The sequence below is a fragment of the Pelophylax lessonae genome (assembly GCF_965119305.1).
Source record: "Pelophylax lessonae genome assembly, chromosome: 10".
NCBI classification, from domain to species: domain Eukaryota; kingdom Metazoa; phylum Chordata; class Amphibia; order Anura; family Ranidae; genus Pelophylax; species Pelophylax lessonae.
This window is the reverse complement of record NC_138777.1, coordinates 108,060,986-108,349,343: the sequence shown is the minus strand read 5'-3', so window position 1 is coordinate 108,349,343 and position 288,358 is coordinate 108,060,986. Positions and strand designations below refer to the sequence as shown.

Here is a 288,358-nt window from a genome sequence, read left to right as displayed (position 1 = left end):
TGGTTACCCTCCTTAGCTTCACATCGCTGTAGGGGGTCTTCTCCCATGCTCACCAGCTTGTCGGGAGGCACACATCCGACTGTCCCCCTCTCCCAGCCCACACGGCGACAGGAGGCAGCAGTCCTTCTCCCATGCCCACACGGCGTCGGGAGGTACACGTATGTCTGCCTTCCTCTCCCAGCCCACACGGCGACAGGAGGCAGCACTCAATAGATTTTCTCTGGACAAATTATAGAGGCCTTGATCTCCTCATTCTGAACAGCTGAATGGTTTTCAACTTCCTGCTGGCTCTTTTTGCAGCCAACACCCTATAGTATCAGTGAACTTTTCAAAGCAGGTGGGAATGTGTCTCCTCTCAGTGACTACATTCCCAGATTTACCTGACTTCCTGTCACATACCCCCCCCTCTTGTTTCAACCCTAGGGTTGGGACACATATTTCCAGGCACGCATGTGTCAGGCACTGCTGACTCACTGATAAGCCTCCTATTATCCTCAAGCTTCCGGATGAAACTGTTTCTGTCATCTTCACTGACAGATTTCTCATAAATGCCACACAGTTTGTCTCTCATCTCATATACACATTCTTCAACTGCATTTTTGGCATAATTTTGCTCCTTCTCGTTTCTGTCATCTTCATTGACAGCTTTCTCATAAATGTCAGACAGCTTGTCCCTCATAACCGTCTGTCCAATCCACCATGGAGGACCGTGATCCATAGGCAACTCAATTGGGCTAGTCTTAATGTCTTCAACATTCTTAAGACGCCTCTCTCTGCAATCCATAAATGTTTTCCACAAAACTTTGAGAACCTTTGCTTCACTAAGCTTTGTTCCAATTAGGGACTCTTGACATCCCTCTGTGACTTGAGTTGCCTCTCCATACAGCTGTACACAATCATTGACTTTTTGTTGTAAAAGGGAATGATCTTCCTTCTTGAGCTTTGCTTGCTCTAAGATGCTGTGCAGAGGATTTTCCAATTGAGACAACAGGCTGTCACACATTTCTTCAAAGTGACCCCTGTTCCTTTTCCCAGAGATATCAATATCATTCAAACATTTCATATTCATAGGCAGATCTGAAGCATTTGCACTCATCAACTTCTTAAACTTTTCGCCCTCCTGAGCGAGTCGCAGTAAAGGCCTACTATTTGATTTGATATTCAGTTTATATTTCTTGCCAAACTCTTCACAGAAGTAGCCAACCAGAACATCATCAACTTTCCTTCCACCAACATAGGGGTTAAAGGCAACAACACAGTTGAACCCAGCGATCTGGGTGGTATCCATTATAGACCTCCTCTCTGCATCAGTGAAGAAGCATGGAACTGCAACACATTCTTTTACAGGTTTCTTCAATGCACTTTCTGCTGAACTATTTGACCGCTTAAGGTCACCTAGTTCCTTTTCTCTATCTGAATTCCACATGGAATGTATCTCAAGATCACGATCAAACTTCTGCCACCCGTCTTTCACCAGTTCCATTTTGGAAACACTCCCTGAAAGGCACTTATTCATTTGCTTCACGTTTTCACCAACAGCCTTAGTTTTCTCCACTAGGTGGCGTTTGCTTTTTTCTCCCAGATTTATATCACTTGCTTTAGTTTTCTCCGCTTTAGTTTTCTCCACTAGGTTTTCAGCCTGAACTGAGAAATCATCACATTTCTTACACAACTCTTTTGTTTGCTGAAGCTCTAATGATACATTTTCCAATGCTTGAAGTTTTTGAAGGAACGGTTTATTCCAAAGGGGTGATTCAAGCCACGTGTCATCACATTTCTGAGGCTCACTCAGGACAGACCCCAAAACACTGATCCTTTTAAAAACTGCATCAGGCACACTATCCCCTCTTTGGGACAGATCCTCTGTTGCCTGGAATTCCTCTTCCAGTTCCTGCAACGGAATCTTCATCTCTTCTACTTGCTGTTCTAAGGCTCGCTTAGACTTTTCTAGCTCCTGAACTCTTTTCACAACATCATCCTTGGAGCGGACCAAATCTTCCATTTCTGTACACAGCTGTTGGTTAACTCTTTCTAGTTCAGCCTTACACTCTAGAGCTTCCTCCAAAGAGCGAGCCAAGAACAGGGCTTTGCTCTCGTTATCACGCACCTCCGTTTCTTCACGTGCGCGTTCTTCTGCATATTTTGCAGACACAGTCTTCTCTTCACCAAGCATCTGATCAAACTTCTTTTTCACATCTTCAACACACTGTAATGAACCAACGCTTTCTTCCATGCGTTTTTTCATATCCGCTATCTGAGCTTGCAATGTTGCGACTTGCTCTGATAGGTTTTTCTTTTCTTCCGCCTCCTCTTTTAATTGTTCCAGGAAGCCATTTTTCTCATCTTCCATTTGTTTGAGCTTTGTGCTAAAACTCAGCCTTTGACACCTCTCTTCCTGTAAGAGTTCCTGCGTGTCTTGCAGCTGCGATTCCAAGATAGAAAAATCTTCCGCAATTTCTCTAGATTTGCTGTCTGCTTGAGAAAGCCGATTTGTGACACTGTCCAACTCAACCTGCAATCGGTTTGCCTTCTCTAACAGCTTAGCACACAATCGGTCACCTTCTGACACCTTGACTTGCGATTCCAGAAGCCGTGCCTCTACTTTTTCCCTCTTATGTTCACAATCTCCTTTTCCCTGCATAAGAGCCTTCACCTCATTGGCTAGTTTCTGGGAATGAGACTGTAATTCTGCCACACAGGCTTCTTTCTCCTTTAACTGCTGCTGGAAACGTTGGGCTTCACCTTTCCAACTTTCACAGTCTGCACGTAATTCATCTACCACATTGCTCAAAGTGGTGAGCTCATACACAGTACTCAGTAATTTAGCCTCTCTTTCACTTTTCTCGTTGTCGCTGAGAGACAATGTCGTTTTCAGAGCGACATTCTGTTCCTGCGACTCCTGCAGGTCTATTTTTGTAACTTCCAAACACTGAAGACTTTTTTCCAGCTGATTACGCAACTCCAACATTTCACACATACTTTGCTTCTGCAAAGTCTGAATTTCAATTTCCTTTTCCATGAGGATGGTATCTTTCTCCTTTATAGTGTCTTGACATTTTTGCAACTCGACCAAAAGAAGAGCAGTGGTTTCTTCCCACTGTGACACATGAGACTTGAGTAGTTCATTCGTTTCCTGCAAGTTTCTATGCTCCATCTTAAGCAATTCCACGGCTTGTTCCTTTTCTTCCATTTTCCGTTGCAAGGCATCCAACTCAGCCCTGCAAACATACTCGGTTTCTTCCAAACCGATGGCCTCCATTGGCTGCTGGCGTCTCTGTTTCCAGCCTGCCATGCTCTCTTGGTGATCCTTTTGTTGAGCTGCAAAGCTCCGTTGTTTCAGCATCTCCCCCATTTTGGGTTTACTTTTCATCTGAGAACCCTGCGTCTCCAAAGCAGTTTCATTTGCCCCAGTGTTGCTAGGGACAACAACTTTTCTCTTTAGCCGATTCCGTTCAGGCATGGATGGGGCTGGTTCAAATGGTAGCATCCCCTCCATCCATAGAATTCGGTCTCTCATTTCATCAATCTTTGCATTTTTCAGGCGTTTGGATCGCCCCATCTTCAATAACTCCACAAATTTTTCACAGTCCAGCAAAAAAAAATTTCAGACCACTGTCTCTTTAACACATGTAGTTTTTCTCTCTCTTGCAAGATCTCTTTTCCTGCGCACACAGTTTGTGCAGTCACTTGCACCAGACACAACAAAGTTCATCAAATAATTTTGAGACCGCTGTCTCTTTAAAACACTTTTTTTTTTTCTGTCAGGATCTTCTCTCCTGCACACATAGATTGTGCAATCTCATGCACCAGATAAAGTTCATCAAACATTTGCACTTCCTTGCAGGGATCTCTGCTTATGCCCACTGCATACCTCCACCATATGTAAGGGATTAGCTCGGTGGTAGGCGTGGATGACCCCTTTGGGGGTGCGTTTTCACAGAGAGATAGCCGAGCAGAGGTTGAAAACAAGACTCATTTATTCATGCAATTTACTTCACACAATTGCAAGCGTCAAAACAGCCAAAATAAAATAAAAGACAAAATAAATCCTTGCCTCTGTGGGCGGCTACCTTCTCACGCTGGAACCTACCTAAGAAGTCTTCCCAACCTACTGTTGGGCCGACACTGCTGATCCTACAGCAGACACTCAAATGTCCATTTGTTTGCTTTTCACACAGCACAAACATTGTCCATTGAACATGTCCCTTTGTTTTCTTTCACACAGCACATGTTCATTTATAACAGGATCCTTTACTCTTCAGATTCTTCACATTGAACACAGTTCATTTAACAGGTCCCTTTACTCTTCACACTCTTCACATGGAACACTTTGTCTTCTCACCTTTGAGACGTCTTCACTCGTGGTTACCCTCCTTAGCTTCACATCGCTGTAGGGGGTCTTCTCCCATGCTCACCAGCTTGTCGGGAGGCACACATCCGACTGTCCCCCTCTCCCAGCCCACACGGCGACAGGAGGCAGCACTCAATAGATTTTCTCTGGACAAATTATAGAGGCCTTGATCTCCTCATTCTGAACAGCTGAATGGTTTTCAACTTCCTGCTGGCTCTTTTTGCAGCCAACACCCTATAGTATCAGTGAACTTTTCAAAGCAGGTGGGAATGTGTCTCCTCTCAGTGACTACATTCCCAGATTTACCTGACTTCCTGTCACAATAGCAAGATGATAAATTGTAATCCTAAGGGGTCTGGTATCTGCTTCAATGTTTGTTTTCAGTGTAAAGATGGAATGTATACTTGCAGTCTGGATCAGAGACAGGCACCCTCTCACCAACTCTGATGTCCATCTGTGAGGGCCCTATGGAACAGGTGATGCGGTCCCCCACGCTCCGGTGTCTGGAAAACTTGCTATACTCTGCTGCCTCAGGATATTCAGCTGACCTCCACCTCTCTCTCAGCGTTACTGCAAAGACATCCACAGTGTAGCGGCAGACATCTGCTTCGCGGAGTCCTGTAAGTGGGTCAGGCCTTGTGCAGTAGGCCGCAATTTTTTGTCTCACACACACTCAGCAGGCTGATGTGCACACGATGGGTCCCAGGAGCAAGAGAGTTCAAATCTGTGTAGCAGATAGTTTTATAACTCTTCCCATGATGCTCCACTCCCCCTTTGCATCCTGGGAAGGTAGTTTCCTGAACAATCCAAGCTCATGATCAGCACTCTGTAAAAGACTACAGCTCCCACAATGCCAATCTTCCAGTTCCTGCAAGATGACGATCCCACCCGAGTCCAGCATTAAAGGAGAACAGGAATGATTCCAACCAACAAAAGATAAGTCTGTACACATAAACATGGTAGTTCGAAACCGGCTACAATAGTAATATACTACATGTTTGCTGGCTTTTCATGTGGTGTGTCCTCCAGACTTGCAGCGGGACTGTTTTTTTTTCCTTCATTTCACTGCCTGCAACACAATTTGTGAATGTGGCAAAGAATCCTATGACTGATCACACTCTTTCCCCCTATTCACAGCGAAGGAGGGTTAATGTCTCCTCATCTGACCTTCTGGACTGTTGTTCTGCCTGAAGACCTGAAGCTAGTAAGCATTGCAGTACAGGAAGCTCAGGATAAGAGGACAGACATCACTGAAGTGAAGATTTCACCAGGATCTTGGTGCCTGCACAACTTGGGGACATACTTTATATTTCATTACAGGTGATATAATTAAACTTAACCTTCAAGGCTTATGTTTATTAACTAAAAAACACAAGGGACATAAAACTTACAGTTACTATGATGTGCCCCTTGTTTGATTCTTCTCCTTTGTCCCCCCCCCCCCTTCCCCCAAGCTTCCAGTGCAGTAGTGGTTAATACAACTAAGAGGCTATCAGGAGCTTTCATCAAGAGAGGTTAACTATACCTAACTTTTCCTGCCAGATCAACCATTCATGACACAGGACACAGGAGCTATCAATCATCTGCCCATCCCACATTCACAGATCCTGTGTCTTTCAAAGAAGCTGTATGGCTTCTATGAATGTTGGATCTGGCAGGAAAGAGTGGACATAGTCAAGCTTTCTTGATGAGAATTCCTGACAGCACCTTAGTTGTATTAACCCCCGCCACACCGGAAGACTAGTGATGCATAGTTGCAACATTTGAAAAAAATGTCCAGAGACACTTTGCAGCACAGCTATCAATTATTTACCACACCCACTTCCCTGAAGCTCTGCCCACTCCGCATAATTAATCTCCGCCTACTTATCAGATTATAGGGTCTACTCAATAAAGAGAGAATTACAGGAAATTGAAAAGGGAATTTCAAACTTAAGGCCAAAGTAGCAGAGTTGGAATAATTCTCCCATTCAGCTGCACTTCTTCTGCCTAAAGTTTAAAATTCTCATCACAATTCCCTGCAATTCTACAGTGTCAAATGTGCTCAGGTGTGACCATACAAAAAATGGAATATGTAAATATAAATAAAGTGCAAGGTTTAAATAAGTAGGATAAAACATAATTATACTATCTGGTATAATTAGGTTTTATTGTACTTATTTACACCTTGCATTTTTTTTTTATTTACATATTACATTTTTTTGAATGGTCACACCTGAGCACATTTGACACTTTATTCACATGTCAAGTTACCAGATATTTTTGCACATAAGATTGTTGCTTTCATCCTGCTTTTACCAAACATATAGCAGAAAACAAATTGGCCTAAAATGTTAAATTTTGATTTTTACATTTTGGGAATGTTATATAGCAGAATGTGAAAAATATATATATATATTTTTTTTTTTCAGAATTGTTGCTCTTTTTTTTTTGTTTATAGCGCAAAAAAAAAAAAAAAAAAAAAACTCACACATGTGATTAAATACCACCAAAAGAAAGCTCTGTTTGTGGGGAAAAAAAAAGGACGTACATTTTGTTTGAAAAAAAAGTGGCCTGGTCATTAAGGGGGCAAATCCTTCCGTTCTTATAATGGTTAAGACAGAGGAAGATTTTTACAGAAAGGAGAAGAATCAACACATGGGACACATCATGCTAACTTAAGTTATGTCCCTTGAGCTGATTTTTCTGTTTTTACAGTATCTTTGAGTTAAATTTGGGCTTTATCATTTTTACCTTAATCGCATTCACAACATAAAGGTAAAAAACACCCCAGTACATGTGTAAATAGATGAATATCAGTTCTAATTTTGGTGCTTATCAATCTGTGACAACTCCACATCCTTTAAAGTCCTGACATTTGGAGCAAACTACAGGGAGGTCAATACAATACTTCCCATGTTTTCTCGATGCTTTTTCAGGTTTTACCCCAGTACATGTGCCCCCCCCAATCCCAATCCCTACCCCAATCCCTAAACGGTTGTCACTTCCGCTGGGTCCAGGATTTAGGGCCGGTACAAGGCATGGGCTGAAGGGCACCTGCCCTGAGCACAGTGTCTCTGTGTAGAGGCGTGGGCGCACTTGAAACTCCAGCAGTTCCCATCTCCTTTCCTACAGCATCCAAAAACAAAACCAGGAGAAAAAGTTCTAAGTCTGCTCTCCTTACATGATAACAATGTTCTTTGCACAGGCCCAGCCTTATTTATTGCCAGCTAAAGTCGGTATCTCGATTTTTCTGCCCCAGCGCTGCTATCTTCAGTAATCAGTGCACTGCTTGTTGAATGTCTCCATTTAAAGGACATGTGTGCAGTGAACATCACTAATCAGGTGAGGAGATTAACACTTTAGGTCCCTGCATTTGTTTGGATGGCTACAGTTAACCACTTGTGGACCGGATGTTGTGCGACCCTGTACCCAAAAAAGATTGATGTCCTTTTTTTTCCCACAAATAGAACTTTCTTTTGGTCATAATTGATTACCTGTGCAATTTTTATTTTTTGCACTATAAACAAAAAAAGAGCGACAATTCTGACAAAAAAAATATATATTTTTCACATTCTGCTATAGAACATTCTCAAATAAAAAAAATTAAAAATCAACATTTTTTTTTTACATTTTAGGCCAATTTGTTTTCTGCTACATATTTTTGGTAAAAAAAAAAAAAAAAAAAACCTGCAATAAGCGTATTTTGATTAGTTTGAAAGTTATCGCGTCTACTATCTACATGAAAGATTTATGTCATTTTTATAGTTTTTTTTTTTTTTACTAGTTATGGCGGCGATCTGCGATTTATATTTATTATTATTTTATTTCAGGTAGTTATATAGCGCTGTCAATTTACGCAGCGCCCCAAAGTAGTACAGGACCCTTTTTCTAAGTTGTGTCGCTCCTATTAGAACGGGTCCTGTAGCAGTCAATGGACCGCGACGGACCGCGACTTGTCAGCCTGACAAGTCGCGGCAGTGTGAATGGGCTCTAAAAAGGAAAAAGAGAGCTGTTTACAAAAATAAAGATGCCTGAACAAGAATTCGCTATCTTTTGACTGGCCTTTTTAGGTGTATGATGGAATGAAGTAGCACATGCACCATGAAGACTTTTACTTAACCACTTAGGGCTCATGTACACTGCAACTTGTAAACGGCCGTTTAGGAGCACTTGGGCGTTTTTTTCAGAAGCCCCTGAACCCACCTCTATGTTATCTTAACTGTCCATGTACACAGGGTCGTTTATAGTAATTTACAGGCAGTTGAGTTCAGTGACATTTTTTGGAAAGCAATTATTTGCATTCGAACGTGTGTTTCCCGGCGTTTCAAACGCAAAAACGCGACTGAACGCGGCCATCCGCGTTTAGCGCTTACATTTTCAGGAGGCCTTTATATATATACAGTATATATTGTGTATATGTATGTATGTATGTATGTGTGTGTGTGTGTGTGTATGTATATATATATATATATATATATATATATATACACGTCACCCTGGCATGGCAGAGTTAGGTCACCCTAAACACCAGTCACCCTGACATGGCAGAGTGGGGTCACCCTGGCATGGCAGAGTCAGGTCACCCTAAACTCTGGTCACCCTGACATGGCAGAGTCAGGTCACCCTAAACACCGGTCACCCTGGCATGGCAGCAATACCTCACATGTGTGGTTTGAACAGCGATTTAATTTGAGGGAGCAACTTCTGTATACGTTTTCTTTCGTGCGCAAGCTCACGGGGACGGGGGCGGTTAAAATTTTTTTTCCTATTTATTTTATTTATTTTTTTAATTTTAGCACAGGTTTTAAAAAAAAAAAAAATCTGATCACTTTTATTGCTGTCACCAGCAATGTAAACATCCCTTGTGACAGTAATAGGCAGTGACAGGTACTCTTTATGGAGTGATCGGGGGTCTAAAGTACCCCAGACCCCTCCACTACACTTCAATGTATTCAAAATGCCAAAAAACTGAATTTTTGAATACATTCACTTTTTAAATTTGGCACCCTTAGCAGCCGAGTAACCCAGACGTGACGTCATGGATGCTGCCTCCGGGTTACATCATCGGAGACCCGGACACGCTGGCTGGTTGCTCGGGTATCCCGGTGAGACGGGAGACCCGGGCAGAGCCGCAGGAGGGGGGCATCCCCTCCTGCTCACTAGGGTAACAATCGAGTGGCTCCCGAGCCACATAGGTCATTTCCGCCTGAAAGCCGATCGCCGGCTCTAACAAATGGTACCGGGATGATACCTCTAGCTGCAGGCATCACCCGGTACATCCACCTATTGCAGCCGACGTAGGGCTACGTCGATTTGCTGTAAGTGGTTAAAAGAGGATTGTCCAGGTCCTCTCCTAAACAGTTCAATCCTCACCTAGGCATCATGCTATTTCTCAGTTATGAAGACCAACTAAAATATTTTTCTTTGAAGGCTCGTTCACATATGTGGAAGTGACTGTTGCTCCTCTGAAAAGCTATGCTTTGATCGCTTTTCAGGACTGTTTGAGAGGTGGTGATTTAATTTAATTGCCATACTTAGATATAGGGAGGTTGCAGGGCAACCTCAATGGACTACATTATTCGTGTTCAGAGGTAGCACCGCCAAACAAAAGCAACATGCAGTTTAAGCTCAGAATCATGGCTGTGGCATGTGACCAGCTGGTAGCGGCTATATGTTTTGTGTTCAGGCAGTCTGGTGTCTGGAGCCCTAAGTATCCTTTCGCACAGAACAGAGCCCACTTCAATCTGCTGTAGATCCATGAGCAGATCTCTTGCTGAATCAGCACTTTAGGGCTAGTTTACAAATGCAATGGCCCCCTGAAAAGTGATTCACATTGGATTGTTTTTCAGAGATTATTTAACAGACTGAGAGAGGGCATTATATCACCTCCTCGTCACCTATTTTAAACCCCTAAAATCCCAAAAATGTCATGGCATGTGAGATGCAGCTGTTTTGTACACATGCCATGAACACAATGCTTTGCTTTGCATCCATGGGAAAAATTAAATGGTACAGGGCCACTCTGCAACTGCATGCAATGAGGGAGTTCCATACCTACGAAACTTGGTCCTCATACAAAAATAATCCAACAAAAATCCGAAGCCCTTACGGTCGCAATGCCGTCTGCTTTATCTACCCTACTTAGGGCCAATTTTCCCTTCAAGTGGAGTTTCTCTCATATCAAGTACCTGGGAATATCTCTCCCGAACTGTCTCGAATGAATCTTTGAGTGTAACTTTCCTCCTCTCCTCGCTCACATCAGATAGGATTTAGAGGGGTGGCGGAGAGGTATGTTCTTGTGGTTTGGATGTTGTAATATCAAAATGAACGTCATGCCCGTCTTCTTTATGTGCTTCAGGCTCTTCCTATCACTGTCCCTCCTACCTTTCTCAGGAAGGTGAATGGGACTTTCCGGGAAATTCTTTGGGTCAGGGCCCCCCGCCTAGCGCTGAAGATCTTACGCATGCCCAAACTGAGTGGAGGCATGGCCTTCCCAGACGCGGTGCTGTACTACACGGCTTGTCATCTATCTAGGATTAGTACAGGCACGGGCCCCTGAAACAATGGGTACGGATCAAACGGCTGTTTGGGAAATCTCCCCCGGAATCTTTTTTATGGGGCTCAGCCCCCTTGCCGAAGCTGCTGGCAGCTCATCCAATGATAGGCGCCACTATATCTCTTGGCCGACGCACGTGCCAAGACAGCCAGCTAACTACCAGGCCTTCCCCCCTGCTCCCGGTGATAGAAAACCCGGATTTTCCACCGGGTTTGAGTGACCCTGGATTTTGCACCCTGAAAGCCAAAGGCTTTTATCAAGTTAGACACTTTATTCGTCGGGGGCAGTGGGTTTCTAGGCTGACACTGTGTTCAGATAGTTCCTTTGATGCTCTGTCATTTTGGCAAAAGATACAACTTGCCAATTTCCTGCAATCTCTGCCGCCGCCGGCCTCCTTTGCCAGGCGTCTCACGCCCTTCGAGGAACTCTCTCAATTGCATTATGCAATTTCCCTGCTCTATCGTCTACTTTCGACTCCTGAGCCCTCCTTCCGACCTTCTTATATTGCTCAATGGGAACGTGATTTGGGCTTATCCTTTTCGGGCCACCAGGTAGACCGTCTCTTCTTCTTCGCATATAAAACATCTACCTGCTCTAAGTATCAAGAGCCGGATATAAATTTCTGACTAGATGATACTATACACCGGTCAGGCTCCGCAAGATGTTCCCCTCCTGCTCTAACCTTTTCTGGCGTTGTAGGGAGGAAGTGGGATCCCTTCTCCACATCTTTTGGTCCTGCAGCCGATTACAACCTTTCTGAACGACAGTACTACGCATTACCCAAAAATTTACGGATCACACCCTCACCCTGAGCCAGGCCCTCTTCCTCCTTCACCACAATGACTTTCCGAGGACGTCCTATCGGAAATCGATCCTGCCGCTTCTGTTTACAGCGGCCAGGAGCTGCATTCCCCTTCTGTGGAAACAGTCCCAGCCTCCCACGGTAGCTCTGTGGTTGCGTAAAGTGGCGTACATTAATGAGATGAAAGACCATGTGGCTGCCGAACGAGGCACGAGCGATGGGTCCCTCAAGCGCTGGCATTATTGGCACAAGTTCACTTTTTCCACGGAAAATAAAGATCTGGTTGCCTAGTGAGATTTGGTCTGATCGGTTGGCCATCTCAAACCCCTCTTTTTTTTTTTTCCTTTTCCCCTCCTTCCCAAACCCTCCCCCCCCCCCCCCATCTCCTTTTCCTCCTTCCCCTTCCCCTTCTTTCTAGGCTGTACTTTCCTTTCTTGTCTTTCTCTCAGTTAAGCCCGATTTCCGGGCACGAAAATCACCCCCTTCTCCCCCTGGGCATGCATACAGTTCACATTCCATCTTGCAGCTGCTGTGGTCGCCAGCCAATTGGGTTGCTCTTCTCCGTTCCCATATACCGGCCATAAGACAGATGCCGGTGGGGATGGGAATTGTCATGAGGACGTGGCGGTCTATCAGCATTTGTTACGCTCTATGACACAATGGGTTCTAACAAACTAGCATATTTGAGTCATGTCCGAAGTGCCTGTTAATCCAGATTGCAAATTATTCACATGATCGGCTACAAGATATATTTCATGACTATTTTTGGTATTTCACATGTGTACTTTATTACCTTTATTCATCTTGGCTTTTGGTTCTATGTACAAGTTCCTGACTATATTGTATGCCTTTTCCACTTCAATAAATAAAGAATTTATAAAAAAAAAAAAAAAACAAGCAGGGAGGGGGGCAACTTATTGCCACCTCACCGCCTGTCTCTGAAAAGTGATATGCCACATATCACTTTTCTGAGTGGCAGCAATGGTAGCCACACATCTATATGGGCCCTTTCATCTCAACTTCTTCACACATGGCCCCCCTAGATCCCTCTAGTTCTATGCGCTCCTCAGAGCCCACTTCTCCATCCCTACTTCATCCCACTGACCGCCCTCCTCAGACTGACACTAGTGATGCAACACCGTTTTTGTCTTACAATACTGCTGACACAGGAACATATTTTCTCAACCACTGTTACCCGCATATTTGTGTTTTTTTAGTTTTAAACTCTTCAGTTTGCTGCAGTGTACCCCAACATTTGGTACTATTTCAGTGCATACTACAAACATTACATACATTTTGCTATTAGCCCTGCCCCATCCTCCCAGGTAAGGGGCGCAGTTTGCCATCTTTGCCCTGAGTGCTGGATGGCCTTGTCCCACCACTGCCAGATTCGATCAGTGCTATACCTCAAACTTTCTACTGAATGATAGGCTTTAGCTGCCATCAGTCAAATTTCTGGGAGGAGGAGGGAGCAGGAGCATGGTTTGCTGGGTGCTGTGTGTCTATGGATGCACACAGTACCCATGTGTCTCCTTATCACCCAGCTAGGTAAAGGCATATATACTGTGTGTGTATATATATATTTATATAGATATATAGATTAAGGAATAGACAAACGGACATTTAAATAAAAAAATACTCTGTTCCATTTTAGGAAAGTGGTCATTATGGAGAGGTTTCATGTTTTAAATTGCTTGAGTATTAAGTAAAATTGTGGTTATGGAGGACGTTATAAAAAAAAAAAATATATATATATATATATATATATATATATATATATATATATATATATATATATATATATATATATAAATAGACCAAAAAAGGTCCACCCTGCGCATATGTGGGATAAAATAATAGGTGTATTTTAAATAAGTGAAAAATAAATATGATAAAAAATCTTTAAATACTGTAGCTGCTGCTCATCAACAAGTGAAATAATAAGTGAATATATAAACACAGTGCTAAAACAGTGAAATATAATAAATTAGCTTAAAATAAACCAGTGACTTATAGGTGTCCTAAAAATAAATATATAAATATATATATATGTTGCACATATATATAAAAATATAAATAAATATAAATACAGAGAATCAAAAATTGGTGGTTATAAATAGATAAATATATAAATATATAGATATATAGTGTCCAAATAAAGTTCCGTGCTGCAAACACAAAAGTCCACTGTGAAACTTTAACACAAAAAGGTGAAAAAATATAAGTAAAGGTGCTCCCAAGTGCTCAACGGATATGTTCCACACGTGCCCTTGCTCCCCACACGTGAATCCATTTACCAGATGGTGTGGACCCCTTAAGGCCTTATGGTCTTGGGGTCTAACGGGCTTAAAGGTAAGTGGATGAGCTTGGTGCCTTCAGAGTAGTCTCCCATGAACATATTCAAATAAGCATAAGAAAAACCAATAGTGCAGTACGTTCCAAATAAGGTATAATTTATTGCTCAAAGTAACTGTAGGAATTGCACTCACAATCAAAGAAATATATACAATCCTTAAATATAACATCCCCGGCGTCTAGTGGATGGTGTTCCTACCTTCCTCCTAGATGTGGACAGCGGCGTGCGTTCCAGCGCTACTTCCGCTTGCGTCGCACTAAACCGGAAGTGACGTGTTACGTTGGCTGTGAAAACCGGACATACGTCAACACGTTTCACCCCTCCCTATGGACGCCATCAAAGGAGGGGCGAAACACGTCGACGTATGTCCGGTCTTCACAGCCAACGTAACACATAACTTCCGGTTTAGTGGGACACAAGCGGAAGTAGCGCTGGAACGCACGCCGCTGTCCACATCTAGGAGGATGGTAGGGACACCATCCACACAGTCAGTGTTTTTCAAGCGCCAGCAAGCGTTGATTGCCATCCAGCCGGCATCAAGACAGCGCTAAAAGGCATTTTTCTTCAAAGTGTCCCATTTGTACCTAGTTGAGCCAGAGGAGTATCCCACTCATTCCCTTCTCCCATCCCCAATATCAAATAAACAAAACAAACCAAAGATGCCGGACTGGTTTTTGGCACCAATCTCACACTTGGGTATTCAGCTGGCGTTTCCGGTAACAATGGCAGACCCTCATCAGGCCCAATGCCTGGAAATCCTTCTACAGAGGGAATTCAATAAAGCACTTGCACCACCTTTCTGGCAGTAAGGCCCCTGGTAATGTGATGTCCTGCGCCAAATTCATGAAAGCCTTGCAACGGTCTTGGAAAACATTCCAACACGTACAACAGATTCATGTAGTACTTATTTGCATTTGTTTTACAATGTGTCGCTATGGCTGTGACAAATAAAGAATAATTACCTCCAGTTCATAGATAAAGAAATTGGAGGTAATTAGGACCAACTCAAAGATGGCATACAGACAGACAGATTTAACAAGGAGCATTTTGTTTTATATTGGGTAATAGCATGCAGCCCAAAAGGGTCCTATCGATCAGTGATACAGAGACACTTTGACAGCGGGCGTTGCCTGATGGTAAACTTTTGGAGACTAGTTCCCCATTTGGTCCACCTGCCTGGTGAGGAGGGCCATGAGCGAATTGTATAGCCCCTATTCAGTACAATGGTGGCTATGGAATCTGCCCACTGTCATTCTCTGTCAGTCACAAAGCAGGTGAACTTGATAGGGAACTAGTCTCTTTCTCTATCAGACTCTATCTGACTTCCTTGAGATTGCCAGAAGCCGGCAGTGCCAGAAGCAGTCCAATAGTGGCTATGGAATCTGCCCACTGCCTTCCACTGTCAATCAAAAGAGAATGACCTGATGGGGAACTAGTTTTAGAGCTCCCCATCAAGTTCCACCCACCCTATAACAAAGTTTCTTGGTCTATGTGCATGTCTGTGTGACGGGTCATTGGCTTGAGAGTGAGGATACCAATGCTGATCCTGTAATTTTATCAGACTCAGCATTACTAACCTGCACTGAGAATGAAGTGTCTGGTATGGACAATCCAAACTCCGTGCTGGCTGAGTCATGTGACAGATTTATATACCTGTAGCCGGGAGCTGACTACCATTATCTGACACTGCAGACGTATTCTCGGCCCTCTCATGTTTCTATGCTTCCCTAGTGTTGGTCTCAGATTTCATACATCATACTTCTGAGACTGAAAGAAAAGCCATGTGGGAACTGCAGTCTTCTAAAAGGATACTACTGCACTGCTGAACTGTTTAAGAACTAAACATCCCAACAGGCAATTCGCACCAGGAGAGAGTTGTGAGAGAGGCTATAAAGGGATCTGCTGAACAGGCCTACGCTCTCTTGCTTACCACGATCCATTGTGTGTGCATCGGTCTGCTGCAGAGAGAGTGGACTGCGACCTACTGCACACCACCCAGCTGTTGGCAGACTCAGCCCAGGCAGGACAGATGACAATCGCTACATCGCGGATATCCCTGCTGCATCGCTGATCGAGTGGAGTCCGCAGGACTCACTAAAACAGCAGAGTGCAGTCATCTCAGTGTCTCACAGCGTGGAGAGTTGCTGTTGCCTGTTCTTCCAGAACTCATAAGAGGGACATCAGGATTGGTGAGAGAGCACCAGTTCAGAGTCCAGTTACCAGTTGCTACAGTTTCTCTTAAACACTGAACACAGACATTCTATACTGTGATCGGTTAGTGAATCATCATTAATCAGAACCAGCTATCCTGCATTGCCTGTCTCACACTGAGCTACACTGGGGAATCATTTGTTCTTTGAGCTCCAACTGCCGGTGAAGATCTTAGCAAGGTCTTGCATACTGAATATTGCTATATCCTCTCTCTTAAAGGGGGACACCTTACTGGTATCTAGTTTACCTCATCTCTCATTAGGATACAGATACTATAAGCCAACCCGGGGTTCCCCTTTAGTTAAAGCATTTCTCATAGCGATTTAAAGCTTTCTGAGAGATTCATTCACTTACTGTAAGATACTGTGTATATTTGATGTATTTAATTTTTATTATAACTGGTTATTCACTGTTCTTTTGTGTTATTTCAAATGACCCTGGCTGTTTATCCAGGGCCTAGTTGATTAGTACTCTTTTCAAGCCTTCTTCTTGAGTAAAGCAAAGCTAAAGAGTTAAAACCTATCTGTATTGTGTCAGTGTATCATTTAACCACTTAAGCCCCGGAAGATTTTACCCCCTTTCTGACCAGGGCCTATTTTGCAATTCGGCACTGCATGACTTTAACGGACAATTGCACGGTCGTGCGACGCTGTACCCAAACAAATTTGACGTCCTTTTTTTCCCACAAACAGATATTTCTTTTGGTGGTATTTGATCACCTGTGCAATTTTTTTGATCATGCACTATAAACAAAAAAAGAGCGACAATTTTGCAAAAATAACAATATTTTTCCAATTTTTTTATATGAAATTCCCCCCCCCCCCCCCAAAAAAATGTAAAAATCTAAATTTTTTAACATTTTAGGCCAATTTGTTTTCTGCTACATATGTTTGGTAAAAAAAAAATCGCAAAAGGCGTATTTTGATTGGTTTGCGCAAAAGTTATTGCGTTTACTAACAAAGGGAAAGGTTTTTGTCATTTTTATTGTTTTTTTTTAACGAGTAATGGCGGCGATCTACGATTTTTTTTGCGGGACTTTGACATTGCGGCGGACAAATCGGACCCTTGACTAACATTTTTGACACTTTTGGGGGTACCAGTGACATTACTACAGTAATCAGTGCTATACATATGCACTGTTACTGTAAACATGACACTGGCAGGGAAGGGGTTAACTTTATTTGAGAAGGAGGGGTTAAGTGTGTCCCTAGGGGCGTGATTCTTACTGTGATTGGATGTGGCTGTGTGTGTAACAGCACAGATCTACGGTCCTACATAGCAGGACCGTATGATCTGTGCTGTTACACAGAGGAGAAAGACAGGGGGCTTTGTTTACATTAGCCGCCTGCCTTTCTCCCGGTGTAACTGCCGGTCACTCGCGCGGGGGGGCCGTGAGCGAGCGGGAGCGCGCCTCCAACGGCGCGCGCTCGCTCCTTAGAGCCTCACAGGCTAGCGACATAGTACTACGTCTCTTTGCCTGTGAGGGGCTGACTGCCGACGTAAATAGTCCTTAGGCAGTCGGCAAGTGGTTAAAGGTATACATAACATGTCTGAACCTAGAGTGTCAGGAGGGCTGGATGGTTAACAGGGTCAAAGCGACACAGAAGAACATACAATTACAGGCAATCCCCAAGGGGGCAGTGCTACATACCTGTTCCCAACAGGCATAATAATCTGTCACATAAGCCCCATTTGTGGTGCCAAGGTGCAACTGAATTCTAAAGAGTGCCTTACATTCCAGGTATATCTTTTCAAACAGTGCCTACAGACAAAAGATGACATGCCTAAACAAACAACATACAGTAAATGATAAAACTGGCATGGTGTATTTATTCTCAAACTAACTAAATAATTTAACAAAACGCAGATCTGTAACTAAGAAAAAATAAGTACATTCCTACATTTACCACCACATCAAATCAATGAGATTAGATTCAGATGTTCTCTACTAGGTGCCAGTGATGAAAACTACTGAGGGAGTAGAAACTGTTTTATTCAAAACTCAGGTCTCTGGGGTCTAGTGTATTCTTTGCTATTGACAGATATTGTTTTATCATGTCAAAATCAATCAACTCCCAAGGGCAATGTGGAGCTCCCCAACTGCCCAGACTACATGGGGAGCAGTGGCAAGATTGTTTGGGACTTGTTGTCACCCTTATTCAAAAAGGGGTACCATTTATATGTGGACACTATCGTGCCACTTTTTTAGTCACCTTTTTGAATTTGGAATTGGCGCATATGACACTGTGCGACCTAATCACTGGGGCTTCCCCCAATGGCTTGTAGATTCCTGACTTAAAGGGGGGGAGAGAGCCTGCTTGAAGTGTAATAAATTGCTTGCAGTGAAGTGGAGGGACACACGGAATGTTTTGGTTCTGTCCTCCATTCACGCAGATACGACAGTCCAAATTGCAACGACGACTAGTGTTGTTGAGAAGCCGCTCTGTGTCCATGAATACAGCCTTAACATGGGAGGGGTGGACTTCAAGGACCAAATGATGGCGTTGTACTTAATTGCCCGTAATGCCAGATGATGGTACTAAAAAGTGTCTGTATACTTATTTCAACTGGCTCTGCTGATCCCATATGTGCTATACAAAGTGTCAGCAAGAAGTAGATCCTTCCTAAAATTCCAGGAGAAGATCACCACAGCCCTTCTGTATTCAGCTGTGGCCCAAATTCACAATCCAGATGCAGTGAGCCAGATGCATGAGAGGCATTTTCCGGAAGTCCTCCCTGGTACCCCTACCCAAGGAACACCCCAAAGAAGATGTTGTTTCTGTAGAAAATGCAGATATAGGCATGATACCTGCTATTTTTGTCCCTCCTGTTCTGACCAACCTGGCCTCTGCATCGGGGACTGTTTCCGTCGCTACCACACACAAGTAGAGTATTAGTATAGTGTACAGCACAGCACAGTCTAGGGCACACTTTTTCACACAGGGTCTCCGAAGATTATGGCTATCGCATTTTGAGAGACCCTGGCCTAGAACAGTTTTTTACAGTTACAAAAAAAGTTACAAAAAAAAAATAAAGTAAAAAAATTAAAAAAGCCAAAAATAGTTGTGGTTTTATTGAGTTAATTTTCTGTTCTTACTCTATTTTTCTATTCTTTCTACTTTTACTGTACTTTATAATATATTGTTATACTGTAATGTTTCTTTGGTACTGTGTTTTATTGTTAACCATTGTTTGCTTTGTAGGTACGCACATTAGCTGCAGCGCTTATTTTTTTATTCTGACAGCAACAGTGTTTGCTCTTACCATATATGTAATCAATGATTGCAGCATTGTAGAAGGAGATTTCATGCCCGCAGTTAAAAAAAAGAGCATATATGGTGAAGCATAGGGGATGGGGTGGACACAGAGGGTGGATCTCCCCTATGCTTGGCCATATATTTTTTTAACACATTTCTTAGGAGAGATTTCTTCATCCACATTGATTGATGCGAATGGAGGAATCTGCTATGTTCTTTTTTTTCCTTTAGCTCATGGGCTGAAGGAAAAAAAACAACATTGCATGTATGCCCATCATTAAAAGTGGGTGGATGCCTGGAGGTCTAATGGTGGGCATACCACACACTTTCTGGTATTGTTTTTTACAGCCAGCGGTCAGCTTTCATGTAAAAGCAATCCTAGCAGATAATTAGCCGCTAGACTGCTTTTACCCCCCCCCCCCCACGGTTTTCTCGGGCTCTCCTGTCCCACCGGGTAATCCGATACCGCAGCCGGTGGTTCTGTCAGCTGACTGCAGACCAGAAAGGCTCCAATCATCTCTATAGCCTAAGATAACGAATTAACAAACAGTATAAAGAGTTTTGTAATAGTTTTGAAAGGCACTAGCTATTTCTGTAGCTGAATACACCATAACCTCTTTCTGTTCTTTGCTGTTCTTTATTTTTTCTATGTAGTTGTTTGATTGTTTATTCTTTAATAATCCTGGCAGATATTTTCCAGGTTTATTTCCCCATTTATATCTTTCCTTAGCCACTCTATTAAAGCATTGTCTTGTCTCTTCCTTAAGCAAGTCTCTCAATTTGTCTCTCAATCTCTTTTTAACACCAAAGCTTTTTGTATTTCAACATCTAGGCTCTCTTTATGTTTCTGTTCCAACTCATGTATCTCTGATAGTATGATAGTTATTTATATATATATATCTTTTTTTTTTTTTCCTAGAACCTACAGAGATAAATATTCCCCTTATATATGCTTTGTGTGCCTCCCAAATTGTGACTAAGGAGACATCAGGGGTTTCATTTACTAGGAAATACTGGTCCAGTTGTTCCTCTATTCTTCTTTTCACTTCCTCGTTCTGCAGTAGTTCTTCATTTAATCTCCATGAATTCACTTTTCTGTGAAACCCTGGAAACTTTATTTCCATAACAACTGGGGCATGATCAGAAATAGTCATTTACCCTATTGATGTACTGACAACAGCTTCGATCAGCCTGTGCTTATTATATAGTCCAATCTGGAGTACATCGAGGGCATGGGAGAATAAAATGAGTCATCTCTTTCCCCGGGTGCTGAATTCTCCAAGCATCCATCAATTGACATCGATGGAGCTTGATCCTAACACTCCTGAGCTGTAGTCCTCCCTTCTCCCGTGCACTCGAAGTACAATCCAGAGATGGGTCCATGCAAAAATTAAAATCAGCTGCCAAAATTAAATTACCTTTTTTAAAAGAGGACAGTTGATCCAACATTTTCCTCAGGTATCCTTTTGGATTTTTATTTGGACAGTATATATTTGCCAGGGTGCAATCCATGCCCTGTAGTTGTCCCTTTCAGAAAGATGTATCGGCCATCCGGGTCGACCATTCTCTCCTCCGGGGGGAACCACACATCTTTAGCAAAACCGATCACCACTCTCCCTTTTGCTCTTTTATTAGGTGAGTCTCCATAGTACCAAATCGGAAAATATTTTGAGTATATTTTAACGTTTGTATCTTGTGCAATATAAAAGTTTCCTGTTAAAATACAATTTTAGCGGAATTACATCTAAGCTCTAATATCTTATGTCTTTATGTTGGTGTGTTTAATCCTCTGACATTATAAGTTAATATTTTCAGACCTCATTCAATCACTCTGTCTCTTCTCACCTCTCGATATTTGTTATTATCCCCCTGTCCACCACTCGGACAAGCCGAGTGAGGGAGAAGAGAATCAATTTTATGATGCATCAACATACTTACAAAATTCAAAAGGGGTAGCGACCTCAACTTGTAGGACCACAAATACAATGCAACTTAATTTCCCCATCCCCCCTCCTATCTTCCCCTCTCCACCCCCTCCTCCCCCAAACCCCCCCCCCACACACACACACCCACCACCCACCTCTTTCCCCTCCAGCCCCCCTCCCTCCCCTTTCCCCCTCTGAAAGATGGTCTGACCAACTAATGGTCCCTTTCTTGATGTTACAGTATGCTAACCACTAATGGTCCTATAGTAAGAGATGTGAGATCTGTTCATTAACTTCTCCCACTCTCTACTCTTATCTCGGGGTGATATTCAGCTATCTCGCCCGTGAGCAAAAAAAGAGCAACAAAGAGAGCCCCTTTCCACCCTCCAAAATGGAAGGGAGGATTCAGGACCCCTCTAGGGAGCCAAACCAATTCACATTGCTATTTTCCCATTTTCTTTTCTCCCTCACTTCTTGTCATCCCACCACTTGGCATCACCTCCTACCACCACCCTCCCCCCACTCTCCCACTCAGCCCCGAGCAAATTCAAATAATCTTTTCTTTTTGGAGGCCAAGCGCCATTGTTCCTCTCTCATTATTTCTTCTGATTCACATTAAACATACCAGCCTGGTATTTGAAGTATAGCAATGTCCAGTTTTTCACCGAAATCTCAAGTTTCCTTGTGGAACCTTATTCTTGCTGATCTTCTGTCTTTTTCCTATCAGACAGGCTGGAAATCCCCAATTATATTGTATTCCATGATTCTGCAGTGATTTTACAAGTGGTTTCATTTGCCTCCTTCTCAATGTAGCCTGTGAAAGATCTGGGAATACCTGTATATTTATACTTTCATAATTAAAAGACTATTTCCTTTTCAAATTTGTCCATATCTGTGCATTATCTGCATAACTCTGGAACCTTATAATAATATCCCTGGGGGTTTCCCCCGAGATATTTCTTGGTCTCGTGAGTTGATATACTCTCTCAATTACAGCCTGATCTACTTCTCCTCTCTCCAACAATGGATTAAAATTCTTTCTCATTTTATCGAATAGGTCTTCGCCATGTTGTTCAGGTAGTCCACATGTTCTCAGATTTTTCCTTCTACTCCTATTCTCCTAGTCCTCCATCTGATAGGCGAGCTCTTGATTTTCCTTCTTTAATTCCTTTACTTCTCTCTTTAGGTCTTTTATTATTTTTATGTAGCCTTCTTGTTTCTTTTCCAGATCTTCTACACAGTGCAATACATGAGCCAAATCTCTACTAATTGTTGTTAAGCCTATTTTTAGGGATTTTTCCAATGCTGTAAGCATGGCTGCCATCTCTCCTTTTGTAAGCATCTGATCGTTTGGTATTGTTTCTGTTTTTTGATCCATTCCAGCACCCGCTTCCAGTGTCTGTTCTGGCAGGAGTTGTTCCCCAGTGACTAAGTCCATTGATATCCTATCAGAGTCTCTTCTTATTTCCATTGGTTTTGATCGAGTTCCTTTCGATTTCTCAAGTTTCTCAGATAGTAATTTCTCCAAAGTGTCCTAACTGTATCATCATTTTTTAAATCGTATTGGGGCTAGCACTAACTTTGCTGATACACCGCTTCTTGCTGGTCTACCCCTCATATTTGCTGATTGCTTACAGCTTACTACTTTTCTGCTTTACAGTAACCGACACTTTCAAGTATTCAAACACCTTATTTTCCCTTTTTCTTTTCTTATAAAAAAAATATATATATATATTTCAACCTTATTGACGATTCCCCAAATCTCAAAGTCAACAAAAAGAAGAGGCAGAAGGTGTTTCACTTAATTGGAAAAGTTAGTAGATAATGAAAGCCTTAGAGAGTCATTGAAGAAACTTGATGCAGTAATAAATAAAGGAGGATCTCACCACTCTGTAGAAGATCCTGGAGTTAAGATGTTAGGGAAACAGTAGGTCCATAGATCAATTCGCTGATTGCGGATTCAAAACCTGTAGTTCTGTGATTCACTAAAGAAATAAAGGTCTTTCAAACCATCCGTTGCTCCAAATCCCAGAACAGTGGCCTTAAAAGGATTACAGGCTGAACATTTAGAGAGGGAGCCCTAATCTCCATCTCAGGGTACACTCGATAGCCTTGTCAACCCTGTCAACCACTGCAACACTCTGCTCAGCTCCACTCCGAGTGCTCCCAAATGTCCTGCATGATTGATGCGGCAGAAGAATAGCAAGGGAGGTCGGCTGCTCATATACAAGTATATGAGAGAGGCAATCCGATATTCCCTGGATCAACTTTACCTATAATTATTAGTACCCAGTTATAGAATGTACACCTAGGAAAGAATTCAGGCCTTAAAGCAATCTACTGAGCTGGCCAGAACCACCTCTGGAGGGAGTCTATTCCATATTTTCACAGATCTTACTGTGAAGAATCCTTTACGTATATGAAGACGAAATCTCTTTTCCTCTAGGTGTAAAGAGTGCCCCCTTGTCCTCTGTAATGACCTTAAAGTGAATAACTCAACACCAATTTCCCTATATGGAGCTCTTATATATTTATACATGTTAATCATATCCCCCTCCTTAATCTCCTCTTCTCAAGAGAGAAGGAATTCAGTTTCTCGAATCTTTCCTCATAACTGAGCGCCTCCATGCCTCTTATCAGTTTGGATGCCCTTCTCTGCACTTTCTCCAGTTCCCCGATATCCTTTTTGAGAACTGGTGCTCAAAACTGAACTGCATATTCCAGATGAGGTCTTACTAATGATTTATAGAGGGGCAAAATGATACCTCTCTCTCTGTTAATACAAGAAAGGACTTTGCTTGCTTTGGAAACCGCAGCTTGGCATTGCATGCTATTATTAACTCTTCATTATTGCTATAGATTAGACTACTCAAAGCCCTGATTTGAATCTCATTGAAATGCTGTGGAGTGGATTTTAAATGGCAGTTAATGCAGAGAACCCCTACAAACCTCTTGCAACTGAAGAATTTTCCATAAAGGATTGGTAAAAAATATGATGTTGGTGTCGGAAGCTGGTGAGCAGTTATGCAAAACCACCTACAAGAAATATTTTCTGTTAAAGGGGGCAATAGCAGCTTCTGAGGCCAAGGGTGTACATGCTTTGCCAACAGTACACGATTACATCTATTGATACTTTGGTTAAATAAATTAAATTTCCCTTGTGTTTTATTACCTTTTTTCAGCTCTATCCTCACAGGAGCCGCAGGTTAATTTGGGTCCTCTGTTCCAGTTCCAGCCCTGTTTGAGGCCTGAGCTTCACTGACACCACCAGTATATCTTTCTTTATGCTTTAATAAGCAAGAATAAAACTCACAACTCTATGGAAAGTAGCAGAATGTATTGACAAGTGAAAAGTCAACCAACATAAAGCATAATAATGAAAACACAACCAGATCCAGAGAGTGCCCTTGCCCTTACTCAAGATGGCCATGACCAGAAATGCTAGGGGGGGGGGTTTTCAAAGTGATTTCTCAACAAAATAAAGCATAGAGATATGGATGGATGAGGGAGTTTGCTTATTTAAAAATGAGTTAAATATAGTTTTTGGTTTGTGGTGCTCAGATGCAGTGAAGATCCGCTTTAAATTCTAGCATACAGCATAAACTATCATCCTCATTAGATGAGCTGCAGCAAATGACCCAATAGGTAACAAACTGAGAAAGGGCTAGGCCACTTGGGAGCTCTCACGATGATGGACTAAGCTTAGGCCTGAGGTAGTGAGTTTATTGTCAAACACAGATCTTCCCTCAGGATAAATATACCTGGATATAGTCCTTAGTATTAATCTGCTGCCAGCTAAGTTGGGGCCCTTAACCACTTGCCGACCGCCGCACGACTATTTACTGAGGCGGTCAGCCCCTCACAGGCAGAGTGACGTAGGTCTACGTCGCTAGCCTGTGAGGGTCTAGGGAGCGAGCGAGCGCGCGCCCCCGGAGGCGCGCTCCCGCTACCGAGTGGTCACGGACCCCCCCGCGCGTGTGACCGGCGGACCTGATCGTCCGCCGGTCACTCGCGATCGCCGCTGCAGAGGGAGAAAGTCAGGCGGCTAGTGTAAACAAGCCGCCTGTCATTCTCCCCGGTGTATGAATGATGATCATACGGTTCTACTATGTAGAACCGTTGATCACTGTTCATACATCTCAAGCCACAGCCAATCACAGTTAGAATCACGCCCCTAGGGACACACATGGCCCCTCCCTCTCAAAAAAGTTAACCCCTTCACTGCCAGTGTAATTTTACAGTAACAGTGCATATATATAGCACTGATTACTGTAGAAATGTCACTGGTAACCCCAAAAGTGTCAAAAATGTCAGTCAAGGGTCCGATCTGTCCGCCGAAATGTCGCAGATCGCCGCCATTACGCGTTAAAAAAAACAACAAAAATGACAAAAATCTTTCCCTTTGTTAGTAAACGCAATAACTTTTGCGCAAACCAATCAAAATACGCTTTTTGCAATTTTTTTCACCAAACATATGTAGCATAAAACAAATTGGCCGAAAATGTTAAAACATTTTGATTTTTACATTTTTTTGGGGGGAATTTCATATAAAAAAATGTGAAAAATATTGTTATTTTTGCAAAATTGTCGCTCTTTTTTTGTTTATAGCGCATGATCAAAAAATCGCACAGGTGATCAAATACCACCAAAAGAAAGCTCTGTTTGTGGGGAAAAAAGGACGTCAAATTTGTTTGGGTACAGCATCGCACGACTGCGCAATTGTCCGTTAAAGTCACGCAGTGCCGAATCGCAAAATACCCCCTGGTCTTTTAGCAGCCAAATCCTCCGGGGCTTAAGTGGTTAACGTTGGCACCTGTGAATGAGGTATGTCTATGATGTGAGTAGTGGCAGTATTGCACCCAGTGGGTTGGGCTGAAAAGTATAGTGAAATCTTTAAGGTAGAGTTCAGCAATTGGATAAAAAGAGCAGGTATAATAGCCAAGTTGGGCCTAGTTCAGCAGCAGCAGAACACTAGGACAGTGGTGTCTAATAGTTTGAAACTGCAAGCTTCGCGCAAGTGAACAATATTAAACCCTTGTACAGAACAGATGTTCCCAACTTAACCCAAGCCTTCTAGGCCATCTCCCCCAAACTCAGCCCATACAATAAAGGAGATCTGTCAGGTATGGGCTGGCCATAGCACAGCTGAAGCTCCAAAGCGGATGCAAAAGCACCCTGCAGGTGCCTGTGTTGCCAGGCACATGCGCACAAATATTTGCATGCAGGTACGATCACCCATGCACATAGGCGCACGTGTTCGCCATTAACACTGGCACAAATGGCCTATATAAGTGCAGTAGCTGCCCTAGTCATGGCTGTCTGATCTGCAGCTGTACCCGTGTTCCTGAATCTGATTCTGTTACTTCTGTGTTTGACCCGGGTTGCTCTTGACTTCACTTGAACACTACCAACCCCTACCCTGACCTGTATCTGGGCTTTGCCTCTGCCTTTTGCCCATCTGTCTGATCTCAGGCTGCCAACCTCTGCCTGTAGCTTGACCATTCCTTGCCTGCCCTCTATACCTGCATCTGACCGTCTGTTGCTGACCTGGCTTGTCTAACCACACAATTAGTCTCTCATATGCCCTGAATGCACCTGCCTGGCTCCTGCCGAAGCTTCCTCTATTGTGGGCTACCGGTCTTCCTGCATCAGCTATCAGCCACTGCCTACTGCTGCCCACCAGTCCGGGGTCTGCTGTTCCTGCTTCAGCTATCCAGCCCAACTCTGGTGACGCACCTGCCACGTACCTTAGTGACCAACAGAAGATCTTACTGGCACTCTTACCTCACCGTGCTCTCGCAGCCACTGGCGCAACATCATTTGTCCTTGAGCTGGGGCTGTACTTTGCTTAAATTAGGCCCCAATCGCAACACTCCGGCTCGGAGACAATCCTTGCTATCCGAAGTCGGCTCCATTTTCCATATTCTGAGTGAAGTCCTGGTTAACAGGAATGTATCCGGGGACACCATACCACCGATATATCCTGAACTATTCTATTAGCCCTGAAATTTACCTCCTCCAAAGACCAATGTAGCACAGCCCCTACGGAGCTGCAAGTGCAAAGGGATGACCACCCTGCACAGCCAAGCACACCACATCTTCACAGCACACTTAAGTCAGAAGAACAGTCCAGCACTTTGTTTTATGTTTTATTGAGGGGAATAAACTTGGATAGGGATATTATGGGATGCCCACTTGATCAAATCAGCAGAACTCTTCAGAAACACAGCTATATACAGTCCATATATACACTTCTCCTCTGCCTCCTGCACACAGATTGACTGCAGAACTACAACTCCCAGGACCAGCTGGAACACTGTTGGAATGATCTGACAAAAGGCTCAGTCAGATTAAAAGGAAAAGCCCTTTACAGACAGGGACAGTGGGCCCCTTGATTGTGCAGCAAAGTCCTAGTCCCCTGCTGTCCCCCTATGACTACTCATCCCAGCACCACCTCTTCAGGCACTGCCAGCCCACCTGGCTTCAGCTGACCATTTCTCTAGCCCTTCTGGCTACTCCTCAACAGTCCTACCAGACTGACTCTGCATTCATCCCAGACTGATCTCCTCCACTCCTCTCAGGCATGCCTCATGGTCCTCTCCTGACTGTAAGACTCACCAGCCCACCTGGCTGTTTTCCTCCCTGGAGATCTGTCCAGCACTGTTCTCCTGCTGTCCTTCTCCTGTTCCCAGGCCTCCGGTCAGGACACCTGTGCGTCACGAAGAGGGTCCATTCCGCAACCCGAGCCCAGGCCTGAGGCCCCCTAGACTAGGGGTTTACCCTCAAGGGCCACCGACAGCAAAAGATTCCATCTCCAGCATTCACTCAAACTCCACTGCCCCAGCTGGGCTGACCTAGAGTATTTGAGGGGTCTTACCCCCTGATAACCCATCTGTTAGGGATTAGTCAGGGCCCTCAGAATACTCCAGACAGCTCTGTCTCACCTCTACACCCATTCTTCTGGAAGTTTTCAGCAAGTTCCAGATGTAGAGGGAGGTCTCGGAGATGCTGCCTGTGAGTCACCTAGACCTCCTTGAGTCATTTAAACCCCTACCTAGAAAAACAAAGGCTTGGCTGCTAGCCAAGCCAAATAACTTACCTACTCTAACAAAAATCCTACTTTAGCACACTAGAGGGTAATACACCAACAACCACCAGGCTGCCATAACAACCACAAAACCACAACCAAAAAAGATTCACCCTGTCATGTCTGCTCTATGCTTTTTTTTTTCGGACCTTCTTGTTCATATTCCAGCCTAACTGTGGGTCTGCAGCCATCGCTTTCCCTAGGGATCTCCTGCGGTGACTAGCTGAGACGTTGAAGGGGCCCCCTTTGTTGGACTTTTTCTGCTGGGCGGGAAAGATTATGGGTACCGTAGCATTGGTATGCCTTTGTTGCCCCTGCAACAGCAACTTGGGTCTCAGGTTGGCGATTCAGACTAGCACAGGAGCAGCAAACAGTACAAGCTTCATCTAGCTCAGTCCAGCAGTCTGTTTTAGGATACAGCAGCACTCTGCATGAATGTGACCCGCTTGCTCCTTCTTCCTTCAGGGAGTGGGGGCCTGTATGTCAAACTGACAGCCCAGCCCTACATATGTCAATGGGAGAGCAACTCATCCAGTGTGTTGTGCAGGGCATCACTGTCTGGGCTTCGCTATGATTTAGGAGTGGCTCTCAGCCCTTCTGTATGAATGATCTCTGCAAACACTGGCTAGAAATAATTAGTCACAATCACCTGGACTTGTTTTAAAATTATGAAGATGTTTCATAGCTTCTCCAAGTGACTTCTTCAGTTTCCATTGAGTGTCAGGAAAATATTTCAGTGTTTCTATCTACACAGGTAGTACTGATATTTTAATCCAAATGCCATAGTTGAGATGTTGATTGCCCAAAACCAGGATGAGAATTGTAAAAGTTGTGGAACCACCCTGTTCTGGTCCCATCCTTGGTGCCAAGAAGTCTGGGAACGTGACCCTCGAGCGGACATGCATTTCTGCACTTTCTGCACGTCTTGATGAAGTAAAGTTAATTCCTCTCTAAGCCCTTCTATTAGCCATGTTTAAAGCAGTACATTGCCAAATTTCTTTCCACACCTTGTATGACCAAGTGCAAGGGCTTAGAGAGGAATTTACTTCATCTAAACATGCAGAAAGTACGGGAAGGTACGTCTGCTCTCGAGGGTCACATTAGTGAGATAAAAGATATGCTTCAACCAGTATGTACAGATGTTAAAGATGTCATGCAAAAAACGAATGCCAATACCCAAAAAACTGGAAGATCTAGAAAACCATCTTCAACATAATAACATTAGCATGGTGGGACTGCCAGAGCATGTCAAGGGCTCTAGTCCTGCAGAATTTGTGGAAGCATGGCTGCTGGAAATTATTGGGAAAGAATATCTTTCTCTGTGGAAAGGGCACTGTGTACCTACTAGGCCTCTTCATCTGGGAGCCCCCCACGCATCCATTTTTAGCATGGCTTCTTAATTATCGCAACAGAGAACTTACCCTTCAGAGAGTTGGATCACTGAAGGACATTTCTTTCAACAGGGTTAAGGTTATGTTTTTTCCAGACTTTTCTCTAGAAGTACAAAAGCAGCATACCAGATTCCAGGATGTCAAAAAATGATGGCAAAAACTCCACCTTCAATTTTCTATGCTGTATCCCACCAGGCTTAGAGTGGTGACAAACAATACTTTCCATTTTTTTTAAACACCATGAGCCACCACGGTCTGGCAAGACAGGCAACATACCTGGGAGATATAAAAAATTAGAACCTCAAGTCTATATATACAGTATACATATGTGTAATTTCTCTCTCTCTTTTTTTTGTCTGAATATGGAGGTATTACAAATGGAGGTTTTGGTATGCATATGCTTTATCTTATTCTGGTTCTGGACTTTGATAGTTATTTTGTTTCTGTCAATTATTATTATTTACTTTTAACTGTGATTTTTCTTTTTTTCCCTACAGAGCCATAGGAGTGAGTCTCGCTAGTTTGAGAATGGACTCCTTCCACCTTTCCCTGAGGGGAATGTTTGCTTTATATTCTTGGTGGTACTGACCGCAGTGGGGTCCTGGGTCGGGCTGTGTTTGTCGGCCCGTCCACTGCTCCACGTCGGTCCTTTTGTATTTGTTTTTATTGTTGTATTATTGTATTTTTTTTTCTTTTTTTTTTCTTTTGTGTTGTTACTATCCAATATGGGGTATGGGCTGGACTGTGCTTGTCAGTTTACCCAGCGTCCCAGGCTGGCTGCATTGTATAAGTATTGCATATTGTATAAGCATTCTCTTTTTCTTTTCACTTTTTTTTTCTTTTTTTTTTAGTACTTTTTGGATATTTCTTAGGTTTAATTGATATCCAATTCTCTTACCATTTAGCACCAAATGTATGTATATACTGTACTCTGATTCTCTATATGGCATGTGGGTTCCAGTATTTCAGGGCAATTAGGTTAAAGTTTTTTCTTTTTCCCTCTCTTTTTCTTTTTGCATTATGTTCTTCCATATACTTATGTTTATTGGAGTCAGATCTTCTCTTGCAGACACATCCCAAGTTAACTCTTCCTGGATAAATGAATTTTTTTTGCATCCTTTGTACTTAATTGAATATGGGTTTAGCCAGGTAATGAGGGGAGCTAATTGCTTCTTGAAAGGTCAGTCAATTTTTGATACTCTTCTGTATTTTAAACCCGACCTCATTTGCTAACAGGAAATGCACGCCAACTTCAGATACAGGTAGTTTTTTGGACCATGGTTTTGTGTATTATTCTACATACTACATACTCCTCGGATGCTAGCAGGCTTGCCAACCTCCTGCCACTTGTTTTACTGACAGAACATGGAAAATTTACTGACAGAGCATAATTTTTGACAGAACTCCTATTAGAAACTAAAAAAAAAACGTATAAACACAATTTGTAGACAGGAGAGTGTAGTGTAGCTGTGCAGCACATGGGGCTTTGAGGCACAGGCTTCAGGAGCTGTTGCTGCCCGACATGCACAGGGTTACAACTAGCCATCTATGCTGAGAGGTGGCAGGCACTGTGGAGATCACTCCGCAGCCAGAACTAATAGAGCAGAATCATCAAATACGTCCGCCTGTTCCTACCGCCGTCAGCTCTGATGGACTGACCTCCCAATACTTTAAAACGTTTGAATCTGCCTTAACTACCCCCTTAACAAAAGCTTTGAACGTCCTCGCCAAAAACGGTAAACCATCCCCTGAATTTCTAACTGCACACATAACAGTGATCCCCAAAAAGGTTAAGGACCCAACTTTATGTGCCAACTATAGGCCCATCTCTCTTCTCAATCTGGATGTCAAGCTGCTGGCAAAAATATTAGCAAATAGACTTAGACCCCTGTTACACCTCATCATTGGGCCAGAACAGGTGGGCTTTATGCCGGGCCGGGAAGCCAGAGACAACATCATAAAAACACTGAATCTGATACATGAAGCACGCAAAAACAATTTAGAAGGGCTACTTCTGTCAACGGATGCCGAAAAGGCTTTTGACAGAGTGGCCTGGGATTATCTCCAGGCCACATGTCGCCACTTAGGCCTTGGCTCCAACATGATGGGCTGGATAGGAGCACTCTATGCAGACCCCATTGCCAAAGTGAAGGTTAATAACACTTTCTCCACGCCCTTACATTTGAAAAATGGAACAAGGCAAGGGTGCCCCCTATCACCAATACTCTTTATTTTGGCCTTAGAACCGCTAATAAGACATGTCAACGCAGAACCGGCAATTCATGGCTTCCGGATTGGGTCCAGAGATTATAAAGTTTCTGCATACGCAGACGACTTACTTTTCTATATTACACAGCCACACATTTCGATACCAAACCTTAATTTGAAATTTCAAACATTCAGATTTTTATCTAATTTTAAAATAAATCACTCTAAATCAGAGGCCCTAGATGTATCATTGCCCACAGATCTGAAATCACTAACCCAACGCAATTGCCCCTATAAATGGGAAACTAAGTCCCTCACTTACCTAGGCATCCAGCTCACCCCTAAAATAGAATCTCTCTTTGAAGCAAATTTTATTCCACTCTTAAGAAACATAAAGAAAGATCTACGTAGCTGGAACACTAAGAATTTCTCCTGGTTCGGAAGAGCGGCCATCTTGAAAATGGTTATTTTACCAAGGTTACTTTATTTGTTTCACGCTCTTCCGATTAAAATTCCGAACGCTTTCTTCCGCAACCTTCTCTCCATACAGAGACAATTTATCTGGGCCCTTAGAAAACCCAGAATCAAGCTGAAATTCTTACAGCTACCTAAGATCAAGGGTGGAATAGGCCTACCCGACTTCATCAAATATCACCAAGCATCCCACATAACTAGGGTGGTTGATTGGCACTGCCATTCCCATCACAAAGATTGGGTAGATCTAGAGATAGGCTTAGCGAGGTACCCAGCCCACCAATTAATATGGACAGATCCCTCGAACTATCCAGCTGATGTCAAGAAACATCCCCTAGTCTCTACCACCTTGTCAATTTTCAATAAAATAGCTCCGGGACACCAATTGGTTACCAACCCTGGCCCTATGACCCCAATCACCGGAAACCCAGATTTTCCCCCTGGTATGGAGTTTAAAGCACATTTAACAAATACACAACAGATCAGCACCACGTTGAGGGTGAAAGATTGCATGACGAACTCGAGATTGCTATCCCTGCAGGAGTTCAATGAGATCAAACCTAAGGGTTACACAATTTCACACTGGAACTACATACAACTACACAATTTTATTCAGAATAACAGGCGCAGGTCCCTTTTTTCAAAACCGGCAACTGCTTTTGAGAAAATCTGCGGGGAAAAAAGACTTTGCTTTAAAACCACATCTCAAGCTTATAAATGGATCGCTCATGCCCCTGACTCAGATCTGGAGGGCTATAAGAAACTCTGGGAGAGAGACTTAAACTGCTCTTTCACTGAAAAGATTTGGGAGAAAGCATGTGTATTTACGCATAGGTGTTCCCTTAGCACCAAGACTCAAGAAACTTCGTTCAAAATAATGACTCAATGGTATTTGACACCTGTGAAATTAAAATCGTGGTCCCCGCAGAGCTCTGATGGGTGTTGGAGGTGCCTAAAGGAAAAAGGGACCTTTGCCCATATCTGGTGGTCATGCACTAAAATCCAAACATATTGGAAACAGATCATTCACCTGATTAAAACTATAACAAACACTTCTATGCTGCTGGATGCAGCGACTTGTTTATTACATGTGAACACCCTTTCATACAAGATGTACAAACATTCTCTGGTCAGACACCTGCTGAATGCTGCTAAGGCCATTATTCCTCTTTACTGGAACTCTCAATCCATTCCTTCAATTAAGGAATGGGTAGACAAAGTTAAACTGATATTTGAAATGGAAGAAATTGTTGCTATCAAAAAGGAAAACTGCACAGCTTTTCATGAAATTTGGAGACCATGGATAGTATTTACGCTATCCGCCGACTATACAAAGATTACTACTCATTAGTCGATTGATTTGAGGTTATACCCCACCCACTGACAAGATTTGAGCTCACTCATTTCCTTTGTGTACTCCCCCCCAATTCCCCCCATACTCTCCCCCCCCTTCTTTCTTACTCTCTCCTTTCTTCTCCTTCTCCTTTCTCTCTTTTCTATTCTATCTCTCTTTATCTTGGGCTTAGGCCCCTGGTGTGGGCCCCTGGGTCTACACCCCAAATGTATTTTAAGATTGCTTTGATGTACATCTAGGTTTATACAAGTTGCACTTTTATGTACACTTCTGTACCACGTTCATTAGATGTATATCATTTCACTAATGTTTATGGCGCTTTACTTGATATGTTATTTTACTGTTATTTTTGTACTTTTTCATTTGACTTCAATAAAGCACTTTATTGGAAAAAAAAAAAAAAATTAATCCCAACTGGCAACTGACTCCAAACTCTGCCTGGATAAGTGGCTGCTGGTGCTGTATCAAGCTGTCAACACTAGCCTGCCTAAGTCAACACTAGCCTGCCTAAAAAAAAGGACTGATTTTTACTGACATATAACAATTCTAACAGACGTTTATGTTGGCTGTGTTGTACATTTTTGGATAAGTGTTTTGTCATCCCTAATGTATATATCCTGCCTCCCTACTAGTCGAAGGTAATTCATCTGCTTGAAATTTTTTTAGCAGATATATTGCCTCTTCCTGTTATAGTGTTGGGGGATTATAATAATGTTTTTGACCAATACGGGACAGATTTCCCTCCCCTAAGCATGTCAATATAGAATGTTTGACCCCATGAGAAAGCTATGTGGGGAGCTGGGCCATGAACTCTGGCATAAATTGCATCCTGTAGAATTGCAATATACATGCTATTCAAAAATTCATAACTCTTTATCTCACATCAATCTAAAGCTGGGCTCTCCTGAAATATTTCTGTATATTGCCTTTGTTGGCTTCCCTTAGATACACTAACGGGCCTGGCTTGGCTTTGTGGAAACTCAACCTGTCCTTGCTTCAGATAATTACTACCCATGACTTTGCACAAGGGGCACTCGGTTCTTTTCTAAAAAAATAAATTAAACACTGACTCTCTTACTATTATGTGGGATACTACGAAGGTCTATTTTAGTGGCCTTCTTATTAAGGAAAATAGCACTATTAGTATATGACAAGTTGACCAAGTGAACAAGAGGGTGACCTCAAATAAAATTGCTTATGTTCAAAGCCCAACTCCTGAAAGTTGTGCATCCTGGGTAGAGGCACAGTCATGCATGATTATTCGATTTGTTTTTTATTCTGGGAAATATCTGCTGATGATGCTGAGCCTGATCTGATGCTAAGGGAATCCATTTAAAATCGTAAGGCCCAGGGCAGCCCAGTCGTATTTGGTTATCTAGATTGGTGACTTTGGATACAAGCTGAATCCCTCTTTAAGTGAAGGAGTTCTATATAAGCTGTGCTGGTCCTGGTGGCCCAAGTGTGGGTGAGTGGCCCCCTTACTAAAGGTGGAAGATCACAAAAAGGAAGCACTCTTTAAGAAGAATACAGAGCACTCATATGCACGTGGTGTTTTGAAGAAATTGTATTATGGACTGTCTTGTTTTCATTTGAATATAGAATGTTTTGTTAAAGCAATAGCACTGTTTTTTGTTTATATATGCATTTTTTGGGTTTCATGTGGGCATTTATTGACATTTAGGTTATTTAGACACAAGAGATAATTAGGGGCTGCGGACATGATACGGGAGGTGGTTAAGAGGTGGTCAGAAGCTGCAGACATGGTACAGAAGGTGGTCAGAGGCCGCGGACATGGAACAGAAGGTGGTCAGAGGCTGCGGACAAGGAACAGGAGGTGGTGAGAGGCTGTGTGGACATGGAACAAAAGGTGGTCAGAGGCTGCGGATAAGAAACAGGAGATGGTCAGATGCTGCGGACATGGAAGAGGCAATGTTCAAAGGCTGTGGAAATGATACAAAAGATGGTTAGAGGCTGTGGACATGATACAGGAGGTGTTTAGTAGGTGGTCAGAGGCTGCGGACATGGTACAGGAGGTGGTCAGAGGCTGCGCAGATATGAGACAGGAGGTGGTCAGAAGCTGCAGACATGGAACAGGAGATGGTCAGAGGCTGCGGACAGGGAACCGGAGATGGTCAGAGGCTGCGGACATGCTACAAGAGATGGTCAGAGGATGCGGATATGATGAAGAAGGTGGTTAGGAGGTGGTCAGAGGCTGCGGACATGGTACAAGAGGTGGTCATAGGCTGCAGACATGAAACAGGAGCTGGTCAGTGGCTGCGGACATGAAACAGGAGATGGTCATAGGCTGCAGACATGGAACAGGAGGTGGTCATAGGCTGCAGACATGATACAGGGGATGGTCAGAGGCTGCGGACATGGAACAGGAGGTGGTCAGAGGTTGTGCTGACATGAAACAGGAAGGAGGTGGTCAGAGGCTGTGCAGACATGGAACAGGAAGGAGGTGGTCAGAGGCTGCAGAGAGGTCCAGGGTCCGGTTTTACCTGTGATGGGTCGAGGCGCATGCCGCCACCAAGATAGTGCCCTATAATTAAAAATGATGTCACTGCGCATGCGCCCACCTGGCTGATAATGGCCGAGCATGTGCGACTTTCCCGAGCCTAACAAACTTCAGAGCGCCGCATGCGCAGTTGCCATGTCAGCCCGTGGCCATATTTTTTACGGGCACCGCTGCCTGTAATGGGCATTTATGGGCAGCCCTAAAATAGGCTGAAATGTATGGGCTGCCTGTAAATTAACGGGCAGTTGGTAACACTGATCTAGAATTTAGCAGTAGGTGAAGTCCCTTGCTGGGAGCAGATGACAGAGTTTCTTGTAGTGAAGGACAGGTAGACAAAGGTCTTCAGATCACTAGCCAGTGATCTCTTTATTGGACTCTTACTGACTGTACTAGCACAAAGGGATAGCCAAAAGAACAGGCCCCTAGATCTGTGGTCTGTACTCACAGGAGTCACAAACAGATCCTTTCAAGCACAGTTCCCCTTTAGTTAGCTCTTCAGAAGCACCAGGATGACTCCTCCATTTTCAGGCCCTCGGGTGGCCCAACTGAGGCTGCCTGGCAGCAGGTGCCAGGGGAAGCAAGCCTGCGTCACCCCTGGCTGGTGCAATCCACCATTTGGAAAGGACCCAGAGCTCAAGTGTTCTCTGAATATATAGGCCAATCCCAGCATGCTCAGGGGTACCTCCCCTGTGGCTGAGACTGCTACATACTCATGCTGCCTATTTGCCTAGCTCCCACCCATGTTCCAGAATGCTCCACTAGCTTCCAGAAGGCAGGAAGAGCCCAGGCAAACTTAACAGCACCAGAACACCATGAGCAGTCCTTAATTAATGAATTGCAGCATTCTGTTAGGCAGAATGCAGAAGATAGATTTGCCTCTAGCCCCACCATTAGGCAGAAGGGCAAATTACACTAATCTAACTATTTACATCCTAGCACCCATAGTTATTTATTTATTTATTTTTTTTTCTTTGTCTTTTTTTCTTCTCTTTTGTATTTGGTATAAAAAAATCTATAAATAACATCTGATCTTTACCATGCTTTTTTTTAATACAAATATGTACTTTTGGTGCCTTTAGGTGACAAATCGGAGAAAAATGATTTGTGAGTGAATTTTAGGATGCCTCAGGTCCCAGATGATAGTAGGAGAGCACCACATACCACCAATAAGTAGGAGGCAAAAATACTGTATGTGTGTAATGTAGACCAGTAGCTCCAGTAATAAAGAAGCTTAATATTAGGGGTGAAAAATGCAGCAATGGATTAATTAGAAAGAAAGGGAGGGTACCAAAAGGTGCTATGGGGCCATCCTGTGATTTGTTGTTGCACAACTGAAAGTGGAACTACACTGCATCTGAGTACCACAAACCAAAAATGCTTTTTAATTTATTTTGAATATTCAAATCAAACTCACCTATCCATTTATGTCTCCATGCATTATTATGCTGAAAAATCACTTTTAAAAACACCCCCTAGCATTGCTGGCTGGGGCCATCTTGAGTAAGGGCAGATAGATCATGTAGCATTTACTTCCTGGAAGCCATCTGCCCTTAGAGCAGTCATGCAAATAGCGGAAAAAAACCCTCCTCCCCTCCTAAACACTCCTGATATGTATGACCTCATTTGCCTAGGCCTGAAAACCAGGTAGTAACTGAAGAAATGTAAAAAAAAAAAAAAGTTTAAAACGAGTGAATATGATATATCTTTCTACCATTTACTGATGCAATCAGCAAAAGGATTAACATTAGTCAATGTTAGTTGAGAGATGGAAGTTCAGCTTGGTATCACATTATACTTCTTGAAACTATAGGGGAGAATTTAAAAAAAAATACAGCGATCAAAAGAAAATAATGTAATTCTATGGCATTTTTCTTCAAGTGTCCCATTTTGTACCTAGTTGAGCCAGAGGAGTATCCCACTCATTCCCTTCTCCCATCCCCATATAAAATAAACAAAACAAACTAAAGATGCCAGACTGGTCTTTGACTCAATTCTCACACTTGGGTATTCAGCTTAAATGGGCTGAAGGTGTTACCGGTGACCATGGCAGACCCATATCAGGCCCAATGCCTGGAAAACCTGCTACACTATAATGAATTTATATTATATTTTTTAAGCATTTTGCATCTTTAAAAATAGATATCAAAAACAGCAAAGGACAAAAACATTAAGAAAGTAAAAATTACTTTATTATAGGCCCATACTTTTATTGAAAGCTATGTTATGTCTTCATCTAGTGGTCTTTTTTGGTAACACAGAGTTAAAACACAAATACATCTACATTTTGAATGTTACAACAGATCTAACTTTGAAGTAAAAAAAAAAAAAAAGTGTTTGCTTTGATTTTTCTAGAGCTCAATAAATACCTGCATTTTAGGCTTTTTATTTTATTGTCGTTAAATCTAGTTTCACATCTATGTGGGCTGCGCTTGATGCTTTTTTCAGGCACCTTTTGCAGTGCGTTTTTAAACCCTTGCATTCTATGCGTTTTTGCATGCAGTTTTAATGCCTTTTTTTCCTCTTTAAACACAGTGTACACATACTGCATGTAGCTGGTTGCTAAGGAGGCAGCCGCAACCTCCTTGACAATCGATGAGTCATCACCTGTCAGTGGGTTTCCCCGCTGGCAGCTGAATGTAAAAAAAAAGAGTTGCCAGCTGTGACAGACCCAGCCAGCTCATCTCCCTAGCAGCAGACAGTGCCCTAGAACAGTAAAGACCACCTAGCTGAAGTACTGGCAGCAGGACAGAGATTCCAAGACCTCTGTCCCACACCTACTGATGATAACTATACCCTGCAGCCAAGACTGGAAATCATGTGGACTGAATATATGAGTTCACTCTGCCCGACTAACCCATGTCTAGACCAGGTGGAGGTCTGGGACCTTGTTAGTCAACTTTGGATGGGGGAGAAATGTAACAATGAGACAGACCCCCCCCCCCAAAAAAAATAAAAAATACCAGGCCCTCCATCTGAGCATGCAGCCCAGGCAGGTCACGAAAGGGAGGGGACGAGTGAGCGCTCCCCCTTGAACCATACCAGACCACATGCCCTCAACATTTTGGAGAGATGCCTGTCAAGGGCCTCTTCCCGACAACCCTGGGCAGTGGTTGTGGGAGTCTGCAGGCAGGGGGCTTAACGGAATCTAAGCAGAGGGAGAAGAAACCACTGGAGGGAGAAGACAGTGGAGGGAGAAGACATCAACAGTTGGAGAAGACAGCAGAGGGAAAAGACCAGGGGAAGAAGACACATTGGAGCTATGACGGGGAACATTCTTCATTTTTATTAAAGGACTTGTCCAAAACTGTCTCTTGTTTTTTTTAACACTACATTGCTTTTTTTTCTTGGTGAATGGGTAGGGGTACCCCATACTCATTCACAAGGGGGGGGGTGGGATCCGGGGATGCCCTTCCTTTAAGAGGGCTTCCATATTCTGATAAGACCCCCACAACCACCACCCAGGGTTGTTGGGGAGATGCCCTTGTCCTCAACAACATGAGGGCAAGGTACTTTGGGGGCATGTGGCCTGGCATTGTGCAGGAGGGGCGGGCGGCTTTCCTAGTCTCTTCCCTTTCCTAATCTGGCGGGCTGTATGCTGTATGCTCAGATAAGGCTCTAGTATGGACTTTCAGGGAGGGGGGCACACCATTTTATTTAAATTTTGGCATGGGGGGGGTCCCTTCCAAATCCATATCAGACCCAAAGGGCCTAGTATGGCCCTGGGGGGACCCCATGCTGTTTTTTGCAAGATTTCTTTTTGCTGGCAATTCTTTTTTTTTTATACATTCCCGCTGCATCTGATGGCTCATCTGTTTTTAAGAATGCGGCGGCCAGCTTCATGGCCCGCTCCTTAACAACCAGCTATATAAAGTGTTTTTAAAGGGGGAAAAAAAACAAAACAAAATGCATAACAATCGCATCACAAACGCAACACTTGGTTTCTGGTGCAACATTATTGAAGTCTATTACACGCAAAATGTGGTAAAAAAAAGTCCCCGACCCTATCTAAAAATGCAGCAACTGCAAAGCGCATACATGAGAACCTGTATCATTGTTAGGATTGAGTTCACCTGCTGGTGGCACTGTGTTGCCCTGGGCTGTATGCTGCAGTTTCAATGTCTACCAGCAGGTGTCTCCCAGAAAACAGCAGGCTTCTATGATCACTTACAACTGTGTTCAGCTGCCAGGTGGCTATTTAAGGCTGCTCCTCCCTTTCCCAGGCGCGTCACTATTTTGATTGCCTCCTTGCTGCCTGAACCAAGTGTCTTTGATCCTGATCCATACCCTGATCTATCCTGTACCCCTTGCCTTGCTCCTGCTCTCTGCTTTGTATCCAGTCTAGTTTGCCCTCTTCCTTGCTTCCCTGCTCCCCTTATCCTGTATAGTGTATATATTTGTAGATAGTTGGTTCTTTAGTTATTGTGTCTTTGGGGTTGGGTTTTGTTTGCTGGCACTTGCTTTGTTCACTGTTGCTGTGTATGTTTGTTTTGTGGTTCACTATAATAAATTTTACTTTAAGGCTATCTATATTGTTTTGGTGTGTAGCTACATGTGTCTGGTCTCCCCTGCTGCTGAACCCTGACAATCATAGGAAACCATGGTAAATGGACTGTAGTTTGTTTCTGCAAACTGCAAAATGCACTAAAAAGTGCATAGGTGTGAACGTAGGGTTAACATATTTATTGTCATTAAACCATTTAAATTGTAAGCTCTAAGGAGCAGGGCACCCTGATTCCTCCTGTATTGAATTGTATTGTAACTGTACTGTTTGCCCCCATGTTGTAAAGCGCTACGCTATATAATTCCTGAATAATGATAATAATGTAGCACCCTTGTCTTAATGCAAGGTTGCTCTTAAATTTAGTTTGCTGGGCCTTAACTAGCTTGGCTGTAATTATTCTGTGGTCATTGAACTTCCCTTCTTAATCTGGGTTTGACTGTGGTTCTCCCTTCCGTCAGTAGGTGGCACTGTTGCCTCTGGCACTAGAGTGAGAATTACAGTTAAACAAACTGTTAATGTCCATGTGTCTCTCAGCCAATTACAGTGTCACTACGGCATTCTGGGAGATCTTATTTAAAGGATGGGAGGTCCAATAATCGCTCTCTTCCTGCCCGGAGGGTGTGTGCTGCTGTTTGCTGCTGACTAGGCCTGAAGCCTGAGGCCTGGTCAGATACCTGGGTTTCTGCTGAGGAGAGCCAGCGACCCACATGGGAAAGATCATCCACAGACATCCAGTAACCTGTGTGAGTAACCTGCTTGTTTCTTATGGAGGACAGCTGTCCAGACAGTACAGACCACAGAAAGGGATTGTGTCTAGTGGAGAGAAGATGTCTCCCAGATCAATCTGAAGCTCATGGATACCTAATGATTCTCAAGGTCTGCTATCCTGTACTGCTGTCTGAATACCTGTCTTTTGCAATGGGAGTCTGCCTAATAGACTGTCCTTAAAGGGTGTCCTGGACCCTACCCCTCTCTCCCCCGGTTTATTCTTGTCCTGTTGAGAAGAAATAAACTATCCTGTTCCTTCAGCATAAAAGTGACTGGCGCCCAGCATTTATTTTACCTGCATCACTACCCACCATGCCTGACAATCCACACCCACAGGAGGTATGTAGCCCCTCTCTGCCTCTGAAGGTCATCACTAGGCCCTAGGGGGTTCTGGGGGTCCGCTACATCTGGCGCCCAACGTGGGGCGAAGCGGTATTCTTGTGGTGGTCGCCTATAGCAACCACGCAGGAATCACCGTTTGGCTCCGTGGGAGAGTGGCAAGTAACATCTTTTATACCTCAAAGACTGTGTTTTGTCCTTTTAACAACGTGGGAAGAACCTAACTGTCTCTTTGCTCTAGGGAGAGTGTCAGCCTGGTCTTTTGTCACTTTACGCCAGGGCTGAAGGGGTTAAGGCAGACTCCAGAAGATTTTTGGCGCCGCAAAGGAAAAGAGGCGGGCGCTGAAGATTTTGCTGAGCGGCTGGACCAATCCCTTGGCAGGGGGAGGGGTCGCTGTTCCCACGCGGAGGAAATTAAACCGCGCTTGTGTGCGCAGTTACCTGGCTGCACGTGTTGGAAGAGTGTGAAGATGGCGCACTTTGGAATTCCTTCTTCTGACCTGAGAGTGTTTGTGCCAGGCATCGGTTCTAGCCCCGCTGGGCTGAAGGAAGTCATCACTGACACCGGGGTGCGGTACACACCTAAAGGGAACCTGGTGCTGTACACGGCTGGAGGCTACGAAGCGATCGGGCTGACATGTATGAAATGTTCTGGACTGGCTACTAGTATTCGGCCCTGGATCACCTGCGGAAGTTGCGGGGAATCGCTGTTGGAGGTAGTCTCACCGGCCTTATCACCCCGGGTGCTGCAAGTGGACTGGCTCAAATGTGTTGCAACCGCTGATTCCGGACCGGCTCCAGTGGTCACTACTACTGTTGCTCTACCTGCTGAAGCTCCTGTTCCTTCTATTTTTTCAGCTACAGTGACCGCTGCAATGCCGGACATCCCAGTGACCTCCCGCCGTGGTCGCGGTCGAGGTCGCCTACTTGCTTTAATGATGGGATCACCGGAAAAGAAATCGCCTGAACCTGGTAAGCCTGATGTGGGTGAGGGTGGCGTACCTGTTGGAACTGTGAGACCAGTGTCTTCCTTGGGAGCAGAGTCAGGAGAGTCTGTTGCTATAATTTCCTGGCCTAACCTGCTCCCAGCTGAAGAGTTCTCCGCAGAGTCAGACTCTGATATAATTTCTGACCGAATCTCAGAACTGTTCTCTGACACTGTGTCATTTTGTGAAAATTGGTCTGATAGTGAGACTGAACCGCAAGTTGGGCCTACAAAGGAGGATGTCCATTCACCCAATATTACCTCCAGTATAAGGCCTACCTTGCCTTTGCCTGCAAGTCATGAATCTGGTCCTGCAAGTGTCCCTCCAAGACCAGATACAGTTGCAGGGTATCCTGTCAAGTGTGCTCCAGATACGCCTGTGTTGCTTGGCTATGGAGACCGTAGAATCTTGTCAAAATTGTCTAAGTTTCAGCGAATTGTGATGAAGAAAATAGCTGAGGAATATGGCTATTTGTATCCTTATGTGCCAGAGTCTCTTGTAGCTGAAATTCAAGACAAGCGGGCTCAATGGATTGACAGTGCAATCAGAGATTATCTGAGAATTCCTGTATACCGAAAAATCTCTGAGTTCTCACCCAGACAAGCAAAACAGTACACTAAAGTTCTGAAAACCTGGGACTATGGTCGTCATATATACCCGGATTGTGTCATTATAAGGAGGCCCAATCAAGCTGATGCAAGGCATTACATAACCACCATTGGATCTTCTGGGAAGCCTATTCAACTGCCTGATCCACGATACTACTGGTGATGTATAAAGTCTGAATTTCTGTGTCAAAATCCTATGGAATACAGCTATGTGATGTCAAGTTTTAAGCTGTATCTGTCTCACCAGAAGCTGTTCCTCTTTTGAAAAGTTGCTTGGGGACACTCCTGTCTGTGCTATGCTACTGCTGGGCTGTGCTCTGAATTGCCAGCAGCTGCAGGAGGTGCCCTGACAAGTGACATGCTGACCGGTCCCTTTTCATTGTCAGCGTTTCTTGCTTATGGGAAAGGTGAGATGTAATTACATATGCAGTGGGACTTTGTTGCTATGGAAGTGAATCAGCAAAGTTCATGATGATGATAGTCCTCTGCAATTTTTGTGTGGCTGTGTTGCTCCTGGAAGTAGCCATGCAAACAAGCTCAAGTTAAATACCTGCTGGCTTATGCTTTTGAATGGTCAGCATGCTTCCCATCCAGGTGTGAAGAAAAGTAGCCTCAGCCTCCTGGAGAAAATGGCTGATGCTATCTTTCAGTTATTTGTGTTGCCTGATGTTTGCAACACTACAGTTCAGTTTTTGGAACTAAGCGTTGATTTAAGGCTTAATTTACTATGTAAGACAGTTTTGGTACAAACTACTGAACTCGAACTTTCCTAGAAAGGAGTGTGTTTTCCTATTTTTGAAGCAATGGTTTGGTGGTGAATTGGCGCAAGAAGAGGTCTCAAAAAAAAAAAAAAAATCTGGTCCTGGGGACCCGGGGGAGGGGGGGAAGGGAGAAGGGAAACACCAGGGGTGGGGGGACCCCCAAACAGTTCAGGGGGTAGCTGTCCACTGTAGCGGCTGCCGGCGGAAGAGACAGAAGAGATCTCTGGGGGGAGACAAGAGGGAAGACAGCGCAGCGCCTTCTAAGTGCAGCAAGACATTTATTGAAGTATGTGCAGCAGTATTACACTCACATTTAGTCGGTGAATAAGATACAGTTAGTCAAGTAATGTTGATCATCAGGAGCATCACTGGAGCGGGTCCTGGTGGTGGAGGCAGTGGATCCTGGTGAGAGCAGCAGGGGGTTCCTCCGTGTGTACAGGGATGGCCTCGGTGGTGTCCGTGGGCTCCTCGTCAACTGGTGGAACGCTGACACTCGTGGGTCCTGGGATCCTGAAGTCACTCCTGGCGGTGATGCGGGATGCTACGGCGACGCGTTATCGGAGCATGCGCTTATCGGTGCATCCACGGCCTGAGGAAGGAGCGCATGTAGAGTATTAGGATGTGATAAAATGTGTTTGCTTATTAAAATCTTGTTTCCCTCGGCTGAGGTTAAGCAACATTTTAGATGTATATATGTCTATAATATAGTAATTGATATTATAAGTATGTTGCTAATTTTTCATACTCACAGCGTTCTCTCTCGGCTGAGGTGAGACAGTGCCTTTGGTGAGTATGGGTTTTGCCTTATAACACTGCAGGATGTACTGACAGTCAGTTAGTCAGTTAGGAAGCATTGTAATGTGCATATTGTTTCATATTTTTGCTTCGTGTGGAATGCCACACGTATTTGTACACCAAAGTTTAACCTTTTCCCTTTTTCACCCTTACCCATCCATTTTTGCCAGGACATCCACTCTCAGGCTTGAGAGTCTCTGTCTCTGCAGACTCCGAGGACGTAGTCTCCTTGGCAGGGGGAGTGTGTAGCACCCTTGTCTTAATGCAAGGTTGCTGTTAAATTTAGTTTGCTGGGCCTTAACTAGCTTGGCTGTAATTATTCTGTGGTCATTGAACTTCCCTTCTTAATCTGGGTTTGACTGCGGTTCTCCCTTCCGTCAGTAGGTGGCACTGTTGCCTCTGACACTAGAGTGAGAATTACAGTTAAACAAACTGTTAATGTCCATGTGTCTCTAAGCCAATTACAGTGTCACTACGGCATTCTGGGAGATCTTATTTAAAGGATGGGAGGTCAAATAATCGCTCTCTTCCCGCCCGGACCCCCTTGGGGGAGGGTGTGTGCTGCTGTTTGCTGCTGACTAGGCCTGAAGCCTGGTCAGATACCTGGGTTTCTGCTGAGGAGAGCCAGCGACCCACATGGGAAAGATCATCCACAGACATCCAGTAACCTGTGTGAGTAACCTGCTTGTTTCTTATGGAGGACAGCTGTCCAGACAGTACAGACCACAGAAAGGGATTGTGTCTAGTGGAGAGAAGATGTCTCCCAGATCAATCTGAAGCTCATGGATACCTAATGATTCTCAAGGTCTGCTATCCTGTACTGCTGTCTGAATACCTGTCTTTTGCAATGGGAGTCTGCCTAATAGACTGTTCTTAAAGGGTGTCCTGGACCCTACCCCTCTCTCCCCCGGTTTATTCTTGTCCTGTTGAGAAGAAATAAACTATCCTGTTCCTTCAGCATAAAAGTGACTGGCGCCCAGCATTTATTTTACCTGCATCACTACCCACCATGCCTGACAATCCACACCCACAGGAGGTATGTAGCCCCTCTCTGCCTCTGAAGGTCATCACTAGGCCCTAGGGGGTTCTGGGGGTTGGCTACAATAATAAAAATAATGATGTCCCCACATTATCAATGCAGTAGCATTTATAATATGTTTTCAAGCGTGTATAATAACTGTAAGATAAATACTGATAATTATGATCCTTGATGTGAGCTGCATAGTTGCCAACATTTAAAAAAAATTTCCAGGGACACTTTGCAGCACAGCTATCAATTTCCACACCCACTTCCCGGAAGCTCTGCCCACTCTGCATAATTAATCTCGCCTACTTATCAGATTATAGAGTCTACTCAATATAGAGAGAATTACAGGAAATTAAAAAGGGGATTTCAAACTTAAGGCCACAGTAGTAGAGTTGGAATAATTCTCCCATTCAGCTGCTCTACTTCTGCGTAACATTTATGGGCAGCCTGATTAACAGGCGCTTCCAGGGACAATATAAATTACCTGGGACAGGCTCCTATTTGCAGGGACTGTCCCAGGGAAAAGGGACAGTTGGCAAGTATGGAGCTGCATGCACAATGAACAGTGTAAATCCAGCTCCAGGTACAATGAAAACACCTCTGGTAAAGCAGTCATGCTGGCCTTATTCTACATCTGGCAAATCTCTTTATTTTCATGCCACAATGAGAGCAGCCCCCTTCCTTCTGACCAATCACAAAATGAAGCCTGGATCTGTGTGATTTGTGAATTGCCTTTAAGGAGAGGAAGGCAGAGACACATCAAGAGGGCCGGAAATACACAGGGAACTGTACTAATCCTACTTCTCACTAAATAAGTGTGCTGTCACTTTAAGGTGCTATACGAATGTAGATACAACAAGAACGTATTAATGATAACGTTAGTGCAAAAATATGAAAATAATCAGGAATAAAAACAAATCAAAGATCAATAAAAAGTCAATATATGAAATAGAGTACTAAAAGTCCCAAAGTCAACAATATTGAACTGTGAATCAATCTAAATGATAAGTGTTCTCCAACTGAATGACACCAGTGCTTACACATTCCTTACCAGATGGAGAGATCTCAATAAACAGAGATCCATTCCGCTTTTCTGTGATACAGCCACAGTATCCCCAGCAGCAATTCAGGTTTTATATAGCTCCAGACAGATGGAAAGACCACAACTCAGAGAGATCAAATGAGCCTCGTGGTGACCCAGCCACAATATCTCCAATATCTACTCAGGACTGCTATGGCTCCATCAGGGCCGGAGTGGGACTCATTTTCAGCCCTGGAGTTTCATACCTTAGACCGGCCCACTTTAGTTCACGACTGACTATATTAAAATAATGTAATTAAAACCTCAGAATATACAGTAAGTTTGCAATGGCGCACTGTTCTCTACAGCCTTGTAATTCATTGTATTTAAAAAAAAAAAAACTGTTGAATGGCAGAGCCAGCAGAGCATGCATTGATTATAGTAAAGCGTCAGCGAGATGGTAGAGCCAGAAGGGCATACATAGACTATAGCACAGTGTCAGTGAGAAGGCAGAGCCACCAGGGCATACATAGATTATAATGCAGTGTCAGTGAGAAGGCAGAGCCACCAGGGCATACATAGATTATAATGCAGTGTCAGCGAGATGGCAGAGCCACCAGGGCATACATAGACTATAGCACAGTGTCAGTGAGAAGGCAGAGCCACCAGGGCATACATAGATTATAATGCAGTGTCAGTGAGAAGGCAGAGCCACCAGGGCATACATAGATTATAATGCAGGGTCAGCGAGATGGCAGAGCCACCAGGGCATATATAGACTATAGCACAGTGTTAGTGAGAAGGCAGAGCCACCAGGGCATACATAGATTATAATGCAGTGTCAGTGAGATGGCAGAGCCAGCAGGGCATACATAGACTATAGCGCAGTGTCAGTGAGATGGCAGAGCCAGCAGGGCATAGACTATATATAGCACAGTGTCAGTGAGATGGCAGAGCCACCAGGGCATCCATAGAATATAGCAGGGCAGTCATAGATTATAATGCAGTGTCAGCGAGATGGCAGAGCCAGCAGGGCATACATAGACTATAGCACAGTGTCGGTGAGATGGCAGAGCCAGCAGGGCATACATAGACTATAGCACAGTGTCGTTGAGATGGCCGAGCCAGCAGGGCATACATAGACTATAGTACAGTGTCAGTGAGATGGCAGAGCCAGCAGGGCATACATAGGCTATAGCGCAGTGTCAGTGAGATGGCAGAGCCAGCAGGGCATAGACTATAGCACAGTGTCAGTGAGATGGCAGAGCCACCAGGGCATCCATAGAATATAGCAGGGCATACATAGATTATAGTGCAGAGCCAGCAGGGCATACATAGATTGTATAATCTATGTATGTCCTGCTGGTTCTGCCATCTCGCTGGCACTGCACTATGATCTATGTATGCCCTGCTATATTCTATGTATGCCCTGGTGGCTCTGCCATCTCACTGACACTGCGCTATAGTCTATTTATGCCCCTGCTGGCTCTGCCATCTCACTGACGTTGCGCTATAGTCTATTTATGCCCTGGTGGCTCTGCCATCTCACTGACATTGCGCTATAGCCTATGTATGCCCTGCTGGCTCTGCCATCTCACTGACATTGCGCTATAGCCTATGTATGCCCTGCTGGCTCTGCCATCTCACTGACATTGCGCTATAGCCTATGTATGCCCTGCTGGCTCTGCCATCTCACTGACATTGTACTATATAATATAGTACAGTGTCAGTGAGATGGCAGAGCCAGCAGGGCATACATAGGTTATAGTGATATTGTCAGTGAGATGGCAGAGCCAGCAGGGCATACATAGGTTATAGTGATATTGTCAGTGAGATGGCAGAGCATACGTAGGTTATAGTGCGTGTGGTGACAGTGGAATACATCTCGGGCGGGTGTTGGGATGGCTCTTTAATACCCCCTCCCCTGCACAAAAAGCACCCAACATCTCCCCTCAGATAACACAGGCCGGGCCGCCATGATCTCCACCTAATCCCCTTCCCACCCCCCAGTGTCACTCACAGCTGGCCCCGATACTCCTCTCCCTGTCTGTTATCTCTGTACTTCCGCCTCCTCCTGTGTCATCACTGCCCCACACTGACCGGCGGCATCCAGCTACTAGAGCGAAGGCTGGAGGCTGCGCTAACCTCCAATCCCGCACTCTTTCCTGTGTGCTCTCTACAGAATGGAGGCCTCTAGAGGCTGGAGGAAGAGACTGGCATAATGCCGTAATTCTCCCATTGACCGGCAGAAGGATTTAGAGTTAAGGAAAAAAAAAAAAAACAGTAACGGGCAGCCCAATTGGCAGGTATGAAAGACCAGCCCACCGGGAATTGTCCCGGTGCTCCCGATTAGCCAATCCGGGCCTGGGCTCCATTCATATGGGGTAAAAACAAAAAAAAGGGCAAACACTAGTACAGCTAATTTTAAAATCATAAAACATATATTCCAGTATGCAGAAACCAAAAATGACAAGCCTAGACTCTATCCAATGCACTTCCACCACGCAGTCATTATCAGGGAAGAAGATTGGCCAGCAATGTCAAGAGCACCATTTAAATACTAATCAGGTTTATGGAGATACCTGAGCACGATGTCTTGATGATAAAATCAGGACTTCATGCATAATATTATCGGCATGCAAATTATACAAATTAGGTATGTTTTCGTGTGGAGGCTCAATTTACTTGGACCCCTTAGTGGCAACAACACCACATACGCTTTAATATAAATGCATATACACACAGATGTATATATGCCTCAAAACATTTCTTACCCCAACACTTCATATTCCTGATATGTGTCTGCTGTACCATATACTTGTATGATATGAGAAAGTATCCTGTTCTCTTTGTTTTGTGTTAAATCCCTGGTATTCCTGCTAGTCTTCATGCTTTCCTATAAAAAAAAAAACTGACCACACTAAGCACCCCCCCCCCCCCCAGCTCCTATGCATATGAGAACAGAGAGGGAAAAAAGGTATTTATAACATTTTTTTTATATCTATACAAAAATGTTTTGCATTTTGTTTCTATTTTAAACTGAATGGGTTGTTTTACAAGGTGATCGTTTACAATCACTTTAAAAGCAAGTGGACTAGCACCCTCTAGTGGTCACAAAATATATTAAGGTATTATCATAAAACAGACTACAACTTCATTCAGTAGTATCAAGAAATTTATAAAAAAGGTTAAAAATAAATAAATACATTAAGCCCCGGTTCACACTACTGCGTGTGCGGGGTTCGCATGTCATGTCGGAGCGCACTGCTCCGACATGACATGCGATCAGCTGTGCGGTGCGAGTTTAGCCATACAGTTTGTATGGCTAAATTCGCATCGCACCCGCAGCAAACACGCACAGGAGGCATTTTTGCTGCCGCATCAGGATCGGATCGCACAGCGGTTCACACTTGTGCGATCCGATCCTGTGCGAACTGCACGATCGCACTGCGATATGCGATCAAACTGGGGGTGTCGTTAAGATTACATTGACACCCCCAGCGGATCGCATATGGCAGTGTGAACTGCCGGGGGTGCGTGTGCGATGCGGGAACAGGCTGCGAATTCGCAGCCTTCCCGCATCGCATCAGTGTGAACCGAGCCTGAGGCTCCATAGTCCTGTGCAGCTAAAAAAACAAAAACAAACAAAAAAAAAAAACAAATGTTTACTATTAAGAAAATATTGTAAAATGATCCATACATAATTAAAATGATAAAATAAGACTTTAGCCGAAATTGATAATAGAAAAAAAAAAAAAAAACAGGAGTATTATCTATTACTAATGAAGCAATTCAAATCCCAATCAACATTCAAGCCACAAGGGCTGTACGTTTTCATATTATAGATCCACTGTGTAAATAATATACTTGCGCCAAGGTGTATTAAAAAATTATTAATGAATTAATATGTTGGGAAGCAGCAAGTAATAAAGGTCACTATCTACTATGAGATAGTGATCTGATAGTTGTGAAAAAGATGGTAAATACTGCGCTACCCTATGTAATAGGATTTACTTGTAATAAATGACTAGTAGGTGATTTGTGTTCACGTGAATAATTTTTCAAGGAATACTCGAGTGTTTTTCTTTGGTTGAACTTTTTTTGCTGTGTCACGTATGTTTTTACTTGGAGTGATTTTACCTGGAGTATTCAAGTTTTAGCTGCAGTGTCGGATTTGGGGGTTTTTATGGACTAATTTTACGGATGATTTTATGAAGATTGATGTGTTCCTAAGATATTTTGAATAAAGGTGTTTAACCTTCTACACTATGAGGAGTCTCTCTTCCTTCTTTCTTCTTATGCCGAAAGCACATCCGTACCCATAACGAGATCGCCCATCCGTCCATCCACATCCAAGGAGCAGCAGTTTAAGCGTTTTAGATTCTTATTGGTATACGCCATAAGAATCCACATCGTCTGGTAAGTGGGCTACCTTACCTTTTGGCACAGAGTGTTAGCAATCAAGGCTTGCACGATCCCCATTTCATCACAAGAGACTCTCTTTTTTGAGCACCTTCCTTTTTGCACTTCCCTTAGTTGTGTATTTTTTCACTTTATGGACTTTTTTTCACTGGATACACGCTTGGAAAACCTTTTTTGCTGTTTATGTATTACATATGACATGAGTTTTTATTGAAATTATTATCAATTAAGCACCAGCACTTTATAAGTTTATCACCAATATTGTTTACATGTTTGCACATGCACTTTAGAGGTTTTTTTGATATTTGCTAATATATTATTGTTCCCAGTAAGCATATTAATTATAGCACAGCAATATTTATTTATTTATTCACGTGAACACAAATCACCTACTAGTCATTTATTACAAGTAAATCCTATTACATAGGGTAACGCAGTAGATCCACTGTGTGTCTTGGTGGGAAATCATTCTCTTCAAATTACATACTCGCCAGTGGGCGTGATAATGATCAATTCCCATTAGGTAAAGAAGTGTAGGATATTCGTTGTGGCACCAGGAGAAATGTTTAGATATGCTATGTGTTTTTAAGCCTTTTCAAATATTGGAGATATGTTTGCCAAACCTAGCAATGCGTGTCCGTGTGGTCTGGCCCACATACTGCAGAGTATGTGGGTACTGGAGTGGGTACACAACATACTGTACCATGTAGAACATATGATAAACTTCTCGTTCAAAATGTTTTATTATTTTAAGAGAAGAGAACAGATACAACAAGGTTGCATACAATAGCATCCAAAATAGTTTGTAGATAACAAAGGTTATATGGAGGTACAAAATCATGACTAACAAATGCAAAACGTGTAATAATGCAGGGAAGTGAAGCCCCTGCAGGATTGGAAAGTGAGGGGTTCAAGGCCATGGTCTCCTCCCGATCACCCCTAATGGGTTCAATCTGTGACAGGGAGAGAGACAGGCATCAAGACTTTCCAGCTTTCAATCCAACCGTCTATGGAAACTGTTTAATGCACAGGTTGAACGCTTCCCGCGAGAAAGGGTCAAGAGAGTTGTTCAAACAGATTTTAACTGTAAGAAGTTTTCAAAATGATAAACTTCTCAATAGTATATGTTTTCTGAGCACTAGTTGACTGAAAGGTTTTTGTATGTACAGTGCTGAAGCATTTATATACATTACAGACTTTGCAAGGAAAGAACCCTTTGAAGTCACCAAACATACATTTTTTGGAAAGTCTATCTACAATATTGGGGGCAATTTTGTCCCTAAGAGATGGGGCCCTTTTAAAATGTTCAAGTAGAAAACCCCTAGTATGTTGTCGTTTCTCAGAATATTTCAATGTTTGTTTAGAAGGTTGATTACATGGTGTTGACTAAAAAAAACATTTTTCAAAAAAGCCCACTTATGTTTCCCTGAAGGTTCAGCATTCCTGACTCTCGGAACCAGAAGAGAATCTTGCTCCATATTAGAAACCCACTTGATTTCTTGCTCCAAAAACTCTTCCTGGTACCCTTCCGAAGGAACTTTTGTTTGTTTGTTTTGTATACCAGCCAGATACAAAATCCTCCCTACTGGCATTATTCCTCCTGTTTTTATTTATTTATTTCAGGTACTTATATAGCACCGTCACTTTACACGGCACTCTCCATATGTATTTCAAATTCACACTAGTCTCTGCCCTCAAGGAGCTTACAATCTAAGATCCCTAACTAACGCACTAGGGCAAATTTAGACCGGAGCCAATTAACCTAACAGCATGTCTTTGGAGTGTGGGAGAAAACCCACGCAGGCACAGGGAGAATATGCAAACTCAAGCCAGGTAGTGCCGTGGTTGGAATTCAAACAGACAACCCTAGTGCTGCCAGGTGGAAGTGCTAACCACTTAGCCACTGTGCTACTCATTCTTTTGAATTGGTCACTACTGGGATAGCTCTAAGCCAAGATGGATGGTGACAGCTCCAAAATATACCTTTCTATTTCGTTCATCGATTTACGCAGTGCTCCACAAATCAAAACTAGTGGATTATATTGCTTCTTCCAGGAGTAGGACTATGCAGAACAAAAAATACCTGGCTACACCCATGGGCCGTCCTCAGCTGGTATATAACCCCCCTCTTTGCTCTAGGTAATCAGTTTAGTAGCAAGCAGTATTAGAAGTATAAGAACTCCATAGAGGGGTGGGTGCTGTGTCTGATGAATTCAGAGAAATTGATTTACAGTAAGTACAAAAATCCCATTTTCGTTCATCAACGGACACAGCGCTCCATAACTCATAACTAGTGGGACGTCCAAAAAGCAGTGCCAAAAGGAAAATGAGGGGTGGGCAAAATAAACCAAACTAAACATAAGAGCCCTTAACCAGGACACAGGAGCCTTAACCGGGTCACAGGAGCCCCATCTGAAAAATAAAGGTTTAACGAAAAAACACCCCATCAAGAGGGAACAGCCCCTCTTAAACAGCAACCTGCAAAACTTTATGGCCAAAGGAAGCATTTGTAGATGCCAAAGTATCTACCTTATAGAATTTTGTGAAGATATGCATCGACAACCAAGTGGCCGCCTTGCAAACTTGATGCCTGATGGCGGAAGGCCCAAGAAGCACTCAGCGCCCGAGTAGAATGTGCTGTGACAGGGAAAGGTGGAACCTGACCTTTAATGGAATAGGCTTGAGTGACAGTCTGTCTGATCCATCTGGAGATGGTAGCCGAAGAAGCAGCTAGCCAGTTTCTTGGTCCGTCCGTAACCACAAAAATAGTCTGACCTCTGAAAAGACTCAGTAGCTGCCAGATACACCCGAATTGCATGAATCACATCCAAGTTATGCAAAGTAAATTCCTTGGAATGAGCCGGCTTGGGATACAAGGAAGGCAACACAATGTCCTCATTCAAATGGAAGTCAGAGACAACTTTGGGAAGGGATGGACAGGGATGATGGACAGGGATGAAGAGCCACTTTATCCCCATGAACCACCAAATAGGGACTGCGACAATATAATACCGCCAATTTCCGATATCCTGCGGGCCAAGGTAATAGCCGCCAAGAATGTCACCTTCTGGGATAACGTAGACAAGAGAATCTCCTGAAGATTCTCAAATGGAGAATTTTAGCTAATTTAGCTCCTATTGCCATGCCAGTTTTATTTTTTTGCAAATAAAAAGGTACCCCATACCACAAATAATCTAGCTCCATAGCAAATTAAAGCAATTGTAACGAAAAAATATTTTTTTAATAGGAGGTAACGCATCACTATGATCTAAATAATGTTGTGCTGCCTCCAAACCTTTTGTACAAGGAATAATAGTATACAGTGCCGAAATGTCAGCTAATATCAGCTAAATGTCACTAATAAAATATCCTCTCCACATTAAATTGACCCAACTCATTAATAATCTGTGTAAAATCCTTCCGATATGATGATGTTTCCTGAACTAAAGATTGTTAAAAAAAAAAAAAATCTATATATTTCCCTATGTGGGAAATCAGTGAGTCAATACCACTCACAGTGGGGCGTCCTGATGGCTTTTCTAAATTCTTGTGAACCTTGGTCAAACAGTATATAATTGGAATCCTGTGGGCCAAAGAATTAAAAAAATATTTTTGTTTTTAATGCTAAATAGCAGTGACATATGTGGTTTGTATGATTTTTTTCAAATTGTTTATAGGTGTTTATATCTGCAAGGATATTACTCATCCCATTAAAATAGTCCTCGTTCTTAAGAAGAACTATACTGTCCCCCCCCCCTTATCTGCAGGGCGGATCACATAGCCTTTTGACCCCCAATCCTGCAATTCTATATTGGGCCTAATATTAATACATACCTTATCAAGATCTTTAAGGACTAAATCCCTAAAGACTGAAATGTTGGTTGGTCCCAGAAGGATTGAACAAAGAGACATTACTGAGATCTGAGTGGACAATCCCACTAGTGTCAGGTCTCCTCCGCCTACTCTCATTCTTCACAACAGTTTCATATTTAGTGAGCATTTAGCATTCCAAACCTTTATTTTGTGTACTGAGTTCAGATTTAGGTAATTCTACTCCACTAATGTAAAAAATACCATCAGAGTCTTATAGTTTTTTTTTTTTTTTTAGTGGGGATTGTTTCCTTCTCCCTCCTCAGCACCCTTTTGTCTTCTTCCTTTTCCCTTGCCATGGTTTTTATCTAAGAAATAACACTGTTTACCCCCCCCCCCCCCAACGGTGCCTTAGGAGGCATTTTATTTTCATCTCAGTAATTGGCTGGACCAGGGTTGAATACTCCTTCCTTTGAAGTTTGTACTTTTTGTACTCTATTTCACATACTGTATATGGACTTTTTATTGATCTTTGATTGTTTTTATTATTAATTGTGCACTCATTTTATTAATAATGCATTGCTATTGTATCTACATTTTCATAAATAGCACTTTAAAGTGACAGTACACCTATTTAGTAAGAAGTATGTTTCGATATCTAGTATTTGGTTATTTCACTGTTGCTGTTGTCAGGTATCTTTAATTTGCACACTAAGCGCAGGGAATCTCTTTTGTTTTACATAAATGCACTAATCCTGGCATGAAACAAACAGATTTGCCAGATGTGGAATAAAGCCAACATGATTGGGGGGGATTGCTTTTTTAAAAAAGGTCAAGAGCTTACTCTGATCTGCAGCACGCTGTACGTTGCCCCTGGGGAAAAAAAGCCATGCGATCAGTAACTGCTCTGATGTGGTTAAACTATAACTAAAGGCAAAACTTTTTTTTAGTTTTAGAGAGTGAAGGAGGATTATAACACCTGTCAGGTTAATATTGCTCTCTGTCCTTTATTAGGGAGATTCTCCCTCTCTAGCTGTCCTGTTTACTCTTATCACAGTTTTAGGTAGAAGCAGTATGGTGCGGAGGGCAGTAAACACTCAGAGTCTTGATTTGCAAAGAATGTTGTATTGAAACAGCAGGTTAGCAGCTCAAACAGGCCCGGCGGGAAGTTCACTCACTCGGTGCCACTTACAGCCGTGTAGCAGTTTGACAGTGGTCAGGAGACTCAGAGATGTCGACAGCCTCTGCCACAAAGTGCAACCTGTCTGATCTGACCCAAATGGGAAGCTTCTTAAAGAGGTAGACATAGTCCCTATTCTCTCCCTACTCCATTTTAACCTTTACCTATCGCTGCCACTGTCCCTGACAGAAAGGGAACCTGTCTCTAACCTGTCCACTTGCATAAAGCCTGTTAAACCCAGGGGGACAGAGTCTTACAGGCTAAGTTAACTTTTTTTTTTCTCTAAAATCCAGCTCCCCTATTTACTGATTTACCAATTGCAAAAAAAATACAAGCTTTCTTTGATTTTGAAAACAAGGCCTTACCTTTTCTTTGATTTTTTAAAACAAGGCCTTACCTTAGCCCTTGCTATATTCTCAGAATGCTTCAGAGATTCCCTGGTATACAGACATTCCAGTAAGTCTAGGTTCACATCTATGCGATTGCGGTTGATGCGTATTTCAGGCACAATTAGCTTTTTTAAGCCTGTGTTTATGATGCATTTTTGCATGTATTTTGCAGGGCAGGAAGCCGGCCACCACGTCCCAGCATGCACCTGGCGGTGACGTCACAAGGGGCGGTGCCATCCAGTGAAATGACTGAGCAGCCTCACCCCTTAGGCCTCTTGCACACAATACTCCTGTTTGAGCATCTCCTTTTTCAGCCGTAATTTTTGTCTCGTTGAAATGCGCGCATTTTCGCGCAAATTCGCGCATATGCATTCGCGCAAATTCGCACCTCTGAATATGCAATTTTTTTTTCAGATCAACAGTATGGGATCGTGTGCATTTATTTGATCATATTTGCGCGTATTTGCGTGCAAATGCGCGCATTAGGCGTAAATTACTGTCCAAAAATGCTGATTTTTCTATTTTGTTCTTACTGAAGAATACGCGGCGCTCATTTACGCGCCTGTGTGCATAGGCACATTAGAATGAATGGGCTGTATTTTAGCTCATAAAAAAAAAAAGCTGTACTGAGCATTTTTAAGCTGCAGTGTGCAAGGGGCCTTGCCCATTTAGGAACTGTCAGACGGAGGAGCGGGCAGTTGGTGGTTAGCCTTCAACAAGTGCGGAGCTTTTTTTTTCCGGGTCCGGTGGTCTGGCGGGCAGCGTGATTAATGTTGGATACACCATACACAGGACACCCCTGATGTAGTACAAGGGCCTGCCTGATTGAATAGATGGTATGTCCTCCTATTATATCAATCTAAAGGAGATTACAGAGGTTGTACAATTAGATTGTATAGTGTATGGCCACATTTATACACCTAAAATGACCTAGTTGTGTTTTCAGTGTCATATATTAATAACAGCACACCAAACACAGAAGCAGGGGAAAAATGCTGTAAAAACATGCAATTTGCCCCATGCCAAAATGTCCCATGAGCTACTTTGCTATGTGTAGCACACCCCATTGATGTCAACCATATATGTGTCACTGGAAAAACTATGAGTGGGGCCTGAATGTGAAATTGGTGTGTTTACACAAAAACAGTGAAGCTCCACTCACATCTGTTTCCAAAAGCATTGGCAAATCACACAGAAAATGTGCTCTTTGCCAATGCGTTTTAAAAATGCTGCAAATATGCATCGTGGTTTGTTGTATATAGGGCAGCCCATTCAAGTGAAAAGGCTGCCCTATGCCTGACGAGTGAAAACGCTCCAAAACAAACGCATGCGGGAGTGTGAGTTTTCGCTATGTGGAGATAAGAATGGGGCCTGGTGTCTCCGTCCACTCCCTCCTATGTACTTGTATAAAGATGGCTGTACACTATGCAATCAGATTGTACAATCTCTGTGCAATTTCCTTTAGATTTACAAGAACTAGGGAATAGGGGGACACAGCTGAACAATTCATTCAATTTGTATCAAATCAGACAGACCTTTGTACTACATACAGTAGCTGATGGGAGATTTAAAGGAGACTGTACAATCAGATTGTATAGGAAGTGGTCGAAGGTAGTATTGTAATGAGGGAGGTGGGGCCCAGAGTGGTGAGCACACCCTCCTCTGTGATGCAACAAGGAAGTGAAGGCTTCTGGGAGATAACAGGGAGTGAAAGCTGAACAATGAAGAGAGATAACACTGTTCAGGCTAGTCAAAGTCCACGATTCAAGGTGGGTGCTGAACCTTGGCTCGCCACCAGGAAAAGCATGAAAGAAGAAAATAGTCACACAACACCACGGAATCATCCAATGAAGAGAAGTTCTTTATTCACATAAGTGGTACATGGTACTACAGGGTAGGACAGTAGACGCGTTTCACACGACTGCTACGTGCTTGTTCACTACCAGTAGAACTTTTCTTCATTGGATTCCATGGTGGTGTGCAACCATTTTCTTCTTTGAGGAAGTGAAAGCTGAGGAAGGAATCTGAAAATTCTTTGAAAATACAAATAATCTGACAAGATTTTAAACATCCTGTGGATAAGAAAAGTGAGAGAAACCCATTGGGAAAGCTGGGCCAGAAAGGGCATTGGGAAACGCTTATATTTATTATTAAAGTGAATTTCGGCCTGAAAAGGAAAACCTATCCTTTAAATATACTCTATCTGACCTAAGATGGCTGCCAGGGGCATGTGCATTCAATCGGATCACTACCCGAGTGAGGAAATCATCATTTCTCTTTACTCCTCTCCCATCTGCATTGTTACTGCTGATGAGTGCCACATTGCAGTGGAAAACATAGACTGCAGCTGCCTACAACCAAAAGTGAAAACAAGTCACACATTTGAGCTGTCACCAAAACCGGAATAGAGGGGAAATCTACCAATGGGGACACTACTGTTGGTGACCTTGATGACAAACAGGAACTCCCTCACTCTGGAAGGATTACCTCTCACTTCCTGTTTTAGCTATAGGGCAGGAAGTAAAAGAATATCTCGCCAATAGGACACAGCAAAAAACATAATGAAGGGTTTTAACCCCCTTCCTTCTATCTAAAATGAAAAGAAAAGTTTTGCCGTCAGTTCTACTTTAACCAAATGACACACTGAGCATGAAGAACAGGGAAACTTTAACTGCTAACAAACTTTTTTCTGCTACGAGCTCATCGTATGTCCTCCATTCATAGCCGCTAACCCTATGAGTAGGAATGAGCTTCGAGTTTACGTTCGACTTGAACATTGGCTGTTCGCTCGTTTGTCGAATGACGAACAAATGTGCTTCTTCGTGGGAAATTTGAGCGCCGGCATCCATAATGCACTGCGCCAGCACGCACGTGCAGTGCATTATGTGATTGGCCAAAGCATGCACCCTAACCTTCATGCTTTGGCCAATCAAATCATCTCTGCCATGATTGGACAAAGGCAGGCTGCTTTTAGCCAATCATGGCTCAGGGGCTAAGTACACGCCCCACACTATATAAAGGCTGCTCACACAGCAGCCGCGTGTAGTGTGTGACTGTTCGGGCGAGATAGGAAGTGGTTGAGGCAGGGAGAGGAAAGTGATTTGCAGTTTATCAGACAGTGCAGTGTAGTCTAATTAAGAAGACATTGCTAGCAGCAGTCAGTTAGGCAGGAAGAGAGATTTGTGCTTTTTACAATTTAGGAGATCAGATAGTGAAGTACATTCAGCAGTGCAGTATATACCATATATATATATATACTGTATATATATATATATATATATATATATATATATATATATATATATACAGTGGCGTAGCGTGGGTTGTCAGCGCCTGGGGCAAGGTAAGTAATTTGAGCCCCCTACACAAATCTACTAGACCACTACACTGACACCTACACTGACCTAGCAGTCCACTACACAGACCTACCTTATTCCTACAATGACCTACCTGATTACTATACTGACACCTACACAGACCTACCTTACCACTACACAAACCTACCTAACCACTACAAAAACCTACCTAACCACTAAACAAACCTACCTGACCACTACGCAAACCTACCCGACCAATACACAAACCTACCTTACCAATACACAAACCTACCTGACCACTACACAGACACCTACACTGACCTATCTTATTCCTACAATGACCTACCTTATTCCTGCACTAACCAACCTGATCACTACACTGACCTACCTAATTTCTATACTGACACCTACACTGACCTTCCTGACCACTACACAGACCTACCTGACCACTACACAGACCTACCTGAGTACTACACAAACCTACCTGACCACTACACAAACCTACCTGACAATTACACTGACCACTACATAGAACTACCTGTTTCCTGCACTAACCTACCTGATCACTATACTGACCACTACAGAGACCTACCTGATTCCTACACTAACCTACCTGATTACTATACTGACACCTACACTGACCTACCTGACCACTACACAGAACTACCTGACCACTACACTGACCAACGCGATCACTACACTGACCTACCTAATTACTATACTGACAATTACACAAAATGAAATGAATGGGCTGCCAACATGCTGAACACAGGTAGCAATGTTATAAAGCTAGCCTCATATCCTTCTCATCACAATCCTGTCATTACAATAGTGTTCTCAGTCCCCCCTGCACATCACAACCCCCCCCCCCCTTCACATTACTGTCCTCTGCCCACCTTCATATCCCCCCCTCCCCTCACATCCTTGTCATCACCCCCCTTTACATTCCTATCCTTATGCCCCTTTATATCATGCCCCTCCTCCTTCACATTTCTGTCCTCAGCCCCCCTCTGCATTCCTGTCCTTAGCCCCCTTTATATCACCTCCCTTCTGCCTTTACATTCCCGTCCTCACCTCCCCACCCCTTTACATTCCTGTCCTCACCCCCTACCCCTTTACATTCCTGTCCTTATCCCCAATACCCCTTTACATTCCTGTCCTCATCCCCAGTACCCCTTTACATTCCTGTCCTCACCCCCCTACCCCTTTACATTCCTGTCCTCATCCCCAGTACCCCTTTACATTCCAGTCCTCACCCCCTACCCCTTTACATTCCTGTCCTCATCCCCAGTACCCCTTTACATTCTAGTCCTCACCCCCTACCCCTTTACATTTCAGTCCTCACCCCCTACCCCTTTACATTCCTGTCCTCATCCCCAGTACCCCTTTACATTCCTGTCCTCATCCCCACTACCCCTTTACATTCCTGTCCTCCACTACCCCTTTACAGTCCTGTCCCACACTACCCCTTCACTACCTCTTTACATTCCTGCCCCCCACTACCCCTTAACATTCCTGTCCCCCACTGCCCCTTTACATTCCTGCCTACCCAGTACCCCTTTACATTCCTGTCCCCCACTACCCCTTTACATTCCTGTCCTCATCCCCAGTACCCCTTTACATTCCTGTCCTCGTCCCCAGTATCCATTTACATTCCTGTCCCCCACTACCCTTTTACATTCCTGTCCCCCAGTACCCCTTTACATTCCTGTCCTCGTCCCCAGTACCCTATTACATTCCTGTCCCCCACTACCCCTTTACATTCCTGTTCTCATCCCCACTACCCCTTTACATTCCTGTCCTCATCCCCACTACCCCTTTACATTCCTGTCCCCCCACTACCCCTTTACATTCCTGTCCTCATCTCCACTACTCCTTTACATTCCTGTCCCACAGTACCCCTTTACATTCCTGTCCTCAGCTTTACCCCATCTTCAGTCTTCTGTCCTCAGCCCCCCCCCCATCTTCGGATTCCTGTCCTCAGACCCCCCCATCTTCAGATTCCTGTCCTTAGACCCCCCATCTTCAGATTCCTGTTCTCAGCCCCCCCCCCCATCTTCAGATTCATGTCCTCAGCTCCCTCCAATCTTCAGGTTCCTGTCCTCAACTCCCCCTTCACAGCACCCTCAGCTTCCGCCACATTACTCACAGAGCCAACAGCAGCTGGACAGCTCCGCATGGATGGCGGCAAGCATGAAGCTGACATCAGAAACAGGACAGCTCTGGAAGGAGGGCGGGATCTGCACAACCTTTCCAGGTAACCAGCTTGTGATTGGTTGCTAGCAACCAATCACCTGTGGGTTACATTGAAGTCCCGCCCTCCATCCGGAGCTGTACTGGCTCTGAATGATATCAGCCTCCAGCCTCCCGCCGTTCATGTCCATGCAGGGCTTGTTCAGGATGGCTGAGCGGGCTGCCGGGCTTCTAAATGGCAGCGTGACACTGGCGCGGCTGCGGGATGTGCCCCCCCAAATGTTTTGCGCCCGGTGCGACTGGCCCCCCCCAGCACCCCCAACGCTACGCCACTGTGTGTATATATATATATATATATGTATAGGACAATTGATTATGTATTAGACCATTGAGTATCTATCGGTCAGTTCAGCATAGAGCATACATTGATATATATATATATATATATATATATATATATATATATATATATACACACACACACAGTATCTCACAAAAGTGAGTACACCCCCCACATTTTTGAAAATCTTTTATTATATCTTTTCATGTGACAACACTGAAGAAATGACACTTTGCTACAATGTAAAGTAGTGAGTGTACAGCTTGTATAACAGTGCAAATTTTCTGTCCCCTCAAAATAACTCAACACATAGCCATTAATGTATAAACCACTGGCAAAAAAAGTGAGTACACCCCTAAGTCGAAATTTCGGGACCAAAGTGTCAATATTTTGTGTGGCCACCATTGTTTTCCAGCACTGCCTTAACCCTCTTGGGCATGGAGTTCATCAGAACTTCACAGGCTGCCACTGGAGTCCTCTTCCACTCCTCCATGACGACATCACGAAGCTGGTGGATGTTAGAGACCTTGCGCTTCTCTACCTTCCATTTGAGGATGCCCCACAGATGCTCAATAAGGTTTAGGTCTGGAGACATGCTTGGCCAGTCCATCACCTTTACCCTCAGCTTCTTTAACAAGGCAGTGCTCATCTTGGAGGTGTGTTTGGGGTCGTTATAAAGTTGGAATACTGCCCTGCAGCCCAGTCTCTGAAGGGAGGAGATCATGCTCTGTTTCAATATGTCACAGTACATGTTGGCATTCATGGTTCCCTCAATGAACTGTAGCTTCCCAGTGTCAGCAGCACTCATGCAGCCCCAGACCATGACACTGCCACCACCATGCTTGACTGTAGGCACGACATGCTTGTCTTTATAATCCTCACCTGGTTGCTGCCACACACGCTTGACACCATCTGAACCAAATAAGTTTATCTTGGTCTCATCAGACCACAGGACATGGTTCCAGTAATCCTTGTCTTCAGTAAACTGTTTGTGGGCTTTCTTGTGCATCATCTTTAGAAGAGGCTTCCTTCAGGGACAACAGCCATGTAGACCAATTTGATGCAGTGTGAGGCGTATGTTCTGAGCACTGACAGGCTGACCCCCCCACCCCTTCAACCTCTGCAGCAATGCTGGCAGAACTCATGCGTCTATTTCCCAAAGACAAGCTCTGGATATGACGCTGAGCACGTGCACTCAACTTTAGTGATGGATGAACATCTGATGAGACGGTTCGCGAACGCGATTGCTCGAAATCGCTCAAATGCTCGCGAATCGCAGGTTCGCAGGGGGGCCCATTCATTTTAAAGGCAGGCAAACATGAAAAACCTCCAGGTCATATTTGCAGCCGCAAAATACTTACTAGCTGTGCACACATAGCCCCACAACTGACATACCAAAAGTATTAAGCGAATCTGCGATCGACAAGCATTCTTTTTTTATCTGCGAAATTTTGTCAATTCAGGAGCGCATGAAGGCGATGGAGGAGAGGCAATGCCAGGCTATGAAGGGGGTGCAGGAGATGATCCTGATATTGGAAAAGTTGCCATACATTTTTATATAAGTTATATAAAACGTTTATACAGTTATAACGTGTATTTTGTAATATTGCTCGGTTTTAGTGTAATAGCTCGGCCTAAATCAGCCAGAACTGACAGCAGCCGGTAAATACATGTCAAATACATATAGGGTCCATTCACACGTCTGTAAAATGGGTCCACATCCGTTCCAAAATTTAGCGGAACATTTACGGCCAGTACAGGCCCCAAAAATTTGCCAACAGGCGTTAATCTGACAGTAAAGAACTTTGTATTCTGTGGCTGGAGGTACATTAGTCGTTCACAGGATACATAAGTGTCAGCCATTACAGGCCCCAAAAATTAGCTGACAGGCGTTCACCTGACAGCAAAGAACTTTGTATTATGTGGCTGGAGGTACATTAGACATTCACAGGATAAATAAGTGGGAGAGAGGATGAGGAGGGTGCAGATGAGGAAGGCTGAGTGAGCTACTCAACCAAGTCTGGTGCATCCTTTGACGTAATTGAACACACCTTCTGCAACTTCCCACTTTGGCTCCAGCCTGGTGCTCCTGCCCTACCCCTACCACCCTTGCGGAATGGCCTGCCTCTTCCTCTGCCTGTCATTTTTTAAATGACCCTGTCACAAAAGTCTCTAAAGAAGCGCAGTATATGTGGAAGACGGTATATAACACCACGCTTCTATCTGTCGTTTTGGGGGGCCACTGGTCAATCACACCAGTTATAATACTTTTTCCAGTAACATTTGTCAATGTGTGTAGCAGAGGGAACACGGCAAAACAGGCAAAATTTCTGCAGTACCCAAATACACTATTATGAAAGTATATAGTTATATAACACCCCGCTTCAATCTGTCGTTTTGGGGGGCCACTGATATATCACACCAGTTATAATACTTTTTTTTCCAATAACGTTTGTCACTGTGTGTAGCAGAGGGAACGCAGCAAAACAGAAAGAAAAATTCTGCAGTACCCAAATACGCTATTATGAAAGTATATATAACACCCTGCTTCAATCTGTCGTTTTTGGGGGGCTACTGGTATATCACACCAGTTATAATTCTTTTTTTCTAATTGCGTTTGTCACTCTTTGTAGGTGTAGTATCACTGCAGAACCGCACACCAGTCACAATGCTGCACAATACAAATCCATTATAATATGCTTTCTATATTAGAAAGTATATTATAAGTGTATTACACCCCTATATACTGCACACCAAACAATAGTACACCTATACCAGTCTTTAAAAGGACGTTTGTGGACCTATTAGCTAGCGATTTGTGTCACTAACAGTCTGGCCCTGCTCCACACAGCAACCTCTCCCTACACTGACAAAAGACAGAATGTAAAATGGCAGCCAAATCAAGTCTATTTATAAGGTAGGGGGTATGTCCATGTGCTGAAATGTCTCAATTGGCTGTCCTGTACCACCTGATGGATGTGTCATGGGTCAAAGTACTTCACAATGTAAAAAAATATGGCGGTCGCGAATATCGCCATACGTTTGCAATGTTTTCTGCGAACAGTGAACGAGTAAAGTTCGCCGTGAACCGACCGCTGGGCGAACCGCAAGGCCATCTCTACTCAACTTTTTTGGTTGACTGTGGCGAGGTCTGTTCTGAGTGGAACCTGTCCTGTTAAACCACTGTATGGTCTTGGCCACCCCACTGCAGCTCAGTTTCAGGGTCTTAGCAATCTTCTTATAGCCCAGGCCATCTTTATGTAGAGCAACAATTCTTTTTTTCAGATCCTCAAAGGGTTCTTTGCCATAAGGTGCCATGTTGAACTTCCAGTGAACACATGACACCAGGGAAGGAAATGGCTAATTGGGCCCAATGTAAACATTTTTACTTAGGGGTGTATTCACTTTTGTTGCCAGCAGTTTAGACATTAATGGCTGTGTGTTAAGTTAATTTGAGGGGACAGCAAATTGACACTGTTATACAAGCTGTACACTCACTACTTTACATTGTAGCAAAGTGGCATTTCTTCAGTGTTGTCACATGAAAATATTTACAAAAATGTGAGGGGTGTACTCACTTTTGTGAGATACTGTATATAGGACAATTTAGTATATATTGGGCCATTGAGTATCCATTCAGTATAAGTTCAGTATAGACCATACATTGATATCTAAGATATATAGGCCACTTGAATATATATCAGGCCATTCAGTATCAGTCAGTTCAGTACATATCAGCAATGCATTATATATATATATTTTATATATATTGATCAACCAGTAATAACCCCCCCCCCCCCAAAATCCACATCATGCCTGAAAGGTCGACAAGGAGAGGCAGACGCTCACAGGCCACGGAAAGAGGGCAAGTAGCCTCTGTGTCCACAGTGAAAAATGGTGGTCACAGACATGGTGCATCCTCTGCAGGTGGAGCACGCCCATCCTTTTTTTGCAGTGCTGGCCGTGTTATTCGGCCACAACATGTAGAAGAGTTGTGGAGTGGATAAATAAGCCGTCTTTGTCCTCCTTATCCTCTGACACCCACGCTCATACTAGTTTGCCTTCCACCGCAGGTGCCAAAGCGGCCCGTTCCACAGGCTCCATCTCCACAGCTACTCCTGTCGCCCCACCATCATGCATGGAGGAGTCACCTGAACTATTCGATCATAGTGTTAGTGACATGCTGCTGGAGGATGCGCATCAATTTGAATGCTGTGATGTTGGGTCCCAGGTTGATGAAGGGAATAACGTGAGCCTAGAGAGAGGGTGTGACAATGACAGACAAGAAACTAGCAGTCATGTTCCCACAGCTGCAGCATACTTCCAAGTTTGCTCCAGTGGTGAGGAGGGAGGGGATGATGAGGTCACTGACTGTACTTGGGTGCCTGACAGGATAGAGGAGGAAAGTGAAGGGGAGGAGGAGGCACAACTCCAATGAGGCAGGATGTGTCTGAAGCAGATAAAGCATGGCCAGAACACCAGCCGCTTGGGCACCACATGCTTGACAAGACATGTGACGACCTGTCATGCAGTCCGCTGGCAACAGCACCTGAAAGAACCATAAGATAAAAACAAATATACTTCACCTTGCTCCTCATCTGGGATCTCTAACCCTACTATACCTCATGTCTTCTCAAAAACCTGCATTGAGAGGAATGATGGTATAGCAATGAGTGCCACAGAGACTTGCACCCAATCTGCTAGCAGTTTACCAATGTCATCCTTAGTGACCCAGAGGACTCAGAAGGTCATGCCTCCTCAAAATTACGTTGCATGGGTTCCCTGATTTTGCAAAGCCTGCCAAAGGACCGAGGATTTGTGTTATCAAGGAGAGGTATAATTACTGGTTGGCAACCCTTCTTGATCCACGTTACAAGGGTAAAGTTGCAGAGCTTATCCTGCCTTCACAGAGGGAGCAGAGGATGAAACATCTTGAGGTGGCCTTGTTTCTGAGGCATTGTTCAGCCAAAGGAGGAGTGGTGGAGAAGGCGGCCGGCTGACCAATGCCTTTAAACAGTTCTTTAGTCCTCAGCAGCACCCAGGGCTGTTCGGTTCAAGCAACCATAGGCAGCATCTCCATCATATGGTGCATGATTATCTAGGGGCAAGAGCAGACTTGGAGACCTTTCCAAGTGAGCATCTGCTGGGTTACTGGGTCTTGAGGATGGATCACTAGCCAGAACTTGCTCAATATTCAATGGAGCTACTGGCCTGCTTCCAGCATGCTTTCCGAATGGACGTTCAGTGCTGCTGGAGGTTTTGTGATGGACAAAAGAGTGCGCCTGTCCACAGACTCTGTTGACCAGCTGACTTTTATCAAAATGAATCAGTTGCCCCTGATGCTGATGTAACTGATTAAATTTGCTAGGGGTCTGCCATCCCTTGAAAACTGTATATGCTGACTATCCTGTTCCTCAACCTTGATTCTGCTAGCTTCCAACAATGTTTTTGGTTTAGGTCACCACCAACACCCAAGGCATAATTTTTCTGCACTTGTATGACAGGTGCATACATTTTAAATTTTAATTTTTAACAGCAGGCTCTGTCCCTGTGCCCTGCACCCAGCAAGAGTAACTGTGAGGGGTTGCGGTGTTCAGCTCCACCAACACCAAAGGCCCAATTTTTTGCACATGTATGACAAGTGCATGTGATTTCAAATTTGTATGGAATTCTTACCAGCACGTCCCGTTCCTGCACCCAGCAAGATTGTGAGGGGTTTTGGTGTTCAGGCACCACCAACACCAAAGGCCCAATTACAGTTTCATTTCCTGCCAATAATAACCTTCCAGGTCCCCATCACTCCAGCAGGTTTTGCATAGTCGACACCCAACCTTGGCCAGGTCAGATGACAGCACAGAGCCCCCACTAGATCACTGATAAGAACACATACAACACTTGATCTTTGCCAATTTCAAATTTGTATGAAATTTTTACCAGCAAGGCCCGTTCCTGCGCCCAGCAAGAGTAACTGCGAGTGGTTGCGGTGTTCAGGCACCACCAACACCCAATGCCCAATTTTTCTGCACCTCTATGACAAGTACATGTGATTTCAAATTTGTATGGAATTCTTACAAGCAGGTTCCGTTCCTGCGCCGAGCAAGAGTACCTGTGAGGGGTTACAGTGTTCAGGCACCACCAACAACCAAGGCCCCATTTTTCTGCACCTGTATGACACATATACATGCGATTTAAAATTTGTATGGAATTTTTACCAGCAGGGCCCGTGCCTGCGTCCAGCAAGAGTAACTGCGAGGGGTTGCATTGTTCAGGCACCACCAACAACCAATGCCCAATTTTTCTGCACCTCTATGACAAGTACATGTGATTTCAAATTTGTATGGAATTCTTACAAGCAGGTTCCGTTCCTGCGCCGAGCAAGAGTAACTGCGAGGGGTTGCGTTGTTCAGGCACCACCAACAACCAAGGCCCCAATTTTCTGCACCTGTATGACACATATACATGCGATTTAAAATTTGTATGGAATTTTTACCAGCAGGGCCCGTGCCTGTGCCCAGCAAGAGTAACTGTGAGGGGTTACGGTGTTCAGCCACCACCAACAACCAAGGCCCAATTTTTCTGCACCTCTATGACAAGTACATGCGATTCAAATTCGTATGGAATTTTTACCAGCAGGGCCGGTTTCTGCGCCCAGCAAGAGTAACTGTGAGGGATTACGGTGTTCAGGCACCACTTACAACCAAGCCCCTATATTTCTGCACCTGTATGACAAGTACATGTGATTTGAAATTTGTTTGTATATTTGTATATGACATTTTTTCCTTTAGAAATGTCAGTGTTGCTGCAGCAGGCTACATACATCTTACAAATGGGCTACTTTACATGCACATCAAGGGGACCCCCCAGGCACGATATTTAAAGGAATAAATAAAAAATAACTCAACACACAGCCATTAATGTCTGAACCGCTTGAAACAAAAGTGAGTACACCCCTAAGTGAAAATGTCCAAAGTGGGCCCAATTAGCCATTTCCCTCCCCAGTGTCATCTGACTCGTTAGTGTTACAAGGTCTCAAGTGTGAATTTGGAGCAGGTGTGTTAAATTTGGTGTTATCGCTCTCACTCTCTCATACTGGTCACTGGAAGTTCAACATGGCACCTCATGGCAAAGAACTCTCTAATGGTTTTGAAAAAAATAATTTTTGCTCTATATAAAGATGGCTTGGCTATATAAGAAGATTGCCAAGACCATGAAACTGAGCTGCAGCACAGTGGCCAAGACCATACAGGCCTAGCTATGGTCGATCAAAGTAGTTGAGTGCATGTGCTCAGCCTCATATCCAGTGGTTTTCTTTCGGAAATAGACATATGAGTGCTGCCAGAATTTCTGCAGAGGTTGAAGTGGTGGGGGATCAGCCGGTCAGTGCTCAGACCATACGCCGCTCAAATTGGTTTGCATGTATTCGTCCCATAAGGAAGCCTCTTCTAAAGCCCGCAAACAGTTTTTTAAACCAAGCAGACTAAGGACCTGGATTACTGGAACCATGTCCTGTGGTCTAATGAGACCAAAATAAACGTATTTGTTTCAGATGGGGTCCAGTGTGTGTGGCAGCAACCAGGTGTGGAGTACAAAGATAAGTGTGTCTTGCCTACAGTCAAGAATGGGGGTGGGAGTGTCATGGTATGGGGCTTCATAAGTAGGGATGATCGAACTTTTCAAAAGTTCGGTTCGGCCAGAACATCCGAACTTCCCGAAAGTTCGGCCCGGATTTCAGAACCCCATTGAAATCAATGGGACCCGAACTTCAGTAATAAAAAAAAACACAATTTTGAAGCCCTAAACCCCAATAAATGCCCCTAAAAAGTGCCTAGGGTTCTGGGTCATACCCCACGGACTATTAATCACACAAAAAAAAATTCTTAAAAATTGTCATTTTTGATAGAGAGACAATTATTGAAAAAAATTAAAAAAAAAAAAATAAAAAAAAAAAAAATAGTAGCAGAAATATATATTTGCGCTAATGAAATTATTTAAACTAATATGGCTCCGCTCCTATAACACCAATATATGTGTAAGTGTAAAATACATATAAGTATGTGTGTATATATACCACTATACACAAGTTCAGATGTTTTGCCTGCCTCCAAAAACCCCCAAAAAATGCCTGCAACAACACACCTGGGCGGTTTTTTTTTTGGCGCTAGGGTTTTTTTGGGCATTTTTTTGGGTTCTTTGGAGGCAGGCAAAACATCTGAACTTCTGTATAGGGGTATATATATACACACACACCTATATGTATTTTACACATACACATATATAGGTGTGATAGGAGCGCAATTATATTGGTGTTAATTATTTCATTAGCGCAAGTAGTGTTTTCTGCTCCTTTCACACCTATATATGTGCAGGTGTATATATACATACATGGGTGTGTATATATACCCCCTATACACATGTTCAGATGTCATGCCTGACTCTAAACGTGTCCTCAAAAAATCCCTATAAACGCCTGCAGCCAAAAAGCAAGCTGACCGGCGAGAAGCCATATTAGTGCACCGAATGTGACTTCAGAGAAACTATCTTTTCTCTATAGCGGTCACCCTGATATGGAAGGGTTTGGTCACCCTGCCATAGCAGTCAGTGTCAGTTTACCCTACACTACATTACGGTCACCCTGGCACTTAACACTTTTCCTACAGAAACTAAATTTTTGCATCTAACTAAAGTGTAAAAGAGCACCCTAACTACACTAGATATCCCTTTCCTCACACTAATAATTGCTAAATGACACTTTTAAAGTAAAATTAACAGAACTGCTTCCACTCTCTTCCATGTCCCTGTATTAAAATGCTAGGAATTTGGCGGGGGCTATCTTATATACTGGGGGGCGTATTCACTAATGATTGGCCTAGGGACCCCCTAGTCACTCCAATCACATTCCTAGCATTCTCCTGCCCCCTCAATTGGCTTTTGCTAATGCTTCTGGTCCAATCATGGGCTTTTAAAGCCCATTTCCTGGCCCATTGCATTTTGGTCGGTTCTGGTTGCCGAATTGCGAACCGTTCGATCATCCCTATTCATAAGTGCTGCTGGCACTGGGGAGCTACAGTACATTGAGGAAACCATGAATGCCAACATGTACTGTGACATACTTAGGCAAACCATGATGCCCTCCTTTCAGAGACTAGGCCGCAGGGCAGTATTCCAACATTATAACGACCCCAAACACACCTCCAAGATGACCTTTGCTAAAGAAGCTGAGGGTAAAGGTGACTGGCCAAGCATGTCTCCAGACCTAAACCCTATTTAGCAATGCATCTGTGGGGCATCCTCAAATGGAAGGTGGAGGAGTGTAAGGTCTCTAACATCCACCAGTTCTGTGATGTCGTCATAGAGGAGTGGAAGAGGACTCCAGTGGCAGCCTGTGAAGCTCTGGTGAACTCCATGCTCAAGACGATTAAGGCAGTGCTGGAAAATAATGGTGGTGGCCACACAAAATATTGACACTTTAGTCCCAGTTTGGACATTTCGACTTAGGGATTTACTCACTTTTGTTGCCAGCGGTTTAGACATTAATGGCTGTGTGTTGAGTTATTTTGAGGGGACAGCAAATTTACACTGTTATACAAGCTGTACACTCACTAATTTACATTGTAGCAAAGTGTCATATCTTTAGTGTTGTCACATGAAAAAATATTATAAAATATTTACAAAAATGTGAGGGGTGTACTCACTTTTGTAAGATACTGTATGTATGAATATAAGTTAGAGACGTTAGATTGCAAGCTCCTTGAGGGCAGGGACTGATGTGATTGTGCAATATATGTAAACGCACAGCGGAAAATGTCAGTACTTTATACTGATGGTACCTCAAACAAAGTAACTTTAATTGAGGGAGTGCAACAGTTGCAACTAACCAAAATTCTCTCAGTTGACTTCAATTGTGTTTGGGTTTAGGGTTTTTGCTGGTGAATTGAACATGGACAAGTTTGAGAAACACTATCCAGGAATAAATAAATTACCTTTGGCCGATGCTGCAATTTTTTTTTTTTTTAGCAGCAGTATTTTGGAAGCAGACAGTTTTTTTTTTTCCTTTCTTTGGGTCCTATATCCAGCTGAATAAATGTTTTTTTAAATGCTTATTTTTAATAAATTTTCAATTTGCTCATGATCTGTAGTATCACAAATTGGTCTCTCCTGGCTTTAAAAAACAACCCTACGTGAAGTTCAATTTTAAACATTTATTTTTAACATAAAAGAATACAATATAACAAATAAATAGAACTACAGTATACTGTATATCCAAATACAAACACACAGGTACCACAGTGCAACAAAAACTGCATCAGCAACATGACCTGTAATGATAAATATAACATTAGAACATGGTGCCAGGATTAACCAGGCCCTTGGCAATGCCTTACCATACCCCTACTATTTGAGTAGTAACCATGAGACTCGGTTACTCCATACCTGAGATCAGCCCCCACACGCCACACCTTGCCTCAGTGGGTATGGCCATCAAAACCAAAATGACCATGAGGGGACCCCATCTTCATACAACCTTCCAAATCTATAATTCACTATCACCTTCTCCACCCCTTTACAAGACTGTTGCATTGAACATTATTATTGTCAGTAGCCCATCCTACCAACGAATACTGACACATAGCTCATACAATCAGTCAAGGTGGATACACCACCCAGGGCTGCTGTTAGAAATCATGGGGCCCCATACATAGGGTGACCAGATGTCCCCAGTTTCCCCGGAATAAGGACACTGTCCCCGGATGTGTCCCCAGATTGCAGGGATGAGTGCCCTGGCAGAGGGGGGAGGCGCAGAAGCCAGTGGCATACCAACAGGAGCGGTCCGCTCCAGATGCCACACTTTGGGGGGTTGTCCGGTGTCCCCCACTGTTTTAAGTTGAATTGCCGGGTGCTGCTGTCACCCAAAGTCCCGTCTCCTTGTTTGGCTCCTTTGATAGACAGCACAATTGTCCAATGGTGGGACGTGTGCTGTCTGTCATAGGTAGGAGCCGATCCAGGAGGTAGGACTTGTGTGACGCGGGAGCCCGGTGATTCAAATTAAAGCTGAAAAAGTGGGGGATGCTGGCCTGCGTGAAGATGTTATGTGGCTCTCCTCTCTCTCCTCCGCTCTCCTCCCTGATCCCCTCCACTGGTGAGTCTGCATTCCTGGGTACTGTGAGGCTGCATTCCTGGGCACTGTGAGGCTGCATTCCTGGGCACTGTGAGGCTGCATTCCTGGGCACTGTGAGGCTGCATTCCTGAGCACTGTGAGGCTGCATTCCTGGGCACTGTGAGGCTGCATTCCTGGGCACTGTGAGCCTGCATTCCTGGTCACTGTGAGGCTGCTTTCCTGGGCACTGTGAGCCTGCATTCCTTGGCACTGTGAGCCTGCATTCCTGGGCACTGTGAGGCTGCATTCCTGGGCACTGTGAGGCTGCATTCCTGGGCACTGTGAGGCTGCATTCCTTGCCACTGTGAGCCTGCATTCCTGGGCACTGTGAGGCTGCATTCCTGGGCACTGTGAGGCTGCATTCCTGGGCACTGTGAGCCTGCATTCCTTGCCACTGTGAGCCTGCATTCCTGGGCACTGTGAGGCTGCATTCCTGGGCACTGTGAGGCTGCATTCCTTGCCACTGTGAGCCGTCATTCCTGGGCACTGTGAGGCTGCATTCCTGGGCACTGTGAGGCTGCATTCCTGGGCACTGTGAGGTTGCATTCCTGGGCAGAGGCTGCATTCCTGGGCACTGTGAGGCTGCATTCCTAGACACTGTGAGCCTGCATTCCTGGGCAGAGGCTGCATTCCTGGGCACTGTGAGGCTGCATTCTTGGGCAGAGGCTGCATTCCTGTGCACTGTGAGGCTGCATTCCTGTGCACTGTGAGGCTGCATTCCTGGGCACTGTGAGGCTGCATTCTTGTGCACTGTGAGGCTGCATTCCTGGGCACTGTGAGGTTGCATTCCTGGGCACTGTGACTGAGGCTGCATTCCTGGGCAGAGGCTGCATTCCTGGGCACTGTGAGGCTGCATTCCTGGGCACTGTGAGGCTGCATTCCTGGGCACTGTGAGCCTGCATTCCTGGGCACTGTGAGCCTGCATTCTTGGGCAGAGGCTGCATTCCTGGGCACTGTAAGGCTGCATTCCTGTGCACTGTGAGGCTGCATTCCTGGGCACTGTGAGGCTGCATTCCTGTGCACTGTGAGGCTGCATTCCTGGGCACTGTGAGGCTGCATTCCTGCGCAGAGGCTGCATTCCTGGGCACTGTGAGGCTGCATTCCTGCGCAGAGGCTGCATTCCTGGACACTGTGTGGCTGCATTCCTGGGCAGAGGCTCCATTCCTGGGCACTGTGAGGCTGCATTCCTGGGCAGAGGCTGCATTCCTGGGCACTGTGAGGCTGCATTCCTGGGCACTGTGAGGCTGAATTCCTGGGCACTGTGAGCCTGCATTCCTGGGCAGAGGCCGCATCCCTGGGCACTGTGAGGCTGCATTCCTGGGCACTGTGAGGCTGCATTCCTGTGCACTGGGAGGCTGCATTCCTGGGCAGAGGCTGCATTTCTGGGTACTGTGAGGCTGCATTTCTGGGCACTGTGAGGCTGCATTCCTGGGCACTGTGAGGCTGTATTCCTGGGCACTGTGAGGCTGCATTCCTGGGCACTGTGAGGCTGCCTTCCTGGGCACCGTGAGATTACATTCCTGGGCAGAGCCTGCGTTCCTGGGCACTGTGAGGCTGCATTCCTGGGCACTGTAAGGCTGCATTCCTGGGCACTGTGAGCCTGCATTCCTGGGCAGAGGCTACATTTCTGGGCACTGTGAGACTGCATTCCTGGGCAGAGGCTGCATTCCTGGGCACTGTGAGGCTGCATTCCTGTGCACTGTGAGGCTGCATTCCTGGGCACTGTGAGGCTGCATCCCTGGGAACTGTGAGGCTGCATTCCTGGGCATAATCTGCATTCCTGGGCACTTTGAGGCTGCATTACTGCGCAGAGGCTGCATTCCCGGACACTGTGAGGCTGCATTCCTGGGCAGAGGCTGCATTCCTGGGCAGAGGCTCCATTCCTGGGCACTGTGAGGCTGCATTCCTGGGCAGAGCCTGCATTCCTGGGCACTGTGAGGCTGCATTCCTGGGCACTGTGAGGCTGAATTCCTGGGCACTGTGAGCCTGCATTCCTGGGCAGAGGCCGCATCCCTGGGCACTGTGAGGCTGCATTCCTGGGCACTGTGAGCCTGCATTCCTGGGCAGAGGCTGCATTCCTGTGCACTGTGAGGCTGCATTCCTGGGCAGAGGCTGCATTTCTGGGTACTGTGAGGCTGCATTTCTGGGCACTGTGAGGCTGCATTCCTGGGCACTGTGTGGCTGTATTCCTGGGCACTGTGAGGCTGCATTCCTGGGCACTGTGAGGCTGCCTTCCTGGGCACCGTGAGACTACATTCCTGGGCAGAGCCTGTGTTCCTGGGCACTGTGAGGCTGCATTCCTGGGCGCTGTAAGGCTGCATTCCTGGGCACTGTGAGCCTGCATTCCTGGGCAGAGGCTACATTTCTGGGCACTGTGAGACTGCATTCCTGGGCAGAGGCTGCATTCCTGGGCACTGTGAGGCTGAATTCCTGGGCACTGTGAGGCTGCATTCCTGGGCAGAGGCTGCATTCCTGGGCACTGTGAGGCTGCATAGATGGGCACAGATGAGACTTGCATTCTTTATGTAACTCACCCCTGAACTCTAATCTTATATTCATAACATTTTGTAGTCATATCTCAAAATATTCTAAGGGCTCTTTCACACGGAGCGGACCGCATTGTGATCCGCTCCGGCACTTTTTTTTTTTTTTTTTCACGGAGCGGATGACACTTGTGTCATCCGCTCTGTATGTCCGCATATTATCCCATCTGTTTGCGTATGATATACGGACATAATGTAAGTCTATGGGCATTGCGGATGTCATCGGATGACACCGCTGACATCCGATTTTGCTTCCTTTCCGTTTTTTTGAACGGAGGAAAAATAGGGTTCTGTTCCGTTCCAAAAAATGGAACAGAACTGAAAGGAAGAAAATCGGATGTCAGCGGATGGTATTCCGCTGACATCCGCAATGCCATTGACTTAGATTATGTCCTTAAGATAATCCGCAAAAAAATAGAATGATTTGCGGACATACGGAGCGCCTGTGTGAAAGGGCCCTAAGAAGTATCTTTTTTTTTTTTTTTTTCTCATGGAGGAAATGTGAGAAATAACATGTATATCATACAATAATTCCATAAACACATAGCACATACACTGCATATATTATTTGAGGAAAATATGCTTATACAATAGTTTACCATTTGCCAATAAAAAAAAAATATGTCCCCGGATTTCATATTCAAAATCTGGTCATCTTACCCATACAGCCTAACTAGAAGGGCCCTCTCGAATATACTAAGACAATATATTCACTAAAAATACACTAAAATCATTATTAGCGGACATAAACATAACAGAGAACCTGTGTGAATTAGCCCTTTTTAATTGTTTTTTAAAATTTAAAAAATATATAATTTTATTTTTAAATGTTAAAAATGTTTATTATTATTTTTTTTAAATTATCTATTACAATGTTGAATTATTATTATTATTTTACAGGACAGGGAAGCCTGCAGCACTGGGGTGGGGGGTGGGGGGGCACAGTGAAAGGGGGCACACAAGAAGGGGGGAAGATCAGAAGCAGGCAGAAAAGCGAGGGGGATCAGTGTCGGAGAAGCAATTACAGGAATGCTGACTGTGTCTGTGTCTCTCCCGGCAGCAGCTGAAAACTGGCGGGAGGGGGGAGAAAATAGATTTCAGCTGCTGCAGAGAGCCGCACAGGGCTTCCTTCTGTAATTGCCCCTCCGCCCTACCGCATCGATTCCCTGTGCTGTTGGCACCCCGTGTGTGCCCAGGCCCCCTACAGGAGGACTGGTGGTCCCCCCTATCAGCGTTCCTGACAATACCCCCCCCCCCCACACACATTAATTAAACTTTGTCTCTTCTGAACGCCACACTTGGGGTAACAAGGGGGAAAAAAACGGGCCAAGCTCATTATAGGCACTCCTGGCAATAAAGCTGAAAACATGACTTATTGCACTTAATTTTATTTATCACATAGTAGAATTTATATAACAATTAGATTCTGTCTGTGTTGTACAAATTAGTTTATTTTCACATCTAAAGTTTAAGTTTATAGTTGCTTTTAAGTTGAATGATGATATTTACCTATAATATGAATTTCCAGCGTGGCTATTGCTTTGTGAAGTGTTGAATCTGAAAATAACTTTGGTCTGCTTCATAACTTAGCATTATGGTCATTTTTTTTTCTTGATCAGGCTCAAGACAGATACCAACTGCACTGTCTGACCAATAGAGGGCACACTCATCATAACTATGATACAGCAATCTAAATGTGAACGCTACATAAAATAGGATAAGGTATTATTTTTTATAATTATTAATACTTTATAATAACTTATTTTCCAAGGAAACACTATTACTGGTGGTGATTTATTATTGTGTGTTTGAGCACTTGCAGTTTACATTTATAACATACTGAGGAGAGTTTGCAGCTGCCTGGAGTTAGGATCTGAGGACACTGCTTTGTACCCAGATGTTGGAGATCATTACTGAAAAGGTGTATAAAATCTTACAGTTTGTTGCTCTGACTCAGCAGGCATGTGTTGGAGAGCTGCAGAGAGGCCACTGCTCCCACACAGAGACCAATGAGCCTCTTCTACAGCATGCTGCAAGAGGACAGGCTTTCTTAGTCAGGCTGTGGCTGCTTCCTAAAATGTTGGCTATCTTTGTGCTCTATACCAGCAGTTCTGGATGCACAGACTGCTAAAAGAGGCAAAACAAAATAATTTGTATGACTCCGCCCAATTACCCATAAGCAGAGACTGCGATCTTTAATTTTGGGTTTTGCGTTGGATGTGAGTACGTGTAAATACCTTCTTTTATAAGGTAGTACTGTATTCCACAGAATAATATAGAAATTAGCTTCTCTGCCTTTTGGCTATGATCAAGTGTAGTATCTGTTCTTATCAGTGATCCAGTGGGGGCACTGTGCTGTCATCTGACCTGACCAAGGCTCGGTGGCAGCTATGCAAACCTGCTGGAATGATGGGGACCTGGAAGGTTAGTATAGGCAGGAACTGAAACCGGAGCACCTAAGCGTAATTGGGGGCCGGGTGTAAGTTCTCCCCGAGAAAGTTGGACGGGTCCATTACCTTCTGATTTGAATGAGCTACATTGTCTGGCCAGGGGCTGGGAGGACAGAAGGTCCGCGGTGACTGTGCCCCCTGGGAGTGGTCACCCCAGGGGTGCCCTTAGTAACACATGGGTGTAGGACCCCACAGTGTGAACAGGCACAAGGTCACAGCACAAAATTTGCTTTCCTTTCTGCACTGCGCCTCATGGGCTGGGCCTTTTGGCTAAAGTCCGGGACAATTTTTGCTTACCAGGCCCTAGGGCCCGGCCAGTGCACATTTGACACTGCCACTTTTATTATTTTTTATTTATTTCCCTCCCTGTTTGTTACTTTCAATTTTGTGTGTGTTTTTACGGATTGTAGGGTGTGAGTCCTTGGGCTTACCCTGAAGTCTAGGGGGAGAATGTATGGCCCTCAGGTTCCTTCCTCCCCTGCCTCTGGGGGGGTCTCTCTTCAGGAGAGCCCCCTGACCTAGTATTCAGGGTCAGCTTTGGCTGGCCTGAAGAACGGGGTCTGCCAGGCCTTCTGGCTAGGCAGATCATGGAAACCTTAATCCCTGTCAGGAGCCTTGTGCCCTGGGGGAATAGGGTAGAAGTCCTACCCCTTCAGGGGTGGACTAAAGCACACCCTTCAGTGCACTTTTTTGTGTGTGTGTTTCACATGCACGTTTTTTTATTCACTTACAGCTTTTTTCGTTGTAGGTTTTGCACCACCGTGGACTTAAAGAAAAAAAAAAATAAAGAAATTAGCTTTTCAGTTCCTTTTGTACCTGCTCACTGTAACCTTAGTGGTTGAGCTGTTTCCTTTCTGAAAGTTCGAGTTGCATAAAGGAAAGTGATATCAAACACATAGATTTAAAATGCATATAGTACTGCAGTCCTTGGCACTTACTATGATTGTTGTGGGCCTTTCTGTCCAAGTCATTAGTGATTATGTGTAACTTTAATATTTACTTCTTTTTTTTTTTTACAGAACTTTATTGCCATCACATAGGGAGCTGACAAATCATCATCAGTGAAACATAGAAACAAAGGTGGTTTGGGTTATATCCCTTTTGTCACTCCACAGTGGCTAGGGAATAACAGCTCTGAACCCAGAGGGATAGAAAACACTCATCTAAGATTAATGAAGGAAGTTGCATGGGTGGAGGGGGTCACTTTGTGGCAGTTGTGGAAGTGGTCAGCTGCTCACAAGTTGACAGTTGGCTTGACAAATGTATACAGGTTGCTACAGCAGCCTGGGGTGTGTATAAATACTACTATTGCTGCTGACATATGCCTTACATTAGTGGAATCAAAAGAATAAAAGAGTTGCACAGGAGATACCTTTGTCCACTGGCACTATGTACATCTCCTGCTTGCATCCATATGGTGAAAAACCACTCCTTTTCCCTTCTCCAAGTAATTGACAGCACAGCTGAAGCCTGCCATGTACCCAGTTGAGTGTTGAAGTGATGTAATCAGGGCGGGTGCCTACCTACCTGGAAGTTCAGGAAAGCTGCACTTTGAGATCTAGAGCTGATAGTGATCAAAAACAAGTATTGTTGCTTTTTTTGCATACATAGAAGGAGAAAGAGCTACTGTAGAGTGTTTTGAAGGCTGCCAAGGATGCATAAGGTTCCTTTCATATGATCACCATCTGGTCAGCAGGTAGGGTTGCCACCTCATCCCTTTAAAGCAGGACACACATTAATTACATTGGTTCTGTGGCTGATTAAGGTGGTAATTAAACTCACTTGGTGCCTTATGTGCATTATATCAACCTCAGAACCTGTGTAGTTAATATGTTTCCTAGAAGGGATGAGGTGGCTACCCTATCAGCAGGGGATCCATGAATCTGCTGCCGAATCAGAGTAGCACAGAACAAATGTCACTTCAGTTTTCTGCTGCATTTAAAATTCAAGCTTTCCAGACCTATGTTAGATCTATGGGCAGCCAGATGGAATTGGACTTGCATCCGTTTGCATCAAACTACCCTAGATCCATCACGTTCAGGTCCAAAAATCAAAAAAAGGATGCAGATCTTACCCATTTTTTTTCTGCATTTAGATGGAATGTATATTCCATGTTCTAACATGCAACTTCTGCTCAAGTCCATCTGAACAAGCGGATCTGATGGGAACGACCGTCTGAAAGGGACCTTATGGCGCTTTTCCACTGCATGGAACAGAACGGTTCGGCTCGCTTTTGCGCTTTTCCACTGCATGGTACCGCATGGTACGGTGTAGGAACGGTTCGATACGGTACAGTACGTTGGCGCTTTTCCACTACATGGAACCGAACGGTACGGCTCGCTTAAACAGCACCACCTCGGTTGTGGTTCCAAGAGGGCTATACCGGTGCCATATCCCACAATCCTTTGCATGCAGCCTTGGCTGTTTGTCACTACTAGCCACTGATTGGTCAGAGAATTGTTGCTATCCCACCCACTTACTATTAGTGGAAAAGCAAGCCGTACCAAGCCTTACTGAACCATTCCAACAACGTAACTTGCGGTACCATGCAGTGGAAAACCAAATCGAGCCAAGCAGGGCCGAGTGGAGCCGAGCCGGTACTTGCAGTGGAAAAGTGCCATTAGTATAGAAAATGTGGTGCCTTTGGTACCGCTTTGACCCAGCTGGACTAAATTGGTACTGCTCTAATAAGTAGCAGTTTGTTATTGCTTTCACAGGCAATGAAGACCCACACATAAAATATATAGAAATAAAGAACATCTATTTTCTAATCACTGCTCTGTAAACATGGTAATTTCCAGTCTGACATAGTATAAATTGTACTATGAAGAGAGGAAAGCATGGTGGTAGTGTAAGATGATACGACATGTAGGAAGTTGTACATAGGAGGAGCCTGCGTCCCTAATACTAGATCTACACAGGAGACATGTTAGCTGACTTCTGTCTGCAGCTCCTTTACCATGTTCTGTTAGATCTTTCTTACTATATGCTGCTTACTGTATCTGCTACCATATGCTTGATGGTATTGAGAGTGGATATTCATATTATTGAGAGTGGATATTCATATTACTGGTAAGTACGGAGATTTCTACTTTGTGTAATATGTGTGTTGATTAGACTGCATTATACGTGTATTGTTACCCTAAGGACAGACAGACATGCCCAGCTGCAACATTTTTACATGTCTTCTGCTAAAAGACCCTTTCCCTAGAATACAGGGTTTATTTTCCCTTTGTATAAAACTTTTTATCTATTTCTCTAGAATTACGGCTACATTCACAAGGGCAGCCAGAGGCGCATAGTTTGCTGCATTCAACTATACCCCTGGTGCCCAACCTGAGTCCCTTTTACACTTTTTGTGCGGCCCGCAGTCTGCAGTGTTTAACTGTCTCTCGTAAAATGCCTGCAGTCTCTGACCATCTCTCATACCATGTCTGCAGTCTCTGAACATCTCTCATATCATGTCTGCAGTCTCTGAACATCTCTCATATCATGTCTGCAGTCTCTGAACATCTCTCATATCATGTCTGCAGTCTCTGAACATCTCTCATATCATGTCTGCAGTCTCTGAACATCTCTCAAATGATCTTCGCAGTCCCTGAACATCTCTCATATCATGTCTGCATTTTCTGACCATCTCTTGTATCATGCCTGCAGTCTTTAACCATCTCTCATATCATGTTCACAGTCTCTCTCATATAATGTCTGCAGGCTCTGACCATCTCTTATAGCATGTCTGCAGTCTCTGACCATCTTTCATATCATGTCCAGATTCAATGACCATCTCATCTGTCGTATCAGGTCTATATCCACTGACCATCTCTCATATCATGTTTACAGTCTCTCTCATATCATGTCCACAGTCTCTGACCATCTCTCATATCATGTTCATATCCACTGAGCATGTCTTGTATCATGTTCACAGTCTCTGACCATCTCTCATATCATGTTCATATCCACTGAGCATGTCTCGTATCATGTTCACAGTCTCTGACTATCTCTCATATCATGTCTGTAGTCTTTGACTATCTCTCATATCATGTCTGTAGTTTCTTATCATCTTTTTTTTTTTGCATCTTTGCAGTTTCACCATTTCCTGCACCAGATCCTGTGTTATGGCCATCTCTTATATCATGCCCATAGTTTTATAGACTAGACCAGCAGTCTCCAACCTTTTTGAAACCAGGGACCAGTTTCATGGCAGCCAGTTTTTCCAGGGACTGGGGGGTTGATGGATGGGTCATTGAGTCTGTCCTCAGCTCCCCTTTACATCATATCACAGCCCCCCTTTACATTACAGTGCCCCTCTACAGTGCAGTCCCCTTTACATCACAGTGCCCCTTTACATTAATGTTACGGGGACTGCTCTGTAAAGGGGGCACAGTAATGTAAAGGGGGCACTGTGATGTAAAGGGAACTGTTCTTTAAAGGGGGCACTGTAATGTAAAAGGGAGGCTGTGATGTAAAGCGGACTGCTCCGTAAAGGGGGCACTGTGATTTAAAGGGGACTGCACTGTAAAGGAGCACTGTAATGATTACAGTGCCTCTTTACACCGTAGTCCCCTTTATATTACAGTGCCCCCAGCAATCACAGCCTCCTCCATCACAGTGCCCCTGCAGCCTGCCCCCCCCCCCCCCCCAACATTACAAATTGCGAATCTCTGTCTCCCCTGCTCAGGAATCCTACGTTTGGCAGGGCAGGGGCTGTAATCAGTTTGTGTGTCCTCTCCTGGCTCCTTCTTCCTCCCTATGATATCATGCTATCAGCAGGACAGAGGCTGGGAGGAGCTCTCTATTCCGATCTGCAGCTCCTCCCACCCCCTGCTGATAGGATGATATGTTTGGCCGGGCAGAGAAGCCGTGAGAGGATACACGGGCATGGTCGCACAACAGGAGGAGAGCGGTGACCGTGGTCTATGATCAGGGTGGCTGATAGAAATCACAGGGCCCCGTACAGACTACCTGTTAGGGCCCCCCCATGTAAATATTAAAAATATATTTAGTTACAATTACAATAAAATCATTATTGGCAGACACAAATACAACATAACTCACATAATTTCTGCTAAATCTAAAAGTTAATAAATAAAAATGAATATGAAATTAAAAAACTATACAGGCTGGGCAGTTGGAGCTCTGGGATCAGAGCGAGACAGAGGGAGAGAAACAAAGTTAGAAATAACAATAGAGCCAGTGCTGGGAGGAGGGCCCCCACAGGGAGGGGAATTAGTGAGAGACAACTGTGCCTTTCTCAGCAGATAAAATCTGGCAGCAGGGAGAGGGAGATAGATCAGCTTTCAGCTGCTGGAGGAATAGTTCTGTATTTGTTGTCCGTCACTAATCCCCCCTCCCTGTGTGGGCCCCCCTATGAGCTCGGGCCCCCTACAAGAGGACCGGTGGTCCCCCCCTATAAGCTGCCCTGTGTGAGATAGCCCTATGCAGACCACAGTTACCGGTCACGTCCTGCTGTGCAGCCCAGTCATCAACAGGCCATGGATCGTGTTTACATGCGAATAACGGTAGCACCGACCGTTGATTTGCGCACAGTACAATCTGACAGCTGCTGCTGTTTGAACAGAGTGGAGGCAGCATTTCTGCTATTGTCAGGAGCAGAAGAATTTATTTTGGGTTGTTCTTTGGTGATAGATTATGGTAGTAGCAAGAAATATACAGCTACATTTATTAATAAATAAAACATTTTTCACAATTTGTGGCTCCGTTTTCCGTTGATAATAAAAAACAAAAAAAAACAAAACAGGAGATATCGATTACCATTTACCACCAAATGAAAGCCCAATTTGTCCTGGGGAAAAAAATGTATAACGTATAATCCACGTGCCAAAGTTGCAAAATTGTGTTCAGGCATTAGGATTTTTTTTACCCTCTGTCATAAGGGGTTAAAGTTGTTTTTAATTCTCAGATCACTACTTCTGCATTTAGAACATCTAACGTAGGAGTGGCAGTGTGAATGAAGCCTACCCATACAATACGTATGAATTTGTCCAATTTAGCAACAGCTTTCTCACGCCTTGCATGCAGGGGCTGTAAAATGCTTTTGGTGTGGGGAGCACTGTACAATACTGTCACTAGACCTCCATTGTGCATTACATAGGCATGAATCTCCCTCACCCTAAAGGCTTTGCTAAATCAGTGATAGGTCCACCTTCTCCATTCATAGATTGTTTTTCACTCATCCTTATGTCAGTCTCTATTATTATTTTAACCACTTTGGGACCGGAAGGTTTTAGCCATACTCCAAGGCAACTTTCTTTTGCATCCACCTCTGCATTCTTGACAGTCTGGGGAGGGTTTTCCGGTTACCTCTCACTGGTGGAGAAAATGGGGTATGCACTCTTTGGATCATCTCCTCATAGGCTGTGTTCTGATCTGTGGCCCGAGCAATATTTCCCGGTGGGGTGAGGTCTGGGACCCTTGTAACATAGGCCTCACAGAACCCCAATTGCTGAGCCAGTTCCCCCTCTCAATAGCCTCATTGGCTTCCTGGTCTAGGGGTGAAACAACTTCGGGACCTGGGGAACCACTTCCAGTCTCCGATCCCCACTCCTATTCAGTCTCCTCAATGGATCCCCAGTCATCCATACCTTCTTCCACAGAACTATGCTTCAGATAGAAGGATGGGGAGTCCACTCGAACAGGGCAATTCTCACCCTCACTGCTGACGGGGGAGGAAGACCCCTTGGGCAACATCTGTCTGGACAGGCTGGGGAATACTTATAGGGGCGGACTCCGTGATGGCCCTGACCGACCGTGCTTCGGACCAGGCCCCTACTGTTTGAGTGGCCACGAATCCCCTCCCTAGGGGGCTCTGCGACCGAACCCCCCTCCTGTATACTGGAAGCCCACCAACTGCAGGCAGGGCCTCCATCTGCATCATCAGCCTTAAGATGCCTCTCCCTGCTCCATGGAGGAACTTTGATTCGCTCCCTGTCATCTCCTGAGTGAGGCTTGTCTCCCACATAACTGAGAGCTTCTTGGGACGGCCCTCACTCTTCTCTGCCCTGAGCAGCAAATCTCTGCATTGCCCACATTGAACCCACGCCTGCACCCTCAGAGTAATAGTGGCACATTGAGGACATACCACTCCCAGGAACTCCCGACCTCCTACGGTGCATAACGTGAGTCCGCCGTCCGGCACCATCCGGACACTGGTACCCCAAACTAGCAGGGGATCGGGAGTGTAGATCTGCTCTCGGCTCTCCTCAGGGCTTTCAGCCACGATTGTAGCCATAGCGGGAACACTCTTCGCTCCTTTGGTGAACGGCATATCTCCTTCTCCTACACGTGTCTCCCGCACGGCCGCGCCCGGGAGGATAGGATATTAATAGAGTCCCCTGGATCGCTCCAGGTTGGCCAGAAGTTCCCGCTATCTCCGCCCACTCTCCATTTTGGGCGGCGACACCTCCCTTTGGCCAGATCTGCTTGTGGCACGCTTTCCTGCGCGGTACTGTAACTCTTCCCCTGCCATGCTGCTGTGCTGCAAACACTTGGGAAATAACTGCAAAGGGGAGTATGTCACTTGCCAGACATACATCTGCCCACCTTAATTGAACTAGGGCCTCCACTGCGCTTTTCTTTCCCAAAGCCAGTCGCCCTCTCTTGCTCGGCAAGAGCAGCATCCCGCCACCGACTGCACATTCGATACTCCTCTTCCTTGCCACACACGTGCAATTAACATCTTCCATACTGGCTCTGGGACTAGCTCCACGGCCCTCCTTTGCATGGCTGACTACAATCCCCACAGTATGTGTGCACCAGCCATAAAGAATAAATGTCCCCCTATCAGATGCACGGTCGAAATTCTTCCACATGCACCAGCACCTGGCCCCCGGCACCTCTCTTCCCATGCCCCTGGCCTCCATTTTCACTGTCCACACTAGGACCTCCAGCATCCACTTCTCTGTCCTTCCCTGGACTCTTGACACTATGTGCACTTTCCACACTAGGACTCCTTGCTATCAGGCAGTTACTGCATTTACGCATCCTGACATACTTGTCTCCTGCTTTCCACTTCCTGACAGCAGAATACATCTCATAATCCATATGAAGAGTCTTGGTCACTTTACAGTCTTTTCTAGAGCATTTGCGTTGCCACAAGCATTCCTCTCTGTGGGTAGCAGTTCCGGACACAAAAATTGATTTTTGGACTTTTTCTTGTGCCTTTGCCAAGGGCAACCGGCCCAGTAGCTAATGGCAAAATGCCGGATGAGCCCCCAAATGTAGCAAGGTTTCCAGGCCTGTGGCCTGATGTGGGTCTGCCATTAGTACCGGAATCCTCTCTAGCCCATGTGAGCTGAGTCCCCAGGTGTGACAATTGAAACAGTGACAACTCCGGCATCTTTGTTTGTGGTTTTTATTATAAATTAAGGGGATGGGAGAAGGGAATGAGTGGGATACTCCTCTCGGCTTGAACTAATTACAATTGGGACTTTGAACCTGGAAAAATGCCCGTTGACGCTTCCTTGACGCTAGCCAGCACCAGCCAACCCTCACTGACTCTGAAAACACTCTGTAAAACAGAGAAAGTGTTGAATCCCTGACCTATAGTTCAGTAGATCCAAGACTAAGAACTGTAGAACTCCTGACACTGCTTCATTGTGTAAGTCTTTGAACACTTTTCCCCCGCCTGGCACAGCTTGAGGTAGTATTTTGTAGAACTCCAAAAAGTTAACACTGTAACTGGCACACGCAATACAATTCAGGGCCCAGGCTGCAGGTGCCCCTTTTGCTCCTTGAACTCTTCAGGGTCCACTGACTATGTACCCCCTTTACACTTCAGGGTCCTCAACCTAGGTACCCCCTTTTACAGCTACCTGACCTTGGATCCCGAACCTCTTCCAGAGTGGTCCCCTCTGACTCTAGTCAGACCCCCCAGGGGAAATCCTCAGTACCCACGACCTGTGTAGGCTTTCCTGGGACTGGACCCCTCTCTCTCTCCGCAGGCTCTCGGCACACTGGATCCCCCTCAGCTCAACTCAGCACTCTCCGGACTCTCAGGCGACACCCCGAGACATCCACCTTCCTCAGACAGGAGCAGAGACAGCCGCACTCTCCTTCCTGGGACTCTGCTCCCAACAAAGACACTGTGTCACGCTCTTTCCCCCAAACTTATATCCACTCCCAGAATCCCTTGCAGCATAATCTGCCTTCTGGGGTAGTTACAAGCTGGGATGTGTCCCCTAATTGGGCTTCCCACACTGCCCTATGAGAAGCCTCTCACAGGAGCCAGTGGGGATACTTCTCCCCTCAGCAGGCACATCTGGAAGCCCTGACACCCTGACTAGTTAAATCATAGCCCTGCTGTTATGCAGACAAGGCTCACTATAGTTTTACTGTACCTAGCACCTATTTGTAGGGTGCTACACATGATAAAAGAGATTGTCAGAGATGCAGACATTTTACAGGAGATGGTCAGAGGCAGCAGACTTGATACAACAGATGGTCAGAGACTGCTGGCATGCTGCAGGAGATTCTGAGATCTGCATTGTCAGATGCGGAGGGGTGGCGTTAAGAATTAATGGCAGCTCTGTGCATATTCTAAATAGCAGTGCAGTTTGCCCGCGGGTTCAGGAGAGCATGCAATTTATACCCATTTCTGCACCCTTATATAGCATGTGGACCTAGTCTAATAGTTTGTTGGAGACCGAGGACATGCTTTAGTAGACAGTCATAGAGTGGAAGCATATCGCCTGAGCATGGTAGAAATCACTGTTATAAGAGGGCAACAGAGCAGCCTTTATCAACCAGGATGCCCAGGCAACCTGGGGTGCCTTGTGGTTTCTTCAAGGGTGCCTTGGCAAAATGCCTAAAAATTGCCCAAAAATTGTATACAAGCTTGTGTGGGGATGAAGCCTGCCTTTTAGTTACACAAAGCCACAGATTTCCATTGTGCACCATTACAACCTTCTAGCTGTCAGTGTCTTAACAACCAATGGCGTCATCAGTTGATATAGAAGATGTCAGTCGCCTGCACAGCATCTTTATATCCCCCACTCCTGCCCCTATCCATCAGCGTTGGGGTCACATTAGCTGAGTGATGGGGAAAAACTGAGAGAAAAGAAAAACATTGGAATACTAGTCAGTACCAGTTTGCAAAAGTGCATTTGCTTTAGAAGAATAAATCACCTCTAACGTTGGGTGTCCTTTGTGTGTGGATGTTGCTGCATTATGAAAAAACTATTAGAATAGTCTTTATATTTTAAAATGGGGTGCCTCAAGGCTGTCCAGAACTTTTAAAGGGTGCCTCGAGATTGTCCTCAAGTTTTAAAGGGTGCCTCGAGATTGTCCTCAAGTTTTAAAGGGTGCCTCGAGATTGTCCTCAAGTTTTAAAGGGTGCCTCGAGATTGTCCTCAAGTTTTAAAGGGTGCCTCGAGATTGTCCTCAAGTTTTAAAGGGTTCCTCGAGATTGTCCTCAAGTTTTAAAGGGTGCCTCGAGATTGTCCTCAAGTTTTAAAGGGTACCTTGAGATTGTCCTCAAATTTTAAAGGGGGCCTTGACTGAAAAAAGGTTGAGAAACACTGCAACAGAGAAACACAGATTAGTATCTGCAGGGAACCTGAGGGCCATACAAAAAGTGTTAAGTGGCCATGGCTTGAGCAACAGGGGGTTATGACCTCTCACTCTATCAGCTGTATCAATGTAAAAGGAATAAATGTTTTATCTCCTTGGAAAGCTGTCGTGAAGGATACACTTAGGCTGCAGTTTCTGAACTCCTTTAATGTTTAATACCTGGCTATCATGTAGATTTAGCCCCCAGTCACACTGGTGCAACTTGTCATGTGATTTGACTGGTCCAAATGACATGACAAGTCGCACCATACAGTCGGCAATGGAACTGTTCAAACCGGTGCAATGCTGAGTTTGCAGCGCTGCACCGATTTGAAAAAGTTGTTCCTGCGCTATTTTTGCTCACTTCAGATGCAACTTGCATAGATATCTGTGCATGAAATCACACAGATATCAGCCAAGTCACACTGACATGCGGCACAATTTCAAAGTTGGATTTGGTGTGACGGGGGGGGGGGGCAAAGTGTTTTAGTACTGTCCATGACCAGAAACAAATATTGGTCCCTGTACATTCTCTTTGTTGTTCTGGGTCTATCACACAAACAAAATATTCCAAAGATAGCAGGCAACTAGTATTTATAGAAGGAGGGCAAAAAAATGAATGCACTATATGGTAGTTTACCAATCCTTAAGTGTGGTGGCTGCATTATTCTTTTTTTTATTTTCACCCGGTGATCTGATCAGTAACACAATTCCTGTGTCCACTCTGGATGGAGGAGCAACAGAGACACCCCTGGACAGCAGCATTGTCAAGCTGTGGAGCGGGTAATGTTAGATGCACTAGCAAATTTAGATGGACTTGACTAAGAATTTAAAGCTGAACTCCTGCTAGCACTTTATAAGATGTTACAGCAAGCTGTTTTTTTTTTTTTTTCCTTTCGGTATAATTGTTTTACACATATGAATAAAAGCCAATCATTCTAAGCACCTCTGTCAGTGTTAAATGGTTTGTCTTAACCCTCAAACTGCTACTTTGTCTGGACAGCTTGGTCTGTTAAAGGAAGTTGAAAAATAACAGATTGACTGGCTAGATCACAGGTGACCAAAAAAAAAAAAGGAAAACAAATGCAACCATCATATCGAATGATTGCTAAGCTGCAATATATTACATTTTTGTTTTTGGGTTTTATTACCGCTTTAAGGGCTATCAATTATTTGAATGAGTTCAGTTACCTATTAGATCTGAATACCAAGAAAAACAAGATCCAGTGATAAAATATTCTTCTATATAGTTATAGCTCCAATGCTGTAAGTGCATTTCTAATGAATAAACTTTCTTAACCACTTTACCACCGGAGGATTTTGCTGTCTTAGGTCTGGGCCACTTTTTGAGATTCGGCACTGTGCAACTTTAACTGACAATTGCGCGGTCATGCAGCACCGTACCCAAACGAAATGTACGGCCTTTTTTTCCCACAAACAGAGCTTTCTTTTGGTGGTATTTGATCATCTCTGCGATTTTTATTTTTTGCGATATTAATAAAAATATGCAACAATTTTGAAAAAAACAACAATATTTTTCTACTTTGACAGTTAAAAAATGTCCAATATATTCAATTTTTGTCATATATTTAGGCCAAAATGTATTTAGCTACATGTCTTTGACAAAAAAATTCTCAATGAGCGTATTTTTAACCGCTTTAAGACCGGAAGATTTTACCCCATTCCTGACCAGGCCATATTTTGTGATTCGGCACTACATTACTTTAACGGACAATTGCGCCGTCATGCAACGCTGTACCCAAATTAAATTGATGTCCTTTTTTTTCCCCACAAATAGAGATTTCTTTTGGTGGTATTTGATCACCTGTGCGATTTTTACTTTTTGCACTATAAACAAAAAAAGAGCGACAATTTTGAAAAAATAATATTTTTCACATTTTTTTATATGAAATTCCCCCCCAAAAAAATGTAAAAATCAAAATTTTTTAACATTTTAGGCCAATTTGTTTTTTGCTACATATGTTTGGTAAAAAAAAATCGCAATAAGCGTATTTTGATTGGTTTGCGCAAAAGTTATCGCAGCTACTAACTACGGGAAATTTATGTCATTTTTATTGTTTTTTTTTTTAACTAGTAATGGCGGCTATCTGCGCCATTGCGGCGGACAGATCAGACCCTTGACTGACATCTTTGACACTTTTGGGGGTACCAGTGACATTACTACAGTAATCAGTGCTATAAATATGCACTGTTACTGTAAAAATGACACCGGCAGGGAAGGGGTTAACTTTTATTGGTGATCAAGGGGTTAATGTATGCCTGGTGCTTACTGATGTGTGTGGGTGGAGGGGACTATGTGACACAGGCACAGATCGCAGGTTCAGCTATGCTGAATCCTGCAATCTGACCCTGCCTGTCACTTAGGAGATCCGCCCACTTTGTTTACAAAAGCGGGCGGATCTCCACACTCGATATCCGACGATCGGGGAAGAGCGGCGGTGATCACCACCACTCCTCCCCTGCCCCGACTCCCGCTGTGAATGAATACAGATATTTTGAAGAGAAGTATGAGAAGAATCATACATGACTGGTTTGTGGTTTATTTTTGCATAAACTGACATGTTCTAAAAAAACATTTTTATATATTGCAAGTGTTGTCACACATTAAGGATACATCCAATTTTATACAAGTGCTTCTCATTTGTGTTCCCTGCTCTCTGAGAACCCTGATGTTCCTACTCTGCATCTGGACAGTACAATGTTTGCATACTAAGCAGAAACTATGAAAATGTGGAGTTCATTTCTAAAAAATGAAATGCAGCACCCTCTAGTGTGTGCTACTAGAGCGAGAGTGGGCAAACTATACTCTGACTCATGCTTAGCCTGTGAGTCTGTAATTGGGGCAGGGTTATTAGAAGTTAGGCCAGCATGATTCATACAGACAGCTCTCTGGTGCCTCTCTCTGGATCAAGAAAGATGGAGAACATTCTAGCTGCTAGTAGGTGGAGGTTAGGAGGGGCTGTTCTGCATATTTAGGGGCCCTTAGCCAATCCCCAGGAGTGGTGAGCCCTTGAATAGACATGAGTCATGCTGGGAGGGAAGTCTGGTGGAAGATTATTATTATTATACAGGATTTTTATAGTGCCAACAGTTTGCACAGCGCTTTTCAATATGAGGAAAGACAATACAGTTACAATACAATTCAATACAGGAGGAATTAGAGGGCCCTGCCCATTAGAGCTTACAATCTAGAAGATATAGATGCAGTGCTGAGGGAGACTGTCAGTGGCCCTTGAGGGACCCCTGCCAGGAAAGGGTTTTACCTTGGGCTGGGGCTCAGGTGGCTGGCCTGGAAGGATCCTACCACAGAAGAATTGGGAAGGAGGCTATCCTGAGAGGCAGAGGGTGCAAGCAAAGGACAGAGTGAGTACATTAGCACAGTGCACAGACTGACAAGGGGAGAGACTGCCACATGTAGCAGGTCTCTCTTGAAGACAGCCATGTGCCTAAGTCTTCAGCCTTGCCCTGGGTGATTTCTAGTGAGTCAGTCCGGTAGACTGGTGAAGAGTTTCAGTTGAGTATACTGCAAAAGAAGCCGCCAGGTGGGCTGGTGAAGAGGCAGACAGGTAGGCTAGCATTTCCTGCAGTGGTAGAGCTGGGACCAGTGTCTATAGGGGAATTGTGGGTACTCCAGGATGCAGTTCACAACACATGTGCTACTTTTCCAAAGGACTAAGATTTCCTAGCCTGTTAGGGGCTTTTGCTGAGCTAACAAGAGTCTCTTAGTTTCCAAAAAGAATAAATCATTTGGAGTTCTACAAAATAAGTCAAGCAGAGTTGTACGAAGGATCAAGTCAAGCTGTACAGGGGGATCAAGTGGAGCTAAATATAGGAAGGAAGTTGTACCTGGTTCTTTTTGTTACTGTCAAGTTAGGCATTCCATAATTCCTATCCCCATCCTAGTTATTATCCCCTCAATAAAACAACAAAAACAAAGCTCAAGGACTGAACCCTTTCACTTGCAGCCCCTACAGGGGTAGTGCTACAGAACATTTGCCTTTTACTTTTTAAGTAAGTTGACATTTTTTGCATAGTTTAACTTTCGGGGATGGGTCAGTTTGTGACTCACTGGATTAATCACTGCCATGACTCATTCCATAGCAAAAAAAAAAAACAAAAAGAAGTGGAAGTCTACTTAAGCTAGATGTACACTGGTAGAATTATGTTCAGCAGTTTTCATTGTAGGAACCTTTGTTGTTTTTCTAATCATTAGCATGGTCAAATGAGCGTTCGTTTCCAACCACAGTGACGAGAAAATTCAAAGGAGTGGGATAGAAACCTTTTCTCGAATATATCAATTTCTAACAGTAAATGACCATTTATTCCTAAATCGAGTGTTGAAAAGCACACAAAATCTTGAACCACTTTTGAATGACATTTGAATGTACTAAGAATTTTTGTATGAGTTTTGGTTCAAAATTCTACTAGCGAATACCCAGCATTAAGAGAGAATCTGTTGCGTTGCTTTGTATAGGCAAACACAACTGAATTCTAGAAACAGATATATAAATATAATAAAACAATTATAATAGACACAGACTAAAGTGGCACAGATTAAATAATATCCTAAACAATTCATAGACATACACTATAAAAGGGCCCTGTAATCTAATTTTCATGAAATCATTTGTACTGCCTTTTTCTGCCTCCTTCTTCTAACATCCTCCGTGAACTCCAGAACTTTTCTTCTAACTTACAGTTGTTAGGAACGAGAGGAGCACTTTAGTTGTAGTGATATGTACTGCTCTATGCACACTAAGTCCTTAGTCTCTAATACATCCTAGGAGCGAGCAAGAGTGGTGGCTAATTTATTTACACAGTGGTACCATGGAGAAGGAATGTAGCCACAACAGCAAAAAGGAATTTGAATGTACTTTGTACACTTTATGTACAGTATGTATGTGTTTTTTCAATAAAAGCAGTAAAAAGTACCTGAATTTCACCTGGTATCCACCTCATGCAGTCCATGTATTGTGGAGCTGCCACGTAAGAGAAAGAAGCAGCACAAAGAACCAATTAGTTCACGTACTAACAAGAAGCATAATGATTGGAAAAAGAAGCAGAGTGACAGAGAGATGAGCTTGTCACTGTGCTGCTTCTCCTTTCCCTGACCAGTCACAGACCAAGAAGGGCCCAGAATAATCTTGACTCAGAGGTAGTGAGTTGTATAATGCAGACCATCAGATGGAGGGCATCTAGTGGCAGGAAGGATTACTGTGGAGAAATCTCTGGATTGAAGGTGAATATAGCAACAAATGCTGGTTATGTTATTTTATCTTTTAGTGGTGGATCACACATATGTGATGTCAGACATTGCATGTGATTCGCAGCTCACTGCTCTGCAAATCACATGCGATGTCTGTGCATTGCAAATTCAGCCATGCAGATTGTATGGCTGAATTCGAATCGCATTCTGACCAAAGTCGCACAGGACTTTTTTTTTTTTTGCACCAGAATCGGATCGCATGGGTGAGAAAGAGACAAGGAGACCCATAGCGTAATCCATTAAGATATATTCAGTAAAATTTATTCAAGGTTGCACTTACATAATGTAGATAAAAGAATTGCATCATTGGAACACATGAAATCCGTGGCGTCCCGCGTGCAGTATGCAAGCCAGGTGTCTAGGGAGCGTGGGGGTTGAGCGTCAGGTACCGCGCGACCGGTTTCGTCATACGTCGTCCTGGGCGACGTCACGTATGACGAAACCGGTCGGGCGGTACCTGACGCGGTACTTGATGCTCAACCACCACGCCCCCTAGATGCCTGGCTTGCATACTACACGCGGGACGCTGCAGATTTCATGTGTTCCAATTATGCAATTCTTTTATCTACATTATGTAAGTGCAACCTTGAATAAAATTTTACTGAATATATTTTACTGGATTACGCTATGGGTCTCCTTGTCTCTTTCCCATATATATGATATATATGTACCTGGATCGGTGCTAACTTGATCTGGAGGAGATAGATTCCTCTACATAGGATTCCATAGGAAGGAGTTTACAGATAATACATCTCAGCGTGTGTAGCCTGACCATTGATTTGGGGGCCGTATTTTCTGGTAATCAGCCCAAATTACACATTTGTCACGGGTGTATTCCAGCTGTAACATCTCCTTGGTAGTGTTGAGCGAACACGGACTGTATTATTCGTGTTCGTACCGAATAATTGGATTTTTTGTACCCGAACACGGACACGGACACTTTACTGTATGTTCGGGTAAAAATCCGTGTTCGGTCGTTTTATTTCCGGGTTTTGCATGCTTTGGCGCTCTTTTCATGGCGGGCTTTCAACAGCCAATCAACAATCGTTTAACTGGTGTGCCTTAAGCCATCCCAGCCATGCCTGCAAATGTCTTAGTAGCTGTGATTGGCCGTCTGAAGCATGTGACCAAGTCTTTATAAGTTCGAGGCAGCCGCAGCGGCGTCATTATGCTGCTTATATCAGGGACAGAGCACACATCAACGTGCTGGCTGCTGATTAGGGAAAGATAGGCAGGAAAAAACCATTTGTGTCCGGATAGAATTGAGGGACAGGTCGGAGTGTTTAGGCAGGGCGAGTTGTAGGCATTTTAGGGATAGAGTCTGCTGAATTATAGGGTCAGTGTCTTCTACAAACTACAATCGATATTGCTGTGTGGGGGGTGGGGTGAATCTGCACTCAATCCTGATCTACGATCTCTTCTCAATCCTGTTAGGGACAGAGTCTGCTGAATTTTAGGGAAACTGTGTTCTACAAACTACAATCGATATTGCTGTGTGGTGTGGGATTGGAGATAGGCAGGTGTCAGTGATCCACATCCATTTTTCTGTGTGTGAGCTGCAGTGAACACAATCTTTTTGGGCTGCAGTGAACACAATCTTTTTGGGCTGCAGTGAACACAATCTTTTTGGGCTGCAGTGAACACAATCTTTTTGGGCTGCAGTGAACACAATCTTTTTGGGCTGCAGTGAACACAATCTTTTTGGGCTGCAGTGAACACAATCTTTTTGGGGTGCAGTGAACAAAATCTTTTTGGGGTGCAGTGAACACAATCCTTTTTGGTGTGCAGTGAACACAATCTTTGTGGGGTGCAGTGAACAAAATCCTTTGTGGGGTGCAGTGAACACAATCTTTTTGGGGTGCAGTGAACAAAATCCTTTTTGGGGTGCAGTGAACAACATCCTTTTTGGGGTGCAGTGAACACAATCTTTTTGGGGTGCAGTGAACAAAATCCTTTGTGGGGTGCAGTGAACACAATCTTTTTGGGGTGCAGTGAACACAATCTTTTTGGGGTGGAGTGAACAACATCCTTTTTGGGGTGCAGTGAACAAAATCCTTTTTGGGGTGCAGTGAACAAAATCATTTTTGGGGTGCAGTGAACACAATCTTTTTGGGGTGCAGTGAACACAATCTTTGTGGGGTGCAGTGAACACAATCTTTTTGGGGTGGAGTGAACAACATCCTTTTTGGGGTGCAGTGAACAACATCCTTTTTGGGGTGCAGTGAACACAATCTTTTTGGGGTGCAGTGAACACAATCTTTGTGGGGTACAGTGAACAGAATCTTTGTGGGGTGCAGTGAACACAATCTTTGGGGGGTACAGTGAACACAATCTTTTTGGGGTGCAGTGAACACAATCTTTGTGGGGTGCAGTGAACACAATCTTTTTGGGGTGGAGTGAACAAAATCATTTTTGGGGTGCAGTGAACAACATCCTTTTTGGGGTGCAGTGATCAAAATCCTTTTTGGGGTGCAGTGAACACAATCTTTTTGGGGTGCAGTGAACAAAATCCTTTGTGGGGTGCAGTGAACAGAATCTTTGTGGGGTGCAGTGAACACAATCTTTGGGGGGGTACAGTGAACACAATCTTTTTGGGGTGCAGTGAACACAATCTTTGTGGGGTACAGTGAACAGAATCTTTGTGGGGTGCAGTGAACACAATCTTTGGGGGGTACAGTGAACACAATCTGTTTGGGGTGCAGTGAACACAATCTTTGGGGGGTACAGTGAACACAATCTTTTTGGGGTGCAGTGAACACAATCTTTGTGGGGTGCAGTGAACACAATCTTTGGGGGGGTACAGTGAACACAATCTTTTTGGGGTGCAGTGAACAACATCCTTTTAGGGTGCAGTGAACACAATCTTTGTGGGGTGCAGTGAACAACATCCTTTTAGGGTGCAGTGAACACAATCTTTGTGGGGTACAGTGAACAGAATCTTTGTGGGGTGCAGTGAACACAATCTTTGGGGGGTACAGTGAACACAATCTTTGTGAGGTGCAGTGAACACAATCTTTGTGGGGTGCAGTGAACACAATCATTGTGGGGTGCAGTGAACTCAATCTTTGTGGGGTACAGTGAACACAATCTCATACTTCTGAAGATTTGAGGGTGCTGCCTGTTCCATACTCCCCCTACTCCTCATCTAGCCTTTTAGGGGTACAAACAATAGTAATTGGGGCCTAGTGTGGTTGTGTACGTGTGATATACATACACTTTTTTTGGATCATATTTTCTATTCTGCTATTTAATCAAAAACCTTTGGGGATCAGTTAAATTGGGGGATAGTCTGTGTTGGTACGTGTGAGAGAGATCCACCTTTCCAAGTTGTTGGGGTTCATCTCATACTTCTGAAGGTTTGAGGGTGCTGCCTGTTCCATACCCCCCCTACTCCTCATCTAGCCTTTTAGGGGTACAAACAATAGTAATTGGGGCCTAGTGTGGTTGTGTACGTGTGATATACATACACTTTTTTTGGATCATATTTTCTATTCCGCTATTTAATCAAAAACCTTTGGGGATCAGTTAAATTGGGGGATAGTCTGTGTTGGTACGTGTGAGAGAGATCCACCTTTCCAAGTTGTTGGGGTTCATCTCATACTTCTGAAGGTTTGAGGGTGCTGCCTGTTCCATACCCCCCCTACTCCTCATCTAGCCTTTTAGGGGTACAAACAATAGTAATTGGGGCCTAGTGTGGTTGTGTACGTGTGATATACATACACTTTTTTTGGATCATATTTTCTATTCCGCTATTTAATCAAAAACCTTTGGGGATCAGTTAAATTGGGGGATAGTCTGTGTTGGTACGTGTGAGAGAGATCCACCTTTCCAAGTTGTTGGGGTTCATCTCATACTTCTGAAGGTTTGAGGGTGCTGCCTGTTCCATACTCCCCCTACTCCTAGCCTTTTAGGGGTACAAACAATAGTAATTGGGGCCTAGTGTGGTTGTGTACGTGTGATATACATACACTTTTTTTGGATCATATTTTCTATTCCGCTATTTAATCAAAAACCTTTGGGGATCAGTTAAATTGGGGGATAGTCTGTGTTGGTACGTTTGAGAGAGATCCACCTTTCCAAGTTGTTGGGGTTCATCTCATACTTCTGAAGGTTTGAGGGTGCTGCCTGTTCCATACTCCCCCTACTCCTAGCCTTTTAGGGGTACAAACAATAGTAATTGGGGCCTAGTGTGGTTGTGTACGTGTGATATACATACACTTTTTTTGGATCATATTTTCTATTCCGCTATTTAATCAAAAACCTTTGGGGATCAGTTAAATTGGGGGATAGTCTGTGTTGGTACGTGTGAGAGAGATCCACCTTTCCAAGTTGTTGGGGTTCATCTCATACTTCTGAAGGTTTGAGGGTGCTGCCTGTTCCATACTCCCCCTACTCCTCATCTAGCCTTTTAGGGGTACAAACAATAGTAATTGGGGCCTAGTGTGGTTGTGTACGTGTGATATACATACACTTTTTTTGGATCATATTTTCTATTCCGCTATTTAATCAAAAACCTTTGGGGATCAGTTAAATTGGGGGATAGTCTGTGTTGGTACGTGTGAGAGAGATCCACCTTTCCAAGTTGTTGGGGTTCATCTCATACTTCTGAAGGTTTGAGGGTGCTGCCTGTTCCATACCCCCCCTACTCCTCATCTAGCCTTTTAGGGGTACAAACAATAGTAATTGGGGCCTAGTGTGGTTGTGTACGTGTGATATACATACACTTTTTTTGGATCATATTTTCTATTCCGCTATTTAATCAAAAACCTTTGGGGATCAGTTAAATTGGGGGATAGTCTGTGTTGGTACGTGTGAGAGAGATCCACCTTTCCAAGTTGTTGGGGTTCATCTCATACTTCTGAAGGTTTGAGGGTGCTGCCTGTTCCATACTCCCCCTACTCCTAGCCTTTTAGGGGTACAAACAATAGTAATTGGGGCCTAGTGTGGTTGTGTACGTGTGATATACATACACTTTTTTTGGATCATATTTTCTATTCCGCTATTTAATCAAAAACCTTTGGGGATCAGTTAAATTGGGGGATAGTCTGTGTTGGTACGTGTGAGAGAGATCCACCTTTCCAAGTTGTTGGGGTTCATCTCATACTTCTGAAGGTTTGAGGGTGCTGCCTGTTCCATACTCCCCCTACTCCTAGCCTTTTAGGGGTACAAACAATAGTAATTGGGGCCTAGTGTGGTTGTGTACGTGTGATATACATACACTTTTTTTGGATCATATTTTCTATTCCGCTATTTAATCAAAAACCTTTGGGGATCAGTTAAATTGGGGGATAGTCTGTGTTGGTACGTGTGAGAGAGATCCACCTTTCCAAGTTGTTGGGGTTCATCTCATACTTCTGAAGGTTTGAGGGTGCTGCCTGTTCCATACCCCCCCTACTCCTCATCTAGCCTTTTAGGGGTACAAACAATAGTAATTGGGGCCTAGTGTGGTTGTGTACGTGTGATATACATACACTTTTTTTGGATCATATTTTCTATTCCGCTATTTAATCAAAAACCTTTGGGGATCAGTTAAATTGGGGGATAGTCTGTGTTGGTACGTGTGAGAGAGATCCACCTTTCCAAGTTGTTGGGGTTCATCTCATACTTCTGAAGGTTTGAGGGTGCTGCCTGTTCCATACTCCCCCTACTCCTAGCCTTTTAGGGGTACAAACAATAGTAATTGGGGCCTAGTGTGGTTGTGTACGTGTGATATACATACACTTTTTTTGGATCATATTTTCTATTCCGCTATTTAATCAAAAACCTTTGGGGATCAGTTAAATTGGGGGATAGTCTGTGTTGGTACGTGTGAGAGAGATCCACCTTTCCAAGTTGTTGGGGTTCATCTCATACTTCTGAAGGTTTGAGGGTGCTGCCTGTTCCATACTCCCCCTACTCCTCATCTAGCCTTTTAGGGGTACAAACAATAGTAATTGGGGCCTAGTGTGGTTGTGTACGTGTGATATACATACACTTTTTTTGGATCATATTTTCTATTCCGCTATTTAATCAAAAACCTTTGGGGATCAGTTAAATTGGGGGATAGTCTGTGTTGGTACGTGTGAGAGAGATCCACCTTTCCAAGTTGTTGGGGTTCATCTCATACTTCTGAAGGTTTGAGGGTGCTGCCTGTTCCATACCCCCCCTACTCCTCATCTAGCCTTTTAGGGGTACAAACAATAGTAATTGGGGCCTAGTGTGGTTGTGTACGTGTGATATACATACACTTTTTTTGGATCATATTTTCTATTCCGCTATTTAATCAAAAACCTTTGGGGATCAGTTAAATTGGGGGATAGTCTGTGTTGGTACGTGTGAGAGAGATCCACCTTTCCAAGTTGTTGGGGTTCATCTCATACTTCTGAAGGTTTGAGGGTGCTGCCTGTTCCATACCCCCCCTACTCCTCATCTAGCCTTTTAGGGGTACAAACAATAGTAATTGGGGCCTAGTGTGGTTGTGTACGTGTGATATACATACACTTTTTTTGGATCATATTTTCTATTCCGCTATTTAATCAAAAACCTTTGGGGATCAGTTAAATTGGGGGATAGTCTGTGTTGGTACGTGTGAGAGAGATCCACCTTTCCAAGTTGTTGGGGTTCATCTCATACTTCTGAAGGTTTGAGGGTGCTGCCTGTTCCATACTCCCCCTACTCCTCATCTAGCCTTTTAGGGGTACAAACAATAGTAATTGGGGCCCAGTGTGGTTGTGTACGTGTGATATACATACACTTTTTTTGGATCATATTTTCTATTCCGCTATTTAATTTAACTGGGCCTCCATGCGAGACCTGTGTGCCTTGTTGCGCTGTTTTGAGTACTCCACCAACATGGCCAGTGGCAATGACGCCGTTCTCAGCTTAACTATCCCACTTCTATGCCTCCTTGAAAAAACAATTCGGGCGATGATGGAAGAGGATGTGGCACAGGATGAGGAGGAGGAGGAGGATGAAGAGGTAACATTTCCAAGGCTTTCAGGGCAGTCATTCGCAAGGGGCTCCGAGGGTGGGTTCCTGCACACGCAAACGCCAGGGACGCAATTGTCCAGCAGGGGCACAGTTCTGGAGGATGAGGAGGAGGAGGAGCTGGAGGAGGAGATGGAACCATGTTCACAGCAGGGTGGCACCCAGGCCAGCTCATGGCCATCACTGGTGCGTGGCTGGGGGGATACAGAGGACACGGACGATACACCTCCCACAGAGGACAGCCTTTCGTCGCCTCTGGGCAGCCTGGCACACATGAGCGATTACATGCTGCAGTGTCTCCACAACGACCGCCGAGTTGCCCACATTCTAACTTGTGCTGATTACTGGGTGGCCACGCTGCTGGATCCCCGTTACAAGGACAACGTACCGTCCTTAATTCACTCACTGGAGCGCGATCGCAAGATGCGCGAGTACAAGCGCACGCTGGTAGACGCCATGCTGCTGGCATTCCCATCTGACAGCGGGGCCACAGTGGAAGCACAAGGCAGAGGAGGAGGAGGAGGAGGTCGCCAACGCAACCAGGGCACCGCCAGCACCTCAGAAGGCAGGGTTAGCATGGCCGAAATGTGGAAAAGCTTTGTCAGCACGCCACAACAAACAGCAGCACCAGCAGCTCAGATGGAACGTCTTAGCAGGAGGCAGCATTTTACCAACATGGTGGAGCAGTATGTGTGCACACGCCTACATGTAGTGAATGACGGGTCTGCCCCCTTCAACTTCTGGGTCTCCAAATTGGGCACATGGCCTGAGCTTGCCCTTTACGCCTTGGAGGTGCTGGCGTGCCCTGCAGCCAGTGTATTATCTGAACGGGTATTTAGCACGGCTGGGGGCGTTATAACAGACAAGCGCAGCCGCCTGTCCAGAGACAATGTGGACAAGCTCACGTTCATTAAAATGAACCAGGCATGGATCCCACGGGACTTTTCCGTACCTTATGCAGAATAGCAATGGATACCGACCTTACCCACCCATTGTTCCATTTTTGCTCTTTCTCACTCTTTTGGGGTGTACCCTCATTTAAAATTTTTGAAAAGAAGCAGTGTTGGCTACCTCGTCCTCCTCCTCAGGGCCAGATTAATGTAGGGGCTATTGGAGCTGCAGCTCCAGGCCCCTACCTTTTATATAGGCCCCGGGTTGGCCATATTCACTGTTACCGCTCTTCTGTCACTTGTAAACACAGAAGTCTGGCTTCTATGCTCGCTTCCCCAGGCAGCACCCTCAGAACCTCCCCACACAGCGTGAAGGCCGGACAAGGAGGGACAGTTGGCGATGCATGGATGTGTTTATGGGCTTCAGAGACAGCATCCCATGTTGAATTAGGCATGCATGGCTGCACCCTTCCTCCTCTGGGTGCATGGCAAGGCACGGCCCTTAAGGCCCTTCAAAATCCTCAGCACCAAGCCCATGATGCTGTTAATCCGGCCCTGGTCCTCCTCCACCGCCGCTTCCACCTACACCGCCCATAGGTGTGCGCAGCCTATTGCATTAAGGTGTGCACCCCAAAGTTGAAATACACATGCATGTGTTTGCCAGCAGGGAGAGTAATGTATCGGGGCCATGTACCTGTAGGCAAGGAGAAATAGAGCAGAGCAGGTCCCAGGGAGATCTTTCCCATCTCCTCACTGGCAATGCTATGTGCCCTAGGTGATTAGGGTGTGCCCAGGCACACCCAGCACACCCTGTGCGCACGCCTATGTCACCGCCACATCCACCACCACCTCAACCTCCCTCCTACTCCATATGGGCCTCGTCCTTCAGAGATGAAGAAGAACATTGTTTTATTTTTCTGTTTTTTTTTGTTGTTTTAAGTTATTTCCCTATCCACATTTGTTTGCAGAGCACTTGCCATGCTCTTAATTACGTTTTGCTGCCATTTGCAGCACTCTAGCCCTTTCCTTTGGTGTTTTAGAGCGATTTTAGTGCCTTAAAGTTCGGGTCCCCATTGACTTCAATGGGGTTCGGTGTCCGGGAAAAGTTCGGTAAAAGTCCGGGACACGGACCCGGACTTTTTTTTAAAGTTCGGCCGAACCCGTCGAACACGGACATCTAGGTGTCCGCTCAACCCTACTCCTTGGGATCTCAGCCTCCTCTCCATCTACTATCCACTCTGGGACCTGCATATCCATTCTGGAAGTTTTATTTTTGGACTTTCCACTCTATATGCACGTTGAATATTGTCAACATATGCACTTTTGGTCACTTTCTATTTCTTTAGAGTTGCACCAATTATTTGTGATTTATTAGAATTATTTGTGATTTATCAGAATTGTGATATATCATTTGTGTGTATTATTCATGATCACAAGTTTTTTTCAATTCTACTTTCATGTTAGCGCTGCACTATTTGTTTTCCACGATTTTTTGATTTATATAGATCAAGTGTTTTAGCTGCTTCACATTGTCATTTTTTTCACCATTTACTTAGCGCAGGATCTTCCTGTTTCTTATGCCCTTAAGTTAATACTTTGTAGCGCCACCTTTTGCTGCGATTACAGCTTGGGGTATGTCTCTATCAGTTTTGCACATCGAGAGACTGAAATTTTTGCCCATTCCTCCTTGCAAAACAGCTCAAGCTCAGTGAGGTTGGATGGAGAGCGTTTGTGAACAGCAGTTTAAAGTTCTTTCCACAGAATCTCGATTGGATTCAGGTCTGGACGTTGACTTGGCCATTCTAACACCTGGATATGTTTATTTGTGAACCATTCCATTGTAGATTTTGCTTTATGTTTTGGATCATTGTCTTGTTGGAAGACAAATCTCCGTCCCAGTCTCAGGTCTTTTGCAGACTCCATCAAGTTTTCTTCCAGAATGGTCCTGTATTTGGCTCCATCCATCTTCCCATCAATTTTAACCATCTTCCCTGTCCCTGCTGAAGAAAAGCAGGCCCAAACCATGATGCTGCCACCATCATGTTTGACAGTGGTGATGGTGTGTTCAGGGTGATGAGCTGTGTTACTTTTACGCCAAACATAACGTTTTGCATTGTTGCCAAAAAGTTTGATTTTGGTTTCATCTGACCAGAGCACCTTCTTCCACATGTTTGGCGTGTCTCCCAGGTGGCTTGTGGCAAACTTTAAATTACACTTTTTATGGATATCTTTAAGAAATGGCTTTCTTCTTTCCACTCTTCCATAAAGGCCAGATTTGTGCAGTATACGACTGATTGTTGTCCTATGGACAGAGTCTCCCACCTCAGCTGTAGATCTCTGCAGTTCATCCAGAGTGATCATGGGCATCTTGGCTGCATCTCTGATCAGTCTTCTCCTTGTATGAGCTGAAAGTTTAGAGGGACGGCCAGGTCTTTGTAGATTTGCAGTGGTCTGATACTCCTCCCATTTCAATATTATCGCTTGCACAGTGCTCCTTGGGATGTTTAAAGCTTGGGAAATCTTTTTGTATCCAAATCCGGTTTTAAACTTCTCCACAACAGTATCTCAGACTTGCCTGGTGTGTTCCTTGTTCTTCATGATGCTCTCTGCACTTTAAATGGACCTCTGAGACTATCACAGTGCAGGTGCATTTATACAGAGACTTGATTACACACAGGTGGATTCTATTATCATCATTAGTCATTTAGGTCAACATTGGATCATTTAGAGATCCTCACTGAACTTCGGGAGAGAGTTTGCTGCACTGAAAGTAAAGGGGCTGAATAATTTTGCACGCCCAATTTTTCAGTTTTTTATTTGTTAAAAAAGTTTGAAATATCCAATAAATTTTGTTCCACTTCATAATTGTGTCCCACTTGTTGTTGATTCTTCACAAAGTATCACAGTTTTATATCTTTATGTTTGAAGCCTGAAATGTGGCAAAATATTGCAAAGTTCAAGGGGGCCGAATACTTTCGCAAGGCACTGTATGTTATATTGTTTGATGTGTGTGACTCAGAAGTGCTTTAGGTAGGAAGATAGATGTGAGAGTGGCTGGAGGCATAATTATTTCAGTTGAGGGCTGCATGTAGGCAGAGTTTCAGCCACAGGCTGTGACTTATTTTTTTTATTTCCTGATAGTGCTGCAGAGTTGGGTAGATGGTGGCCCACCAAAGAAATCGAGAACAAGGGCACTCACAGCATGGCACAGCAGAAAGTGGGTGTCTCACGGTCAAGGGTCAGGCTTAGAGACCAGAAACTATAGCAGTAGAGAGGTTCTTACCAACCTGCAGGATAAGTAAAAAAACAGGTTACTTTGGCCGAGTTTCGGGGGCTAAGCACTAACCGGGATTCGCCAGAGCTTCTAATGATGGAAATGGGTTCTACTGCGTGTTAGTAGCAGGTTGCGGTCCTCAGGATAGCCCCACCAGGAGATGAGCAAGCCAAGGTCTAATAGCTGATATACCTGTAGCAGGTAGGGATCAAATAGAAGCATAGTCAGTAAACAAGCCAAAGGTCAGTAACAAGTGGTTGCACGTAGGGATCAAGTGGAAGCATAGTCAAGGAACAAGCCAAAGGTCAATAACAAATGGTTTCAGGTTGTGATCAAGCAGAAGCGTAGTCTAGGAACAAGCCAAAGTTTGGTAATGAATGTTAGTGAAGATGCGGACTGCAGCAGTAGTGAAAGAAGCAAGATATTGGCTGGAAAAGAGCACAATAATCTGGTAAACAGGAAGTGCAGAGACATGGCCTAAATCCAGAAGTTAATGGAAGAGCAAAGAGTTCAAGGTTCATCAGAAACAAAGTACAAGGCAAGATTATCCTAGATCAAATAGGGAGCTGTTCAGAATTTCAGGTGGCACAGCGAAAAGGGCTACAGCCAGACACCAAAGAGGTTCAGATCCAGACCCTGAAAGGTTGTTGCCTGCCAAGTGAGTGTAGTAGGTTTTTTTTATTTTTTTTTTTTGCGATATAAGTAGAGTTGAGCGGACACCTGGATGTCCGTGTTCGGCGGGTTCGGCCGAACTTGAGAAAAAAGTCCGGGTCCGTGACCCGAACTTTTTCCGAACTTTACCCGGACACCGAACACTATTGAAGTCAATGGGGACCCGAACTTTCAGGCACTAAAATGGCTCTAAAAAACCATTGGAAAGGGCTAGAGTGCTGCAAATGGCAGCAAAATGTAGTTAAGAGCATGGCAAGTGCTCTGCAAACAAAGTGGATAGGGAAATAACTTAAAACAACAAAAAAAACAGAAAAATAAAAAATGTTTCTTCATCTGTGAAGAACGAGGCCCATATGGAGTAGGAGGGAGGTTCAGGTGGCGGTGTAGGTGGAAGCGGCGGTGAAGGGGGACGAGGTAGCCAACACTGCTTTTTTTTTAGTCATTTTAAATTAGGGTACACCCCAAAAGAGTGAGAAAGATCAAAAATATAACAATGGCTGGGTAAGGCCGGTATCCATCTCTATTCTGCACAAGGTACGGACAAGTCCTGTGGGACCCATGCCTGGTTCATTTTAATGAACGTAAGCTTGTCCACATTGGCTCTGGACAGGCGGCTGCGCTTGTCTGTGATAACGCCCCCAGCCGTGCTAAATACACATTCAGATAATACACTGGCTGCAGGGCAGGCCAGCACCTCCAAGGCGTAAAGGGCAAGCTCAGGCCATGTGCCCAATTTGGAGACCTAGAAGTTGAAGGGTTCTTCTGAGGTGCTGGCAGTGCCCTGGCTGCATTGGCGACCTCTTCCTCCTCCTCCTCTGCCTTGGCCTTGTGCTTCCACTGTGGCCCCGCTGTCAGGTGGGAATGCCAGCAGCATCGCGTCTACCAGCGTGCGCTTGTACTCGCGCATCTTGCGATCACGCTCCAGTGAGTGAATTAAGGACGGTACGTTGTCCTTGTAACGGGGATCCAGCAGCGTGGCCACCCAGTAATCAGCACAAGTTAGAATGTGGGCAACTCGGTGGTCGTTGTGGAGACACTGCAGCATGTAATCGCTCATGTTTGCCAGGCTGCCCAGAGGCAACGAAAGGCTGTCCTCTGTGGGAGGTGTATCGTCTATGTCTTCTGTATCCCCCCCAGCCATGCACCAGTGATGGCCATGAGCTGGCCTGGGTGCCACACTGCTGTGAACATGGTTCCAGCTCCTCCTCCATCTCCTCATCCTCCAGAACTGTGCCCCTGCTGGACAATTGTGTACCTGGCGTTTGTGGGTGCAGGAACCCACCCTCGGAGCCACTTGTGAATGACTGCCCTAAAAGCCATGGAAATGATCCCTCTTCCTCCTCCTCCTCCTCCTCCTGTGCCACATCCTCTTCCATCATCGCCCGATGCATTTTTTCAAGGAGGCATAGAAGTGGGATAGTTAAGCTGACAATGGCGTCATCGGCACTGGCCATGTTGGTGGAGTACTCAAAACAGCGCAACAAAGCACACAGGTCTCGCATGGAGGCCCAGTTATTGGTGGTGAAGTGGTGCTGTTCCGCAGAGCGACTCACGCGTGCGTGCTGCAGCTGAAACTCCACTATGGCCTGCTGCTGCTCGCACAGTCTTTCCAGCAAGTGCAAGGTGGAGTTCCACCTTGTGGGCACATCACATATGAGGCGGTGAGCGGGAAGGCCGAAGTTACGCTGCAGCGCTGACAGGCGAGCAGCAGCAGGGTGAGAACGCCGAAAGTGCGCACAGACTCTGACATATCGGGGTAATTTTGAAGGAACCTCTGCACCACCAAATTCAGCACATGCGCCAGGCAAGGGATGTGCGTCAAACCGGCTAGGCCCAGAGCTGCTATGAGATTTAGAACAAAAGTATATAAAAGGGTATATCTCACACGTACAGACTAGGCCGCAATTTAATTATTGTCACCCGCATGGGTGTATATTGAATAAAGGAATAGTTCATCCAGGAGGAAACTGCTTTGCAGGTTTTCTGGGAGTGCCCCTTTGCACAGAGCCTGTTTAGGGCCTTGGAACCTGAATTTAAGGACTTTGTACCACAGACTGCCATCTTCGGGAGAGCACCCCTGAGCACCCCTGACCTAGTATTCGAGGTGGCTTCGGCTACCATGAAGAACGGGGTTCTGCCAGGCTTTCTGGCTAGGCAGATCATGGAAACCCTATGTCCCCGTCAGGAGACTTGCCAACCAGTAATCAGCACAAGTTAGAATGTGGGCAACTTGGCGGTCGTTGCGCAGACATTGCAGCATGTAATCAGTCATGTGTGCCAGGCTGCCCAGAGGCAACGAAAGGCTGCCCTCTGTGGAAGGTGTGTGGTTTGTGTCCTCTGTATACCCCCAGCCACGCACCAGTGATGGCCACGAGCTGGCCTGGATGCCACCCTGCTGTGAACATGGTTCCTCCTCCTTCTCCTCATCCATCATCCAGCAATTTTTCAAAAAGGTATACAAGTGGGATAGTAACGCTGAAAACGGCGCCATAGGCACTGTCCATGTTGGTGGAGTACTCGAAACAGTGCAACAAGGCACACAGGTCTCGCATGGAAGCCCAGTTATTGGTGAAGTGGTGCTGTTCTGCAGAGCGACTCATGCGTGTGTGCTGCAGCTGAACCTCCGCTATGGCCTGCTGCTGCTCGCACAGTCTTGCCAGCATGTGCAGGGTGGAGTTCCACCTTGTGGGCATGTCACATATGAGGCGGTGAGCGGGAAAGCCGAAGTTACGCTGCAGCGATGACAGGTGAGCAGAAGCAGGATGAGAACGCCGAAAGTGCGCACAGACGGCCCGCACTTTCTGCAGCAGCTCTGACATATCGGGGTAATTTTTAAGGAACCTCTGCACCACCAAATTCAGCACATGCGCCAGGCAAGGGATGTGCGTCAAACCAGCTAGGGCCAGAGCTGCTATGAGATTTCGCCCATTATCGCACACCACCAGGCCAGGCTTGAGGCTCGCTGGCACCAATAACTCATCGGTCTGCTGTTCCATGCTCCTCCACAACTCCTGCGTGGTGTGGGATTTTTCCCCCAAACATGCAAGTTTTAAAACTGCCTGCTGTCGTTTACCCCTGGCTGTGCTGAAGTTTTTGGTGAAGGTGTTACGCTGACCGGATGAGGAGGCGGTAGAGGATGAGGAAGAGGAGTAGGAGGAGTTAGGAACAGGAGGCAAACTGAAGCGCCCTGCAATCCTCGGCGGTGGAAGGAGATGCGCCAAACAAATTTAAAGGGTGTATCTCACACGTACCGATACAGACTATGCCGCAATGTAATTTTTTTCACCCCAAAAGGGTGTATATTGAATAGCGGAATAGAAAAAAGTATTTAAAATGGGGTATCTCACATGTACAATCACAGACTAGGCCCCGATTACAATTTTTTGTACTCTAAAGGGAGGATGAGGAAGAGGAGTAAAAGTAGGAGGAGTTCGGAACAGGAGGCAAACTGAAGCACCCTGCAATCCTCGGCGGTGGAAGGAGATGCGCCAAACAAATTTAAAAGGTGTATCTCACACGAACCGATACAGACTATGCCGCAATTTAATTTTTTTCACCCCAAAAGGGTGTATATTGAATAGCGGAATAGAAAAAAGTATATAAAACGGTGTATCTCACACGTACAAACACAGACTAGGCCCCGATTACAATTTTTTGTACCCTAAAGGCCGGATGAGGATGAGGAGTAGGAGGAGTTCGGAACAGGAGGCAAACTGAAGCACCCTGCAATCCTCGGCGGTGGAAGATGCGCCCCAAAAATTTGAAAGGTGTATCTCACATGTACCGATACAGACTATGCGGCAATTTAATTGTTTTTACCCCAAAAGGGTGTAGATTGAATAGCAGAATAGAAAATATGATATAAAAAGGTGTATCTCACACGTACAAACCCAGACTAGGCCCCGATTACAATTTTTTGTACCCTAAAGGCAGGATGAGGATGAGGAGTAGGAGGAGTTCAGAACAGGAGGCAAACTGAAGCACCCTGCAATCCTCGGCGGTGGAAGATGCGCCCAAAAAATTTGAAAGGTGTATCTCACACGTACCGATACAGACCATGCGGCAATTTAATTTTTTTCACCCCAAAAGGGTATATATTGAATAGCGGAATAGAAAATATGATATAAAAAGGTGTATCTCACACGTACAAACACAGACTAGGCCCCGATTACAATTTTTTGTACCCTAAAGGCAGGATGAGGATGAGGAAGAGGAGTAGGAGGAGTTCAAAACAGGAGGCAAACTGAAGCGCCCTGCAATCCTTGGCGGTGGAAGATGCGCCCAAAACATTTGAAAGGTGTATCTCACACGTATCGATACAGACTATGCCTCAATTTAATTTTTTTCACCCCAAAAGGGTGTATATTGAATAGCGGAATAGAAAAAAGTATATAAAATTGGTGATTTTTAATAGCACATGTGAACACAGCAGTGTCTTATGTTTTATGTCACGGTCAGCAGCAGGCTATGAAGGGAAAAAAAAATCCCCTTTAAATTTGTCATTTTTAAATAGCAGATTAGTACAGACTATGCCACAATTTATTTTTTTTACCCCAAAAGGGTGTATATTGAATAGTGGAATAGAAAAAAGTATATAAAATTGGTGATTTTTCAATAGCACATGTGAACACAGCAGTGTCTTATGTTTTATGTCACGGTCAGCAGCAGGCTATGAAGGGAAAAAAAAAATTCCCCTTTAAATTTGTAATTTTTAAATAGCAGATTAGAACAGTAATCTGTAGTAAAATATAGCTGAACGCTGCACACAACAGACTGATAAAAATATATTTTTTTCTCCCTCCTCCTCCTCCTCAGTGGGCTCAAGTGAGGGCAAAAAGATCGTTCACTGCACCACCCCCCACACAGCAAAATCGATGTAGATCGCTAACGGACGATTGTTCTGTCCTGTGTCTCCTATCTGTTCCTGCCTACTCTCTCCAGCCTGTCCCTAAAATGCTCAAATATTTCTCCCTGCCTACACTCCGACCTGTCCCTGCATTCTTTTCGGGCACAATGTTGTTTTTCCCTGTCTGTCCCTAATCAGCAGCAGCCAGCACCGTTATGATGTGTGCTCTCTCCCTACACTACAGCAGACTGACGCAACGCGCTGTGTCTCTCGAGCTTATAAAGACCTGGGTCACATGCTTCAGCTGGCCAATCACAGCTACTAATACATTAGTAGGCATGGCTGGGATGGCTTAAGGCACACCAGTTAAACGCTTGTTGATTGGCTGTTGAAAGCCCGCCATTAAAAGCGCGCCATTACATACAAAACAGGAAATAAAATTACCGAACACGGATTTTAAACCCGAACATACAGTAAAGTTTTCGGGTCTGTGTCCGGGTAGCAAAAATCCAATTATCCGGTAAGGACCCGAATAATACAGTCCGTGTTCGCTCAACACTAGATATAAGCGAAAAAAGAGCAAAAAAAAAAAAAAAAAACAACAAACTTTTTTTTTTTTTTAGTTTTGAGTATATAATTTTGCTAATAAGTAATTTTTCTTCAAAAATTTAGGCCAACATTTTTACTGCTACATATCTTTGATAAAACAACTCAAATTAGTGTATATTATTTAGTCTGTGTGAAAGTTATAGTGTCTACAAGCTATGCTATGTATTAAAAAAATATCAATCCTGATGTATTGACTACCTACAGTATCTCATTTCTTGAAACTGAAATGTCAGGACTGTACAAATACCCCCAAAATTACCCTTTTTTGGAAAGTAGACAGTTCAAGGTATTTAATAAGAGGCAAGGTGAGTTTTTGGTGAGAAAATTACAGAAAAATAAATAGGCATGTGATGGATGGGGTGGATGGACCAGTAAGCATGTCCTAATTTTTTTTTGTAAGGCCCATGTTAATGGTGAGGCCCATAAATAAATTGAACTCCTCCATAGGATGTTTCATAGGACGAACTGAGGTTGTGAACAATATATTGTTGGGCAAAAAGATCTGTCTGGTCCACAATAAAATGAAGTAAAAAAAAAAAAAATTATTTCTGAAAAATTTACAGTGTTGGCCTGAACACCTTGCCATGCGATGAAAGGGGGAATACTTGCTGATCCCGAGTTGAAAGGCAGTCATAATGGGTTTGCAAGTGCATCTGGGAGATACACTATATTGCCGAAGTATTGGGATGCCTGCCTTTACATGAACATGAACTTTAATGGCACCCCAGTCTTAGTCCATAGGGGTCAATATTGAGTTGGCCCACCCTTTGCAGCTATAACAGCTTCAACTCTTCTGGGAAGGCTGTCCACAAGGTTTAGAGTGTGTCTATGGGAATATTGAAATACCATTCTTCTAGAAGCGCATTTGTGAGGTCAGGCACTTATGTTGGACAAGAAGGCCTGGCTCACAGTCTGCGCTCTAATTCATCCCAAAGTTGTTCTATCGAGTTGAGTTCAGGACTTTTTGAAGGCAAGTCAAGTTCCTTCACCCCAAACTCACTCATCCATGTCTTTATGGACCTTGCTTTTTGCACTGGTCCAAATCATTTGGTGGATTATGGTGTGGGGTTGTTTTTCAGGGATTGTGCCTGGCCCCTTAGTGCCAGGAAAGAAAACTCTTAAGGTGTCAGCATACCAAGACATTTTGGACAATCTCATGCTCCCAATTTAGTGGGAACAGTTTGGGGTTGGCCCTTCTTGTTCCAACATGAGTGCGCACCAGTGCACAAAGTAAGGTCCATAAAGACATGGAGTTGGGTGGAGGAACTTGACTGGCCTGCACAGAGTCCTGACCTCAACATGATAGAACTCCTTTGGGATAAATTAGAGTGGAGACTGTGAGCCCAGCCTTCTAGTCCAACATCAGTGCCTAAACTCACAAATGCGCTTCTGGAAGAATGGTTAAACATTCCCATAGACACACTCCTAAACCTTGTGGACAGTCTTCCCAGAAGAGTTGAAGCTGTTAGCAAGGGGGTTTTTTGGTGTCTCACGCCAAGGTAATGGGACTTTATGGGCAAGTAGCATTAATACAAAAAAGAAATAAAGATATAAATAAAAAGGGGACCTACAAGATCTCCCCCCCGCACCTGCCGATCACGGCAGATTGCCTTCCTGATCTCGTCATCCCGTGTCGGCGGCCAAACTGTCAGGACCGGCTCATACTGCGCGCTTATCACCCAGGCGCATGCGCAGTACGAGGCCTCCGAGTCACTGACGGAAAAAGCCGATCAAGCGCAGCGCCTCCGGCGCATGCGCGAACGGCTTTATAAGGCCGGGGAGCCGGCGTCCCTCCTCACTTCCCTCCTGCAACCAGGGAACAGGACGGACGTGGAGCTGCACGCTGTGAAGGACTTCCATTTCTTTTTCAGACCTTCCCCAAAATGTAAGTGCTTATCCTTTTTTCCTTGAAATCACCAAAATAAAAGATTTTACTCACAAACTACTACTGTTCCGAATTACTTCATGGACACAAACAATGGTACTTTTCAGAACGGGGTAACAGCTCATCCCTTGATTGAAGCAGCGGAGAGACACATCCCTCTTATCTCCACCCAAACCCTGCAATTGTAAGTGTTTGGATTTGGATACTTATATATACAATTATACAATTATCGATTTGGGAGATGACCCTACTTATACACATATACACATATATTATTCCAGGATCCTTTCAAGACACCATTGGAACTCTAATCAGAGATTCATGAACACCTCTTAAATTGGAGGTGAGCGTTATAATGGCAATAGTTATCTTAATTTATTATATACATTACTCCCATTAAACAATAAATATATCCTTCCAGACTGCGGTACCTTACGACTCCTTGCTGCAGGCTTGGAGGATGCAGAGAGAACTTCTTTGAATTCTTTGGTTTGCAGAAACAGGATTAAAAAACAAGTATGTACTATTTAGCACTTTGATACATTTATAATTATGCATATTTCCAAAGGAAGTATTCAATATCACTATTTATACTTTTTAGCTGGGTGACAGAAACCTTTGAAAAAGGCTGACATAGCCGAAACGCATCAGTGAATTATGGAAACTCTGTTAAATGGTTCCTGAACATTTGGGACGCACAGAGACAAGAATCCATTTTGACTGTCACAAGTTATCACAATTGTCACGGATTCACTCAGAATCCTCTCTTTCTACTCTTATCACATTGGGCCTATACCCAACACCAATGCTCACATCTTGAGATGCAATACTATTTCTCTTGTTTTTCTACAAAGATTGTAAATAAATTCAAACTTTTTATTTATATCTTTATTTCTTTTTTGTATTAATGCTACTTGCCCATAAAGTCCCATTACCTTGGCGTGAGACACCAAAAAACCCCCTTGCTTTCTTAGACATAGGGACGGAGGCAAAAACGTATTCTCATACCACTCTAAGGATCAAAAACCCCCACCCCCGAGTTGAAGCTGTTATAGCTGCAAAGGGTGGACAAACTCAATATTGAACCCTACGGACTAAGACTGGGATGCCATTAAAGTTCATGTGCATGTAAAGGCAGGCGTCCCAATACTTCTGACAATATAGTGTATGTTTGGGCCCTGATTCTTGGGGTATGTGATATTCCAGTGCTGGTCCTGCGCCTTTCATCCTGGGGTCTAATGCTGTTGGAGTTTTGCTGATTGATCATTGGAGTGTATGGCGCTGCTGGTTGCTGCCTAGTTTTCAGAGCTCCTTATCCTTTTAGGAGGGACCCTTTCCTCCTTCGATTTGGTCGCCAGTCCACTACTTTCAACGGGTTCATACATTGAATCAGAATCAGACAGTGAGAGCTCCCCGCTGCTCTTATCCATCATACTAAGGATTGAAAACGCCTCCTCATTAGTGTAAACTTTTTTGGACATGGCTGGCTCTGATGACACTGGGACAGGTAGACTTCTGATGGTAGCTGTGTGATAGGTACTCTGCTGATGGGCAGCTGTAGGATGGGTACTCTGCTGATGGTAAGTGCTTTTACCTTGTGGGGCCACGGGTAACGGCACCATGTACTAGCACGATATACTGTATCCTGTGAGCACTCCTTACAATCCACTGGCACTATTTTAAGTAGTAGAACCTTATAACAAACCCGGTTGTTTTCTCAGCACTTTGTGTTGTGGCACCTTGGCCCCCTACAGGTCCATATGAGTATGAAATAAATGCACAGTGCACTTTTATGATCTTTTAAAGTTTTATGAGATTTTTTATTCACTTGTCACAGCTCCGACATACCAACATCACTTGCACTTTATATTTACACACTACCTCAGAGGTAGGTTGGCGGCAGCTTAAACCACATTTTTTCACACTAACATTATACACTCCACAGCGTTGGTAATCTCACATCCCCCGATATGAGACAGGTACTCATTGGCAACAGGTACACTGCTAATGGGCACTGATGGGTGACAAGTGCACTGTTGATGGGCACTCATGGGCGACAGGTACTCTGTTAATGGGCTAAAGTGCACTGATGGGCGACAGGTGCACTGATGGGCAACAGTTACACTGGTGATGGCCAACATGGCTGGCTCTGATGACACTGGGACAGGTAGACTTCTGTTGGTAGCTGTGTGATGGGTACTCTGCTGATGGGCAGCTGTAAGATGGGTACTCTGCTGATGGTTGCTTTGTGACAGGTACTCTGGTGATGGAGGCTGTGTGATGGGTATACTGCTGACGATGGTGCTGATGGGCGATGTGAGACAGGTACTCATTGGCGACAGGTGCACTGCTGATGGGCACTGATGGGCGACAGGTACTCTGCTAATGGGCTAAGGTGCACTGATGGGCGACAGGTGCACTGATGGGCAACAGTTACACTGGTGATAGCCAACAGGTACACTGATGGGCACAACAAATACAACATGGTTCGCTGTTCCTTTTAAATATGGCAGTCAACTCTTTATTGACTGAACAAATAATGATGACACATGAAAAGCAATAAAGTGAAAATCAATGTAATGAAAATCATTTACTGTACTTTTAATTTGAACACACATTTTGTTCAACCTGGAATAGGTAACACCAAATACAATTGCATATGGAAAATAAATAAAGTGCAAGTGCTAAAAAATACTGTGCAAAGTGCAATAACATCAAAAGTATAAATGCAATAAGCATGTAATAAAGTCTATTGAAAAAATGCCAGTAGAATAAAGTGTCGGGTGCTTAACGACACAAACAAAGATGCTTCAGGGTGGGAAAAGGTGCTCCTGAATATATGCAGATGACCTCTTACCCAAACAAGTGGATCTCGATAACAGGGATCAAAAGCAGCCTGCACTCATTCTCCAAGGCGGTAACTTCAAAGAAAACATGTCCCCCATGCCGGGGATCGGATGGAATCCCCTCATCCAGATAACATATGTGAAATAGGGAGAAACCTCATAGCTAAATGAATTTATTGTAAATTCATAGAGATACACTTACATTGAAGCAAAGAAAAATAAGCATTACAAAAAAGCCAGCAGCGGTGTTACCCATCTAGCCGGCTGCAATGACATCACAAGTAGTCTCTACCTGACACGTTTCCCCTAAAAATGGCTTCTTCTGGGATAGAAAGAATTATCCAATGGGCACTGATGGGTGACAGTTACACTGCTAAAGGCACTAATGGGCGACAGGTACACTGCTAATGGGCAGACAAGAACTCTTTACTGTAGGCAGTGGTGTGTTGTGCACAGTAAATATTCTCTAGACTGGTAACTCATGGTTCCCTGGCTCTTCTCCTCACACTGATTTGTGTGTGAGAAGAAAAAGCCGGTAACAGTGAAATTCTGGTCTTTGTTTACCTTTGTAATCGGCTGTGGTTGGACACAGTGGAATATGTGGTAAAGAGCCGCTTTCGTTGGCTCTTTACCCTGATGGGTGATGCGCTGTGTCCAAGGGACACAGCTCACCACAGATCACTGCGCAGCGAGAGTGGTTGGAAGTTATATAATGTCTTCCCAGAACGAGAGCAGCCCCGCCTGGCCGTCATTTTACTATAAGGTGGGCAGGACCCAGTTAAGCTCTAAAGAGCTTCAAGACTCCAGGATCCAGACCAGACAGACCAGAACTCATTAAAGCTGATATCCCCCCCCTCTTACCTCCCCCCCTAATCCCCCCCTCACCCCCCTCCCCTCAAATGTTGAAGTTAAACCATTGTTTTACTATGTTTCCGTACATAAGGCTTATTGTTCCTTTTAGTGTTGCTTTATTTATAAACCACTGTTGGTTTCACTGCTTTTATTTTTTCTTCTTTTAAAAACTTAATAAAATGTATTTAAAAAAAAAAAAATCTCCAGGATAATCAAATATTTTTTAAAGACAAGAGTCATGTGTATTCTTACTTCTTCTTGGGAGGCTTCATATGTTTTCATATCTGTGCAGTAATTCAGTGAGAATACCTGTAATTAAGACCGTATCCACTTAGGTTGGTGTATGTCAATTTGGTTTGAACTATCCAGATTTGTGACATGTTTCCTAAATGATAATTCCCTGGTTTATGTCTCTAAAATTATTTTCACAATTTTAACCAAAGGTAACTTGCATGTAAAAAATTACATTTTAACAATTAGCTGAAACAATAACCCACAAGTTTACTACAAAGCTGTACCTTACGCATATCTTAGACCAGGCAAGGGAGGAAATTTTGAACAAATTTTTTAGGTCACAGGGAAAACCCCCTTCTAAAAATGACTAAACCTACAACCTGCAGTAAGTTAGTATTTGCATGATCAGTTAGAAAAAAAACAAAAAACTAAACAATCTGGTATACCTATTGTATTTGACACCCAGGGTAAAATGTTTTAATGTTTTATACTACAACATTGTTTTCAGTAATAATTTTGAAATAAAAATATTGGTGTCCTCTTACAGTAGTGGTCAGCATAGATGTGACATTATATTGGTGGTATGTAGAAAATTGCCCTTTACATTGGTAGTGTAAGAGGTAGATCAATTCACTATTGAACACTGCTTAAGGAATGCTTGGTAATTTCAGAAGGAACTCTAGTTAGGAAAATCTGTTTTACTACACTGTGAAGATTTTCCTTACTTCCTTTCTAAATAATAGGGACATCGTCTGGATATAATAGGAAATCTCTCCAGTTGGGAAATAGACAGTAATAAAAGTACTTATTTATGGGAGAATAAAGGATATTAGAATTTTTTTAGTCTTCACTTGCTGCTTTTGTTTCCCTGTCTTGGTGACAAAAGTTCTCTCATTTCTTATTGTTCAATAGTTTTTAGTGAGTTTTAAAAAAACTTGCAAAAAAAAAAAAACACAGTAATACATAGCAGAATAGGGTATACAAAAGGGAGTGGTAACCACTGGCAATGAGTACATTTTAAGCAGGAGTGTACAAAAAAGGTGTAAAAACAAGCTACATCTGTGATGGAAATTGCACAGAATGATAAGGAGATCATCAGATTGAGCTATAGAGCTGACATTGGTGTGGTACTAAAATACGGACTTACTAAATACATATGATGTTTGTAATTTGAAATATTAAGTAGGAGAAAAGGAGATATCTGAAAATGTATGAGAAAGTAAAAGAGACAGTAGAAACAAGGAAGAGGAGAAACAAGAAGGGTAGGGCTCATGAGTAGTAGTGGGTGGGGGAGAGTTAGCTAAGAGAGGGGGAGGGGGTGGGGTTGCATACGTTTTTAGTCGCGTGACAGGTAAAAGTTCCTTTTAATAGATCCAGTAGTCTTCAGTCAAAATCTCTCCAAAAGAATGTTGAAATCCAAGGGTCCCAGATATGCCAGAATTTAGGCATCGTGTTTTGTAGTCGGGCCGTCAGTTTCTCATTGATTTATATACAGTGCAATTTAGGTGTGACCTCTGAGATAGGAATATGTGGTTATAGCCAAGCGCATGCCGAACTTGCTTAGCGACTGTGAGTCAGAAGCAGGATTTGGGATTTTTAGAGTCCCTCAGGTTTGTGATTTAAGAGGAGTCTAATGTTGGGGTTGGATGAAAGAGGGTATAAAGGATTGGATGCACTTGCTGCCAAAAATTTTGGGCTATCAGGCAGTACCACCAGATGTGAAAAGTTTCCAGATTTGAGGCAACCTTGAAAGCAATATGCAGAGGCGTCAGCTGAGGAATATGCTAATCTACTTGCAGTGATGTATCCCCAGATTACTACTTCATAATTCGTTTCCACTGCAGCTGCATTTTTAGAGCACGATTTTGTAGTGGCCCAGATCTGATCCCATTGAGATTGTTCTAGGGGATACTGCAGGTTCCATTCCCATTTCACGAGATAATTTGAAAGGTGAGGTATTCGTTTATTAGATAGGACATGGAGATTAGGCACATGGAGTAGGGATCGTTTTTACCTTTTGATTCAAATTATGTTAACGCCAGGGGCCTCCCATAAAGATGTGCTATGTAGAGAACGTAATGCTTAAATTATAGGTACCTGAAAAGGTCAGATGGAGGGAGACATCGCAAAGACTGTAAGTCTGCAAAAGCTTTAAAGCCTCAATGGGCCAACAGAGTGGAAATTAGTCACCTTGGAGGTGATCCAGGGGTTCTAGGAGACTTAAAACCAGGGGGAAAGGAGAAGTTACAAATGATTGGGAGGAGTGGAAGGTGGGGGGGATAGATGTCCACCTGAATTTCCGACTGACATAGATGTAGAAAATGTTGAGTGATTTCATTCGATATGTCCTTCTCATCTCGGGGAAGAAGCCATAAATTTTGTGATTAGACAAGGGAGCACAATCATGGGCCCATATGGGGGTTACCTGGATGCATGATAGTTGGTTAGTTGGGCCAGTTGAGCCGCATAATAAAACCTGGAGAAAAAGGGGACTCCCAAACCTCCCTGTGGTTTATATTGGTACATAAGGGTTTTCTGTTTCCCCAGATAAAGCGCATTCTCACATTTCTGCTAATGGGTTTACAGGACCCTTAACATGTTATCAAAAACTGAAAAAAAAGAAAAAGAAAAAAAAATGTGCCTTAACAGGTCAGTTGAGCCAAAAGTAATATTTTATTTAAGAAAAATCCCTAGGATTCTTTTATGTCTCGGATAATCCAATAGTGAGATCTTTATATAGTCAAAATTCCTTATTCTTTTCCAGTTTCCCTTTCAATTTTCTGTGTTCCCATCCACCTTTGTGGGCTTTAACAACTTTTGATGCATTCTGCATAATACGTGTACCTGACCGTGATGGTGGAGAGAGGAATGTGAGGAGGTGTCACCACTTTTCCCTTCACTGTGTCAGTAACACAGCGGGTCTGGCCAATATATCCTATCTGAGGCATCCTACCCAGAGAGAGGATAGGAGAAAGCCACTTACCTATTGCCTATTAGCACCTGTAAGTGCACAAAGCTGGTTTGGCTCATTATAATTTGTGAGCCAAACTGGGAGGTGAGCGGCCAGCATTACTATTAATGCACCAAGTCACTTTATCACATTAAAGCACCGCCACTTGAACACCTGATATCAGAACAGCACAGAAGAGATTATTCACTCTTTATTATGGACTTTGCACATTAATTGATTTAGTTACTACTTGTGTATATTAGTGTCCAATAATTTATTAACACGAGCACCTTATCGTGACTCTTATTTATTTATGATTTATTTATTTATATATTATATATAAACCTTTTGATATAAGAATTTATTTGAACCATACCTTTCAATCATTGTTTAGCACCTGGATTATTTATTTGTCACATTATGTAAGAGCACGGGCACTTTATTGTGATAATTATCTTTTATTTATTCATTTTATGGATGCAATTATTTATTTATTGTGAATACATTTGACTTTATTGCATATATTATATCCTCTGGCGCTACATGCTTTATCTTTGACAACAAGGTACATACTCAGAAACTCAAGCTCACCAGTTAAATTGCCAAGTTACTGTATATGAAACTGACAGGTGGTTTCACTATTCAACATCTACCTAAACCTGAAATATCAGGTTTTCTTTATTTACATTTTTCTAAAACAAGGATATAAATTAGGCCAGAGTATGCATATTTAAAATGAGTCAACATGTTAGAGAGGACATAAAAATAAATTATTTGTTAAAAGAGCCACTAGTGAAAGGCCATATACAAGGTATCTGATGTACAATAACTTTGAAATAGATCTTCAGTTTCTTTTTGCATACCTTCTGAGTCTAGCCATTAAACAAAGGAGCAACTGACTTTCCAGTCCCTTGAATTAAAACAAGAATTTCAAGATTGTGGACGGAACTTTCAATGGGGTATATAGGGAACATGGGAGAAGAAAACAAAAGAGGGATATACAGCAGGAAAAGGAAGGGGATGTGTCCGCATATGAAAGCAGAAAAATTAGAAATCCAAGTGAAATTAATTTCCAGCTTAACTCCTTGCTCTATAATTATTCTGCATTCTAGGGAACAAGTGTAATCCAACCGGTAGAACCAGATGCAGCTAAATTTTCTTTGCGATAATTTAGGGAAGTTGTGAGGTATTCCATGTGCTTAATGTCATTTATCTTTGAAAAACACTGTTTCCATATAGCTGGGATGAAGGATTTGGCTGTGTTGAGAAGGTGGATTACAGGAGGAATTTTTACTGTACAGTAAAACCTTGGATTGCGAGCATAATTCGTTCCGGAAACATGCTTGTAATTCAAAGCACTCTTATATCAAAGCGAATTTTCCCATAAGAAATAATGAAAACTCAGATGATTCGTTCCACAACCATTATTCATAAGTCTTTCAGTTTATAGTCTACATACAAAGATTATAGCAATGTTATATGTTGTTTAATCATAAAATGTCCATCCACAAATGGCGCCTCCACAAGGGGATTAGAAGCAAAATCAAGCAGGAGCTACAGAGTATAAAAGAGAAGAGAGGCTCCTCTAAGTGTAGCAGTATGGGGACATTTAATGAAGGTACAATATTTTGCAACTCACATGGTTGATGATTAAAGAGGCACGTCTAAGTATGCAGGCATGCGGGGTAAAGCTGTCCACATAGACCATCTTCTGAACCACTGGCTCTCACCGATGTCAGTCTGCAATCGTGACTGGGAAGATTACCCTGCAGTAGAGTGATCTGAAAGCGAGGCTTTGAATCGCTCGTGGAGCGCAGCGTGGAAGGGTGTGATGAAGATGGCAGTGCGGAGGATGGTCTATGTGGACAGATTTACCCCGGATGCCTGCATACTTAGTATTGTATTGCTACACTTAGAGGGGCCTCTCTTTTCTACCCAGTTGTGACATGACGCTATTTGTATATCAAGACATCGCTTGTATATCAAGTCAAAATATATTTTAAAAATTTGCTTGTCTTGCAAAGCGCTCTCAAACCAAGCTACTCTCAAACCAAGGTTTTACCGTATATCTATTTCTAGAAGGTTTTGAGTGATGAATGAGAAAAGCAGCTGTACTACGACGAAGATCTATGTCAGCAAGTGTTTTGATAATGTCACCTAATTTCATCCAGAACAATCTAATTTTATTGCAACTCCAAAAAATATGTAGCAACATCCATCTTATTTCTTCACATCTCCAGCATAGACGGGAGGTTGATGGGCACATTTTTGGGGAATTACAGGCACATTATACCTTGTACCATTTTGTCAAGCCCAATTCTTGAAATCTACCGGCTACTGTATTGCAGGGCATGTGGGAAAAAAATAAAATATCCTCTCTTTGTTCTGGGGTAAATGTGACATTTAGGTAATTTCCCCATTTGAGGAGGAAGAGGAGTATAAAGTTATCAGGAGATTAGATTAGAAGTTGTTAAGTACCGTATGCAAGATGGAGTGACTTGGTGGGCCAGATTCCAAGCACATCCTTTCAAAGCACAAAGTTTTTTTTTTACATAGTTACATAATTACATAGTTTGTGAGGTTGAAAAAAGACATCAGTCCATCCAGTTCAACCTATGATGTGTGTGTGTTTGCTGTTAACCGTACATTGTATACCCCTGTATGTTGTGGTCTTTAAGGTGCCCATCTAATAGTTTTTTGAAACTATCAATGCTCCCTGCTGATACGACTGCTTGTGGAAGAGAAGAGAATTCCACATCCCCACTGCTCTGACAGTAAAGAACCCCTTACGTATTTTTAGCTTAAACCGTTTTTCCTCAAGTTTTAGTGAGTGGCCCCGTGTCTTATTGTATTCCCTTTCTCTGAAAAGTTTGTTCTTTATGCTAGGGTTGCCAGTACAGTATTTGTACATTGATATCATATCCCCCCTCAATCGTCTCTTCTCCAGAGAGAATAAGTTCAGTGCTTGTAGTCTTTCCTCATAGCCGATGCCCTCCATTCCCCTAATTATTTTTGTTGCCCTTCTCTGGACTCTCTCCAGTTCCAGCACATCCTTCCTGAGGACCGGTGCCCAGAACTGGACAGCATACTCCAGATGTGGCCGGACCAGAGTCTTGTAGAGAGGGAGAATAATCTCTTTATTTCTGGAGTGAATCCCCTTTTTTATACATCCCAGCATTCTGTTGGCTTTGCTTTCAGCGGCTTGGCATTGTATGCCACTGCCAAGCCTGTTGTCTTCCAGTACTCCCAGGTCCTTTTCCATCCTAGACTCACCCAGAGGTTCCCCCCCCCCCCCCCCCCCCAGAGAGTAGCTTGATTTCGCATTACTGATGCCCAGGTGCATTATTTTACATTTTTCAACATTAAACCTCATCTGCCATGTAGTTTTGTTCAGATCATTATTTTGTTCAGATCCTCTTGTAAGTTTTCCACATCTTGCATAGAAGATATTGGCATGCTTAGTTTAGTATCGTCTGCAAATACCAAGATTGTGCTAGATATCCCCTCCTCTAGATCATTTATGAATAAGTTAAACAGGATTGGCCCCAGGACAGAACCTTAGGGGACCCCATTTTCCACGCCCGCCCAATCCGAGTACTCCCCATTTATCACCACCCTCTGAACTCTCCCCTGGAGCCAGTTCTCTATCCAGGTACTTACCCTATGGTCCATACCTACCTTCCTTAGTTTGTACAGTAAGCGTTTGTGGGGAACTGTGTCAAAGGCCTTTGCAAAGTCCAGATACACCACATCCACAGGCTTTCCTTTATCTAGATGGCAACTCACTTCATCGTAGAAGGTTAATAGATTGTTTTTGAAGTGGATATGTCCTTTTTGTGGAAGACAGGAAATGGAGTAGCTGTGAAATATCAGTTTTGTGTGGACTGACCTTATATATATATATATATATATATATATATATATATATATATATATATATATATATACTGTATATAGATCATATAGAATGGATAATAGGAAACCTATGGCTAATAGAATGCATATGTATGTATTTGGCAGACATATTCCACACATATTTGACATGACTAGTTAGATTGATGCACATACTTTTGAAATGATATGTGTTTTGTATCAGCAGGTAACATTTGCATAACACAAAAGGGTATTTTAATTTAGTCCACTGACCCATTTATTTAATAGTATTTGCATCAATGTTGTTCATGGAGACTCCCTAAAACTTAGTACACACGATGAGAAAACTGGACGAAAAATAACACTCTCAAAGCGATCATACGATAATCTGATCAATAGTACACAGCTTTCGAGAACCGATCATGACAGTTTATGTAAAATTATCCAAAGAGACAAACGCTAAAATGTTTCTTGTACGATACCAGAACAAAATATTTTCGTTCAAGCAGTACAGTATTCGTTCCAAAAAATTGGAAGACCAAGACCATGCATGCTCGTAAATGAAAGAATACATTACAATACAATAATATGCATTACATCACTTCCAAAGTTGTATTCTGTCGTACGAGAATTTTCGTAACTTTAGTAAACTTTTTATTTTCAATATGGAACTAGCATGCAAAAAAAAAAATCAGGCGATCATTCATCTGATATTTTCATCTTGTGTACAAGGCTTAAAATGAATTAAAAAAATACTGTTTGTGCTAAATTAGAATAAAACTAGTGAGACTTTCTGTTTGTCTGTTAGTAGGTGTATAGCTTAGCTTTTCTGAGCCACAGGGCAAAAGGTTTCACGTCGCTTTATTTTATTGGCAATTATATAAAGGAACATTTTTCATTTGTTCATTTAAATCTATGTTCACTCCAACAGCGGTTATACACAGAAGATTGTCTTACCTTGTTAAATTCCCCTACTTATGATTGAGTGTTTGGATTGAATTCGTTTCACCTCACTGAAAGTGAAAAGAACTTTTCAAGTCATTCTCAGTTTAACAAACATGAGTGTGCTAGCCAAATTTGTTTAGTAGATGAGCGAATAAGAATTTGTAACTAATCTACTGGTCCTTTCCTAGACAGGTTTGGCAGGTAGCTGCATGGTTGGTGAACCCAATTTACTCAAAAGACCACTTACTAATTCACTCCCAGCACAGCAAGTTGCAGTTGGCTCTCTCTTCCCTGGATGTTACATGGTTACATAGTTAGTGATGTTGAAAAAAGACACCAGTCCATCCTGTTCAACCTATGATACGTCTGCGTGTGTGTTTGCTGTTAACAGTACATTGTATATCCCTGTATGTTGTGGTCTTTAAGGTGCCCATCTAATAGTTTTTTGAAACTATCAATGCTCCCTGCTGATATCACTGCTTGTGGAAGAGAATTCCACATCCTTACTGCTCTGACAGTAAAGAACCCTTTAAGCAGTTTAAGGTTAAACCTTTTCTCTTCTAAAGCCCATCTCCCACGGTTATTGCATTTTGTTTCACTTGACCCTCCCTTCTAGATTGTAAGCTCTAACGAGCAGGGCCCTCTAGTTCCTCCTGTATTGAATTGTATTGTAACTGTATTGTCTTCCCTCACATTGTAGAGCGCTGCTCAAACTGTCGGCGCTATATAAATCCTGTATAATATAATAATAATTTGAGTGAGTGGCTAGGTGTCTTATTGAATTCCCTTTCGCTGAAAGGTTTGGTCCCTATGCTATGGTCACCAGTAAGGTATTTGTACATTGATATCATATCCCCTCTCAAGCGTCTCTTTTCCAGAGAGAATAGGTTTAATGCTTGTAGTCTTTCCTCATAGCTGATAGCTCATAGCTCTCTCTAGTTCCAGCATATCCTTTCTGAGGACTGGTGTCAAGAACTGGATGGCATTTTTGAGATGCAGTCGGACCAGAGTCTTATAGACTGGGATAATTATTGTTTTATCTCTGGAGTGAATCCCCTTTTTTATGCATGCCAGTATTCTTTTGGCTTTCCTTGCAGCTGCTTGGCATTGCATGCCACTACTAAGCTTGTTGTCTACCAGGACCCCCAGGTCCATTTACATCTGAGATTCACCCAGAGGTTCTCTCCCTAGCCAGCAACTTGCGTTTGTATTTCTGGCACCCCCCTGCATTACCTTACATTTTTCAACATTGAACCTCATTTGCCATGTAGTTGCCCGCCCCGTGATTTTGCTCAGGTCTGCTTCTAAGGTTTCCACGTCTTGTATAGAAGATATTGCCCTGCTTAGCTTAGTATCGCCCACAAATACTGAGATTGTTCTGGTTATCCCAGCCTCTAGGTCGTTTATGAATGAATTAAACAGGATTGGTCCCCAGGACAGATCTTTGGGGATCCCACTTTCCACACCTGACCAATCCTAGTACTCCCCATTTATCACCACCCTCTGGATTCGCCCCTGGAGTCAGTTTTCAATCCAGGTACTCACCCAATGGTCCATACCTACATACATTAGTTTGTACAGTAAGCGTTTGTAGGGAACTGTATCAAATGCCTTTGCAAAGTCCAGATACACCACATCTACAGGCCTTCCTTTATCTAGATGGCAGCTAATTTCTTCTTAGAAGGTTAATAGATTGGTCTGGCAGTATTGATTCTTCAGGAATCCATGCTGATGACTACTAATGATACCGTTTTTATTACTAAGATCTTGTATATAGTCCCTTGTCATCCCCTCCAATGTTTTGCCGATTATTGATGTTAGGCTAACCGGCCTGTAATTCCCAGGGATATTTCTCTACCCTTTTTAAAATATTGGTACCATGTTGGAGCTGGTCTTAACACATGCAGATCACAAATATATATAACAGCTTTAATTGCATCAGTTCAATCCCCCTCCCTCCCTCCTCCCCCCCCAGAGGAAGTGGACGGGACCATCCAGTGCTTCTGATCTTGGCCCTCTCAGCCAAGATAGTGATATGATGGGACTGTTGTTATTGTTGTTATGACTATTGTTGTTAATAGTAACAGGAACAACAATAGTCATAACAACAATAACAACAGTCCCATCATATCACTACTTCTTGCCTATTTGTCCACATGTGTATACTTCAGGGTGTAGAGCTCCTGATGGGTATTACATGACCTCAAGATCCCAGGGATGAGCAAGGGGTTAACTTTCATCTAATGCATTTGGCATTTTTATTAGAATTTTGCAAATAGTGACCACGGGTAATGCACTAGGTGTTTGCGCCTCCTTTTTCCTTTTTTTCTATGTACCCATGTTGGAGTTCCCTGCCTGAGGAGAGCAGCACGCCAGTCTTCCCCTTCGGAGTGAGCGCTAGGCTGAATTTTTGTACATTGGTACCATGTTGCCTTTTTTCTAATCAGCTGGTACCATTCCCGTCAGTAGACTATCCATAAAAATTGGGAACAATGGCCTGGCTATCACCTGACTGAGTTCTTTAAGGACCCTTGGATGTAAGCCATTTGGTCCCGGGGACTTATTTATGTTAAGTTTTTCAAGTCTAGTTCTGAGTGTGTCTTCTGTTAACCATGAGGGTGCTTCCTGTGATGTGATATTAACTTTAAAATTACAAGCTGGGTTATTGTAGCCCCCCAATTCTTGTGTGAAGACTGAGGAGAAGTATTTCTTTAGCACCTTCGCCTTCTCTCTGTCCTTTGTAGCCAGATTCCCTTTGTCGTCCTTTATGGGGCCAATGTGTTCTGGCCTCACTTTCTTACTATGTGTTTCTTGGGTTTTTTTTACTCTTTTCCGCTATGTGCCTTTCATGTTCTATTTCATCCGCCTTGATTGTGCTCTTACATTTCCTATTGCACTCTTCGTAATGTTGGAATGCTGCCAATGACCCCTCAGCCTTGTATTTTTTTGAAGGCCTTTTCTTTAGTTTTAATATGCACTTTTATGTTGATGTTTAGCCACCCAGGGTTTATTTTAGCTCTTTTAAACGTATTCCCCTTTGAAATACACTGGCCAATCCCTTTATTAGTATGTTCTTGAAGCACTGCCATTTCTCCTCCATGTTCTTTGTTCCTAGGATTCTATCCCATTTTATATCATATAGCAAAGAGCGCAGCTTAGGAAAGTTGGCTCTTTTGAAATTCAGTGTCCTTGTATTACCCTTGTGTTTCCTATTTCTATGATTTATAGTGAAACTAATTGACCTATAGTCACTGTTTCCTAAGTTGCCCCGTGTTTCTATATCCATGATGAGGTCTGTATTGTTCGTAATCAGTACGTCTAGTAACGCATTGTGTCTTGTCGGTGCGTTCACCATCTGACCCATGAAATTGTCCTGCAAAACATTTAGGAAATGGCGAGTCTATATCTGGATAATTAAAATTCCCTATTATAATGACATTTCCCATTCTTGCTGCCATTCCAAGCTGTGATAGGAGGTCCAACTCCCCCTCCTCCCTCTTGTTGGGGACTATAGCATACACCCAATATTGCTTTCCCCAGAGTACCTTCCCTTTTAAGCTCTATCCATATGGATTCTACCTCCTCCCTAGCTCCATTCGTGATATTGTCCCTCATATTTACTTTCACATAGTTCTTGATATAAAGGCATACCCCTCCCCCTTTTTACCCTCTCTATCTCTGTGATATAGGGAATACCCCTCAATGGTTGCCAGCCAATGAGAGCAGTCAAACCAAGTCTTCGAAATCAAAATCCTCCCCATGCATTAGCAGCTCCATTTGTTGGCGAGACTTCTAGCATTGGCATATAAGCCTTATAATTTTGTCCAGTTGCATACTAAATCCTCGTTAGATGTTATGAGGCTGCCCTTTCGATTTGTCAACCTAACTACCTTGGGTTTTGGATCTCAGGATACCCTACCGCTAATGCCCCCATTGATGCCCGCTGGACCTTGCTCCCCGCTGGCTAATTCTACATCTGGGCCCTCCCCCCTTTCACCTAGTTTAAAAGCCCCTCTAACTTTTTGGCATTTTTATTCTCCCAGTATGGCTGCACCCTCCCCATTTAGGTGCAGTCCATCCCTACTAAAGAGTCGGTAGCCGATTGAGAAGTCAGCCCAGTTCTCCAGGAACCTGAACCCCTCCTACACCAGCTCCTCAGCCACTTGTTAACTTTCCTAATCTCCCGCTGCCTCTCTGGCGTGGCTCGAGGTGCAGGTAGTATTTCTGAAAAAAACTACCTTGGAGGTCCTACTCCTTAATTTAGCTGCTAAGTCCCTTAAATTATTTTTTATGACTCTCCACCTTCCTCTAACTTTGTCATTGGTACCCACATGTACCATAACAGCTGGGTCTTCCCCAGTCCCAGCCCCATTTAATATTCTGTCCTCCAGATCCGTGATGTGCCGAACTCGAGTGCCCGGTAAACAACAAACAGTTCGGCTCTTATATTCTTTTTGACAAATTGCCCTCTCTGTCCTTTTCCTTCTCTGGTTTTCCTGCTGGATCCAATGTGGATCCTGCTTTAAATAATGCAAGGGGTAAAATTCCCTGCCCCTTAAATCTAGTGGTCGAATGAAGAATTGGCATGCTTTTGTTTTGGTGCTATCCTAATAAAAAAGGATAGTACTTATTTTTATGGAAGTAATGTCGCAAAGGGGATAGGTCATGATGAAGATGTCTCCATTAGAGAAATGAAAAAGGAAATGACCGTGGACCTGGTTATGTTGCTTGATACTTTTGCTGCGTCTGCTGTTATGCATGTTTTTAAGTACTAAGCATTATTTTCTCATATGTGGTTGGTAATTCTCTTACACTGTATTTTAGTGGTATACTACACCAATATGCGTTTACATTTAAGTATGCTTGCATTCTTGTCTTCATGTACAATAATGAGTGCCTTCTGCATTGTACAGAACAGGGGCCTCAAAACTTTGGCAAAAAAGGGCCAGTTTACTGCCTTTTGGACTTCAGGGGGGCCGGACTGTGGCCATCAGGAGTAGAAAATTACCCAGTATCAGTGGGAATTAAAAAAAATGTCTCATCTTTGGTGTCAGTGAGGACTTTGTGTTATTGGGAATATTTGTGCCCCATCACTGTGTTCACTGGGCCTTGTCATTGGTAGGAATTGTGCCCCATCGTTGGTGTCATTGGGAGGAATTGTGCCCCATCATTGTTGTCATTGGGTACCTTTGTTGGTGTTTTTGGGAGGAACTGTGCCCCATCATTAATGTCATTGGCAGGAACTGTGCCCCCTTGTTTGTGTCATTGTAAGAATTGAGCCCCATCATTGGTGTCATTTGGAGGAGCTGTGCCCCATTGTTGGTGTCATGAGTAGAAATACCCAGTGAAGTAAATAGTGCCCCAAAGGCCGGATAGAAGCAGGCAAAGGGCCGCATTTGGCTACAGTTTGGAGACCACTGGTATAGAGCATGCAGATCAACTTTCAAGAATGAAAGATTCCTTGTTACACAAGGAAAGATGCATGGTACATGCTATTGATGCTCATTTTAATTGATCATTTAGCTCAAATTATGTACTAAAAATGTAGTATTTAGAAATGCATTGCAATAGATATGAGCATTTTCTTTTAATGTGCCTATCTGTATTATCTTGCAGTAAAACACATGCCTTTTATATATTGAAAACAAGCCCTAAGCATTCTTCTTCAACAATGACATTTAATATATTGAATTATACTCATAAACAATAAAGCATAATATATATATATATGACAAAAGAATCGAAACACAAAATACAAGCAGATAAGGTACCAATATAAAGCAGGAGATAAGAAAGGGGAAAAAAGAGAAGAAGCGGTCCTTCCTTGAAACATGTAGAGGAATGCATGTCTGAACATTACATGGCACACTTTGTCTCTCAGATATCCACCTCTGAAGCTATGTATCGATGATGGACCTTTGTCCTTTTTAATGAGTAATGTTTTTTAAATAACAGTTTGATATAAAAAGTATCTATTAGGCTCCGTTCACATGTCAGCGTATGGATCGCGGGCAGAACCGCCGCGGTTCCACCCACGATCCGGAGATTATTGCAAATCGCAGGACGCCTGTGCGTTGCCCGTTGATTTGCAATAGCCCCCCAAACGCTGAGCGATGTTGCCGCAATTTCCGCCTGCCGAATCGCGGTAACATCGCGCAAAAAAAAATCGCGGGACTCATTACGCCCAAAAAAGTACAAGAGCTTCTTTGGAGCGTATTGCGTCCCGCGTTTTTTTTTGCGCGAACATCGCTCAGCGTTTGGGGGGCTATTGCAAATCAACGGGCAACGCACAGGCGTCCCGCGATTTGCAATAATCTCTGGATCGCGGGCGGAACCGCGGCGGTTCTGACTGCGATCCATACGCTGACATGTGAACAGAGCCTTAGTTAAGATGGTACCCTAAAAATCCCATTCATTTTCCCTTGTTCCCCTCCCCCCGGGACTGTTTTTGTGAGGAAAATGGCCCTCCCTCTTCCTCAATTTCATTTATCAGTCAATTTGGCATGTTGGTACCTATAAACCTTTGTTGTATTTCAGGCTTGACATTATTGATCCTTCCCTATATTAAAATAATTGGCCGTTATACCTTAAGAAAAATAATGTTTTTCATTTGTTTTCAATAAATTTTTTAAAACTTGCAAAAAGTTAAACTGGGTTATCTATTACAAATGAACACGTAATACAGGGGGCACCCATAACACTGGTTTTGTAAAGCATTCTTTGTTTTTTATTGATAAAGCACAGCAATAGATTTTCTGTGTTGCTGTCTCTCTAATGCAAGCTTGAGTTGTGTAAAATAAAAAAATAAAAAAAATAGATTTTCGCACAAAGGGCATGACTTACTACACATTGTATTACTGTGCTGTGTCTCTTGTCCTGCTAGGCACTGGTTTTCCTTAAAATTGTCCTCCATCGATTCCACTCCCAACCCCTGATGCCATTAACTTTCTATGGAGCGAATGTTAATAGAATTAGGGGAGTTGTCGCTGGCACTCATCAATAGTGCCCGATTATCCTCTTCGACTTCCGCTCAGTTCCTCCATTCATAGAAGAATTCCAGCTTCTATGAATGAAATAAAATATATTAATGGAGAAGGGGTGGATGATTGATTGGACAACTCAATTCATAAATCACATTTCATTCATAAAAGCTGTAGTACTGGCTTCTATGAATCGAGGAGCTGGGCGGAAAGGGTGGGCATAGTCAGACACTCTTAAAGTGGAACTTCACTCTCCCAATCAACATTGATTATTTTTATTCTTCATGCTGCTAACATTGGCAAATAGATAAGAAAGTATATTATATTTACTTGTTTTAAACTTTTTTTTTTACATTTCTTCAGTTACTTCCTGGTTTCATGCCAAGGCGAATGATGTCATACATCCAAGGAGTCTTCAGGGGGGATTCACAGCTCAGCACACTCTCCTGCATGCATACTTGAGCTAAGGGCAGGAAGTAAATGCTACATGAATCATTTGCCCTTACTCAAGATGGCCACATCCAGAAATGCTAGGGGGTGTTTTTCAAAGTGATTTCTCTCCAAAATAAAGCATGGAGACATGGATGGATGGGGGAATTTGCTTTGAACTTTAAAAATGAATTAAATAGTGTTTTTGGTTTGTGGTGCTCAGATGCCATGAAGATCCGCTGTAATGACTGCAAATGACAGCTCCTTCAGTTCTACCAATTCTTGCCATGTTGAAAGATTATGGTGGAGGGGGCACACAAGGGAAACAAGTGTGTAACCCCCCACCCCCTCCCCCGGTACCCTATTCCATGGTTACTGGGAACTTGGGTGATAACTTTAATCGGACAAATGGAGAGGGTAAATCTTTCCAAAGGTGGCACAGACAGCAATATTTGTATATTTGCTGCTTTCCATTGCAAGGAAAATATGTAAAGGTATAAATGACTCTATTTATTTCAGAAGCTAAATCCTTTGTTATTAGGCTTAGTTTTCATTTATTTTATTTTTTTTAACTGCTTTGTTACTTTCAAAAAAAGTACATCCATTTACATTAAATTACTTTTTGTTTTTTTATGGCAGAGTCTTTGGATCTGACTCCACAATATTTCTCCATGACCAGAATGTGGGATGTCCTCGCTGCATACCGTACAAGTTAAGAGAGATTACATAGTGTCTACATTGGCCAGAGGTTCTGTGGACAAATATGAAGGCTTGCTTGACCACCTTCTATCACAAAATGCCCTTAACTGGGAAGAATATCAATCATGTACACTTATTGGACAACCTTTATGCAGTCTGGTTAGAGACCTACTGGACAATATCACCTGTAAAGGCGATGCCTATTGCAGCATTTTCTTAGATGCTCTCCAGAAAAATGAGATTTTACTACAAGAAGAACAATTTTGTTTCCAGGTTTCTGAGGACCTGTCAGATTTTTCTTACTACCTACAATGTGAACGGCCAAGGATTGTGCAAATAATCCACCGCTACATAGGTGCACTTTTACAGCAACTTTCGGATCGTGGATATATCTCTGAATGTGAAATTAATAATATACAGCTGCCTATCTTTTCACCTTCTCAAAAGGTAGGTTATTTCCAGTTGTTCATGAAAATCTTTTTTTTTTTCCACCAGTGGGTTGAATAGAAAAAAAATGGCTTGATTCCCCCATCCACACATTCGAAGTGGATAGGGAAATTACTCCCACCATTCCTTTGTGTTTTGATGGTGGCAAAAGCTATAGCCTTCAGAACACACAGTTTTGTTGGTTATAGGCATTAATCATATGGCCGCCCTAATATTCAAGACCCCTTCAGCTTACAGCCCCTGGATTGTGGGGTGTTTAAGGTCCAGCCTCCTGCTGGTAAAGTTAGGTATTGCTTCAACTCTAGTCTAAAACATTACACTTTATGAATATATTAGAGTAGAACTAAAAGCAAAATATTTTTTTTTTTTGGATGAGAGCGGGTTATAACCACACTCTCGAACTATAAAGAATATATTACAAAGATATTTCAGAACAGTTTATGGCCCTCCACCAATTAAAAACAACAGACCTGTCATTAAAAACCCAACCAAAGGCTTACCCTACTGATATGCTCTTGAACAACCTGCCCTGATCTTTTATAAATGTCCAGGAATTGGATCTTTTTTCGCAAAGCAGTTTTTTTTTTAATCATCCACGACACTGTACCTCTATGATGAAGTTATATAATTTTTGTTGTTGCAGGAGCAATTTATGGATACAATAATTTATACAACTGTTATATGCATACAATCTCATTTATTTCTATTTCTAATCTCATTATTCATAAGTATTTTACACTCCAGTCTTGAATCTACATTCTTAGTTCAGATCACATTTAGTTACATCTATATTGGTGAGCCTATATTCATAATCTCCACTAATTTTATTCTTCACAGAAGTTTATAAATAAGTACAGCTTACTTCAGCTACTTCTCACACAGGTGTGTTATGCATGTGATTTCCCAACAACTTTACTCAAAGATTAAATAAACTGAGAAATCACACCAACACAGGGTGGTACTATGGGTGTGGGACAAGTAGAGTAAAGTGCCACGTCCTAATAATTACAAGGGACTTTGGCTACTTCCCCTTCTCCCCCCCCCCCCCCCCCCTTTGCCTACCCTCCACCCCTCCTCCTCTCAATGTCTTTTCCCACCCCGCCTTTCCTGTCCTTGCCCCTACTATATTCTCCTTTATATCTTTACCTATATTCTTTTATATATGAGATAATATGGTTTTCACTTGTAATATATTAATTATATCTATTTTATGCCACCCTTCCCCGTGTATACATGTAATTTTTAGATTTTAATTGCCTTGAATAAAATTTGTATTTTTACAACAATCATGCTTTTAAAGTCCATGTTTCCCAACCTTAGCCTTTATATATTGTTTCACTCAAAGATTAACAATAGGAGTGGTTTCAACTACAGTCTGCCATCCAGAGCTTATAACTATATCCTATATCTCTTATATTCATATGTGGTATGTTAAGCTACATCTACTATAATTTAGCTTCTTTAGTCAGTGATCCATTAGCAATATGGTCCAAGCATAGACTCTAATGCATGCATAATATGAACATTCACCTCTCACATCATGTTTTTAAGCATACCTGATGAGATTTTCTACATTGTAATTACAGTAACACATACAGTTTATTAAGGTGACCAGATTTTTTTAAATGAAATCTGGGGACATATTTGTTTTTGCTGGCAATGGTACATTACTGCATAATACACATAGCGCTGGGCACAGGATTGCATAATACACAGAGCGCTAGGCACAGGACTGCATAATACACAGAGCGCTGGGCACATGACTGCATACTACACAGAGTGCTGGGCACAGGACTGCATACTACACAGAGCACTGGACACGACTGCATAATACACAGAGCGCTGGGCACAGAACTGCATAAAACACAGAGTGCTGGGCACAGGACTGCATAATACACAGAATGCTGGGCACAGGACTGCATAATAGACAGAGTGCTTGGCACAGGAATGCATAATACACAGAGCGCTGGGCACAGGAATGCATAATACACAGAGCGCTTGGCACAGGACTGCATAATACACAGAGCGCTGGGCACAGGACTGCATACTACGCAGAGCACTGGGCACAGGACTGCATACTACGCAGAGCGCTGGACACAGGACTGCATAATACACAAAGCGCTGGGCACAGAACTGCATAAAACACAGAGCTCTGGGCACAGGAGTGCATAATACACAGAATGCTGGGCACAGAGCTGCATAATAGACAGAGTGCTGGGCACAGAACTACATAATACACAGAGCACTGGACACGGAACTGCATAATATACAGAGAGCTGGACACAGGACTGCATAATACACAGAGCGCTGGGCACAGAACTGCATACAACATAGAGCGCTGGGCACAGGACTGCATAATACACAGAATGATGGGCACAGGACTGCATAATAGACAGAGTGCTGGACACAGAGGTTTGCTATGAGGTTTGCTATGCACAGAGGACACTTCTGCACCCTTCTCTCACAGATTATCTTTGCAGCCACCACTTAGCCCTTAACCCCCCCCCCCCCCCCCACAAAAGCTAAACTCTCCATCTCTCCATGTACCTGCATCAGCTCTGACCCCTGCTCCCCCACTGCCCTTACCTGTGTGCAAACAGACCCCCACCCCTGTGTTACTACAAGTCATTGGACATTTGTAATGCATTAAAAGTATTGTTGCTACACAAAGCTTGTTATAACATAGCCAGATTTGCTCTGCTTTATTTATTTAAAGTATATTTGCTGTATTTATTAGGTTCTTTTTTTAATTTTAAAAAACAAAAACACTTTTAAAATAGTACAAAGGTAGCACAAAAATAATCAGAACATTTTATGCAAACAGAGCATACACTTAGTGCAATAAATGCTTTGCTTCACTAAGATTCTGGAATTTCAGAGGCCTGTTTTTCAGGTTTAGAATCTAAGCTCCGCTAACTGTTCATATTTATTACTGAACCTTTTTGGTAGCATGCCAACAATATACAAAACCAATCTGCACCTTTGCAAAAGATAAGCAAATGCAAGCTGACAGGATATGTCTTCTAAACAGTTAAAGTTCTGTTTAGCTTAGTAAAGAGATGATCAAACCAATCTGATAAGGTTATATAACTGCCTAAAGAGGGGCTGAAAATTGTAAGCTATGCCCTAAAAGGCAGACAGAGAACAAATAACTAGTCACCATTATTAGTTGTGGTCTCCTTGTGGGCAGGACTTACATGTGCCTATGGTGCAGAAGTATCAGGCAGCACCAGTTTTCCTTGAAACTTTCTTTTACTGTGCTGAGTAATCAGCAAAGGAAAGTAATGTTACACATTCTTCTGAAATCAGCTTTTTCTCCATCGTTCATCGACAGACGCAGCTCCATCTAGTCAGAGACTATAAGGTTTTGCTCCTCCTATCAGGAATAGGCACTAAGCAGGAAAAAAACTTAACAACATGGGGGCTGTCTCTGCGGGCATAACCCCACACACCCTGCTATCATCAAGCAGTTTAGTTGCAAGCAGTGTTTAGAATAGAAAAAACCCCATTCACTCAGAAGTAGAGGGAATAGGAAGTTTCTAATGCAGGGTCTCCAGCAAAAAAGCCCAGCGACTCAAAAAAAAAAAAGCAGCCTCAGAGCTTTATTTTACATCACACAGGACAGGTGAAATAATTACACAGTACACAGTATCTGTTCATATTTTTGTGCTCTGGGGAATAAGTAATAGGTATGCTATAAAAAATAATTTGTGGTTTTAGGCCATGGCCTAAATGTAACCTGTCATAACCAAAACATATGACTGCCATTGTTAACCTTCTTGCGGAAATTCTAGTTTTCTAGGCTAGGCTGCCTCTGGACTAGTACTTTCAGTGTCACAAAGATGGATTAAGCATGTGGCAAGTCAAACTAGAGCTCTACATACTTTGCATACTTGATCAAGGAGAGTGATCTCAAAGCCAGAGGGTCAACATGGCTAATATTTTCCCAAAAAGATCAGCAATGGCAGCTTTCTTTTTTCTCCTCTGATGTTTCCTTGAGCTAGAAGACATCTACAGTTTGAAAAGTAGGGGTGACAGTTTGACTTGAAAAAAAACTGCATTGTATTGTTTGGAATATTGTTAAGCTGAACTACACTCATGCTTAAATTAGGCAAGAAGACTTCTTGATCTCATCCAACTGAAAGGAAATGAAGCTGCAAGATGCCTACTGGAGATCATCCACAATTTAGAGGAAGGAACCATAGCACAAGTCACAGACGGTAACCTGAATTCCTAGTACAATGTAGTTGTTAAATTTGCCATGCTACACCAACTGAAAGCCAACATAGCAACTAGTTTGGAAATGGCCTTCTAATAATTCATTATTTAATTAGCCTGTTTATTCATTTTTACGTAATTTGCTCAGACAGGGATAGTACTTGGTTTGCCCTGATTTGATTAGTGCAGATTCCTGAAAGCCTGAGACATAAAATATTTGTGCTATTCTTAGTTCCTAGTGATGGTTGACAGGTTTCATAATACTTGTATTTCCTGTTTGCCTGCCCATGCTCCCTTTCATACCTTTCATCAGACACAACCCCATAAAAAATCGGCTGATACAAAGTTCTAGAAACAGGACTCAGTCTCAAGAACAAGTGCAAACCATATTGCTCCCTTAAGTGCCATCAAGTTCTAAATAACGACCCTAAACACTTAACGCTTACCCTAATACACTGAACAAAATTATAAATGCAACACTTTTGTTTTTGCCCCCATTTTTCATGAGCTGAACTCAAAGATCTAAGACTTTTTTTATGCACACAAACTGCCTATTTCTCTCCAATATTGTTCACAAATCTGTTTAAATCTGTGTTAGTGAGCACTTCTCCTTTGCCAATATAATCCATCCACCTCACAGGTGTGGCATATCAAGATGCTGATGAGACAGCATGATTATTGCACAGGTGTGCCTTAGGCTGGCCACAATAAAATGTGCAGATGTCGCAAGTTTTGAGGGAGCAAATTGGCATGCTGACTGCAGGAATGTCCACCAGAGCTGTTGCCCGTGAAGTGAATGTTCATTTCTCTACCATAAGCCATCTCTAAAGGCGTTTCAGAGAATTTGGCAGTACATCCAACCGGCCTCACAACCGCAGACCACGTGTAACCACACCAGCCCAGGACCTCCACATCCAGCATCTTCACCTCCAAGATCGTCTGATACCAGCCCCCTGGACAGCTGCTGCAACAATCGGTTTGCATAACCAAAGAATTTCTGCACAATTTGGCAGAAACTGTCTCAGGGAAGCTCATCTGCATGCTCCTCGTTCTCATCTGGGTCTCGACCTGACTGCAGATCGTCGTCCTAATGGACTTGAGTGGGAAAATGCTCACATTCTATGACGTCTGGCACTTTGGAGAGGTGTTCTCTTCAAGGATGAATCCTGGGTTCCTTAGGTCTTTGAGTTCAGCTCATGAAAAATGGGGGCAAAAACAATTGTTGCGTTTATAATTTTGTTCAGTATACTTAAAGCAGTAGTAAACCGCAGTTGACTAAAAAAAAAAAAAATCCCCTGCAAGGCAATGTTATAATGTGCTAGTATGCATTGCCACCAAGAAGAGGAGGACTGTTGCACAGAGCAGGTACAGTGCCTTGTGAAAGTATTCGGCCCCCTTGAACTTTGTGACCTTTTGCCACATTTCAGGCTTCAAACATAAAGATATAAAACTGTAATTTTTTGTGAAGAATCAACAACAAGTGGGACACAATCATGAAGTGGAATGAAATTTATTGGATATTTCAAACTTTGTTAACAAATAAAAAACCGAAAAATTGGGCGTGCAAAATTATCCAGCCCCTTTACTTTCAGTGCCGCAAACTCTCTCCAGAAGTTCAGTGAGGATCTCTGAATGATCCAATGTTGACCTAAATGACTAATGATAATAAATAGAATCCGCCTGTGTGTAATCAAGTCTCCGTATAAATGCACCTGCACTGTGATAGTCTCAGAGGTCCGTTTAAAGCGCAGAGAGCAACATGAAGAACAAGGAACACACCAGGCAGGTCCGAGATACTGTTGTGGAGAAGTTTAAAGCCGGATTTGGATACAAAAAAGATTTCCCTAGCTTTAATTATCCCAAGGAGCACTGTGCAAGTGATAATATTGAAATGGAAGGAGTATCAGACCACTGCAAATCTACAAAGACCTGGCCGTCCCTCTAAACTTTCAGCTCATACAAGGAGAAGACTGATCAGAGATGCAGGCAAGAGGCCCATGATCACTCGGGATGAACTGCAGAGATCTACAGCTGAGGTGGGAGACTCTGTCCATAGGACAACAATCAGTCGTATACTGCACAAATCTGGCCTTTATGTAAGAGTGGCAAGAAGAAAGCCATTTCTTAACGATATCCATAAAAAGTGTTGTTTAAAGTTTGCCACAAGCCACCTGGGAGACACACCAAACATGTGGAAGAAGGTGCTCTGGTCAGATGAAACCAAAATCAAACTTTTTGGCAACAATGCAAAACGTTATGTTTGGCGTAAAAGCAACACAGCTCATCACCCTGAACACACCATCCCCACTGTCAAACATGGTGGTGGCAGCATCATGGTTTGGGCCTGCTTTTCTTCAGCAGGGACAGGGAAGATGGTTAAAATTGATGGGAAGATGGATGGAGCCAAATACAGGACCATTCTGGAAGAAAACCTGATGGGGTCTGCAAAAGACCTGAGGCTTGGACGGAGATTTGTCTTCCAACAAGACAATGATCCAAAACATAAAGCAAAATCTACAATGGAATGGTTCACAAATAAACATATCCAGGTGTTAGAATGGCCAAGTCAAAGTCCAGACCTAAATCCAATCGAGAATCTATGGTAAGAACTGAAAACTGCTGTTCACAAACGCTCTCCATCCAACCTCACTGAGCTCGGGCTGTTTTGCAAGGAGGAATGGGCAAAAATTTCAGTCTCTCGATGTGCAAAACTGACAGCTGTAATTGCAGCAAAGGTGGCGCTACGGAGTATTAACTTAAGGGGGATGAATAATTTTGTTCCACTTCATGATTGTGTACCACTTGTTGTTGATTCTTCACAAAAAATTACAGTTTTATACCTTTATGTTTGAAGCCTGAAATGTGGCAAAAGGTCGCAAAGTTCAAGGGGGCCGAATACTTTCGCAAGGCACTGTAAGTAAGACATGTTTTTTATATTTTTTTTTTTAATTGACTGTACAATTACTTTAATTGGTATAAAACCAGTGGTGGGATTCAGCCGGTTCGCACCGGTTCCATAGAACCGGTTGCTAACTTTCTGCAAGTTCGCAGAACCGGCTGAATCCCTCTGCGCGTCTGAGGACGCGCAGGACAATTGAATGTCCCGCGCTCGGGCAGACGTGGCGCCACGGCCCGCCCATTCTGTGACAATAGCGGATGAGAATTCGCTATTGTCACATGATCCTCCTCCTGGCCAATCAGGGAGCGGGTCCTCCCGCTTCCTGATTGGCCGAAAGGCAAACACCGTGCCGTTGGACGAGAAGGAGGCTCCGCTGGAGGACTCGGAGACGCGGGGAGCCGACTGCGAGACCTTCCGTGAGGTAAGTGCATGGGTCTCGGGGGGGGGATCGCTGGCACTCTGCAATTGGGGGCAATGTTGTGGCTGGCACTCTGCAATTGGGGGCAATGTTGTGGCTGTCACTCTGCAATCATTGGGGGCAATGTGTGGCTGGCGCTCTGCAATTGGGGGCAATGCTGTGGCTGGCACTCTGCAATTGGGGGCAATGCTGTGGCTGGCACTCTGCAATCATTGGGGGCAATGCTGTGGCTGGCACTCTGCAATCATTGGGGGCAATGCTGTGGCTGGCACTTTGCAATCATTGGGGGCAATGTTGTGGCTGGCGCTCTGCAATTGGGGGCAATGTTGTGGCTGGCACTATGCAATTGGGGGCAATGCTGTGGCTGGCGCTCTGCAATTGGGGGCAATGCTGTGGCTGGCACTATGCAATTGGGGGCAATGTTGTGGCTGGCACTCTGCAATTGGGGGCAATGTTGTGGCTGACACTATGCAATTGGGGGCAATGCTGTGGCTGGCGCTCTGCAATTGGGGGCAATGCTGTGGCTGTGGTCACTGTGCATTGAAAGGGGGGCACGCTGGTCTCTCTGCATTGAAAGGGGGGCACGCTGGTCACTGTGCATTGAAAGGGGGGCACGCAGCGCTGGTCACTGTGCATTGAAAGGGGGGCACGCAGCGCTGGTCACTGTGCATTGAAAGGGGGCATGCTGGTCACTGTGCATTGAAAGGGGGCACGCTGGTCTCTCTGCATTGAAAGGGGGGCACGCTGGTCACTGTGCATTGAAAGGGGGGCACGCTGGTCACTGTACATTAAAAGGGGGCACGCTGGTCACTGTGCATTGAAAGGGGGGCACGCTGGTCACTGTGCATTGAAAGGGGGCACGCTGGTCTCTCTGCATTAAAGGGGGGCACGCTGGTCACTGTGCATTAAAGGGGGCATGTACACTGGTCACTGTGCATTGAAAGGGGGCACGCTGGTCACTGTGCAATTGAAAGGGGGCACGCTGGTCACTGTGCATTGAAAGGGGGCACGCTGGTCACTGTGCATTAAAAGGGGGCACGCTGGTCACTGTGCATTAAAAGGGGGCACGCTGGTCTCTCTGCATTGAAAGGGGGCACGCTGGTCTCTCTGCATTGAAAGGGGGCACGCTGGTCACTGTGCATTAAAGGGGGCACGCTGGTCACTGTGCATTGAAAGGGGGAACGCTGGTCACTGTGCATTGAAAGGGGGCACGCTGGTCAATGTGCATTGAAAGGGGGCACGCTGGTCTCTCTGCATTGAAAGGGGGAACGCTGGTCACTGTGCATTGAAAGGGGGCACGCTGGTCATTCTGCTAGGGAAGTCGGAACTGGTTACTAAAATTTTTGAATCCCACCACTGTATAAAACCCTCGGTTTTCACTTGGTGATCTGGCCAGTAACACACTTGCCTACACTCTGGATGGCAAAGCAACATAGACACTGTCCAGTAGCATTGTTAATCTGGGTGGAGGGAAGTGTTAGATGTACTAGTAGATTTAGACTTTTTTACACTAGATAAATTGAAGCCAAACTCCAGCTAATACTTTATACACAGTTACTTCAGTTTTGTTCCTTTTAGGATAAAGGTAAATCAATAAATAAAAGCTGATCATTGTAAGCAACCCTGTCAGCAGTAAATGGTTTGGCTCAACCCTCTAACTGCTACATCTGCAGGACAGCTAGTTCTGTTGAAAAGCAATAAACCTATTGGCAGGATTACCGGTGAAAAAAGAAAAGAAAGCCTGAAAATGAAAATGAATGCAGCCCCAACAGCTAAGAATTGGTAATCTGTAATATAATAAATGTTTACTTTTGAGTTTAAAACTGCTATAAGGACTGTGACTGCTCTCATAGGATTACAGATTTACTGCTTATCCCCTCTTTATTCAGCATTATTTTGAGGGTGCTACTACAGGGCCTAATACTGCTGGAACTAAGAAATTCAAGAAGATGTCCTCTAAGATCTGTGAATGCCTTTCTTCCTGCGTTTTTCTCAAAACTTGCAATACATTTTAAAAAGACCCCTAGATGGTGCCGGAGTAGGTTGGTGTGCCTCTAGGAGTAGAAACATGGTGGAATTCCTCGAAACCACATGTGTCAAACACAAGGCCCGCGGGCCAAATGCGGCCCCCCAGGCCATTTTATGTGGCCCTCGCACCTCTCCTGCAGCTGCGGCACCCCCCTTGTCTCTGCTCCCACCTTGTCTCTGTAGTCGGCAGCAGTAAGGACAGAACTCCTTTGTGCAGCTGCAGAAAGGTTTGTCTTTGCCCATCCCCCTCCCCCCGTTTTCAGCAGTCCACAGCAGAGAGGAGGGCAGAACTCCTCCTACAAATCCTGCACCTCTCTGTGCAGCCACAACATCACCTTGCCTTTGCCTCCCCTGGTCTCAGCATTCAGCAGACTCTGGAAGTTGACTCCAGCCTTCCTTTGGTTCTCCTCCAGACCCTGCACTTCTGCCCAGATCCACCCATATCTTCTTCCTGGCAGCAGCACAAGGTAAGGGGGTGCATTGTGTTGTAAGGAAGGGTGGGTGACTCTTGAATTCTGATGGTGGTGGGGCTCTTGACATCTCATGTAAGGGTGTAAGGGGGCGTGCTCCTTTTGAGGGCAACCATAATGCTGATGCGGCCCGCGATGAATCTGAGTTTGACACCCCTGCTCTAAACAATTAAGGGGGACCCGGTTTGTTTCCAGCAACACCTTCATCACTACATGTGGGGGAAGAGGGGGGAATACTCCTTTCATGTTTTTTCTTCAATGCTAGTTTTTACTTATATGTAAGTAAAACAATGTTAAATACACTATAATGGAAAGAAATAGACTGCTGGGCCAATTTTAGGGTTTTTGGGGCTGCTGGAATAGCAAGAACTTGGGAACAGCAGCATAATGAAATACTGCGGCTCAACAGCAGGATCCAGAGTCCAGACAGATAACAGAGGAATAGGCACTGCTGTATTTTGGCCTAGGCCGACAAGGCCCAGGCCTAGGGCGGCACTTTGTGGGGGGGCGGCAGAAAGGTTGCCCCCCCCGCATGAAAGAAAAAACCCCGATCTATCCTCTTAGTCCCGTCTGCCTCCCGCCTCCCACACAGGTACATTCCCCCGGCGGCTTGTGGCACTTATCGGCATTCTTTCATTCAGGGCGTACGTACTTTGCTGTTGCCCGGGGAAGGAGGGACTGGTCACTGGCGCCCGCCGCCCCCATAGAGTGTGACTGGCCAGGCTGCCTGCACTGCATTCAATGGGTGGGGGCAGAGCCTAATGCTCCGCCTGCCCTCCTCCGCACGGCATCCTCATTCCTTCTTACAAACTAGCTTCTCCCCGGGGCGGCCAGGGTCTGTCTATGTTGAGGAGGAGGATAAGGGAACCCCCAGCCAGGGCCCACGCCAGGACAGCAGGACGCAGGTAGGAATCACGATTTGCTACTATTACTTCAATTACATTTAAACTTACAGTAAATATTTTTTCTACGAATATGGACTGTTTAATGCCTTTGAATTAATTTCAGCATGCATGGAGCACTTTGTAGTACATCAACTGCATGTGAACTGTTAAATGAGTTTGGATTGGTTTCAGCATGTGCAAAGTGCTCCATGCATGCTGAAATTAATGCAAACTCATTAAACAGTTCACATGCAGTGAAAGTTCATGTACTACAAACTGTTCCAAGCTTTAACCAGTTCTGGACCGGAAAGGTCTTCCCCCTTAAGGACCAGGCTATTTTTTGCGATTCTGCACTGCGTTACTTTAACAGACATTTGCATGGTCCTGCAACACTGTACCCACATAAATTTGATGTCCTTTTTCCTTTTTTTCCCACAAATAGAGCTTTCTTTTGGTGGTATTTGATCACCTGTGCGATTTTTATTTATTGCGCTATAAACAAAAAAAGAGCGACAATTCTGAAAAAAAAAAAACAGGAAGTGGTGTGGCCTTGACAGGAAGGGGTGGGTCGTAGTTAAATTAGGGGGTGCACGAGTTTAGTCCGACCTAAGGCAGCACAAAATCTAAATACACCACTAGGAATAGGCATAGAGGTTCAGGTATCGGTCAAACTGAGACTGTAGTACAAGAGCAGAAAAAGTAGGGACTGAAGTGCCGGTCCAGGATTTGTGCAGACAAACAAGGAATGGAATATAGTTTCAGGCCACTGTATATAAGCAGGGATTTTCTCTGTCACTCTCTAGCAAATAGCAGAAGGTTCTCACTATGTGGAGGTTTTTTTGACTGTGCCCTAATGGTGAAGATGTGTTCAGTAAAGAATAACTCCCCGGAGTGTAACTTCCAGGATTTTCTAGCAAGCTGCAGATGAAAGAATAAAAAGGATCAGATACCTACTGTATCATGCAGAATTTTTAGGTGATAATAAAGCTTGCATTTTTTTTAAATGAAATAATAAACATGTCAAAATTACCTTCTCTGTGCAATGGTTTTACACAGAGCAGCCCCCACCCTCTTCTTCTGGGGTCCTCCACCAGCGCTTGCGGCTCTTCCTCTTCAGCAAATCCCCCATAAAAAAGCCGTTTTTTATGCGGGCACTCGTGCAGGCTCGATCTTGGGCTGCCCCCCCTTTTACCAGGAGACAATAGCTGCTATCAATCTGCCCAGTAAAAGAGGGAGAGAACCCAGAGAGCAGCTGCTCTCCTGCACAGGGCTGGATCAAGAGACGGTTCAGGTAAGTATAAGCAGTGGCTGGGGGGGGGATTCTCTGCAACAAAAAGCATGCATTATGGTAAAAAGAGTATTTGTAAAGGCATTCTTATTTTGTTTTTTTCAAACAAACATACTGTACTTACCTTCTCTGTGTAATGGTTTTCGAGATCCTCCTCTTCTCAGGTCCCCTGTCCAGTGCCCTCACAGCAAGCAGCTTGCTATGCGAGCAATCGAGCAGGCTCGTTCGTCAGCTGTTTTTCTGTGTGTCCGTTCACACACAGCTGCTACTTGGCCCCACTCCCTTCTCTTTCCTAATTTTCTCACTGGCTGTGATTGACAGTTGCGGGAGCCAATGGCTCCTGCTGCTGTCTAAGCCAATGAGAAGGGACAGACATGAGACAACTGAGGATCTCATGCACATCGCTTGATCAAGATGGGGCTCCGGTAGGTATTGGGGGGGGGGGGCTGCTGCTGCACAGAAGGTTTTTTTTTACCTTAATGCATAGAATGCATAAAACTAAAAAAAACAACCAGGCCTAAGGCATTAGAACCACTTTGAGGTGGCCATACAGTGATCGAAATTCAGACAGTTCAGCAGGGACCAGCTGAATTTTTAACAGTGTGCGGCCATCCCTGCTCAACAGAAGTTGTTCATTTGTCAAAGAGACATGCTGGAAACTTTTCACCCAATCAGCCTCAGCCGCTGATCAGTGTATTCTGACAATAGTAGGTCCTACTGTCAGAATACAATATCCCAGTGGGGAGGATTCAGGGGAGGACTGGGCCAGGGGGCAGGGGAACAATTGCCCCCCTGGCCACTCTGATGCCCAATAAAAAGGCTGCACTGCTTTTGCCACAGACATGCCTAAAGGATTCCTGGTGAAGAAAAGTAAAAAGCCTCCACCACTGACCTAGTGAGTGCGGCATAAAGACAAGGACAGAACGCAGGCCTCCCCCCCAGCATGGATGGTGTAAGCTGTGTCTGAGCAGAGGTCGGTTCCATGTCCCACTGGAGGCTCTCCTCCTCCGGCCAGCCCCGACTGAGCTTTCCCAGCTCCCCCCAACTGCCCCTGCTGGCCAGGTCAGGAAACCAGATTCGGCCGGTGAGAAGAGAGTACCTGGAGCGGAGCTTCAGCCTGGAATTGGGGTCAGGAGGAGGTCGGAGGCCGCAAAGAGAGAGAGTGGAAGGAGGGCCGAGTCGCTGCACCATGGGCCTCTGGTTTGTACTTGCCCCCTGGGCTGAAAGATGCCAGTCAGCCCCTGGGAGGATTCCTCCATACACCTCATTTGTGTGGAAAGAGGAATCTGTTTGTTTCTATGGCCAACTTTGTTGATGTTCAGACCACAGATCAGGACAGGCAGGAGTCAAGTATAGTCTGAGAACCAGGCATAACCAAAGGAATCTGGATACAGGAAGCAGGTGTAGATGTATAAGTGGCAGCAGGAACTGAAAGGAACTGGGACGATAAATCAGGACAGACTAAGCTCAGACAGTACACTAGCAGTGGCTCAAAAAGCAAAGCTCTAAATAGCCACAGGCAAGCAATGACACAAGGAACAGAGATGTCTACAGTACTTACTGCAGCAGTTGTCCAGAGGAATGAAAATAATGCAAAGAATAGCAACCCGTGAGATCAAATCTTTCCCAATTTGTAACACATCAAAAGCTAAACAGCCATCAGCAAAGATGGACAAATGGCACTTGATGAATCATACTTGGGTAGTGCAACAGACAGAGCTGACTGTTGCTGTCTTGCAGCCCCAGGGTTGCCATCTTTTCGTTGATGGGAAAAACATTATTCTTCCATCTGAGAGCTATAATAGCTTATAACTCATCAAAACTGCATGTATAATTTTGAGAGTCATCCTTTTTAAGCTTAGAAATAGCATCAGCATTGTATTAACAATATAAACAATAGTAATTTTTAAATTAAAGAAGATCTTTGTGTGGAAAAAAATTGAATTCAGTAGCTACAAATACTGTAGCTGCTGACTTTTAACAAACATGCAATTACCAGACCCGGGATCCAGCTCTGTCCTCACCTGAACTGGTTCTTTACCCATGTTCGGGTTCCCGACACCACCATCTTGAATGTGTGAAGCCGGCTGTCACCTCCTGAAACTTCACAGCCAACTCCCAACTGCGCATGTGCATATCACGCTGGGCTGTCTTAAAGCTTAAAGCTAGGACTTCAGCAACTTTGAAAAGAGTGAAGGCACACTATGAGTTAGGTCCAAGAAGGTACTAATATAGCACCATCAATATATGTAGCACTTTACATATATATTGTACATTCACATCAGTTATCTCTATTATTTATATATGACAGGTTTATGGCTCTGCTGGAGCATACACCTGAAAATCCTTCGGCAGTGGTGAGTAACAACGGAGGAAATTAAATCTCTTCCTAGGAAGGCCCTGGAAAGGAGGGTTGTGGAATCTGCCTTTAACGAGCCACTGGCCTTAAGGGATTGCCCAGATCCTGTTATGAGGGAGGATCTGCATTTGATTAATCCGGAGAGAATCCCTTAAAAGTTTTGGTCTGGCGCTCGTTCCATGGCAGACTCTATGTGAAGGGCAACTTGAAGCATCGCTCTGTGGAGTACCGTAGTTGTCCAAGAGTGGAGTGTGTTGGGGTGGAGGAGACGATGGGCCATTTCTTGCTACAGTGCCCCTTTAATATAGAAGCCTATAAGCGGGTTGGTAGGGCTGTGGGTATCCCTTTCCTTTCCCGCTTGAGCTATGCGAAGTGGTTGTACGGGTCTTTTGAGACTCATCGGGATTTTGATTTTGAGACTTTTTTTCTAGTTAGCTTAGTAGTCCGTTACTTCACGCGCAATGCACGGTGTCAGGTTTCCACTCAGAAAAAAGTCCTTCCTGTCAAGGTGGTGGTGCACAACATTCTGGGTGAGGTTGGGAAGATTTGGGGTCTTGAGAAGGACAGGTGGCAGCCATGAGCCTGGACAAACGAGCGGAAGAATGTCAGGTCCCCATAACTGCTGTCTATCAGTCTCTGGGTGTGCTGCTTTTCTTGCCCCCTAGATTTTCTTAAAATCAGATTTTTGTAAAAAGGCTGCATGCATGGGTAAATGTGTAGTTGTGTCTTAGCCTGAGGGTGTGTTTAAGTGGGGGTAGGGCCTTGTTGTGGTGCGTTATTGTTATAATAATAATAATAACATTAACATACGTCTTGGTTTATATATATATATATATATATATATATATATATATATATATATATATATATATATATATAGTTCTGTTTTTTATTTTTTTTGTTTCTTTTTTTTTTAATTTATTTATTTTTTGTACTGGGAAAAAAAACTGTTTGTTTTCTATGCTGAAGTAAGCTATTTTTGTTTATTTATATATAATTTTATTTATTTTGTATATATGTAAATATGTTTTAATATGTTGTATGTTTGTAAGATTTTTAATAAACAAAAATTTACACTCAGGGCTGTGAGAGAAGAGAGAAGCACACCGAGTAGCTACTTTGTAGAACAGAAGGATCAGCATTAGGCATTGGGAGTACAATAAAACCGTCATATGTAAATAATAGAGATAAGTCCAGGAGGTGCCATGCACCTTATTGGACTTAACGTATAGCATGCCTTCACTTTTTACAAAGGAGCTGAATTTTTGGAGTTAAGCTTTAATTGATAAACTTTTGAGAATTAGGTACCCGCTCCAAGAGGAAAAAACATATGAAAAAAAACATACAAAAGTGAAAAAGGAGGAGGATAGAGGAGGAGCGATGCAATTTTATCTCTTCTGATTAATTTGGCCCATTTCCAGTTTCTAAGGACTACATATCCCATGGGACCTTGCTGCCTGCAATCTTTGATGCTGTATGTTATTTTTTACTGACTGTGGCTCAGAAGGCAGGCTCTATTGAATGTGTGACACATTAGTGCCTACTCATAGGGTATAGAGAACATGTGTGCTATTCTTTTTTAATATACATGTCGCTTGGTTCATAGCTGCACCGGCTTTAGATATACATGTTCAGGGTTTGCTCCCCCAATTTTTTGCTTGTTTATAGAGAACATGTGCCACAGAATTCAAGGAAGTAAAAGTGTTGGATTCTTCACAAAAGTAAGTTTCCTGATTTTGTGATTGTTCATATTAATAGGTGTAGACTAGAAATAATTGAAATACAATGTGGAAAAGAATATATGATTTTTACATTTTGACCAAAGATACCCTTTAGTTAGAATAAATAAGGGTTAACTAAGGCTTAAATATTATGTTACCCCAGCATTTCATATTTCTGACATGTGCCAATTGTACTATGCACTTGTGTTAAAACGTGTCCTGTTCTCTTTGTATTGCTTCCCTTGTGTGAAATACCTATTGCTCCGGCCAGTCCTTCTGCTCTCCTATTTCAAACTGACCACACTAGGCATGGAAGCACATCAATCTCAGTGTGGTCAATTTTTTTGTTGTGCTGAGAGCACAAACAAAAGATAATCCAAAACAGTATCTCTCCTGCGCTCAAGTGGTATGTGGGAAGGTAAGTGGTCTTGTGTGGTCTTTGTTATCACCACCTAGGGTCTTGCTGCCCCCTCAGGATCGAGGGTATCCAAAAATACTGAAGAACAATAAAAAGAGAAGGGTGAACCGACCTTGTGCATTACTATTAAAATCCAAAAAATCATTCTTCTGATTGTACTCACAAACGCATGATAATAGCACACATGTAAGGAAAATGGAAGCAATCGCCTCCAGGACTTCCAGGATACTCCTATGGTGCTGGATGATGTGATGGTGTCAGCATATTCCTGGCTGATGCGTTTTGAGGGAGAACCCTCTTCTTCAGAGCAAAAAGTACTACTGCTGGGAGCACACCCTGCTTATCCTCCAAAGATCAGGCTTATTTCGCTTAGTAATCATCTATGTTTAATCACATCGCTCAGTATAATACTTTGTACACATGGTGCCATGTAGTAGGCAATAGGAACATGCAACAAATACTCCTTTGCAATTCTTCCATGTATTTGGGTAGCATAGCGGTCAGCCCCGGCCAGGCAAAGTGATGTACCGTTACGTCACTAGCCTGTCACTGGCTTGTGAGTCAATAGCGGGCGAGTTGTTCCCTAACAAGTCAGTGCGTGTGACCGGCGGACCCGATGTCCGCGGTCACTCTCGATCGTTCGCCGGGAAGGGAGAAAGGCAGGCGGCTAGTGTAAACAAGCCGCCTGTCATTCTCCCCTGTGTAAAAATGGAGATCAGACGGTTCTACTATGTAGAACCGTTGATCTCTGTTTTTACACCAGTAGCCATGTCCCATCACAGTTAGAAACACGCCCCTAGGACACACTTAACCCCTTCCTCTCCAATACAGTTAACCCCTTCCCTGCCAGTGTCATTTTTACAGTAACAGTGTGTAACGCTCTGGGGTTTGATTTTGTGAACTGGATTTGCAGCTGCAGAATTTCCACTCAGTAGTCGTGTAGAGATGTGTTGAATCACCTTATCCAACTCTCTTGACTCATCATGGTGGTTCAGCCTGCTTCAGTATGCACACACACAAACACTCAGAGATGATGTTGTTGGAGTGATAGAGGTCTATGCAATAGTAGTGAGGTGATATACTGAAGGGATAGGCTTGAGTAGTGATAGCAAATAATAATAAGCACTCAGGTAGTAATGTTGCAGGAGTGATAGCAGATGGTGATAGATAGTATGCAGGAGAGATAGCAATCATGTACAGGTAATAGGTGATAGGTGATAACAGATGAAGTGTACAGGATATGCTAAGCAAACACAAGGATATAGGTTACAGGTGGTAGTAGGTTCAAGAGCTAACACTCTAGGTAGCGATGCAGGTGATAGATGGTGAGAGCATGTATCTTAGAGCTTAGTAACAGTTCTTATTATGCAGAAAGATATAGCAAGTGGTTTGGTAGGAAGGGATCCCCTGCGGGGTACTTATCACAAGCTGGTGAGCGAGGGTAAGGATCAGGTAGCGAGGTAAAGGATCAGGTAGCGAGGTAAAGGATCAAGTAGCGAGGCTCCGGTCAGTCCAGGTATAGGGAAGATAGCTGGAGGATACGGCAGCGTCAGTCAGGCTTGTATTATGAGCGGTTGCACGAACACCTTGTGAGTGCAGACCGTCAGTTGAAATAGCTGCTCAGAGCGGCGCCTAGTGATGACGTCATCAGTTGTTAAAGAGACATGCAGCTATATGCGTTCCATCTACCTGAATGGTGGAACGCAACCCGGAAGTAAGAGGCTAGAAGGTACTGAAAGTACCAGGATCTTACAGTACCCCCCCCCCCCTAAGGCCGGCTCCAGAAGGCCTATAGCACTGGTCTCTCAGGGTATTTGGAGTGAAATCTTCGTATAAGCCTGGATGCGTGAATGTCAGAAGCATCCAACCAGGTGTCGTTTTGGGTTCCATAGTTTTTCCATCTGATGAGATATTGGAGTTTTCCTCTGTGGATACGAGAATCCAAAATCTCTCTAATCTCAAATTCTTCTCCACCTTCAATTTGTACTGGAGGTGGAGGTAAGATGGTAGGTCTAATCCCTTGGTTGGGTATATGTGGCTTTAATAGCGATACGTGAAAAATGGGGTGTATTTTAAGATCCGCTGGTAATGTGAGTCAAACCGCAGACGTTCCTATGAGTTTCTCGATTGGGAAAGGTCCCAAAAACAGAGGTCCAAGCTTTTTACTGGGGATTTTCAACCTCAAGTTTTTTGTAGATAGCCAGACAAGATCCCCAATAGTGTATTGAGGGGAAGGTCTTCTACGAAGGTCGTAGTACCTTTTTTGTTGGCTATGAGCATGTGATATGGTGGTGTTAAGTAAATCCAGAGAGTCTTTTATTTGGGTGAGATAGTCAGAGGCTACTGGATTACTTGATGGTAGGATGCGTGGTGGAAGAAGTGTGGGATGAAACCCATAGTTTAGGTAGAACGGACTTTGCTTAGTAGTACTGTGGGTTGCATTATTATAAGCAAATTCTGACAAAGGGAGGAGGTCCACCCAATCATCCTGTAGGTATGAGGTGTAGCAACGTAAATATTGTTCAATACACTGGTTGACTCTTTCAGTTTGCCCATTAGTCTGTGGGTGATAAGGGGAAGTAAGCTTCCGCTCAATACGCAATATGCGACATAGAGCTTGCCAAAACTTAGAGATGAACTGTGATCCCCGGTCAGATAGGAGAGTCTTTGGAATTCCATGTAGTTTGAACACATGTTTCACCAGTAATTCCGCTGTTTCCTTAGATGAAGGTAGTCTGCGAATAGGAATGAAATGTGCCATCTTTGTCAGATGGTCCACTGACACTAAGATGGTAGTAAATCCTTTGGAAGGTGGTAACTCTACTATGGAGTCTAGAGACACAACTTCCCATGGAACTTTGGGTATTGGTACACTGCAAAGTAGACCAAATGGTTTTGTAGTGTCAATTTTGGACCTTGCACAGATGTCACATGAGGAAACAAATTTCATTCCAGGCCACCAAAATTGCCTGGTGAGTAAATTAAATGTCTTAGTCATACCCATATGTCCTGCCATAGGTACGTCATGTGATAGTTCTAAAATTTTAGTACGCATACCAGGAGGTATGTAGAGTTTGTTGTCAAAATAGAGGAAGCCTTCTGCATCAGCACTTAGTTGTGGTGGTGGTGAATCCAGTCCTAGGCTGTGCAGAATCTCTTCCTTTAAGGAACGAACAACACCAATAATACGATCATGGGGTATTATAGGAAGTGAAGGGATTTCAGCACAGTTATCTTCGGTTAACCGTGATAACGCATCCGCCTTCTTGTTTTTATCTGCAGGAGTGTAGGTCACTAAGAAATTGAATCTTAGGAAGAATAATGACCACCGTACCTGCCGATGGGAAAGGGTCTTGTTGATCTGAAGGTATTGGAGATTCTTATGATCTGTATATATGAGTATTGGCAACCGGGTACCTTCGAGTAAATGTCGCCAATTTTCAAGTGCCAGTTTCATGGCAAGCAGCTCCTTTTCACCCACTGGGTAGTTCACCTCTGGGCTACTTAGTGATTTAGAGAAAAAAGCAACTGGGTGAAGTGGAGAAGCGTTTGTTGGTCGTTGAGAAAGAACTGCTCCTACAGCCATATTTGACGCATCCACCTCTAGGATGTATTGGAGGGATGGGTCTGGATGGCATAGTATGGGAGCAGAAGTGAAGCTTGATTTTAACAAGCGAAAAGCTTTATTTGCTTCTTCAGACCATTTCTATGTTTTTTTCACACTTGTGAGTTGTGTGAGCGGTCTTACGATAGAAGAGAAGTTCTTGATGAACTTCCTATAGAAGTTTGAGAATCCGAGGAATCGTTGTAATGCCTTACGAGTTGTTGGTACAGGCCAATCCAGAATACACGATATCTTGCTCATATCCATCTTAATGCCATTCTTTGATATGATGTATCCTAGGAATAATACTTCTTCCTTATGGAATAGGCATTTCTTCAGCTTTACATATAAATTGTGTGCGAGTAATCTGGACAACACAAGTCGTACATGTCTTACATGTTCAGACAAGGATTGAGAGTAAATGAGTATATCATCCAGATATACCACAACACAAACATCAAGTAGGTCTCTGAAGATGTCATTTATGAAGCGTTGGAATGCTGCGGGAGCATTACACAATCCAAAGGGCATCACTAGATATTCAAATAGTCCGTATCTAGTTCTGAATGCCGTCTTCCACTCATCCCCATCACGGATGCGGATGAGATTGTAAGCCCCTTTTAGGTCCAACTTTGAAAAGTAAGTGGCTCCACGCACTTGTTCAATGAGTTCCGGAATGAGAGGTAGAGGATAGCGATCCTTTATAGTAATAGTATTTAACTGCCTATAGTCAATGATAGGCCTAAGACTTAGATCCTTATTGCGGACAAAGAAAAGTCCTGCAGCTGTGGAAGAAGTAGAGGGTCTAATAAACCCTTTCGCTAAATTATCATCTAAGTATTCCTTAAGATGAGAAAGTTCATCCTGAGATAGAGGATAAACATGTCCGAAAGGTAGTTTACTGTTAGGGAGTAGATCGATACAACAATCATAGTCCCTATGGGGAGGCAATACTTGAGCATTTTTCTCAAGGAAGTCTTCAGACAAGTCCTGATAGCATGGTGGTGGTGTGAATTCATCCGACACCATGGACAGGATTTTTTTATAAGATTGGAGGTTACACGTGGTCTCGCAATAGTGAGAGGGGAAAGTTAGAGTCCGTGTTTTCCAATCAATGTTTGGTTGATGTATATGCAACCAGGGAAGCCCAAAAATAATGGGAAAATGTGGTGAAGGTAATACATCAAAGGTGGTGGTCTCAACGTGAGACTTGTTAGTAGTAACAAGAAGTGCTTGTGTTTGATTGGTAATTGGACCAGAAGATAACGGAATACCGTTAATTAAACTGACAGCGACAGGGATAGGTTTTGAAATAATAGGTATTTTATTCAAAGCAACAAAACTAGTGTCAATGTAGTTCCCACAAGATCCTGTGTCGATCATAGCCTTAGTAGTGATTCTATTTTGGTCCCACTGTAAGATCAAATGAATGAAAAGATAGGGATTAGAAAAAGAAGTCGTTAATCCCCCCAGTAATACATGTGAACACTTACCCTCTTTTTTGAGGACAAGGGGACAGACGCTTATCAGATGATCAGCGGATGCACTATACATGCAGAGATTTTGAGATTTTCTCCTGGCTCGTTCAACAGACGACAATGGTGGACGTATAATTCCTACCTCCATAGGAGTAGGGTCGGAGGACGAAAATCGAGAAGGATTGGTTAATGATACTCCCATTTTCTCAGCCTTCCTTTCTCGTAACCGTCTGTCGATATTGATGCTGAGTTGTATTAAGGCATCCAAAGTGCCAGGTAAATCCGCTCGGGCGAGCTCGTCTTTTACGGCTTCGGATAACCCGAGCCTGAACTGGGTTCGTAGAGATGCGTCATTCCACCCTGAATCTAGGGTCCATCTCTTGAACTCTGCTACGAAGTCTTCAACAGGTCTCCTTCCCTGTTTTAAAGCCCTCAATTGGGTGTCAGCAGTACTCTGCCTGTTTGGGTCTTCATACAGGCTAGAAAGTTCTGCTAAGAACGCATGATAGGAGTTGAGAAGAGGGTCGTTTTTCTCAAAGAAGGAGTCTGCCCAGGCCCGTGGATCACCTGACATATATGATATAGTGGTACAGACTTTAATTTGGTCTGTATTGTAAGTACGAGGTTTTAAATTAAAAAGCAATTGACATGCGTTTTTAAATTCACGAAATTTTTTCCGATCACCTGTAAACACTTGTGGAGGGTTTATTTTGAGCTCACGGGGTTGAGCAGCAGTGAGCTGTGATACACGGGCTACCTGCTGTCTCAAAGTCTGATTTTCTTTTTGCACTTCGGTAAGAGAAACAATTAATGCATCTACCTTTTGTGTTAGGTGCATCACATGAGTGGCTAAATCTGCTGAATCCATTTTTTCAGGTTCATGCAATCTGTAATGCTCTGGGGTTTGATTTTGTGAACTGGATTTGCAGCTGCAGAATTTCCACTCAGTAGTCGTGTAGAGATGTGTTGAATCACCTTATCCAACTCTCTTGACTCATCATGGTGGTTCAGCCTGCTTCAGTATGCACACACACAAACACTCAGAGATGATGTTGTTGGAGTGATAGAGGTCTATGCAATAGTAGTGAGGTGATATACTGAAGGGATAGGCTTGAGTAGTGATAGCAAATAATAATAAGCACTCAGGTAGTAATGTTGCAGGAGTGATAGCAGATGGTGATAGATAGTATGCAGGAGAGATAGCAATCATGTACAGGTAATAGGTGATAGGTGATAACAGATGAAGTGTACAGGATATGCTAAGCAAACACAAGGATATAGGTTACAGGTGGTAGTAGATTCAAGAGCTAACAGTCTAGGTAGCGATGCAGGTGATAGATGGTGAGAGCATGTATCTTAGAGCTTAGTAACAGTTCTTATTATGCAGAAAGATATAGCAAGTGGTTTGGTAGGAAGGGATCCCCTGCGGGGTACTTTTTACAGGCTGGTGAGCGAGGGTAAGGATCATGTAGCGAGGTAAAGGATCAGGTAGCGAGGTAAAGGATCAAGTAGCGAGGCTCCGGTCAGTCCAGGTATAGGGAAGATAGCTGGAGGATACGGCAGCGTCAGTCAGGCTTGTATTATGAGCGGTTGCACGAACACCTTGTGAGTGCAGACCGTCGGTTGAAATAGCCGCTCAGAGCGGCGCCTAGTGATGACGTCATGCAGACATGCAGCTATATGCGTTCCATCTACCTGAATGGTGGAACGCAACCTGGAAGTAAGAGGCTAGAAGGTACTGAAAGTACCAGGATCTTACACAGTGCATATGTATAGCACTGATTACTGTAGTAATGTCACTGGTAACCCCAAAAGTGTCAAAAATGTAAGTCAAGGGTCCGATCTGTCCGCCACAATGTCGCAGTCCCGCAAAAAAAAATCGCAGATCGCCGCCATTACTCGTTAATAAAAAAAAAATGACAAAAATCTTTCCCTTTGTTAGTAAACGCTATAACTTTTGCGCAAACCAATCAAAATATGATTTTTTTTACCAAACATATGTAGCATAAAACAAATTGGCTGAAAATGTTAAAAAATTTTGATTTTTACATTTTTTTGGGGGAATTTCATATAAAAAAATGTGAAAAATATTGTTATTTTTGCAAAATTGACGCTTTTTTTTTATAGCGCATGATCAAAAAATCGCACAGGTGATCAAATACCACCAAAAGAAAGCTCTGTTTGTGGGAAAAAAGGATGTCAAATTCGTTTAGGTACAGCGTCGCACGACCGCACAATTGTCCGTTAAAGTCACGCAGTAAAAAATCGCAAAAAAAACCCTGGTCAGGAAGGGGGTAAAATCTTCCGGGGCTTAAGTGGTTAAAAAAGAGGTAGGTGCAAAAAAATATAAATGGATATTAACATTTATAAGTAATAACATCAGGGATTGTTGATCCAGGAAATATTTGATTGCCTTGGGAATCAGAAAATAATTTATTTTTCTCCTGCTGGAGCAAATTGGCCCATTATATATTATATAGAGTTTTCGTGCCTTCAACTGTGGATATAGGATTTTGCATATGGTAGTCAGTGTTGGGGGTAACGAGTTACAATGTAACGGATTACTGTAACTAAGTTACTTTTTTTGGTAACGTAGTAAAGTAAAGCGTTACATTCGTAACATCGGTAACTAAATTACTTTACTTGCCTTGAGGAACGCGCTTTCCTGCGTTACTCAAAAGAGGGTATCGGGAGGCTGTAGAGCAGGAACTTTTTCTCCATTTTCGGGCGTAGGTATATGAAGTCAAGAGCGGGAGGCGGGCCACGGTCGCATGCACTGACCGCTTCACATATAATTCCGGCTGGACGCCGGCCGGCGGCCGCCCACTGCATATGCGCCTCTGCCCTCCTCGGCGGAGTGATTCTCTGCTTCCTCCGAAGGCGCCGTGAAGTGAGGGAGAGAGAAGTTTCTGTGAGGTGGGCGGCTCGTGAGTCGTGGCTGAGAGGGTCCAGAATCAGCAATCCAGTGGCAGGTGGCGGACTGGCGGTGGGCAAGCAAGCGGCAGTCACAGACAGACTCAGTGACATGACAGACAAGTGAGACAACATTATACATGCCTGAAAGGAAAGCCAAAGAAGGTAAAGTCCGCACACTCCTCCCCACTGACTGTGTGCACTGCTAAATTAATTGACATGTCACATTATTATTTTAATAATCAGAGACAGATTCACATCACAGCACAGCAGGTCCCTTAAGTTATTATGGTATGGGTCTTGTTGTCACGTGGCTGTTGGGTACTGGAGTGACTTTGTTATGGACGACAGTGTTAGTCTGATTCTGAAGCACCTAGTACAGCCAGCCAGCCATAACAAAGTCAAGTCAGTACCCAACAGCCACATGATACTGTGACAGAGCCAGCCAGCAGCAGCTTGGATCTCTGTTCTTGTGGCTTTACCCTATATTTCACTGTCACAGTCACTCTCACCAGATCAATCCCTCTCTCCTCTAAAGTTATCAGCAGCTCTATCTATGCAGCTCTGTGTGCAGCCACCCAGCCAGTGTTCACACACAGCAAAGGTTTGGGTACAGCAGTTTTTACAGCAGCACAATCTCTCTGGTCATGGGCCGCTCTCTTCATTTCTGTCCCTTAGCAGCATGGTACTCCCCAGGGCCCTGGCCCTTTCACAGTTCACTATTGCACAGCTTGCTCTTCAGTCTGCACACAGTTTGGCTGCACTGTCCTGCTTATTGTGAGCTCACCCAGACTGCACCACACTTGCTCTCCACGCTACCATGCTGGTGGCACAGCACTCCACATCTCAGCTTCCAGCTCTCCTACTCATGGCCCCCTGCCACCACTCCCTGCTCACAGCTGGTAGGTGGGCTTTGTTTGATAGCTTGATCTTGTTTTCCCTTTAAAGCAAAGCATTAGTGTCAACAGTTTGCTGCTGAGAGCCACTAGTATGATGAGTATGAATAAACCCACAATCCATTGTGTTGGAGTAAATGTTTGTCCATATATCTTCTTCTTCTACACGGTCTATTAAGAAAAAGTAAAGTAAAGTAATAAGTAGTGAAGTTACTTTTCAAATCCAGTAACTAGTAAAGTAATCTCATTACAATTTACAGAAGTAACTAGTAACTAGTTACATTTTTTGAGTAACTACCCCAACACTCATGGTAGTTTACTATTTATTTATTCAGTTGAATTTTTCCATTAGTTGAACTGTGTAAGATGGTTATAAACTCCTTTATGACTGTAGTTGGGGATATGCTATAGAATTTGTGTATTAACTGCTGTTCTGTTAAAATGCATGTTCCCTGTTGCATTCCATAAATATGTGTTTAAAACTGACTTGGTAATAACTGACAATTACAACAAGATCTAAGTATTTTACAGAAAAGTGGCTAAAACAACACATATTTCATTTTTGTTTTATTTTTCTCATTTCCTTTTTGAGCCTGCACGCTATTTCTTCTGATAAACTATTCCTAGAAACTATAATTCTTGACTTCCTCTTTAGCATGAATTGATTGAACATGTGCAGTGCAAGTAAAAATCCGAGGAAGTATTTGCTAACGTTCTCTGATCTGAATACAAGACATGCACACATGCTCAAGCTGCAAACACTCACGAATTACGGGTGTGTATGAGACCCAAACTCCAGATACAGTACTTTTAGTGAGAAAATCTGTTGTCCAGCAGATAACAGGGTAATACACAGGTTTGCGAAGACACACATGCTGCTTTCTATAGCTGTTACTTCATTTACAGGATCAATGCAGACACGTACAACAGTCTCACTCTTCCCCAGGATTTTGTAATATAGAAAAACATATTTATTTATTATTTAACCAATTCTGCTTTCATACTATTCATTCCTCCCCTTATGAACTTGGGCTATTTTTATTCGGCAAACCTTATTCTTTGGTCCACTGAGCCTAGTTGTCTCCAGTCTTCATACAGCCAACAATTAATTCCTAGTGATTGTACCCAGGGGCAGACTGGCAACTTTCAGCCCAGGGGGCAAGTACAAACCAAAGGCCCATGGTGCAGCGACTCAGCCCCGCTCCCACTCTCCCTGTTCCTGTCCTCCTCCTGACCCTCATTCCAGGCTGAAGCTCCACTCCCGATACTCTCTACTCACCGGCTGAATCCCGGTTCCCAACATGGTCAGCAGGGGGCAGTTGGGGGGAGCTGGGACAGCTTGGATGGGGCTGGCCGGGGGGTGGGGGAGTCTCCTTTGGGGCATTAAACCAGCCTCTGCTCAGACACAGTTTACACCATCCACGCTGGGGGGGGGCCAGCGCTCTGTCCTTGTCTTCAACCCGCATTTAGTAGGTCAGCAGCAGGGACTTTTTACTTCCTTTCGCCAAGAATCCTTTAGGCATGTCTGTAGCAGAAGCAGTGCAGCCTTTCTACAGGGCATCAGAGCGGCCCAGGGGGAAATTGCCCCCCTGCCCCATGGCCCAGTCCTCCCCTTATTGTACCACAGCTAAGTGACCATATTTATACCTACTTCTTAAGCCTTGAAGAAGTAAGAGGTCTTGCACTGGCTGTTGTCTTTTGTGAAAAAAGGTCAACGTTAAAAGCTTCTGGCGTCTCTGACATTTTGTTTGGTGTTCTCATTGGACTTTGTACATGTAGCACCCTCCTGGTCAGGTGCTAGGTAGAGAGTAACGTTTTGGCTCTGTCTGCCTATCAGAGGAGCAGCAAGCAAAATCTATATTGTTCTCTGCTTAACAGAGAGCAGGATCTGTGAGTCAGGTCTGCTTAGTGTGCTCAGTGCGTGATTCATCTGGTCTTAGGGAGTGTCCCCAGCTGGTCTAATGGGGAGGAACATAGGATGCCGGAGGAAACCTAACCAATGACACACAGGATTTTGGTACTGCCCCAAGGATTGGCACAGACAGTTGGTCCAAGTACATTATGGGGCAGGGTATAAAAAGCCACGGGCACATGAGGTAGAGGTCTTTGGCAGGAAGCAGAGTCCCAGAAGGAGGGTGGTGGCTGCCTCCTCTTCTGCTGCAGTTGGTGATGGTCACAGGCAGTTGACCTGGTGAGCCATTGGAGTGAGGCTGAACCCAGACGTCCAGGAGAGCTGACTGGAGGAGTTGGGGCACTGTGAGACTCTGGAAAAACAGTATCGTGAGTACAGAGGATCTTGCCCAGGTGTCTGCCCAGCAAGGGGACCATTCCGGAGTGTAGAGTCAGTGGACAAGTGTCAGCTAGCACAGAGAAAGGGGGTACTGGGGGAGTACCCTGAAAAGAAACACAAATAGGAACACTTACCTAGTGGCCTTGCCGCATTCTCAAGTTAGAAGTACTCTGAAGTGTGAATAGTTAACAGTTGGAGTATCCCACTCCTCCCCTATCCCAATATAAATAAAACAACAAAAACAACAACCCCTAGATTGATCATTGACTGAGCCAAGAACTTAAAGTATTAAGATTTCTGCAAGCAGTTGCTACGAGTAACCCAGGGGAATCCAAAAGTATTATTCTTTAGTAGTCCTTTAGGGGGCAGTGCTACATACACGAGGATGTTATTGTTGTCTGTGTTCTCCTCACATTCTATCTAGGTGATAGGTGTCAAAGATTAGGATGAGAAAATAAATCTTCTCAGTGGGAACACTAGTATCATAAAAAAACCTGACAGGGGTTCTATCCCTTGCTCATTCAAAAAAACAAAACAAAATAAAGCTTTGGGATAAGCTGGGCTTAAGGTATTTTTATTCATACCTGCTTCCTTTGCAGAGGAACCCCAATGAGAAGCAGTGACATGAATCCTACTTTATCCTGGTGACATTCTCCTCCATGTCAACTTCTGGTGGCTCCAATGTCCTTTTGGTGCTCTATGCAGCAAAGCGTTTTAAAGCTTTACACAAATACAAGTTAGTGTTTTTAATTTGCTTTTTAGTTGTCTGGGAATTCAAATATGAAGAAATATTCTGACTAAACTGGCATTTGACCCTTATGCAATCACTTTTTTACTTTTAAGAAATCTGTTGCAGAGACATTACGTACATCTTGATTTATTCAACGAGTGAAATATTGGGCAGGAAATTTATTAATACTTCGGTGAAATGTCATACTACATTACAAAATACAAATAAGCACAAAAACATTAACTCATTCTTAGCACAATTTTGGGCTTACTCACTAACACATTTTAAATGGCGGTGTGCACTGAAACTATATAGAACTATACCCAAATAAAATTCTTCAGCCTAAAGCTCAACTTCAGGCAGATAAAAAAATTACTTTTTGTCTAGGTGAGAGGTGAAAATATTTGGCTTTATGTACACGGGACGTTTGAAAACCTCTCCTGAAAGCTGGAACTTGACAGCTAGTGACCGACGGTTAAAAAACATCAGTTTTGCCCTGTTTACATGCCGCGTTTATGCGTGTTTAGCGGCCTTTGCCTTTAGAAGCGCTTTTACATTGTAAAATGGTCAGAAATGCATCCCCATTAAAAACACCAATAAACAAGATGCTTATAACTGCGAGTTATGCATTTGCACGCTGTTACAAGCATTTGCCGTTTCAAATGCCAATAAACTTCCGTCCTGATTGCAATTTTTTGCTTTTAACCAATTCCATACCACGTCATTGTAAAATGGCGGCTGCAGGAAGCTTTTGTCGATCCGGGCCGACGTCATATGACAGCGGCCCCTGTCTCGCTGCTACTGTGCGCCCCCGGGGGCGCGCAGCACGGCGATCAGGGATGAGGCTCGTCCCTCGGACATAGCCCATCCCCGATCAAGGTAAACAGCTAATGAAAATTGTCTGTTAACCATGTGATCGGCTGTGTCAATCACAGCCGATCACATGAGCGGCTCCAACACGAGCCGCTCGTTCCCTCTGCAATGCGCGCCCCCGGGGACGAGGCTCGTCCCTTGGACAGAGCCCATCCCCGATCTAGGTAAAGAGCCAATGAAATTGTAAATTGTACATTGTAAAGAACCCCTTAAGTATTTTAAGGTTAAACCGTTTTTCCTCTAGTTTTAGTGAGTGGCCACGTGTCTTATTGTATTCCCTTTCTCTGAAAAGTTTGTTCCTTATGCTAGGGTCATCACCAGTACAGTATTTGTACATTGATATCATATCCCCCCTCAAGCGTCTCTTCTCCAGAGAGATTAAGTTCAATGCTTGTAGTCTTTCCTCATAGCTGATGTCCTCCATTCCCCTAATTATTTTTGTTGCCCTTCTCTGGACTCTCTCCAGCTCCAGCACATCCTTTCTGGGGACCGGTGCCCAGAACTGGACGGAATACTCCAGATGTGGCCGGACCAGGGTCTTGTAGAGCGGGAGAATAATCTCTTTATTCCTGGAGTGAATCCCCTTTTTTATACATGCCAGTATTTTGTTGGCTTTGCTTGCAGCGGCTTGGCATTGCATGCCACTGCCAAGCCTGTTGTCCACTAGAACCCCCAGGTCCTTTTCCATCTTAGATTCACCCAGAGGTTCCCCCCCTAGTGAGTAACTTGCTTTCGTGTTTCTGAGGCCCAAGTGCATTACTTTACATTTTTCAACATTAAACCTCATCTGCCATGTAGTTGCTCACCCCGTTATTTTGTTCAGGTCTGCTTGTAATGTTTCCACATCCTGCATAGAAGTTATTGCCCTGCTTAGTTTGGTATCATCTGCAAATACCAAGATTGTGCTAGATATCCCCTCCTCTGGGTCGTTTATGAATAAATTAAACAGGACTGGTCCCAGGACAGGACCTTGGGGGACCCCACTTTCCACACCCGCCCAATCTGAGTACTCCCCATTTATCACCACCCTCTGGACTCCCTGGAGCCAGTTCTCTATCCAAGTACTCACCCTGTGGTCCATACCTATGTACCTTAGTTTGTACAGTAAGCGTTTGTGTGGAACTGTGTCAAATGCCTTTGCAAAGTCCAGATACACCACATCCACAGGCTTTCCTTTGTCTAGATGGCATATAAGGTAAGTGTGAGGAGCATATGGTTATAGATTGCTATTAAGGGTCCCTGTATTTTAATAATACTTGTCTGACCTAACCAGGGCAAGCATACATAAGGTGTTCTGTGCAGGTGTCAGAACTAAGGTTTGGTTAGATGGTCAGTACAATAATTTAGGGATTCAGAAGTAAAATGTAAATCATAGCAATTTATTATGAATAATATTTATGTTATTACAGTACCGTACAGATATTGGCTTAGCCTAATTATATGTGACCAGTATAAACATAGAAAACAAAAAAACAAGACATACAACGTGAAACATTTAAACATTTAACAGGGTACCGGCCGGTGCATAATGAAATACATCATTAGGGTATTGGTAATCAAATGTAATTATTCTTAGTGGTAGATTCCGTTTCTGTATCCTCCTATGATGTGTGTCTGTGGACTTGTGGGGGGAAGTTTGATAATCAGCTTTTTATGCTTGATATAGCAGAGTGGGTAGGTGGTGGGTGGCTGCGGTAATTTTTCCTCCACTTGATAGCATTTACACTGTCCGAGGGTATGGCAGTATTCTTTTCCTCTTTGCTCCTGAGTCTATGTTGTGACTCGTGGTTAGGTCGGCAATTGCCTAGATTTCCAGCTATTACCCTCTCAAAGTGTAAATGAAGTGTCAGGTTTCAGCGGCTCAGAGGCTTGGGGGATGGTTCATTAGTGTGTTTGGTATGTCCTTAGTAAGTTTGTTATTAAGGAGATCTTGCAGAGTATCTAGATATCTCCTTTTGTATTGGCGGCATTTGATGGAGGGGTGTCAGGCGGTTTTAAGTGAAACACCGTTTCTTGGGGACTATGCAGAGTGTGTATCTGTGTTTATGCATGTGGGGATAGTTCCAGTATATGGCTCAGTCTCATCAGAGACACTCTGTCAGCCGGGTGGCTGATTCTTCACCCCTCTTCCTGGACGGTGTAGTGTTTCCACTTACCTGACCTTGATCTCCTTGCCGCGCCGCTCTGCTTCCTGTCCTCCGCTACGATGCCGCTGAAGTGCCCGGTTCGTGTGCTGATCCCGATCCGCCGGCTCCCGTTAGCTCCTCCGCCGTCCACGTCTGTGACACTGCTCGTTGCACTGGTCGGTGAAGATGACGTCAACGCGTTTCGCTTCTCCGATTGGCGTAGCTTCGTCTGGACGAAGCTACGCCAATCGGAGAAGCGAAACGCGTTGACGTCATCTTCACCGACCAGTGCAACGAGCAGTGTCACAGACGTGGACGGCGGAGGAGCTAACGGGAGCCGGCGGATCGGGATCAGCACACGAACCGGGCACTTCAGCGGCATCGTAGCGGAGGACAGGAAGCAGAGCGGCGCGGCAAGGAGATCAAGGTCATGTAAGTGGAAACACTACACCGTCCAGGAAGAGGGGTGAAGAATCAGCCACCCGGCTGACAGAGTGTCTCTGATGAGACTGAGCCATATACTGGAACTATCCCCACATGCATAAACACAGATACACACTCTGCATAGTCCCCAAGAAACGGTGTTTCACTTAAAACCGCCTGACACCCCTCCATCAAATGCCGCCAATACAAAAGGAGATATCTAGATACTCTGCAAGATCTCCTTAATAACAAACTTACTAAGGACATACCAAACACACTAATGAACCATCCCCCAAGCCTCTGAGCCGCTGAAACCTGACACTTCATTTACACTTTGAGAGGGTAATAGCTGGAAATCTAGGCAATTGCCGACCTAACCACGAGTCACAACATAGACTCAGGAGCAAAGAGGAAAAGAATACTGCCATACCCTCGGACAGTGTAAATGCTATCAAGTGGAGGAAAAATTACCGCAGCCACCCACCACCTACCCACTCTGCTATATCAAGCATAAAAAGCTGATTATCAAACTTCCCCCCACAAGTCCACAGACACACATCATAGGAGGATACAGAAACGGAATCTACCACTAAGAATAATTACATTTGATTACCAATACCCTAATGATGTATTTCATTATGCACCGGCCGGTACCCTGTTAAATGTTTAAATGTTTCACGTTGTATGTCTTGTTTTTTTGTTTTCTATGTTTATACTGGTCACATATAATTAGGCTAAGCCAATATCTGTACGGTACTGTAATAACATAAATATTATTCATAATAAATTGCTATGATTTACATTTTACTTCTGAATCCCTAAATTATTGTACTGACCATCTAACCAAACCTTAGTTCTGACACCTGCACAGAACACCTTATGTTTGTCTAGATGGCAACCCACCTCATCATAGAAGGTTAATAGATTGGTCTGGCAAGAACGATTTTTCATGAATCCATGCTGATTACTACTAATTATACTGTTCTCAGTACTAAAATCTTGTATGTAGTCTCTTAACATCCCCTCCAAAATCTTGCAGACTACTGATGTTAGGCTGACTGGCCTATAGTTACCCGGGATATATCTCAGCCCCTTTTTAAATATTGGTACCACGTTGGCTTTTTTTCCAATCAGCTGGCACCATACCCGTCTGTAGACTTCCTTAAAGAGCAAAAATAATGGTCTGGCTATCACCTGGCTGAGCTCTTTAAGAACCCTCGGGTGCAAGCCGGTCCCGGTGATTTATTTATGTTAAGTTTCTCTAGTTTAGTTCTAAGTCTATCTTCTGTTAGCCATGGGGGTACTTCCTGAGGTGTATTATTTAATTTAGCATTACAAGCTGGGTTAGTGTAGCCCCCCAATTCTTTTGTGAAGACTGAAGAGAAGAAATTATTTAACACTTTTGCCTTCTCTCTGTCCTCTGTGGCCAGATTCCCTTCATCATCTTTTATGGGGCCAATGTGTTCTGGCCTCGCTTTCTTACTATTTATATACTTAAAGAATTTATTGGGTTTTTTTTACTCGCTTCCGCTATATGTCTTTCGTGTTATATTTTAGCCGCCTTGATTTCGCCTTTACATTTCTTATTACACTCTTTGTAATGCTTGAATGCTGCCAATGACCCCTCAGCCTTGTATTTTTTAAAGGCCTTTTCTTTAGTATTAATATGCATTTTTATGTTGGAGTTTAGCCACCCAGGGTTTAGTTTTGCTCTTTTAAAATTTTTTCCCTTTGGAATGCACTGACCAATCCCTTTGTTTAGTATGTTCTTGAAGCACTCCCATTTTTCCTCCTTTTTTTTTGTTCCCTGGGTTGTATCCCATTTGATATTTTCTAGCAAAGAGCGCAATTTTGGGAAATTGTCTCTTTTAAAATTCAGTGTCCTTATATTACCCTTGTGTTTCCTGTTACTATGATTAATACTGAAACTTATTATCCTCCCTGGCGGTATGATTATGTCAGGAATTATGTACCAAAAGCGGTACAATTTTTTGCATGGAAATTTGGCGTTATGTATTGAAGGCCTACAATTCTTAGTAAATACTTACTTAAAACTTACCAAAACAAGACTCTAGTAGACATCCCAGATGTGATAAATTTGAAACATAAACACATGAATTATAATCTAATCAATAATATAATTTTATTCAATAATGCAATGAAAAATAATGAAATTTGTCAAATGAAGAAATTCAATACACATCCTGAGTGTGAAACAGTTTGAAGCATGGAACTAGACAAAGTCCGACGTTGCAATCAGGACAATAGTACCTTGTTTCCTTTCTGACTTTTTCCCATTGCAATCCTTCTTGGAACAGCAAACGACGCACATCCTGGTAGGCGCTAACTTTCTTGCGGTTGGCGGTACAAAGTCTACAAAATGACGGCCTGTCAGGCGTTCTGGATTGCCAACGTCAACAGCGCGTCATCCGGGTCTGTTAGCAGATACTGATGGCGTTGGGTGGTTGACGAAAATCTGCTCAGCCACCTTCCAGATAAAGTCCGAATGAACAAGAGGTATGGTAGTGTTTGCTTTATAAAGGATATAGGCGTTCCAAAGGCATTGTTCAAGGAGATGCCTGAAAATCTTTTTGTAGTACTTTTTTTGTTGCTTACGCATCGCCGGGTAAAATGTCATTGCCTGATTGGCTTGGTCGACACCTCCTATTGTGTGATTATAGTCGATCACGACTTGCGGCTTCAGCACATCTGTTACGTGTTTTGTGCGGACCATGGCAGTGGAGGTGCTGTGCACGGTGCTCATGAGACACACGTCCTTTTTGTCTCGCCACCGCATTGCCGTCATTTTACCCTTTTGAAAGGCAACAATCTCTCCCTTTTCTAGCTTTTTCCTGCTAAACATTGATGGCATGTCACGCCGGTTTGGCCTAACAGTACCATACCCATCTGTTTTGTTTAGGAGAAAAACTTCATAAAGTTCCGGAGAGGTGTAAAAATTGTCCGTTGTCACGCAATATCCCTGGTTCAGCAGTGGGTCCAGCAGTGAAAGGACAGAGGATGTGGCCATCCCATAGCCGCTGTACCTGGGATTGAACTTGGTACCTTTCCCGGTGTAAATGATAGCATTCCATATATATCCTGTGGATGATTCACAGAGCATATAAAATTTGATGCCGAACCGCGCTCTTTTGGATGCAATAAATTGTATCCAGCTCAGGCGTCCCTTGTAGGCCATCAGACTTTCGTCCACACTGACATCCCTGTCTGGCACATAGGTCCGCTGGAAGTTGGTGACAGTCATTTGGCACACCTCCCAGATTTTTTTGAGTTTGGGCGCAGGATGCATGGCCTCAAACTCTTCGTTGTTGGCAAAGTGTAAATTTTTCATGATCAGTGAAAAACGATATTCTGACATCACTCTGCCAAAAAATGGAGTGGCCAGCATCTTATTGGTGGTCCAATACCATTTCTGGAGCGGTTTCACCTTCACCCCCTGAAGGATGATGAGTCCCAGAAACTTCCAGATGTCCTCTTTACTGACCGGTTCCCATTTTCTGGATATGGAAAATCTGGCACTCAGCGTAGTGGATTGCTGCTCATTGTAGCGGTTGGTTTCAGTGACGATTTTTAGAATTACCTCCTCAGTTAGAAATAATTTCAGGTACGCCAGAGGGTTGTCACTCTCCACATCAACCTTCATCCCAGGAGATCCAGTGAATCAGAATCTCGGGGGCGCTGCCTGGTCAGCATCGCTGTTTAGAGGGCACCAAGTGCGCACATCACTTAGGTCAGGTGCGGGATCATCAGTGTCACTTTCTGGATCAGTGTCGGTGTCAGAGTCAGATGACAAATCTCCCCACGACTCACTGTCACTCTGTTCTGCGAGAAGCTCCGTGTCGCTGCCGCTGTCGCTGTCGCAGTCACTTATCTGATCCAAAAGCGCATATGTAGGACAGCGCTTTTTTTATGCCATTTTCAAATGATTTTATTTCTCACAAATGACAATTGCAAGGGGCACTGAAAGGGCACTGTGTCTTTTACCAAAGTGATACAGTGTAATCCTCTCAGATTACACTGTATCACCTCCATTTTATATGTTTGTGTTTGGTGCAACTTTGAATTTCCCTCCCTAGTTCCGCTCCCATGCAGCATTGCTGCTGCAGGGAACGGAACCAGGAAGCCCTCATACCGAGAGAAGAGTGGCGGGGATCTCGGCTGGCGATCACAGCAATGGGAGATCATCGCTGGATCACCAGGATAAGGTAAGGAACCCCGCTGCACGCTCTGAACATCCACCCCGAGCATGACTCGGGGATACCGATAGTAGCAGGAAAAATCCACCCCGAGTCACGCTCGGGGATACCGCTAAGGGGGTTAACCTATGGTCACCGTTTCCTAAGTTGCCCCATATTTCTATATCCGTGAGCAGGTCTGTATTTTTGGTATTCAGTTGGTCTAGTACTGCATTGTTTATTGTCGGTGCGTTTACTATATGACCCATAAAATTGTCCTGCAAAACATTTTGGAACTGCCGAGCCTTGGATGAATGTGCGGTTCCTTCTGCCCAGTCTATATCTGGATAATTAAAATCCCCCATTATAATGACATCTCCCATCCTTGCTGCCACTCCAATCTGTGAAAAGAGGTCCGCCTCCCCCTCCTCCCTCTGGTTGGGGGGCCTATAGCATACGCCCAATATTACTTTTCCCATAGTGCCTTCCCTTTGAAGTTCTTCCCATAGGGATTCTACCTCATCCATATCTCCAATATTAATATCATCCCTCATATTTACCTGTACACTGTTCTTAATATACAGACATACTCCTCCCCCTTTTTTACCTTCTCTATCTCTGCTCATATATCAGCAGCTCCAACTCTCCCATCTTGTTGGCCAGGCTTCTAGCATTGGTATACAAACCTCGTAATTTTGACCGGATGCAAACTATATCCTGTGATCTTTCCCCATACCCACCTTGGATTTAGGAACTCTGAACACCCTACCGCTAATGTCCCCATTTGTGCCCGCTGAACCTTGCTCCCCACTGGCTAATTCTACATCTGTACCCTCCCCCCCATCACCTAGTTTAAAAGCCCCTCTAACTTGTTGGCCATCTTCTCACCCAGTACGGTTGCATCCTCCCCATTTAGGTGCAATCCGTCCCTACTAAAGAGCCGGTAGCCGACTGAAAAGTCGGCCCAGTTCTCCAGGAACCCAAAACCCTCCTTACTACACCAGCTCTTGAGCCCCTTGTTAACTTCCCTAATCTCCCGCTGCCTCTCTGGTGTGGCTCGAGGTACAGGTAGTATTTCTGAAAATACTACCTTGGAGGTCCTACTCTTCAACTTAGCTCCTAAGTCCCTGAAATCATTTTTTAGGACTCTCCATCTCCCTCTGCCTATGTCATTGGTACCCACGTGTACCATGACAGCTGGGTCTTCCACAGCCCCACCCAGTAATCTGTCCACCGATCCGTGATGTGCCGAACCCGAGCGCCCGGTAAACAACAGACAGTTCGGCGCTCACGGTCTTCGTGACAGATTGCCCTGGCTGTCCTTCTAATAATTGAGTCCCCTACCACCAGAACCTGTCTTTCCTTTCCCTTTCTCCCGCCCTCACTGGAGGAGTTCTTCCCCTGGCAGCTAGGGGCGTCACTCTGCTCCAGCAATGCGGGTCCCTGACTGGTTTCCCCAACATCACGCAACAGGGCGAATTTATTGAGGTGGTCCAGTTCAGGACCGGCCTCCTTGCCTTGTTCCCTTCTACCCCTCCTAACTGTCACCCATATACTCTGCTCTGATACCTGCACCCTTTTATCTCCGCCCTCCTCTGTGCAGGCCCCTGCTCACATCTGACGGGTACGCTCCCAGCTCTCCTTCAGTATGGACATTCTTCTCAGTGTTGCCAGTTGCTTCCCTAGATTCAGGACCTGAGCTTTCAGGGAAGCAACGTGCTTACATTTTGTGCAGCTGTATTCGCCCTCGATCGCATGATCAAGGAATGGATACATGTCACAAGATGTACACCGAATCGCATCTCCACACCCGCCGGGCATTGTACCCACTAATCTAATCTGATGGGGATTCAGTAATTTAAGTCTGTCCTGTGTGGCTGTTTTCTAGCTACCTAACTCTACTTTCTTACCCTCTGGTACTCTGTGACACTCACTGACACTCACTGACACACACAGGCACTCACTGACACTCATTGACACTCACTGACACACTCACGCTAAGGTAAAATCAGAATATGTAGTAAAATCAGTTTAAGCTATTTCAGTACAGGAGACAACTGTGCAAGACTAAGGATTGAGGGGAGTTGCCAGGGAGAACTCCCACAATGCAAAATTATAAATGGGCTCCTAAAGTTTTACAGTGGTACAAATAAAATTTATAGCAGTGCGAAGAGCAATGGTGTGCACTGGACAGTTCAAAGTAAACATTTAGCATCTTAGAAAAACAATGTGACACTTGAATGTGACAAACTGCTAGTAGCAAATACAATTTAAAAATAATTGAAAACATATTTTTCTCGGACCTGGTAATTTATTTTATTTGGTTATTTCTCTTTTAGAGTGTCTGGCATTTCACAAAAAATTGAAGAATACCATATGTGCTCAAACAAGGTTTCTTAGCACCTACGATGGGACAGAAAACATGTGTCTGCAAGATGTCTATACAGAAAGTGTTTTGGAACTATCAGGAACTAAACACATGTTAGATCATGGCAATGGATCTCAGAGCACGCTGGACCTTCATAACATTTTTAGTGACCAGGGAATTATAAATGAAAATGCTGACACCATCATAATACTTGGGGATGCAGGCACTGGCAAAAGCACATTGCTTCAACACATTCAACATCTCTGGGCACGAGGACAAGCTTTCCAAAAGTTTTGCTTCACCTTCCCCTTTAGTTGTAGAAGGTTGTGTTGTATTACAAAGCCAATTTGTCTAAAAACTCTTTTTTTTGAACAGTGTTGCTGGCCTGACCGACATCAGGAAGAAATATTTCAATTCATCATAGATCATCCCAGTCAAGTCCTCATAATGTTTGATGGATTTGATGAGTTAAAGTTTTCTTTCACAGAGGATAATAGGCACTGTTCTCCCTTAGAACCTACAAGCATTGCAAGTATTGTTTTTAACCTCATTGAAGGAAACCTAATGAAGGACTGCATGAAAGTTGTTACAAGCAGGCCGGATGCTGTCACTGTGGCATTACGGAAATACATCAAGAAGGAAATCAACTTGAGGGGATTTTCAGAAGAAGCCATTGAGACTTTTATAAAGAAACATCACAACAACCCAGACATATCCAGAGATATCATTAGTTTGATAAAAAACAGCTCATCCCTTACTGGGCTGTGCCATATTCCAGTCTTCTGTTGGATTATTTCAAAGTGTCATAAGGAACTTATTAACAGTGACTACAAAAGTCCACAGACTATGACCGATATGTACATGCTAACTCTAAAACACTTTCTCTTACATGCTTCAACAAACTTAAAGCGAACACAAAATATTCTTTCAGAAAGGACTAATTCTGTCAAGCACCTTGGCAAGATAGCGCTCAGTGGTCTCCGTAAAGGTTTGTATGTGTTTTCTCCTCAGGAGATTGCCAAAGCAGGAATAACAGAAGACGATCTCTCTTTAGGTTTTCTTGTTATCTCCAAAAACTTTTTAGATGAAGGACAAACTTCTTCACAGTACTACGAGTTCCTCCATATCACATTTCAATGCTTCTTTGCTGCTCTGTACATTGTAATGGGTGATCAAATGGACTCCTCTATATTATGCCAACTATTTAAGTGGAAAAGAAGTAAAACAAGGAACTCCCTTACTCAAAGACTTCCTATATCATGTTTACAACCTGTTTTTCAAAGACAAACTAAAATGATTTTACAGACCATAGAGATTAGAAATCTTCAAATTACAGCCACATTTGTAGCTGGGCTCTTTTCTGCTGTACTGAACAACTTAATGGTTGACTCATGGCAACCAGAAAAACTGACCAAGAAATGTAAAACTGTCAAAAAGTGTTTGGCTAAGGCAATCCAGAAACACTTTAAGTCAATACCACCAGCATTGCCAGATGAGAAAAAAGCCATGCATGCCATGCCTGAGTTTGTCTGGCTTATAAAGTGTCTTTATGAAATGCAGGATATCACTTTGGCTGAGAGAGCTATACAGGGTCTTGCTGTTGATCATCTGAAAATGACCTACTGTGGCATTGGTCCAGCTGAATGCACAGCATTGGCCTATGTACTAAAGCATTTAAAAATCCCAGTTGGTATACAATTGGACCACAACTCAGTTGGTGACACTGGAATTGAGCAGTTGATTCCCTGTCTTCATATCTGCCATGCTCTATAGTAAGTATGTTTGACTATGAATCTATTTTAAGTTCAATGTGTTTTTATTATTTTATTATTCAGGGTTACATCATGTACCATGTATCATGTACATATAAGAGCATAATTGCAAATACAAAATATCAAAGGGACATTAGTGGAATACTTACATATACAGTATGCATAAAAAACCCATTATAGTATAAAAACGTGTCATGTCCTACAGAGACATCACCAAACTTGATTAGTTAGTTATATGACCAAGAAGCAGCTAGAAAGGGTTGGAGGGGTTGCAAGAGGGAAGACAACATTGGAGCATAAGGGGAGGAAAAATTAAGGACAAAAAGGGAAAAGAAAGGAAAAGCAATTGACTACAGCCATTTGACTGCATACAAGTCATTATTGCCTACTGCCTACTATTGTTTTTTTAAATAAGACACACAATTTATAGCTGAAGCCATTTTTTTTAATTGTGGTTAGAGTAGGGGGAAGTGTGCCTCATTAGGGAGATTTCCTTTTACATCCTGTCCTGTCCTGTAGACTCAACAGGAAGCAGGAGAATATCTTTACAATATCCAATTACCTCTTAGACAGTTGCCCTCATTGGAAGATTTTTCTTTTGGCAACTTGAAATTTAGGATTTACACTAACTTTAATGCCTGGTGACATTGATGATCAGGGCAATTAGAAAGAGCGACTCTTCCTAACAGGGACACAGACAGAAATGAAAATTCTAACAGCACACCAATCTATCCAAATCTTAAAAAAAAAAAAATTGCCTTTAGTTATATTTTAGGCACATATAAACCCCAAAGCAAAAATTAGCATTTTTTTTAAGCGTTTTTTCCTTTATTTTTGCCTGATAATCCTACCAGTGACACAATTCCTGTCCTATGGGAATAACGCTCTCTCATTGCACTGTAGCTATGGAAGAGCAGTATTGTAGCTGCTCTCCTGATTTGAAGTACAAGGACCTCCTCCTCTACACATTTCCATTACATAGGGGGAGGGACAACTAAATGTAAGGAGCCAATTATTGTTATTTTATGCACTTTTATTAAAATCGACAGTATTACACTATTTTGGCTATCTTATGTGTCTTTATATATGCGGGCTCTACCTTCACACGTATGAGTAATGCATAAGAAAAAATAAGATAAAGGAGCAGGATATTCTGAAAGAGGTAAGGTCTGATCCACCTATATAAAGGGATCACAGGCGTTGGGGGTCTTTGTGACCTGCTTCAATCTAGTAAGAGGCAAAAAGTGACACACCCCACCACCTGGAGCACCTAAGATCCAAGCAATTAAATATATCCAGTTTTTTCCCTGCATGAATTGACTTGGACTATGAACTATCCATAAGCACTTTAATCACTTAAAGCACGATAATAGTGGGCACAATATTTTTGGTACAATAATTCATGATATATAATCTATCCGTGGATGCACAAGCAAGCACTTTATTTTGGCACTATTGTTGTACAGCACTTGCACTTTATAAATTAATTATTTATGTATACTGTATATGTATGCACCACTGATGTTTGTACTGAGTTTTGTGAATTTTTAGAAAGGTTTTTCAATAAGTATACACTCTCAAATTATTTATATTTTTCACTAAAAAAGATTACCAGCGCCTTTTTACCATTCATTTACACACAGTGGGAGGGGTTTGAAGTTCGCAGAAAATAGATGGGAAAACCGATAACATTATATTAAATTTCAGTTGTCCATTGCCAGTTACAGGGATACTGGGTTTCTATCAGGATCATCAGGTTATTTTTATGTACCCCAAGATTAAAAAAAAACAAAAAAACAAATGCAGGCATTTCATCTACGGACTTGTTAGATGCAATACTGTATATTATATTTATGCATTTTATAGATAAGCTGAGGATGAAAGTGTTACTGTTCCTGTAACAAAATTGTTAGTTGACAATGGATTCGCTAATTTTTTTTTAATAAAAAAAATTCTGAGGCATTCATTGTGATAAAATGTATTTACAAGTTATCACAAGAATAGAAGTGATAGCTGAACTCCAGGGGAACAGCAGATTGAAAGCCAAAAATGTATAAATGTCTTACCTGACAATTTTGTAACTTATTCAGCCTATCGTATGCTTCAGATAAACTGGAAGCACCCCTGGCATCTTTAAAAAAAAAAAAATTATAAGATTACCTTTGGTGCCTATAACCACAGGTTCTTTTCATCCTCTATCACATTCAGTACAAGTTAAAGCTACATATATAGGTGATTCACTCATGTGCAATTTCTTGGTTGCCCTAAACAATGTTTTTAGACACCAAAACTGATGGGAAATGCAAGAACCTAGAGAACGAAGTTACCTCACCCAGTCACCACAATGTATATTATTAAATGTTCAACTACTTGATCAATTTCCCTCCAAAGAATTTTCCATAGGACTAGATTGGATTTCCTGCTGTGTATGACCACATTATTATTATTCAGAGTTTTTATAGCACCAACAGTTTGCACAGAGCTTTAAAATATAAAGGATAGACATAGGTGTGTGCATGGGGTGTGCCAGGGCACACCCTAATCACCCCATGCGGTGCATATTCCCCCTGCTGTCAGGGCCCTCCATGTCACACACCCCCACCCCCGTTACCCCACAGTGCTGTCGGCCTCTCTCCTCTTTTGCTGACTGCTGCGGTGCATAGTTTAGAATGGAGAGCAGGGGAAGGGGCTGGTAAATATGTCATTCACAGGCCCCTTCCTTTTCTGATCAGTACCCATCACTCACTGTGTTCATTCATAACTGAAGCACAGTAAACACATTTTATTATGCTTCGGTTTGTGAATGAGCAGAGAAAGGGACTGGGGAATCTGTGTACTCAGTCCCTTTCCCCATCTCAAAAGTTTAGAGCCTTGATATTTCACTAAAGCCCCCCCCCCCCAATAGTGCTCCTAAAAAAATTGTTAAAAAAAATGTAAAAAAATAATTTTAAAATTTGCAAAATAAAATAATAAAAATAAAAAACTACTGACACCATCTATTGCCCTACTGACACCATCCACTTCCCTACTGACACCGTCCTCTCTCCTACTGGCAAAGTCCACTGCCCTAATGACACCATCCACTGCTCTACTGATGTGCTTTGGGTTTGAGCTTTGCGTTTGAGCTTTGCAGTGCACACCCTAATGCAATAAGCCAAATAACCTATGTGGATACAGTACAGTTACAATACAATTCAATAAAACAGGGTTAGGATGGCCTTGTTTATGAGAGTTTACAAATAAAATACCTAAAATACCACAGTGATTGGCATAAAGCACATTTATTATAGGAAAACTGTGGTGGGGATGGGGGAGGGGGATTAGATCTCCCTATCTAGTTTTATGAGACTTAATTATTGCTAGTGGATGTTCAGGCCTTAAAATGTTGTCTTGTGAAATAAGTTAACTAACAGCAAATACTTTTTGTTTTTTAGCTTGAGAGACAATAAAATCACTGACAAGGGACTCTGTAGCCTTTTAGAGCATGCATTAGCATGGCAAAATTTCCAGAAGCTTGCGTAAGTACATATCACAACATTAAAAATAAGTGCCATTATATACAGTATGTACAATAAACCTTGAAATTCTTTTTAGGCACACTATATGTGGTCAATAATCAAATAACTGGAGGATAACTGTGTAGGCAAAGCTGATTATTAAAGTGGAGCTCCACCCAATAGGGGAAGTTACGCTTTAAGGCATTCTCCCCCGCTCCTGTTTGTGAAATGGTGCTTTTGAGGAGGAGGGGGGGATGGCGGTTTTGACAGGTACCCACTCCCGCTCCAACCGCCTAGGTGATCGGAAGCAGAAGTTCTCCTTCCTTTCCCTCTCCCACTTGAAGTCTTCTGGGACACATGACAGGTCCAAGAAGACTGCGCACAGGACAGTTCACAGTGGGCACCCGGCTGTGAAGCCGCAAGCTGTCACAGTCGGGTGCCCAAAGTAAAGATGCCGGCTCTGGCGTGAAAGGACACGGCTGGGGTGAGAACATTGCTGGATGGTGAGAAAGGTGAGTGTGTGTTTATTAAAAGTCAGCAGCTACAGTTTTTGTAGCTGCTGACTTTTAATTTTCACCTAAGAGACACTGGAGCTCCTCTTTAAATGTGCAGGGAAAATGCCTATGCACAAGGGATTTGAGAAGAGAATATTTTTACCTTTAACAGCTTTGGCATTACATATGTTGAGGATCTGGTGCATGAGCTGAAAATGTGATAATTTAGGTTTAATTTGTCCTGCAACAACATTACCCTCACTGTGTCTATTTATTGTGTAACAAACTACTCACTCCACTAATTTGTGTGAATATACCAAATGCAAGTGCTTAATAAATTTCCAGGCACTCTTCCTCTTGTGAAAAGCATTCAAAACTTATTTTCCACAAAAAAACATTATTATTGTATACATTACAAAATAAAAACCTTCATATAAATTACTTTAATTGTGTGTCCTCCCAGCTTATGAATAAAGTGTCTTCCTTAGTCTTTCGTTTTGCATCAATACCAAAAGGTTAGTCCCACCCCCACCTTTCACATTGTGCGCTCAGCTTAACCACTTGCCGACCAGCCGCCGGATATATCCGGTGGCAGGTCGGCAGGTTCCCGCGAATCGGCGTACCTGTATGGCGGTTCACGGGACGATCCTGGGGCGCATGCACGTGCCACTCGCCAGCGGGGAGGCTAATCCACAGGGCCAGGCACCCGCGATCACTCCCCGTGAAGAAAGAACGGCGGTCTGCTGTTGTAAACACAGAAGATCATTGTTGTCTCAGCTATCAACATAGAGCTCCTGTGTTCCTCCTGAGCCGAGTATTTCACACAATGGAAGCAATACAAAGAAAACAGGATACTTTTTCATACAAGTACATGGTATATCAGGTACACATCAGGAATATAAAATGTACAGTTGACATATTCTTTAAAGTGTGGACCTGTTATCTAAAACAATAGGTCAACTGTGCCTTACCTTTAAGGGGTCTTTTTCCAAGGGTCCACCAATCTTCCCTCCTAGTGATCTTTGATTCCTGAACAAATTACTGCCAATCCCACAGGCTCCTCCACTAAAAAAAGAAAAACTGGCATTTAAACTGCAATTAAATCTATTACCTCTTCACCAAAAAAGTGCATATGCATCAAAGTGCCTATAATCTGTGCAAATCACATAATAGTCCAAATGTGCATTAATCATATCTAATCTCATATGAATGTGAAAATATACATAATCACATGTGCATATACCAACATTATGAAAAATGAATAAATAAATAAAAAATAATGAAAAAATATATTGAAAAAATATCAAAGTCCCAAACAGTTCAAAATTGTAAGCAAGTGGCCAGTGAAAGTGCTTAGGTGCTTCTTAGTATGCAGATCAGTGCAATCCGTGCCACAATAAGGTGCAATCTTGTGAAGATCCACTCCCTAAGGATGTTCCACTTACCAGACTGTCAGGACCCCCTAGCAGTACTGCATGTGGGTCAAACATGCTAAATCCAGTGTGGAATGAGCTCTGTGTCCTTTAGGCTAGTTGGAAAGCGATCTCCCCCAGATATGCCAGTAGAATAAAAACCATAGGGAATTAAACTCACAATAGCGTAATCCTGTTTGGATAGTTTATTGTGTGTAGCAAATAAGATAACACTCACATTTTTGTAGATAAAAACAGGCCATGTATCAAATTCAATCAGACTGCGGCAGACTTCCTGGAAAGCGGAAGATATATACCTATGGCTACAATTACAAAAGCTTGAATCATATAAGACTGTGTATGAATATAAATTAATGTGAAAAAAATAGACTGTCTGTCGATGCTAGTTCCCATCCAACAAGGACAGAAACTTGTTACCACCACAGTAATACCCCCACAGGTGTGTGATGTGTAGAACATCCAAACACAGAACCCGCAAAACCATGCACTTTATATCCACCAATAAGGGTACCGATTTTAAAATAGAAAAATTAATTTCCTGTGAGACAACTCATGTTACATACCTACTAGAATGTCCATGTAAGCTCCAGTATGTGGACAGAACCACCGGAAAATTAGGAGTCCGGCTACGAGAGCACATAACCAACATAAAAAAGGGGTTCAAAAACCATAGTTTATCCAATCATTTCAGATTAGTGCATAATAAGGACCCAACAGGACTCAAATTCTGTGGTATAGACAGAATAATGCCCAACTAGAGAGGTGGTAATCTCACTAGAGGGATATCTCAAAATGAAAGGAAATGGATTTACCTTTTAAATACGATGTATCCCAAGGGGTTGAATGTTGATTTTGACCTCAATTGTTTTGTTATCCAACTGGTAAAGTATCTAATTATACATTTCATTGATCATCTTTATTGTTTTTAATATATATTTTTAAAAATATTTTAATATATTCTAATATTTTTATTACAATTTCATCTTCCATAATATTAATTGGCTTCCTCTTTTTTTTTTCACAAAAAGGTGCTTTATTGAGGAAGTCAAAACAAGTAACAGATAAACAAGTATCATTAATAGATATACAAAGCATGAAACATATAAAAAATTTTCAATGGACATTACGTCAAGGGATACAGCGATAGTATGACTAAAGAGAAAATAATCCATAAGGTATCCTCTAACAATACATTGAGTAAGCTGAGCACACCAAATTATGGTTTCACACAATTTTATAGCATTAATCATCAATGAGAGGTGTGTGTATAGTCATTGGTTGAATCAACAATACAAATGCTAAAATTAGTGAACACATAACTGAATCCTTCGGCCCCCTGACAAAGCTGAGGTGCCCGTCAAGGGGAGGAAGAGGATAGTGTGTGAAAGAGAGAGAGATGGAGAAGAAAAGAGGACATACAAAGTAAAGGGGGATGGGGGGGGGGGAGGGGAGGGTGGGGAGGGTGTGTAGTAAAAAGACTTACTATTCCTTACTATTCTCAGGTAAGAACTCATCTTGCAAGGAATCCAAAGGCCTGCTGCGTACTAGATGGAACAAGGGCGTTTTTTCAAGTGGATAGATTATTTTTTAGAGATAGATACTCCGGAGATACAGTAAAAAGTGACCAGGTGGACCACATTTTATGAAACCTGTCGTTTCTTTCCGTTTTCATAGCAGCTGTTTTTTCCATGTCGTAGATTTGATCTACCTTTGAGATCCAGTCCCTGATTTGTGGGGAGTTAGTAGAGTTCCAATGAAGAGGGACCAGACATTTAGCTGAGTTTAACAAGTGCCTCACAAGCGAGAATTTGTACTTATGATAGGAAAATGAGTTGATATGTAGTAGGAAAGTTGACGCATCAAAGTTGAGGTCAATCCCTGTGATGTGTTTGATCCAAAAAGTAGAAACTAAAGAAACTAAACTGCCTTGAGCTGTTCCACACCGCCAACACCTGTCTGATAATTTGGGGTACCAGTGTTTCAGTTTGGTTGGGGTCCTGTACCACTGTGTTCTAATTTTAAATGCATTTTCTTGAAGTTTCGTGCTAAGCGAACATTTATATGAAAAGATGCACGATCTCCTCCATTGTGCTGCAGACATTTTTTTGCCCAGATCTCTTTCCCACAAACCCTTGAAGGGATCAGGGGAGTCCACTGGGGTAATGTTTAACCACTTATAGGCTAAGGAAGTAACTTTTCTCATTGGAGCCTGGAGTGAGCAACAATGTTCAAAGTAAGTTCTCTCAAGAGAAGTGCTTTGTTCTTGCAGTTTTGGAGGAAACCATGGATCTGGACATAATTCCAGTAAGTCAAGTGATGAGTGGAAGAGCATTTATTACGTAAGTCTCCAAAATTCAGGAATTTAGAGTTAAGAAAGCAATGTGAAGCTGTCAAAGGGGTCGGTGTTCCCTTAACTACTTTGATTAACGATTTGTTTTGCACTCCTGGAGGGAAGTCTGGATTGTTGTATAAGGAGGTAAGCGGGCTCGGGTAAGATGAAAGACCATATTTTGTCATTGATTTTTGGAAGATGAAGAGGGTGGTATTGATCAATGGATGTGTCTTGATTTCTGCTGGAAAGGTATTACGACTAGACCATAAAAGACGATGTGTGTCGTAAATGGACCAGTGTTTTTCAATGTTGACCCAGGCTTTAGACTCACCATGGCAATGCCAATCGATTATCCTAGTAAGATGTGTGGCTATATAATATTTATAGAAATGTGGTATTCCCATACCTCCATCCTCTCTGTTTTGTTGGAGGTACGAAAAATTAATTCTTGGGTGTCTGTTAGCCCAGATAAAACTCCTTTGTAAACAAGTGAGCTTGCGAAAGATGGAGGTGGGAATATGGATCGGGAAGTACCGTCATTTTAATTACAGCCGCCCTCCCGAACCATGAAAATTTACCCTTGTCCCATCTCTTGAGGTCACTAACCAATCTCTTCAGTAAAGGGAGGAAATTGGTCTCAAAAAGTTTTTCTGGTTTTGATGTAAGTCTGATACTCAAATATTTTAAGGAGGATTGTTCCCAACGGTAAGGGCAATTTGCTTTGGTAAGATCTATCATATGGGGCGGGAGAGTCAAATTTATAGCTTCTGATTTAGAATTATTGACTTTAAAGTTGGATAGATATTTGTAAGAGGAGACGAGTATAAAGGTATAAAGCTCGAATCCACTACATCATATTGGAACCAAATCCAATATGGGCACAAGTTGCGAAGAGAAAATCCCATGATACTCGATCAAAAGCTTTCTCAGCGTCCGTAGACAGCAGGAGGCCCTCGAAGCCGGCCCTTTGGGCGCCGTGGATTCAATTTATTGACTTAATTACATTGTCTCTGGCTTCTCTGCCAGGCATGAACCCGACCTGGTCTGGTCCTATTATTTTTCCTAGAAGGGGTCTAATCCTATCCGCCAGAATTTTTGCTAAGATCTTAAGTTCAATAGGGATATCGGTCTGTAATTGGAACAAATGGTCGCATCTTTATCGGGTTTGGGTATCACAGTGATGTGGGCCATCAAAAAATCATTAGAGGGTTTGTGATTATTCTTTAATATGTTAAGGGCTTCGGAAAGATATGGGGAGAGGGTGTCAATAAAAGTTTTATAATACTGTGAGGTGAAGCTGTCCGGGCCTGGACTCTTTCCAGACTTTAGGGATTTGATAGGTAATTTAACCTCGTCAATGGTAATCTCGGATTCTAAGAGTGTTAAGCTATCATGATCCAGAGTGGGTAAACCACTTTCAACCAAATATTCCCTGATGGCATGTGCTCGGGGCATTGTGCTAGAATCAGGTTTGTTTTGGGGAGGTAAATTATAGACTTTAGTGTAGAAATCCTTGAAAGGGTTTGCTATAGCTCTAGAATCCTGTATAAGAAGGTCATTTGCGTTTCTAACACCCGAGATATTGTTGGCAGTTTGAGTTTCCCTTAGTGCCCTAGCCAGTATTTTACCTGATTTATCGCCTTGTTCGTAATATATGGATTTTTGAAGGAAAAGGATGCGCGTAGCGTTCAAATCCAATAGAGTCTGCAGATCTCTCCTGGATTGAATCAGTTCCTTCTCTACTTTTCTAGCTAGGGAATGTTTATGTTTTGTCTCAAGTTCTCTAATCCTAGAGATCAGTTTAGCTCTTGTTTCCTCTTTTTCCCTTTTTTCTGTGCACCGATGCGAATCAACTCGCCTCTGCTCACCTCCTTATGAACCTCCCATACTGTAATAGGTGAGATCTCTTGTGAGACATTCTCCGTAAAATAGTTATTTAGCACAGATTAAATGTGAGTCTGAGTGGGAAGGTCAATTAGTAAAGACGGGTTGAGTCTCCACGAGCGAGAGCAAGTGTGCACAGGGGAGAACCGCAGATGGAGAGAGGTTTGTGAGTGATCTACAATAGTAATTAGTCCTATCTCGGCTTTCACCACATCTGCGAGATCTCTTTGGGAAATAAAAATGTTATCGATTCTAGTATATCGGTTATGAGGAGCAGAGAAAAAAGTAAAATCTTTTGTGGAAGGATGTAATGTCCTCCACGTGTCTATCAGCGTTAGGGATTGTAGAGATAATTCAATTTTCTTAAGGACTGCATAGGAGATGCTAGAGTTTCCCATGGAGGTGTCACATAAGGGATTTAAAGGGATATTAAAATCTCCCCCTAGGATAATACATCCCTTTGCAAAACTTTTCAATTCAGACATTGCTTGGTTACAAAACGACAGATGTGCTCGATTTGGAAAATAAACGTTTGCTAATGTAATCGGTTTATTGGCCAGGGTACCAGAGACAAAAATATATCTGCTATCTGGGTCAGCTAGTTGTTTATCAAAGACAAAAGGTGTATTCTAATGAAGCAGGATAGCTACACCATTCATCTTTGCTTGGTCATTTGAGGCATAGTAAGCAGTCGGAAAGAATTTATTCATCATAGATGGGTGAGCGGAACCTTTAAAGTGTGTTTCCTGTAAGAATACCACTTGGGGTTTGCACTTTTTAAGTTCATATATAATTTTTTCCTTTTTTCGGGTATATTTAAGCCATTAATGTTGTGAGAAATCAAAAAAGGTGTCTTACCTAAGTGTGAGTATACCATGGTGGTCAGTTGAGGATCTCCTTTCAGTTAGGGTTCACACCTATAAAAGCTCAAAATATGCAAGTAAGCAAAAATCAGTTGGGTATGTGAGAAGCAGGGGGAAGGGGGACCGGGGAAGGGGATGGGAAAAGACACACAAGGGCAGAAAAAGATAGGAGGTACAAGAAGAAAGAGTCTAGGGAAAAGTAGGGTGAGAGAAAACTCTCAATGTAGCGAAGTCGGATGGAACGAGCAAACGAGCCACCCGAGATCACTATAAGGTAGGATATAGTAATGTATGAAAACACTAGTATTAACCAGTAATAATCCTTTCGAGATAGTGGAGAGCGTCACAAGAGAGCAACCACTAGTGTGATAACCTAAAGTAATTCTTCATTGTGAGCTCGGGGTACATCAGGTCTCCGATGAAAAAACAAACTAAAACACAATAACTGTAATAGGAACAGGCAACATATTATGAATATGGAAACTTCCAGGCCTGGGAAAGTTAAAAGTGCAGACCTTTTTTAGTGCCAGGCTAAATCATCAATCTCTCCTGGCATAACTTCTTCTCGCTGTGCATAACATCAGAGAGGAACAATGGAATGGCAAGTAAGCATCAACAGGGGAATGTCTCTGTGCCTTTCCAATATACCTGTCTCCATTGTAGAACAACTCCTGCGTTCTAAATATGACCAGAGAGGCCGACCCCTGTCTTAGGGACCAAAAAGTAGCTACTGTCTACATAGGCATATATAAGGATTGTACTGCAGGTACCTGTAAATCCAAAACAAATAAGACCATCCTTATTAGAATATTTGACATGGATTAACTGTTCCATATGCAAAGAGTGTATCCAAACAACACGCTAAATGCCAAAATTAACAGGGCCGTCATGAGCTCTGTATTACATGTAGCTGTGCTCCGGATTTCCATAAAAAACAGTTACCTACAGGAGGTGGTTTCCAAGGGGTCGAGACAGCAGCTATACACAGAGAGTCTACTGTCCTAACACATGGCAGGGGTTGTAAGATTGATGTATATGGCGGAAAATGTAAGGTCATTGAAGATCAGCGAAGAGAATCCAACTGTTTGATCATTCTGTTATTATGTGGTCTTTGCTAACAAGAATGAACAGTATACAAGAAACAAAAAAGTACTATAGTAATATAGTAACTCCAGTGAGAAGGTGGGCGATCAAAAAGAAGTATTAACAGACAGCTGTTGACATTGATCAAGGACGATCTCTAGTCTTAGGGGTTCTGGGCGTTTTGGGGGAAGCTCCAAACAGAGAATTAAGCTCACGTTTTCTTTGCTGTTTTCCCTTCTTGTAGTGGGGGGAACGGAAAGTAATGGCCTCATTATCCTCCATGTAGACGTCTTGTGAGTGTGGGATCAGAAACTCTGCGTACCAGTCTGGAAGTTCTATGTCCCCCAAATGCAAATTTGCACAGAAATCCGGAAGATCCGCTGGCATGCGAAGTAAGTGTTGTTTGCTTCCACACGTGGCTTGTAAAGCAAAGGGAAATTTCCACCTATATTGGATATTCTTGATTCTGAGGACCTCCAACAAGGGTTTGAGAGCCCTTCTGTTTTTAAGGGTGATAGGGGAAAGATTTTGAAACAACTGTATTGGTTGCTCATTGAAAAGAATGTGGTCATTCTGTCTGGATTTTGCCAAGATGTCCTCTTTTATATGTGGTGTGGGGTGCGCTAAACAACAAATAAATAATGAATATATAACATATATCTATGTGTGAACCAAATCAACAAAAGTAAATATATATAACATATATCAATCTGTGAAGCCAATTAATAATGCAAATCAATTGGTGCATAAACATAAAAGTTCATAAGTGTCCATAAATATTTTGCAGGTGAGTAGAATTGTATTCTATCCGAATAATACGTGTATCCACCACCGAGTGAAATTCATCCTTACCAAACGGAAATAAATAAGGTGCAACTATATTTTCTTGTGCTGAAAAAATATCCAATCTCCTTGTGAACAAACACCACGTGTAAATCACCAAGAATTAGCCTCTTACCAGATGGTAATAGGTATGCACTTGTTCAGTGAAACCACCGCCTTGCTTCCTCTTTAAAATCCTGAAGTGGGATGTAGAACCGCTCTACCTTTCTTTCTCCACTAGATGGCAACGAGTACCAGCAAGAAACACAGCCTCATCCTTCTTTACAAGCTCACAAAACCACCGTGTATTAAAGGAAAAAAAAGGGCTAATAGTGTATTACCCTTGAGATTTATTCAAAAAACAGTTGATAATGCACTTACAATTAGATGTCTTGTATTCAGCATAAACATAGGCATACGAATTCCTGCAAAGGCTTGCGGCCGGCTGCAGCACGGACCGCAAGTTGTGTGTGACGTGTGCGCCTCCTAATCTGACCGGTTTCTTCCCATAGGACTTCTACTGAGACAGGAGAAGTCCTGTCTCAGTAGAAGTCCTATGGGAAGAAACCGGTCAGATTAGGAGGCGCACACGTCACACACAACTTGCGGTCCGTGCTGCAGCCGGCCGCAAGCCTTTGCAGGAATTCGTATGCCTATGTTTATGCTGAATACAAGACATCTAATTGTAAGTGCATTATCAACTGTTTTTTGAATAAATCTCAAGGGTAATACACTATTAGCCCTTTTTTTTCCTTTAATACACGGTGGTTTTGTGAGCTTGTAAAGAAGGATGAGGCTGTGTTTCTTGCTGGTACTCGTTGCCATCTAGTGGAGAAAGAAAGGTAGAGCGGTTCTACATCCCACTTCAGGATTTTAAAGAGGAAGCAAGGCGGTGGTTTCACTGAACAAGTGCATACCTATTACCATCTGGTAAGAGGCTAATTCTTGGTGATTTACACGTGGTGTTTGTTCACAAGGAGATTGGATATTTTTTCAGCACAAGAAAATATAGTTGCACCTTATTTATTTCCGTTTGGTAAGGATGAATTTCACTCGGTGGTGGATACACGTATTATTCGGATAGAATACAATTCTACTCACCTGCAAAATATTTATGGACACTTATGAACTTTTATGTTTATGCACCAATTGATTTGCATTATTAATTGGCTTCACAGATTGATATATGTTATATATATTTACTTTTGTTGATTTGGTTCACACATAGATATATGTTATATATTCATTATTTATTTGTTGTTTAGCGCACCCCACACCACATATACATTTATCTATATTCAAAAGCACTGAATACCGGGAGCAGCTTCAACACACTATCAGCGCACCCATCCCCCCTTACAACAAGATGTCCTCTTTTAACGGATGGCTAGAGAGGCAGCATATAATGTCCCTAGGGGGTGCATCGCCCGGGGCCCTGGGACGGAGTGGCCTATGCGCCCTCTCAAATTCAATGGCCGATTCCTCAGGGCTGGTTTAAACTGTTCCCTTCCAACTGACTCTGGAACCCCTCTGACTCGGACATTGTTCCTGCGGCCTCTATTGTCTAAGTCCTCAATCTGCCTATTCATGTTTATGAGATGGAAAGTATGTGTCAGGGCAACATCCTCCAATTTTCTGATGGCCTTGTCCCTGTGTCTACCAGCTTTCTCCACCGCCGCCATCTGATCTGATAGCCTTGTTATATCTGCCTTGAGATCAATGATGGCAGCTGTAAAGGAGCCTTTTAGGGCAGCAGCGACGGCAGTCATGGCTTTGTATGTCAGGGGGTGATCTGATGGCTCAGGGTCGCCTACCGTATCCTCGGTGTCCGCCACAGAGTCAGTGTCATATTCCCTTTCTTCACCCTGCAGCGCCGCCCGCGCCATCTTGAGGCCTAGTGATCCCTTCTTCCCAGAGTGTTGGGATCCGAAGAAATCCGGAATGTTTCTTGTGGAACCGCTCTGGCCGGACCGCAGGGCTTTAGTGCTGCTTCCCTGCTTGTTAATTTTGCCCATAGTTATGCTCGATGTCGCCTGTTCGTTGACACGATTGCCGGTCTTATGCCTGCCGATATGTCACTTCCAGTTGCGGTGGAATGCAAGCCGGGACCAGCGAGCCCCGAGCGAGCACGCTTTCCAGGAAGTCTGCCACAGTCTGATTGAATTTGATATATGGCCTGTTTTTATCTACAAAAATGTGAGTATCTTATTTGCTACACACAATAAACTATCCAAACGAGATTACGCTATTGTGAGTTTAATTCCCTATGGTTTTTATCCTACTGGCATATCTGGGGGAGATCGCTTTCCAACTAGCCTAATGGACACAGAGCTCATTCCACACTGGACTTAGCGTGTTTGACCCACATGCAGTACTGCTAGGGGGTCCTGACAGTCTGGTAAGTGGAACATCCTTAGGGAGTGGATCTTCACAAGATTGCACCTTATTGTGGCACAGATTGCACTGATCTGCATACTAAGAAGCACCTAAGCACTTTTGGGCACTTTCACTGGCCACTTGCTTACAATTTTGAACTGTTTGGGACTTTGATATTTTTTCAATATATTTTTTCATTATTTTTTATTTATTTATTCATTTTTTCATATTGTTGGTATATGCACATGTTATTATGTATATTTGCACATTCATATGAGATTACATATGATTAATGCACATTTGGAATATTATGTGATTTGCACAGATTATAGGCACTTTGATGCATATGCACTTTTTTGATGAAGAGGTAATAGATTTAATTGCACAATTGTCACTTTACACTCATTTTGCGCTGAGTATTATTATGTTTGATGTAAATTCCTTTATTAAAAACAATAGAAGTATGTACACTCACAAAATAAGTGCACTCAGATAGAAGTACATCACTTTAAAAGCCTGCCACATATATGTGTACAGTGTCCCCTTAGCTTAGACCTCAGCAGCATCTAGTTCCAGCAGTCTGGCTGCACTTGCAGGTAGACGTGATGATGTCATAGCCCTCACGGGGTTCTCTCACCAAAAACGTGTCGGCCATGTTTATTCGTCATATACGTTTTCCAGCATGTTAGAAAATGCCTGCATGTATTACAGCATTTCTGACCGTTAGTATTATTGATTTGTTCTTGAACTCTGCATCCTTGCTATTACAAGTGATGCTTAAAATTGTTTAATTTGCACCCTCAGTCTAATGCTGGTATTCTGGACAAATTTACATATGGATTTCCTAATACGTGCCATGAATATTGGGGTTGATTAACCAAGGCAAACAGGCTGTTCACTTTGCAAGGGAAGTTGCACTTGGCAAAGGAATTTTCATCAGAGCTTAGTGAATAAGGTTAAAGTGATTGTAGAGTCTAGTTTTTTTCTATAAAAATTACAAACATGTTATACCTACCTGCTCTGTGTAGTGGTTTTGCACAGAACAGCCCAAATCCTCCTCTTCTCTGGTCCCTCTTTAGTGCTCCTGGCCCCTCCCTCCTGTTGAGTGCCCCCACAGCAAGGAAGCTTGCTTTTATAAAAAATATACTTATCCTGTGAGTATGTTGTCTACCCAAATAAAAGGAGGGTGTTGTCTCAGTGTTGTCTCAGTAAGGAATCTGATGACAAAGGGTAGTTTAGAGCCCGACTCAAGGAATTATAAAAAAATCGACCCTTCCATTGTATCCCCATTGCCCATTATCGCTAGGGCAGACATTACACTACAAACATTATTGCTTAGAGCCACACTCCACCTGTCTCTCATGTTCTCCTCTTCACCCTCAAGCTCCAGTGTGTTGGTGGTTCCTCAGGTGTCATCAGATACAATACAGGTCTAATAACCCTGTATTGTATGTTTAAGAACCAGGAGTGTCACTGTGACTGGAAGTAGCTTATAGAGGAGGCTGCAGGAGACCAGTTGCATTGTTGGAGGGGCTAAATAAGTATTTCTCCTTATTCCAGCACCTCAAGACATAAGGAGCATTTAAGCCTTGGAATGCAGGGAGATTCCACTGCAAAAGGTAGATTTATTCTAATTCTTGGAGTTGGACTTTAAAGGGAAACTCCACTTTAATGGGGAAAGAAAATAGCGAATAAAGAAAAAACAATATAGCGTATACAATTGCGACACAAATCATATTGTAGTTGAAGGTTATTAAAAATTACCTTTCCTTTTCAATCTGCAGCTGTTGTAATTTTCTGCAAATGCAATATGGCTACCTGGAGCTGTTCTGTACACAGAATGTGTACTGACCACACCCCAGAAACATTATTTCCAAAAGTCTGCCTAAGATACAAGTCAGATTTCAGGCATCCCCTGCAACAAAAAACGGAATTTTTGTAAAATCTTACCTGTAAAATTCCTTTCTCTGAGTCCTCCGACAGTCGCCGCCCACTTCATATTCGTCACAATGGGGTATTAGACTTTGCTCCGAAGGAGTAGCTAGGCAACAGAATATGTCAATATAAAAGTTTTAACACATCCCACCCCCAGGGGGTGGTCCCCTCAGTCAATACCCTCCCACTTCCTGTATCCATACTCCAGTTTCAGTGGAATAGCAGTAGAGAGTACAAACAACCCCAAAAGAGGGGCGGGCGCGGCGACTGTCGGAGGACTCAGAGAAAGGAATTTTACAGGTAAGATTTTACAAAAATTCCGTTTTCTCTTACGTCCTCCGACAGTCGCCGCCCACTTCATATTCGTCACAATGGGGACGTCCCAAAGCAGTGCAAACATGAGGGGTGGGAAACGCAGCCGCGCCCAAGGCAACGCCGTCTCCACAGCAGAGAAAGGAACTTTACCAAAGGAAGGAAACCATCTGGGCAACAGAAGAAAAAACTTGCTCAACAGAGGCAAAAAATACCAGAAAAACAAATAACCTAGGGATAACAACATGTATCCCAAACAGCCAAGAAGCCCATACAAGAGGCTCTAAGGAACTGCCGCACTAAGAACCTTGCGGCCAAAGGAAGCATCTGCCGATGCCTGAACATCCACTCTGTAGAATTTTGTGAAGGTGTGAACGGACGACCAAGTCGCCGCCTTACACACCTGGGCCACAGAAGCCCCATGACGACAGGCCCAAGACGTACTCAGAGATCTTGTAGAGTGCGCCTTCACAGGCACAGGGGGAACTCTCCCCTTCAAAGTATAGGCCTGTTCCACAGTCTGTCTGATCCATTTGGCAATGGTAGAGGCCGACGCAGCCAAGCCCTTCCGAGGTCCCTCAGGAAGGACAAACAAGGAATCCGACTTGCGGAAAGATTCAGTTGATTTCAGGTAAACCCTAATCGCCCGAACAACATCCAAGGAATGCAGCTCCACCTCCTTCGGATGTTTGGGCTTCGCGCAGAGCGAAGGCAGGACAATGTCCTCATTGATGTGAAAATCCGAAACTCTCTTCGGAAGAAAAGAAGGGTTGGGTCGCAAGACCACCTTATCCAGATGAAGGACCAAGTACGGAGACTTGCAGGACAAAGCCGCCAGCTCCGAAACCCTACGAGCCGAAGTTATCGCCACCAAAAAAGCGACTTTTTTGGACAACATGGACAACGAGATCTTCCTGATCTGTTCAAAAGGAGCGTGTTGTAACACGGACAGCACAAGATTCAAGTCCCAAGGAGGCAAGGGTGCCCTCCTAGGAGGGACCAGATGTCGCACCCCTTGAACAAAGGTACTAACCAAAGAGTTAGACGCTATAGGACGTTGAAAGAGAACGGCAAGCGCAGACACCTGACCCTTGACCGTAGCCAACGCCATACGCTGGTCGACACCCGTCTGAAGGAAGGACAACACCCTAGACACAGAGTATGTGCGAGGTGAAAACCCCCTGGACTCACACCAGGCAAAATAGGCCTTCCAAGTACGGTGATAGACCTTCCCCGAGGAAGACTTCCTCGCGTTAATCAAAGTGTGAATAACCTCCGGAGAGAGACCCCTATCCTTCAGGACCTCGGTTTCAACAGCCAGGCCGTCAAAGCCAGCGACTGTAAAGCAGGATGGAATATCGGCCCTTGAGACAAGAGATCTTCTCGAAGAGGCAGACGCCAAGGATCGTCGACCGCCAGGTTCACGAGATCCGCGTACCAGGACCGGCGAGGCCAGTCCGGTGCCACAAGAATCACCGCGTGTGGTTCCGAGTTCAACCTGCGAAGGAACCTGGGCAGCAATTGAATCGGCGGGAACGCATACAGCAGCCGATACTGGTGCCACGGGGCCACCAGTGCGTCGGACGTGTCTGCCCGAGGATCGCGCGTCCTTGCCACGAACCTTTTTACCTTGTCGTTCAGACGAGACGCTAACAGGTCCACTTCCGGAAGACCCCACTTCGCGCACAACATCTGGAAGACAGCCGGGTGGAGAGACCATTCCCCCTGATCCAGGGTCTGGCGACTCAGATAATCCGCCTGCCAGTTCTCCACCCCCGGAATGTGTACCGCCGATATCGCCGGGACATGAGTTTCGGCCCAAGAAAGAATGTCGGCCACTTCCCGAGCCGCTCGGGCACTCCTGGTGCCCCCTTGGTGATTGACGTAAGCCACCGCCGTGGCATTGTCCTTCTGCACCCGAACTGGACAGCCGCGCAGCCTGTCCGTCCAACGGTGAAGGCAGAGAGTTATCGCACGCAACTCCAGAATGTTGATCGGAAGGGAGGATTCCTCCTCCGACCAAGTCCCCTGGGCGGACAGAACGCCCAGAACACCACCCCAGCCCGACAGGCTGGAATCCGTGGTGATCACCGTCCATGAAAGAGGACGAAAAGACTTTCCCCCCGACACCGCCGGGGACTGGAGCCACCACAGAAGATCCCTTCTGGTGCGACGGCTCAACGAAATCTGGACATCCAGAGACTGCGGACGCCCGTCCCACTTGGACAGAATCTCCGCTTGGAGACCCCTCGTGTGAAACTGGGCAAAGGGAATCGCCTCGAAAGCCGAGACCATCAGACCCAGACACCGCATGCACTTCCGCAGGGATGAGCACGGAACGTCCCTGAGGGACTGGACTTCTCCCTGAAGAACCTTGATTTTGTCGTCCGGTAGGAAGACCTTCGCTTGGACCGAGTCCAGGATCATTCCCAAATAGGGAAGACGAACCGCCGGGCACAGTGTCGATTTTGGATAATTTATCGTCCAACCAAACTCCTGCAGAGTCTGCACCGTGACGGACAGATCCTTCTCCAGACCCTGGCTGGTCGCAGATCGAACCAGAATGTCGTCCAGATACCCCAGGACAGAGATGCCCTGGGCCCTTAACAAGGCCAGCAGTGGCGCAAGCACCTTGGTGAAAACCCGCGGAGCCGAAGCGAGGCCAAAAGGCAACGCCACGAATTGGTAGTGATCCTCCGCAATGGCGAATCGAAGGTACCTCTGGTGACCCTCGAAAATGGGGACGTGTAGGTACGCATCCTTCAGATCGATGGAGGCCATGAATTCCCCCGGAACCAGGGCAGCCACCACCGACCGCAGAGATTCCATGCGGAACTTGCGAACCCGCACAAAGCGGTTTAGAGCCTTCAAGTCCAGAATTGGACGAACCTTGCCCTCCTTCCTGGATACAGTGAACAGATTTGAATAGAACCCCCGAAATCTGTCCCGATGAGGCACCAGGACCACCACTCCCTGAGCTCTCAGGTCCCGCACCGCCAGGTGCAGATCCCGCAAACGCTCCGGAGACAGTTGAAGATTTGAGGGAAAAAATCTGCTCTCCGGCCGAGAGAGAAACTCGATCTTGTAACCAGATCGAACGATTTCCTGAACCCACCTGTCCCGAACACGGGCCAGCCAAGGTTGTAGAAAACCGAGCAAGCGTCCCCCCACCCCAGAACCGGGTGAGGGCGCCCCTTCAGGCCGCACTGTTGTGGGCAGCGGATCTGGATTGGCCGGACTTCTGCTTACCTGTCCACGGCTTCTTTTGAGAGCCCTGACCTTTGAACGGTTTGCCCTTAAAGTGGACCCCTGAGAGGGCCGAAAGGAAGCATGCTTCTTACCAGGGGCCGACTTAGCCTTCTGGGAATGGGGTAAGAGCGTGCTCTTACCCCCAGTGATCCCCTTAATCAGAGTATCCAAGGATTCGCCAAACAGACGAGAACCGTCATAAGGGAGATTGGCTAAAGTCTTGCGAGAAGATTGGTCCACCGACCAACACTTCAACCAAACCAAACGGCGAGACAACACCGCCACACCGTGTACACGTGCGGCCAACGGGACCATATCCAAGTCCGCATCGCACAAATACATGACACCCTGATGGATTTGATCCACCATGTCCAATGTCGCCTGCGGGGCTGAGTCAGCCACCAAAACGCGTCTAAGCACCTGCGTCCAACTCGCGACCGCCTGGGTCGCCATAAGGGAAGCAAACAGAGCTTTCAACATAGAACCCATAATAGAATAGGTATGACGGGCAAGAGACTCCAGCCTCTTGTCTGTGGCATCCCGGAATACCGGGGTATCCTCAGCAGGAATCGCAGCGGACTTATTCAGAACCGCGATCGCGTGATCCACAGGAGGTGGTACACACCAACGCTCGTCAGTAGCGGGCGTAAAGGGATAACGCAGTTTAAACCTACTGGGTACCGCAAAAGGTTTGCGAATATTACGCCATTGTTCCTTAACTGCGCTCTGAAAATCCTCAGTGCAGGGAAAAACCTGTGATGTTTTGCGCCTTCTCTTTGTCCCATAAGCTGCCAAAGCAGCCGGCGGACACGGTTCATCTTGCAAGCGCAGCGTTTGTTTGATGGAAGCAACCAAGTCATCCATGAGTGCAAGCTCTTCAGACGAGCCAGGGGGAGAATTATCCACCCCTTCAACCTCAGCCTCCACCTCGGACCCCACAAGATCCAGGGAGGAACGGGACCCCGACAAGGAGACCCAGGCCATATCAGCCCCCGCACAATCACCCTCTGAACCAAAGGAAATTGAAACTCTGGACCTTCTTGTGGATTGAGCAGCCACCAGCATTTGCACCTGGGCAGCAAGATTAGCCACAATCACAGCCAAATCCCCCCCTGGGGGAGAAACAGCAGTCCCCTGGCTACCCACCAATGTGGCAGGAAATTTGCCCTCCTGAGAATCCATTGCCCCACAAAACTTATGCTGACAAGAAAGGGTTAACTGCCCCCTTAACAAGCGCGGCGAGCGCAGCCCACCGCCACACACACAAGCCTAATGAGACCCCCACAGGGAGAGCACAGAAAACAGGCAATGGATACAGGCAGATAGAAAAGTCAAAAACCTGAGGGGACCCCTGTAGTAGCTGCTGCTGCGATCGGTGCACATCAGGAAAGAGGAAGTGATGCAATCAGGGCGCTCTTGTAAAGCCTATGAGAGGCTACAAGAAAATGGCAGCCCGCATTGAAAACATGCGGCCGGGGCGATGCAGGCAAAATGGCGGCGCTTGGCGCCGAAAACGCCGCTCCCCCGCTCTGCGATGTAACACATCACCCATGTAAAAATCAACATGGCAGGTCGCCGCAGCGACCGCTGTACAGTGCCCCCAACATGACCAAAGGCATGCCCCACAGCACACAGCGCTTCACACAGTAACAGGCAGACACACAGTGCCACACAGCCCCCCCTCCTGCAGCCCACAGCGTGCAGGCAGAATGACAGGGAGCCAAATAGTGTGAATAGAGGCAGGTTACACAGTCCCAGACTGACACCCCCCCGACAGACAGGTCCCCACATAAGTACACTTACCTTCTAATGACGCGGGGGACCCGCACAGGCGAACAAACCGCAGCACATGAGGCAGGGAGAGTCGCATCCAGGATGCACGAAACCAGGGTTAAGAAAACCACACAGCGTCCAGTGAGGTAGCCACCTCACCAAGCATCCCTGCACCGAACAGGGATGGGTCGTTCACTGTGCCAGGAGCGATACCTGGCTGAACGCTCGATGGCAGGCCGGGAAAACCACTGACCCACAACCTGCGACCAGGGGGATCAGCCCGAGTCCCAGCCCGCACGAATCCTCTTCATCAGAAGAACTAACTAACGCTGACAAAATGAACAGCTAAGCAAACAGAGAGAAAAAACTCAAACAAAATCAAAAAAGAACAGAGAAAAGGCTGAGACAAATGCCCCAGCATAGAGACATCCAGCTACTCCTGACAAGCTAGACATTGAAACTGGAGTATGGATACAGGAAGTGGGAGGGTATTGACTGAGGGGACCACCCCCTGGGGGTGGGATGTGTTAAAACTTTTATATTGACATATTCTGTTGCCTAGCTACTCCTTCGGAGCAAAGTCTAATACCCCATTGTGACGAATATGAAGTGGGCGGTGACTGTCGGAGGACGTAAGAGAAATGTATTTTTTGGTGATATACTTCCAATAGGAACATGTCTAAAGGGATGCAGGCCCAGCAGCTTTTCTCATTAGTGCCCTGCAGCTGCCACAGCTGGTTTATAATTATGAAACCACTCCCATTAGACAAAATCAGCACTGGCAAACAGAGGAACAAACATGGATTTCTTCAGAATAACAAAAGTTAGGAATCTTCAACAAAGTTTGTTAATATCCTTGTAATGTACAAAGATCACCCAGAGGGGAATGTTTTTTTTCTTAACAAAAGTGGAGTTACGCTTTAAAGTGGTTCTAAAGCTGAATTGATTTTTACCTTAATGCATTCCCTGCATAAAGGTAAAAAACATTTTGCTACTTGCTGTGCTCCACCAAACACTTACCTGACTCATACATCAATCCAGCGGTGTGTGCAGTGTGCAGTTCTTCTCTCCCCTCTACCTTTCTCAAAAGCTTTGCTTATAGCAGCGCCAGCGGGAGCCATTGGCTTCTGCTGCCGTCAACCAAATCCTGTGAGTGGAGAGTGAGGGGTGGGGCTGAAATACGCCGTGTGTGTCTGTGGATGCACACAAGGTAACAATTGTGGCCTATAGGCACCACATCCCAATTTTACTTGAGAAACTCAATACTTATTTGACATGGCCGGACTTTAGAGGCACAACAAAGAAATATAAAATATATAACGTTTATTGTACACCAAAAAAAAGGTACACAGCCCAGCTCGGAATTGAGCTCCTACGTCTGCCCCATAGCAAGCAGGATGCTATGGTGGCAGACACAGAAAAGGAGGAGCCAAGATAACTGGTTAGGGGGGGGGGGGGCAGAAGAGGGGGTTCGGGCCCCTTTGTGCAATACTATTGATCAGAACAGGTAAGTATAACATGTTTCTTATTTTCATAAAAAATGTTTTTTGCTTTTAGAAATTATTTAACTTCATTATCATGGGGGATTCAAGATGTCTCCTATTTTGGCTTCAGTAACAAGGAGTGGACTGCAATAAAAAATATTTTTAAATATTATTTAACTTTTATGTACAAGACAGTTGTTTATCGCTATCAAATGCTGTGTTTAATCATTCTAGATTGTTCAACAATGGACTGACAGACAATTCTATGACTTCTATTGCACATCTCTTGAAAAAGAAGCAGAATTTTCTGTCCCTGAGGTAAGGGTAATATGCATATCTATGAAAGAAAGGCTGGGCATATATGGTACTAAACTAAATAAAGTGCTTTTATTGCCATTGAAAAGATTTTTTTGCCACTTCCTGTTTTGAGGACACAACAGAAAGATAGGGGAAATCTCCCCAGCTGGCATACAGTCAGAAATTAAAAGCTGCCAAATGTTCTAAGCCTTTCCTATTTTATCAACAACAAAATACAACTGAATGAATATTAGGTAATGCATAGTAAATTGAATACTTAACACCAGGAAACAAAATATTTTTCTTATTTTTTCTATACATTTTTCTATTATTTCTATTAAAAATACGTGCTTTTGATTGAGATTATTTCCTGGTCCACAAAAATATGTATTTCCTTTATATATTGTGTGATAACAGTCAAACAGACATTTAATAAAAAGTACTGGTCAGAAATGCATTTTAGTTGACTTGTACCCAATTGTTAAAGTTAATTGGAAGCTTAAATCTTTTTTATTTATTTATTTATTTATTTATTTATTTATTTATTTTACCCATAGATTGGGGAACAACTGTATAACTGAGGTTGGTGGACAAATATTAGCAGAAGGACTAAGGGAAAATCAGTCACTAAAATACCTGGGGTAAGTTAGAGAAAATATTTCCAGGTCTGAATTTGCTATAAGAATGACTGTATACCTTGTAATACTGAATTGTCTTACTTCAGACTCTGGGGAAATCGAGTGGGTGATGCTGGAGCAAAGGCTATTGCAGATGCATTACAAAATAGCAAGACCTTGATATGGCTTAGGTAAGAAAAGAAAACTTATGTTATAGTATGTGTATTTAAAAGCATACATTTCACATTTTAATTCCATCAATTCTATTTTTCCCATATGGAGGGAGAGGATAGAAGTCTTTTAGGAAGCAAATATTTCATATTTTAATTTCATTAATTCTATTTTTTTTTTACATGGAGTTAAAGAATAGAAATCTCATCCTAAAAATTATTTTAAGCTAATCTTACTGTAGGGTGTATCACCATTGGCTTTTCCAAAAGCTGTAGTAAACTTTTAAATAATAAAAAAAAGATTTCCCCCTGTAAGGTAAAGGTATAATGTGCTAGTATGCCTCACACATGAAAGACTTACCTTGAAACGAAGCCCTCCAATGGCATACTGTCACCGCTGCAGAGGCTTCCATCTTTACCTGGCCTTCCTTCCGCATTCACGGGTTGCAGCCACTTGAAAGGCTGATGACGTCACTCCCAAACATAACAACCAAGTGTAAACCAACGCTAATTCCAATAATAGATATAAAAAAAACAAACATAAACTCTGTCAGAATAATTTTAAACCACATTATCAAATATACATAAAATAGTAATTGGTGTATATAAATCCATAAAATATCATGTGAAAAAAGTTGAAAACACACTTATTTAAATATTCATGAAATAATAGTATATCTAAAAAAGTCCATGTGAATGTGCAGAAAACTATTATTATTGGTAAAAACACAAAAAAATAGTGACCCAAAAATATGATGTAAACACTCAATCAACAAGTGTCACCGATGTGATAAGACCCAACACAGAATCCAACATTGAGTGCAATGGCTGCTCACCTCAATAATAAATCAATAGGGCGTTTATCGTAGAAGTAATATTCTTCTGCGAGGCTCCAATGGTAGTGATGGCTCAGCAGGTATAAAGTTGTAAGTAGACAGCCAAACGTTTTGGAGGTAACTAATTCCTTGGTGGTTCACTCATAGGAAATAAATAAAGGCTCCATAGGGTAGTATATACACGATGTAGTTTTAATGAAGAACAATAAAAGACTTACAATTAAGTTCAGGCAGATGAATAGGATATGGACCACTCGGTCCCCGCAGTAAGCAGTGTGTAAAAACCGAACTTCCAGTCACGGCCCTAGACAGGAAGTGACGTCACCCGACTCCTCCCGACTCCCAAACATGTGGGCAGGAGTCACAGCCACAGCTCAGAACTCTGAAGGAACAACACAGGTATACTGTTCCTTCAGAGCGCATGAATCGGTGACGTCACCAGCTGCTGCTCACTAGAATATCTCCTAAATAGTACATTTAGGAGATCTTCATTTTTACCTACAGGTAAGCTTTATTATGAGTTTACCTGTAGGTAAAAATACATTTCAGGAGTTTACAACTTTTCTTTTTTTTTAACAGTAATAAAATAGAAATTACTATTGTGAGAAAAACCTATAAATAAAATTCACAAATATGGCAAATAAATAAATCATGCTGTTTTTGTTTAAAATGTTCTTAAATACTTTTTGGGAGTGTCTAAAGATGTTTCCTAGAAAATAATCCACTAATAAAAGTATATATGGTTTATATACATTTTTCTTTTAATGCATTAAACCTTTCTGGATATGTACGTATGTTTTTTTTTTTTTTGTTTTGATTCTTTCCTTTTGATTGAACGACTGGAGAAACACATAAAGCTCTCTTTTCTTATAGTATTTTCCATTTTGGCTTTAAAGTCCGAGCTTGTTTTTTCTTTTCTCCTCTTTTTTTTTTTTTTTTTTTGGGGGGGGGGGGTGATATCTGACTCCCCCCCCCCCCTTTAAACATAGTCCAAATATAGCAATTTTGTAACTTGTGGCTGCAGGGTGGGAATTTCCCCGGCTGTAGCTGATTGGGCCAGCAGCCTGCTACAATCTTCCATGGGCTCTGGCTGAACTTGGTTTGGCCCAAACCTTAGCTCATCACTACATATGGCCAACCAAAACCAAAATCAAGATCCAAATGTTTGGGTTTGGTCTGTTGAATGACCAACCGCCTTTCCTTTTTTTACTGCCACCTTCAATTTTTTTTATGTACTGTGTCTGTCAGAAAGGATATATCCTGGATGGCAGGGATGTATCCCCTTATTTTTTGCAAGTGGGCCCTTAATTGGCAATACAGAGTTAATGAACGAGGAAGGTGAAAAGAAAATAGAATGAGCAAGATTTTTTTGTGCTCTATGGGCATTATGCTGCTGAAATAACCCAGTATCTTATGTGTTTAGGAATTTATTGAATTTCCATGTTCATGTTTATTTCATGCTTTTTTAGGTCTCTTTGCTGAAGACAAGCCCACTAAAGTTACAATAAAGACTAGGTTTTTTGACAGGACATTGTCCCAGCTACTCCCCACAAATATCACAGTATATATAACCATCTGTGCTTTCTTCAATTGTAGCTTGGTTGGCAACAACATAGGAAGTATTGGAGGGCAGGCAGTGGCCACCATGCTGAAGAAAAACACAGTACTAGAAGAACTCTGGTATGTATTTTTGTTGATGCCACCTAAAAGTGTAGGTAGTGCTTAAAAAAGCTTTTGTTACATTTCTCTGTCACATTTAAATATAAAATTTCAAGCCTTTTTACTGGTATGGGAAATAGCTTGTAAATACCTGCTGATCTTGCAGCAGATTTCCCCACCAGGGTTTGATGTATTGTGCTGTCATTGCTGTCCAGAGAGTCCAAATTATCTGGTAATGCTGAATGCCATGCATGATGCTAATGTTTTTCTAATGGACGTTTATATCCAGCACTGCCGAGAGTGGGTACTACACAAAACTTGTAGCATACATACCTAAAAATAAGTAGGATATAAAGTAGAACTATGGCCTTGAATTAAAACAATATGTGCTGCAGCACTTGATTATAAATGCATCTGCACTTACAGTTTTCTTTTAATTCCCCTGCAAAATCCCACAAATAGCTGTTGATCCTGCCATTAAAGACCACCTAATGCCCAGGAACCAGGTGACTTCATTCACATTTTTTGGTCCTGTCCTCACCTCTCTGCCTTCTGGTCTTCGGTGCTCCAGTTAATTGAAAAAGTTTCATTGATTAAGCTAGACCCTACCCCGAGGATTTGTATACTGGGACTACTTGATGATTTGGTGCCGAGGGTGGAGGACCGGACGCTGTTGGGTCTGTTGCTTTTTTATGCCAGGAAAACTATTGCGCTCCACTGGGGGCGCCCACCCTCGGCGCTCCACTGGAAGAAATTGGTGAACTCAGTTCTCCCTCTCTATAAAGATACATATGCACACAGGGGCTGCCCTAAGAAATATGATAGAGTTTGGGCCAGGTGGCTCTCCGATCCCTCTACAGCCGCAGGTGACTGATGTGATTCCCAAATCTTGCCCCTGAGCACTGAGGGGGTAAAGCACAGCTTCTTTCGGGCCTTCCCCGGGATCCTGGAACGTGGGTGCTTCCCTGGTGGCCCTGATCGGGTTGTCGGATATTCGATTTGAAAGTGATTGCCATGTCTGTGTTTTACTTTCCTTTCTTACTTGTGTTTCATATGGACCCCTGCGTGGGTTATTTGCTTTATTTTTTTAGTATTTGGGGGGGGGGATGGACGTTGTGAACCAATGCACCATGTTTGTTGTTGTTGTTTTTTTTTGTAAGTTTAAAACTTAATAAACAGATTTTCAAAGACCACCTAATGCAGCTTCCCGTGATTCAGTGGCCACAATGCTGCACTGTTCCTGAATTCAGAGCAGAGTTGCCACTCTCATGTAGGCTGGGCCTGCTTTGAAAAAAAATGGACTATCAGCATTGTCGCTGCTTATTCACAGGTCTGTAGCTTGTCAACCAGCACCTGGTCACACTTAGTTGTGCCCACTTATTTCTGGATTGACAGTATGTCCTCTCTTGCTGAAACCCTCCCACTCTGAGCTGCAGTGTCAGGGACTTAAGCATGTGTGATACAATAGAAAGAGGACTTTGTCAGGAATGGTAATGGTATTTCCCATTTTACTTTGTGTAGCTTAGGTATCACAAAATAACTGGATTTGGTACTGACTGTAGCTATACTGTCATACAGGAGTCTTTAGTTGTATTTTAAAGGCATTAAAGTTTTTTTTTACCTTAATGCGTAGTTTTACTGCGGCAGGTTGGCTCTGTCCCACGAAACGACGTACCCGTACGTCACTTCGCAGGAATGCTAGTGGGGGCACGCACATGCCGATTGACTATAGGGGGAGCCAATCAGCAGGTCCAGTGGCCATGATGTCCACCGGGCACCCGCAATCTCTCCCTGTGGAAACAGAACGCCGGTCTGCCGTTGTAAACATGGCAGACCGCTGTTCTGTCAGTAATCAACACAGGGATCCTATGTTCCTAAATAAGAGTTCATGCAGCAAGCCCATCCCCTACGCAATTATAAAGCACCCCCTAGGGACACATTTAACCCTTTGATCGCCCCTGGTTTTGGCACCTTCCCTGCCAGTGTCATTAGTACAGTAGCAGTGCATATTTTCAGCACTGAATATTGTAGTATTGTATGTAGTATGTCACTGGTCCCCCCAAAAGTGTCAAAAACGTCAGTTAAGTGTCCGATCTGTTCGCTGCAATGTCGCAGTCCTGCTAAATATCGCTGATCGCCACCATTACCAATAAAAAATAAATAAATAATAATGACATAAATCTTTCCCCTAGTTTGTAGATGCGATAACTTTTGCACAAACCAATAAATATACACTTATTGGGATTTTCTTTACCAAAAATATGTAGCAGAATACATATTGGCCTAAAAAGATGAAAAAATTTGATTTTTAACTTTTTTTTTTATTGGGAATGTTATAAAGCAAAAAGTAAAAAATATTGTTTTTTTTCAGAATTGTTGCTCTTTTTTTGTTTATAATGCAAAAAATAAAAATCCCAGAGGTAATCAAATACCACCAAAAGAAAGCTCTATTTGTGAGGGGAAAAAAGGACATCAATGTTATTAGGGTACAGCATCGCACAACCACGCAATTTTAAGTTAAAATAACAAAGTGCCGTATCGCAAAAAATGGCCTGGTCATTAAGAGGGTAAAACCTTCCGGTCCAGAAGTGGTAAACGAATGAGTTTGTTTGACTCATTAGTAAACCATCACACACTTGTTTCCCCTACAGTGTTATTAACATAAACAAATGTGTTCGCACTGGATGATATGACAAACAATAATTGAGATTCAAAGTACTTACACACTAGTAACTTTCCCTGCATTAAAGCCTACTGGGTGGATGACATGATGATTCACCTATAATGCACACAATCATAGAATATATCCCACAGCCTAAATAAATTACCATTACTAATAAAATATTTCACATTTAATAGCAGACAATTACAAAATAATAGTTTTTAATGTATTAGCATACCGCATATACTCGAGTATAAGCCGAGTTTTTCAGCACATTTTTTTGTGCTGAAAACGTCCCCCTCGGCTTATACTCGAGTCAAGGAAAAAAGTCCCTGGCCGCTCCGACGGGCTTAAGCTTTAAAAATGGCGCCGCCCGTCGCATACATGTCACCGCGCACGCGCCGCCGCCGCTCGGGAGAAGCCGGGAATACCCGAAATTATACGAGCGGCGGCGGCGCGTGCACAATGACGTGTGGGCGCCGGGCAGCGCCATTTTTAAAATGAAGGCGCCTCTGGAATAGGTAAGTGAAACAGCTTCACTACCTGCCATTATGCAGGGCTGTGGGCACACTACAAGGGATGCAGTGCTGCGGGCATGGTCCACCTGTACCATGCCCACAGCACTGCATCTCCTGTAGTATGCCCACAACCCCGGATCCTCTTGTACCATGCCAGTTCCCTGCATTCTCCTGCACCATGCCAGTACCCTGCATTCTCCTGCACCATGCCAGTACCCTGCATTCTCCAGTACCATGCCAGTACCCTGCATTCTCCTGCACCATGCCAGTACCCTGCATTCTCCTGTACCATGCCAGTACCCTGCATTCTCCTGCACCATGCCAGTACCCTGCATTCTCCTGCACCATGCCAGTACCCTGCATTCTCCTGCACCATGCCAGTCACCCTGCATTCTCCTGTACCATGCCCGCCGCCCTACATTCTCACCCTAGGCTTATACTCGAGTCAATGATTTTTCCCATCTTTTTGTGGTAAAAGTAGGGGCCTCGGCTTATACTCGGGTCGGCTTATACTCGAGTATATACGGTATATTAAAAAAAAACAGTTTATACAGAGGTACAATAATTTATTAAGCCAGCACACCAGATTATTTTTTTCAAGTGATGCAACAGATTCATTCTTTTCTGTAATCTTGGTGCCATAAGTAATTATTAGTATACACAGAGATTTTCTAATATGCTGGTTTGATGGTTCAGTGACCACAATGGATAGATCTCTCAAATTGTTAGTTGGCTAGGATGGATATTAACTGATCTCTGAACATCCATCGCCATCCCCCTTAAGTAATCCTTAGTTTAAAGAAAACGTTAAAGCCCACATAAATCCATGGTCATGTGGTTTGCTGGGTCCTAAGTCTTCATTCCTCATGCAGAGTGTCTATTTCACAGCCTGGGGGACATGAACACTTTCTATTGATTGTCTAGCAGCAGAGTCCTCTCGGGCCTTTATGACTGTAGTATCAAGATGACATCATGACAAATGGACCAGTCCGTAGGGGTGGATGACTGGTCTCCATTTCTAGAAGAGGCGGCAATGAGGAATACATGGTGGCAGCCGTAGATGAATAATAAATGGGGCTTTAAACATTTTTTTAAAGGGAGAATAGGTGGGAGAAGGGTTGGGAAAGAGGTAGGCAGGATTTATTTTGCCTAAGTCAGCAAAGCTTCACTTTATTCACTAAGCTCTGGGGCTAATTCATGTTGCAAGGCAAAAGCCTATTTGTCTTTAGTAAATCCACCCATTAAGTTCTACAGAAAGCAGTATAAACAAACTTTTACTTGTATAACTAGGGCTATAGAAAAAAATGCAAATGTTTCTAGCGCTATGCCCAAAGGAGCCACTTGGTAATTAGGGTTCTCTGTTCTGCGCCTCGACTCCAATAATCTAAGCCCCTTTGACAACGTCAGCACCCTCTGAGCGAAAATTACTGCAAGCACTTATAGGAACACAAGTGTGGATACCTTTAACTCATCTGTGAATTAGTATCAGGGAATGGACTCAAGTTTAGTGGTAAAGAAACTCATTGTATAGGTATGGGATAGAATAAATGGTGGTTTGAGCATAAATGAGCATACAGTATAACTACTATGCCAAAGTTACTTAGAAGAGAGTTCTGTACCACTAGACTGGAACTGACTTATAAATCAGCAAAGTCAGCAATACACAATGCATATAAGCATTAACTGCAATGTGAATGATAATCTTATAACTAATTTAGAGTGCAAGTACATTTTAGAGAATGTCAAGGGTATAGTGCAATGTCCCTTGAGAGGTACCACTTAGAATAAGCAGTGAGTAAAGGTCCCTGTGTAGCAGCTGCAAAGGGGCAGTCTTTAGTCTTAACTCTTCAGCCAGCTAGCGTTGGGGCCCAGTTATACCATTGATGCACATAAGAACAGTCTCAGTCAAACCTGCAGGCAGCAATAGGTCTTCTAGTTCATAAAAGTCTCAGTCTGTCTAGCATCAGATAATACAGTAAATCCCTGCAGTAGCAGCTCACCAGTCTCAGTGATATTGCAGCTCACCATCCAGTGACACACAGCAGTTAGTCCACTCTTTGCTCTGCACCCAGGTGTCTGGCTGTCCGCACTCCCAATCTCAGCACTCCAAATCCCACTCAGGCCACTGACATGCAGCAGTGATGGTGCCCACTGGACAGGAATGTGCATTGCCCGGTCCCCCTCAAGGCAAGAGAAAGGTATGTCCTGTACAGCCCCAGAAAATGCAGCTCTTTTCCCTCCTCCTGGCAATTTCTTATTGTGAAACATAGTTCAAAACTCTTGATTACACAATACAGTCTTTCTCCTCTGAAATACAGTACCCACAGTGCAGTGTTGCTTGAATGCTTCCTGCTCAGCAGCTCCTTCCTCTCACTGATATGACTGGTAGCCAGTACAGCACTGCAGGGCAGCAGCTACAGAGAGAAGCTGCAGACAGTGTTTCTCTCACTCTCCATTCTTAGCGAAGCACCTGGCTACATTTGGAACACTTTTTAATGTAATATAAAAAGATAGAAGCTGCAGCACTCAGTTTTTCAATCTTCTACACAAAATATATTCGCCAATGGGATGTGCCATAAAAATCATACAAATATAATTGTTCATCAATAAACAATTCAAATGTGTATAGTGCAATGACAGTATTAAACATGTGTAAATATAAATGTGAACAAATTAACAATCCATGCACTAAGCAATCCTTGTAAAAACGTGATGACGTTTCTACTTAAAGATCAAAGAGATATCAATATATATACAGTATCTCACAAAAGTGAGTACACCCCTCACATTTTTGAAAATATTTTATCATATCATTTCATATGACAACATTGAAGAAATGCCACTTTGCTACAATGTAAAGTAGTGAGTGTACAGCTCGTATAACAGTGTAAATTTGCTGTCCCATCAAAAAAACTCAACACAAAGCCATTAATGTCTGGCAACAAAAGTGAGTACACCCCTAAGTGAAAATGTCCAAATTGGGCCCAATTAGCCATTTTCCCTCCCCAGTGTCATGTGACTCAGTGTTACAAGGTCTCATAGAATGTGTGTCGGCAGATAAGAACCATTTGGCCCATCTAGTCTGCCCAATATATCTGAATCCTATGAATAGTCCCTGGCCCTATCTTATATGAAGGATAGCCTTATGCCTATCCCATGCATGCTTAAACTCCTTCACTGTATTTGCAGCTACCACTTCTGCAGGAAGGTTATTCCATGCATCCACTACTCTCTCAGTAAATTAATACTTCCTCATATTACTTTTAAACCTTTGCCCCTCTAATTTAAAACTGTGTCCTCTTGTGGTAGTTTTTCTTCTTTTAAATATGCTCTCCTCCTTTACCGAGTTGATTCCCTTTATGTATTTAAAAGTTTCTATCATATCCCCTCTGTCTCTTCTTTCTTCCAAGCTATACATGTTAAGGTCCTTTAACCTTTCCTGGTAAGTTTTTTCCTGCAATCCATGTACTAGTTTAGTAGCTCTTCTCTGAACTCTCTCGAGAGTATCTATATCCTTCTGGAGATATGGCCTCCAGTACTGCGCACAATACTCCAAGTGAGGTCTCACCAGTGTTCTGTACAGCGGCATAAGCACTTCTCTCTTTCTACTGCTTATACCTCTCCCTATACATCCAAGCATTCTGGCATTTCGTGCTGATCTATTACATTGTCTTCCCACCTTTAAGTCTTCTGAAATAATTACTCCTAAATCCCTTTCCTCAGATACTGATGTCAGGACTGTGTCAAATATTCTATATTCTGCCCTTGGGTTTTTACGCCCCAGGTGCATTATCTTGCACTTATCCACATTAAATTTCAGTTGCCAGAGTTCTGACCATTCTTCTAGTTTTCCTAAATCCTTTTCCATTTGGCGTTTCCCTCCATGAACATCAACCCTGTTACATATCTTTGTGTCATCAGTAAAAAGACAAACCTTACCATCGAGGCCTTTTGCAATATCACTTATGAAGATATTAAACAAAATTGGTCCCAGTACAGATCCCTGAGGTACCTCACTGGTAACATGACCTTGTTCTGAATGTTCTCCATTGACTACAACCCTCTGTTGTCTGTCACTCAGCCACTGCCTAATCCACTCAACAATATGGGAGTCCATGCTCAATGACTGCAGTTTATTGATAAGTCTTCTATGTGGGACAGTGTCAAAAGCCTTACTAAAATCTAGATATGCAATGTCTACTGCACCTCCACCGTCTATTATTTTAGTCACCCAGTCACAAAAATCTATAAGATTTGTTTGACATGATCTCCCTGAAGTAAACCCATGTTGTTTTTCATCTTGCAATCCATGGGATTTAAGATGTTCCACAATCCTATCCTTTAATAGGGTTTCCATTAATTTGCCTACTATTGATGTCAGACTCACTGGTCTATAGTTGCTCGATTCCTCCCTACTACCTTTCTTGTGAATGGGCACGACATTTGCCAATTTCCAATCTTCCGGGACAACTCCTGTTACTAATGATTGGTTAAATAAATGGTTCTGCCAGCTCACCACTAAGCTCTTTTAATAATTTTGGGTGTATCTCATCAGGATCCTGTGACTTATTTGTCTTCACTATAGACAGCAATCTTAGAACGTCTTCCTCTGTAAAGACACATGCATCAAACGATTCATTAGTCATCCTTTCAAGTGGAGGTCCTTCTCCTTCTTTTTCTTCTGTAAAAACTGAACAGAAGTATTCATTAAGGCAGTCGGCTAGCCCTTTATTCTCTTCTACATACCTTCCGTCCTTTGTTTTTAATTTAGTTATTCCTTGTTTTAATTTCCTTTTTTCATTTATATATCTGAAGAATGTCTTATCCCCCTTTTTCATAGACTGAGCTAGTTTTTCTTCTGCCTGCGCTTTAGAAGTTAGAAGAATATCTGTACTCCTGGTAGAACTTGCTATTTTGGTTTTCCAGTTTATATCTGGAAGATTGAAATCTCCCATAATGATAACTTCTCCTTTCATTGTCATTTTAGCTATTTCTTCAACTAGTAGATCATCTAGTTCTTTAACTTGACCAGATGGTCTATATATCACACCTACACGAGTTACTGCATGATTAGCAAACTGCAACGTAACCCAAACTGACTCTATGTTGGCCTCACCAACTTGTATTAGGTTAGATTTAATGCTATCTTTCACATACAGGGCCACTCCTCCGCCTTTCTTGCCTTCTCTGTCTCTTCTGTATAAAGAGTACCCTGGTATGGTTATGTCCCAGTCATTTCTTTCATTAAACCATGTCTCCGTAACAGCCACTAAATCTACATTCTCAGATGCCATTATTGACCCAAGTTCATTGATTTTTTTACCTAAACTGCGAGCATTTGTAGACAGGACTCTGAGCTTATCATTTCTTAACCTCTGTGCTTCTGACCTGTTCTGGCATTGTTTCGGGGGGCAATTGGACTCTTGTATTTTCACTCTTTTGCCCCCCCCTTCCTCCCCATTCTCAGGTGTGAATGGGGAGCGGGTGTTTTAAATTTGGTGTTATCGCTCTCACTCTCTCATACTGGTCACTGAAAGTTCAACATGGCCCCTTAATGGCAAATAACTCTCTGAGGATCTAATAAAAAGAATTGTTGCTTTAAATAAAGATGGCCTATGCTATAAGAAGATTGCCATGACCCTGAAGTTGAGCTGCAGCATGGAGGCCAAGACCGAACAGCGGTTTAACAGGACAGGTTCCACTAAGAACAGGCCTCGCCATGGACGACCTAAGAAGTTGAGTGCACGTGCTTAGCGTCATATCCAGAGGTTGTCTTTGGAAAATAGATGTATGAGCTCTGCCAGCATTGCTGCAGTGGTTGAAAGGGTGGGGGGTCAGCCTGTCAGTGTTCAGACCATACGCCGCACACTGCATCAAATTGGTGTGCATGGCTGTCGTCCCAGAAGGAAGCCTAAAGATAATTCACAAGAAAGCCCGCAAACAGTTTGCTGAAGACAAGGAGACTAAAGACACGGATTACTGGAACGTCACCCTGTGGTCTGATGAGACCAAGATAAACTTATTTGGTTCAGATGGTGTCAAGCGTGTGTGACGGCAACCAGGTGAGGAGTAAAAAGACAAGTATGCCTTGCCTACAGTTAAGTATGGTGGTGGGAGTGTCATGGTCTCAGGCTGTTTAAAAGCTGGCGGCACTGGGGAGCTACAGTTCATTGAGGGAACTATGAATGCCAACATGTACTGTGACATACTGAAGCAAAGCATCATCTCCTCCCTTCAGAGACTGGGCCGCAGGGCAGTATTACAACATGATAACAAGCACAAACACACCTCCAAGACAACCACTGCCTTGCTAAAGAAGCTGAGGGTAAAGGTGATGGACTGGCCAAGCATGTCTCCAGACCTAAACCCTATTGAGCATCTGTGGGGCAATAACGGAACAAACAGAAGGTGGAGGAGCACAAGGTCTCTAACATTCATTAGCCCCGTGATGTCGTCATGCAGGAGTGAAAGAGGACTCCCTTGGCAACCTGTGAAGCTCTGGTGAACTCCATGCCTTCATGTGTACACATGTATTCCGACAGATAAGCTCAGTTGGATACTTGTTGTTACCAACTGAGCTTATCTGTTGGATTACCTGTGTACCCACTTTATTCTGGCTTGGATAGTCTGGTGCACTTTAGCACCTGACAAATGTGAGTGTTCAAACTTATTTTTAATAAACATATGCTTTTATCAACGTTACTTGCACCATGGGTATATTTTTTTTCCCCCATGCATGTGAGCTGGTGAACTCATTAAAGCCAGATTGGGAGCCAGAGCAACGGAGGAGTTCACACACCCTTTCCCTGCTGGAAATATTTCATGCTGTCATTGACCAAGCTTAACAGCGAGGTCACAATTTATGAGGTGAGAACCCACCTTGTGGGGGGGTTACATGAGTGAAGGTGATAACATCTGACAAGCCGTTTTGTTAACAAATACCCACGGATTGTCATTTTACTTTTTTGCACTGGTGATTGGGGACTTTTTTCTATCAATCATTCACGGAATACATTTGTGGTTTCATTTATATCACTTGTCATTTATTCTATGGATTTTATTCATAGATGGTATTATATATTTTTTCAACACTTATTTGTTTAAATAATTAATCAATTGTCTTATATCATCACATTTCATATGTTTTCATAGATAATTTTAATTTTATTATATTTTATTTAATTTCACCCATTTTTAATATAATTTAATTTCACACTTTCCACTAATAATTTTGCACTTTTAGAAGCTGTTTATATTAATGTTCAACATCACACTTCATATGCATTCACGGATATTTTAATTTTATGTAGCGGACCCCCAGAACCCCCTAGGGCCTAGTGATGACCTTCAGAGGCAGAGAGGGCTACATACCTCCTGTGGGTGTGGATTGTCAGGCATGGTGGGTAGTGATGCAGGTAAAATAAATGCTGGGCGCCAGTCACTTTTATGCTGAAGTAAAGGAATAGTTTATTTCTTCTCAACAGGACAAGAATAAACTGGGGGAGAGAGGGGTAGGGTCCAGGACACCCTTTAAGAACAGTCTATTAGGCAGACTCCTATTGCAAAAGACAGGTTATTCAGACAGCGGTACAGGATAGCAGACCTTGAGAATTATTAGGTATCCATGAGCTTCAGATTGATCTGGGAGACATCTTCTCTCCACTAGACACAATCCCTTTTTGGTGGTCTGTACTGTCTGGACAGCTGTCCTCCATAAGATACAAGCAGGTTACTCACACAGGTTACTGGATGTCTGTGGATGATCTTTCCCTTGTGGGTCGCTGGCTCTCCTCAGCAGAATCCCAGGTATCTGACCAGGCCTCAGGCTTCAGGCCTAGTCAGCAGCAACAGCAGCACACACCCTTCCCCAAGGGGGGTCCGGGCGGGAAGAGACCGATCATTGGACCTCCCATCCTTTTTATAAGATCCCCCACAATGCCGTAGTGACACTGTGATTGGTTGAGGGACACATGGACATTAACAGTTTGTTTAACTGTAATTCTCACTCATAGTACCAGAGGCTACAGTGCCACCTACTGACGGAAGGGAGAAACGCAGTCAAACAGATTAAGAAGGGAAGTCCAATTAAATCACAGAATAATTACAGCCAAGCTAAGTAAGGCTCAGCAAACTAAATATAACAGCAACCTTGCATAAAGACAAGGGTGCTACATTTATTTTTAGCGCCACATTTTTAGAATTAATTATTTCATACACACTTACCACAAGGTGAGTGACTAGTGCAGGCAGCTTAACACACAATATTTCACATAGTAGCTTGCAGGGTCACCTATTATCTTTCTGACAGTTGTAAATGTTGCCTGTACACCAGTGTGCTAAGGGCTGCAGTTGTCAGGTCTGTACTTTATACAAATTCATGGCCGGCGCTGCTGCTGTTCACATGCAACTGCACATCTGAGTAGTTAGATAGAAATAGATCCTTCCACTGATCCTTGGTGCAGATACTGTACATCCAGGGTTGGCTTTTCGGTGAGTTCTGACTGAACAGAAATTGGCTGAAGCACACCAGCTTGTATGTGGCTGCTATGTATTTGTAGCCGGGTCGCACGGCTGGTATTGTTATTGTTATTAAAGTTCGGCAAAATAGTGACTTTGGCATTATGGGAGATGTAGTCCGGGAGGAGCCAGGATCATAGACTGCTGAGACAGAGAGACCCTTCTCCCAGGGAGCAACAGGACGTGCAGAGCCTGCTGGGAGTGGTTATATAAAGGGAGGCGGGGAACAGCACAGTGTTCATTGCATTGAAGGGGGCACAGCACAGTGTTCATTGCATTGAAGGGGGCACGCACGCTGAACTCTGCATTGAAGGGGGCACAGCACAGTGTTCATTGCATTGAAGGGGGCATAGCACAGTCTTCATTGCATTGAAGGGGGCACAGCACAGTGTTCATTGCATTGAAGGGGGCATGCACGCTGATCTCTGCATTGAAGGGGGCACGCACGCTGATCTCTACATTGAAGGGGGCACAGCACAGTGTTCATTGCATTGAAGGGGGCACGCACGCTGATCTCTGCATTGAAGGGGGCATGTACGCTGGTCACTGCATTGAAAGGGGGCATATACCATCTCCTGTACCATGACCTGTGACATGCCTGTACCATCATCTGTGCCATGCCTATACCATCACCTGTGCCATGACCTGTGCCATGCCCTTACCATGACCTGTGCCATGCCTATTCCATCTCCTGTACCATGACCTGTGCCATGCCTGTACCATCACCTGTGCCATGCCTATACCCTCACCTGTACCATGACATCAAAGTCACGCAATTTTTTACCGCGTTTTTTGACGCAAAGCAATACCTATTACATTTTTCTTTTGCACCCCCACAAAAATTTGAGCACTAGCCGCCACTGATCTCTACCCTTATTGGATTACAAATACTTTCCTCGGATTGTTGGGAATTCCTTGCCGGTAAAGACAAGTGAGGCCTCACTTTTCAGGAGACTTGTGCAGTTCATCATAAAGGGGGCCCCCGTTAGTACACAGAGTGCACTCTGATAGTTGTTCCAATATTGATATATTGTTTACTTTGCATTCAAGTTATCAAGTGTAGTCATTCTTATCTGTGGTCACTCTCTAAGTACTTCAGCTTATTTTAAGTATTGTTTATTGTTGCTGAGCGCAATCCTCTAGCATACATACACATTTGTTTATGTATATGTATGTGTGGCCTGCGTACTGGATCCTGAGTGCTGAACTAAAAGGCCTAAATCCTTGGTTGGGAATTCAGGATCTATTCTTTTAGCAACCTACCTGTGTTATTTCGGATTCTGTTTGCATATTCTTGTTTTTACATAAAAAGTCAAAAGCAGTAAACTGTTTATTCACTGCAACACTTGTGGTCTCAGTTATTCGCAATGACCGAACTAATAGTGTCAGATTGGTTGGAGCAGGCTCAGGGTGTAAGAAGTGAAGAGGACACCCATGCTACAAGCCACCCCCAAGGGGGCAGGGCTACATATTATAGAATGTTGCTGGTACGTCTAGAGGCTGCGTTTAGCCACCTCTGAACATAGCTAGCCCTCCACTATTAAACTGTAAATGATCATGATGGCAAGGTAATATAACTCTGCAGTCACTGTCTCCTTTTTTTTTAATGTCCTAAACACCTAATTATTTTGCTAAATGGTAAACCCACGATTGTTAGTTGGAGATCTGCATGTACAGTATGCCCATGACTAGGTCTGTGATTTTAGTTCCTGCATGAAAGAGGTGCTTTTTAAATATTCCGATATACTGATCGGAAATCTCTGATTTCACACAAAGATAGAATGTGGACCCTGCAGGGCTTTATCCTGCAGGGCAAGATTTATTTCACTGAAGCCTGCAGGAACACACCGTTTGCTGTCTGCAATAACACCCCTGTGCTATGCACGTCTCCTTTAGACAGAGTTTTTTCTTGTTATACTGGTTCTAACTTGAGTTTCAGAATTTTAGCAGTAACCTTGCATGAGATGATTGGAATTCTACCCAATAACCTCTTGCTAACTGCCTCACGGCGCAGCAGGACCCAATCAGCGGGTTTGCCGATCATTCCCAACAGAGGCAGAACGGCGGTCTGCTTATGTAAAGAAAGCAGATTGCCGTTTTGTTAGTAGGGAAGACAGAGATCCTATGTTTCTGCTAAGCAGGGACACTGATCTCTGTCTTCCCACAGTTAAAGCCCCCCCACAGTTGCAAAGCACTCCCTAGGAACACATTTAACCTTTTGAGTGCCACTGATGGTAACCCCTTCCCTGCCGCTTCCCTCAAAAGCGTCACGGGGTGTCCGATGTGTCCGCCGCAATATTGCAGTCCTGCTATAAGTCGCTGATCTCTGCCATTACTAGTAAAAAAAAATTTAAATTCTATAAAAATATCTCATAGTTTGTAGACACTATACCTTTTGCACAAACCAATCGATATCCATATTGGGATTTTTGTTTTTACCAAAAACATGTAGCAGAATACATATTGGCCTAAACTGATAAAGAAATTAGATTTTTTACACTTTTTTATTGGATGTGTTTTCATAGCAGAAAGTAAAAAATATTGTTTTTTTTTTTTTTTTTTTTAATTGTTAGTCTTTTTTATGTTTATAGCGCAAAAAAAAAATGCAGAGGTGGTCAAATACCACCAATAAAAGCTCTATTTGTGGGAAAAAAAGGACATCAATTTTATTTGTGTACAGCGTCGCACGACCACACAATTGTCAGTAAAAGTAACGCAGTGCCGTATTGCAAAAAAATGGCTTGGTCATGAAGGGGGGTGAACCTTCCGGAGCTGAAGTGGTTAAGAGAAAACAGTTTGTGGCTGATACTATGTGGGGCAAAGACTTCTGCTGCAATCCAGGGTTTGGTGTGGCGGGGGCCCCTTTTGTCCTTCGGCCCGTACCTTTATTGTATATGCCCTCTATTCACCAAGTAACCCAAAATGTCCAGGCCTTTTCCAGGGCTGGTTCTCTCTACTTAAAAAAACAAAACTCTGTCAAGAACCACAATGTCAAGGTCCAAAAGTTTGTGACTTAAGAGAGCAACATGAACTATATCATTCTGCTGCTGCTCTTTCACCATTCAATCAGCAGGCTGGGGGTGGAGAGAGGGCACTAATGTATTCCTTAACTGTAAGTGATATTATCCACTTGGCTGAGTTTTATGACAAAGCTATGTAAATTTCAGGAATGCATGGGAAGAAATACACTTCCTTTGGCAGATAAAACAGCTCCCTTATATGTATTGTATTTCATCTTTTTCATGGAGTTCAGCTTAAATAGGTTTAGAAATGTTAAAATGCATATACATAATGTATGAAAGTTTTTACATTTGTCTTGCATCGATGGGAAGATGGAAGCTCCATACTGTGCTGTGATCCATCTTTTATGTCTTCGTTGCATCCAATTGTTTCATGATAATGATGTTCTGTTTTGTTGATCTAACTTGAAGCCTATTTTTATTATTCTAATAATAAGTACAGTAAAACCTTGGATTGCGAGCATAATTCGTTCCGGAAACATGCTTGTAATCCAAACAGGGGAGGACTGGCAGCCTTGGGCCTGGGGGGCAAGTCCAGTCAAGTGGCCCATTGAACCACCGAGCTCACCATCTATGCCCACCTGGTTTATAACGGATATTGATGTTATAAAGCAAGACAAATATGATACAATGTGGTAACATAATTTAATGTTAATAGCAACAAAGGAGGTTTAACAAAAATAATGCATCAATGCAGCCTCACCAGTGCCCATCAGTCCAGCCTCATCAGTGCCCATTAATGCAGCCTCACCAGTGCCCATCAGTCCAGCCTCATCAGTGCCCATTAATGCAGCCTCACCAGTGCCCATCAGTCCAGCCTCATCAGTGCCCATTAATGCAGCCTCACCTGTGCCCATCAAGGCATCCTGATCATTGCCCATCAATGCAACCTGACCAGTGCCCATCAATGCAACCTGACCAGTGCCCATCAATGCAGCCTGATCAGTGCCCATCAATGCAACCTGACCAGTGCCCATCAATTCAGCCTCACCAGTGTCCATCAATGCAGCCTCTCTAGTGCCCATAAATGCAGCCTCACCAGTGCAGCCTTATCAGTTCCCATCAATGCAGCCTGATCAGTACCCATCAATGCAGCCTCACCAGTGCCCATCAATGCAACCTGATCAGTGTCCATCAGCTCAGCCTCATCAGTGAAAGAAGATTATTGGTGAACCCAACAAAAACTGCGCAAAATGAATGTGATGTATAAATAAATAAACACTACTCATATCTATAAATGTGTTTAGGGTGAAATTGCTTCCACTCTGCGAGCTGCAAAATCAACGTGAATAACGTGACAAATGAAAAAGTGAAAAAATGTGGCGCTCAACAGTTTGATAAAACACAAAGTAAATTATTCCAATGTGCAAATGTTCGTGCAAAAAAACTGTTTCTAGTGTCCAAAAAAAAAAAAAGGGTTAAGCAAACAGTCAATGATGGAAACACAGACTTGATAGGAGTGAATCTCAAAAAAGCCTCCACCTCCACACGATCACCCAGTGAAATGTATAGGTACCGCTTACCAGAACCACTGGACCCCTTAGTTATAGGGGGTCAAACATGCTTATTGATCCATATCAGATCCGACCTTGCACATCCCCCTCTCACACAGGCGAGATAGGAGCCGCCGCTCCACGCCTGCGTTCCTTAGACCCTTAGATTGGGAACGTGAGACCGTAAACTTCCGGGTCTAAGGAACGCAGGCGTGGAGCTGGGTCTCCTATCCACAGCAAACTGAAAATGATCCTTTGATGAGTAATACTGCACCATGAGAGCCTGTTTGTCATTTCTCTCCATCTATGACTTGGTTCTTTAATGCTCCATCGATTTGGCTACACACTGTCGCCTGTGTGAGAGGGGGATGTGCAAGGTCGGATCTGATGTGGATCAATAAGCGTGTTTGACCCCCTATAACTAAGGGGTCCAGTGGTTCTGGTAAGCGGTACCTATACATTTCACTGGGTGATCGTGTGGAGGTGGAGGCTTTTTTGAGATTCACTCCTATCAAGTCTGTGTTTCCATCATTGGCTGTTTGCTTAACCCTTTTTTTTTTTTGGACACTAGAAACTGTTTTTTTGCACGAACGTTTGCACATTGGAATAATTTATTTTGTGTTTTATCAAGCTGTTGAGAGCCACATTTTTTCACTTTTTCAGCCTCATCAGTGTCCACCAGTGCAGCCTCATCAGTTTCCATCCATGCAGCCTCATCAGTGTCCACCAGTCAGTGCAGCCTCATCAGTTTCCATCCATGCAGCCTCATCAGTCCCCATCAACGCAGCACCACCAGTGTCCATCAGTGCAGCCTCATCAGTGCAGCCTGATCATTGCCCATCAATGCAGCCTCACCAGTGCATATAAGCTCAGCCTCATCAGTGCAGCTTGATCAGTGCCACCTATCAGTGTCCATCATTGCCACCTACTAGTGCTGCATATCAATCCAGCTTATTCATTGCTCCTGATCAGTGCTTACCATTGCCGCCACATTCTCTGCCCTGCTGACCCCGTCCTATGTCCCACTGACCCCCATCCTCTGCCCTCATGTCCCAGGGTCTGATAAGGAAGCCGCAGCCATTCATTGTGAACAGCTGTGGCTTCCTCATCAGACCCTGAGACAAGAACAGTATACTGTGGCTGGGGTGGGATACATTTAGATGGGGGTGCCCGATTTAAATCTTGCCTAGGGTAGCACAAAAATAAAATACACCACTGGACACTGATGCAGTAGTGACTAGTGGCAGTCATTAACCCCTTTGTGCTGCATTAGTTGTACCAGTGTCAGTGTTTATTAACCATTTCATGCTGCACAATACAGGGGTTAATTAACCGGTTGCCGACCGCCGCACGACTATATACTGCGGCGGTCAGCCCCGGCCAGGCAGAGTGACGTATCGGTACGTCACTCGCCTGTCACTGACTTGCGAGCCTATCGCGGGCGGGCGCGCGCCCGCCGAGGCGCGCGCCCGCCGCGGCTCGTTCACAGGCAAGTCAGTGCGTGTGACCGGCGGACTCGATGTCCGCCGGCCACACTACGATCGCTCCTGTGAAGGGAGAAAGACAGAGCAGCTTGTGTAAACAAGCTGCCTGTCAGTTCTCCCTGTGTAAAAGTGAAGATCTGACCGTTCTACTATGTAGAACGGTTGATCTTTGCTTTTACACCAATAGCCATGTCCCTACACAGTAGAAAGCACGCCCCTAGGACACACTTAACCCCTCCCTGTCCAATAAAGTTAACCCCTTCCCTGCCAGTGTCATTTTTGCAGTAACAGTGCATATGTATAGCACTGATTACTGCAGTAATGTCACTGGTAACCCCAAAAGTGTCAAAAATGTCAGTCAAGGGTCCGATCTGTCCGCCGCAATGTCGCAGTACCGAAAAAAAAATCGCAGATCGCCGCCATTATGCGTTAAAAAAAAAAACACCAAAAATGACAAAAATCTTTCTCTTTGTTAGTAAACGCGATAACTTTTGCGCAAACCAATCAAAATACGCTTTTTGCGATTTTTTTTACCAAACATAGGTAGCATAAAACAAATTGGCCGAAAAATGTTAAAAAATTTTGATTTTTACTTTTTTTTTTGGGGAATTTCATATAAAAAAATGTGAAAAATATTGTTATTTTTGCAAAATTTACGCTCTTTTTTTGTTTATAGCGCGTGATCAAAAAATCGCACAGGTGATCAAATACCACCAAAAGAAAGCTCTGTTTGTGGGAAAAAAAGGACGTCAAATTCGTTTAGGTACAGCGTCGCACGACCGCGCAATTGTCCGTTAAAGTCACGCAGTAAAAAATCGCAAAAAAACCCCTGGTCCTTTAGCAGCAGAGGCGGACTGGGCCGGGAGGCAGGGAGGCGATTGCCCTCCAGGCCGCTCTGATGCTTTCTAAAAAGGCCACTCGCTCCGCACCGATTCCACCCCTGCAGACAGGCATGACACCCGCCGGCCGCCGCTACATTGTGTTATACTTGCGGAGCATCACTGCTCTGCTGCAACTCTGCAAGTATACTATAATGTAGCGGTGGCTGGTGGGTGTCATGCCTGTCTGCAGGGGTGGAATCGGTGCAGAGCGAGTGGCCTTTTTGACTGGTGAGTCCAGTCACTTCCCTGTCAGGCGGAGTGATCTCCACCCGACAGATGCTTTCTAGTCCCAGCAGAGTGTGATGTCATCCAGAGGCCAGGAGGCGGGAAGAAAGGACGGAGGAGAGTGCTTCTGCAAGGAACTGCGAGGAGCCAGCCCAGTGAAGCCCTGTGGAATAGTGAGTTTTCAGAGGCTGCTCAGGCTGATAATACACCTTACATAAGGCAATGTTATGTCAGTGTTGTAGATGTGTGAAATGGCTCAAGTGATTAACTCATTGAGGCGAGGAGTTAATTTACAATGCTGTTTGTAAAATGCAGCATGGAGGGGGTTAATGTACTGCCAATGGCCACTAATGCATTAGTGACCAGTGACAGTTAATTAACCCCTTTGTGCTGCATTAGTGACAGTGGCACCAGTGTCAGTGTTAACCACTTAAGCCCCGGAGGATTTGGCTGCTAAAGGACCAGGGTTTTTTTTGCGATTTTTTACTGCGTGACTTTAACGGACAATTGCGCGGTCGTGCGACGCTGTACCTAAACGAATTTGACGTCCTTTTTTTCCCACAAACAGAGCTTTCTTTTGGTGGTATTTGATCACCTGTGCGATTTTTTGATCACGCGCTATAAACAAAAAAAGAGCGTAAATTTTGCAAAAATAACAATATTTTTCACATTTTTTTATATGAAATTCCCCAAAAAAAAAAGTAAAAATCAAAATTTTTTAACATTTTTCGGCCAATTTGTTTTATGCTACCTATGTTTGGTAAAAAAAATCGCAAAAAGCGTATTTTGATTGGTTTGCGCAAAAGTTATCGCGTTTACTAACAAAGAGAAAGATTTTTGTCATTTTTGGTGTTTTTTTTTTTTAACGCATAATGGCGGCGATCTGCGATTTTTTTTTCGGTACTGCGACATTGCGGCGGACAGATCGGACCCTTGACTGACATTTTTGACACTTTTGGGGTTACCAGTGACATTACTGCAGTAATCAGTGCTATACATATGCACTGTTACTGCAAAAATGACACTGGCAGGGAAGGGGTTAACTTTATTGGACAGGGAGGGGTTAAGTGTGTCCTAGGGGCGTGCTTTCTACTGTGTAGGGACATGGCTATTGGTGTAAAAGCAAAGATCAACCGTTCTACATAGTAGAACGGTCAGATCTTCACTTTTACACAGGGAGAACTGACAGGCAGCTTGTTTACACAAGCTGCTCTGTCTTTCTCCCTTCACAGGAGCGATCGTAGTGTGGCCGGCGGACATCGAGTCCGCCGGTCACACGCACTGACTTGCCTGTGAACGAGCCGCGGCGGGCGCGCGCCTCGGCGGGCGCGCGCCCGCCCGCGATAGGCTCGCAAGTCAGTGACAGGCGAGTGACGTACCGATACGTCACTCTGCCTGGCCGGGGCTGACCGCCGCAGTATATAGTCGTGCGGCGGTCGGCAACCGGTTAATTAACCCCTGTATTGTGCAGCATGAAATGGTTAATAAACACTGACACTGGTACAACTAATGCAGCACAAAGGGGTTAATGACTGCCACTAGTCACTACTGCATCAGTGTCCAGTGGTGTATTTTATTTTTGTGCTACCCTAGGCAAGATTTAAATCGGGCACCCCCATCTAAATGTATCCCACCCCAGCCACAGTATACTGTTCTTGTCTCAGGGTCTGATGAGGAAGCCACAGCTGTTCACAATGAATGGCTGCGGCTTCCTTATCAGACCCTGGGACATGAGGGCAGAGGATGGGGGTCAGTGGGACATAGGACGGGGTCAGCAGGGCAGAGAATGTGGCGGCAATGGTAAGCACTGATCAGGAGCAATGAATAAGCTGGATTGATATGCAGCACTAGTAGGTGGCAATGATGGACACTGATAGGTGGCACTGATCAAGCTGCACTGATGAGGCTGAGCTTATATGCACTGGTGAGGCTGCATTGATGGGCAATGATCAGGCTGCACTGATGAGGCTGCACTGATGGACACTGGTGGTGCTGCGTTGATGGGGACTGATGAGGCTGCATGGATGGAAACTGATGAGGCTGCACTGACTGGTGGACACTGATGAGGCTGCATGGATGGAAACTGATGAGGCTGCACTGGTGGACACTGATGAGGCTGAAAAAGTGAAAAAATGTGGCTCTCAACAGCTTGATAAAACACAAAATAAATTATTCCAATGTGCAAACGTTCGTGCAAAAAAACAGTTTCTAGTGTCCAAAAAAAAAAAAGGGTTAAGCAAACAGCCAATGATGGAAACACAGACTTGATAGGAGTGAATCTCAAAAAAGCCTCCACCTCCACACGATCACCCAGTGAAATGTATAGGTTCCGCTTACCAGAACCACTGGACCCCTTAGTTATAGGGGGTCAAACACGCTTATTGATCCACATCAGATCCGACCTTGCACATCCCCCTCTCACACAGGCGACAGTGTGTAGCCAAATCGATGGAGCATTAAAGAACCAAGTCATAGATGGAGAGAAATGACAAACAGGCTCTCATGGTGCAGTATTACTCATCAAAGGATCATTTTCAGTTTGCTGTGGATAGGAGACCCAGCTCCACGCCTGCGTTCCTTAGACCCGGAAGTTTACGGTCTCACGTTCCCAATCTAAGGGTCTAAGGAACGCAGGCGTGGAGCGGCGGCTCCTATCTCGCCTGTGTGAGAGGGGGATGTGCAAGGTCGGATCTGATATGGATCAATAAGCATGTTTGACCCCCTATAACTAAGGGGTCCAGTGGTTCTGGTAAGCGGTACCTATACATTTCACTGGGTGATCGTGTGGAGGTGGAGGCTTTTTTGAGATTCACTCCTATCAAGTCTGTGTTTCCATCATTGACTGTTTGCTTAACCCTTTTTTTTTTTTTGGACACTAGAAACAGTTTTTTTGCACGAACATTTGCACATTGGAATAATTTACTTTGTGTTTTATCAAACTGTTGAGCGCCACATTTTTTCACTTTTTCATTTGTCACGTTATTCACGTTGATTTTGCAGCTCGCAGAGTGGAAGCAATTTCACCCTAAACACATTTATAGATATGAGTAGTGTTTATTTATTTATACATCACATTCATTTTGCGCAGTTTTTGTTGGGTTCACCAATAATCTTCTTTCACTGATGAGGCTGAGCTGATGGACACTGATCAGGTTGCATTGATGGGCACTGGTGAGGCTGCATTGATGGGTACTGATCAGGCTGCATTGATGGGAACTGATAAGGCTGCACTGGTGAGGCTGCATTTATGGGCACTAGAGAGGCTGCATTGATGGACACTGGTGAGGCTGAATTGATGGGCACTGGTCAGGTTGCATTGATGGGCACTGATCAGGCTGCATTGATGGGCACTGGTCAGGTTGCATTGATGGGCACTGGTCAGGTTGCATTGATGGGCAATGATCAGGATGCCTTGATGGGCACAGGTGAGGCTGCATTAATGGGCACTGATGAGGCTGGACTGATGGGCACTGGTGAGGTTGCATTAATGGGCACTGATGAGGCTGGACTGATGGGCACTGGTGAGGCTGCATTAATGGGCACTGATGAGGCTGGACTGATGGGCACTGGTGAGGCTGCATTGATGCATTATTTTTGTTAAACCTCCTTTGTTGCTATTAACATTAAATTATGTTACCACATTGTATCATATTTGTCTTGCTTTATAACATCAATATCCGTTATAAACCAGGTGGGCATAGATGGTGAGCTCGGTGGTTCAATGGGCCACTTGACTGGACTTGCCCCCCAGGCCCAAGGCTGCCAGTCCTCCCCTGTTTAGCAGCCAAATCCTCCGGGGCTTAAGTGGTTAACACTGACACTGGTGCCACTGTCACTAATGCAGCACAAAGGGGTTAATTAACTGTCACTGGTCACTAATGCATTAGTGGCCATTGGCAGTACATTAACCCCCTCCATGCTGCATTTTACAAACAGCATTGTAAATTAACTCCTCGCCTCAATGAGTTAATCACTTGAGCCATTTCACACATCTACAACACTGACATAACATTGCCTTATGTAAGGTGTATTATCAGCCTGAGCAGCCTCTGAAAACTCACTATTCCACAGGGCTTCACTGGGCTGGCTCCTCGCAGTTCCTTGCAGAAGCACTCTCCTCCGTCCTTTCTTCCCGCCTCCTGGCCTCTGGATGACATCACACTCGGCCGGGACTAGAAAGCATCTGTCGGGTGGAGATCACTCCGCCTGACAGGGAAGTGACTGGACTCACCAGTCAAAAAGGCCACTCGCTCTGCACCGATTCCACCCCTGCAGACAGGCATGACACCCGCCAGCCACCGCTACATTATAGTATACTTGCAGAGTTGCAGCAGAGCAGTGATGCTCCGCAAGTATAACACAATGTAGCGGCGGCCGGCGGGTGTCATGCCTGTCTGCAGGGGTGGAATCGGTGCGGAGCGAGTGGCCTTTTTAGAAAGCATCAGAGCGGCCTGGAGGGCAATCGCCTCCCTGCCTCCCGGCCCAGTCCGCCTCTGAATCCAAAGCACTCTTATATCAAAGCAAATTTCCCCATAAGAAATAATGGAAACTCAGATGATTCATTCCACAACCATTTATTCATAAGTCTATGTGATAGGCTGTGTAACCATAAAATGTCCATCCACAAATAGCGCCTCCACAAGGAGATTAGAAGCAAAATCCAGCAGGAGCTACAGAGTATAAAAGAGAAGAGAGGCACCTCTGCAGCAATATGGTTACATTTAATGAAGATTCAACATTTAGTTACTCACATGGTTGATGATTAAAACAGGCACATCTAAGTATGCAGGCATCAGGGGTAAAGGTGTCCACATAGATCATCCTCTGCACCGCCGGCTCTTACCACTGTCAGTCTGCATTCGTGACCTGGAAGACTACCCTGCGGTAGAACGATCTGAAAGCGAGGCTTGAAGCACTCGTGGAGTGCAGTGTGGAAGGGATGACATCGAGGACAGTGCAGAGAACAGTCTATGTGAACAGCTTTACCCTGGATACCTTCATACTTAGATGTGCCTGTTTTAATCATCAACCATGTGAGTTGCTAAATGTTGTTCCTTCATTAAATGTAACCATATTGCTACACTTAGAGGCATCTCTCTTCTCTTTTATACTCAGTTGTGACGTGATGCTACTTGTATATCAAGACATCGCTTGTATATCAAGTCAAAATTTATAAAAAAAATTTTGCTTGTCTTGCAAAGCGCTCTCAAACCAAGTTATTCTCAATCCAAGGTTTTACTGTATGTCATTCAGTGAACTAAGCATAGAAACTAATTTCTGATGGGTGCTAGGCAAAAGCTGACCATTGTTTACTGTCTTCTGCAGGCTTGATGAAAACAAACTTGAAGATAGCGACGCCATCCTAATAGCAGCCAGTCTAAGGGAAAACCGTGCCATAAAAATTTTAAAGTGCGTATGAAATTATATTATATATTCATTTTTTTTTTTTTTTTTAAGACTGCAGTCTTGCAAAAAACCTAGAATGAAAAAATACTTGTGTACAAAAAACGTGCATGTGACCACACACTAAAAAGTGCACTTAAGGGTGTGCTTTTAGTCTACCCCCCCCCCCCCCGAAGGAGTAGGACCTCTACCCTGATACCCTGGGGCAAAAGGCTCCTGACTGGGACAAAGGGTTTACATGGTCTACCCAGCCAGAAGGCCTGGCAGACCCCGTTCTTCTAGGCCATCCGAAGCTGACCCCAAATACTTGGTTGAGGGGCTCTCCCGAAGAGAGACCCCCCAGAGGCAAGGGGGGGAGGAACCTAAGGGCCACACATCCTCCCCCTAGACGTCAGGGCAAGCCCAAGGACACACACAAAACTGAAAACAGTGGGAGAAAATAAATAAAGAATACAAAAGTGGCCATGCATGTCAGTGCACTGGCCGGGCCCTGAGGCCTGGTAACAAAAATTGCCCCGGATGTTAGCCAAAAGGCCCAGCCTATTAAGGGCAGAGTGTAGAAAGAAAGCACATTTGGTGACTGTGACCATGTGCCTGTTCAAACTGTGTGGTCCCACACCTAGGTGTAACTAAGAGCAGCCCTAGGGCGACAACTCCCAGGGGGCACAGACACAGCGGACCTTCTGCCTTCCCAGCCCCTGGCCAGACAAGGTAGAACGTTCAAATCAGGAGTTAATGGGCTCTTTCAGCCTTCTTGGGGGAATAACTTCCATGCCCCAACTGCCTGTGGGCGCCCCGGTTTCTGTTCCAGCCGGTACTAACCTTCCAAGCCCCCATCACTCCAGCAGGTTTTTATAGCCACCACCCAACCTTGGTCAGGTCAGATGACAGCACAGCCCCCCCACTGGATCACTGATAAGAATAGATACTACCCTTGATCTTAGCCAACATATATTTATTACACTGTTGATTGAATTTGTAAGTCTTTTTCTTGTGTACATATCAAATATCATGAAAAACATACTTTCATATGTCACTCAGGATTATTTAGGGGGACTGTCAATTGGCACTTGTTAATGTGGCCATGACAAAATGCTTCTGGCTTGTCCATTTGCCTATTCATTTTCACTGCTCCGTACTCCACAATGGCAGTATACAGGGCAGAGGCTCTGCATGTATAGTTTAAAGCCCAAATTTATTTTAAAGTTGAAGTCTAGGTGTGATCATTTTTGGATACTTACAGTTTATTGGTCCAGCTTTGACTAATTTAGTTATGTGCATCTCATACCTGAGGGACCCCTGTGGCTGCCGAAATCTTCCTAGTCACCAATCACAGAATATTTTGTAATTTTTCTTAATAACTACAAGGTGTTCTCTTAATGCATGAGGTGGAGAGGAAGCGCGGTGACATCATAAACTCCATCCCAACCATTCAGAGAGCACCTTGTATTAATTTAAAAGATCAAAGACATCCTGTAAATGGTGGCAGTGCTGAACAAGTGACCCCAGGTTATTGCAGCTAAACTATGATAAAACTATAATGATCATACCTAAGATTTATCTTTAAGATTTTTTTTTTTTGGCTAAAAACACTTTTCCCCCTCTTGTGTTAAAAAAAATGTGCTACTCAACTAACTGTGAAATGGCAAGAAAGAATGTTCTGACAAATTATTTTTCTACGAACGTGCCAATCTTATTTTGTATGGCCGTCTAAATTAGCATTCATTTTTCCTTCATATCTCTAAATTTGTAATTCTGTAATTTGCTGTTTGATCCTTTTAGAATATTTTAAAAAAGAGGCATTTTATTAATTTCAATGTAATATTTAGCACATCATCACCTGGACGGGATGAGACTGCTAATGTTTTCTGTGTTAGGCTCCTTTCACATGGGGAAATTCCATTCCAATCAGAAGGGGATTAGCTCACAGATTCTATGCTGATCGTAGCAGAGCAGGCGAATGATATATCTATGTCTGCTCAGTTTCTGCAGTATGGACATGGACAGAGCCCATGGGACTGTACAACCCCACAACAACCACCTTATTCCACCCCACCAACACCATCAGAAAACCATGAAACCGAAGTGTGGAAAATTATGGCTGCTGCCCATTTATTAGGGATTCAAAACAAATATGATAACCTTTAACCTTCCTTGTATCATGCATTTAGCATAAAACACACAGATCAATATCACCATTAAAACTTTAACTAAACTACCTGCTCAGTCTTTCAGGACTTGAGCACCAAGTACCTGTACCAACCGCCAGGTACCACCATAAACACTGTCCGCCCACACCTGTAGGGTGACATTACCCCAATAAAGTTAGAGCCATGACAAAGGGAGGGAGGGAAGATGACAGTTTGATTGAAGATTCAGAAAGTTGTATCAGACCACGGAAAAGCGCCTATAAAGGAAAACAATTCATCCCCATTGGTTGCTTGATCAACTTTTACATTTCGTTTCTAAGCATTTTTTTGTTTTCTGTTTTTAACTGCCCAGAATCAAAGCAGTAAAAACTTCTGGCAGTAAACAAACAACAATCCACACACAATATGTGAGATATCACCAGTAAAAGGGCGCTGATCCTCTATACAGTCCCAGCTTGCTTGCGGTGTGCATGTAAAAGTTTGTGGTCGTTGCAGCTCCTCCTATAATCCACTGGGTGTCGGACTTGATCAGAAATAAAGCTGCAAGAGTAGGAGACAAACAGCACACGCCAACCTCGAGTAATATCGTTTTATTAGAAGACACACAATACACGATTAGACACTTGCACTCACATTTTCCATCTTAATGATAGGCACATCTGCAAGAGCCTTCTCTTCCTCTCCCTCCTGGATGGCTTACGGTACGCCCAGCAGCTATCTTCGGCTTAGGACACCGCTACAGCCTACTCTTCCACCTGCTTCTTCCTCCTGTCTTCCCGCCGAGCGTCTGCACAAAGGACCTTAGTGCGCCTGCGCACCTGTCCACTGACTTTCTCAACTGCGCAAGTGCGCCTGGAGCCTCAGCCGAAGTTCCACTCGGTAGCTATCGGGGTGTAGGATGGTTTGTGAAGGGATTCCTTAGCCCTACAGCACCTGGTATTCCCAGGCGGTCTCCCATCCAGGTACTAACCAGGCCCGACCCTGTTTAGCTTCCGAGATCAGACGAGATTGGGTGCATTCAGGGTGATGTGGCCGTAGGCAATGCCTTCACATACCTTCCTACACCCACTAAGGTCCATTACGCAGACGCACGGCGGGGAGACAGGAGGAAGAAGCGGGTGGAAGAGCAGGCTGTAGCGGTGTCCTAAGCCGGAGATAGCTGCTGGGCTTACCGTAAGCCATCCAGGAGGGAGAGGAGGAGAAGGCTCTTGCAGATGTGCCTATCGTTAAGATGGAAAATGTGAGTGCAATTGTCTAATCGTGTATTGTGTGTCTTCTAATAAAACAATATTACTCGAGGTCAGAGTGCGCTGTTTGTCTCCTACTCTTGCAGCTTTATAACTTCTGGCAATAGCTGTCTTCTCTGCCATCTTATCAGAGACCAGGTTGTGAGCTGGGGAGGGGAGAGGTGTCCCTGGACCTGAAAAATAAACAGGGAAAGCAAGCATAAAGATTATGTACCTTTTTCTGTGCTCATTTAATTAAAGTTGTGAAATATGGAAGACTGTACAGGAAGGGAACGAGGGGTTGGCTTAGGTGGTTAGCCCCATGTCCTTAGCATGGGACTGTACAACGCCACAAACAACCAACCACCCCAATATCACCATCAGTCATTATACTAAAGAAAACCATGAAACTGAAGTGTGGAAATTTACGGCCCCTTTATTTGGGTTTTAAAACAAATATGATAACCTTTAACCTTCATTGTACCATACCTTTAACATTAAACATACAGACTAACTTTAACAAAACCCCTGCTCAGTTTTTCAAGACATGAGCACCAAGTAACTGTCCCATAAACCAGGTACCACCATAAACACTGTCCACTCACACCTGTGGGATAACATTACCCCACCAGCCAGGTTAAGACCTGGCACCCCTCACTGCAGTGGCCAACTCAATGTAACGCTCCTGCGTTTTACGTATGATGTGGATTTTCAGCTGCAGAAATATTCCACTTCAGTAGTCATGTAGAGAAACGCTGAGACACCATTCCCAACTCTCAATGACTCATCATGTGTGGATGATCTCAATTCAGCAAGTAAATACACACACTCAATAAGATGTTTCCTAGAGTGACTTATGTATATAGTAACACAGTGATGATAGGCTGAAGAGACAGGTTGGGTAGAGATGGTAGATGACAGACACTTGAAAGGAAATGTTCTTGAAAGTAAGATAGTAGCAGATGGGATGCAGATAGGTTTAGCAATCATGTATGGTAGTAGATGACAGAGTAGCAGGTGGACATACAAGAGAGATCAACCCAGTGCAAGAACAGGTGGTAGTAGGCTCAAGAGCTAGCAATCTTAGATAATGCAGATGTAGTAATAGTCCTTAGTATGCAGAGCTAGATAGTGTAAGCTTTAGTATAAAGGTTATAGAGGTTTCCCCTGTGGGGTACTTATCACTAATAGCAATGTAGCAGAGGAGAGGTTCGGCAAGAGCGGATGATCCGGTAGCGGGATACAGGGATCAGCGCAGCGTGGTTCCGACAGCGAAGTATGCTTGCAAGCATGTGAGCTTCAAGACAGGTTAGCATCAAGGCACAAAGCAGTTTGAACGAACACATGTGAGTGAGAGCCGGCGATCTAAATAGCCATCCAGTCCGGCGCTCAGTGATGACAGCATCAGTCTTAAAGGTGTATGCGCACCTTACCAAAAGAGCATGGTGGGGCGCATACACTTATGAAAGAGTAATTAGGGTACCCAAAGGTACCAGAACATTACAGTACCCCCCCCTTAAGGCCGGCTCCTGAAGGCCTCTGGAGCTGGTTTGTCTGGGTACTTCGCATGAAAATTGCAGATTAATCTAGAGGCATGTATGTCAGAGGTGTTTAGCCAGGTGTCGTCTTGGGGCCCATAGTTCTTCCATCGAACCAAGTACTGAAGTCTTCCTCTGTGGATACGAGAATCCAGAATCTCTTTTATCTCATATTCTTCTCCACCTTCAACTTGTACAGGAGGAGGAGGTGGGATAGTAGGCCTTATTCCTTGGTCAGGAACATGGGGCTTCAGTAGCGACACATGGAAAATGGGATGTATTTTGAGGTCTATTGGCAATGTAAGCTGTACTGCAGCTTTTCCAATAAGTTTCTTGATTGGGAAAGGTCCCAAGAACAGAGGTCCAAGCTTTTTGCTAGGGATTTTCAGTCTTAAATTTTTTGTTGAGAGCCAAACGAGGTCCCCGATATCGTACTGAGGAGAAGGTCTTCTGCGAAGATCATAGTACTTCTTTTGTTGACTATGAGCGTGTGCAATGGTAGTATTAAGCAAACCCAGAGAGTCCTTTATTTGGGTAAGATAGTCTGAAGCTACTGGGTTATTTGAAGGAAGGATGCGTGGTGGAAGAATAGAGGGATGAAACCCATAGTTCAAGTAGAACGGACTCTGCTTGGTCGTACTGTGGGTTGCGTTGTTGTAGGCAAATTCTGCCAGAGGGAGAAGATCCACCCAATCATCCTGTTGGTAAGAAGTGTAACAACGTAAATATTGCTCGATGCATTGGTTGACTCTTTCAGTCTGTCCGTTGGTCTGCGGATGGTAAGGAGAAGTGAGCTTCCGCTCGATCCGTAGTATGTGACATAGTTCTTGCCAGAACTTGGAAATAAATTGTGATCCACGGTCAGACAGAAGAGTTTTTGGGATACCATGTAACTTAAAGACATGTTTCATCAGGAGTTCTGCCGTTTGTTTGGACGAAGGTAGTCTGCGAATAGCAATGAAATGTGCCATTTTTGTCAGATGGTCCACTGACACTAAGATGGTATTAAATCCTTTGGAAGGAGGCAATTCCACTATAAAGTCCAAGGACACAACTTCCCATGGAGTTTGGGGTATTGGTAGACTGCATAGTAGACCGGATGGTCTCGTAGTGTCAATTTTGGACCTGGCACAGACATTGCATGAAGAGACGAATTTTTGTATAGATGTTTTCATGTCAGGCCACCAGAATTGCCTGGTAATCAGATTAAGAGTCTTTGTCATACCCATATGTCCTGCCATAGGCACATCATGCGATAATTCCAAGATCTTGGTGCGTATGGTAGGTGGTATGTAAAGTTTGTCGTTGTAGTAGAGGAAGCCTTCTGCATCAGTATTTAGTTGTGGTGGGGGTGAATCCAAACTTATACCATGCAAAACCTCTTCCTTCAAGGAACGGACAACTCCAATAATGCGTTTGTGAGGTATTATAGGAACGGAAGGGATTTCGAAGTAGTTTTCTTCAGTTAGTCGTGATAGTGCATCCGCCTTTTTGTTCTTATCTGCAGGTGTGTAGGTCACTAGGAAGTTAAACCTTAGAAAGAATAGTGACCATCGTACCTGTCGGTGCGAGAGAGTTTTGTTAGTCTGAAGATATTGGAGATTTTTATGGTCCGTGTATATAAGTATTGGTAATTGGGTGCCTTCGAGTAGATGTCGCCAATTCTCCAGAGCCAATTTTATAGCAAGCAGTTCCTTTTCACCCACGGGGTAATTTATCTCTGGACTGCTTAGGGATTTAGAAAAAAAGGCGACTGGATGAAGTGGTGAAGTGTGAGTTGGTCGTTGGGAGAGTATTGCTCCTACTGCCATGTTTGACGCATCTACTTCCAGAATGTATTGGAGGGATGGGTCTGGATGGCGTAGTATGGGAGCAGAAGTAAACCTTGTCTTTAACAGGTGAAAAGCTTTATTTGCTTCATCTGACCATTTGAATGTTTTTTTAATGCTAGTGAGCTGTGTGAGGGGTCTCACAATGGCAGAGAAGTTTCTAATGAACTTCCTGTAGAAATTCGAAAATCCAAGGAATCGCTGTAGCGCCTTGCGTGTGGTTGGTGTAGGCCAATCCTGAATGCAGGATATCTTACTCATGTCCATCTCGATTCCTGTTTTGGATATGATGTAGCCTAGAAACAGTACCTCTTCTTTATGAAACAAGCATTTTTTCAGTTTCACATAAAGGTTGTGTGCAAGCAATCTCGATAATACTAGTCTTACATGTCTTATGTGTTCAGACAGGGATCGTGAATATATAAGTATATCGTCCAGATATAGCACAACACAGACATCTAGTAAGTCTCTGAAAATATCGTTTATAAATTGTTGAAAAACTGCAGGGGCGTTGCATAGCCCGAATGGCATTACAAGATATTCAAACAATCCGTATCTGGTTCTGAATGCAGTCTTCCACTCGTGTCCATCACGGATTCGAATGAGATTGTATGCTCCTTTCAGGTCCAATTTTGAAAAATAGGTAGCTCCACGCACCTGCTCAATGAGCTCAGGGATAAGCGGTAGAGGATAGCGATCTTTTATTGTAATAGCATTCAATTGCCTATAGTCGATGATAGGCCTGAGACTTGAGTCCTTATTGCGGACAAAAAAGAGTCCTGCTGCTGTGGAAGAAGTGGAAGGTCTAATAAAACCTTTTTCCAAATTCTCATCCAAATAGTCTTTGAGATGGGAAAGTTCATCCTGTGAAAGAGGATAAACATGACCGAACGGCAATTTGCTATTTGGGAGTAGATCAATGCTACAATCATAGTCTCGATGGGGAGGTAGTGCTTGAGCATTTTTCTCAAGAAAAACCTCAGAGAGATCCTGATACCATAGTGGTGCAATCTCATCTGTCACCACAGACAGGATCTTCCCGAAAGACGGGAGGTTACACGTACCCTCGCAATAGCAAGAGAGGAAGGTCAGGGTCCGTTCCTTCCAATCTATGGTTGGTTGATGTGTGTGCAACCAGGGAAGTCCCAAAACAATGGGAAAGTGGGGTGAAGGTATTAGATCGAAGGTAGTGGTCTCCATATGAGACCCGTTAGTAGTGACTAGGAGTGCCTGTGTCTGATCAGTGATCGGACCAGAGGATAAAGGAACACCGTTAATAAGACTCACTGAGACAGGTTTAAGTTTAGAAATAATAGGAACTTTATTTAAAGCAGCAAAACGTATGTCAATATAATTTCCACAAGATCCTGTGTCAATCATGGCCTTAGTAGTAATCCTGTTCTGGTCCCACTGTAATGTTAAGCAAACAGAAAGGTAAGGGTTAGTGATTGAAGTTGTCAATCCCCCTAGGAGGACATGTGAACACTCACCCTTCTTTTTGTAGACTAGGGGACAGACGTTTATCTTGTGATCCGGGGATGCACAGTACAAGCAGAGATTACCAGATCGTCTTCTGGCTCTTTCCATAGTTGATAGAGGTGGGCGTATGGTTCCTACCTCCATAGGAACGGGGTCAACGGCCGAAATCCGAGAAGAACTGGATAATGGCATTCCCATTTTCTCAGCCTTTCTTTCTCGTAGTCTTCTATCTATGGTGATACTGAGTTGTATCAATGCATCCAGGGTTTTTGGCAGATCCGCTCGGGCGAGCTCGTCTTTAACGGCCTCTGATAGGCCAAGCCTAAATTGGGATTTCAGAGATGCATCATTCCATTCTGAATCAAGGGTCCATCTCTTGAATTCTGCGACAAAGTCTTCTACAGGTCTCCCACCTTGTTTCAAGGATCTTAATTGAAGATCGGCAGTACTCTGCCTATTGGGATCATCATATAGGCTAGTGAGTTCTGCTAGGAACAAGGCATAGGAGTTGAGAAGCTGGTCGCTTTTCTCAAAAAGAGAGTCTGCCCAGGCCCGAGGATCGCCTGTTAGGTAAGAAATAATAGTACAAACCTTAATGTGATCAGTAAGGTAGGTACGGGGTTTTAGCAAGAAAAGTAACTCACATGCGTTTTTAAATTCGCGAAATTTTTTGCGATCGCCTGTAAATACCAAAGGAGGATTTATTTTGGGTTCAGGGGACTGAGCAGTGGTAAGTTGTGTCAGTCTAATTACCTGCTGCGACAGAGCCTGATTGTCTTCTTTTAATTCAGCAAGTGCGTGTATTAACGCAGGTACTTGCTGTTTTAATTGTGTCATCTGAGTGGTTATTTCTGCTGAATCCATTTGTGGTTCGTTCAATCTGTAACGCTCCTGCGTTTTACGTATGATGTGGATTTTCAGCTGCAGAAATATTCCACTTCAGTAGTCATGTAGAGAAACGCTGAGACACCAATCCCAACTCTCAATGACTCATCATGTGTGGATGATCTCAATTCAGCAAGTAAATACACACACTCAATAAGATGTTTCCTAGAGTGACTTATGTATATAGTAACACAGTGATGATAGGCTGAAGAGACAGGTTGGGTAGAGATGGTAGATGACAGACACTTGAAAGGAAATGTTCTTGAAAGTAAGATAGTAGCAGATGGGATGCAGATAGGTTTAGCAATCATGTATGGTAGTAGATGACAGAGTAGCAGGTGGACATACAAGAGAGATCAACCCAGTGCAAGAACAGGTGGTAGTAGGCTCAAGAGCTAGCAATCTTAGATAATGCAGATGTAGTAATAGTCCTTAGTATGCAGAGCTAGATAGTGTAAGCTTTAGTATAAAGGTTATAAAGGTTTCCCCTGTGGGGTACTTATCACTAATAGCAATGTAGCAGAGGAGAGGTTCGGCAAGAGCGGATGATCCGGTAGCGGGATACAGGGATCAGCGCAGCGTGGTTCCGACAGCGAAGTATGCTTGCAAGCATGTGAGCTTCAAGACAGGTTAGCATCAAGGCACAAAGCAGTTTGAACGAACACATGTGAGTGAGAGCCGGCGATCTAAATAGCCATCCAGTCCGGCGCTCAGTGATGACAGCATCAGTCTTAAAGGTGTATGCGCACCTTACCAAAAGAGAATGGTGGGGCGCATACACTTATGAAAGAGTAATTAGGGTACCCAAAGGTACCAGAACATTACACTCAAGCATTGACTGGAGTCTAGCATTAAAAATATCACAACCAATGTCAGACAAACTAATACAATTATTGTAAAATAATCCAGGAATAAACCCTTCCAGCTCAAAATGACAGTAAGAATTGGCGGCATTGATTCACACATCAATCTGCCAACCCTTTTTCTAATCTTATCCATGTACTGAATTCCACAACTGGGAGCCCAAATCATACAAGGGACAATTTCAGTAAAACCAACTTAGTATCTGGCAGATAAAATAAATCCCATAGCAATTCTTTGCAGCAAGTCCAGGGGTCTTTTATTTGCAAATATGATGTGTGGTACAGGCCACACTTTGAAGAGAAAAAACAAATGATTAATTAAGTTGTCCCATTCAATTTTATTACTACTATTTTCACCAAACAAGCAGCTCATCAGTTGAAAAAGAGAAGTTATTTGTGTAAATTCTTGCTAAAGCCCATCTATGGGCCCATATGATAGATAAGTGGTCTGTGATTCAAGCCACCCTTGCGGAATCCAAAAGGAAATAAAATACTTAAAGAATATTGAAAGCAGGGGTCAAAATCTACCAGACTCCCATCTGCCAATCATCTTGATAGCTGCTTCAGTAGCTGTTCCAGTTATAAAGGAATGGGTGGAAATATGCTTGTCAATGAGACCATTTGCAGCATTATTTTTTAAATACCATATTCAATTAAATACAACAAGGAGTACCATCTGCAGGTGCTGGAAATGAGAGGGGGACTTGGCTGCCAACTACTTAGATACCAATGCAACAGGATCAATAACTATCACCACGTAGGTGAAGGGTTAACTATTTACCTTTACTCAACCGGTCTGTTCTTGGTTTGCACAAAATATATTAATAATGTTATCTCTTACCCTCATGTTTTCCAGCAACAAACCTGTATCCTTCTTACACAAACAACAAACTAGTTCCAAGATGTGGAAGGCACTAAAAAGGCTAGAGAAACTGCAGTTTACAAAATTGTTTCAAATGCTGAAGAAAAAACTGTTTTAATAGCATCAAGCCGAACACAGAGCATTTTAACTAAAATAAATGACCTCGGTCGGGGGAGTTAGGCCCCTTTCTTATGGGGCGGATCCGCTCAGCAAACTCCCCTAACTCAACGGGGATCGCTCTGTTAATCCCCACGGAGCAGGCAGGTGACAGGTCCATCTCTGCTCACTGTGCAGAGACAGACCTGTCAGAGTTCCGCTCTCCTCTATGTGGAGATCGGATGATCTGATTTGACCCACTGGCCATCCGCCTGTTTTCAGAGGATCTTGTCGGATCGGATGACAGATGGGTGTCAGTGGACACATCTCCGCTGACATCCACCTTTCAATAGAGGAGAAAGGGTAGCCTGATCAGGTCCACACGAAAAATGGACAGCTGAACCTGATCGGTCCGATCACGTAAATGGAGCCTAACACATTTCTAGGGGGAGTAACAATCTTTTCTTTTGAGGAACTGTTTTATGGTCACAGGAACAAATTGGGGCAGCTTGTAGCTTCCTAACAAAAGAAACACTAAAGTTTTGGAGAAATGTGCATGAGTAAAACCAAACTGAATATATAAAACTATAAAATATATATAAATTATAAAAAAATTCAGAATATAGAAATCAGAATCAATTCTGGTGAGTCTGCTAATTGAAATAAATCACAGGCATCTGAATAGTCATACCACCTACTCCATGCTAACAAATAGTTGCTACAGGCTTTTTCATATCATAACTGTCTCATCACATCTTGAAGTGATTTGCTGATAAGGAGGAACCAAATCTTTGGACAGTTTAGACCAGGGGTCTCAAACTGGCGTCCCTCCAGCTGTTGCAGAACTACAAGTCCCATCATGCTTCTACCTTTGGGAGTCATGCTTGTAACTGTCAACCTTACAATGCCTCATGGGAATTGTAGTTCTGCAACAGCTGGTGGGCCACCAGTTTGAGACCTCTGGTTTAGACCTTTGACTGCTGTTCCTTGTGCCAGTTTATGTGCAGTAGAAAATTCTAGAGATATAAAACCTACAAAAAATGCCTTATGCTTGCTTGCCAGGTGTTTTGCCTTGAGCCAAATGTTACAATGTAAACAGTGGAGCACAAAGTGTTTCAGCAGCCTGACTACAGGAGTAGACAGATCAAACTAATAATTGCATAGATTATGTGTTCGTTATTTGTTTGCAGAAGAATAGGCATGTTGTTAAAAATGCTGGCTCCATACTACCACTGCAACCATGACAGGAAACAGTTCCAGTAACAATGTTTTTTGTTTTTTTGTTTAACCGCTTCCATACAGAGCAGTTAGACACCCTTCCTGCCCAGACCAATTTTCAGCTTTCAGCACTCTCACACTTTGAATGACAATTGCTCAGTCATGCTACACTGTAACCAAACAAAATTTTTATCATTTTTTTCACACAAATAGAGCTTTCTTTTGGTGGTATTTGATCACAACTGGGGTTTTTTTTTCCGTGATATAAGCAAAAAAAGAGCAAAAATTTTGCAAAAAAAACACTTTTCTTTAGTTTCTATTATAACATTTTGCAAAAAATAAATTTTTCTTCATACATTTGGGCCAAAATTTATACTGCTACATATCTCTGGTAAAATTAACCCAAATTAGTGTTATTTAGTCTGTGTGAAAGTTATTGAGTCTAGAAGCTATGGTGCCAATTACTGAAAATTGATCCCACCAGATGTACTGATGGCCTATCTCCTTTCTTAAGGCCCTGAAATGTCAGGACAGTACAAATACCCCCCAAATGACCCCTTTTTGTAAAGTAGACAGTCCAAGGTATTTAGTAAGAGGCATGGTGAGTTTTTTGAAGTTATAATTTTTTCCCACAATTCTTGGGAAAATGAAGAAAAATTTTTTTTTTCTTTTTTTTCCCAAAACGTTGTCAATTTATAAGCTATTTCTAACACATAGCATGTACACAGCAAAAATGACACCCCAAAATTCATTCTGCTACTCCTTCTGAGTATGGTGATACCACATGTGTGAGACTTTTACACAGCCTGGCCACAAAAAGAGACTCCACGTCCAAGTAGCACCATAAGGCGTTTTAGGAGCATAAATACACATAAAACTTTCTTACTACCTTTCACACTTTTCAAGGCCCTAGAGCACCAATACAATGGAAAAGTCCACAAAATGACCCCATTTTGGAAATCAAACACTCCAACGTATATTCTATGAGGCATTATGGGTCCTTTGAACATGTCATTTTGTTCCACAAGTTTTTGGAAAATGTGGGAAAAAAATAAAATTTTTTTTTTTTTTTTTTTACACAAAGTTGTCAATTTATAGGATATTCCTAACACATAGCATGTACATAGCAAAAATGACACCCCAAAATACATTCTGCCACTCCTCCTGAGTATGGCAATACCACATGTGTGAGACTTTTTCACAGCCTAGCCATATAGAGGGGCCCAACATCCAAGGAGCATCATCATGCATCCTAGCCACTTGCCTAGGCCTATTTTTGACATTTGGTGTTTACAAGCTAAAATCAGTTGTTTTTGCTAGAAAACTACTTAGAACCCCAAAACATTATATATTTTTTTTTAGCAGAGACCCTAGAGAATAAAATGGAGATTATTGCAATATTTTTTATCACACCGTATTTGCGCAGCGGTCTTCCAAACGCAATTTTTTGGGAAAAAATTCACTTTTTTGAATTAAAAAATAAGAAACCAGTAAAGTTAGCCCAATTGTTTTCCATAATGTGAAAGATAATGTTACGCCGAGTAAATAGATACCCAACATGTCATGCTTCAAAATTGCGCACGCTCACAGAATGGTGACAAACTTTGGTACTTAAAAATCCCCATAGGCGACACTTTAAAAATTTCTACAGGTTGCTATCTTAGAGTTACAGAGGAGGTCTAGGGCTCAAATTATTGCTCTTGCTCTAACGATCGCGATGATACCTCACATGTGTAGTTTGAACACTGTTTACATATATATGTGGGCGGGTTTTCCGTATGCGTTCGCTTCTGCGCGCGAGCTCGCGGGGACAGGGCGCTTTAATTTTTTTTTTTTTTTTTTTTTTACTATTAATTTTATTTATTATTTTTTATTTTTACACTGTTTTTTTTAAAAAAAAATTGATCATTTTTATTTCTATTACAAGAAATGTAAACATTACTTGTAATAGAAAAAGGCACGACAGGACCTCTTTTTTGTGAGATCTGGGGTCAAAAAGTCCTCAGATCTCACAAGTACACTAAAAGATAGAAAAAATAAAAAAAATAAATAAAATGAAAAAAAAAAAGGGACCTTTAAACTGGTTGCTAGGCAACGACGTTTGCCGTAGCTCCTGTCCTCCAAGACCATAGAGTCGAGTGAGGGCAAGCTTGCCCTCACTCGACATCCTGTCTGTGAGGATCTGGGACCGGATCGTTTTCCCCGCTGCCGGCGGGTCCGGTAAGCGGGGAAAAGGACCAGAATGCGGCGGGAGGGGGGGCACCTCTTCCGCCACCCCGGAAGGGTGATCCCGCGGCGAATCCGCCGCTGGGACCACCCTTATCGGAAAGCCAACCGTCCACCGTTTAAAAAAATACCAGGGTTATGGCAGCTATCTGCTGCCATAACACCGGTATTTAGGTTTAAACGGAGGACGTATATAAACCTTTTTGGACTTAGACATGGTGGCTGTATGAAGGGTGACAGGTACTCGGGTACTTTGCTGGGCAGGTGACAGGTACTCTGGTACTGATGAGCAAGTGGCAGGTACTCGAGTACTCCGATAGGCAGGTGACAGGTACTCGGGTACTCTTATGGGCAGGTGATAGGTACTGATGAGTAGTACTGATACTGATAGGTGATAATGTACTGATGGGTACGGATGATCAGTACTGATAGGTGATAGGTACTGATGGGTACTGATGAGTAATGATGGGTACTGATGAGCAGGTGGCAAGTACTCGGGTACTTCAGGTGTCAGGTACTCTGATGAGCAGGTGGAAGGTACTCGGGTACTCTGATGGGTAGGTGACAGGTACTCGGGTACTCTGATGGGTAGGTGACAGGTACTCGGGTACTCTGATGGGTAGGTGACAGGTACTCGGGTACTCCGGTGACGGGTACTCAAAGTACTAGAGTACCTGTCATCAGAGTACCCGAGTACCTGTCATCAGAGTACCCGAGTACCCGTCATCAGAGTACCCGAGTACCCGTCATCAGAGTACCCGAGTACCCGTCATCAGAGTACCCGAGTACCCAAGTACCTGTCATCAGAGTACCCGAGTACCTGTCATCAGAGTACCCGAGTACCTATCATCAGAGTACCCGAGTACCTGTCATCAGAGTACCCGAGTACCTGTCATCAGAGTACCCGAGTACCTGTCATCAGAGTACCCGAGTACCCATCATCAGAGTTCCCGAGTACCTGTCACCAGCCCATCAGAGTACCTGTCATCAGCCCATCAGAGTACCCGAGTACCTGTCATCAGAGTACCTGATGGGCTGGTGACAGGTACTCGGGTACTTTGATGGGCTAGTGACAGGTGCTTTTTATTGGGGGGGGGGCAATCAGTGTGGTTGGGGTGCACTGTACTTGGTAACTAGCTGTTACCACAATCTCCTCCTCACACAGGATCAGTGTGTGAGGAGGAGAACACGGTGACAGCTAGTTACCGTGTTCTCTGATGACATTTGTGACCGGCTGTGATTGGACACAGCCGGTCACGTGGTAAAGAGCCAATTTCATTGGCTCTTTACCTAGATCGGGGATGGGCTCTGTCCGAGGGACGAGCCTCGTCCCCGATCGCCGCGTTGCGTGCCCCCGGGGGGGGCGCATTAAGGAAGGAACGAGCTGCTCGCGCTGGAGCCGCTCATGTGATCGGCTGTGATTGACACAGCCGATCACCTGGTAAACAGCCAATTTCTATTGGCTGTTTACCTTGATCAGGGATGGGCTATGTCCGAGGGACGAGCCTCATCCCTGATCGCGCCGCTGCGCGCCGCCGGGGGCGCGCACTGGCAGCTAGAACGGGCCGACGTCATATGACGGCGGCTCGGATCACTAAAGGAATGTTGCCGACGTCATTTTACAATGACTCGGTATTGAAGGGGTTAAATCATTATCTCTCCAGAAATCTAGCCAGGGACCAGCCCACCAGTAAACATTACAACAGGCACCAACACTTATAGAGCCTGCAGTATGCATGTGTAACATTTAAAATCAGTATTCAAAGGAAATTTTCCTTGCAAATTGACTTACCGTTATTCTTGGATAAAAAATAAACTATGCCAATCTAGTAAATCATCTCTAATTTCCCAAGATAAATGTACAGTTAGGTCCATATACTGTATATTTGAATACAGTTACAATTTTCATTTTTTCAGGTATTTACCATAACATATTCAAACTATAGTTATGTAATAGATATGAACTGAAAGTGTACACTCTCAGGTTTAATTTGAGGGTATGTAAATATGGACAATTGATTCAAAAGCTTTTACATGGCCATGTGCGGGCTACTCCATTATTTCTTCATCAATTAAGCAGGTAAAAGGCCTGAAGTTGATTCTAAGTGTGGTATTTGCATTTGGAATCTATTGCTGTGAACCTACATCATGCGTTCAAAGGAGCTGTCCATGCAAGTGAAACAGGCCATTGTAATCGGCCATACACACTATAAGATTTTCTGAAGACTTTTTCCTTTACACTTACCAAAACCATATAATATGAGGTCAAACCTAAACACTTTCAATTTGTATGCAATCTGGCAGGCCCTTGCACTACATAGAAAAGGTAAATCTTTGAGCCGGTTCACACTGGGGCGACTTGTCAGGCGACCTGGTCACCTGACAAGTCGCCGCGGGTCGCCTGCCATAGATTAGCACAGGACCCGTTCTAATAGGAGCGACACAAGTCGCTCCGACATAGAAAAAGGGTCCTGAGCTACTTTTGGGCGACCTGGAGCGACCTGCATTGACTTCAATGATATGAAGTCCATGCATGCCGATCCGAGGCATGCACGGTCACAGTTCGCCCCGGCAAGTCGGGTCGCGCCTATGTGAACCGGCTCTGAAGGAAATCTAACCACAAAAGTTGGATAGTGTGTATCCAGCTTAAGGCTTCAAAACTGAAACAAATCCATCAGAGAGATAGCAGCGACATTAGGAGTGGCCAAAACAACAGTTTTGCACTGATGAGCTCATTAATCACCTGATGTAGACCCAATTGAGCATGCATTTCACTTGCTGAAGGCAAAACTAAAGGCAGAAAGACCCACAAACAAAGAATAACTGAATACAGCTGCAGTTAGAGCCTGGCAAAGCATCAGAAAGGAGGAAACCCAGTCTTTTGCAATGTCCATGGGTTCCAGACTTCAGGCAGTCATTGTCATTACATTTTATTTATAATTATATATATTTGTCCAATTACATTTGAGCTCCTGAAAATGAGGGGACTATGTATAAAAATTGTTGCAATACCTAAAATTTGTACTTGATAGTTTTGTTCAACCCCTTGAGTTAAAGCTGAAAGTCTGCACTTCAAATTCATTTGGATTGTTTCATTTTAATTTTATTCTGGTGGCATACAGAGCCAAAATTATGAAAATGGTGCCTGTGTCCAAATATACATGGACCTAACTGTATATGTGAATAGGGAATTTAACCCTGCAAATACAAAGCCAACCCTTCTGGAAAAACTCTTCCCATAGACATCATTCCGGAAGAAAATGCCAGTAACCTTAGTGTTGACTGTATCTCCTGTAATACTTATATACTGTATATTATGAGTTGTAGAAGACTCCTAAGTTGATCAATAACTAAATTCCATCTTAACTGTAGCACTTGAGATTCCCAAAAAATCCTATGTTGGACATGGAGAAACCTTTCTATTGCAGCAAAAGAAACACCAATGTGCCTCATCAACTGCTGAAAAACCTTGAATAACTTTGAGAAATGGCCCGAATTAGCAGTCCCTATATACAGGAAATCGTCTTTATAATGCACCATGGCCCCTTTCGGGTGTTCATCCATTCAAAAAAGGAGGAAAATGATTCAAAACACGGGCAACCTATTGAAAGATATTTATCAAAAATGGTTCTATGTCTGATTAGGCCAAGAGGGTTCCCTGACCAAAGGCTCTAATGATGGCCATTGCCTGCTAAAAAGTAACAATATAAACTGATGCTATACCATCATTGATTAGGTCATTAAGAGATAACCCCATTGTAAGTCAGGGATGGTGAATAATTCTTTATTCATTAGACTCTGCTTGGGTATTAGCCCTAGCTGTGAAAGGCAAAACTCCCTTCCCTAATTACCTTGTTTTCACTAATATCTTTGCTTGGTAAAGCAGTCACAAAATATACATCATTAGTTCGAAACAATCCTGACCCAAATAGTTGGGCAAGTAAAAACCAAAATCAAAACCAATGAGCATGAGCCTGATCCATTTGGGAAGTTGTTTAGCCATGGGAGCATTTTTTAAAACTCACTGCTGATCATGCGTTCCAGAAAAAGCTTCTCCCCAGGCACAGGGGCCTATAGATTAGATTGCTGATAGTAACAATAACCTTCATGTCTATATTTGCATGTTTGGGGAGATTGACACTAAGGGCTCTTTCACACTGTCCGTCCGTTGGACAGACTCCGTTTATCTCAGCGGGGGATCAGCTGTGTGCGGGGACACAGCTGTCAGTTCCCCATACATCTCTATGGGGGAATCGGATGGGAACACACCGTCGGTCCGTTCTCATCCAATCCAATCCGCTGGATGGATGGAAAATAGGGTTTCCCTCCGTCCAGATTTGACTGATCGGATGTCAGCGGAGACATGTCCGCTGACATCCGATGCCCCATAGAGATGCATGGGGGGACCGTTCTGATCCGCCAAAAAAAAACTGACAGGCGGATCTGAACGGTCCACCTGTGTGAAAGAGCCCTAAGATGCATTGAAGGAAAAAAGGTAAATCTAAAACAATGAATATGTGTTCGCTGGGGAGTCATCAAATTCAGCCAAAGACCAATAAACAGTACTTAGATCCCCATTTAATAGGTGGGTAGACTGCCAGTTTTGGTCTGTAGATAAATCATAATGGAACAATGTCAATGACCTGTAAGGCTTATAAGCCTCATGGACATTGTCCACATGCTAAAAAAGAACTGAAATGAAGGTCGGGCCTGTTTTCACCCATCACACTTGCATAGGTTGAATGAAAGCCTATAACCAACTAGCAAATGTTCCAGCCACAGAACATCTTCACTCTACGTCTGGGCTCAGCCTTTCTTTCTAATCAAAATCATTCTGAATATCTACATGATCACCCTGATTTTTTTCTTTATAACACCAATTGATAGATAAAATAAAACACAAAAAAGCAAAGTTAACCACTTAAGCCCTGGAAGATTTTACCCCCTTCCTGACCAGGGGGTTTTTTGCGATTTTTTACTGCGTGACTTTAACGGACAATTGCGCGGTCGTGCTGTACCTAAACAAATTTCACGTCCTTTTTTTCCCACAAACAGAGCTTTCTTTTGGTGGTATTTGATCACTTTTTGATCATGATTTTTTGATCATGCGCTATAAACAAAAAAAGAGCGTAATTTTTGCAAAAATAACAATATTGTTCACTTTTTTTTATATGAAATCCCCCCCAAAAAAAATGTAAAAATCAAAATTTTTTAACATTTGCAGCCAAATTGTTTTATGCTACATATGTTTGGTAAAAAAAATCGCAAAAAGCGTATTTTGATTGGTTTGCGCAAAAGTTATCGCGTTTACTAACAAAGGGAAAGATTTTTGTCATTTTTGGTGGGTTTTTTTTTAACGAGTAATGGCCGCGATCTGCGATTTTTTTTGCAGTACTGCGACATTGCGGCGGACAGATCGGACCCTTGACTGACATTTTTTACACTTTTGGGGGTACCAGTGACATTACTGCAGTAATCAGTGCTATATATATGCACTGTTACTGCAAAAATGACACTGGCAGGGAAGGGGTTAACTGTATTGGACAGGGAGGGGTTAAGTGTGTCCTAGGGGCATGATTCTAACTGTAGTGGGACAATGCTATTGGTGTAAAAACAAAGATCAACGGTTCTACATAGTAGAACCGTCTGATTTTCATTTTTACACAGGGGAGAATGACAGGCGGCTTGTTTACATAAGCCGCTCTGCCTTTCTCCCGCTGTACCGACGATCGGCGAGTGACGATCGGACATCGGGTCCGCGGGTCACACGCCCGCACTCCTCCCTGAACGAGCCGAGGCGGGCGCGCACCACAGCGGGCGCGCGCTCGCCCGCTATTGGCTCTAATAGCAGTGACAGGCGAGTGACGTAGATCTACGTCACTCTGCCTGGCCGGGGCTGACTGCCGCAGTAAATATACTGTGCGCAGTCGGCAACCGGTTAATGCTTCTCTTTAATCACTTGCTGACCGCCAGCAGTACATATACTGCGGCAGGCTGGCTCTGCCCCGTGAAAAGATGTAACTGATGCCCATTCGCCACAGGGAAACTTGATGTATGGGTCCGGAATCCACGATCACTCCCTGTGAATACAGAATGGCGGTCTGCCGTTGTAAACACTTTTTTTTTTTTTTTTGTAAAAATTTTTATTGGGAATGTTATATAGCAGAAAGTGAAAAATATTGATTTTTTTTCAGAATTGTCGCTCTTTTTCTGTTTATAGCGCAAACAATAAAAATCGCAGAGGTGATCAAATATCACCAAAAGAAAGCTCTATTTGTGGGGAAAAAAAGGCATCAATTTTATTTTGGTACAGCGTCAGTTAAACTAACGCAGTGCCGAATCGCCTAGTCATTAAGGGGAAAACCTTATGGTCCAGAAGTGGTTAACAACATTCCACCTGAATCTGTGAAGTCATAACTGGCTCACAAGATACAGTTATGGAAATGTCAGTGACTGGGATGGCATAAAAACTAAGATAAACTGCAGACACATGATCAGATTGTGTAGATAACCAAACAGCAGCAGGGGAGGAAGGTATGTGTAAAGATGGAGGACAACCTGAAGAACCTATTAGTTGAGGAAAGTAACCTAATAAAGGTGCCTTTCCATCCCCTATATTGCACTCACTAAGTACAGAAGTAGGTCCTGATTCTTGCCCAGTGAGGGATGCTTGGTCCTGAAGAGTTGCAAGAGTAAAAGCCACTTTCCTAATGCTGTTTACTAGGGATGATCGAACTTTTGAAAAGTTTGGTTCGACCAGAACAACCGAACTTCCCGAAAGTTCGGGTCCGGATTCCAGAACCCCATTGAAATCAATGGGACCCGAACTTCGGTAATCAAAAAACATCATTTTGAAGCCCTAAAACCCAATAAATGCCCCTAAAAAGTGCCTAGGGTTCTGGGTCATGCCCCAGGGACTATTAATCACACAAAAAAAGTTCTTAAAAATTGTCGTTTTTGATAGAGAGCCAATTATTGAAAAAATTATTGAAAAAAAAAATGAGATTTCTTTGGATTTAGTGTCTGGGGGGTTTAAAAGGTGTACATGCGAAGTTTCAGCTCTGTAGCATGTCCAGAACCAGAATAAAAGATAATTTTTCTTAGAATTTTTATTAGCGCAGGGATGGGGTTCCACTACTTTCACACCTGGGCGTTTTTGTTTCAGGCGTTTATTGGGCATTTTTTGGGCGTCTTTGGAGGCAGGCATGACATCTGAACTTCTGTATAGGGGTATATATACACACACACACACACATATATATATATATATATATATATATATACACATATAGGTGTGAAAGTAGCGGAACCCCATCCCTGCGCTAATGAAATTATTTGCAGGGATGGGGTTCCGCTCCTATCACACCTATATGTGTGTATGTGTATATATACATATATGTGTGTGTGTATATATATACCCCTATACAGAAGTTCAGATGTTATGCCTGCCTCCAAAGATGCACAAAAAAATACCCAATAAACCCCTGCAACAACACACCTGGGCGTTTTTGTTGCAGGCGTTTATTGGGCATTTTTTGGGTGTCTTGGGAGGCAGGCATAACATCTGAACTTCTGTATAGGGGTATATACACACACACACACACACACACACACACACATATATATATATATATATATATATATATATATACACACATACACACATATAGGTGTGAAAGTAGCGGAACCCCATCCCTGCGCTAATGAAATTATTTGCAGGGATGGGGTTCCGCTCCTATCACACCTATATGTGTGTATGTGTATATATACATATATGTGTGTGTGTATATATACCCCTACACAGAAGTTCAGATGTCATGCCTGCCTCCAAAGACATCCACAAAAAAGCCCAATAAACGCCTGAAACAAAAACACCCAGGTGTGACAGGAGCGGAGCCCCATCCCTGCTCAACTATTAATTCTAAGAAAAATGATCTTTTTCTTATGGCGGTCACCCTGACATGGAAGAGTTTGGTCACCCTGGCATAGCAGTCAGAGTCAGTTCACCCTACACTACACTACGGTCACCCTGACACTTAACACTTTCCCTACAGAATCTAGATTATTGAATCTAACTATAGTGGTATATAGTACCCTAACTACACTAGATATCCCTTTCCTCGCACTAATAATTGCTAAATGACACTTTTGCAGCAGGAGTAACAGAACTGCTTTCACTCTCTTCCACAGCCCCTGTATTACAGTGCTAGAGATTTGGTGGGGCTATGTTATATACTGGGGGGCGTATTCACTACTGATTGGCCTCTGGACCCCCTAGTCACTCCAATCACATTCCTAGCATCCTCCTGCCCCCTCAATTGGCTTTTACTGATGTTTCTGGTCCAATCAAGGGCTTTTAAAGCCCAGTTCCTGTCCCATTGCATTTTGGGCAGTTCTGGTTGCTGAATTCCGAACTTTTTCCGCAAAAAGTTCGGAATTCGGCCGAATTTCGAACAGTCAATGTTCGGGTCGAACCGATGGTCGACCCGAAATGTTCGATCATCCCTACTGTTTACCACTTGGCTATGTTCTGGAACTGTGGGTCTCTGATGGGGAGTAGGGGCACTTAGGCTTTCTGCTCCTCTTTAGCAGGGGTCCTGCCTCTTTCTTCCAGGGATCCAGTGACCTGGCCATTGCCCATCCCCAGCGGCATTGAGAAGTGCATCTGACTTTTGGTTCAGCGTCCTGTTAAGCCTCTTCTGGGGATCCTTCCTCAGCCTGTGTTGGAAATCCTTACAAGTGGGCAACAATACATTTTGATCACTCTGCCCCAGCTCTGATAGCCTTCTCCCAGCAGACAGTTACAAGTTCTGTGCCCAACGTATACTTGCATCTGACAAGCTGAAGCTTTGGAATAGTTAGTGGGCTTTAAAGAACCAACAGTTCCTTTTGCTGTTCTGAGGTTACAGCTGGACAGCCCCACCAGCAGCAGCACGCAGAATTGATTGTGGGCCTGAAGTCAAGGCATGAATGAGGAAGCAGAATGTAGGCAGCTTTTAGGCAAGGCTTCTCCTGAACGATTTGCTCTGCGTAGAAAAATAAACAGAGAAAGCTAGCAGAAAGATTCTGTACCTTTTATTGTGCTAATTCAAATAAAGCAGTGAACTTTGGAAGACTGTACAGGAAGAAAGGAGGGGTTCGCTGTAGGGGGTGACAAGTCCCATGGGGACACTTGGTTAGCCCCCTGTCCCTAGCATTCTACTCTGTGGGCATCTGGGAGTAAATAGACTCCTCTGACGGTTTACACCCGACCACCCTCCCATCACATCTGCCTAAATAGTGTAGAATGGATACTTTTCCGTGTTGTTTTAGCGGATCAGTCTGAACCTGGAGGTAGGTGGGTGTAAACAAGCACAAGTCCGTAGGAATGCATGGACCTTCCAATCAGGTCCGTCTGAAAAACGAAAAGGCGGACCTAATCGGATTGCCCGTGTGAAAGGAAATTTATACGTTATGGTGTCCTGATGTCTATTTAAATTGTCTCCATATTACTGTTGATTATAAACACTAGGCACATTTGATTAATTTAAAACAAAGAATGTGTACAGTTTCTGACCTCCAGGACGTTTATTTATTTATTTTTTTATTCATGTTTTTTATTATTTTTTATAGGATTTCCAACAACAATTTCAGTAAAAATGGCGTGTCTGCATTCGCTGAAGCTTTGAAATATAACAACACTATCACTGAAATCTGGTAAATACCAAGCTGCTCAATTTTAGATAATATATGTTACATATACAATAAATTAAGTGTCAAGTAGTAGAAAGATAAAGCCTGGGTTATCATTGTAAGCTGGCCATGCTTAGTCCTGATAAGGTTGCTGAAATTTAAGCTGTGGGTGGCCCTGAAGGCACTCTCCTTCTATACATCCTTTTATCTTAAATTTGAAGAAGCCAGGCAGAAAATTGTTGGCAAAACCGCAGCTGCATCTGTATGCTGTTAGCCGCAGGTTCTGTCTGTCTGTCTGTCACAAAACAATAACTGGCGTGGGAGATTCTGCCATCCACGCTGTTTAGTATGGATTGGGAATCAACAGACTTTGGCTCCTTTCACACGGCCGCTCCGTGTGAAAGGTCCGCTGCGGGACTTTTTTTTTTTTTTTACCACGGAGCGGATGACATTTCTGTCATCCGCTCCGTGTGCCCGCATATCATCCCATCCGTTTGCGGATGATATGCGGACATAATGTATGTCTATGGCACTGCGGATGTCAGCGGATGACACCGCTGACATCCGATTTTCCTTCCTTTCCGTGTTTTACACGGAAGAAAAAATGGGTTCTGTTCCATTTGTAAAAACGGAACAGAACTGAATGGAGGAAAATCGGGTGTCAGCGGATGGTATTCCGCTGACACCCGCAGTGCCATTCACTTACATTATGTCCGCAAATCATCCGCAAACGGATTGGATGATTTGCGGACACACGGAGCGGCCGTGTGAAAGGAGCCTTTAGGTTTACTATGACTATAAATAGATAATTTGGGACAATTTGTCCCAAACAAACTATTTCCTTTACTAATAGATGTGCCAGATGGGAATACTGCATAAACTGTAGGTACAGTAGCATCAGCTAGTGCATTACCCAAGATTTACTAGCCAACCTCAATGCACTGTTTAATTGGGCAACTATGTGGCAAATGTTAAATGTTGATAAATGTAAAGTTACGCACTTGAGGGCTAAGATTATGCATGCATTATACCTACAGTCATCATAATCCATAGTGGAGAAGGATTTGGGGGTTTTGATAGATCATAAGCCTAATAATAGCATGCAATACCAAGCTGCAGTTTCCAAAGCGAGCAAAATTCTTTCTTGTATTAAGAGAGGTCTCTGGAGAGAGACCTCCTGTACTCCTGTACAAATCATTAGTAAGACCTCATCTGTAATATGCAGTTCACATTTGGGCACCAGTTCTCAAAAAGGATATCGGGGAACTGGAGAAAGTGCAGGGAAAGGCAACCAAACTGAAAAGAGGGATGGAGGAGCTCAGCTATGAGGAAAGATTAGAGGAACTGATTGTATCCTCTCTTGAGAAGAGGAGATTAAGAGGGGATATGATCAACATGTACAAATACTTAATGGGTCCATATAGTGATCTTGGTGTTGGGTTATTCCCTTTAAGGTCATCACAGAGGACAGGGGGGCACTCTTTACGTCTAGAGTAAAAGAGATTTCATCTCCTAATAGGGAAAGGTTTCTTCACAGTAAAAGCTGTGAAAATGTGGAATAGACTCCCTCCAGAGGTGGTTCTGGCCAGCTCAGTAGATTGCTTTAAAAGGCTTGGCTTCTAAATGTACATAATATAACTGGGTACTAACATTTATAGGTAAATTTGATACAGGGAAAATCTGATTGCCTCTAGGGGGATCAGGAAGGAATTTTTTCCCCTGCTGTAGCAAATTGGATCGTGTTTTGCTGGGGTTTTTCGCCTTCCTCTAGATCAACTGTGGGTATAGGATTGTGTATATGGGATTGTATGATTTATTTATTTTTTTTATTGTTTGACCTAGATGGACTTTTTTTCAACCTGACTAACTATGTAACTATGTGAAATGCAGTATTCAGCACTGTGTATGCAGCAGGAAGGGGACTTCTGTCCTATTCCCAGGCCAAAATTCAGTTGGCCTGAGCGCCATTCATAGGAAGCCTTGTAATTTATGAATGAATGCAAGGTTTCCTTTGATTGGCTGAGGTGGAGATTGTGACATCATCACATCATCCACCCGCCTTTTCATCTTACTCAATCAGAGGAAGACCTTGTATTCATTTTTAAAATACAAGGCTTCTATGATGGCTGAGCAGCACTGCCCAGCCCAACTCGATTTTGTTCTGGGATCAGGCCAGATGTCCCCATGCTGCTGCCGGAAGATATCGCTGTATACTGTTACTATGCTTATGCTACATACAGTTCCATACAGCTGCATACTATGCTTATGACACGGGACAGTTTATACAGCGCTACCAGCAAAAATTTCTGTTCGTAAAGAAAATAGTTCATTTGGGCCAACATGGCCCGAACAAATTACTTCAAGTCAACCTGGAGTAAGGCTTTTTGTTTTTTAAAACTGCATATAACAAGTAAATATTTGCACTTTTGCACTCAAAACTAAATTTAACCTGGTGGCCTAACACATGGAGGTCACTATATCGGAATGAACAATTTGGTTTGCAAGAGTCAAAACTTACAGTGATTTAAAAAAAAAGGAAAAAGGTGCTACAACCTGATCAGACAGCTCTCAAACATCAAAAAAAAAAAAAAAAAACACCTAGTGCATTACCCGGGATTTCGATTCTAAGACACAAACATCATGTGCCAGACTAGCACTCTCCATCTGCTTATGTATAGGCATCCAAATCACAACATATCGGCAGCAAGGTGAGTGTAAAAGCTTCTTCTTTATTTTCAAGGAGAAAATATTCCATGGAGCAACCAATGCTAACGTGCTTCAGTCAGGAGATGACCTACTGTAAGTCATAGCTATGAGTAAGATCATCTTTTGACTGAAACATATTAGTGTTGGTTGCTCTATGGAATATTTTACTCCTTGGAAATAATAAAGATTTTACACTCACCTTGTTGCCAACATGTCGTGATTTGGATGCCTTTACAGTGAATTTAGGTGGTTTGCTCCAAGCTAATGTTTGCTGGAGGGCAGAAAAAAAGCTGAATTAGATATTTAGCAAAGACTTTGTCTAAGCCTACCTTAGGGTAACACTTATTTAAAAATTGCTGGCAACTACAACCAGCAACTGTTGACATTTTAAACCCAACAAATTACAGGACTATGTAACATACAACATGGGGCATGCAATGCAGTGGTCAAGAGCATGCAGCGTACAAAATATTTTGTGGATACAGCACTGGATTAGGTAAGTATTTAGAGCTCATATTTTCATTAAAGAAGAACTCAAAGAATGGGATTACTTTATGCACATGTCCCAAACAATTTTTGCAGATGCCACCCCCTCATGGCCAGTGTCAAAGCTGTAATTTACTATTGTAGCATATGTTACTTCCAGGAAGTGGTGTCCCCTTCTGGCAAGTGCTCCAGCCACTTCCCTCTGTGTACTAAATAAAGAGCATGTAACACAGAAAATGTAGAAGCTAAGTGCTTGTAATGCACAGAATAGGAGTTAGGAGTATTTATTGCACAAAATGCAGGGGTTTGGAGTATGCAATGCACAGAAAGCCGAGGTCAGAAGTATGTAACCCACAGAAAGCACAGGTAGGGAGTATGTAATACACAGAGTGTAAATCGCACAGAGTAAATGTAACACACAGGGTATTAAATTTAGGATGGATAGCACAAAGAATGCAGGAGTCTGGAGAATTTAGGGCACAAATTGCAGGGTTAGAGATATGTAATGACAGAGTGCAGGGGTATGTAGCACACAGAATGCAGGGGCGAGGAGTATGTAATGTACAGAGTGCAGGGGTCAGGAGTACATCATTCATAGAGTGCAATGATCAGTACTATGTAATACACAGAATGCAGTGGTAGGGAGTATGCAACGTGCAGAGTGCAGAATTCAGGATGTGTAGTACAAAGAGTGCAGCTGTCTGCAGTATATAAAGCAGAGAATGCAGGGGTCATGAGTATGTAATGTATAGAGAACTGGGTCAAGCATAATTCATAAAGTGAAACATGTCAGGAGTACATAATGCACAGTCCAAGGGTCAGGAGTACTTAATACCCAGAGTACCGTGCAGAGTGCAAGGATCAGGAGTGCATAACAAACAGAATGCGGACATCAGAAGTATATATTGTACACAGCGTTAAGGTCAGGTGCACATAACACAAAGAATGCAGGGGTCAGTAATACGCAACACAGAGTTTGAGCCTTGAGCATATAACACACAAATCGCCTTCCTTTCCCAGCACAAATCCTCTATCCTAGCCAAAGTCCTCTCCAAGAAAAACTTCACCTCAATTGCCAACTCATATTCCACCCCAGTACAACCCCCACATTCACTGGGCCCATGTTTGATTTACTCAGATATATGAAAAAAAAGTGGCAGTCATGGTTCTGGGTCCCGGGGCACCAAGTAAGACATGTGCAGCATACGCCCAGGCGAGCGCTGGTGATTCTGATTAGCTGCTTTGAAATTTTATATTTCAACCACAAAGGGAAAAGGCAAAAAGGGAAATGCACAGCATCTCACTATGGTGTGACTAATTAAAGAAATACGATTTTGCATTCTTTTCAAAGTGTCCAAAAAAAAAGATTTATTTGCAAAAAAAGCTGAAAAAAAAGTATGTTTTTTTTTAAACTAAGAATCTTACTTACCTATGTGGATGCTGCATCAGTCTCCTGGCGCCCCTAACAATGAGAACTTATTGATCTAACACCACTGATTACTCTCCCCCCCCACGCTCACTGGAGTGCTGAGCTGTGGAGGGGGCGGGAACGGCGCACTTAGGCTCAGGCTCACCCAGGTATGTGGGTGTATCCCTACTCTATTGTCCCAATCTTGCCCGAGCCTGGACGGCTCTATGATGTCAGCAGACAGCGGACTTCAGCCCGCTGTCTGCTGAAAACAGGTCACAGGAGTGCAGAATGAACTGCACTCCCATGAGCCACAGGAGACAAACAGCCAAACAAGCCTTGGCTGTACTTCTCCTTCAAAGCAGCAAACATTACATATGTTTTACATTTGTTTGCGTAATGTATTAAAAGTTAGCGTTTGATGAAATATTTTAAAAATGTATTTTTAGGTTAGTATTTTCTATCATTTATGTTGTAGCTCAACTCATACTATGGGTTGTGCTTTTTTCTCTAGGCTGAAAGGAGCTAACCTGTCAAATGAAGACATGAAGACATTTGACCAGCTGGACCGTCTGTTTCTAGAAGGAAGAAAAACATACTGAGCCTACGTGCATCCAACTGATATAACATAAACTACATCAAAGGAGAGTTTACATAATAGCCTGATATCAATAACACTTAAACTGTATTTTCCTAAAATATAAATTTACATTAAGGTCCTGGACTGTACAAATATAAGAAGTATACGTAAAGCAAAATTGAGGCATGTCTATTTATTTATGGTAACAGAGTTTTTTTCCTGGTTCAGACATGCTATGATTTGCTTAAAACAGAACTAAAGTACTGTTGTTATTATTTACTGGAGGCAGACAGGTTTTTTTTTATTGCAGGAGACATGCAATGTCTTTTCTGCAATAAAATTCACCTATCTTCCTTCTTTAAACGATCCCTGCACAGCTCAGTTTACAGCGGCCAATGTGTGCCGGAATGACGGCCTTCTGCACATGCATCCTACACCGGCCAGCGAAGATGGCCAAAAAACTGCCACACAGAAGAAGATGCCGGTGCCAGCAAGAGATGGGACCATTGGAGGAATGATGAGTATTTCATAGCTACCAACTGTCCATGATTTTGAGGGACTGTCCCTGATTTGGAACGCAGTCCCTCTTTCCTCCTCGTTTTGGTCTGATCTATATAGTTGTATAAAAAATGCATTTTTTATATTTCAAAAAAGTGTTTCCCCATGCTAAAAGTTCTAAATTGCTGCATTTGTACATTTCAAAAGCCAGTATAATGGAATAGTAGTGGTAAAAAAAAAAAAACATCGGTTCACACAGATTTTCAGCTTTAAGCTTGTAACACTGAAATGCTTAACAAGCCAAATCCCATTCATTTCAATGACCCCTGTTCACATCTGAGTGTTCTGTTGCCTGAAGCAAAACACCTGAAGCTCAAAAATGCACATGAGCTTCTTTTTGGCAGATTACAAGCATTTTTGTCCCCATAGACTTCAATAGAAACGCCTGACTTGAGGGTTTTACGAGAGTTATACAATCCTTTTACGAGCGTTTTTCTGCTCAAATAGCAGCTCTCCACCCCTAATTTTATCTCCCTCTTCTCCCTCTAGTGCTTTGCTTTCTTTTGGCTAAACAAAAATGCCTGAAGCTGTAAAACGCGTATAATACACTGCTAAAATGCTTTAGAAAGGCTTGTAATACGCTGCAAACAAGCTTAAAAGAAACGCCCTAAAAACACCAGTAAATTGATACGCTCAGGTGTGAATGAAGCATAAGTGCAAACAAAAACTATCATAAATGAAGGCCCCTTGACCCCCTTCTCTCCTAGGGAAAGGGAGCATTGACTGCTGTAAAACGTGGCAACTACATGGGTATTAACCTAAAACAGGGAGGTTAAGTGGCTTCAATTGGATTGACCACTAAGGCACGAGGTTACTGGGTGGAGCCTGAACTATAGAAAATGCTACGCAAGGGCACGTCCCACCACTCTGACATCAAAACAGTTGTTCAGGATCCTACGTCACGCAAGTCTTCCTTCCCCTGCGTACCTACCTGGATTCACTATGGACACGGACGCGGTGGTCGCCCAGGTTAAGGATCTTCTAGCAAAAGGTTAGGCTGACTGGCTTTTTTCTCTCCTCACTGGTGAGACTGTTGCCCTTACTACCATTGATTTCTCCTCAGATGCCAGGCTGCCTTCTTCCAGAGCTGGTAGCCCCACCCACCCTCCCTCCAGACTGAGTTCCAGTCCTCCCAGGGCCACAGCTCGGATGGCCAGGTCTGAATGCCCTGTGGAAGCCACTGCCGCTGATGGCGCTGGCTTCTCTATTCCTCCATCCTGCAGATCTGCCCAAAGCTCTAGAAGCACCTCCTGATGCACCCCTGGCTCCTGCAGAACACCCTCCACATCCCAGCAGCTCCCCCGCTCCAGGAGTCCCCATGTTAGACCAGTTCCCACGGAACCACGTCAAAGACCAGCCTCATCCCCTCATGTGCCTCCTCTAGTCATGGATTCTTAGCTCTCGGCGCCTGGCAGGAGGGGGAGCTGCTGCAAGTGACCACCTCTCCATATCTCAGGTCCCGCAACCTGCTGTGGTCATCGCAGGTGTCAGCGGTCCAGCTTCGGCACAGCGGGAGGCTGTCTGCATGGATGCTTCCCATGTCAAAAAAACCAAGGAGTTTCCAGTCACAACTTACCAACCAGCCTGCGACCAGCCGAATTAACCTGTCTAACAGTATGTGTTAAAAACAGGGGTTTAGTTGCACACATTTGCAAGTACATACAAAAGCTGCAGGCCACGTCAAGGCACCTTGATATCTGCAGACCCTAACTCTACCTTTAAAAACAGGGGTTTAGCTGCACACATTTGCAAATACATGCAGCTTATGCATGTATTTGCAAATGTGTGTAGCTAAACCCCTGTTTTTAACTCATACTGTTAGACAGGTTAATTTGGTTAGTCGCAGGCGGATTGGTAAGTTGTGACTGAAAACTCCTTGGCTTTTTTGACATACGTTTGCCCTTCCAGTGCTCCTTGCTGTGAAGACCAGTTATAGGTGGGGGAAGTAAGCATTTTTTGTATGGATGCTGCCCATGCTTGCCCACACCACACCATGTCCTCCTCTCCTTTGGCACAAGCCTCCCCAAGTGACCACGCCACAAGTCCCCTGCTAGTGCTTCCAGGTCACTTGAGGCAGGAGGCTACAGCTAGAGATTCAGCACGTTTCTGCTCTGCACTGCCACCTGCTGCCAACTCTGCATATTAATCTCACGCACCTCCTTTGCAAATTCCTTTGAATTTGAGCTTCTCTCAACATCCTATCTCAGCGACACTGCCTCAACGGGCCACCTGTTCGCCAGTGCATCCTGGCGGCGACCATCGGTGACAACAGGAGACATCTGCTATTCCACCGCTGGGTTCCCCTGCTCAGCCTGCTCAGTGATTAGGATTGCGGTGTGGTTTGGGGTAGGTCTAGCGAGCATGACAATTCTGGGGCTATTTCCACTGATAAATAAATATATACATACCTGTATATACAGTATATATATATATATATATATATATACCCGCACTAATGAATGTGGTAATAAATAATAAATAAACTATGTGAAATAGTGAATGTTGTAGGTGAGGTTGCTGCTCCTTTACAAGGTGTAGTGCCGGGTGACACGCAAGTGGCGGCGTAATTCCAGTTCCAGGTTTTATGCTTGTTTTACCTTATACAAAAGTGAATGCAATGTTGTGTTTTTAGTATTATTTTAATAAACTGAATTACGCTATATATTCCTCCTCTCTTCTGGCATTTTACTATACATGAAGGACTTCTATTGATTTTTGAACTTTAATATTGCGTGTGTGTATATATATATATATATATATATATATATATATATATAGATAGATGTTTGTTTGTATAATAGTATTATGGTACCAACATCCCTAATAATAATGCAAAAAAACAAGGAGTTAAGTGAAAGCCCTGGTGTGAGGGTCGAACACAGACACCTTGTTTAAAGTGATGAAGGTCTAGAAATGATGAAGAAAAGGAATGAAAATAGTGAATTTAAGCAGAAAAAAGGAGAATGGGGAAAAGTTGAAAGAGAAAGGGAAAGTAAGAGAGCTGAAAGAAAAATGGTAGAGGGGAAAGAAGAAAAAAAAAAAAAAAAAAAAAAAAAAAAAGAGGGAGGGAGTGAAGGGAAAGGGGGAAATAGAAAAAAGGAAGGAAAGAGGAGGGAGGAGGGGGGGGGGGGGAAAGGGAAAAACAAGGGGAAAGGGGAGGAGAGGGAAAGAAAAGAGAAGCAGAGGGTTGGATGGGGAGGAAAAGGGGGAGATAGGAAGAAAAGTTAGTAGAGGGCTAGTGGGATTTTAACGGTACTTAAATCAACGATGGAAAAACCACCATATATAAAAAGATATAAATTTTATTATTCCATTAAAAATTACATACATAGAGAAGAGAAAAAGATTATTGTAAAATAAAAAATTGTACAGAATAGATTACCATCATAGTCATATCAATTACATACAGTTCTGAACATTGCAGGCAGTATCGATGTTATGCAAGCTCCGATAACCCCAAAACAGGGTACCGGGCCTTAACCCAACATGTTTCGCGGGTTTCAACACTCCGCTTCTTCAGGGGTGTAAAATTGTACACTATATTGGTTGCCTTAGAGTTCCTGTGCAATAGAAATATGTTATGAGAACATTGTAATCAACAGTTGTATGCAGAGGGGTTATTTGCATGCACAAACACATACAGGTCCAGGGTTCCCACCACCAAAACACATGCAGGGGTATCCACCCAGTGAACGCCTCACCCACGGATGTGGAGGGGGTCATTAGGGTAGCGTGATTTTAATAATAAAGGTTATGTGTGACAATGTCACAATACCTGTATGTGATAGTATCAGTATCTGGTAGGTCATAGAATGCCCATGAGGTTGTATGGCCAGACAAAGTGGCACTTCTTTCTGTTGAGCATAAAAATGTTTGTGTAATGCCGTAGCCAAGGGGGGGCTCTAAGCCTTTAAGGACACACAGTTCCATTAAGATTAAAGCTTACCAAACTTGAGTTGGAAGTATGCAAGTGTATCTATAAATACATCATGATGTTCCAAGTAGTTCTTTTTTGGCTCCAAGTTTGCATATAAGCAATTATGGAGGGATGTATGGGTGTTCCGGATAAAGGCTCCCTTTAAGGAGGTAAGAGGCACTTGAATGCCTGTATAGTAAAAAACAGATTGTATATAGATTAGGAGAGCATGAATCTAGGCATATGCAAGTCTGTCATATCCAAAGAATGGCTCCCAGCGCTTACCTCGTGTCTGGTCTGCTAGTGTATACCCCGGCATCTGCAAGGGAATTGTTTGCCCGCCACCTTATGAACATCCCCTCAACCCGGCGTGTATGCGCACCTCCAGGCGGAAGTGACGACATCGCGTCGGGTCAGGTCTCTAACGGCGCTCGCCAATGCGCAGGCGCGCGCCGTGCTGCGTAATCCACAACCGCAAGAGCAGCTGTACGTAGTCACATGATCAGACATGGGCGGGGACATTGCCCCGTAAGTCTGTCAGTCCAGAGACCACACATCCGTTGGGAGTGCTGAGTGATATCGCCCCCCGCAGTTGGATAGTGGGAAGTAGAGGACAATGAATGTGCATGCCGAAGCTCCAATGTGGAAATCAGATCTTGTATAGATGGAAAATGATTCTTATGAATATTAGAAAAATACAACAATATGACAATAATATATACATATATGAACATGAAACACCAATACTGAAGAAATGTTTGCAAAAATACATATATTAAAGGGTATATTGTAGGATGTTTGCAAACTACGTGAAATAGTGAATGTTGTAGGTTAGGTTGCTGCTCCTTTAAAAGGTGTAGTGCCTTAAATCATATATATGTGTTAAAAGGTCGCTCCCACTGTAAAAACCTAATATGTGTAAACAATAGCATAAACTCATATATATATATATATATATGAGTTTATGCTATTGTTTACACATATTAGGTTTTTACAGTGGGAGCGACCTTTTAACACATATATATGATTTAAGGCACTACACCTTTTAAAGGAGCAGCAACCTAACCTACAACATTCACTATTTCACGTAGTTTATTATTTCTTAGCACATCCATTAGCGTGGGTATATATATACACGTATATATATTTATTTACAGTTGATTTACTACTTAGAGTAGTGAAACCCAGCAGCTATGGATATTTTTAATTTCATTAGGAATAAAAAAATCAATACGGAAGAAATATTCTCACAATCTGATATTACCGGTAATTCAGATTTGGAGCATTGTTATAAACAACTTAAAAGCACACTGGATAATCAAATGAGAACATGGTGGGATATAACCACTTTAGACAGTATATTAAGGAGAAAATGACCCCTAGAAGTCTTAGATGGGATATTGATCCCAATGATGGATTGGAAGGAGATGATTTGCAAGAAGAATGGTGTTCATTCTTTAATGACAGTGAAAGGAAACTATTGGAATTGATAGTGTCCAGGAGAGCCAATAAGTTAAAAGCATTAGAAACCAGAATTACAGAAATTAAAGAAAGATTAGGAACATCTATAGACTTGAAAGAAAAAAAAAACAAGAAATATCAAAGAGACATTAAAGATTACCAAGAGGGAAAAGTATATAAATGGCAGATAGACAAAATAACAGAGGAGGTAGCATCTAGAGAATCTTCAGTAGAGAGGCAAAATAATTATCCTATTAGTTATAGTCGCCCTATTACATCTGCACATAATAATGTGACACAGAATAACAGCAACACAAGAAGAAGTGAAAATACAAGAGTCACACAATCACATCCTCAAAACAGAACCCCCAAATATAATGTTCCAGTCCACAACAGATATGAACCTTTGAAACAAGAACATACACCTAATAGATCATATGAAACATCTTATTCCAGGAACTATTCCTCACCATATAGACAGGATGAACTATATTCTTGGCATCAAAGACAATACAGAGGGGATTTTCATGGCAGAGGTTACAGAGGCCCACCATGGAGAGGGAATATGAGAGGTTATTATCATGGTCCCCCACATCCACCACCCCTACCCCAATACAGTCCACATACGAGGGGAGGAACATAGAGTATGGACATAGTCCCCCAGAGAAAAGGGGTCCTGTTCAAGAAGGGAGGAACATGGAGTACAACCATGGCCCCCCAGAAAACATAAGAGAAGAGGGTGTAGAGGAGGTAAGGGAAAAAAGAAAAATGGGAACTTAGGCTTGGGTATTTTCAATCTCAGCAAGGCCTCATTTTCGGAGGTGGAAATGAAGGTACTTGAACTGGGGTTGAAATACGCCCCACCAAAAAGCATCAATAAGATTGAGGCATATATGGACTTGCAGAAGTTCATTATGAAATTAAACATAACTAAATATTATGCCAATAAAAAGGATAACCCAGCAGAATTGGATTCAGTATATACACATAGTGGGCTGAGGAACAAATCTTTGCTTAACCCCAAATTCAGTATTAACCAATGCCTATATGTTTTTAAAGTTATGAGAAAAGGAAATAGAAAATATTACCATTAACCCTGTGAGGGGGGATGAGAATATTAAACATGGTATAAAGAAATTGGAAAAAAATAAGGATGTAGTAATTAGGCCGGTTGATGGGGGGGGGGGGGTGGAGGCAATGAGCCCCCACAGTTGCTAATATTTTTATGAGCAAGTGGGAGGAGGAAGACATTTTTAGGAATCCCAAGAAAGAGCTAAAGATGTTTAAAAGATACATTGGTGATATATTAATTTTGTGGGAGGGTACAGAGGAAAGATTAAAATAATTTTTCGGGTTCCTACAATACCAAATTGGTAAATTTCCTAGAGATTTTTGTGCAAGGTGTGAACCTTTACACACGTACACATTTTAAGGATACCAACTGGAATGGGTACATTCCGGTCAAAAGTAGACGCCATTCTAAGTGGCTCAATGCATTAATAGGAGCACGTAGTGTTCAAAAAATGGTTGGGACTTTGTATGAGGTGTGCCCAGTATATGATAATAATAAAAATGATACAAGAACCTATGCTGGTAAGCATAAGGGGATCCATAAATTGGTATAAAGCATTTATTGTCAGATCTGTAGCAGGTAACAACAGTATATCTGAGTAGAGAACACATATAAAAGAATTGGTACATTGTATACAGGACAATAGATACTAATCAGAATATTACAAAAATAATCCAGTACATAAAAATATATGAATTAATACAATAACATGATTGATAATATATGTAAGTAATGGTGTACATAATTTCCGGAAACAGATGATGGAATATATGATAGAGCTTGTGGTTGTAGGTTGCCTTCTTATCCTCAACGCGTTTCGTGAAATACATTCACTTTATCAAGAGCAGGCTCTACTCAGATATACCGTTGTTACCTGCTACAGATCTGACAATAAATGCTTTATACCAATTTATGGATCCCCTTATGCTTACCAGCATAGGTTCTTGTATCATTTTTATTATTATCATATACTGGGCACACCTCATACAAAGTCCCAACCTTTTTTTGAACACTATGTGTTCCTATTAATGCACACGCATATAGGGATGGAGACTCAATTGCACGAGCCTCATCTAAAGTCCCGCCATTCCCCCATCCTCCTTCCCCTTCCCTTCCCTTTTTTCCTCTTTTTATTACCTAAGTGGCTCAATATTATCCTGAAGGGACAGATTATGCTTATTAAAAGAAACTGCAATCTAGAACAAGAGTATGAAAAAAAAAAGGAACACTGATTGAAAGATTAGAAGAAAAAGGGTATAGGAGAGAGACACTGGTGAGAACAAAAGAACGAGTTAATAGTATGGAAAGAGATGAATTACTAAAAACAAAAAATAGGGAAAAGAAAGATTATGGAATCAATTTTAGCACAGTGTTTAACAGACAATATAGACTGATGGAAAATGCAGTAAAAAAAAAAAACACTGGCCCACATAAGGAAAGGATCCTATATTGTCAAAAATACTACTTGAAAGACCACATTTTATATATTCCTCCTACCCTAAGGAATACATTAGTAAAACATGTACCTGAACCTCCTAAAAAAAGTGTCTACTTTCTTGGATGCAGAAGGGTTTTTTAGTTGGGGTAGGTGTTTGATGTGTAGAACCGGCCATGCTAATAGGAAAAGGAAAACTATACAATTTCAGTCAAATAGTACAAAAAAAATGTATGAGATAAGAAAATGTATTTCTTGTGACAGTACACATGTCACTTATCTATTAGAATGTAACTGTGGTCTGCAATATGTCGGCAGAACAACAAGACAACTAAAAACTAGACTGAGAGAACATATTAATAATATAAGAAGGGTTTCCGACACCACAGCTTACCTAACCATTTTAAAATATATCTCAATAGGGACCCGAGGCAGCTCAAATTCTGTGGCATAGATAGAGTAAATAAACACTGGAGGAGATCACATATGACAAGGGCTATTTCTCAAAATGAATCAAAATTGATTTACCAACTGGGTACGATGACCCCTAGGGGGATGAATGTAGAGATGGATGTTAATTGTTTTATTTCCAACACTTAATAGAATATGGTGTATGTACAAAGTTTTTTTTTTTTAATGGATTATCAACATTTAAACTTGTTTGAAGGGTTGGAGAGTTGGTATGTGTGTATGTGTATATGCATATATATGTATAAATATATATTTATCTATATTTGTATGTTTTATTCTCTATGTATGGAATGTAAATGTGAACATGTGATATATATATATATATATATATATATATATATCAACCAGGGGTGTGGCAGATATTAAGATATAATTAGCCACTGCAATAACATGTCACCAATAGGGATGATCGAACTTTTGAAAAGTTCGGTTCGACCAGAACACCCGAACTTCACGAAAGTTCGGCCCGGATTTCAGAACCCCATTGAAATCAATGGGACCCGAACTTCTGTAATCAAAAAACACAATTTTTAAGCCCTAAAACCCAATAAATGCCCCTAAAAAGTGCCTAGGGTTCTGGGTCATGCCCCATTAACTATTAATCACACAAAAAAAAGTTCTTAAAAATTGTAATTTTTGATAAAAAAGCCAATTATTGAAAAATTAAAAAAAAAAAAAAAAGAGATTTTTTGATTTTTACTTTGGATTTAGTAACAGGGATGTGGTTCGGGAGCCTCCTTTAACTTTAACACCTATATGATCTTTTTTTCTGGTTCTGGACATGCTACAGAGCTGAAACTTCACAGGTACACATTTTAGACCCCCCAGACACAAAATCACACAAAAAAAAGTTCTTAAAAATTGTCATTTTTGATAAAAAAAGCCAATTATTGAAAAATTAAAAAAAAAAAAAAAAAAAAAAAAAGAGATTTTTTGATTTTTACTTTGGATTTAGTATCTGGGGGGTCTAAAAAGTGTACATGTGAAGTTTCAGGTCTGTAGCATGTCCAGAACCAGAAAAAAAAAGATCGTTTGTATTAGAAAACTTTAAGCACAGGAATATGGCTTCTCTGCTGTAACACCTTGCCGGTTTAATAGCAGGCATTTTTTTGGGTTCTTTGCAGTCAGGAAAAACATCTGAACTTGTGTATAGTGGTACTGTGCACAAGTTCTGATGTTTTGCCTGCCTCCAAAACCCTCCAAAAAATGCCAGCAAAAACACACCTGGGCATTTTTTTTTTTTGACGCTAGCGTTTTTTTGGCATTTTTTGGGGTTCTTTTGAGGCAGGCAAAACATCTGAACATGTGTATAGGGGGGATATATAGACATATATGTCTGAATATATACCCCTAGACATATATAGGTGTGATAGTAGCAGAAATAAATGCTTGCGCTAATGAAATCATTTACAGTAATATATTTCTGCTACTATCACACCTATATATGTCTAGGGGTATATATTCAGACATATATGCCTATATATACACCCTATACACATGTTCAGATGTTTTGCCTGCCTCAAAAGAACCCCAAAAAATGCCAAAAAAACGCTAGCGTCAAAAAAAAAAAAATGCCCAGGTGTGTTTTTGCTGGCATTTTTTGGGGGGTTTTGGAGGCAGGCAAAACATCAGAACTTGTGCACAGTACCACTATACACAAGTTCAGATGTTTTGCCTGCCTCAAAAGAACCCCAAAAAATGCCAAAAAAAACGCTAGCGTCAAAAAAAAAAATGCCCAGGTGTGTTTTTGCTGGCATTTTTTGGGGAATTTTGGAGGCAGGCAAAACATCAGAACTTGTGCACAGTACTACTATACACAAGTTCAGATGTTTTTCCTGACTGCAAAGAACCCAAAAAAATGCCTGCTATTAAACCGGCAAGGTGTTACAGCAGAGAAGCCATATTCCTGTGCTTAAAGTTTTCTAATACAAACAATCTTTTTTTTTTATGGTTCTGGACATGCTACAGAGCTGAAACTTCACATGTACACTTTTTAGACCCCCCAGATACTAAATCCAAAGTAAAAATCAAAAAATCTCTTTTTTTTTTTTTTTTTTTTTTAATTTTTCAATAATTGGCTTTTTTATCAAAAATGACAATTTTTAAGAACTTTTTTTGTGTGATTTTGTGTCTGGGGGGTCTAAAAGGTGTACCTGTGAAGTTTCAGCTCTGTAGCATGTCCAGAACCCCAAAAAAAGATCATATAAGTGTAAAAGAGGGGTCCCACCATCCCTGCTCTACTGAAAAATTATCTTTTTTCTGGTTCTGGACATGCTACAGAGCTGAAACTTCACAGGTACACTTTTTAGACCCCCCAGACACTAAATCCAAAAAAAGTCATGCCTGCCTCCAAAAATGCCCGATAAATGCAAGAAAAAGCGCCGTAGAGAAGCCGTATTCCTGTTCTAATAAAAATTATAAGAAAATGCAAATTTTTGGGGGGTTCTGGACATGCTACAGAGCTGAAACTTCACATGTACACTTTTTAGACCCCCCAGATACTAAATCCAAAGTAAAAATCAAAAAATCTCTTTTTTTTTTTTTTTTTTTTTTTTTTTAATTTTTCAATAATTGGCTTTTTTATCAAAAATGACAATTTTTAAGAACTTTTTTTGTGTGATTTTGTGTCTGGGGGGTCTAAAAGGTGTACCTGTGAAGTTTCAGCTCTGTAGCATGTCCAGAACCATAAAAAAAAAGATTGTTTGTATTAGAAAACTTTAAGCACAGGAATATGGCTTCTCTGCTGTAACACCTTGCCGGTTTAATAGCAGGCATTTTTTTGGGTTCTTTGCAGTCAGGAAAAACATCTGAACTTGTGTATAGTGGTACTGTGCACAAGTTCTGATGTTTTGCCTGCCTCCAAAACCCCCCAAAAAATGCCAGCAAAAACACACCTGGGCATTTTTTTTTTGACGCTAGCGTTTTTTTGGCATTTTTTGGGGTTCTTTTGAGGCAGGCAAAACATCTGAACTTGTGTATAGTGGTACTGTGCACAAGTTCTGATGTTTTGCCTGCCTCCAAAACCCCCCAAAAAATGCCAGCAAAAACACACCTGGGCATCTTTTTTTTTTTGACGCTAGCGTTTTTTTGGCATTTTTTGGGGTTCTTTTGAGGCAGGCAAAACATCTGAACATGTGTATAGGGGGTATATATAGGCATATATGTCTGAATATATACCCCTAGACATATATAGGTGTGATAGTAGCAGAAATATATTACTGTAAATGATTTCATTAGCGCAAGCATTTATTTCTGCTACTATCACACCTATATATGTCTAGGGGTATATATTCAGACATATATGTCTATATATTCCCCCTATACACATATTCAGATGTCATGTCTGACATCAAACATGTCCTCAAAAAAGCACTGGCAGTGGCAGCCCCTGCAGCATTAAAAAATGCTTGCTGGTGAGAAGCCACATGCCTGTCCCGAAGCAACACAGAGAAATGATCATTTCTCTATAGCGGTCACCCTGCTATGGAAGGGTTTTGTCACCCTGCCATAGCAGTCACTGTCAGTTAACCCTACACTACACTACGGTCCCCTGACACTCAGGGCAGCCATCAGAAATGTTGGGGCCCCTTACACAGCTTTAGGACTGGGCCCCCGATGCTTGAACACCAATCTTCCCCATGGCCCGCCCACTGGCCGTCCCACCAAATCTGCCCACTGGCCATCTTACCAAGTCCTTCAGTGCACCCACTTTTATTTTAGCACTCTTACAACTTAATATGTGAATATGAAAAGTATTACAAGTCATCAGTGCTTTCAATATTTAACAGTAAGACTCCATTCACACTAGTCCGACACTAGCGTAAAGGCCCCCTTAGAATGTAGTGACCAGCATACAGGCCCCCTTAGAATGCAGTGACCAGCATACAGGCCCCCTTAGAATGCAGTGACCAGCGTACATGCCCCCTTAGAATGCAGTGACCAGCATACATGTCCCCTTAGAATGCAGTGACCAGCGTACATGTCCCCTTAGAATGCAGTGACCAGCGTACATGTCCCCTTAGAATGCAGTGACCAGCGTACAGGCCCCCTTAGAATGCAGTGACCAGCATACATGTCCCCTTAGAATGCAGTGACCAGCGTACATGTCCCCTTAGAATGCAGTGACCAGCGTACAGGCCCCCTTAGAATGCAGTGACCAGCATACATGTCCCCTTAGAATGCAGTGACCAGCGTACATGTCCCCTTAGAATGCAGTGACCAGCGTACATGTCCCCTTAGAATGCAGTGACCAGCATACAGGCCCCCTTAGAATGCAGTGACCAGCGTACATGTCCCCTTAGAATGCAGTGACCAGCATACAGGCCCCCTTAGAATGTAGTGACCAGCATACATGCCCCCTTAGAATGCAGTGACCAGCATACATGTCCCCTTAGAATGCAGTGACCAGCGTACATGTCCCCTTAGAATGCAGTGACCAGCGTACATGTCCCCTTAGAATGCAGTGACCAGCGTACAGGCCCCCTTAGAATGCAGTGACCAGCGTACATGTCCCCTTAGAATGCAGTGACCAACGTACATGTCCCCTTAGAATGCAGTGACCAGCGTACATGTCCCCTTAGAATGCAGTGACCAGCGTACATGTCCCCTTAGAATGCAGTGACCAGCGTACATGTCCCCTTAGAATGCAGTGACCAGCATACATGTCCCCTTAGAATGCAGTGACCAGCGTACAGGCCCCCTTAGAATGCAGTGACCAGCATACATGTCCCCTTAGAATGCAGTGACCAACGTACATGTCCCCTTAGAATGCAGTGATCAGCATACATGTCCCCTTAGAATGCAGTGACCAGCGTACATGTCCCCTTAGAATGCAGTGACCAGCGTACATGTCCCCTTAGAATGCAGTGACCAGCGTACATGTCCCCTTAGAATGCAGTGACCAGCGTACAGGTCCCCTTAGTATGCAGTGACCAGCGTACATGTCCCCTTAGAATGCAGTGACCAGTGTACATGTCCCCTTAGAATGCAGTGACCAGCGTACATGTCCCCTTAGAATGCAGTGACCAGCGTACATGTCCCCTTAGAATGCAGTGACCAGCGTACATGTCCCCTTAGAATGCAGTGACCAGCGTACAGGCCCCCTTAGAATGCAGTGACCAGCATACATGTCCCCTTAGAATGCAGTGATCAGCATACATGTCCCCTTAGAATGCAGTGACCAGCGTACATGTCCCCTTAGAATGCAGTGACCAGCGTACATGTCCCCTTAGAATGCAGTGACCAGCATACATGTCCCCTTAGAATGCAGTGACCAGCGTACATGTCCCCGTAGAATGCAGTGACCAGCGTACAGGTCCCCTTAGTATGCAGTGACCAGCGTACATGTCCCCTTAGAATGCAGTGACCAGCATACATGTCCCCTTTCAATGCAGAGACCAGCGTGCGTGCCCCCCTTAATGCAGTGACCAGCGTACATGTCCCCTTTCAATGCAGAGACCAGCGTGCGTGCCCCCCTCAATGCAGTGTGCCCCCCTGGGTGGGGATGGGGATGATGGAGTTGCATTGTGAAAATGGATGAGGATGATTCTGGGTGGGGATTAGAGTTACTAAGTGAAGAGGCTCTCCACAGTGTAATTCCTTTCCCCACTCAGAATCATCCCTAGCCATTTTCACAATGCAACTCCATCATGTCTGGAGTCTGTCTGTGTCCCATCTGGTCCAAACCAAAGAACAAGCAGCAGGCAGCACATTCAAAGTTTTGTCACTTACTCTCCACGATGATCTTTATTCTGCTGCTTGTACTGCGAGGGCTGGGGACACTTCCTCCTGCATAATGATAGCCCCACCCCCATGCTGAGTGCTGGCCAATCAGAGTCTTGCCAGGATCTACCCGCGGCCACTCGGAGGAGAAGAAAGCCTGTATGCAGGGATTTCTTCTCTCCTTCTCTCCTCAGTCAGACGGCGGCAGCGGTGGGGGCGGGGGGGGTGCAGCGACGATCTTGCTGATGATTAGAACGCCCCCACCCCCACTAAACACACAGGCGTGGCGGGGGGAGGGGGGGGTCGTTTGGCGGTCCCGTGAAGTTCGGAAAATTTTTTTTTTTTTTAAAGTGTAAGGGAAGCAGTCCCCGCCGGGCCCCTCTAGAGGCTCGGGCCCCTTACATCAGTACTGCCTGTACCCCCCTGATGGCGGCCCTGCTGACACTTAACACTTTCCCTACAGAAACTAAATTTTTGAAGCTAACTTAAGTGTAAAGGAGCACTCTAACTACACTAGATATCCCTTTCCTCACACTAAAAATAGCTAAATGACACTTTTAAAGTAAAATTAACAGAACTGCTTCCACTCTCTTCCATGTCCAGTATAACAATGCTGGGAATATGGCGGGGGCGATCTTATATACTGGGGGGCGTATTCACTAATGATTGGTCTAGGGACCCCCTAGTCACTCCAATCACATTCCTAGCATTCTCCTGCCCCCTCAATTGGCTTTTGCTAATGGTTCTGGTCCAATCACGGGCTTTTAAAGCCCATTTTCTGAAGCATTGCATTTTGGGCGGTTCTGGTTGCCGAATTCCGAACTTTTTGGGCAAAAAGTTCTAAATTCGGCCGAACCTCGAACACCCAATGTTCGGGCCGAACCGATGGTGGACCCGAACCGTTCGATCATCCCTAGTCACCAATAGGTGGTGATAAACCATACCAAGAGTGAATTTGGGAACTATTATTATTGTAATTATTTTAAATATTATTATCATTTTAATCATTTATTCACACACATATTTCTTTCATTTTGATTTAATTTTGACTTATGTATGTGTGTTTAATCTAGCACATGAAACATATGTGAATGATAGCATATATTTAGTTGTAATCATAAAGGGATCCCAATAAGTGTGTACCAAAATGGAGGATGCCATGGAGATTGAAGCCAGATACACCCAGAGAGGAGATAACAGGAAGAGAATGTGATGCCAGAAAACAGGATGGAAGGAGTTAGATATTAATGGAAATCAGGTGTAGAGGAGAGGTATAATAAGGGTGTAACAAAATGGAGGATGGCATGGAGATTGAAGCCAGATACACTCGGAAAGGAGATATCAGGAAGAGGATGTGATGTCAGAAAACAGGAAGGAAATTAGAGATTAATGGGAATCAGGTGTAGAAAGGAGGCATTATATATAATGGACATTTTACACCATCCTGTGATAGCCTTTGATAATGTCCTGTGGGAGCGATGACCGCAGGTGGTGACATGCAAGTACTTTCAGTTCCCGGTTTTATTCCTGTTTTATCCTGTACAAAAGTGAGCGCAATATTGTGTTTTTAGTATTATTTTAATAAGTGGAATTACGTTATATATTCCTCCACTCTTCTGGCATTATACTATACATGAAGGGAATCGACACTCAAAAAGAAGGAGGTCCGTTGGAGGACTTCTAACGCTGGCATCTTAGATGTTTTGCAAAGTGCACATGACTTTTGTTATGGGAGTCTATGGCAGCTGGTGAGTGAGGGGGCACACAGGAGGGGAGCACGGACTTCACCAATTTTGTCTACAGCATTTGGCACCTCGGCAATTTAAAAATGATGGAACTGCAGTAATTCTCAGCTATATGATGGACTTTTATTGATTTTGACTTCTATTGATTTTTGAACTCTGATATCGTGTGTAATTACAGTGGGTACGGAAAGTATTCAGACCCCCTTAAATTTTTCACTCTTTGTTATATTGCAGCCATTTGCTAAAATCGTTTAAGTTCATCTTCTTCCTCATGAATGTACACATAGCACCCCATACTGACAGAAAAACACAGAATTGTTGACATTGTTGCAGATTTATTAAAAAAGAAAAACTGAAATATCACATGGTCCTAAGTATTCAGACCCTTTGCTGTGACACTCATATATTTAACTCAGGTGCTTTCCATTTCTTCTGATCATCCTTGAGATGGTTCTACACCTTCATTTGAGTCCAGCTGTGTTTTATTATACTGATTGGACTTGATTAGGAAAGCCACACACCTGTCTATATAACACCTTCCAGATCACAATGCATGTCAGAGCAAATGAGAATCATGAGGTCAAAGGAACTGCCTGAAGAGCTCAGAGACAGAATTGTGGCAAGGCACAGATCTTGCCAAGGTTACAAAAAGATTTCTGCTGCACTTAAGGTTCCTAAGAGCACAGTGGCCTCCATAATCCTCAAATGGAAGACGTTTCGGACGACCAGAACCCTTCCTAGAGCTGGCCGTCCGGCCAAACTGAGCTATCGGGGGAGAAGAGCCTTGGTGAGAGAGGTAAAGAAGAACCCAAAGATCACTGTGGCTGAGCTCCAGAGATGCAGTCAGGAGATGGGAGAAAGTTGTAGAAAGTCAACCATCACTGCAGCCCTCCACCAGTCGGGGCTTTATGGCAGAGTGACCCGACGGAAGCCTCTCCTCATTGTAAGACACGTGAAAGCCCGCATGGAGTTTGCTAAAAAACACCTGAAGGACTCCAAGATGGTGAGAAATAAGATTCTCTGGTCTGATGAGACCAAAATAGAACTTTTTGGCCTTAATTCTAAGCGGTATGTGTGGAGAAAACCAGGCACTGCTCATCACCTGTCCCAACAGTGAAGCATGGGGGTGGCAGCATCATGCTGTGGGGGTGTTTTTCAGCTGCAGGGACATGACGACTGGTTGCAATCGAGGGAAAGATGAATGCGGCCAAGTACAGGGATATTCTGGACAAAAACCTTCTCCAGAGTGATCTGGACCTCAGACTGGGCCGAAGGTTTACCTTCCAACAAGACAATGACCCTAAGCACACAGCTAAAATAACGAAGGAGTGGCTTCACAACAACTCCGTGACTGTTCTTGAATGGCCCAGCCAGAGCCCTGACTTAAACCCAATTGAGCATCTCTGGAGAGACCTAAAAATGGCTGTCCACCAACGTTTACCATCCAACCTGACAGAACTGGAGAGGATCTGCAAGGAAGAATGGCAGAGGATCCCCAAATCCAGGTGTGAAAGACTTGTTGCATCTTTCCCAAAAAGACTCCTGGCTGTATTAGATCAAAAGGGGGCTTCTACTAAATACTGAGCAAAGGGTCTGAATACTTAGGACCATGTGATATTTCAGTTTTTCTTTTTTAATAAATCTGCAACAATGTCAACAATTCTGTGTTTTTCTGTCAGTATGGGGTGCTATGTGTACATTCATGAGGAAGAAGAATGAACTTAAATGATTTTAGCAAATGGCTGCAATATAACAAAGAGTGAAAAATTTAAGGGGGTCTGAATACTTTCCGTACCCACTGTATATGAGTTAATGCTACCGTTTAAAACATATTAGGTTTTCATAGTGGGAGCGCCCTTTTTACACATATATATTTCCACTGATGGCAGCATTCTCGCAGCAGTAAAAACAGCCCTGCTGTAGTTGGGCGTCATGCCAGGAGCCTTCCATGTCCCCAGGGTCTAGTTCTCACCTGGGTGGCTCCCTATGGTCGGTTTCACCGATGGGTTTGCACTTCTCACAATTCTAAAAGAAAACATGCGGCACCATGATTTCATTGATGTATTGAGGCTGGTGCCTTTTAATAAAGAAACGGTTGACAAGTCCAGACGTATTGCCATAAATACTCCAGGAGAAAAGTCAAAGCAGCTTCCTCGCACCTTTGGGAACTGGCTGCAGAGTTTTTGCGCCTATTCCGGGGTGCTCTGTGAGAAATTCCCGGAACTAGGTCCTTCACTCTTCGGCTATGTGCATATCATTTGGGGGGCTAACAACATATATGGAGGGCAGTGACGGTTTATTATGATACCCAATTTTGGCAAAAACTGGCTGCCTGGAAGGAACTACATTTTGACTGCCAAGATTGAAGTCTTTGGCTGCTGCTCATGTATCCACATAGGCCAACGTCCTTTTAGTCACCTGCCAGCACTTTTGCAGGAGTGTCGGCAGCGTCCAAGAAAGGCGTCTGCTGGATGTTCATGGAGAGCCACCGTAGGTGGTACTCCCCGTGTCACTTCAAATATGAGTGTTCCATTTGCAGTGGAGCTCTCCCAGCAGCCCAATGTTTCTGCAAAGGTAAAGTACTTCCCATCAAAATGGGTTTCAATGCAACTATTATATCTTTTTAGAACGTTACCAATACCTGTACCGAAAAAATATTTCAAACCCCTACAATCAATTCTCTCCACATACATATGGCAGGGCAAAAAGCCCAGATGTGCACATGTAAAACTCATTAAAACACGAACCCAAGGTGGAGCTGGTTATGTGGACATTTATGATTACTATCTAGCATCTATCCTCACCCAATTACGCAATTAGTTTAACCCTACCCCGTCCACCTTATGGGGTACTATTGAACCCTCATACTGCAATAGAAGTGACTTGTCAGCTTGGTTAATGGCCACGTCCTTAGGTGCGAAAGCTCCTACCCACTTCCCCCCTCCCATGGCTGCTTCAGCCACAGCTTGGAGGGTATTGCTCACCCAAAGTACTTTATGCCCTGACCGCACAGAACTAAAAGTTCCCATAACAGCCCTCCATACCTTAATGGCAGAATCCTACCTTATAAACTGGCACAAGAATGGTATCTCCACTATTAATGCCCTCTATCAGGATTCCAAACTCCTACCATTTGTTTTATTGCAATCTAAATTTAATATCCCCAAAACTGACTTATTCACATATAATAGAATACGCCATTTCCTGCCCACCCTTCCACTCTGGCCACTGACTATCCAAACACAAGCCTGGACTTACCTATCTTCACCTGCACCCCCTAAGATAAAGGTTATCACTACCTTCTATAACCTACTTCAGCAAAAAACAGTTTTCTCCAAGTCCTCCCCCCCATCTCCAATGGGAAAAGGACTTGGGCATGAATTATACAGACAAACAATGGACCCAAGCACTCCGCACCATATACTCTGCTACAAGCAGTTCTAACCTATGGGAACTATCCATCAAAATATCTCTCAGATGGTACCTCACACCAGACAGAATCCGCAAATTTGATACGGGCAATGATGGATTGTGTTGGAGATTGTGTGGTGGAATGGGCAATCTTGTTCATATACTCTGGCAATGCCCACACTTACAAAAATACTGGCAATGGGTTTTCTCACTCCTTTCTGACATAACACAAACACTTATCACACCAGAGCCCGGATTGGCTCTCCTATCTCTGGGGTCTGAAAAGCTCCCCTATTCTCTGAGACATACTATAACTCACTGCCTTCTCGCTGCTAGGCTAAATATTACTAGATTATGGAAGCAAGAGTCCTCACCATCCATACAGGGAGTTATTGATACTGTTCATACCCATTTCACATACGAACGTTCATTATCTCTGAAAAATCAATCTGCTAGCCAAAGTTATGGCAACCTTGGATTATTTGGAACAATCGATAAGCGCTCCTCTGCCCCGTATTAAACCAATGTCATGAACCATTACTCCACTTCTGGTGCCCCACGTTTGGGCACAGACGTAGATCCCATAGGGGGTGCCCATTCGTGGGGTAACTAGATCTTATAGTTCTTCAATATTCTTCAACAAGCATTCATTTGGACGCATGTGGTTCTAGCGCCCTCTAGCGGTCATATGCAAATAATACATCCACTAAGGTCTCAGGATCTCAGTTAGATTTTTACGTACCTAGTTGCAGAACTGAAATACTAAATGCTACTTCTACAATCCATGTTGTCATGTTATCATGATCTGTGAGGTGTGAAAAAGACATATAGACAGCAGTAACTGCAGGTGTTATTCTGTTTACCTGATCCATGTTTTCAATCCCTGAAAGTTGAAAGTTGTACTTTTCCCTTTCAATTGCAATGTCAAGCATTCATTTATGCACTTACCTTTGATACTATATGTGTTTATTGTTTGTACTTTTTGTGTTAAAACCAAATAAAAAGATTTACACAAAAAAAAATGGGTTTCAAATCCGAGCTTTCTAAGTCAGAGGACACCAGTGAACGTCAAAAGGATGTTTCACTGGCTAGATCAGTACCACCTCAGTGGATTTGACTTAGGGTTTTGGATCCCCTTTGTACCATCAGATGAGCCCACCATGTCCAGTAATTTAAAATCTGCATTTCAGTTTGAGTCAGTGATTGCTGAAAAAATTTAGTAGGAACTTCAATTGTGCCGCATGGCGGGCCCTTTGACCTGCCTCCTTACCACAACTTGCAGGTTTCCCCTCTTGGTGTGGTACCCAAAAAAGAGGAAAATCCCGACTTATCCACCACCTTTACTTCCCTTTTGAGTTTCTCAGTTAATGATGGTATCGTCAAAGAGGTACAATACACCTCATTTGATTCGGCCCTCTCTGTCCAGAGATCTGCGGGTGCTTCTGCCCTGTTGGCGAAGGCCAACATTAAGTCGATCTTTCGCCTCCTACCGGTGCATCCGGACTGTTACCACTTCCTGGGTTATTTTTTCCAGGGTAGATATTATGTGGATTTGTGTCTCCCAATGGGTTGCGCTATATCCTGCTACTATTTTGAATTGTTTGGCAGTTTTATTGAGTGGGTCTTGATTCAATCATCCAGTCTTTAATCAGTCTTACACCATCTGGATGATTTCCTGTTTATAGGACCCACGGAGAGTGACCATTACCACCGCATGTTGTCCTCTTTCCAAGAGGTTTGTGGTCAGCTAGGCATCCCATTCTCAGTGGCCAAGACTGAAGGCCCTACCCGTATTTTGTCCTTTTTGAGCATTGAGATCGATAATGTGCAGATGGTCTTTCGGCTCGCTGGAGATAAGTTGGCTAAACTTCGGGCCTTGGTGACATTCGCTAAGGATGCCAGGAAGCTACGGCTGCTTCAGCTTCAATCTCTTTTAAGCCACCTGGCTTTTGCTTGCCAAGTGCTCCCAATGGGCAGAGCCTTTTGTCAGCGGCTTTCATGGTTTATGAAGGGTATATTGGCTCCACAACATTACATATGCATAACAAGGCCTATGCATGATAATTTGGAGGAGTAATTGTCCTTTCTGCAGACCTACAACGGACGTTCTTGTTGGCAACTGGAGAAAGGGCCTAACTCGCAGCTGGAGTTATACACTGATGCATCAGGATCCTGGGGTTTTGCAGCTTTCTTCCAGGGTGATTGGTCCACTGAAGCTTGGCCGGACTCATGGGCTCAGTTGGACAACATGCACAACATGACGCTCTTGGAACTTTTTCCTATTGTGGTTGCTGTGGAATTATGGGGGGGAGGACTTTCATAATAGGCGAGTGTTTTTTTGGATGGACAAAATTAGTATGGTTCAGTTGGTTAACCGCCTCTCCGCATGCTCTCCACCCGTGATCTCACTGTTGCACTTCTTAGTGCTTAGATGCCTTCAGTTGAATGGTTTCGGGCTAGACATGTGCCTGGCGTTGCTAACGCTTGCTGATTCGCTTTCTCATTCACAATTCAAACTTTTCCGCTCCTTGGCTTCAACTGCTTCCCTAGCGGGTCTCCATTGACCGAAGTTTAGGTTTGGATTATCGGTGATTCATTTATTTACTGGGCTGCTCGCTGCGCTTATGACTAACACTATGGAAGGAATCTGTGATTTTTATCTGCAGTTGCCAGGATACGTTGCAGTTGCCAGGATGGCATGGTTGTCGTGGGCTTCGTTGGTTGCAAGTATTGCCCAAGCTGTTACACCTCCAGAAGTTTGTTTCTGGTCCCATTGTCCTGATAATTTATGCAGGGGGTTACAACATAGGCTTGTCCAGATCTGTTGATCTGATTTCCTCAATTAAGCATGATATTGCCCAAGCTTGTGCTACTTTTACCAACCTAACCATCATCTGGTCGGAAATAATTCCCCGACTGGTCTGGGCTCATTACATTCCTGGATCATGCCTGAAGCGTAAAGTATGTGAGCTTCTTTTTGGCAGATTACAAGTTTTTGGCCACATGGACTTCAAAAGATACGCCTGACTTGAGCAAAAAAATGATTGTAAAACACTCGTAAAACGCTCAAATAGCAACTCTCCACTCCTAATTACCTCTCCCTCTCCCCCCTAGTGCTTTCTATTGGCTAAACAAAAATGCCTGAAGCTGAAAATGCTTGTAATACACTTCTAAAATACTTTAAAAAAAAGCTTGTAAAAGCTGCAAAAAAAAAGCTTGAAAAAATGCACCAAAAACGCCAGCAAATCGATCTGCTCAGGTGTGAATGGAGCCTAAGTGAAGTAATTACTGTTGTTCTGTTACACAAGTTATTACCGTAGGCAATGCACCAATGCCCCCTCCTGGCAGTACAGGGAACATGCAATGTTAATTGGCCCCAAAGTGTAGTTCCACCATTGCAGTCAAATTTGAGGAAACCTCACTGTATTGTGTTTTGTGTTACCATTCACACAACCACAATTCACACTTATCTAAAAATAATTTGAAAAATATTTCTTACCTTTCTAGTTGTTTATTTGGAGCAGGCCAATTGGCTGACTGCAAGCTACTCCTAAAAATGTAAAAGTCTTTGAAAGTCTTGAGCTCTTTAAACCTTTGCGAGCCAACACCAAATGTTGGGGATGGAGGCCCAGGCTCCTATCAGTCCAGATCCGACGACTCACGCAGAAGAGTGCAGGCTAGGAGAAAGCTCGGCTCGGCTTAATGAACAAAGGCATAGAAAAGAGGCAGGAAGTTTCCAAAAGCCACACATCCGTCAAAAGCCATCCAGGCCACTCCTCCGCTTAATCATAAAGGAGGCCACTTTTATTAAAGACATCGTCAGGCTTTGTGGGATGTGCAGAATTTGGGAACTTTCTGCCTCATTTCTATCCCTATCTTTAAACCTGTTAGAACGGTTTTCAAATCTAGTTTACAGCTGTCAATGAGATCTGCTAGCACAATATTGACTGGTTTAAATTATGGTAAACTTTAACTCCCCAGCCTCCTCCTTAGCATTAGACAGCAGAGGAAAATTAGCATTTTGGGGTTTTCTGAAAATATAAATATTTAAATAATCTTTTATGGTTATACTATGCAAATAAGAACATGTAACCTATATATAACGTTGGTATTATTCCGATCTGGCTACAAAAGTAGATATACACTTTAAAGCTGAACTCTGGGATGCGAAATATTGTCATAATAGAAGAGTCATGTGCAGGGCTTTTATTTCTCTGAGAATAGGTACAGGTACTCCCCCTTTCCAAGTCATCTGGTCTTCACCCCCTTCCCACCTCCGAGCTCCATCCCTTGGTTCCACCCCCTGCCCACCTCCCAGTACTGCCCCTTTTAGAGAAAACAAAACAAAGTATCATTTTTTTATGCTAATTAGTTTGTATGGAATTTGCTAATAAAAGGCAGTAAAAAGGGGTCCCCTGCAGCCAGCAACAATAGACCCTTCCAGTTACAATAGACCCCCTCATAAATAATAGATCTCCCCAGCAAAAATAGATCCCTCTGATGAACTATAGATTCGCCAGCTAAAATAGATCCACCCCAGCAATAATAGATCCCCACCAGCAACACTAGCTCTCCCACTAACCAGCACTAATACACTCCACAGCAGCCAGCAACAATAGACCCCTCCCTCAACAGTAGATCTCTCCCATCAATATATCCCCCAGCAACAATAGATCCCCCACCAGCAGCAACAGGCCTCCCCAGCAACAATAGATCCCCCAGCAGCCAGCATTGATAGACGGTCCAGCACCCCTTGGCATTATATACATTAAGTGCTGGAGGAGGTGGCGGAACTGTATTCCCCCCTGTGTTACTGCTGAAATAAAAGCCCCGGTCATGTGTATTCTTACGTAAATCTTAGTATGTGTATTTCTTCCAGATCTGTGCAGTAATCTAGTGAGAAACTTTGCCTCTGTGCAGGAGCTTCCTGTGTTAAGACCAGTCATTGCTGCTCTCTACCCATGTACAAGGTGACTGGTTTTGTCTCCACCCCTTCTCTATTTCTCTGCAGGAAGCCTGTAGTGGGTGGAGCCTGTTTGGACCTTCCCAGTGCTCTGCTCCCTACACAGACCATGTACAGCACACTGAGATTCCATCACTAAGTTTTCAAGGTAATGTCTGGGTTCACAAAGGCATTTCTGTGCACATAAAGTTTTTGTGCCCAGAGTTCAGCTTTACAGTATAACTAAACCCAGGGCATTTTTTCCAGCCAAAACATGCTGGAACTCTTTTCTGGCACCTACGGCAGCCCTCTCCTCTAAAAACTGTCATTTGAACAAAAGCCAGTAAAATACATTTTCTGCACGGCTCACTTCTTCGAGTGACTTCTCTATACTAGTGCTGGGCACGCAGAGCTTCTGCTCTTCAGGGGTGAGTCCCTCGGGTCCCAGGTCTGCAACTGCGGCTGTCTATGGTGATTTGGGAGGCAGCTTCTGTCTCTGCCTGCCGCCGCTACACAGACATTGTAGCCTAGTAAAGAGCTCTGAAACTCCTCCTCAGCTCTGTGCTACAGTTCTGATAGGCAGACCTCTCTGATCGCACTGTACTGTGCTGAGATAAAAAGAAAAGAAAATACCTGCACATACCATATAGAGTGGCGCTGGCTTTCCTGAAGAGGTGAGGGAGCTGTGAATGAAAAGAGAAGGTTTAGGGAGAATGCATCTGTGCAGAGATGAGAACTGGGGGATGGGAATTCATGGAGAGAGTAGAGCTGGGAAAGTGGTGGAGTGGGGGCAGGGGGGTATTCGTGCAGCGGAGAGACCAGGAAATTGGGGGGGGGGGGGTGGGGGGGTTGTGCAGAGAGGAGAACTGGGAAATGGGGGGGGGGATTTGTGCAGAGAGGAGAACTTGGAAGTTGGGGAGATTTGTGCAGAGAGGTGATCTGGGAAATTGGAGGGGGACAACTGGGAAAATGGGGGGGGGGAGGGTTTGTGTAGAGATAAGAACCAGGAAATTGGGGGGTGTGCACAAAGGAGAACTGGGAAATTGGGGGGTTTGTGCAGAAAGGAGAACTTGGAAATTGGGGAGATTTGGGCAGAGAGGAGAACTGGGAAAGTTGGGGGGGGGGGGACTGAGAAATTGAGGTGATTTGTGCAGAGGGAAGCTGGGAAAATAAGGGGGGATTTGTGCAGAGAGGAGACCTGGGAAATTAGGGGGATTTGTGCAGAGAGAAGAGCTGGGGTGTGGGGGATTTGTGCAGAGAGGAGAACTGTGAAATTGGGGGGGAGATTTGTGCAGAGTAGAGAACTAAGAAATTGGGGGGGGGGGGGTTGTGCAGAGAGGGGAACTGGGAAATGGGGGGGGGGTTTGTGCAGAGAGGAGAACTGGGGAATTGGGGGGGATTTGTGCAGAGTGGAGAACTAAGAAATGGGGGGGGGGGGGGTTGTGCAGAGGGGAGAACTGGGAAATTGGGGGGGGGGTTGCAGGGAGGAGAACTGGAAAATTGGGGGTATTTGTGCAGAGAGGAGAACTGGTAAATTGGGGGGGGGGGTTGTGCAGAGAGGAGAGCTGGGAAATTGGGGGGGGGGTTTGTGCATAGAGGAGAGCTGGGAAAGTGGGGGGGGGGGTTGAGAAATTGGGGTGATTTGTGCAGAGGGAAGCTGGGAAAATAAGGTGGGATTTGTGCAGAGGAGACCTGGGAAATTGGGGGGATTTGTGCAGAGAGAAGAGCTGGGGTGTGGGGGATTTGTGCAGAGAGGAGAACTGGGAAATTGGGGGGGGGGGGGATTTGTGCAGAGTAGAGAACTGAGAAATTGGGGGGGGGGGGTTGTGCAGAGGGGAGAACTGGGGAATTGGGAGGGGGGGTTGTGCAGAGAGGAGAACTGGGAAATTGGGGGGATTTGTGCAGAGAGGAGAGCTAGGGTGTGGGGGATTTGTGCAGAGATGAGAACTGGGAAATGGGGGGGGGATTTGTGCAGAGAGGAGAACTGGGAAATGGGGGGGGGGGATTTGTGCAGAGAGGAGAACTGGGAAATTGGGGGGGATTTGTGCAGAGTGGAGAACTGGGAAATTTGGGGGGTTGTGCAGAGGGGAGAACTGGGAAATGGGGGGGGGTTGTGCAGGGAGGAGAACTGGGAAATTGGGGGTATTTGTGCAGAGAGGAGAACTGGTAAATTGGGGGGGGGGGGGTTGTGCAGAGAGGAGAGCTGGGAAATTGGGGGGTTTGTGCAGAGAGGAGAGCTGGGAAAGTGGGGGGGGGGGGTTGGGAAATTGGGGTGATTTGTGCAGAGAGGAGAGCTGCCGATGGCAGGGGGGGATATTTGTACAGGAGGGGGAAATTGATAAAGTGAGGAACTGAAGGAAGTGATATACACTTCTCCCCACTGCACAATGCACACTCATGAGCCCTGTGTGTTACACATTCCTAAACTATGTGCCTTGTACGACATGCAGTTCTAAGCCTTAACGTATTTCCATTATTTGGTGCTGCTGTGCTTCTCTCCTCCAAGGAAGGTGTGGCTGGGGACAAGGTTGGGTGCTGGGAGTTGGCCAGGGAAGGTGAATTCCTGCACCTATTCTCCTAAAACCCTGACTAAACCTAAGAACAAATAATATTTGTAGAAAAAGAAATAGCTGCACATCCAGGGATTCCAATACGTTTCAAATACCTTTAATTCCAAAATGTTGCAAGTGATGACACCAAAGACACCAACATGAAGTCTCATAGACGCGTTTCACACATATATCTTGTGCTTAATCATTACAATGACAGTAGCTGACTATAGATATTAAATAAACCGCCCCAATGGAAACAGGTGTAACAGGTGAAATGATTTTATGTGCCTATTTTTGTATATTTATATACGAAGTGTATTCAGGTGTGTGCGGGTGTATACCGGCATATAGGTGCATATACATACTATACAAAGGTTCTTATATTTGTTATATTTGTTATAGTCATTTTTCTTCTCTGTTTGTTACGTTGTATGTATCCACATTTTTTCCAATGATTCTCATTGGTATTTTTTACACGTTTTTTTGAACGTTTTTAAACATTTTTTTAAACGTTTTTCTATGTGATTGTTGGTCCATGTCTTTGTGTGTATGGGTGAGTTCATGGTATACACAAAGGGTTGGACCTTCAGCTTGATTTTTATATTCAAATCACCACTGAGATGCTCTTTGGGGCTGAGATTAGGTGATTAATTCAGTTGTGCACAACTGCTGATTGTTACCGCCCCGGTACACCTGTTTTCATTGGGGCGGTTTTTTTAAGATCTATAGTCAGCTACTGTCATTGTAATGATTAAGCACAAGATGTATGTGTGAAACGCTTCTACGAGACTTCATGTTGGTGTCTTTGGTGTCATCACTTGCAACTTTTTGGAATTAAAGGTATTTGAAACTTATTGGAATCCCTGGATGTGCGGCTATTTCTTTTTCTACAAGTGTTCCCACGGAGGCGGGCCGGGGCCAGCACTCTATGGGATATCCTATCTCCTGGCAATTACTACACACTATACACCTGGAGCAGCGTTTTCCTTTCTTCAGTATCCTGGCTTCTCGCAACACTCTAGCTCGGTGTACTGCTTTGATTCATTGACCGGTGAGTCTTGCTATTCCAGTACAGCAATATGACTGATGACACCATACCCTCTGACACCTTTCGTTTATTGGGCGACAACCCACTGAGGACTAATGCACATGACACCTTTAACAATAAAATTGACAATGAAGTCGGCTCAATACGGTTGTTGTTTAGGAAATTGGAGAAGTGCATGACAAAGGAGATCCGGGCGTTTTGGCAATCGAGTTCCCTTTCAGAATACTTGTTAACTGAACGTAAACCACGAGGACTGAGGATTAAAAAATTCCCAACCTTTGAGTTTTTTGATGAGTCCCTCAAAACTCAATGGACGGATGCCCTATCCACATGCTCAAGAACTCTGATGGACATTATCATCTTATCCAAAAAGAAAGAGAGGGAGGGTTTACAAAAAGAAAGCTCCAGTTGGCTCTTAAACCCTTACAAGGTGCTAATGAGTTTGCACATCTTGATCAATGATTAAATAATGAATTGAATCGCTTAGAAAATGAAATTATAGCGAATAGGAAGGAAAAAATGTTACGTGACAAAATCAATTACGATACCAACAATGTATACATTTGGAAACGCAGGCGCAACTGGAGTGGTCTGTCCCAGTCTAACAATTGAACTAAAAAACATGTTAGTTTTTCTGACACTGAATTGGAGCAATGGGATGACACTTTGGCCGTTCATTGGATCGCTCATCCGCAGGTCATCAGGTGGATAGATCTACTCCTGTCCCCTCATAAAAACGGGGGCAGGGTACGCCGCCGGAACAAGAAAGGTCGGGGAGGTCACAGGAATACAAGAGGACACGCCGTGAGCGGAGGAAATGTGGGTACCGAGGATCAGACGAGCTATCCATCCCGACGTCAAACACCCAAGTTGAAGTAAACTTTTTTAATGTTCTCAATCTCTCTGATAGAGCACTCACGGGTGGAGAATTGTCTCTTTTGTCCAAACTCCAAAGGACTAAATTTTTGTCCACAGAGACACTTCAATTTATTTGATACAATTGTGGACATTAATAGATTTGTGAGGTATTTAACGATTAAAAGGCATTATTTTTCAGCAGATACTGAGGCTTGGGGACAAACAGGAAGTCCCATATGGCTTCATCACACCAAGGCTCTCTCTTCTCCTCAATCTCCAACATGATCTCCCAAGGAGCATATGGGTAATCATACCCGTATTCCATGGCAACTTTTCTTTGAAGCCACCGCTGCATCCTTGATAATCTGGGAAAGGTTTTCCGGTTCCCTCTCCCAGCTTGAGAAAATGGGGTCTGTCCATGCCTAATCAAAGAGCTGTAGGCCTCATTTTGGTCCCGAGCCCGGGCATAGTTTTTGGGTGGGGTTAAATCTGGGACCTGACTAGCATAGGCCTCGCAGAACCCCAGACTCTGGGCAAGCCCTCCCTGCACCACAAAGTCCCTAGTCTCTTCATCTGGCGTTTCTTACACATCAGGACAAGGTGGACTGTTCTGTTCTTCAGATCCCCAGTCCCACTCAGTTTCATCTTCTGATTTCCAAACATCAATTCCTTCTTCTATGGATCCAAACCGATTCTGGAAACTAGGAGACCCCACATCGATGACCCCGACCTCTTCCTCACTGCTTGCACTCACTTTTGCAGCCCTGGTTGCCGCTGGCCATCTTCTCTCCTCAATTTTTTGGGGAGCAGACTTTGCTTCTACTGCTGCAGTTTTCAATGCATCAGGTGGCCACTCTCCGGGCCCGAACTACCTGCATGCATCCTTGCTCTGACATTCGGGTCTCTTTTAATGAGCATACTGGACCACTGTCAGGTTGTATGGCCTGCAGCGGCATCACTACTCTGAACATTCCTCTCCCGCGACCCTGGAGAGGCCCCCGATTTCAAAGCCGACAAGGCCCAAGTGACTCCAGTCTCCCGCGACACACAACTTCTTGGGCCGACCTTCACTCCCCTCCGCCCGCAGCGGCAGATGACCGCAATGCCCACACTGGCTCAACGCCTGCACCAGCAAAGTCACACTCAAACACTGGGGACATACCAGGCTTCCTCCGGTGCATAACGCCAGTCTTCCATCGGGCACCATCCGCACTCCTGTATCCCACAGGATGGATGTCTTTGGCTCTCCGGTCTGCTCCCTGGTCTGCCCAGCAGGTTCTCCACCAGCAGGTGGAACGATCACTGATGCGCTCTGTCTCTCTCCGACACTCTCCATGTTGCTTCTCCGCACACGTGTCTCCCTCTCAGCCACACCCGAAGGCGGAAGTAATTTATGGACTTCCCTTCTCACTCCTGATTGGCTGTGTGCAAGCAACGTCTCCACCCATATCTCCTTTCTAGCGTTGGCTCCTCCTGCTAGGCATGGCTTTTCAGGGCACACTTTCCCGTGTGGTGCAGTAACCCCTCCAATGCCGCTCTCTCTCAACTCAGCCAACATGGAAGTCACTGCAAAGCGAATTGTGTCCCTGAACAGACACGCATCCACCCTTCTTGGTTGTAGCAGGGCTCCAGCTGCACCTCCATTACCTTGAGCCAGCTGACCCTCTTTGCCAGTCCAAAGAATTGTCCCGCTGTCGTATGCACAGTCAACAGTCCGAAAAATGTCCCACTGTCATCACTTGCATGGCCGACAGATTTCCTCACAGTATTCACACTGCCACTGTACAGAGAGAATGTCCCGCTGTCGTATGCACAGTCAACACTTCTCCATATAATCTTGGCACACACATGGCCCCTGGCACACCGATCCACGTGCCCCTGGCTGCCATTTTCTCCGTCCACACTCGCACCTTTCACTGTTATCAGGCACAGTCCATATTCACAAAAATATGCATTTCTCTTGCCTCCCAGTACTTCACAGGAGTGTACATTTTATAATTCAGATGGAAACCTTCCGGCATTTGCAGGTACAGATTGCTATTCTGACTGGAATCTTTGCGTTGCCACGGGCAGCCATCATTGTGCAATTTTCTCTTCATCCCACTCTCCCTATCTCCTGTAGAGCAGGCCTCACACTATTCTTGAGCATTAGTCTCTGAAGCAAAAATGGCGTTTTTGAAAATTTTCTTCAGCGGTTGCCATTAGCAACCGGCCAGTAAACCAGGGCGACATCCCGGACAATCCTCCAAATGTAGCACTACTCCCTTGGGAGCTGCTGCTTACAAGTTCCCCTGGGTTACCCATAGCAACAACACAATAGCTTAGCGACTTTAAAGTGCTTGGCTCAGTCAAGAAAAAGTCTAGAGGTTAGAAGAAGGGATGAGTGAGATACTCCAACTTGAATGAACTATGCACAATTTGCTGGGACATCTAGAAATAACTCAGTGTGTCAAGGCCGCTGCTTCACCTTGTCACTAGCAGTGAAGAAGAATTAAAGAACTTATACTGCTCTGTGAATCACTCTTCGGGGACCAACTAGGCACCCCCTTTATCCCTATTCTACAGGGTTCTACACGGCACCCCCTTTACTGTAATTCTCTCTGTGTGAGCTAGCTCCATGATCCCCTGACTTCATTGGAGTGGTCCCCCTTCCTGGGCCAGACCCTTTGGCAAGTCCCTCAGTACTCACGGACACTGTTTGTCCCAAGAGACTCTGCCAGCAGCTCCACCGTTATCTACACCAGATCCTCTGCAGCTCAGCTTCACACCTGGTTCACTAGGCCGAATGCCTAAGGCCACCTTCCTCACGCACAGCAGGAGGAGAGACAGCCGTCTGCCTCCTCCTGGGACTCTGCTTCCTGCCAAAGACATCCTGTCACATGGTCCCCCGGCTTTTATGAGCAATCCCAGGATGCATTGCAAGAATGCCTCCCCACTGGGACTCCCATAAAAGCCAATGTGTCACTGACTAGGTTCCCTCCACTGTCCAACAGGCTCCCCTATTGGATGCAGTGGGGACACTCCCTCAGACCCAGTGAATCACACCTGGAGACATGCAACAGGCATTCTTATAGATCAGGCTCCCCTGATAAGCAGAAGGAGCAATAGATGCATTTTCCTAGCACCTACCTAGGAGGGTGCTACACCCATATACAGTATATCTGTATAAACATTATTTAAAATACATATTCCTATGTACTGTGCAAAGAGAGAATGCATCTAAATAGCATCAAAACTTTCACCCACATGAAATACACTTTACAAAATCATTGCTTAAAGTGTTCTCCTTTTCAGAAAAAAATAAAAAGGTATTAACATACTTCACCGTCCTCACCTCCCAGTCCTTACTGTACCTCCTTGACTGATGAGCTGTCAGTGCCCACGCAGCCATTGTAGCAGTCCAGGATTTGAAATCCCTGCTCTTCTCCCTCTTTAGTCTGCAGGACTTCTGAGGCAGATCAGATTGATTCTGATTGGTCAGCACTGGCACAGAGAATCGGTCTGGTCTGTCCTGGAAGCCCTGCGGAAAGAAGTGGGAGAAGAGTGTGTATTTCAAATCCCTGGACCATTATATAACATTTGAAACATTTACCTTGTAAATAATTCAGCATTAGAATTTGTATAGAGCATGAACAGATACGACTGGAATTAAGGTTTCGTTGTCCTGCAGTTCCATATATGTATCTGTTTGAGTAACAAAGACTTCAGGTGGATTTCATCCGATTGGAACTGATTGGCACAAGAAAATAAACCAACAGAACAGGAGTTTTATGGAACAAGCATATTTGCAATAAATAGAATTTCATGGTCTGAGAGTTTTTTCAGATGTCAACTTTAAAAGCAGATTGCTCCTCAAACTTTTACTATTATGGCGAGGCAAAGGGCAAATAGAGTCTTAAAGCTGAACTCCAGGTATGGCTATTTTTGCA

At 43.6% G+C, this 288,358-nt stretch overlaps 1 protein-coding gene across 1 annotated transcript; it reads left to right on the top strand.

Annotated features, from left to right (window-relative positions):
- Window positions 1-133,818: 133,818 nt before the first annotated feature.
- On the top strand, window positions 133,819-255,261 carry NOD2 (nucleotide binding oligomerization domain containing 2; the record flags this gene model as incomplete). Its single annotated transcript, XM_082269707.1, has 11 exons — window positions 133,819-134,327; window positions 138,439-138,547; window positions 172,896-174,696; window positions 178,131-178,214; window positions 198,468-198,551; window positions 199,088-199,171; window positions 199,255-199,338; window positions 201,750-201,833; window positions 225,938-226,021; window positions 250,000-250,083; window positions 255,174-255,261. The coding sequence occupies exons 1-11, from the start codon at window positions 133,869-133,871 to the stop codon at window positions 255,259-255,261; spliced, it is 3,045 nt and encodes a 1,014-aa protein (XP_082125833.1). The 5' UTR covers window positions 133,819-133,868.
- Between the last annotated feature and the right edge of the window lie 33,097 nt (window positions 255,262-288,358).